Consider the following 267,693-nt stretch of genomic DNA (forward strand, 5'->3'; position numbering starts at 1 on the left):
GTAGGACAGAACTAGTATTCAGTTAAAAAAATCAATTGAGTTGGGAGCAGAGGTTTTAAAAAACTGAACAGAATAACGTGGAAGAGAAAGGGAAGGTAAATTTGCTTCTTGAAATTTTTAAGTTATATATTGATCAATACATGTATTTGGTCAGTATAGAAAATGTATTTTGTATTCTGGGTTGAGGTCAGAAGGTATCAAAGTTAGTGCTTTGTGTGAGCTCATCCAATCCTGTGGCTTTTAATCCACTGACCAATCAATTTTTATCTCTATATGTCTCCCCAGAATTCCAGTGAGTCCTGGCTCACCCTAGCATTGCCTCCAGAGTACAGCCTAACCCACAGATCCTTCTGGATCTACAAAAGTTCTTTGCCACTTCCTACCGAAGGATGGCAGGATTCCACATGCACGGATCAGCCAAATTTCTTTGCTTCCCAGATAAGGAATACCAATGGAGGATACTGTTCCTGCCTTCGTGGAACATCTGTTGCCAGAGGCTGCAGAAAAGGTCAACCAGGTTGTGGCAACTGGCCTTGTAACCTATTTTCCATAGTAACAGATGAATATTGCCGAAGATCCATCACTATATTTTGTACTCTTTGTAGTGCTGCATTCTAGGTGTGTTATAGAAATGAAGATGATATTTGACCTTGTCCTGTTGACCTGGAGGATATTTTGAGTCCACTGTTTTGACCCTGTCAATGTGCTCATAGATAGCTAAGTATGCAAAGTGATCGGAAATGTATGGTGGAATGTGATTACCCAATAGATCACACCAGGACAACATAACAACTGGCATATTTGCGGGTATTCGCTCCCAATTCACTCATGAATTTAGTAAGAAATAATACAAATTATTTATTACACAGCTTATAATGAATATTATGGGAGAAACTGTCAGTGGCTGAGACTTTACTTCTGCAAAGTTTGATCTAGGAAAACTACACTTGGTAGAAGTAGTCACTACAAACACAGTGACAGAGCTATAATCAGGAAAGTTTGATGTGGACAAAAGCTTAATGCCAAATCAAATATTTACTTAGATATGTTTGTATTTACATATACAAAGACTAATCATGGAAACGATAATAAAATATAATTTAAAATAAAAATTGGAAGTCCCATAAGCCCTCTTCACAGCCTTTCTATGATGGGGGGGGGGATGGTAGGCTGTGGACCTTCATTCACATTAGGGAGCAAAAGTAAACAAAAGTGTTCGTTAAGGCAAATCAAACCACTATTGCTTATTCCTCTGCTCTCCCTTTGTTTTCTAGCTTTGGGTAAAGAAGTATTTTCCATTTTTCTTTTCAAGTTCAACATCATAATGCCGGACCGAATTCCCTCCCCCTTCCAAAACAAGAATGATACATGCGGTTAGGCTCGGGGTCACTAAAGGACGAAGCCGGTGGTGGGTCTTTTCTCTTCCTCGCCCGGGTTGATCAGGGCGCGCCGGCTGTCGACTCTGCACAGCTGCCCATGAGGTGGGAGAGCAGAAAGACCGCGCCGACACCGACGCCCGCCCCCAGAGCGCCGTCGTCGCTGGGCAACGCCTCTGCCCCACCCCGGTCGAGCACGTGACGTGTGCGTCACGTGACAGATCAGTCGGCGTCCTCCCGCGGAGGGTTGTAAACAGGCTTAGCGGTGGCCGAGCTGCAGCCCTGCCGCGTCCGCGTCTCCGGCATGCCCGAGGCGGGCGGGGATTTCCCCGCCGCGAGCTCAGCACCCACCTGAGGTAACTCCTGCGGCCTCGGGTCTGGCGTACCCTGCGCCGCGCGGAGCCGCCGCTGCTGGCCGCCGTCGAGGCCGGCCGAGCCCCCGGCCCCGGCAGGGGGTGTGGCTGCCAGTTGTGCGGTCCGCGACAGGTGGGCGGGTCGGGGGCGGCCGTCGAGGCCCGGGCCTCGCACCGCCCTGGGCCGGGGCCCAGGCGCCTAGCCGGCCTAAAGGCGGCAGCGACCCCGGGCCGTGGGCTCTTCCGCCCCGGTTTTCGAGGCTGCCCTTGGGCCGGGCCGAGCCGGGGGCCGCAGGAGCCATCGGGCGCTGAGGGCCCGGGGCTGCCAGCGTGGAGTCCCAGTTGAAGTGCTGCCCCCGATGGGCTGTGAGACCTTGGGCAAGTCAGCCCTCCCCTTGGCCTGAGTTTCCACATCTGTAAAATGAAAGGATGGACTAGGTGATTTCTGAGGATCTTACCCTTCCGACGTGTGTGATCTCGAGAGAGGCCTGTATACATTGGAAGCTGCCAGAGGGAAAGCATAGGTAGATATTTTGTCTTTTAATTGCTGAGTTTCTGTTTGGCTTTGAGTTTTTCACCTGACACTATTTGGATTCTTGTTCACTAGGGTGAAGTTTTTAATAGAAAACTTAGAGAAAGTCATAATGGTTTATGTTACTTTTTTTCTCCCCTCCCAGGCTTTTAAAAATGCAACGGAACCTTTTTTCTTAAAACGTTGTTTGGAAGCCGAATTTGTCAAAATCAGAATCTTTATCTGCCATACTGTCTTCCTCCCCCTTCCCCGGCTCCCATACCCCTGAGAGAACTAGGTTTGGGAGAAAAGGAGGTCCTGTTTTATGTAGTGAGTGAACATAAACAGAATCTGAGGTGATGGTGTGCAGGCAAAAAAGATTATCAGGAGGATTTTTTTTTTTTTAAGTTAAGAGAAATACATAGTTTCCTCATTTGTTGTTTTTGAAGACTAGAGTTGGTAAGTTTACTAGAACTCACAGTTTGATATTAAAAGAGGAAAACCATATCCTTTGACAACTTGTCTGCTTGGTGCTTCTGTGAGGTGTGTGAAAATCAGAGGTCGAGTGGACCATGAGTGGAGCCCAACGTGACCTAGTGGAATATGTTTTCTCTTTTGAAAGCAAACCGACTTCCTTGATCTTTGGTTTAGGTTTAGGCAAGTCACTTCCCTTCTTGGGGTCACAGTTTCTGCTACAAAGTGAGGAAATTGGATTGATTTTGGCTTCCCTTAGGGTTGCCAGATAAAATACAGGACACCCAGTTAAATTTGAATTTTAGTAAACAGTGAATAAGTTTTTAGTATAAATATTGCATAGGGCATGCTTTACCAAAAAGTCTTTGTTTATCCAAAATTTAACTGGGCCGACTGTATTTTTATTTGCTAAATCTGGCAACCCTAGCTCCAACATTTTTGTCTTCTTTAAATTAGTTCCAGGAAGATATTGTAGATGCATAGACCGGAATGAGTTGATTAAACCAGTCAAGACCCTTTGTTTGTTATCAGTAGCAGTGTCTAGTTCTTGAAGAACAGCTCGGTTTCACTTTGGTCCCTCCCGCCCCCCCACCATGTAGCAGTTCCTTTTTTGCTATAATCACATAATGTTTAGGTTTATACTCTTGGTGGTAAACAATTTAAATAACTGAAAGAAAAAAAAGTTGCCAAAATTTCTTAAAGTACCAAATTTGAGTCATGAAATGGCATATACTATTTTTTTTTCTAGAAAAGATACTTTACAGTACTACTTATTCTTTAGTTATCTGATTGACTCAAGACATTCTCTAAAGCAGTGGACTATTCTGATGGTAAATAATCCTACAGGAAGATCTTAGGCCTTTTGCTTTGGCCACCTGTGAGTATGGAAATGACCCGTGTATGCACTATAAACATTTAGTTTTAACTATTTATCAATTTTGTCTTTGCTGTATTTTGAAGATTTTCAATGTTGAATTTTTTTTCAGGGAGTGTAATTTTTAATTCTTCATTTTTGAGGATTTTTAAAAAAAATTAGGCCTGATTTAGTTTGTTTGCTCAACTCACTTTGAAATCCCTGAATTTTCTAATTCATGTATTCATTTAACAGTCAGCAACAACAAAAAACCTGAGTGCCGCCTTTGAGCCAGGCTGATGTGATCAGTGTTGTACTTCTTCAGGTGCTTATTCTGATAGAGGAGTTAAATCACATGCAATCCGGGGGTAATGTGATGAGGGCCTTGAAGTGATACAAGTGCTATGGAAATTGAGAGGAGGATTAGTGCCCATCTGGTCGTTACACTGAATGGCAGAACTTCCTGGAGGGGGTGGTATTTAATCCAGGTCATGGGGGTTAAGGTGGGGTTAGGAAGACAGGCTTAAAGAAAGGTGGGAAGATGCAGGAAAGGGCAGGGGAATCCATCTTCTCAGTTCTACAAAGCATACACTTTGTTGGATTGAAAATAGTTGACAATATTGTTTACATGTAGTTTTTGATTCACTGTGAATGCGAGCCTGAATTCTCTAGTCTTGCTGCTCAGGTTCCTACGGGAGACCTTTTCTCTGGGCCATTCGGTTTCTCCAGAGAATCATCTGTTCTCCCCCTGTGTATCAGTCTTGCTTCTCAAGGTGTATTCCATAGACTGTTCACGTTGGTATCATCTTGGTGCTTGTTAGAGATGTAGAATCTCAGGCCACATCCCAGGTGTACCTCAGAACAAGATGATTTATATGCACAAAAAATTTTGAAAGCACTGGACTGTGCTATGCTATGGCAACAGCACAATAGCAACAACAAAATATTTTTGTCATGCAAAGTCTAACACAAGTTGGATGTAACTCCTCCATCTGTAGCTGTGCCATCTGGCTTCCAAGATGGCAGTGGAAGAGCTGGAGGATCTTGATGAATGGTTTTAAAGGCCAGGCCTGGAAGTGACTAACATTACTCTCACCATATTATATTGGTCAGGAATCAGTCACGTTACCTCTAACATAATTGCAAGGGAGGCTGGAAAATGTATTCTTCTAATTTGCCCAGGAACAGGGACCAGTGTAGTGGATAAGTAGCATTGACTCTGCTTCAGTTGGCCATTCTGGTCCCCAGACTGCTTCATTCTCCCTCCCACATGTAGGGAGGGCATGCTAACCCCCTGTACAGCCAGTCATTGCCTTCAGTTCAAAGTACAGGCATACCTTGGAGATATTGTGGGTTCAGTTCTAGACCAACACGATAAAGCAAATATTGAGATAAAGCAAGTCACAATTTTTTTGGTTTCCCAGTGCACATAAAAGTTATGTTTATGCTATACTGTAATCTGTTAAGTGTGCAATAGCACTGTGTCTAAAAAAGACAATGTACAAACCTTAATTTAAAAATACTCTGTCGTTAAAATGTGCTTATCATCATCTGAGCCCTCAGTGAGTCCTCATCTTTTTCCTGATGGAGGGTCTTGCCTTGATGTTGATGGCTGCTAACTGTTCAGGGTGGGGTGAAGGTTGGGGTGGCTGTTGGAATTTCTTAAAATAAGCCAGCAGTGAAGTTTGCCATATTGATTGACTGTTCCTTCCATGAGCCATTTCTTTGTAGCATGCAGTGCAGTTTGATAAATTTCATGCACGGTAGAACTTCTTTCATAATTGAAGTCAATCCTCTCAAACCTTGCCACTGCTTTATCAACTAAGTGTATGTAACATTTTAAATCCTTTGTTGTCATTTCAGCAGTCTTCAACAGCATCTTCATCAGGAGTAGATTGCATCTCAAGAAACCACTTTCTGTGCTCATCCGTAAAAGCAACTCATCCATTAAAGTTTTATCATGAGATTGCAGCAATTCAATCACATCTTCAGGCTCTACTTCTAATTCTTGTTCTTTTGCTGTTTCCACCACGTCTGCAGTTACTTCTTCCACTGAAGTCTTGAACCCCTTAAGAACTCATCCATGAGGGTTGGCATCAACTTCCAAACTCCACTTAATTTTGATATTTGGAACTCTTCCCATGAATCATGAATGTTCTTAGTGATATCTAGAATGATGAGATCCTTTCCAGAAGGTTTTCAGTTTTGCCCAGATGTATCAGAGGAATCACTATCTATGGCAGCTATAGCCTTCTGAGATGTATTTCTTAAATAATAAGACTTGAAAGTCAAAATTACTCCTTGATCCATGAGCTGCAGAATGGATGTGTTAATGGTCATGAAAACAACCATACAATAATCTCATTGTATATCTCACTCAGTGCTCTTGGGTAACCAAGTGCATTTTCAGTGAGCAGTAATATTTTGAAAGGAATCTTTTTTTCTGGGCATTGGGTCTCAACAGTGGGCTTAAAATATTTAGTAACGTGTTGTGAAAAGATGTGCTGTCACCCAGGCTTTGTTGGTCCATTTATAGAGTGCAGGCAGAGTAGACCTAATTCTTAGGGACCCTAGGAATTTCGTAAATGACCATTGGCTTCAACTTAAAGTCACCAGCTGCATTAGTCCCTAATAAGAGAGTGAGCCTGTCCTTTGAAGTTTTGAAACCAGACATTGACTTCTCTCTAGCTATGAAAGTCCTGGATGGCATTTTCTTCCAATATAACACAGTTTCGTCTTCATTGAAAGTCTGTTGTTTAGTATAACAACCTCATTAATCATTTTAGCTAGATCTTTTGGATAACTTGCTGCAGCTTCTACATCAGCATTTGCTGCTTCCCCTTGCACTTTGATGTTACGGAGACACCTTCTTTCCTTAAACCTCATGAACCAGCCTCTGCTAGATTCAGACTTTTCTTCTACAGCTTCCTGATCTTTCTCAGCCTTTATCAAATTGAAGAGAGTTAGGGCCTTCCTCTGGATTAGGCTTTGGCTTAAGGAAATGTTGTGACTGGTTTGATCTTCTATCTAGACCACTAAAACTTTCTCCATATCAGCAATAAGGATATTTCACTTTCTTATCATTCATGTATTCACTGGAGCGGCATTTTAAATTTTCTTCAAGAACTTCTCCTTTGGGTTCATAACTTGGCTAACTGTTTGGTGCAAGAGGCCTAGCTTTCAGCCAGTCTTGGCTTTCAACATGCCTTCCTCCTTAAGCTTAATCATTTCTAGCTTTTGATTTAAAGTGAGAGGACTCTTTTTTTCATTTAAACCATCCTTTCTCTTGAGGATTATTAACTGGCCTAATTTCAATATTGTGTGTCTCAGGGAATAGGGAGGCTTGAAGAGAGGGCGAGAGACGGGAACAGCTGGTTTGTAGAGCAGTCAGAACACACACAACTTTTATTGATTTAAGTTTGCCATCTCACATGGGCATGGTTCATGGCATCTAAAACAATTAAAATAGTAACATCAGAGATTACACTGATCACAGATCACCATAAAAATACAAGAATAGTGAAAAAGTTTGAACTATTTTAAGAATTACCAAAGTGTGACACAGAGACACAGAAGACACAGAGTGAGCAAATGCTGTTGGAAAAATGGCGCTGATAGACTTGCTCGATGCAGGGTTGCCACAAACCTTTAATTCGTAAAAAATGCAATATCTGCGAAGTCCCAGTAAAATGAAGAGCAGTAAAATGAGGTATGCCTGTACAGGATCTCTGAGTGATGCCTGGCTATCTTATCAGGTCCAGATAAGCCTTTCTTGTTCAAATGAATTAAGAAAACACATTATTTATTACCCTCCTCCCCAAAATATTATAATAAGGGCACAACATGACTAGTAAACAGTAGCATTTGGAAGGTGAAGCATAGACACACAGTAGTTACTCTTCTGTAGCAGTTCTTTAATGTTTATGGACAGATATAAGGGAAGGTTCTCTTCCCTGGAAGGGAAGGATGTTTCTTGATTGGACTCTGATTTTGTTCCCTGGGAGAAACACTCTCATCCTTTTTTCTCCATGGCTCCAGGGACCATCCTTAGGGTTCTTCTTTTTCCATTATTTTGTTTGCCCGCACCCTATGTCCAGAATTGATGCTGGAAGCATGCTGTCCTGGGTATCATGCAGTTTGCCTGTCTGTAGAAGGTTGGACTCCCAGAGGTTGTTTTTAAGTCTTGAACAGACAGACATTCTAAATCTGGGCCTGTTGTTTTTCTGCCGTTACATTTCCTACAGAAACTTAGCAGACTCTTAATCCGTTTACTTCCAGTCAATTCAGAGTACCAATAACCAAATAAATTTTTGATTTTTGCTAGAAACAGCCAATAGTAACCAGCCTACACTGTAAAGTTTCATTTTCCAGTTTTTCCCCATACAGTTTTAAAGTCATCATGTGTGTGATTTGCCTTCTGAGTTACAGCCATCAACAGGTTTTGTAACCATTTTTCTACTGCATAAGGTGGATCATCATCTTTTCCTTCTCTGATATGAAATTCCTCATTGCCTACAGAGTGGTGACTAAGGAAAATGCAACTAGTTTAGGTTTTTGTTATGATAGCATCCCACTTCTGGTAGCGGTTTCTGTTGGAGAGGTGGCCAAGGAACCAGTTGTTTTGTTTGTAGAATTTTCTCTCTATTTTTAGCCAGTGTCTTACTACTGCTCAAAACCTGAGACCTGAGCTCTTTGGCATCCTATAGGCAAATTAGCTCATTTTGTACCTTTATTATTTCACATACTTTTTATTGTGGCTTTCTCCACTTTGCTAAATTAATTAGTAATCCCATATTTTCTGTCTTTAAAAAACAGTTGAAATCTTTTTTGTCTGCTTGGGTGCCGTCTCTCCTCATTTGTGGCCTTGTGATTTATGTCTTTTTTTCTTTCCTTTTTTTTAAATTTAATTTTTCATTTTGAGATAACTGTAGGTTCATATGCAGTTGTAAGAAATAATGTAGAGGGATCCCATTTAACCTTTATACAGTTTTCCCCAAAGTTAACAGCTTGCAAAATTTTAGTACAATATCACAACTAGGATATTGACATCTTTATAGTTAAGATGCAGAATATGTCTGTCACCACAAGGATCTCTCATGTCGTTCTTTTTAAAAATTAATTAATTAATTAATTAATTAATTAATTTTGGGCTGCATTGGGTCTTTGTTGCTGCATGTGGGCTTTCTCTAGTTGTGGCGAGTGGGAGCTACTCTTCATCGCGGTGCACAGGCTTCTCATTGCAGTGGCTTCTCTTGTTGCGGAGCAAGGGCTCTAGGCATGCGGGCTTCAGTAGTTGTGGCACGTGGGCTCAGTAGTTGTGGCTCATGGGCTCCAGAGCACAGGCTCGGTAGTTGTGGCGCACGGGCTTAGTTGTTCTGTGGCATGTGGGATCTTCCTGGGCCAGGGCTCAAACCCGTGTCCCCCTGCGTTGGCAGGCGGATTCTTAACCATTGTGCCACCAGGGAAGTCCCCCTCATGTTGTTCTTTTATAACTACCCCCACTTCTCCCTGCTCCCACTGCTTTCTTAACCCCTGGCAACCACTAATCTGTTCTCCCATTTCTATAATTTTGTCTTTTCAAGGATATTATATAAATGGAATTATACATTATGTGATCTTTTTGGATTGGCTTTTCTCACTCAGCATAATTCTCTGGAGATTCATCATTGTTGTTTCATGTCCAAATAGTTCTTTTTTTATTCCTTTTTTATTGCTGAGTAGTATTCTGTGGTATGAATGTACCATAATTTGTTTAATCACTCACTTGCCGAAGGACATCTAGTTGAATAAAGCTATTACAAACATTTGTGTGCAGGTTTTCCTGTAACCATATTACTTCATTTCTCTGGTTATAAAACTCCTGGAGTTGCTGGGCCGTATGATATTCACATGGTATGTTTTAGGAAATTGCCCAAGTGTTTTCCAGAGTACCATTTTACATTCCTACCAATATGGAAAGGATGGTTCAATTTCTCCTTATGCTTGCCCACATTTTGGTGTTGGCACTATTTTTAATTTTAGTCATTCTAGTAGGTATGTAGTGATAACTTCATTGTGATTTTAATTTGCATTTCCCTAATGGCTAGTACGGTTGAACATATTTTCATGTGTTTATTTGCCACTTGTATATTCTCTCAGCAAAAGTCTCTTCATGTCTTTTGCCCATTTACTAATTGGATTTTTGTTGTTGTTGACTTCTGAGAGTTCTTTATATATTTTAGATACTAGTCCTTTGTCAGATATGTGGTTTGCAAATATTTTCTCCCAGTCTGTGGCTGATTTTTTCACCCTTTGAAGAACAAAAGTTTTTTATATTTATGAAGTTCAATTTATAAATTTTTCCAATTGGGAATCAAGCCTTTGGTGTCAAGTTTAAGAACTCTGTCTAACTCTAAATCCTAAAGTTTTTTTTTTTTTTAATGCTTTTTCTCCCCTAAAAGCTTTTAGGTTATACATTTAAGTGCATGAACTATTTTGAGTTAATTTTTGTGTAAGGTGTTGAAACTTCATTTGAGGTTCATTTTTTTCCCCTTATTGCTCTGGCACCATTTGTTAAAAAGTTCTCTTTCCTTCACTGAATTGCTTAATTAAAAATCATTTGGGCATATTTGTGTGGGTCTATTCATGGGTTCTCTGTTCTGTTCCATTGAATTATATGTCTGTCTCTCTGCCAGTATCACACAGTCTTGATCGTAGCTCTATAATAAGTTTTGAAATCAGTAGACTGATTCCTCCCATTCTCTTCTCTTTCAGGATTGTTTTAGCTTTTCTTTTTCCATATGCATTTGAAAATAATCTTGTCTATGTCTACAAAAGTCTTTAAAAGATTTTGACAAGAATCTTGTTAAGCTTGTGTATTAATTAGAGAATAATAGACATTTTTACTTTGTTGAGTCTTCCAGTCCATGAACACAGGTATGCATCTTAATTTATTTATTAGTTTATTCTCTAATTTCTTTCGTCAGCATTTTATAGTTTTCAGCATAAAAGATCTTTGTTACATTTACACCTAAGTATGCCATATATTTTCATGATTGTAAATGGTGTTGTATTTTTAATTTCCGTGTCCTTGTTTTCATTGTTAGTATTAGAAGTACAACTAATTTTTGTATGTTTATCTTGTATACTACAACTTTGCTGAATTCACTTATTCTGCGAGTTTTTTTTGTAGATTCCTTGGGACTTTCTGTGTCATCTGAAAATAGGTACAGTTTTATTTCTTTCTAAGCTGCATGCCTTTTGTTTCTTTTCTTGCCTTACTGCATTGGCTAGAACTTCCAGCACTATGTTATAAATAAGAGTTGCCTTTTTCCCAGTCTTAGGGGCAAAGCAATTGTTTTCTTATCATTAAGTATAATATTAGGTGTAGGGGTTTTTTTTGTAGGTGCTGTTTTTCAAGTTAAGGATGTTCTTTTTTATTCTTATTTTTCTGAGAGTTTTTTTTCTTAAATCATGAATGGGTGTTGAATTCTGTCATATGCTTTTTCTTTGTTCATTGGAATCATATGATTTTATTCATTAGCCTCTTGACATAGTAGATTACATTGACTACTTTCCTTTTTTAAAAAAATTTTTATTGGAGTATAGTTGATTTACAATGTTGTGTTACTTTTTGCTGTACAACAAAGTGAATCAGTTATACATATACATATATCCACTCTTTTTTAGATTCTTTGTCCATATAGGTCATTACAGAGTACTGAGTAGAGTTCCCTGTGATATACAGTAGGTCCTTATTAGTTATTTATTTTATATATTATAGTGTGTATATGTCAGTCCCAGTCTCCCAATTTATCCCTCCCCCTTATTAATTTTCAAAAATTGAAAAAAAATCTTATATCCTTGGAATAAGCCTCACTTGGTCATGGTTTATAATTCTTTTTATATTTGCTGAATTCTGTTTGCTAATATTTTAAGGATTCTTTTTTCTGTTTAGAGAACTTCCTGTAGCCATTTCATCTTTTGGGGGTATATCTGCTGGTGACACAGTCTCTTAGTTTACTTTTATCTCAAATGTCTTGATTTCCCCTTACTTTTTGAAGGATTTTTTTTTTTTGGATATAGGGTTCCCAGTTGACAGTTCTTTTCTTTCAGTCCTTGAAAGGTGTTGTGTCTTTCCTTCTGGCCTCCCTGATTTTTCATGAACTATTTGCTGCCATTTAAATGATGTTTCCCCTGTAGGTAAGGTGTTATTTCTCTCTCACTGCTTTCAAGATATATATGTTTTTCCTTAGTTTTCAGAAGTTTGACTGTTCCATATCTTGCTGAGGATTTCTTTGAGTTTATCCTGTTTGAGGTTTGCTCAGAATCTTGAGTCTGTAAATATATCTTTTGCCAAATTTGGACTTCTTCAGCCATTATTTCAAGTACTTTTTCAGCTCAGCTCTCTCCGATGACATGAATGTTAAATCTTTAGTTATAGACCCACAGGTGCCTGAGGCTCTGTTCATTTTTCTTTTTCAGTTTATTTTTCTCTTTGACATCCAGATTGGGTAGTTTCTATTGGTCTGTCTTCTGGTTCACTGCTTTTTTTCTGTCCCCACCATTCCACTGAGCCCATCTCTTGGTTTTTGTATTTTGGTAATTGTATTTTTCAGTTCTGAAATTTCCTTTTGGCTCTTCTTTACACCTTTGCCTCTTTATTTCTTTGCTGAGACTTTTTTTTTTTTTTAACCAAGACACAGCAGTGGTGGGGATGAAAGTCCCAGCTACCTACTCAGCCTCCTTTGATACCGTCCTGATGGGGATGTTGGGATGCTTTGTTACATCTTGGTGAGAGAAGATGTCTAGTCTACCCTTGGTCTTTGCTGGCATGGGTAGGGGTGTGGCCACAGGTTTTTTTTTCTGTGGTATTTGGCTGGAGTAGGGTGATTGTTGTCTACTTTTTTTTTTTTTTTGTCTTTCTAGGCTGACTCTTTTCTATACTCCTTTGGTTATTAGAAAGAGCAGGCTTTTCTTGGGGCTTTTTTGTTTGTTTGTTTACACTTCTTGGCGTTTCTGGATTTGCCAGTTCTTCAGCTCCAAGTTTGGATTATATGAGGCAAAAAGAAAACCCAGGAAATTGAACACCATGCCATTCCTTGAATCCTGAGGTCCCTAGCTGGTCTGCCGCCTTCTTTCTGCCTTTCAGAGTCTTGTATTTGTTTTACATATAATGTTCAGAGTTTTTATTTGTCCTTAGTGGAAAAATAGGGAAAAGTACATTAACTTCCCAGAAGTGTAAGCTTCTTCTTCTTTTTTTTTTTTAATTTTATTTATTTATTTTTGGCTGTGTTGGGTCTTTGTTTCTGTGCGAGGGCTTTCTCCAGTTGCGGCGAGCGGGGGCCACTCTTCATCACGGTGCGCGGGCCTCTCACTATAGCGGCCTCTCTTGTTGCAGAGCACAGGCTCCAGACGCACAGGCTCAGTAGTTGTGGCTTACGGGCCTAGATGCTCTGCGGCATGTGGGATCTTCCCAGACCAGGGCTCGAACCCGTGTCCCCTGCATTGGCCGGCAGATTCTCAACCACTGCGCCACCAGGGAAGCCCAAAGCTTCTTCTTTTTAAAAAATCCTTTTATTATCATTTTAATAGAGTCTTGGTGGAAGAGGAACTAAACCTAAGTATTCAGTCCACACCTTTATTACTTCTTAATATTTTATTTCATTTGTATGAATTAGGCAGATTGAATATGTCATTTACTCAGTGCTTGTATTGTTCATGGCACACAATCTTATGTGGAAGAGCCTTTGGAAATGATTGAGAGCATGAAGCTCTGCTTGGCTAAGGTTTCTCAAAAAGCTCCAAGCCATAATGAGTTCCTTCTGTGTTGCTCCCAGAAAGATTAGTTTGCTTCTTGGTGAATTTCTTTAGGGTAGTTGATGTAGAAGATGATACTTTAATACTGTAACCTAATTTTTAAGTTTAAATGACCTTTCATTTTATGCCAGGAGGCTACATACTGTAAATCTTTAAATTTAACTTGATTTGTTAAAAATTAATTTAAATATGTTCTCAGGAAGGATATCTTTATATTAGATTATATCAAAGCATTACAAATTTAAAGAATCACTGAAAGTCTTAAGTTTGTTAATTCAGTTGTGATAGTGTTAGGAATGTTCAGTTGTGATAGTGTTAAGAATGTTCTAGTGCTTACCCAGATTGCATAGCCGTTAAGGATATGGCTCTGGAGCCAGCTTCAGTGCTTACTGATGACCTTGGGCCTGGGTTTCTTCATCCATAAAGTGTGGATGATCACAGTTACACTACTTCATAAAGTTATTGTGATGATGTGAGTTGTTTTTAACTTACTAAAACTGAAAATATTTTTCTATTTTATCATAAAACTTAAAAAAATGTCAATTCTGTTAGTAACAGCATCTAATACAACTTGATGTTAGACTTAAGAGATTAGACTTACGAGTTAGGAAACCTGAGTTCCACTCCCAGCTTTCCTGAAGAGCTGCTTGACTTCTGCCAAGCAGCCTTGCTTCATCCCTTTCTGCCTTATTTTACTCATTTATAAAAGTAGGGTTGAGTTTGAACTGGTTGATCTTTAAGATTCCTTCTGTTTCTTCCATTCTGGTTTTTTGTCTCACTGAATCATAACTGAGCTAGTTATAACACAGTTCATGAGGAGAGCACATTTTACAACCAGGAGAAGAAAAAGGATTCCGGTGGGGAGGGCAGGATAATTTTACGGAAACGTTTAATTAAGTTTGTTTCACGCAATCCTAATTGAGGGCAAAACTAATGCCTGTGGATGGAAGGGTGGCGCTCTTGTCTCAGCCTAATGGACCCATGTTTAACAGTTACTCCTGTCCAACATCGAAATGGGCCACCTTAAGTGCTGGATGCTTCCTAACACTGAAAGGACAAAAGTCAAGGTCAGACTGGCAAATGATATATCAGAGTCAGGTCGAGGTTATTTAAATCTCAGCCAAGGATGGTGCTGGATGACTTCTCTAACTTTCTGGCCTCCCATGGGTAGAAATCATGACATGATAAAGTTGTTAAAATAATCAAGAAAAAACATATTGTAATGTGGCACAGAGGTCACTAACTTTAACTGAATTATAATAATGACAATTCATATAATAAATTCCTTTTTATTTGCAATTTTTTTTGGTTGGAGTGCAGACTGAGTACTTTTTGTTCTCAGTTTTGAAAGTGTTGCTTCTCTTAAGTCTTATGTAGTTTTTGATGATTCATGTGGGGAAAGGAGCACTATTATTTTCTTCTTTTTGAATGATCTTTGGTTTTTTTTTTAACGTCTTTATTGGAGTATAATTGCTTTACAATGTTGTGTTAGTTTCTGCTGTATAACAAAGTGAATCAGCTATACACATACGTGTATCCCCATATCTCTTCCTCTTGTGTCTCCCTCCCACCCTCCCTATCCCGCCCCTCTAGGTGGTCACAGAGCACCGAGCTGATCTCCCTGTACTATGCGGCTGCTTCCCACTAGCTATCTATTTTACATTTGGTAGTGTATATGTCCATGCCACTCTCTCACTTTGTCCTAGCTTACCCTTCCCCCTCCCCGTGTCCTCAAGTCCATTCTCTACATGTGCGTCTTTATTCCTGTTCTCCCCCTAGGTTCTTCAGAACCATATTTTTTTTTTTTTTTTTTAGATTCCATATATATGTGTTAGCATACGGTATTTGAATGCTTGCCACTTTTCTTTTAAGCTAAGCTGGGAACTGTGAGTTTGGGTTCTTAGGTCCTTGAGATATGCAGCTAAATTTGTCATCAACTATGTGGGTGCACTGCCAACTTCTCTGGAGATGTTTACCAGTCTGGGCAATTTTGATAGTATTATCTTCTTACAGTTTCTGCTGTGAGGCAGTCTTTGAAGAAATATATGATATGTGGCAGAGCAAGCCCTTGGGGAGAAAAAGGTATTCTTATTACTTTTTATTAAATTATAATGTTCTTGTTCCCAGCTCCTGCGGTAGAATTTTGGTCCAAAGGAACAACTATCTCACCCTGCCTTAGCATCTGGTTGAGGAGGTTTTGTGTGTGTGTGTGTGTGTGTGTGTGTGTGTGTGTGTGTGTGTGTGTGTGTTTACATTTCCTAAAATATCTCAGGTCTCCTTTACGCACTCTGTGTCCTGGTCCGCAGTGCTGCTGACATTTAGGTGTGGGTAGTTTGTCGTGGGGGCTGTCTGGTGCATTTTAGAATGTTTAGCAGCTTTCTTGGCCTCTTCACACTAGATGCCAGTAGCCTCCCGACAGTTCTGGCAACGAGAAATACCTCTAAGACATTGCCAAAAGTCCCCTGGGGGGCATAATCACCCCGGTTGAAAACCACTGACTTACGAATGCCTCTCAGCCAGCCCCCTGCCACAGTTGTGGCCATCCTACTCCCATCTGGTTTCTCCATGTTGCCAGCCTTGGTCACAGCCTCTTCCTCCTAACTGTGCTCTGCTCAGGTAATTAGGTGGAAAGTTGCCAAGTGGAAGGTGGAATCAGTGGGGAATAGGGCAGAGCTGGAGTCAGGTGTGGCCCTGGGTAGTGGCTGAGCACTGCAACATGCAGATGGGTGTGTTTTTTGGTGGCAGCTAATGATTAGACTTAAAAACAAATGTTCTTTGACATGAAACTGAGCTGACAGTGACACCGGTGGTCCTAGCGCACAACACTAATCAGGTATGTGATGTCTTCATGTTGTCTGAAGCCTGCCTTGGGAGTCTGGGGTTTCTAAAGAAAGCTTTTTTCTCCTCAATGTTTTTATTTGAAAGAAGCAAAGAAAAGAGAAACTGCATCTTGGTGAACTTCCTTATTCAATTTAGATTTCATTTTTGAGGTGACTTTAGTAGCTAGAGTCAATTTTTTTACATGTACGAAATGAGATGGAAGAATTTGTAAATATGAAGCATCAAATGTTTAATGAGTGCATCTGGGGATGGTGCCACGACCTCAAGAAATGCTCAGAGTGCTGAGGGAGCGAGACAAGGTAATTGCAAATGATACCACCATGTAAGGAATGGTGGCTCTGTCTTGGGTGGGGGCAGGTGGTGAGGGGTGGGCAAGGAGAGATCTCATAGATAAACTTGAGACTGGAACAGGTGTTCACAGTCCTTGTTTTATTCGTTTTCAGACAATCAATTTTCATTATTAGTACTTTTTTCTGGGCTTTACTGATTGTTTTTTATCTAGTCAAGGTCATCCTGAATGCCCGTTTTTATAAGTTTTATTCTCTTAACATTTATTGCATGACATTTTCCATTTTTAGCAACTCTTAAGGACTGCATGTTGCATTTTATGGTTATATCCCAATTTATTTAACCATTTCCCTGTTGCTTAACATATAGCTTATTTTAAAGAACTTCGCTACTGTAAATATCCTTTGATGAGTAACTTTGGGCATACGTTTGAATCCACAGTTCAGATGATTTGTTTAGGACAGTGTCATGAACTGGGTGAAGTGGTGTGGATATTTTTAAGGCTCTTGGCTTATATTGCTGAACTGCATTGCTGAAAGTTTCTAATTAACATTCCCACTAGCAGGGTGTTGAGTGGCCATTTTAGGGCATTCTTGCCAATGTTGAGTGTTTTAAAAAAGAAAATAACTGACTTAACAGGTGGAAGACATCTCATTGTTATCTTCCTTTGCCTGTTTAAATTATTAAAGAAGTTGATTTTTTGTTGTTACTGTTTTTCTTTTTCCTTTAAAAGTACATTAGCCTCTTTTGCAAATTGGCTGTACATGTTGTTTTCCCATTAATCTTTTGGGGTGCTACTGCTTTTCTTCTGATTCCTTTATAAAATTTATTTATATGTTGAAGGAAGTGACCTTTTCTGTCATGTTTGGCAAAACACTGTTCCAATTTTACAATTACGTCTTTTGCTTTATGTGTGACTTTTAATTTTGATATGATTTCACATTTAGAGAAAGAGTGTAAGAGTACAAAGAGTTACCATATATCCTTTACTAAGATTCACCAATTGTTATAAATTTACCCCATTAGCTTTATCACTCTCTCTCTATGCATATATAAATGTATTTTTTTCTGATTCATTTGAGTCTAAGTTGTGTATATCCTAAGACCTGGAGCATTCTGTTATATGAGCATAGTAAAATTTAATAATTAATACAGTACTGTTATCTAACTCACAGTTCATATTGCATTTTCAACAGTTGTCCCTATAATGTCCTTCATTGCTCTTGTGTTTTCTCTGTCCAGTGTCCAATCCAGAATCATGCTGAATTTGGTTGTCACGTTTATTTAGTCTCTTTTGATTTGGAATATTTCCTCAACCTGTCTTTGTCATTCTTGATACTGACATTTTTGAAGACTGTAGACCAGTTTTTTGGGGTTTTTTTCCCTAGAATGTCCCTCAATTTGCATTTATCTGAAGTTTCCGAATGGTTAGAGTCAGGTTATACATTGTAGACGGAATAACACAAAAGTGATTTTTATTGTTCTCAGTGCAAGACAGTTTGGAGCCACCTGATGTTAGTTTGTTCCAGTATTGGTGATAACGTTGGACACTTGGAGAAGTTGCTATTTGCCAGATTTCTCTACTGCCAAGATACAGATTTTCCCTTTGAAGTTAATAACTATTAACACTATATAAATATCCTGTTCCTCATCGAATATTCACCCACACGTTTTAGCATCCAGTGATGATTTTCCAACTCCATACTTCCTTCTGTATTTATTAGTTGGTGTTCTGCTGTAAAGAAGAGCTCCACCTCCGTTTATTTATTTAATTATTTATTTGAATTATTCATAGATCTGTTCTTATTTAGTGGCCTATGATTCATTACTCTAATTATTTTGATAATTGTCCCAGACTTAGTCAGTGAACCCTTTCAAGCTGGCTTCTGTCTCCTTTTTATATGTCTCCATAATTCTTTGAACATTTTTTTGCTTTCTGGTGCAACAAGGTGCTCTGGGCTCATTTTATGTGCCTCAGCCCTCAAATAAGCTTTTCTCCAGGGAGCCTTGTTCCTGTTAGTGGGGAACAAGATCTGGGTGTATGTTGGGTACAACTAGCGTGTCATTACTTCTACTCCCTTTCTGTGGACAGAGCTAGGATATGTTTGTGTGTGTGTGTAGACACACATGCACATGCACAGATATATCTGCATTTTTTATTTATATATATTAAAAACTGTGATTTTGTATTGATACTACCAATGTTAATCCAACACCACGGGGAGACATTCTGGTGTCCCTCCTTATGTTGAATTTTGTCATGTGCTTTTGCATCTTGCTTACACACAGGGTGTAAAGATATTCTCCTATGTTTATTTCTAGGAGTTTTATAGTTTTGGCTTTTAGGTTAAAATTAAGAGGTACAAACTTCCAATTGCAAAATAAACGACTCACAGGTATGAAATATACAGTGTGGGGAATATAATCAATAATTATATAATATCTTTGTGTGGTGACAGATGACAACTACACTTATCATGGTGATCATTTTGAAATGTATAGAAATATTGAATCACTATGTTGGGTACCAGGAACCAACATAGGGTTATAGGTCAAATATACTTCAAAAACAAGCAAACTCATAGAAAAAGAGATGAGATTTGTTGTTATTGGAGGCGGGGACAGGGGGAAATTGGATGAAGATAGTCAAAAGGTACAAACACTCATGTATAAGATAAATAAGTACTAGGGATGTGATGTACAACATGATAAATACAATTAACACTCCTCTGTGTTATATATGAAAGTTGTTAAGAGAGTAAATCCTAAGCGTCTCATCACACGGGAAAAATATATTTTTCTATTTCGTTAATGTTGTATCTGTGTGAGATGGTGGATGGTCACTAAACTTATTGTGGTCATCATTTCATGATGTATGTAAGTCAAATCATTATGTTGTACACCTTAAACTTACACAGTGCTGTATGTCAATTATATCTCAGTAAGACTGGAAGGAAAAAATAGATGTGTGTACTGAACTAAAACTTTTGAAGTTTACTGTCTCATGAAAATTTGCTGCTTTGCAACTGGCTTGGAAAAATAACATATTAAAAATAAAATTCAGAGCATGGAACTTTTTTCTGTTTTGAAGTCAGAAGACTGTTCTTCAAAATAAATGCATCAAAAAATTTAAAAAACGATCTGTGATCCATCTCAAATTATTTTTTGTTCATGATGTCAGATTAGGGGTTAAAGTTTATCTTTTATTCTACATGGATATCCAGTTGCTCCAGCACTATTTGTTGAAAAGGATTTCCATTCCCTATTGAATTGCTTTGGTGCCTCTTTTGAAAGTCGGTTGACCATGTAAGTGTGAGTCTATTCCTGGACTCTCTGTTCTGATATATTTGTCTGTCCTTAGGCCAGGACCATACTTGGAGGATTACTGTGGGTTTATAATAAGTCTTGAAGTGTTAAGTCCTTCAACTTATTCTTTTTGAAAATTGTTTTGGCTGTTTTAGATCCTTCGCATTTTCCTATACGTTTTAGAATCAAATGGCCAATTTCTACAAAAACATCTGGTAGAAATATGAATGGAATTCTCATTTGGGCAGAATCAACATCTTTATAGTAGTGAATTTTCCAAATTACAAGCAACGTGTATGTCTCCGTGCAGTTAGATATTTAATTTCTCTCAGCAGTGTTTTGTAGGTTTCAGTATATGAGACATGCATGTCTTTTGTTAAGATTATTCATAATTAATCTTCTCTTTGACATTAAGATAAATTTTTAAAATTTCATTTTCATTTTGTTGCTGTTATGTGGAAATACATTTGGATTTTGTGAAATGACCTTGCATCCTGCAGCCTTGCTAAATTGACTTAGATTAATCTGACTAGACTAATTTAGATTTCCTAGAAATTTCTCTCTTAGTAATTATGTACTCTGTGAAAAGAAACAGTTTTATACCTTCCTTTCCAATTTTTAGGCCTTATGTTTCTTTTCCTTGCCATATTACACTGGCTAGGACCTTCTGTCCAGTTGTTGAATACAAGTGGTAAGAGTGGGCATTCTTGTCTTGCTGCCAATCAAGTGGGGAAGGCCTCAGGATTTCACTATTAAGTGTGTTATTTGCTGTAGATTTATGCGATTGAGGAAATTTCTCTGTTTCTAGTGTGCTGAGGGTTTTTATTTTTTAAACTCAGAATGGATGTTGATTTTTGGCAAGTGCTTTTGTTGCATCTGTTATTATGTTACATGACACTGACTTTGAGATGTTAATCCAACTTTATATTCCTGGGATAAACCCCACTTGGTCATGATATATTACTCTTTTTTTTTTTTTTTTTTTTTTTAAAGCACTTTTCTTTTTTTTTTTTATAGCTACTTTATTTATTTATTTTATTTTATTTTTGGCTGTGTTGGGTCTTCGGTTCATGCGAGGGCTTTCTCTAGTTGAGGCAAGTGGGGGCCACTCTTCATCGCGGTGCAGGGACCGCTCTTCATCGCGGTGCGCGGGCCTTTCACTATCGCGGCCCCTCCCGTCGCGGGGCACAGGCTCCAGACGCGCAGGCTCAGTAGTTGTGGCTCACGGGCCCAGCTGCTCCGTGGCATGTGGGATCTTCCCAGACCAGGGCTCGAACCCGTGTCCCCTGCATTAGCAGGCAGATTCTCAACCACTGCGCCACCAGGGAAGCCCCTATTACTCTTTTTTAAGTTGCCAATTTTTCCATTAGTTCGCCAAAGGTGTTTTCATCTCAGTTCATGAACTATGTTCGTGATTTGTAGTTTTTTGTAATTTTTTTTTGATTTTATTTATAGGTTTATGCAGAGCATCTAAAATGAGCTGGGAATTGTTCTCTACCTTATTGTTTGATAGAATTCACCAGTGAAACCATCTGAGCTTTGAGTTTTCTTTTCCCAGAAGGTACACTAACCAGTTCAATTTGTTTAATAGAGATATGGCTATTCAGGTTTTTTAAATTTCAGCTTGTGTCAGTTGTGGAAAGTTGTGTTTCTCTTTTTCCATTCTCTTTACTTTAGACCTGTGTCTTTATATTCAAAGTGTATCTCTTGTAGGGTATGGTTGGGTCTTGGCTTTTGTGTTTTTTGTTTTTCTTTCTCCCCATTCTGACAATCTCTACTTTTTAATTGGAATGTTTAGTCCCTTTATATGTAGTATATTGAATACTTACTGATACACAGTTGATTCTCATTATTCATGGATTATATATCTGCAAATTTGCCTACTCACTAAAACTTAATTCTGATCCTAATATCAGTGCTCACAGTGCTCTTAAGGTCATTCATGGACATGCACAGAACAGTGAGATTTTTGAGTCATCTAGTCTGCAGGCTCCCAACTGAGGTTGAAAAGTCAAACTCTGCCTTCTCGTTTGATTTCTCATACTGTAAACATGTGTCCTTTTTGTGATCTATTCAGTGCCATGTTTCTCACATTTTTGTACTTTTTTGTGGATTATATCACTGTTTAAAACTACCCGTAAGCGTAGTGCTGAGGTGCTGTCTAGTGTTCCTAAGTAAAGAAGGCTGTAATGTGCCTTACAGAGAAAATAGGCATGTTATTAGATAAGCTTCCTTCAGGCAGGAGTTAAAGTACTGTTGGTCATGAGTTCAATGTTAATGGATGGACAAAATATATTTGCTAAATAAGGTGTCTTTAAACAGAAACAAACATAAAACAATGTTGTGTATTGATGGTTGACTAAAGTGTTGTGACCAGAGGCTCCCAGGAACCTAACCTTGTATTTCCCCTAGGAGCAATGGTTCTGTATTCCCGAATTCCATGTTCGTGGCAATGTTATAGAACATAACTGTGCACATTGAGAACTGGCTGTAGTTGGGTTTAGATCTTTTTTTCTTTATCTGTTACTCTTTTATTCCCTTACTCTATTGACTTTTTTCGTGTTCCATTTAATAACTTTTTTTTAGTGGTTGCATTTGCAATTGCAGCATGCATCCTTAACTTATTCCAGTCTTTCCTACTCTCAGAGTTAATATTTTACCGATTCTTTTAAAAAAGAAGCACCTTGCAACAATATAATTCCATTCCTGTCACGTTCATTGTGCTATTGTTTTAATATATTTTACATAACCCTACATTATACCCTAATGTTACACTTCCTGCATTAAACAGCTGGCACCTTCTAAAGAAATTGAGGAGAAAATGAAAGATAGTTCTTCTTTTACCTGCATATTTTCCATCTCTGGTACCCTTCATTTCTTTTTGTAGATTCTAGTTTTTATCAGGTGTCATTTGCTGGGAATGAATTTCCTTAGTTTTTGTTTATCTGGATATCTTTATTTTGCTTAATTTTTGGAGGATATTTTTGCTGCATATGGAATTCTTTTAGCATTATAGATGTCATTTCATTGCTTTTTGGCTTCTTTTTTCTGACAGAAAGTGGTCATTCATGTTGTTACTGTTATTGTCATTGTTATTATTTCTTTCTAGGTGCTTTCAAGATTTTTCTCTTCATTTTTGGTTTTCAGCAGTTTATGATGCTCAAGTGAAGTTCTGTTTATATTGATCCTACTTATGGTTCACTGAGTTTCTTGGATTTATAAGTCAGTGTTTTTCATCAGATTTGGGAGGTTTTTGGCTATTGTACCTTCAAATACTTTTTCTGCTCCAATTTCACTCTCTTCCCCATCTATGTCTCCAATTATATATATGTTACACTGCTTGATATTATCTCACAGGTTTGTGAGAGTGTGTTCATTCTTCTACAATCTTTTTTTTCCTCTATTTTTCAGCTTGGATAATTTATATTGGTCTGTTTTCCGGTTCTCTAACTCTTTCATCATCTCCAATCAACTGTTAAGCTCATCCATTAAGTTTTCATTCTTTTCAGTTCTAGGATTTCTGTTTAGTTCTGTTTCATAATTTTCATTTCTCAGTTGAGATTTCCATTCATTAAGACCATGTTTTCTCAACTTCCTCTCACAGTGGGTAACAGATGAAATAGGTCTATTTATTATTATTATTATTAGAGCTATTCCTGTTTTCTTTTGATTAATACTTAATATTTTTAATCCTTTCACTTTCAACTTTTTATGTTATTATTCATTGCGTATGTTTTAAGCAGTATATAACTGGAGCTGTTTATATTTTATAAAATAATCTTATAATCTGTCTTTTAATTGGCAATTTTAATTAATTTATGTATATTATGATTATTGATGTATTTGCAGTGATGCCTGTTCATTTTCTTTGTATTTTCTGTTTGTACTTTTCTGTGCCCCTTTTTTCTCTTTTCTTGTTTGTTCTCCTTTAAAAAAAAATAAGGTTTTTGCAGTTATTTTTTTCCTATGATGCTTTCCCTCTGTATTAATTGGGGAGTTTTTTCATGGTTTATTCTTGAGATACTACCATAGACTTTTTTTTTTTAATTTATTTTTTTTAAATTTTAGTGAGTTTTTTTTTTTTATACAGCAGGTTCTTATTAGTTATCTATTTTATACATATTAGTGTATAGATGTCAATCCCAATCTCCCAATTCATCCCACCACCCCCCACCCCCCGCTATCCCCCCTTGGTGTTCATACGTTTGTTCTCTACATCTGTGTCTCTATTTCTGCCTTGCACACCGGTTCATCTGTACCATTTTTCTAGATTCCACATATATGCATTAATATACGATATTTGTTTTTCTCTTTCTGACTTTCTTCACTCTGTATGACAGTCTCTAGGTCCATCCACGTCTCTACAAATGATCCAATTTTGTTCCTTTTTATGGCTGAGTAATATTCCGTTGTATATAAGTACCACATCTTCTTTATCCATTCGTCTGTCGATGGGTATTTAGGTTGCTTCCATGACCTGGCTATTGTAAGTAGTGCTGCAGTGAATATTGGGGTGCATGTGTCTTTTTGAATTATGGTTTTCTCTGGGTATATGCCCAGTAGTGGGATTGCTGGGTCATATACCATAGACTTTTAAGTTAACAAAACTGAAAGTTATCAATATTTTAATTGCCCTCCAAGAAATACAAATACTTAAAAATATTTTAACTCTAGTGACCACTCCTCCCTCACTTAAACATTTTGGTTTTTCAGATTTCAATTTTTTTCTTGTTTAAACCCACAAATTACAAACTAATATTATTTTTAGCATGAGAATTGTTTGCTTACATTTATTTACTTCCATGTTTACCAATACTTGTAAATCATTCCTTCTGTCATCTCGGATCTCCATTTTGAGATTTTTTTTTTTTTTTTTTTTTTTACTTTTCTGTGACATAGTTTTTCAGAGTGTCTTTATTGAAAGAGTGCTGGCAATGAACTCTCTCTGCTACTTTTTATTCTTTATTTCATCTTCATTCTTGAAGTATAGTTTTGCTGGACATACAATACTAGATGACAGCTACATTTTCTCTGTATTTTGAAGATAATATTCTACTGTCTTCTGGCTTTTGTTGTTACTGGTGAGAATTCTCTAGTCAAATCTAATTGTAATCTGTCCTTTTTCTCTCTGGCTGTTTTGAAATCTTTTCTTTGGCTTTATTTTGCAGTTTACTACAGTGCATTTAGGTGTTGAGTTCTTTTTGTTTATACTAGTTGGTATATATTGTGTTTCTTGAATCTTGATCCAAATTTTTTGTCCATTTTTGAAAATTCTCAGCTCTTATCTCTTCAAATATTGTTTCTGTTATTGGTTATTTCTGCTGATTGTCACTCTTAGAGATGTATTTCTTCATGTATATGGTAAATTTTGATCGTGAGCTTTGTGTTTTTTTTTTTCAGATTTAATCTGTGAGAGTCCAGAGGACCTCAATTGAAGATGGTTTCCTCATGAGGCCATTTGAATATGAATTCTGCCAGGAAGTAGGGTGCACTTTTGTCCTGGATAACATTATCCACTTTTCAGAGTACCAGTACTTAAGTACTCATTACAGACACATTTTATTCACCTGGCCTTGTGAGGGGAAAGGGGTTCTAGTAATTTCTTGATTGGCTTATCTGTTATCCTCCTGATTCTAACTTTACCTTCACTCCTCAGTCCTTCTGGAGCTATCCAGTGTTGTCAATTCCTCAGCCTTTTGCAGGAGTTCTACAGTGTCATTACCACCCATGCCGCTCTCAGTTTTGTGACTAACGGCTGGCTTCCTGTGCTTCCAAATCCTTGAACTTTTATTGTTCTACAGAGTCTTTTTGAGAAGTGTCTTTAACTCTATTTACAACTCCCTTGTTTTATGCAGTGTAGTGTGAATGACAGATACCATGTTCTCCAAGCCACATTGTGTTCTCATGCTCTATGGCTTTCTTTGGATTAAACTCAGGCTGTTGCTTTAGAATGAATCGTGCCCTGCCCCCTGTCCCCCCACCTTCTTGAGAGTTCCCAGACTTTTTTGTAAACTGGCTCTTAGCAGGACTGACCCTGCCCATAACCCCAGTCATGTGCAAAATCTCTCTTATCTTTCTTTCCTGGAGTGGTCCCAGTGAAGGCTCAGCTGGGAGTCATGCTTAGGAAGAATAATGTTGTATGTAAGTGATTTTAAAAAGTAGTGATTTACTCAGGGTTCATCTTTCTAAAATAAAACCACCAAAGTTAATTGAAACTATAGTAACAGGCAGAAAAGTATCAGTCATACTTTCTCTTATTTGTTAAACACTTATACTATGGTCATTGTTACTAGATTTATAGCTAAGTCATTATTATTATTATTATTATTTTATAGGCCTGAATTGGCATATTTAATTAAAATCTGTGGAATGAGGCTTGGCACAGTGCTTTCCTAACTACCTGATCTAAGGCATCTGTTAGATTGGCACTGTGTACTTACCAGCGGTCTTGCCATCATTATTATGGGGCAGCCAGAGGAGTGGTAAGCCTCTAATGAATGCAGCCAAAAAAGGACTACTGCTTCCATAGTTGGTGCTGCCTCATTTGACTTCCTTTAGCTGTGGGCCTGCCTCTTCTGGCCCCTCACTCCCATTCAGAGTGACTGTGAAGCCACATTCCAGCCCTGTCCTCTGCACAGAGGTTCATATGGATCTTCTGTTCATAGTCATACTTCTGACCTCTCTCATTTCCTTTAAGGACTTTTTTTTTTTTAATCTGCTGTTATTGTGCTGGTGATCCATAAAGTTTATTGTGAAAAGAATTATACTTTAAAAGCTGTTGTGGTAGCTAGAGACACATATAGGATAAAATAGGCAATGGGTAGGAAGCGTTAAGAATAAGCATCTTTTATTTGCTATTGACTTATTTTTTTCTTCCAGTTTTATTGAGATATGATTGACATACAGCACTGTATAAGTTTAAGGTATACAGCAAAATAATTGACCTATATACATCGTGAAATGATTACTACAGTAAGTTTGGTGAATTTACTGCATTTTTTGTTTAATGGGTATAGAGTTTCAATTTCACAAATTGAAAACGCTCTGGAGATCTTTTCCCAACAATGTGAATATATTTAACACTACTGAACTGTACATCTAAAAATGGCTAATTTGACAAATTTTGTTACATGTTTTTTAGTACAATAAAAAAAAGAATGAGCATCTTTTGTGGGATATAGATTTAAAAGGTTAAGGGCAGGGTTTTGGATTTTTTTACCTTATTTATTTGTACTTGGTTCTATTTTCTCATCCTTTACCACAACTTGAATTAACAGATTAGAGTTATTGGAGGGTTTACTAGAGCAGAGGAGATGTACAGCAAACTGAAATTTATTCATTTAACATTTATTGAGCAGCTCCTATGTAGCAGGCTCTGTGCTTTTAGTTTATAATTCAGAGAAGTAAGGGGCATGTGCCCCAGAGGAGAGACAGGTGAAAGAGTACAAGTATTGCCACTTATGCTGAAAGAACTGTAGAAGGGGAAAGTTATGCATACCATGAACATTTTATCAGTAACTTAAAGCATATAGATATACAGTCATTCATCAAATTTTCAAAACCTAATTATGGAAAATTTCAGTTATATACAAAAGTAGAGGAATAATACGATGAGCTACTGTTTGTCCATCCCCCAGCTGGCATCCACTCACAGCCTCTTTTGTTTCCTTGTATTCCTTCTCCCACTGCATATTTCAAGCAAATTCTAGTTATCATATAATTTTATCTAAATATTTCAGTACTTTCACTGAAAGATAAGGGCTGTTTTCTTAGAATTGACCACAGAACTGCTATCACTCCAAAGTTATTTCATACTTTTTTTTTCAGTTGATTTGTTTGAATCAGGATCTGATCATAGTCCATCCATACATTACATTCAGTTGATGTGTTTTCTTAAAATTATCTTTTAATCTATAGCTTCTCCTTCTTATTTATTTTCTTTGTTCTTGAAATGTGTCTGCTGAATAAATCTTGTCATTTATCTTGTAGAACTGCCCATACTGTGAACTTTGCTGAATGCATCCCAGTGGTGTCATTTAATATGTTCATCCTCCTACCCCACCGTTAGTTTTAGAGGTTTAAGTTCTTTTTTTCTTTTTTGCAAGAATCTTTCATAGACAGTGGTTTCCAACAGCACATAATGTCTGATTGTTGTTTTTTCTTTGTGATATTAGTGGCCACTTATAATTTGCATTATTTAATTGGGGCTTGCAAGATGTTGCTGTTCTAGTTTCATCATTCCCTCTTCATTTATTAGCTTTTAGTTTACTTCCATAGAGAAGTTTCTCTTTATCAACTATTTGGTTACCTGGAGGTACAGTTCATACAGGGAAAACAGGTTAAATGACTGATTCTTTTCCTTTGTTTATAACTCTTGGAAGGTCCTTAGTATCTCCAAAGATGGTCAAATGATTTTTTTCTTTATTTTTAAAAATATCGTTAGGAACACATGAATTTTACACATTTGATTATTTTTTAATCAAAAATTTTTTTTAATAAAGTTATTTATTTATTTTTGGCTGCATTGGGTCTTCATTGTTGGGTCTTAGTTGCTGAGCGCGGGCTTTCTCTAATTGTGGTGAGCGGGGGCTACTCGTCATTGCGGTGCGTGGGTTATTTTTTTTCATTGCGTGGCTTCTCTTGTTGCAGAGCTTGGGCTCTAGGCACACAGGCTTCAGAAGTTGTGGCACGCGGGCTCTAGAACGCAGGCTCAGTAGTTGTGGCGTGTGGGCTTAGTTGCTCCGCGGCATGTGGGATCTTCCCAGACCAGGGTTCAAACCCGTGTCCCCTGCATTGGCAGGCAGATTCTCAACCACTGCACCACCAGGGAAGTCCCTCAAGTTGTTTTTTTATGGATGATCAAGTTGTCCCTTCTTTGACCAGTGAGAACACCTTCAGGTTGGCTCCTGGGTCCTTTTGATATGAATGCCTTTGATAGCTTCTTGCTTCCTGGTGTGACAAGATATCCATGCTCAGCTTGTATATTTACAGCTGTAGCTCTGGAATAAGCCCTTTCTTCAATGAGCTGTGGTTCCTTTTAATGGGAAGTTGTATTTAGAGACCGCAGTTTGGATACCACAGGTCAGTTGTTGCTTCTTTTAAGAGAAAATACTTCATGAGTTTCATACTGATTTTTCAAACTTAAATGTAGAAATAGAGGATTCTACTGAACTTATTTGATTTCATATTTGCTGAAAATCTTGGTCCATAATAATATTGATACTTATTGATAATAAGTAATGGTACTTATTTATCAGTATTATATTAACAATATGATTACTGAAAACCGTTTAAGAATTCTAAAACATTTTCTCCCATTCTTTTTATTCTTAGCATGGTTTCTTCTAGGGATGTACTGTGAAATTGTGTTTTAAATTATTTGAAATAATTCCTTTTTGCTTGGTTACACCAGCAATTCAATAAGTATTTAGCTTTGTTTCATTCACTTTTGAATTTCAGGGATTAAAATTTTTTTTGATTTTGTTGTTGTTGTTAATAATTATGGAAAACACGTAGATGGTCCCAGAGCCAAGCCTCCAGAACAAGGCAGAATCAGAAAGTCTAGCTTTGATCTTTGCCTCCTCCGTTCTATGCCTTTCTCTCCCACACTCCATTTAAAATATATAAGCAAGTATGTGTACATGAATGTGCACATGTACACATTTGTTTCTGCCTCCCAACACCATCTTAGATGAATGGCAGCACACTGTATATGATTTTCTTTCCTTGCTTTTTACTCTTCCTGCTGTTTCCTGGAGATCACTCACCACAAGTATATAGAGACATTCTTTATGCCTTTTTGCAGCTATATCATATTCCACTGTGTGAATGTGCTGTAGTTTATTCAGCCAGTCCCATATTAATAGACATTTTGGTTGTCTTTAGTCTTTTGCTGTTACAGATAGTACTGTATTTAATACCTGGTATGTCTGTATTTTTTTTTTTAATTTTGCCACCCTATAGGGGGATTTCAATTTTAATATTATATTAATTGGCACACAGGTGGTAGAATGTAAAAATCTTAGATTTACTGTTTGTTCTGTGATCCTGAAACCTATTCTTTTTAGTTTTCTCCCTCTAGATAACACTTTCCAGTGACAAAAACTATAGTTAGAAAAACATGTTTCAGTCAGTCATCAAAATAGTAGTAACCCAAGACCTAGTTTAAAAGTGATATAAGTGTAAATCAGGAAACAGTTATTTGTTTTTAAAGTTAACTATCGCTTCTCAGAGGTTTTTACCTCATTATAAATCCCTTTTCTTTGAGAAGACACATAACATATCTGAACCAAAGAAATGGACAGGCATCTGTTTTCATAGGGATAAGAAAGCCAGCATGACCTGCAGACACTGAAATAGCTCATCTAATGTTTTCTGAGCACCTATAAATACCAGGCCCCTACAGGGAAACAGGAAATTTTAGAAGAGGACTGATGCTATCCATTCCCTTCCTAAAATACATTAGCTAATACTCAGAACATACAGAATGGTCACATTTAGTAAGCTACTCTCAGCAATATGTACATGTCTGCTCCCACCAGCTGAGTTATGAGCATATCAAAAATCTGTTTATACCTGTTAAAGTAACCAGATTAGGCCCAAGATGGAGTCGCTCATGCTAAACCTCATGTCAGGAAACCAAAACTTCACTAAATTTCTGCACTTGACTGTCCCAGAAAAGGAAGGCCTAGGTCAACCAATCAGCATTTCCTGCTCAACACAAGTTACCCTACCTGGCTCCAAGGCTTCCCTTTGCTCCACATAAGGAAAGTAACCTGCTTTAATCAATCAGCAAATGCCCAGTATAGCTTCCTTGTTCCTGCTCACTTTGGTTTATAAAAATCTCTCGCTTAGTTCACCTGAGCTCCTTTCTGCTAGACAGGGTGCTGCCCAATTTGTGAATCATTGAATGAAAGCCTAATAGATGAGTAAATTTTCTGTGGAAAATTTTCTTTTAACATACCCAAACCTGTTTATGTCGGCTGTACTTGTTATTGCAATTGTATAATTTAATTTAACACTATGTAAACTAATCACAAGTGAGCGAAAATGTGGCTACAAAAATAAGAAGTTACTATTTCCATAAAAAATAATTGAATACTTTGGAAATTTTTCATAAAGGCATATTATTTTCCTTAAAAATTTTTGACAAATTGGTTATAAGTAAAACAATTACAAAAGACCAGGAAAAAACACTCTAGAAGACTAGAATTCTGTGCTCAGATTGCTTCAAAAGTTTCTGAAGTCTCAATCTACTTTAAAGAAATTGAAACTAGAAAATACAGAAGTTACTGTACGGGTATAGCTAATACAAGAACAGTGATCTAGAACTCCAATCAGTGGACCCATACGCAAAGAAAAGACTCCAAACCTTGGTCAAAATACTGGTCTCCTGAATTCCCCACTACTAGCAGAATAATCCATCAGCAGCAGTAATTTTGCATCTGAATGCTTCCTGAATGCAAGTTATTCTACTTAAAATTGAAATCCCCCTATAGGGGTGGCAAAATTAAAAAAAAACAACAACATACATACTAGGTATTAGATACAGTACGATTTGTAATAACAAGAGACTAAAGACAACCAAAATGTCTATTAATATGGGACTGGTTGAATAAACTACAGCACATTCACACAGTGGAATATGATATAGCTGCAAAAAGGCATAAAGAATGTCTCTATATACTTGTGGTGAGTGATCTCCAGGAAACAGCAGGAAGAGTAAAAAGCAAGGAAAGAAAATCATATACAGTGTGCTGCCATTCATCTAAGATGGTGTTGGGAGGCAGAAACAAATGTGTACATATGTACATTTGTGCACACACACTTGCTTATATGTTTTAAATGGAGTGTGGGAGAGAGAGGCATAGAACAGAGGGGGCAAGGATCAAAGCTAGACTTTCTGATTCTGCCTTGTTCTGCAAACTTGGCTCTGGGACCATTTTCCTCTGGGGCCAACATGGCTTTCTTTCAACTTATGGGTTGTTATGCATTACCGTGCAAATCACAGTAACTGGGGCCGAAAGGTTAGGAAACTGGAAGGATTCAAGGTTTAGTCATAAAGAAACACCAGTTAGGGCTTCCCTGGTGGCGCAGTGGTTAAGAATCTGCCTGCCAATGCAGGGGACACAGATTCGATCCCTGGTCCCGGAAGACCCCACATGCTGTGGAGCAGCTAAGCCTGTGGGCCACAACTACTGAGCCTGTGCTCTAGAGCCCGTGAGCCACAACTACTGAGCTCACATGCCACAACTACTGAAGCCCGTGCGCCTAGAGCCCGTGCTCTGCAACAAGAGAAGCCACTGCAACGAGAAGCCCACGTACCGCAACGAAGAGTAGCCCCCGCTCGCCGCAACTAGAGAAGGCCCGCGTGCAGCAATGAAGACCCAGTGCAGCCAAAAATAAATAAATTAATAAATTAATTAATTATAAATAAAAAAAAAAAACACCAGTTAACATTTTAGAAATATTTCACCCCTGCTGTATATAGAACATTGTAGGGAATACTAAAGAAATATATGATAATCCAGAACACTATAAGGAATGCTAAAGAAATATGTAATGGTCCAGAGAGAATTCAGCCTTTTAAGTAGGCCAAGCTTTATACACTGTAGGGAATAATCTATAACTAGATAGTATTTTGTGTTAGTGTTCTCCAAAGAAACAGAAGGAATAGTATATACACAGATAGATGGATAGAGAGAGATTTTTATTGATTGATTTTAAGAAGTTGGCTCATGCGATTGTAGAGGTTGCCAAGTCCAAAACCTGCAGGGTAGGCTGGCAGGCTGGGGACCCAGAGAAGAGTTGAATCTGGAGTTTGAGACCACAGGTCTGCTGGCAGACCCTCTTCTTCCAGGGGAGGTCAAGGTTTTTTTTTTTGTTTGTATGTTTGTTTTGTTAAGGCCTTCAGATGATTAGATGAGGCCTACCCACATTATGGAGGGTAATCTCCTTTACACAAAGTCTGCTGATTTAAATGTTAATCATATCTAAAAATATACCTTCACAGAAACCTCTAGAATAATGTTTGACCAAATATCTGGGTACTGTGGCCTGTTCAAGTTGACACATAAAATTAGCGAGCACATATACTGAAGGACCGTTTTGTGTATAATTAAACGTCAAACTGTAAAGAATATTGGGTACGTGTTGTGGGTAGTAAGGTAGGGGTGGGGGAGCTTGTTTTGGTGTTTCTTTGCTCACAGAGGAGATAAGCTTTGAGATGTGCTCTGAAGGCCAGGGAGTTTTTGCCCTGGTGTGCAGAGTGTGAACAGCATCCCAAGAGGGTGGATCAGAATGAACAAGGGTAGAGTTGACCGTGGCATGGGCAGGGGTCTTCGGGAAGATTTGTCCTGGCTGGACAGATACTTCTGGGATGGTGAGGCAAGCCCTGCTCTGGTTTCTCTACTTTACTGCATTAAGTAGAGAAGATGCTTGCTCCAGCCTGGGATGACAGCTGGCTGGTGCAGGGCTGTCTGTACCACCAGCATTGTATGCTACGTTATATAGTGTGATGTGATGAGAATTCTTTTTGCAGGAAATATTTCAAATAAAATATAGCTGCCTTAGGTTTTTCTGTTATAAAATATGGTCAGAATTCTTTCTTCTGTCAATTTAATGAATTTGCTTCAAAAGATCTATATGTTTCATATGTTTGTGAAGAAACATGAGATCTTCAAATGATGTGAATTGCTGCCAGTAGTAATTCTAGTCTTTATAAGCCTTGAAATATTTTTGGATCCATTATTTTGAAGTAGAAATATAGCCCAGTAACTTTTCCCTCCACATTTCAAATTAAAGAACATAATTGGGACTTCCCTGGTGGCGCAGTGGTTGAGAATCTGCCTGCCAGTGCAGGAGACACAAGTTCGAGCCCTGGTCCGGGAAGGTCCCACATGCCATGGAGTGACTAAGCCCGTGTGCCACAACTACTGAGCCTGCACTCTAGAGCCCGTGAGCCACAACTACTGAGCCTGTGTGCCACAACTACTGAAGCCCGCCCGCCCAGAGCCCATGCTCTGCAACAAGAGAAGCCACCACAATGAGAAGCCCGCGCACCGCAGCAAAGAGTAGACCCTGCTCACCGCAACTAGAGAAAGCCTACGCGCAGCAATGAAGACCCAACGCAGCCAAAAATAAATAAAAAGATAATAAATAAATTTATTTTAAAAAAGAACATAATTTATTTTTAGATGTAATAGGTGTAAAAACACTTTATAATAAAAAATTCTACCAATAAAATAATTATTATCAGAGAGAAAAATAGCAAAAACAATTTGTGGTAAATTGGTACACAGTAGCCCCCAGTGAACCACCTCCCCATGCCTCTGCCCCTTTGCAGTGTGGGTCTGTTTGTTTCTGCCATCAAATGGTAGAGTCTGTTTCCACACCCTCAGTACTGGGCTTTGCCATGTGGCTTGAACTGGCTAGTGGGGCATCAGCAGACATGATGCAGGCAGAAGCACCATGTGTAGTGGGCCAGCTCTCTTGGCATGCTGCCTCCATTATGTGAAGAAGGCTGTGAGGAAGGCCACGTGGAAAGGGAGGCCCAGCCTTCCTCACTGAGCCCAATCCCCAGCTGACCTGGGCCCAATGCAGCAGCACGAGTAAGTCAGGTAAGAGCAGCAGAAGAGCTGCCCAGTCAACTCATGGAATTGTGAGAAATAGGAAATTGTTGCTGCTTAAGCAGCAAAGTTTGAGGTAGTTTGTTATCCAGCAGTGGCAAACAGAAACATCCTTTGACTAATGGCAGGAATTTATCCCTGTAATTCTAATTCTGGCTTCCTTACTGAACCCTCAGGGATCCTACAGTCCAGTGAAGGAGGCAAAATGTAAGCAGGTCACTCCATTACGGTGTGGTGAATGCCCAGGGGGGTGGTCTGGGCTGATGCAGCCTTGACTTTTCCTCCATCCCCCTTTCCTCATCTGTAAAGATCAGATTTTTCTCTGCAAGACAAGCATTAAAGGGCACGTGAGGAACTGCAGGAAGTAGACTAGTTCTGTACTTCATTGAAGGTATTTTCCATCTCTTAAGTCCGTCAGACTCTCACTTCCCTTTCTCAGAAGTGAAATGCTGAAAGAACCCCAACAAATCTCTTTTCCTTTTGTTTGTTAGCTACTAGTGTTTTCAGTATTCTTGTATTTGTCCTGAAGAATGCCCATGGGTATTCCTCCTTAACTTTCTTCAGGTTCAGAATCTTCTGGAAGAATCAGACATCATAGGCCCTTTTCCTTGTAATCATCCCTGGTTCACCTAATTCACACAGATAGTGGAGTGGTTCTGCTGAGGTCTCCCTGAGTCACTGGAGAAGTCACAGATGGCGCACACTGTCTGGAGCTGAGTCCCGCCTGCCCCACGTTATCTTCTCACTCACTCCCATCAGCCTTGGCCTACCCCTCTCTTACTCTGCTCCTTGAGATTCTCAGTTGCACACAGCGGCCTTCAGTCTGCAGCACTCTCCTCTCTCCCGGCCAAGCACTTACGTTTGGCTTAGGACTTCCAGCACCAGGCTCCCTCAGTTTTCCTTAGTGGCCCATTCTCCCACTGGGCAGCATTGTTGGACATACCTGGCGTCCACTCTGTCTCTCTTCTTGGCTCCAGCCTTTGAGGTTGCATGTTAGAAAATTACCTTGAATAATCTACTGGAGTAGTTTAAAGATACAGCTTTAGTTTTATATAGTTATAATAGTTTAAGGTTATGTTATTATATATGTAATTTATAACATATAGTTTAAGCATATGGACTATAATTTTAAAATGCAATATTTTTCTGTGGCTTGTGTTATAAATTTGCAAGTCAACTCGAAATGATAAAGTTAAATATTTGTTATAAATTGGACCCAGCTATTTCAGGCACATCTTACTGCCTTGAAATATCTAAAATTATTATTTTTGTCTAATTTGTAGCATGTATACCCATTACTTTGGTCAAATGTCCCTCCATGTAGACAAAATTGCAGCAGAAAGCATGTTACTATTTAGTACTTCAAATGTGGATTCCGTGTTATTGTTTCTATCCATGGTGATCATAATAACTCTTCTTTACCATAACAAAGCCAGCAAGCAACACACCAGGATTTATCTTTTTCTTTCCAACAGCTGTGCTACAGTGAGATGAAAAAGAAAAAACCTACATATTTTAGATTCACCTTGTAAGTCACCACAGGCTACTATATTTAGTGAAATATGGCGAAGAGACCTTGGGCAAGTTGCTTAACTTCTCTAAGCCATGTGTGAATTGGAGATAAGACAGTTTCTCTACCCTCTGGTACTGCTGTGAGAATCAAATGAGATAATGCATGTAAAACACTTATGATTTTCACGTGCTTTCATCTGTTGTGTTTTTCCTCCAGCATTACTATTCAAAGGTAGTATTTCTGTACTTCTCAGTTTGTTTCTCTTGCTTTATCATTTTTAAACTGTTTATACTTTGGATTTCATTTTCTAGTTATCCTCAGCATTGCTTATTTGTTATTTTTTTATGTAACATTGATCTTACACTTTATTACCTCTAGTCATACTCTGAAGCATCCTAGGAGATTTTAAAACTAACAAAATCTTTTTTCTGTTTCTGAGCAAATTTGTTTAGTCTTTGGGATATGTTTGTGTATTTTATGATTTTTTTCTTCACTTTTGGTAATTGCACACATATCTTCTGCTAGTTACTGCTTTATTCTGTTGCATTTAAATTTTTAAATTCATTTTGATATTTTTTAAATAAGCTCATTGTTCTTGAAGCTAATAGTGTTAACAGACCAAGTCAAACAAAGCTTTGTCTCAGACTGCTTTTTAGTGGGTGGCATATGGAGACCTTGTGGTATTACTCTACCATCTTCCCTAAAATTCTCAGAACTCTGAACTTTAATTTTGGTCTTAATTTCAGTAAAGAGTGGGAGTAGGGTAAGTTTGATACTTTAAGGTTTGTGCCTTGCTACCTATTGGTCTAGTGAGGGCAAGACAGTGGCCAGATGTGAGTTGCTTGTGAGAGAGCTTTCTTCCCTGGTTGAGTGAAGGGTAAAGGCTTTGAGGAGATACCGTTAAGTGTGATAGCATGTTTTATGCCCTTCTTTGACTCTGTAGATATGTCCTTAGTAACTTGCTACCTGTTCTTCATTGGATTTTTTTTTTTCTTCATTGGATTTTTGACTCAAAGATTGAAGTTACTTATCGGTAACTTATGAAGCTTAAGTTTTCCTCTGTCTTAAAAGAGCTTTTATCAGCAATTCTTAACAACTTGTAATTGTGGCCTTTTAGAATTATTCTTAAAAATACTTGGATTGCATTTTGAATTCCATTACAATTTTGGACTTAGTCTGATGTGGTCAATCTGCTGCAGATATTTAAAGATCAGTTGTTTCTTCCCAATTGAGATGAATTGTAAAAGGATGAAAAATACCGAATTTTTGTTTGTGTTGTCTAAATTTCCACTATGCTACTTAATCAGCATTTGAGACAGTGAACAGTATTCGTTATAGTTTGAGTAACAAGTGAAATTCCCAGCTAGTTTTGGCTCCTGTCTGAGAAAGATTGGTTCAGTCAGTATTTACTGAATGGATTTTATGTGATTGCATTGGGCTAGAGAGTGCTGATACAGGGTGAGCAAAATGAGATAGGATCTCTGCCTTTAGGGAGCTTACAGCCCAGTAAGGGAGAACGTCATTAATTAAAGAATTCAATAAGTGTAAAATTCCAATTGTGATAATTGTTAATGAAGTAGAGGTTCTTCATTGATGCTGTAAAGACCAGTAAATGTGGGATTTTCTGAGGATGGTCAGATGTTAATTAGATCATGAGGGGCAGGAAGAGCATTGTAGGCAGGGAACAGCATACATGAAGGCCCTGTGGTAGAAGGAGCTGCAAAGTCTTAGGAGACTGAAAGAAGGCCACTGTTGCTAGACTGTAGTGGGAGAGGGTGGTACAAAATGGGGTTGGACAGATAAATAGGGGTCAAACCACATAGGGCCTCTTAGGCTGTGTAAAATGAGCATCTTGAGGAATAATTTAGATACAGTATAATTCACTCATTGTAAGTACACACTCAGTGAGGTTAGTAAATTTAGAGTTGTGCATCCATTTGATTGCCCCCAAAAATTCCCTCGTGCATGTTTGTAGTTGATGCCTATTCCTGCCCCAACCCACTGATCTGCTTTCTGTCCCTATGAATTTGCCTTTTCAAGAAACATCATAAAAATAGAATCATACAATTTGTAGTCTTTTGTGTCTGACTGCTTTCACTTTACATAATGTTTTTGAGGTTCATCCATGTTGTAACATTTATCATTGGTTTGTTCTTTTTAATTGCTAAGTAGTATTCCATTGTGTGGAGATGCCACATTTTGTCTGTATATCTGTTGATGGACATTTGGAACGTTTCCAGTTTTTGGCTATTATGAATAATGCTGCTGTGAACATTCATATACAGTATGTCCACAGAGGACATATGTCTTTATGTGTCTTGAGTCAGTTCCCAGGAGTGGAATTGCTGGGTTGTATGATAAGTTTATGCTTGACTTACTAAGAAACTGCCAAACTGTTTTCCAAGGTTTCTATACCACTTCACATTCTCAAGGGCAGTATATGAGGGCTCCAGTTTCTCTACATCCTATAGTTGATGTTGACTGTCTTTTTGATTATAGCTCTTCTAGGGGGGATATAGTATTATCTCATTGTGGTTTTAATTTGCAGATCATTTCATGAGCTTACTAGCTATTCATTTATCTCCTTTGGTGAAATGACTATTAAAAACTTTTGCCCATCTTTAAATTGGGTTGTCTTCTTGAGTTGTAGGAGTTCTTTAGATATTATGGATACAAGTCTTTTATCAGATAGATGATTGTCACATTTTTTTTTCCCAGTCCATCTTTTCAGTTTTCTTAATGGTGCCTTTTAAAAGCACAAAAGTCTTAAATTTGATCAAGTCTGGTTTATCAGTATTTTCAAGTAAAATGTGCAGAGGTGGTCAGTGAAGCCAAAGATGTGGATTAGATAACTCAGGAAAAGGGAACACAGAATGAGAAAGGGAGAGGGTAAACTGGAGCTTTGAGGAATCCTAATATTTACTGTTGTGCGAATGAGTAAGTATTTCAAGTCAAATTACATGGGCCCAGAAAATGTCCTTTAGGCTTAACAGCCATGGAGAGTGCTGTTAACCTTACTATGCTGAAGCCAGATTGCAATGAGATGAAACGTGCATGGAAGGTAAAGAAATGTTGAAGGTGAGTGTAGAAGAGCTCGAGGGTATGGAAGAAGAGCTCTGTCTTGCTCTAGAAAAGCAGGATAGATGTGGTTATCCCAGGAGTTGAATGATGAATCAAATGAAGTTTTCTGTTTCTTTTTCCTCTCTTTCTCTTTAAAATTTTCGATGAGAGAGGGAATTTCCTTACTCAGCACCTAAATAGTGACCCAGGTATAATGCCACAATTGGAAAATATGTTGTATAGGTATTGCTCCATTTAAGGTCACATGAGTCTCCTGCCTGTTTTCTCTTTATACTTTCTCTCCATTTATTTATTCTAAATATTTTCAAAATGAAAAAAGTAATAAATGCACATAGCTTTTTGAAAAGTGAAATGGAGGCCCAAACTCTCTCATCTAAAATTCTTAGGTCAGAAATATTTTAGACTTCAGAAATTTTCAGATTTTAGAAAGGTAGTCTATATATAGTATTAATTAGTGAGTACTCTTCTTGGGGTAATACCTGTAAAACACATTAATATTTCTTCATTGAAGCATAATATTTATGCTGAGTTACATAAGTAGAGACTATAAATAGCTTCCTGTCAGTTCAGGTCAGGTTTTGGCCCCCAGGGAGTTTGTATAAGATTAGGTCTTAATATTAAATATAAGTAAAGAAAAGCTAGGGTTTTGTTTTGCTTTGTTTTGGTATTTTTCTGAATTTTAGAACTGTGGGTAGGAGATGGTAGTACCCAAAGTCCTGTAATGAAAACCAGTAGTCCTTTGCTCCACTCCTTCACAGCCCTTGTCTTGTTCCACAGAGGCAGCTATGTGTATGCAATAGTTGTATCTTCTGATTGTTGCCTCCATGTTTTCAGATGATATGCTTATACTGTTTCTTGACTTACAAATATTAGACATTATCTCTTGACTTTCTTTTATACCCCATCTCTCTTCTCTCCATCCTCCAGATTTGGTTATGTCACGAAGTTGTTTACACGAAGTTGTTTATATCATTAAAATGTTTACACCATTATCAGTATTGAAATATTGTTCATTTTAGAGCCAAATGATTATATTTTCTTTCTACTATAGTTTTGTTGTTGTTACTTTATGTTTTTACTTGTATGATCATTATTATACTTATCCTTAATTCTTCTGAGGTGTCCATGATATTATCTGTCACTCCATCTTCCCTGTTGAGACTTCTTGTATTCTGGAGACCTGCCCCTGGAAGTGTTCCATATGCCTGCTCCACTTTGTACCAGTAGTCTTTAGGCCTGCTGTGCAGGTACAATCCTGGAACTTGCACTTTGTGCCTCTCCTAACTTATAATGACTGTTTTGTGTATTCTGTGTTTTTCTCTTCCTTGATTTAGTCCTTTATTTTGATAGAGTACATCTTCCAAGAATTTCCTTTAGAAGGGTGCATGGGAAATTTATTTTCTGGCTGTACATCTAAGAGGATGTTGGTTGACTTGTTTAAAAGGAATTTTTTAAACTTTAGAAAGTTATCTTTATCTCTCCTAGGTTTTTTTCTTTTTGTATGTATGTGTGTGTGTATGTATGTATGTATTACTTCGCTTTTTTCATTTGGAGCTCTTCTCCTAAGTTTGATCAGTAAATGAGAAAGGCTAAGAACAGTTTGTGGAATGGGGGAGCAGAGGTTGGATTGCATTGAACTGAGTTGTGGAAGCAAGAAAGTGAAGAGCATTGTAGATATAATTTAGAAAGTTTGGTTATAGAGGGAAAGAGAATAGGAGCATTGAAAGCATTTTTACTTTTTTTTTTAAACATCTTTATTGGAGTATAATTGCTTTACATTGTTGTGTTAGTTACTGCTGTATAACAAAGTGAATCAGCTATATGTATACATGTATCCCCATATCCCCTCCCTCTTGCGTCTCGCACCCACCCTCCCTACCCCACCCCTCTAGGTGGTCACAAAGCACCCAGCTGATCTCCCTGTGCTATGTGGCTGCTTCCCACTAGCTGTTTTACATTTGGTAATGTATATATGTCAGTGCTACTCTCTCACTTCGTCCCAGCTTACCCATCCCCCTCCCCATGTCCTCAAGTCCATTCCCTATGTCTGCATCTTTATTCCTGTCCTGCCCCTAGGTTCTTCAGAGCCATTTTTTGTTTCTAGATTCCATATATATGTGTTAGCATATGGTATTTGTTTTTTTCTTTCTGACTTACTTCAGTCTGTACGACAGAGTCTAGGTCCATCCACCTCACTACAAATAACTCAGTTTCGTTTCTTTTTATGGCTGAGTAATATTCCATTGTATACATGTGCCACCTCTTCTTTATCCATTCATCTGTCGATGGACATTTAGGTTGGTTCCATGTCCTGGTATTGTAAATAGTGCTGCAATGAACATTGTGGTACATGACTCTTTTTGAATTATGGTTTTCTCAGGGTGTATGCCCAGTAGTGGGATTGCTGGGTCTTATGGTAGTTCTATTTGTAGTTTTTTAAGGAACCTCCATACTGTTCTCCATAGTGGCTGTATCAATTTACATTCCCACCAACAGTGCAAGAGGGTTCCCTTTTCTCCACACCCTCTCCAGCATTTATTGTTTGTAGATTTTTTGATGGTGGCCGTTCTGACTGGTGTGAGGTGATACCTCATTGTCGTTTTAATTTGCATTTCCCGTTTGTTGGCAATCTGTATCTCTTCTTTGGAGAAATGTCTATTTAGGTCTTCTGCCCATTTTTGGATTGGGTTGTTTGTTTTTTTGATGTTTAGGTGCATGAGCTGCTTGTATATTTTGGAGATTAATCCTTTGTCAGTTGCTTTGTTTGCAAATATTTTCTCCCATTCTGAGGGTTGTAATCAAGACAGTATGGTACTGGCACAAAAACAGAAATATAGATCAATGGAACAGGATAGAAGGCCCAGCGATAAACCCACGCACATATGATCACCTTATCTTTGATAAAGGAGGCAAGAATATACAGTAAAGACAGCCTCTTCAATAAGTGGTGCTGGGAAAACTGGACAGCTACCTGTAAAAGAATGAAATTAGAACACTCCCTAACACCATACACAAAAATAAACTCCAAATGGATTAAAGACCTAAATGTAAGGCCAGACACTATAAAACTCTTAGAGGAAAACATAGGCAGGACACTCTATGACATAAATCACAGCAAGATCCTTTTTGACCCACCTCCTAGAGAAATGGAAATAAAAACAAAAATAAGCAAATGGGACCTAATGAAAGTTAAAAGGTTTTGCACAGCAAAGGAAACCATAAACAAGACGAAAAGACAACCCTCAGAATGGGAGAAAATATTTGCAAACGAAGCAACTGACAAAGGATTAATCTCCAAAATATACAAGCAGCTCACGCAGCTCAATATCAAAAAAACAAACAACCCAATCCAAAAATGGGCAGAAGACCTAAATAGACATTTCTCCAAAGAAGAGATACAGATTGCCAACAAACACATGAAAGGATGCTCAGCATCACTAATCATTAGAGAAATGCAAATCAAAATTTACTTTTGTTTTTAAATATGGGAGAACCATAATGCACGTTGAAATTCTGTGTCAGTGTGAACTTTTATAATTTTTTATAGCAACTAGTGACATAGACTACTTATTCTATGCATTTTCTTGGAAAACTGATTCTATTCCTTTGTTGATGTGAATGAGCCTTTAGAAAGGATGGGGTGAAAATAATGGGGTATGAGGGTGGCTGATACAGTGAGGCCCCTGAATAGTCAGGTGAGGAGGATGGCAAAGAGCCCAGGTACACTCCTAGAGCTGAGGCCGCCTCTTCCTTTGAACTGCATAATACAATTTATTTAAATCCTGAAAGGGTTGGGGGCAGTGGACAAGTTTATATGATTGGTGGTAGGAAATTGAGGGACTTTTACAATAAATATCATTTAAACAGCAGAAGTGCCTGATCTCATGGTCAGATCCACAGGGGCTTCCTTCACACAGGAAATCTGTTGTTAAGAGAGAACAGTCTATTCTCCTCTGCTGGAAAGAAGACTTTTTCACTATTTTGGAACAAGAGGTTTCTTTTATAACCATCATTAAAAGAAAAAACCATTTGCTAATAGCCCATGTTTATTATTCTTTTTTGAGTTTTGTGAAAGATGATGGTCTTGCTACAGATATGTTTTTGCCATAGCAACAGGGACAGACATACACTGGAAAAAAGCAGTGTCAACAACAGACAGTCTTCTTAATGCTGGGCAGATGCTCAGATTTATTGACCGTGGGCAAGTACTAACTTCCCCTTGTCTGCCATGTTATAACGCTATATTCCTAGCACTGCATGTTCTTAGCCTCCATTTCTATGCATGTGTAAAGGCCATCCCATTGCAGTTGCATTTTGTGGGAAGTATGCAAACTGGAAGTAGTGTGACATGGAAATAATTAATAAGGCTTACTATGCATAAAATATGAAATAATGAAATCTCCAAAATCAGTCACTTTGGAATGAAAGTCAGATGTAATAAAACACCATGAAGAAAGGCAAACTATTCCCATGATACAGTATGCCGTTTTTTAAGGAAAAGCACTCTGCAAAAATATTAGAGGAATTCCTGAAAAAAATTTAAAAGGAGCATGAAACAAACACTATAGTGGTTGAAAACATCAGTGTCCTGAGAATGCATCCTCCTACTTTATTCCTGTAGGAAAATTAAGCTTGATTTCTGTGAGGTCTTCAGAAATGTATTCCTCACAGAAAATGAGCCCCTTTATGGTTGTACATGTATTCATTGATAACATAAAATTCTGACTGTTACCAACCTATGTGGAATGACTTGAGCTTTTAACTTTAACTCTTTAAAAATATATATTTAAACTATAAAAGTATTGTTACGGGGGCTTCCCTGGTGGCGCAGTGGTTGAGAATCTGCCTGCCAATGCAGGGGACATGGGTTCGAGCCCTGGTCTGGGAAGATCCCACATGCCGCTGAGCGACTAGGCCCGTGAGCCACAATTGCTGAGCCTGCGCGTCTGGAGCCTGTGCTCTGCAACAAGAGAGGCCACAATAGTGAGAGGCCCGTGCACCGTGATGAAGAGCGGCCCCCACTTGCCGCAACTAGAGAAAGCCTTCGCACAGAAACGAAGACCCAACACAACCATAAATTAAAAAAAAAAAAAAAAAAATATTGTTACTAAAAGTTTAGGAAATAGAGAAATGAAAAGTCATTTGTATTGCCACATCATTAAACTGATGTTAACATTTTCTATGAGTCTCTCTCCTAGTATCTAACTATGTATTAAATAATGGCAGTGGTAATATGCTTATTTTGCTTTCTAATTTAAATAGAATGCCTCTAAGAGTTTTGCTCTGTGAGTATAATGTTAAGTTTTGGTTGAGATAGGTTTTTTTTTTTTTAATATGATAGGGATTTTCCTTTGCTTCTTCCTAAAAGGTTTTAAAATCCTGTATAGGTGTTAGGTTTTATCATTTGATTATAGCATCTAATGACATAAATGCTTGATTCTGCAGGTTTTTCTTGGAAACCAGATTCTATTCCTGTGTATTCAGGTGTCACAGTATGCTGGTGACTCCCAGTGTGCACTGTGTACATATGTTGGGTTTCCCACAGGCATATCAAGCTCAGTGTGCCCATGGCCAACCCCTCCTGCATCTCGCAGTCCTCTCTGCATTCTGGTCTTGTGATTGCATAGCTAGAAACCAGGGGACGGTTTAGATCCCTCACCAGATTATGTCAGTCCTCCTTTTCAAATGGTCTCTCTTCTCCCTCCAAGTTCACTGTTCTAGATCTGGCCTGGGTCATTCAGTGCTGTGTATTACAGCTGGTCTCCTCACTCGTACTGCTTTTTTTCTTTTTGTGTCTGCTAGCTGCTGTTCATAGGCTTCTCATTTCCTATGTGAAATGTTCTTCTGATAAAAACAGGCTTAACTTAAAGTTGTTTATTTAGAGTGCCAGTCAGGATACTGCGATTCAGCAGCTCACAATGGGGAGGAGGAGGGCGCTGCTGGAGCCTGGTACCCTGTGTGCAGGGAGGCATGTAGACCCGGGGTGACTGTCTCTCAGGGGGGGCTGCCACTGGCATCTTGTGTCTTCTGGCTGCCTCTTTGTCGTCTGTATTTGTCCCAAGCATTGTTGGAATGGGCAGAATCCTTTGCTTATCTTGACCATCTGGAAAGCACATAGAACAGCTTGATTGTTAAGCTCCTGGGATGGTCTTCTGGATAGGGCCTTCCTACCTCTCCCCTTAGAGGGATAGCATTGTCAGCCTTGCATCCCCTCTAGCAGAGTCATGCTGCTAGAGGTCCTAAGTAAATGTCAGAAAGGATTTGAGGTCCCAGTTGTATATATCTTGTGTCAGACTGAGGTAGAGAAGGACAGGAAATAGTACTGGAAAGACAAAGCCAACAAACTGGCCTTTGTGAAGCAGTGAGAGGCATCGTTGCAGATGCTTGAAAAAGCAGGCTGGAAAATGTGCTGATGCTAAGAACCCTGATATTTGTGTACATGGACATAATCTTACTTGGCTTCACAATAACCCTGTGAACTGAGTAGAGATTATTACCTTTCTGTTTTACAGATGAAGAAACAGAGCCTTTGAAATTCATCAGTTTGCCCAGCATCACGTAGTTAGTATTTAATAGAGTCATGACTTGAACTTAGGTTTCTGATTGCCAATTTTATATACTTCACGTTACCTTTCTTAAAACCAGAAGAATGATAGGCTAACAATGGCCATCTCCATGTCATCAGATAAATTACATTAGGGATAGCACAAAGGAAAAATAAAAATTTATCTATCTTAATCCATATTAATTATTTTCATATTTTAAAAACAGCTTTATTGAGATATAATTCACATCCATTACAATCCACTTATTAAAGGGTACAATTCTATGGCTTTTAGTATACTTAAGAGTTATGTAGCCATCACCATAATAAATTTTAGAATATATTCATTGCCCTAAAAAGAAACCCTTCTAGCCATCACTGCCCCCCTCCCCCCAATCCCCACCCCAGCCCTTGGCAATCACTAATCAACTTTTTGTCTCTATAGATTTACCTACTCTGGACATTTCACACAAAATCATACAATATGTGATCCTTCTTTCATTTTCTGTTTTCAAGTTTTATCCATGTTGTAGCATGTACCCGTATTTCATTTCTTTTCAGCAAAGTTTCTGCTGAAAAATCAGCTGATAGTCTTATGAGGGTTCCCTTGTACATAACTAGTTATTTTTCTCTTGCTGCTTTTAAGATTCTCTCTTTAACTTTCGACATTTTAATTATAATCTGTCTTGGTGTGGATCTCTTGGGTTCATTTTGTTTGGGACACTCTTTGCTTCTTGGACCTGAATGTCTGTTTCCTTCCCCAGGTTAGGGAAGTTTTTAGTCATTATTTCCTCAAATCTGTTTTCTGTCCCTTTTCCTCTGGGACCCATATAATGCGGATGTTAGAGCATTTGCTGTTGTCCTACGGGTCCCTTAAACTATCCTCATTTTTAAAAAAAATTAATTAATTAATTAATTTATGGCTGTGTTGGGTCTTCGTTTCTGTGTGAGGGCTTTCTCTAGTTGTGGCAAGCGGGGGCCACTCTTCATCGCGGTGCGCGGGCCTCTCACTATCGCGACCTCTCTTGTTGCGGAGCACAGGCTCCAGACACGCAGGCTCAGTAATTGTGGCTCACGGGCCCTGCTGTTCTGCGGCATGTGCGATCTTCCCAGACCAGGGCTCGAACCCGTGTCCCCTGCATTGGCAGGCAGATTCTCAACCACTGCGCCACCAGGCAAGCCCTATCCTCATTTTTAAAAATTCTTTTTTTCTTTTTGCAGTTCTGTTTGGAGATTTCCACTATCCTGTCTTCCAGGTCACTCATCTGTTCTTCTGTATCACTTAGTCTGCTGTTGATTCCCACTAGTGTGTTTTTCAGTTCAGTTGTTGTATTCTTCACCTCTGTGAGTCCTGTTTGGAACTTTCTTATATTTTCTGTCTCTTTGTGGAATTTCTCACTGTCTTCCTCCCTTGTTCTCCCAAGTTCAGTGAGCATTTTATGACCATTACTTTGAACTCTTTATCAAGTAAATGACTTATCTCCATTTCATTAAGGTTTTTTTTCTGGGGTTTTATCTCGTTCCTTCATTTAGAATGTGTTCCTCCATTTCCTCGTTTTGCTTGACTGTCTGTGTTTCTGTGTATCATGTGAAGCAGCTATCTTACCCTGTCTTGAAGGGATGGCTCTATGTGGGAAGTGAACCTTATTGTTTAACCTTGCCCTAGTTCTTCGTTGTCTCTTGAACTCTCTTTCCACTTGGGTCTGTCTATGGGGTCCAGAAACACAGTCCTCCTGTCAGCCTGGGCCTGGCGCTCAATGGATGTCCCCTGTGCAGGCTGTGAATGCCTGTTGGCTTTGGTGGGGTTGTGCGAGTGGAATAGAGGTGTGTGGCTGCTCAAGAGCTGCGTCTCTTGGTGCTGTGGCTTGAGCAGGGATGTTCACACACTGCTTTTAGCAGGTTAGAATGAGAGGGCAAAAATGGTGCCTGCCAGTGCCAGCAAGGTAGAGGGAGCCTGTAAAAATGCCATCTGTCAGCATTCCATCCCTGGAGAGTCCCAGCAGACTTCTGCCCCTTTGGCAGATGCTGTAAGATTACTAAGTGAATTTCCCTCACAGATGGTCTAAGCTCTTTACAAACTGCTGCTCTTTGCGCTGGGTCCTGGGGCAAGTGGTTCTTTACACAAGCTATTTAAGAGCAGAGTTTTCATTCCCTGCCATCCTGAGTTACTCCTGAACATAAGCGCTGTTGGTTTTCAAAGCCAGACATTTTGGGGGCTCTTCTTTCTGTTGCAAGACCCAAAGGTTGTGGTGCCTGGTGTGGGTATAAACCCCTTACTCCTTGGAAAGAAGCTCCATTTATTTGTTTGTTTGCCTATTGCTTGATTTGTTGATTGATTTTATTAAGATTTCTCTTGATTGTGGGTCACCATATTGGGAGTGGGGTTTTTGGTGAGAGCATGCCTTTCCTACCTGTCTCGATGAGCCCCTTGTATCCTTTATTGTGGAGCAGGTGTTCTGGCAGTTCTCAGGTTCTTTTCAGAAGGATTTGTTCCTTGTGTAACTGTATATTTGTTGTGTCTGTGGGAGGAGGTGAGTTTAGGATCTTCCTATGCCACCATCTTGAACCCAGTTTTCTTACCATTCCTTTGTAGTAAGTTTTTAAATCAGGAAGTGTGAGTTCTCCAACTTTGTTCTTTTTCAAGATTGTTTTGGGTGTTCTGGGTCCACATGAATTTTAGGATCAGCTTCTCCAATTTCTGCAAAGAAGTCAGAAGGTTTTTGATAGGGATTGCTTTATCTGTAGATCAATTTTGGGAGAATTGCCATCTTAACAATAGTAAGGCTTCTGATACATGAACATGTTATATTCATTTCCATACTCTTAAACAACCAGTTTTGTCAATCCAGTTCTTCTAGATATGGATGTTCATATTAAGTGTGTTGTATTTTGCAAAGTAGCATTAGTGGAATTGAAGTCCTCCTGCCTGGATTGTCAGGCATAGTGCAGAGGTTTAACTATTGCTCTTAATTAAACATGACTTGAATTGATAGAAAGCGATACTTGGAAATTATGTGAAGAAACTAGTATGAGTAATACCTGCTTTATGATTTTCATATGAACCTTTACATACAAAGTGGTATGGTTTGTTTTGTAGTTTGGTTTTTTAAATTATCATTTTTATCCTAAATATGTCTGACATAGGAGAGGGATTGCTTCAGGCAAACTTTCAGGTCTAGTACCTAGAGATAGGGGTACATATCCGAAGAGTAGCTTACATGGCTGTAATGAGGGAGGTCCTTCAAAACTTTGCGATAAAATTTAAAACCCTCTCACATTTGTGTTTCTATGGCATAAATAGTCTTCTCCAGGCTTGTCATGGTCAAGTACCAGTGATGTAATAATGATGATTATACCAGAAGCACCAAAGGCAGCTATTGGCATGCTATGTGGTGGGGCTCTAAGCATGGTTAGTTTGACTAAGTATTCTAAGAGGCCACATAGAGTTTGTCATCTCTGACAGAGGACTTTAATGCATTAGTGATGAAAAACGGCTCACTACTGACTCTTGTGATCTTCCAGAGAGTGTAAGACAACGCAGCAGTGAGTGCCTCTTGTCTTATGTAATGTAAACACATATATTCAGACCATTTGTTTGGGTACAGTGTTCCATCTGGTGTCAGCCTCATCAAAGGCTTGAAATAGAGTAGGTGATATGTAATATCTAGACATTAACATTTTATTTATTATTGGATATAATATCTAGATACTAATATTACCTACTCTTGTTTTCCTGTTTTATTGCTTATGAGTGATCATCCAACTATTATAAAACTAGACTTTTTAAAAACAGGATATTCTTTTAGCTTATTTTCTCCTGTGTGTTGATCCTTTCCGGTTTCTTGTTCCTTCCTGTTGCTTGTTGATCAGAGTCCTGTGGAAGAAGTTGCTTTTGTGAGTCCTGTTGCTCTTCGGTGTGGTTAGTAACACTGTCAGAGGTGGGATCAGCCACACAAACACCTATCTTTGGTCCAGAGCACAGGTAGGGGAGAGGTGGAACAAATGGCTGCTCGACAGATGTGTACTTAGGGTTGTCAGGCCCTATTGTTCACCCTCCTTGTCTACTGCCCCACCTCCAATACATGCTTAATAAACGAAAATCCCCAAATTAGAGATTCATTCTTTTGGATTAAGGCTTCCATCCTTTGTTAATTGTTAAAATTCAAACAGAGTGAAATGTTACCTTGTTAAACATTATGGATAGTTTGGGTAATTTATATTTAATTGGTTGTATACAGAGTTTGATAGATCTCAGTGGGGGCAGAGAGATAGAGAACACACAATTCAATTACTAGGTACTTTGGAGGAATGTAGGAGAAAACCAGAAAAAAAGTAAGGGCTGCCTGGAATCATGAATATAGCTTATTCGGACACTATTATTTTACCTAAGGCAGCCTTTTATGGTCCCAGGAATGTCTGTGATGACCCTCATCTTCCCTGGAATATTCTTAGAGCAGGATTAGGAAACTCCAGGCCCGTGGGCCAAATCTAGTCTGCCACCTGTTTTTGTAAGTAAAGTTTTATTGGAACATAACCATTCTTATTCGTTTACAAACTCATTGTGCCTACTTTCTTGTTACATTGGCAAAATTGAGTAGTTGAAACAAATATGGCCCACAATGTATAAAATATTTACTTCTGGCTCTTTACGGGAAAAGTTTGCCAATAAACTGGTCTAGAGAGTCTAGGCTTTTAGAAGGTTAAGCATGGATCATAGATATCTTAAACTTATTTCAGACTTCTTTAACTTTTAATATTACCATTATATGGACTCAAGAGCAGTGATCTTAAGGAAGCATCACTACTTATATCAGGATGAATGCTTGTTCAAAAAAAAATGTGTAACTTCAAAAATATTCTTAAAATAAAGGATAACACTGCTATGTTTAAAACCTAAGTAGCCATTGGAAAATTAATATCTGATTATGCATGTACCTGTTACACCAGCCTCTTTCAGGTGCTCCCATGTACCTGTTACACCAGCCTCTTTCAGGTGCTCCCATCTTATTACATGAGAAAAAATGTTACAGTTCTCGCCATAGGCATTCATCTTCTATCATTTTTGAAGACGAAGTATTTATGTTAGACATTGTAACTTATTTAACTAAATATGAATATAAATATAAAATGCTAATCTCACTGTTGGAAATTTTTAAAGTGTTCTAGCTCAGTTATGTCTTGTCTTCCTTTCTCTCTCTCAGCTTGAAGTCCATGGCCCAAAATGACTCTACCACTGGAGACTTTCTTCCGTAAAGAGGAAGACCACACAGGAGGCTGGGATGAGCATGCCACTGCATCAGATCTCTGCCATTCCATCCCAGGATGCCACCTCTGCTAGAGTCTACAGAAGTAAAACCAAAGAAAAGGAGAGGGAAGAGCAGGTACTGGGGGAATACCCTTCTTAGTTTCATTATTTTTGTTCTTTTCATTAAATACAGTCTAGAATAAGCTCTGACGATCAAGTTTTCTCTAATAATAAATTTAAAAAGCACATGGTGTGAACAGTTTTGCTCAGAAGAAGTTGTCTTTTTGTAGGTTTCTAGGTTTTCAGATTTTGCAATCAACTTATTCTGCCATGATTATATCATGACTTATTTATCTTCATTGGTTAAATATTTCTGCTAAATCACTGAGAAAAAGTTCTTTGGATTCTCAGAATATGATGCAAAGGATGAATTTATTTGAGCAAAAACATATGCCTGCTGCAAGGGTGTCATAGTTAACATCAGAGTCTACCTCTGCTCTCATATGGCTTTTGATTGGGCCTGACAATTAAATATGCATTAGAATCTAATAAGGTCAGTGGTGGAGGAAGTTCAGGACCACCTAATCCCAGCCCAAGGGACCAGGAATGGCTTCCTTGAAAAAATGACATGTACATGGAGACCCCGAACCTGGAGTTAGCTAGGAGAAAGAGTGTTCCTGGGACATGCTGAAAGGCCAAAGGTTAGAGCAAGGTGGATCTGAAGATATTAAAATAGAATAACTGGAATATAAAGGTTGAATGGGTAGTGGCAAGATAGGAGGTTGGAAAAGTTATAGAAGTTACCTAAAGGAGTTTCGATTACTTTGCAAAAGAATGAATGATCAGATTTGTGTTTTTAAATCTTTCATCCAGCCTGCAATTTGGAGGATGAATTGAATGGGTGGCAGGGAGACCAGTCAGAGAATTATTTAATAGCCTACTTAGGTCAGGTTTGACAAACTTTTTCTGTAAAAGGCCAGATAATGAATATTTTAGACATTGTGGGTCAGACAGTCACATCTCTTCAACTCTGCCATTGTAGCATGAAAATGGTCAAAGACAATATATAAATGAATGGACATGACTGTGTTCCAATAAAACTTTATTTACAAAAACAGGAGACAAGTCAGATTTTGCCTGTAGGCTGTAGTTTGCTGATATCTGGCCTAGGGAAAAGTTGATGGTGACTTTGTCTAGGATAGGCGTAGTGGGGATAGAGATTTACATTATTAATCCAGTGGGCTTGATGATTGAATGTGGGGAGGGACAGGGAGGAATCAGAGATGACCCCTGCTGTCTTCTTGCCTTTACAGTGTGCTTTACAAACATTTGCTCCTTAGTTCTTAGAGCATTCCTATTTTATAGTTAAACTTAATCTTTGCCCAAGACTCTAAAGAATCCTTGTTAAATCAAGAATTGATGTCTTGTGTGAAGTTGAATCATTATAGTTGATGGAACACCATTCTTTCCATTATTACGTATAGAATAAAGAAAGAATCTATCGTATTTCTTAAAGTACATGGACTATAGAAAATGAAAAGGTGCCAGGTAAATTGAAAAGGTCTCTGTAGTCTTAGTTTGTGGGGTTTTTTTTCATTGCTTGTGTTGTCAGTCTGCACCCTTTCCATTTTGCTGAACTCTTAGAAGTGTGGCCAGCATTGTCCGACTAGGGGTAGTGGTGGGGTAGATGGTTTCAGAATGTCATATTTTCAGTATTTTAGTTTTTTTACAACATGCTGGGGACGGGAAAATATCCCTAAATATCTTTCCCATGTTCTATCAATTTTCATTTGTTAGTCTTCATTTAAGGTTCGGTTAAATTAATAGTCTTTTCTTATAATCCTTCTTAGCCCAAATGGATTCTTAAATACCATTAAGTAGAACATTTCCTAGGTCTAGGGTGCTTGCCTGTATTAAGTTGAGGCTGTTAGTTCCTTATTCATTGCAGTGTCGAGTTTGGGTATCAGATGGCGGGATTTCTTGGTATATATATGAGGAAGCTATACATATTTGTTTGGAATAGATAAAGGAAGATGTCCAACATTTTAACGAGGAAGAGAGATCTCTTTTGTATAAAACCCTCTTACAGATTTGTTGTAGGTGGGTATTCAGTAAATACTTACTGAATGATATGATCTATTTGATGCCATTTTTAAGGTTTAAATAAGTAGCATTAACCAGCTGTTTCATGGAATTGGGATTTTGATTGGTATTGGGAAGAAGAACCATCCTGCCCCACCTTCATATGGGGAATAGTTTGAATACATGATGGCAAGTGTGACAGTTCTGGGAATCATGGTGCCAAGGTGAGGTGGCAGGTAGTGGAAGAGCCACTGAGACAGGAGCTTGAAGAGCCCCAGAAGAGCTTTGGCAGCAGCTGGCACAGCCTCTGAAAAATGATTGTTGTAGGTTTCTAGAGTCTGAAATGTGGTATCAGGATGGGCTTGGAAGGTAAATTTTTGTCCAGTGAAGCCTTTTTTCCTTTATCCAGTTTCCCAGGTGCAGTGAGTTCAAAACAAAATCCTTTGGTACAATTTCTGATCCTCTTGTGCTTGGGAGAGGAGGAGAGGAGGGAAAGAGAAGCTATGCAAAGGCACCCCTTCCTTCCATCCCGTCATCCACTGTTCTCAGAACCTGAAAGCTGGCAACCTGAGACAGTCCATTACATCAATAACAATTTTATTCCTTCTGAATCTTGTGAGAAGAGAGGAACATCGCAGTTTACACAGAATCAAATAATGTAACTGTTAACGTGGACACAGTTTTAACCTACATTTATCAGATGTGAGATTCTCTCTGTAGCACCCATTGCCCGAGCCCGTATCTACAATTCTAAGAGTTAATGACTTTTACACAGTAGTCAGTACACTTGATGAATAAATGAATGAGTTCAGTTTTAATGATATGGGGACTACTGTGGAGGTAAGAGGAATGTTTTGCAATCCATAAAAGGATTTCTTCTGCTGTTACTTATGAACTGGGTAAATGTTTCTTGAATATTTTTTTTCTTCGCGTTTTATAAGTATTGCTTCATTGCCATTATACTCTGGTCTGCATTTAGAAACCTGATGTTGTAGTTGTTTGCATTCTTTCAAAAGAAACATATTTTTTATAGCTTTTTGCAGAATACTTTCTTCTTATAGTGTGAGGAGTTATTTGGTTAAGTCTTGCTGTCCTTGATGGCTTTCTTTGGTTCTTGTGGGGGATTTTTGAGCCTTTAAATCTTCTTTCAATTCTGAAACCTTTTCTTCTGCCTTTAATCATGAACTCTAAACTCTGATTCTCTCAAGGATTGCTGCTAGAGGTTAAATTTCCATATTCTCTTGGCTATTGTGTATTCTCAGATTCATTCCCCTTAGTTCTGTACTGTGGTCCTTTGGAATTGACCTTTTCCAAATTGCCCTATTTTGCTGACTCAGCACTGCAGATTTTTGCTTCTTTCTCTGTCCAAGAAGGTTCTTAATTGATCTGTTGCCATCTGATTGCATTTGATTAATTTCTTATCTGGAGTTATCCTGTTTTGTGGTTTGATACATCTCTACGTTTTTCGAGATTTTTTTTTATTATGTTTTGGTTTGTTTTTAAATAGCTTTATTAATGAATAATTGACATACGGTAAACAATACATATGTAAAGTATACAGTTGGATAAGTTGTGAAATATATATACACATGAAACTCTCCACAAGCAAGATTGTGAACATATCCATCACTCCCAAAAGTTTCCTCATGTCCCTTGTAATCCCTCCCTCCCACCCCTTTCCAAATTCCTCAAGGAATCATTGCTCTGTTTTCTTTCACTATAGATTGGTTTGCATTTTCTAGAGTTTTATAAAGATGGATGTACATATATTAAGTACTCTTTTTTGTCTAGCTTTTTTCATAGCTTAGTTCTTTTGCAATTCATCCACGTTGTGTGTATCAATAGTTTGTTCCTTTTCTCGCTGAGTAGTACCCATTGTACGGACCTACGCAATTTGCTTATCCATTCTCCTGTTAATGGACATTTGGATTGTTTACAGTTTTTGGCTGTTACAGATAAGGTTCCTTGTATGTCACATTCATACAAGCCCTTGTATGGACATATATTTCCTTTCCCTTGGGTAAATACCTATAAGTGGGACTATATGTATGTTCAGCTTTTTAAGATAGAAACTGCCAAACTGTTTTCCAAAGTGATACTGTTTTACATTCCTACCAGGAGTATGAGAATTCCAATTCTTCTATATCTCCACCAACCCTTGGTATGGGCAGTCTTTTTTTTTTTTTAATACTTTTTTTGTTTAATTAATTAATTAATTAATTTATGCCTGTGTTTGGGTCTTCGTTTCTGTGCACGGGCTTTCTCTAGTTGCGGCAAGCGGAGGCCGCTCTTCATCGCGGTGCGCGGGTCTCCCACTATCGCGGCCTCTCTTGTTGCAGAGCACAGGCTCCAGACGCGCAGGCTCAGTAATTGTGGCTCACGGGCCCAGTTGCTCCGCGGCATGTGGGATCTTCCCAGACCAGGGCTCGAACCCGTGTCCCCTGCATTGGCAGGCAGACTCAACCACTGCGCCACCAGGGAAGCCCTGGGCAGTCTTTTTAATTTTAGCCATCTAATAGGTTATACTAGTATCTCATTGTGGTTTTAATTTGCATTTCCCTCATGAGTAATGACATTGAGCATCTTTTCATGTGCTTATTTATCATCTATATGTCTTTTTTGTGTGTTGGACCGTCTGTTCAAATCTTTTGTCCATTTAAAAAAAAACACCAATTTGTTTTATTATTGTTGAGTTTTGAGCATTCCCTGTATAGTCTAGACACAAGTCCTTTATCAGATATATGCTTTACAAGTGTTTACTCCAAAGGTTTGGATTGTCTTTTCATGCTCCTGCTGGTGTCTTTTAAAGATGAAAAGTTTTTAATTTTGAAGTCAAATTTATCCATTTTTTTTCTTGTATGCATTGTACTTTTGGCATTCTGTTAAGAAATCTTGGCCTAACCCAAGGTTGCAAATAATATCTTCTATGTTTTTTTTCTAGAAGTTTTATAATCTTGGTTTTACATGAACATCTATCATCTATTTTGAATTAATTTTTATAGATTGTGTGAAATACATATCCAGTGTCATTTTTTGTTATATGAATATCCAGTTGTGCCAGTAACATTTGTTAAATAGATTGTCTTTACTGCATTACCTTAAATCTGTTGCTCATATAGGTGTGTGCTTAGTTTTGGAGTCTGTCTTCTGTTCCATTGATCGACTTGCCCATCTTTACATTAATACCCCACTGTCATGTACATTCTAGCTTTATAATGAGCCTTGAAAATCAGACTTCGGCAAACTTGTTTTGCCTATTTTAGGTTTTTTGCATGTCCACATGAATTTAAGAATCAGATTGTCAATTTAAAAAAAAAATGTCTACTGGGATTTTTGTTCAGATTGTTGAATCTGTAGTTCAGTTTGGGGGAGAACTGACATTTTAACAGTATTGAATCTTGACCCATGAACAAGGTATGTCTCCTCTTTAAGTCTTATTTAATTTCTCTCAACAGTGTTTTATAGATTTTAGTGTATAGGTCTTTACACACCTTTTGTCTGATTTATCCCTAAGTACTTTTTATTTTTGATGCTGTTGTAAATGATATTGTTTTTAAATTTTAATTTCCTCTTGTTCATTGCTAGTACAGAGAAATAAAATTGATTTTTATGTATTGATCTTGTATCTTGCAATTTTGCCAAAGTCACTAGTAGCTTTTTTGTAGAGTCCATTGAATTTTCTGCATAGGCAGTCATGTCATCTGTAAATGAAGATAGTTTTATGCTGCCCTTTTCTATTTGGATGCCTCCCTCCCTCTTTCTTGCTCTAGTGAAAACCTCCAGTACTATACTGAATAGAAGTGGTGAGAGCAGACATCCTTGTGTTTGTGACCTTAGGGGGAAAGCATTCATTCTTTCAACACTAAGTATGATATTAGCTCTATGTGTTTTGTAGATACTCTTCAACATGTTGAGGAGGTTCCCTTCTGTTTCTAGTTTGCTGAGAGTTTTGTTCAGTTTTGATACTGGTAACTTGCGTCTTCACTATTTTTTTCCTGATCTAGCCAGATGTTTATCAATTTTATTGATCTTCTCAAAGAATTCTTTTGGTTTCATAGATTTTCTCTATTGTCATTCTGTTTTCTATTTGTTTCATTTCTGCTCTGATATTTCCTTTCCTCTGCTTCCTTTGAGTTTAATTTGCTCCTCTTTTTCTAGCTTTTTAAGGTAGAAATCAAGGTTATTTATTTATCTTTCTTATTTTCTATCACAGGATTTAGTGATTATAAATTTCCCAAGTTCTGCTTTCATGGCATTCCACAAATTCTGCTGTGTTGAGTTTCATTTTCATTCAGTTCAAAATACTTTCTAATCTCCCTTTTCATTTCTTCTTAGATCCATGGGTTATTTTTAAGTGTGTTATTTAATTTCCAAAATTTCTGGACTTTCCAGAGATCTTACTTTTATTTATTTCTAATTTAATTCCATTTTGGTCTGAAAACATATTTTGAATAACTTAAATCCTTTTAAATTTACCAAGACTTGTTTCATGGTCCAGAATATGGTCTCTTTTGGTAAATGTTTTGTGTACACTTCAGAAGAATGTGTATTCCACTGTTGTTGGATGGAGTGTTCTATAAATGTCAGTCACATCAAGTTGATTGACAATGGTTTTCAAGTCTGCTAAACCCTCACAGTCTAGTTGTTCTGTTATTAGAAAGCGTGGTAATTAAATTGCTGACTATAATTGTGGATTTGTCTATTTCTCCTTGGAGTTATACCAATTTTGCTACATGGAGTTGATGCTCTGTTATTAGGTGCATAAACATTTAGGATTGTTTGGTCTTCTTGATAAATTAACACCCTTATTATTAAGAAATAATTATCTTTATCCCTGGTAATGATATTCTTTGCTCTGAATTCTACTTTGATAATAACTCATTATTAACTGGGGGATTTTTGCAGAAACTAACGCTTGCAGCTGGCGATTTGTTATGTAAGTGATATTGATTCGTCTCCTGTCAATAACGTTCGGGTAACAAGAGACGTATTAATACATCTCTGGTCAATAATGTGATAATACAGGCACTACAGCTTTCTTTTGATTAGTATTAGTATGGTATCACCTTTTCCATCTTTCTACTTTTAACCTATTTGTGTCTTTAGTTAAAGTGCTTTTCATGTAAGCAACATATATGGTTGAGTGTTTTTATCCAGTCTGACAATCTCTCTCTTTATCTGGATGTTTAGACCGTTTATATCTAATGAGATTATGGATATGGTTAGGTTAAGTCTTCCTGTTTGTTTTCTGTTCATCCTATCTGTTCTTTGTTTTCCTTTTCATCCCTTTTCTGCTCTTCAAAACATTGAGTGTTTTTTAAGATTTAATTTTCTTCTTTGTTGGTTTATAAGCTGAAACTTTATTTCAGTATTTTAAAATTTTATTTATTTTATTTTTTTAGGGTTTATATTATATATCTTTAACTTGTCACAGTCTACCTTCAAGTGATACTTTACTACTTCAAAAATACTATAAGAACCTTACTTTCATTCCGTCCCCCCTACACCCCAGTCTTTATGCTACCGTTGTCATACGTTTTATTATATATATATGTTATAAACCCTAGAATAAGATGTTATTTTTAAACACTTTTATTTTTAAGGAGATTAAAATAATAAGAAAAATATTTGTTTACACTTATATAATGTAACTACCGTTTCTGGTGTTCTTCATCTCTTTGAGTAGAGCTGTATTTCCATCTGTCATTTTCCTTCCATGTGAAGGACTTTCTTTAATGTTTCTTCTATTGTGAGTTGGCTGGTAATGACTTCTTTCAGCTTTCTTTTTTTTTTTTCTTCTTTTTTGTTTTCTTCATTTCTTACGTCTGGGGTTTGTTGAGTTTTGTGGGATCCGTGGGTTTACAATTTTCATTGAATTTGAAATATTTTTCAGATATTTTTTTTGTCCTCTCCCTTATTTGGAGACTCTATTACACACATTAACTGGCTTGAAGTTTTCTGATATTATGTTTTTAATTTATTTTTCTTTCTGTGTTTTATTTTGGATAATTCTAATTGCTATGTTTTTAAGTTCATTAATCTTTTGTTTTTCAGTGTCTGATCTGTCGTTAACTCCACTTAGTGTGTTTTTCATCTCAGACATGGTATAGTTTTAATCTCTACAACTTCAGTTTGGATCCTTTCTTATATCTTCCATGTCTCTATTCAACTTTTTGATCATAAGATCCAAACTGAACTTCTAAAAATTTATTTTAAAATAAAACTGACTTAAGATACCAAGTGATGGGTATCTTTGTAGTATTTTTTTTTTAATTTAAAAAAAGTTAGCATAGTTGTAGTATCTTGAATATATTTCCATCTGATTATCTTAAGATTTTTTAAAAATTCTTTACCAGTTCTCTTTTCTTTTTCATACAAATAATTTCACCATTAAAAAAAAAAGTCCGTGTTTTTCTTATTCTTCTGTCCCCTTACCCCATTATTTGATGTCTTTTCTTATCCCTAGGCCTATTTGAAAATGTGCTTCTGTGCACTATGTAGGATTATTAACATGTATTTTTAAAAGTCTAAAAGACAGTTTTGTATCTGGCCATCAAATAGGTGTTTAGAAATACACATTTCATTTGATTTGTAAATTACTTTCCATCTCAGAACAGTGTCCATTTTACCCTGTTATTAACAGGGCTCCAGGTCCACTGTAAGCAACAGCATGATTTTTAATTAGTTTAAGGAGAGGGGTTTAATACAGGGAAGTAGACGCCTACAAAGTATTTGAAGGGTTGGAGGAGTAGGCCTTCACTGGGTTTCCAGGAACAGCTAAGTTCCAGCACCCCTGGACTACTCTGTTGAGATCAGGAGCTGACAAATCAGAAAGTTGCTGTTGATACTTCTGGTGAAAAAAAAGTCACTGTCTTTACCATGGTTTGAAAGCTACCGCTGCTGCTACAGACTTTGCTGAATTAGGAAGAAGCTGCTGGCTCTAGAACCACATCATTTGTGCCATGATCTCAACAAGCGAAGTGGATGCTCTGTCCTCTGCTTTTCTCCCTATGTCCCATCTCCAAATCAAGGCTTTGAGTGTGAGTACAACCTGATTATGGATTAATTGGATTAGCGCAACCTAATTATGTCTGGAACCCAAATTGCAAGGTTGTCCAGGAAATACAGTTTTAAACTTTCTGCCCTATACCCCTTTAAAATGAAATTGGTATGGAAACTGAAAGATTTGGTCCACATCACAGTATCTCTCGAAGAGGATAAAAAACAAAAAGGTAATTCAGTGATTAGCTTACATTTAAACAGTACACTCCATAGGAAATGAAAGTGGTATTTTCTTTTATGTATTTATAAACAGTTCTGTTTCTGGCCCTGTTGGGCTCACCATCTTGCTTCTGAGGTCAACAAGGGATTTTACCATGTAGCATCAGGATGATGATCATCTGAACACACTTATATTTGCTATGAAAAGATATGAATGTTGGCAGCCAATACTGTACTCGTCTTTACCTGACATCTAAAAGATGGCTTCACAATTGTTCAAGTGATAACAGTATTTTGAGGCATAATCACCATACTTTTACCTCTTAATAATTATTCTCTTTTCTCTACTAGATAAATTATTACCCTTTAAATCATACAAACCTAATATAAGGAACCTGGAGAAAACAATCTGTGTTTTAACATCTCGGAATCTCCAGCGCCATCTAGCCTAACCCCCATTTTAATGCTTAAACTTCTCTGGGTCATCATGGCTCGCTTGTTCTTGGCCCCTTTAGGGCATCTCTCATGGTACTGACCCACCACTTCCAAAGACAGTCTGTACTTTTTGGGGTTACTAGAGATTTGAGATCCAGTATAAGAACTAACTCTCTGTAGCTTTCTCTTATTGACAGCCCTACTTTTTTTCTTCTAGTAACTGGCAGTCTTACATTCTGTGGCATAAAAATCCATTGTTTCATGTATTACAAAGTTCAGTCTCTCAACATTCTGGTTGTTCTCTTTTAGACCATGCCTAGTTTCTTCCTGGAAGTATGCTTAAATGAAGAGATGAATATACATCTTTAAAATATAGCTGTCCCAAATTATTGCCTTTGATTGGGCATCACCCTCCATGAGATCATTTGCATGGCTTCTTGAATCATCTGTGTGCTTTACCTGCAAGAGCCGCATGAGACTAATCTCATACCTAGAAATAAGGATTTCTTTTGTCATCTGTTTACCTTTTCTTGGTCCCTGGAGTGGTTTTTTCAAACCTGCTTCCCAAGTATGTTTTCCCTGTCCGGTTATCAAATCTGTCACTGTAACGTGCTGGGAGCTACTCTAGTTTGCTCAAGTACACACAGGAAGTTACAGTGTGCTTGCAGTTTAAGAACCAAATTTGAGTAATTCTTTTCTAAATCGTTGTTTTCTACCTTGTAAGGCTTGTTTTCTTTGAGAATGAAGAAATAAGATTAGTTGTTTTTCTAATGATTAAAAAAAAGAGTGTGGGGGCTTCCCTGGTGGCGCAGCGGTTGAGAATCTGCCTGCTAATGCAGGGGACACGGGTTCGAGCCCTGGTCTGGGAAGATCCCACATGCCACGGAGCAACTGGGCCCGTGAGCCACAACTGCTGAGCCTGCGCGTCTGGAGCCTGTGCTCCGCAACGGGAGGGGCCGCGATAGCGAGAGGCCCGCGCACCGCGATGAAGAGTGGCCCCCGCTTGCCGCAACTAGAGAAAGCCCTCGCACGAAACAAAGACCCAACACAGCTAAATAAATAAATAAATAAATGAAGTAGCTATTAATTAAAAGAAAAAAAAAAGTGATAACTCTTGGGAAGAAACAGAGAAAGATCGCTTAAAAAAAAAAAAAAGAGTGTGGTATTATCAAACATTAAATACAAGTTGGTCAGTTTGAACTGTTACATTTTCTTGTGCACACATAGATTTTGAAGCTTAAATGTAGATAAAATTATATACAACTTTGAGGTCCTGCCATTTTAAATATTCTTAGTCAAAAGCCAGCAGTATTGGTTCTGGCTATTTTATATATTTACAGCTTACCTTTCCCAGCCAATTCTCACATAAGTCTTGGACTGGTAACGATTTGCTGTTTACTTATTTAGGGTATGAAAATGGAAGGATGTGCATATTGACTGTAGCTGACCTCTGTGATGTTGGTTTGGGGAGAGTTTGCTAGGTAAGAGTCCATATCACGTAAGTCAAACGAGGAGTCTAGTTTGGATATATGGGGGTGAAGCGCTGGCAATTGGCTTCAGTGTGTTGTGTATAAATCAAGTGAAAATGACACATGAATATGTTTGTCTTGGTACCACTGCAGGACTCAGTGATTATGGTTTGTTGCCACTATTCTCTTACAGCTGTCCTATGAATTAAATAACTGGGAGGCAGATAATTTTTCAGATTTTCCGTCAGTAAGCCTGTTGAAAATAAGAGAACCACCCAAATTGGTTTTTAAATGCAGAGGTTTCAAAAAATAATAGTATAGCCATAGCATCCTATAATAGTTGTTAGTGACTTTTATATTTGACATCATGGAGATGACTCCTTTATTTTACACAAATGGAGAAACAGGTCCAAAGAGAAATGCCCTGCCCGTGGACACTTAAATTTGTATATTTTTTCTGTGTTATTCTGTTTCCTCCTTAAAAATTCTTTCACACAAATATAAATATACTCCACACATTTATTCTTTCACTCACTTATACATCAAGCAGGTATTAACACTATATTACGTACTGGAAAGAATCCTGCCCTGAAGGAGCCTGTAATCCAGCAGGGAGACAGGAAAGAGCCATGTCACAGAATGCAGTGAATGATCTGATGGCAGCCTCCCCAGTGTATTGTAACGGGAACTTTTTTGATCTGTGATGTGACTAGATACTGCTTTTGTTTATCTCATTTTTGCTTGGGACGTAGGTGTGCTTTTTCAATTTTTGAATCTGAGGACCCAGGCCTTTCTTCACTTTTGAAAATTTTCCACCCATTATTTCCTCACATATTGCCTCTCCCCCATTCTCTTCATTCTCTTTCTGGGAATAAAGGTCACTGTGTCTTCTGCCATGCGTCCTGTCTGTGTCTGTGCACCGCACTCTGGGTTGATTTCTTCAGTGTTCTGTTTCTATTCACTAACGCTCTCCTCAGCCGAGTCTAGACCTGCCGTTGAGAGAGTTTAATGTCTGCATGTTTTTATTTCATACATTTTTTCCATAATTTCCTGTGTTTGCATTATGTTTTTTATTTTTCATTTATCTCTGCTAACATACAATTCAAATTTCTTTCCCTTAGCTTCCCCAGTGTACTATGAATTGTGTGCTTATGTATAAAAGCGATTCTATTGTAAATATTACCTAAACTCTAGATGTGAAAATTCTTCATAGTTTGCAGTAAATATGCTTGATACATCACCCTCTAATAAGTGGAAGTGTGCAGTTACCTACTAATTAATTATTCCCTTCACATATGGCCATTTTTACAGCATCTAAATAGGTGAAGCTACCGCTAAGGATTTGTTTAATTTAACATAGCATATACTTATATCATGTTTATTCTGTGCAAGGCACTGTTCTTCTCAGGGCTTTACAAATATTAATTCATTTGATCCTCATATGAGCACTATGAAGTAGGTACTGTCATTGTCACTCTCCTTTTATAGGTGAGGCACAGAAAAATGGGATGAGTTGCCCAAGGTTCCCTCATTGGCAGTTGGCCTGTGGTGGAATTGGTATTCAGACCAGCCTCCACATCCATGCTCTTAACTCACTTGCTCTTTGCATGCCACTCAGCCAGCCACTATCTTTCAAGCCACATGTCCCTCTTAATGAACCTCACCCAGCTCCACTCCCTTTGTGTCTACATTCTTGAAGCACTTAATAAGTCTATACTGAGCCCGTTTCAGGTGTTCTTCTGTTTGCTTCCTGTGTCTAAATCTTGTGTCTGCATTAATTTATTCATTCTTCAAACAAGTATGTATTAAGCACCCATTACACGGTGGGTGCCATGTCACGCATTGAGCATAAATGTGGCGTTAACACAGAGACACCCTCTGTGCTGCCTAAATCTCTCCGAAGCGTGCGCTTCTGTAAGTCCCCACGCCGCAGCTGTAGTCCAGGACCTCACCATTTCTACTGGTGCAGCAGCTGACATACTGGTCTCCGTGCTTCAGCCTGTCTCTTCCTGCTCTGGGCACTGCTGGAGGAGAAGACGACAGTACACAGTTCAGTGTGCTAAGTGCCATAGTCCAGAGAAGTGCCCCTGATTCAGTCTTGTGGTGACAGGGAAGGTTTTCTGGAAGAAGAGATGTCAAAGGTGAGTCCTTAAGAAGTAAGAGTTAGATGAAGATGGAGGTGAACAGTGTTCAGGGCAGAGAGAAAGGTACAAGGCCAAAACTCCTAGGGAAGAGAAGAACACATGGCATGTTTGAGGTACTGAGAAAAACTCACTACGCTGGTGGAACTTGAAATGTGCCGCTGGGGGCAGCGAGATGAGTCAGGAGTGGCCACATTGGTGCTGAGGGCGCTGAGATGTCAGTGCAGGTGTAGAGCTGGAGTTACACAGTTGAAGCTGTTTTAGTTAGGTGACTGTGCAGTTTGGTGAGGGGAGTTAGAAAGCTATTGGAATAGGCTGGGTGTTGATGGTCTGAACTAAGGAGGTGGTGCTGGGGATGAGAGAAGTGAGCAGATCGCAAGGAGATGAGCAGGAGGTAGGAACAACGACAGTGCTGGTGGCTGAGGGATTGTGGTGGTCGGGTAGGTGAGGTCTGGCCTAGACTATAGGGGAAAGATGGTGAGATGGTGAGTTTGGTGGCAGATGTGCAAGTATGAGGTACTTGTGGGGGGTCCAGCTGGAAATAGCCAGAATTCAGTTGTGTCTGAATATCTATAGGAAAATCTGTCGAAGCTGGAGGTAGAAATTTTAGAGTTGGTGACATATACACAGTAAAGGATGCCCTAGGAATAGGTAAAATTTTCAGTTGGAATGAATAGCCTGAGAAGTAAGAGTGTGTAATAGGACACCGTGGAAGCAGAGCCACCATGTCGAGTCACTGTCTCACAGACACCCTGTGCTGATAGGTACCTTTGGTGCTTGCTGTATTTCAGAATATGTTATATCTTTCTTCCATGTCACTTTTGCATAGGCGATAAAATAGCACCCCTTTCATTCAGTTGTCCTCGTGCTGTGTTTGTGCATTTTTTGTGTTTGCTTATGAACTCAATTAACCACATTTCAGAAGCCTGTCTTTTTTAAACATCAGGAGATTTGGTCGGGGGAGTGGGGTCGGGGGGTGGTGGTGAGAGGAATTGGGAGACAGGGATTGACACACATAACACTGTTGATACTATGTATAAAATAGATAACTAATGAGAACATACTGTGTTGCACAGGGAATTCTACTTAGTGCACTGTGGTGACCTAAATGGGAAGGAAATCCAAAAAAGAGGGGATATATGTATATGTATAGCTGATTCATTTTGCTGTACAGTAGAAACTGACACATTGTAAAGCAACTATACTCCAATAAAAATTAATTAAAAATAAATAAATATCAGGAGGCTACTTTTGGATTCACAGCATCAGGTTATATGTGAATGAATAGTAGTGGTTGCAGTTACAAGAAAGTCCTAATAATATCTTTTGCCTCAGGGCTTTGGTTTTTGAATTAGGCTTAGGCTGATTAAGGTATAATCCTTGTGTATTACTAGCTGTGTAATTAGCATTTATAAGCAGAGTCACCATCCAAATTGTGAAAGACACGCTCAGGTTATTCATACTGTTCCCTAAGGTTCATCAATATCTGTTCCCTGAGAGCAAAGGATATTTGAAGAGAAATATCAAATTTCTCTTCAAATTAGCTTTGTGAGCCTCTGCTTACCAGCACGGTTCTTGTGGCCACTCAGTGAGTGTCACCATTCTCTTTTCTGGGTCTCAGTGGCCCTCCCATACCAACCCACTGATGGCAGTTGTCATCCCAAATCTAACTCACGGGTATAGAGACTAGAATCTTTTACTAAGTGAACTTTGAAACTGCCTTTGAAAAAATTATTCCATTAAGTTCAAGGTAATACTGAGAGTTTTTTGACGAAAATTTGAACTTTGAGCCCCTTACTTTAAAAAATTATTTATTATGAAAAACAGAAAAATTGTGGGGGGACTACTTTAGATTTAAAGAAACTAAAGAGGCATAACAACCAAATATAATATGTAAACCTTGATGGAACCTGCTAGGAAAAATAGGCAGCTATAAACTGTCTTTTTTGAGACAACTGGGAAATCTGAATATTGTCTATATATTAAATGATAATTATAGAATTATGGCTAAATTTCTTAGATGTGAAAATGGTACTGTGGTTATATAGGAGAATGTTCTTGTTCTTAGAACATGCATTCAGAAATACGTAGGGGTAACATGTATAATGTCTGCAAATGGTTCAGCCAGAAAAAGGAAAATAACAAGGAAAAGAAAAAAAAATCTGTGTGTGTGTGTATCAGAGAAAGAGAGGGAGAAAGCAAATGTGGCAAATTTTATAACAGTTGATGCATCTTGTTGAAGGATATAGGGTATTCATTATACTGTTCTTACAAATTTTCTATAGATTTTTAAATTTTCAAAATAAAAATTTTGGGAAATAAAAGAATATGCCATTTTCTAACATGAGATAAAGCCAGGATTGCAGTAAACAATGATAAACAGTAAACAATGATAGACAATTAAAAGGCCAGTGGATGAATTATTTAATGAGATGCTTTGTAGGTATTCAGCTATTTTATTTTTTTTTATTTTTTTAAAATTAATTAATTAATTAAAAAAATTTTTTTAATGGCTGTGTTGGGTCTTCGTTTCTGTGCACGGACTCTCTCTAGTTGTGGCAAGCGGGGGCCACTCTTCATTGCGGTGCGCGGGCCTCTCACCATCGCGGCCTCTCTTGTTGCGGAGCACAGGCTCCAGACGTGCAGGCTCAGTAATTGTGGCTCACGGGCCCAGCCGCTCTGCGGCATGTGGGATCTTCCCTGACCAGGGCTCGAACCCGTGTCCCCCGCATCGGCAGGCAGATTCTCAACCACTGTGCCACCAGGGAAGCCCCTATTCAGCTATTTTAAAATCTGATTCCAAACTTTTTATGATACTTTAGGATTATGCAATCATTGGTTGATATTTATGCCCAGTTGTTGAAATAAAGAGTTCGGTTTTTAAATTGTGGTTATTGCGAATCATTGATGTTTCTCATCCATCACATTAGCAGAATATTCAAAATGGAACCTGTGACTAGATTAGGTTTTCTCTGTGTTGTATTTTAGGAGATTTACTTCCTTTGTTTAGGTTTTCATGCTGTCAAATATCTGTACTTTAGGTGTTCTCAGATGTGTGGCTCACTCTGTCTCTTGTTGACCTTTCTTCTGTGATATATTAAAGAAGAGTCTTCAAACTAGTGTGTCCAAGGCTGGGAGGCGTGTGCAGACTTCCCAAAGGGCACACAAGCATGGGTGGGCTGAAGGGGATTTGTTTTCAGATCCTCTCTTTCCACATATACTTGAGCCTAAAATTACTCCTTTGAGTTTTCCACCTGCATCTCGTCTTCTGCTTGGAAGAAGAAAGACATACCCCTTAATTTTACTCTGTAGCATTGTCCTAGGAAATAAGAATCTCAGGCCATCAAAGGGACAATTGGAATTACTGGTTTTGGGAATTCTCTTTTTAATAAATAATCAAATCACTGTATACCTGCCTGGTTAGTTTATCTGTTCTTGTCTTATACAAACTGTATTTCTGATGCCTCAGAAGTAGGGTGTGTTGGCCTATGATTACATGTTATGAACTCAGATACATTATAGATATAGATTGATGAAAGTGACTTCACCTCTTCCATCCCCCAAAATGCCGTTCTGCAGTGAAGAGCTTTTAAGGGAGAAACCTTTGAGAGCAAAGCAAAGTAAGCTTCAAGTGACAAAAATGGCTTTTTTAAAAAAATGTAACTTATTTAACAATAAGCTGATTTTTTAGCTATTCTCAGTTCTTAGTTGCTAGGATGGGTCATTAGTCATAGAGTAGTGCACATTAGGACAGCTGAAGCAGAACTTGTTAGTGAAGCCAGTTGTTTTCAATGTGACTGGAATATTTTCTTGGACTATACAGTTTTTCAAGATATTCCAGGTAAAATATGAGGATAAATAATTGTTTTGATCTCTTTCCAATAAAATGTATGTCATTCAACAAAGCAGGTAATACCTCTTTTAATGAATCATATTATGAAATATTTATTCCAGTTACACTTAATCCTTATAAAATATTTTATATTTTCTACCACCTGTTAATAAAAAATGAAATTATATTCTTGCTGCCAGACTGATTTGTTTTTAGCAGTGTAGTAATTACAGTAGTTTTTTAGGAATTTCACCTTGGTATTTGCTCCACATCCTCTCTTGTGTGGTAGAATGGAATTCATAGCCTACATAAGTTTTTAGATCATAACAAAAGCACATGATTGAGTACCCCTGGAAGCCTGGTGATTGGCCCAGGCCTGAATCCTACTTGACACCTAATTTAGACCCTAGTCCTTTTCTGAATCTTAAGTCTGACTTTGCTTTGCCCAAACCACACATATCTTCATTCGTACTTTTTATCCTGGCCAACACTACTTCAGCATTGATTTTTCCAGCATTGAGGGAACTTAATCTGCTATAATTTAGATTAAATATACAGTGTACTGTGTCAGGTGTTCAAGGATTGCTTAAATGTTTAAAAATGTTATTATTGTGAAACTGTGTTTTTCCTATATTTAAGTAGATCCACATAATGTATTTATAAACTCTCTAATGTATATGTCCAATAGGGACTCCATTCTTCCTTTCCATTCTCCATTCTCTTCCTCCATGGATGGGTGGTAGTGGGTGGATATGTAAAAAAGAGAAAGAGAAGCTAGCATCTCTATGTCTGATGTGGCATTTAAAAAATTCTACCATGTAGTTTTTACCTGCTGGTTGGTTTACCTGTTTATATCCCATAATAGACTATCAATTCCTTACTGGTAGGGATGATATTTTCTTCATCAACAGAACTCCCTTGTAGCTTATAGGATTGTGCGATCCATGTTTGAATGAAAATATTCTCAGTCTTTTGTGAATGATAATTGTAATTTTTATGCAAATATTTATATTTTCATTTTAAGTGCAGGTCAAAAAAGTATAAGATGGTAGTTGGAAAAATCTGGTAAATATTTTCTTGCGTAAACTTCCTGCCAGTATATCTGTTAGTGTTCCACAGCTGTGGAATTCTCAATGCTTCTGTTATAAAACTGGCACAGTCCCCAGGTCTCTGACAAGTTCAGTGGTTTGAAAGCTAAGTCGTTTTAATTAGAAGCATTGTCATCTAGAGCAGTGATATGATACTGATAGCTTCAAGAATGCTCTTGAATGTGGCATATAAGGAAGAAGGGGGCTCTAGGTAGAAAACTGTACCAGTGTCTGAGGGCATGGTTTGCGGCTGAGCTGGGATCAGCAGGCCAGGCCAGGCCAGGACTGGCATTATTAATGAGATAACGTGGAAAGGTTCTCACAGGGTGTTCCCTTAGGCAACCTGTTAGTAGCTGAGGAAGTCCAGTCCTCCTGAAATGCCCAGATAAGCTTATAGTAAAGGTCAGAGCAAACTGGATATCTCATCCAGAGTATTGGGCAACATTTGAGGGAGCAAGTTTCAAGATTCTGGGAAGCAGGAGTTTATCAGGTCAAGGGTCTTCAGAGCAATGGCAGAGAATTCACCCATCCATGAATGGGTGTTGGCTGCAGGCAGGGTTATTGATACTTTCCTCCTGCTGCTTTAGGGATATGTCATTGCAGCTGTCTTAAGAGTTTGAAGGTCTTGGTTGAAATGTCAGTAGTGGGGAAAGTAGACACGTCATCAAGTGCAGACTCTCTATTCTGTCTCAGTTGGGTCTCTCTTTTCTGCATTTCTTGTGGCACTGTGGTCATAGAATCAAAAGTACTCTGGCATAGTCCCAACTTTGATGAAGAGTTTTTATGAAAATTGGAAGGACTTACCTGACAACCATTGCCTTGCCCTATTTCAGAATTCTTAAGAAAGCTTGGCCCTCCATAATCAAGGCTTTCACCTCATACACCCAAAAGGAATCAGAATTCTTTATGAGACACTTGGAATATGTGTGAGTCCATCACTGTTGTATTAAATGCCAGGGAGGCTACTCTTCGGAGAAATACCTTTACCTGTACACATGTAGGTTTTAAGGTCTTCAAGGATGGTTCTGTCAGTGGGAATTTTAAACTCAGGGCAGAGAGGTATTTGAAAAGAGGATATGAGTCAAGGAATAGATGACAGTAGTTGAGAGACAATAAGAACAAACAAAATGATAACTCAAAAAAAATTTTTTTTTATAGATTTTATTTATTCATTTATTTATTTATTTTATTATTTTTGGCCGTGTTGGGTCTTCGTTGCTGCGCACGGCCTTTCTCTAGTTGCGGTGAGCGGGGGCTACTCTTCGTTGCGGTGCGCGGGCTTTTCATTGCGGTGGCTTCTCTTGTTGCAGAGCACGGGCTCTAGGCGCACGGGCTCCAGTAGTTGTGGCTCGGAGGCTCAGTAGTTGTGGCTCACAGGCTCTAGAGCACAGGCTCAGTAGCTGTGGCGCACGGGCTTAGTTGCTCCGCGGCATGTGGGATCTTCCCGGACCAGGGCTCGAACCCCTGTCCCCTGCATTGGCAGGTGGATGCTTAACCACTGAGCCACCAGGGAAGCCCCAAATATTTTACGTTATAGTTTAAAATATATGAGAAACAGTAGACTGATGCCCAAGGTGATGATTATCGTAAAATTGAAGTATTAGTTTATCACATAGAATTAACGTATTACCCGACAATTCCTTGTGCTCTTTGATGGTTTGTCATGGGGAAAATGTTGAAAACCCTTGCCTGTTTTATATATTTAAAATGTGTTCATCCAAGCCTTAGCCTACTATGGAGGACATGGAAAATACAGGAAAATGTGAATGACACTATGTTCCAAAATCTTCTCTTGTAAAGTTTTAGTTTCTTATAACAGTTACAGGCCCTTCTTCCAGAAGTTTTCTTTTTACAATATACACTCCGTCCTCCATATCCATAGGTTCCACATCTGCTAATTCAAGCAGCTTCGGATCAAAAATATTCGAGAAAAAAATTCCGGAAGGTTCCCAAAAGCAGAACTTGAATTTGTTGCAACTATTTACATAGCACTTACATTGTATTGGGTATTATAAGTAATCTAGAGATGATTTAAGGTATATGGGAAGATGTGCGTAGACTATATGCTAACGCGTTTTATATAAGGAACTTGAGCATCTGTGGATTTTGGTATCTGGGGGGTCCTGGAACCACCCCCCCCCCATGGATACCGAGGGATGACTACATACATATTATCATTCTTGGAGTAGGGAGTACAAGAAGGCTCTAAAACACAGGGTAGAATTGTACATGTGCACAATACATAAGAAGGAGTTTTGATAACCTGGTTAAGTGCTAAGGATTCATAATTCTGCCGCCAACTGACTGATACTCTAGGGAAAATTGGTGTCTCTGGTGTGCCTTGTTCATTGTGAGAAACAGTTTGCCCTCCTTTTAATTTGTTCCTGAAGTCCGATATTCCCATAGACACCTCAGGCCAAACAATGAGCCTTACAGTAATCAGGATACATTTTTTTTTTTGCCTTTAAAAGATATTTTTAACAGAAGTGATATTTAAATCAGGGGTGAAAGGATGGATGAGTTAATAAATAAGGTTGGACCAACTCACTTTCCATACAAAAAATTAAGATCCCTACTTCACACAAAACACAAAAGCAAATTTCAGATAGATTAAAGAAAGCTCCAAGTGTAAAAAACCAAAACTTTTAAACTGCTTGAAGAAAATATAGGCAATATCTTTAGAATCTTGGGTCACAGAAGGTTTCTTTTTTTTTTTTTAATACAGCAGTTTCTTATTAGTCATCCATTTTATACACATCAGTGTATACATGTCAATCCCAATCTCCCAGTTCATCCGACCACCACCCCCACCTCCCACTGCTTCCCCACTTGGTGTCCATACGTTTGTTCTGTACATCTGTGTCTCTATTTCTGCCCTGCAAACCGGTTCACCTGTACCATTTTTCCAGGTTCCACATATGTGCGTTAATATATGGTATTTGTTTTTCTCTTTCTGACTTACTTCACTCTGTATGACAGTCTCTAGAGTCATCCACGTATCTACAAATGACCCAATTTCATTCCTTTTTATGGCTGAGTAATATTCCATTGTATATATGTACCACAACTTCTTTATCCATTCGTCTGTTGATGGGCATTTAGGTTGCTTCCATGACCTGGCTATTGTAAATAGCACAGCAATGAACATTGGGGTGCATGTGTCTTTTTGAATTATGGTTTTCTCAGGGTATATGCCCAGTAGTGGGATTGCTGGGTCATATGGTAATTCTATTTTTAGTTTTTTAAGGAACCTCCATACTGTTCTCCATAGTGGCTGTATCAATTAACATTCCCACCAACAGTGCAAGAAGGTTCCCTTTTCTCCACACCTTCTCCAGCATTTGTTGTTTGTAGATTTTCTGATGATGCCCGTTCTAACTGGTGTGAGGTGATACCTCATTGTAGTTTTGATTTGCATTTCTCTAATAATCAGTGATGTTGAGCAACTTTTCATGTGCTTCTTGGCCATCTGTATGTCCTCTTTGGAGAAATGTCTATTTAGGTCTTCTGCCCATTTTTTGATTGGGTTGTTTGTTTTTTTAATATTGAGCTGCATGAGCTGTTTATATATTTTGGAGATTAATCCTTTGTCCGTTGCTTCGTTTGCAAATATTTTCTCCCATTCTGAGGGTTGTCTTTTCGTCTTGTTTGTAGTTTCCTTTGCTTTGCAAAAGCTTTGAAGTTTCATTAGGTCCCATTTATTTATTTTTGTTTTTATTTCCATTACTCTAGGAGGTGGATCAAAAAAGATCTTGCTGTGATTTATGTCAAAGAGTGTTCTTCCTATGTTTTCCTCTAAGAGTTTTATAGTGTCTGGCCTTACATTTAGGTCTTTAATCCATTTGGAGTTTATTTTTGTGTATGGTGTTAGGGAGTGTTCTAATTTCATTCTTTTACATGTAGTTGTCCAGTTTTCCCAGCACCACTTATTGAAGAGACTGTCTTTTCGCCATTGTAGGCACTTGGCACAGGCTCTGAAATTCTATGTTAACTTTAAAAACACACATGCTAACATAAAAGCATTTAATATTTTAACTAGACAGTCCAAATGCCATCAGTTGGGATGCTTTCAGCTGCAAGTAACAGAACAACCAACCCAACCTGGATTAAACAATGAAAAGCTTTACCAGCTCATATAAAAGGAGGTCTGTGTAAAAGGGCAGGATGGGCTTCAGAGGTGGTTGATCCAGCATATCAGAGGTCTGTTCAAAGACCCAGGTTCTTTCTGTCTGTCTGCTCTACCACTCATGGGGTTTACTTCATCTCAAGGCAGATTTCCACTGAGGTTGTAGATAGTTGTCAGCATTCCTGGCTGTGCATGACCTTGTGCATGGGAGGAAGAGAAGAAGAGAAGCTTGTTGCTCTCTCTAAGGGTGAGAAGGTAATTTCCCAGATGCCTCCAGCAGATCTCACCTCATGAGCCAGAAGTGGGCTCTTGCCAGTCAACCTACTCCAGGAAAAGAGGGTGAGGTGAGCATCCTGAGATGCAAGGTAACTCTGGGGAGAGAGGAATACTGAAGAGAATTGGGGCTCTGTTGAGGAGGAAGAAGGGGAGGCAACCAGCAGTATTCCCACTAGTCATTTTGTTTTAATGCTACTCTTTTGATGTCTGTTATGCCATGAGGTTTTTGAGTTAGAACTATTTTTTATGCGGCCATATGAGATGTCTTTCTTTTCTTCTGAGTAGTGTGATTTCTGTTTTAAGATGGCAGAGTGAAGCCAAATTTCAAAATATCCATCCTTTTAGATCTGAAGATATGAACAGAAAATGGATAAAAGTTAGCAGACATATACCAACAGCAAATTCAAAGAACACAGCTGATGGTCAGTAAGAGAAATGAAAGTTTCCAAGAATTCAGAGGGTTTGGCTCAGAGTTGTTCTTCACCTCTCACTATGCAGAGGCTCTATGAGAGAAAAGGATAGTGAGCAAATACTGCAGAATCCTTAATGAGTGTGGCAGGAGAGTGGGTGAGTACAGGTAGTGCTGTGTTGTAGGAGCACTGGGAATTGCAGGTGACTGGAATCCCTTCCCTGAATGTTTCTCTCATGTAACAAAGAAAAGCATACTAGAGATCGTTATTTTGGTATGTCCCGGCTGGGAAAGAAGTAGAGAAGAAAGGCAGAATGACAGTAAACCCTGGAGCTGATTATCTTCATCAGTAAACTGGGAGTTAGCAGAACACCTGACAGAAGGCAACCTTGATAAAGGGAGTCTCTGGTGAACAGTAAGTGGAAGAAGCGGCACATAGTGAACCCGGGGTGACAGGGCTCCCTTATCTCTTTCATGGGCTAGGTAGGGGTGTTCATTGGATAGGCAGGATTTGAAGGAAATGGAATGATTACAAAGGAACAACCTGGGCCGACTCTTTCTGATGGAAATGAAATATCACAAGGATTGAGGGAATTACAGAATGTTAGGGAGGAGAAGAATATATCCCTGGGAGAAGAGAGCAGAGTTAGGCTGCTTGTAACCCTAGCCCCTGTTGAGCTGGATCCCTTTTCCTTTTATCACACTCCTGAACCTCCCTTCCCCACAACATACCTGCACAAAGCTGCTAGAATGCAGCACCAGCTGAGGATGTGGCTGGGAGGGGAAAGGTTCCCCTAGATTACACAGTAACACCGACAGAAGTGCTCCACAGAACATCCTGAGCCAATGAGAAGACATGGCCAGGCCTCTGCACTCACAGCAAGGTGGAGAGAAAGGCACAGTGCCTGCAGAAAAAAGATGCAGTCTGTTCTGGAAGGAATAATAATTTCCCTTCAAAACAGAAGAGAGTCCTGCATGAGCTATTAAGAACCTGAGTTTCTTAGAACATTGGCTCAGAAATGATGATAATAATAAAATAACAGAATGAGGTGGAAAGGGGAAAATATGGGGCCAAGGAGACTCATAGAGAACCAATTTGCAGAATAAACAAATTAGAAGCAGCTAGGAATGGAATAGTCATGGCTGAAAAATTAACTTACTGACAGAGCACAATCTTGAGATATTCAGTGAGTGCAGAAGAAAAAGAAAGATTGAAACAAGTGAAAATGATAGGTGTGGTATTGGACTTCCTGGAGGCGGAGCTGAGCTAGAAGTATGGGCCTTCAGTTTTTTGTTCAAGTTCCTCTTGGAATTAGGTTTTTGGTTGCAGAGAATTGACCACTTTAGACAGCTCTCATTTGGAAATGTGTAAGCATTGACAAATGGTGAAAATGAATGTTCATGTTCTTCCTAGAAGAATACCAATGAGATGAAAGATTTATTTATAGCCTGAGATACCAGGAAAATTCCCCTTTGAAGCAATTTGTTTCCTGGCAGTGATACTAAAAGCTCCCTTCCCCCACCACATGATGATTTTCTATGCTTTGCAGGACCTGGTCTTTTGCTAAATGTAAATACTGACCTGCTGATCTCAGGGCAAGCTGCTTTTCCTATAGCCAGAACCCACTTTGTAGGACAGGTTCTATGGAGAAAAAAAATTTTTTTGTTCTGTCAGACATTTATGGTTAATCATTGACATTTTCTACATTAAAAAAAAAAGTCTCTCAAGTAAGTCTGGGTGATAGGTTAGCATGAAAGAAGAGCAAACAACTCCACTAATGTTTACTTTAGTTGACTAGAAAACTGAACTTTCATTCCTTGCATGTCACCAAGTATGGTTTAGAATCTTTACGTTGTAAATTGCTGTGGGGAGTAGATCATAGAGCAGAAATTGGTTGCTGGAATGGACTTGTCATGAATTATTCATTCACTACCTAGTTCCTAGGAAATCAGCTGGAGGAAGTAGTTAGTCCAGTTTGATCACCGGAGTGGTATGCTAAGGGCTCTAGCAAGCCCTTACAAGTCCGGCAGCAGCGACGATGTGCTTCTGCTGGCTGCTGTAGGGCAGCAGCTGCTGTGCATTGCAGGCAGAACCAAGGAACATGCTGCTGGGGGAGAGCTGCACTGAGGACTCCCTGATGCTTCTTGCCAGAAAATGAAGCTTCAGGTAGGAGAAGTGCCCTGTTAGCGTGGCCGGATTTCTCACGGATCTTAGGGATGCCATTAGGCCTTATGGAACAAATCTGCATAGAACTGGAGTTGCTCAAGGGTGCCTCACTAGTGAGGTTGCCAGCCAGAGAAGCTTAGCAGTTTATTTCCATTTTCAAGGGTGTACTTTGTTTCTAACAAAACCGTTCCTTGAAATTGTGAAAAGTATTCTTGCGCCAAATAAACATTTAAGTCTATAAATTATAGCATATGTTTTAATGATATCTCCTACTCTTGGTGTAAAAAATGTCTTTTTTATTGACATAATATTGGTCATATAATTTAAAATCATGGAATTATGACTTTGGAAAATCATGAGAAAGACAACTTAGTTTATAATTTGCATGAGCACAGCTGCAGGCTCCATTGTATTTTCTAGAGGAAAGGCACCTTGGTTCTTTCTGTTGGAGCATTCATTTTGGGAAGATCTTTTAGCTTCTCATAAGATGGAAAATGCATAAAAGATGGAACAGTAACAAAAGGTCTTTGTTCTATTTGTTGGTATTATTTACTGTGTGTGTGCGCGCACGCGCGCGTGTGTACGTGCGCACGCGCACTCTCTCTTTCTCAGTAAGCCAGACATGTAATTTCATTTGGCAGGGACATTCTAATGTTGCCATTTGCATGTCTGTCTTATTTTGTATGGATGCTCTCTCTGTTAACTTTGCTGAGGCTATGAGTTGCTCTTGAGCTGGAGGGACAAAAGTAGTAAAGATGAAAAGAGCCTCAAGGAATCTGGGCCAAATTGGATATACATATTTCATCATGAAATACCATTTATAGTTTTGAAACTCTTAAGTAAACAAACATCCCTTGAACACATACACTCTGAGCTCTGAGACAACCAGTGACGATCAACAGTCTCCTTCTGCATCATTTTCTTAAGCTCCACAAGAGAAAGGGATCTTTGTTTTGTTCACTTATCATTCCCAAGGGCCTAGAACAGTACTGGGCACATAGTAGGTGGTTAATAAATGTATTCCCTGAATGAGAATGTTCTGTACTAAAGAAAACAGTCTTCCTACGAAGGTTATAGTATTTACAGTGTTACAGTTTCTTTGAAAACTTTTACAACAAACGTATTCTGAATTGTATTGGTAAAGATTTTTCAGGTAACTTCAAGGAATTATGTATTTCTTGGATATATAAAGAGTTTTAAAGTGGCAGAAATTAAAATCCATTCATTTTACTGTCTCTATAATTAAGGTTTTTTAAAAATCAACAGTGAATACAAAGACCTTTCATTTTTTGGTGTAACTTTTACTTCATGTTCAAAAAATGAAAATTACTTAATGGAACATGTATTTGGAAAAGAGTGTATTCATCAGTACCTTATTAGGGATATTATCATTCTAATCATGCCATGTTACATGTAACATTTTAAAAAGCATTTATCATTCTATGTCAGAAGGCTTTTAAAACTACAAACCCATTTATTCATAACTTCTAGGGTAAGTTTAAGACTGCAGTATGTTTGGAGCTGAGTGGAACTAAGCAGGGCAACATATTCCCCATAGATAATATCACATTTGAGAGCTCAGTGGAACCAAAAGGGGTCATCTCTGTTAACTTCTCTCTCCTCCCCGCTCCCACACAAGCCCACTTTATAAAGGACAAAACTGAAATCCAGAGAACATAGATGAATGGTCCAAGAACAAATGGTTAGCTGTTATGGTTTTACGCTTGACCATCTCAGATTTTTTAGTTGCTTGTTACTTTATTATTGCCACATTAAAGCTTAGAAAAATGAAGCAGATAATCACACTATTATAAATTTGGACTGTATTATTTTACTGAAGACAACTATTAGTGCATCTTGCATTACTTTAAATAAATTGTCTTAGTCTATTTGTTGAAATACAGTTTTATAAATTGTAGACTTTTCACCCTTTTGTGATGTATTTTTTTTCCTGAGTTAAAATTGTAATGGCTAAATGTGCCTTAAATTTTATTTCAAATTTGAACTTTTTTATAAAATGATGTTTTGTTCTATTTTTGTTACTCCTTAAAACTATCTGGGTTTTGCTTTTATTTTTGAGATAGATGTAGATTGTTGCATAATTTTTCTGAGTCCTTTTTACCGACTATATTAGTCTGCTTGGGTTGCCTTAATAAAACGTTACGTGTGTAGAGACAGAGAGGTATCTCTCTCTTTCCCATCTCAAAGGGATAAGCAAAATGTGGTAAATCCATACAATAGAATGTTATTTAGCCGTGAAAAGGAATGAAGTATTAATACATACTGCAGCATCAGCAAACCTTGAAAACATTATGTTAAGTGAAAGAAACCAGACACAAAAGGCCACATTTTGTCTGACTCCATTTGTATGAAAGACAGAGATAGAAAACAGATGAGTGGTTGCTAGGGACTTGGAAGAGGGGAATGGGGTTTTGTTTTAGGGTAGTGAAAATGTTCTGGAACTAGAGAGGGATGATGGTTGCTGAACATTTTAAGTATACTAATGTCACTGAATTGTGCACTTTAAAATGGTTGAAATGGTAAGTTTTCTGTGTGTTTTACCACAAGAAAAAACAAAAAAGATGAGCTTACAACCAGAAAAATATTTTTCAGGAAAAGGTAAAATCATGATTCTTATGAACAAATATTAAGGAATTTATTATACTCATGTGATATGAAAGAACTAGCAGATGTTTAACCAGTTCAAAGGAAAAGTCAAAAGAGCACCAATTTATGTAAAGGAAATATTGAGAACTGCAAATGGAGACAAAACTGATTTTTCCATGGGAGAGGGGTGGAAGTCAAAAGTCACTCTCAAATAGGACATCACTTACTTATTAAGTACCTACATTGTACAAAGAATTGCACATAGCTCATAGTTTTCCATTGAAACTCAACATTTTTCCCCTATAGTCTCCCCTCTTTTGATAAAAAATCTCATAGAAAAATTATTCTTGATCAAAATTAAGATCCTATTAGATTTGGCCTGATAATTTATATAGGGACAACGAGAGTGTTAATTTCCCTTATGGGCCTTCTTAAGTTGCTTTGCTGGAAGTTTTTCTAAGGAATATCAAAGTGGATTTTTTAAAGCCTCATTATTTGTGGTCCTAACATTAGGAAGCCAAACCAAGAATTTGCTATCAAATTTCACTTACAGTACCTATAAATTTTCCTAATTCTTGAGATCCCCCAAATACTTTGTTTCCTAGGCCTGCCAGGAAGTGGCTTTCCTTACTTGTCTGTAAGGCTGGGAACCTTTAAGCCAGTTTTCCCAAGAAAGGCTCTGAAAAACACAACCTGAGTTCCTTAAATGTGCCTGGTCATATCTGATTGAATGAGCACCATCCTTAAATGTGAGCTTAGCTGCAAAATCAGAGTTTCCAATTATGTCCTAGTAAGAAAGAGGACAGATTCTTATTGAACCTATGCAGGTAACTTTATTGCTATGAAGATAAGAATATGCAATAAGAGTTATGAATTCTGGAGGGCTCAGGCAGGGAGAATAAGATATCATTGACAGGGGTTTCATTTCAGTTTATGAAAGCAGAGTCTACTAAATTATTGTGAGTTAAAGGAAAGAGAAAGGGCTTCCTTATATATTTAGGAAATAGAACATTCAAACAGTATCAAGAATGTTTAAAACAAAACTAACAATATTCCCTCATCAATTCATTTAACCTTGTTTGATTAGTTCTTATTGCACTGAATCTTGGTAAGAGTTCTGGAAATCATGACTTAGTTCACTGGTATGGTCTCAGAGTTGTTTAAATGATGCCATCAGAAGCCTGTACCCAAAAGTACCTGGCATAGTCCTTTTCCATGGGCCTCTGACACAGCCCTGTAGCCTGTAGCTGATTGCAAGAGCTTTCAGGGAAACATCAGACTAAAATAAACAAACAGAAAATATCTGTAGATGGCAAAAGACTTAAAATGGCTGTGCTTACTCTATTAGTGATATTTTTAAAAATGAAATGTCTTATGAGAGAGTTTATGTCAAGAAACATGTAACTGGCAGGGAAATTTGGCTATTTCTTCGGCATGCAAAACAAGATAATTAAGTCAGTCCCCCCCAAATTTTAGACAAAATAATTATAAACATAATAAACTCTATATTTAAGGAATGCAATGAACAGTACATCTGATTTATAAAAAATGAATGAGCATAAACTTTACAGAGAAAAAAATCTTCAGATATAATAATCCTTAGACATTAATATACCATGAATACAACACAAATATATCAGGACTGTCAAGTAAAGAGATTCAGTAAGTCTGAAATAGTTCCTAAACTTTCTGTATATTGATGAAACTCCATAGTAGGTGATGGGAATCCCCAACTGAAAACCATTGGCCTAGAAGGTGCTAGATTCAAATATTAAAAGTAAAGTAGTGACCACGTTAACATTTTAAAAAAATAACAGAAATCATGTCTGATAACAACTACAGAGTACAGAGCAGCATCAGGACTCTGATAAATAGAAATGTATCACGACAGCGCAGTACTGACAGATCTCTTCTCATTTCATAACTCTTCCCATGCAGTTCATCAATAGTAACAAATCAAGAAAACCTAGTTAGTCTCAGTACCTTTCCTTTTATAGGATGAAAAGATAAACCTTTGTGATTTTTCAGGGCCCCCCTGGGAAATCTCAAAGACAGGTTTAGGAGCAAAAGATATCATGAAATTTTGATTTCATTTTATTTTACATTTAAGATTTGATTTTGTGAAGACAAGAAACCAAAAGTTTTCAGGAGATTTGAACATTTAAAAGAGAAATTGGATCATGGGTACCTGAGAAACAATGACTACCCATTTTAATATTTACTCTAGCTTTTTTTTTTATAAATTTATTTTTGGCTGCGTTGGGTCTTCGTTGCTACGCGTGGGCTTTCTTTTTTTTTTGGTTGCGGCGAGCAAGGGCTACTTTTCCTTGCGGTGTGCAGGCCTCTCATTAAGGTGGCTTCTCTTGTTGCTGAGCACGGGCTCTAGGCATGCAGGCTTCAGTAGTTGTGGCTCGTGGGCTCAGTAGGTGTGGCTCAAGGGCTCTAGAGCACAGGCTCAGTAGTTGTGGCTCATGGGCTTAGTTGCTCCGCGGCATGTGGGATCTTCCTGGACCAGGGCTCGAACCCACGTCCCCTGCATTGGCAGGTGGATTCTTAACCACTGCGCCACCAGGGAAGCCCAGTGACTACTCATTTTAAAGTGACAATAAACATTTGAAAAATAAGCATAGAAGGTAACATTATTGTAAAGAATTTAACTCTTTCATAAGTGAGGAACCTTTTGTTTTCTACTTAAATCAAGGACATAATAAAGTTAACATAAAAAGCACAGAAAATTAATCTGATAAAACACAGAGTCTGTTACCTAGGGATATTGTAGAGAAGGTAAAGAATAACTCTACTGAGAATAAAGAGGTTAAAGAATAACCTCTTACTGAGAGAAGACCAATTATCAAGAAAATTTGTAATTTTAACAGTTAAAATAAAATTCTAGTTTTGCATCAGCATAATATTTGATACTAAAGGAATAACAAGCTCTTTTATGAAATATCATTAATTAACCCATCAAGAATGAGCCAGCTTGGGCTAGGGCAAATAAAATTCCCTTTCCTCAAACCTTCTACAACTTTCTTGTTTTGTTCTTCACAGGTCTTTCTTATTCTGGAATAACCAGCCCTTTTATTTTAGGACAAAACTATTTTTTCCCCTTAATAAACCAAAAACCCATCTCATTACTGAACACATAAAGTTGTACCTCTTGTTCGCCATTGCTTCTAGTGGTCTCATTCACATGTGTTAGTTTCAACTTTTAACCAAAGTAACTTCTGTTACACAGAGGAAACTAGAGGGTGGGTAATTGTGAGCTATCACACACCATCATTTTAGCAGACTAGCAGGGCTAACATCCAGCATTAATACAACTTTTTATAGCTACACATATTCTTATACAAGTCTTACAGAGGCAAAAATTGAACACGTTTAACAGATTAACAGATTCAAAGATGCAGTCTCTTTGTAGCACATAGAAATATGAAGCAAAAGTATGTAAATTTAAAATTATGCTTACTAATAAATGTTTCAGTATTCTCACTTATAAATATTCTAGGTATCCAAATATAAGTTCATCAGAATAATGATTGGATTTGGTTAAACACAGATTTACATTTTTCATAATCTTAAACATTAGGTAGAGGTAATGATAGTTTTTTCAATCAGAAAACTTATAAGTTTAGGAAAAATACCCAGATAGAATAAAAATCTATGCTTATACTTAACACTGATAAATCAGAAAAGACATAGCTATGTTTATTAAACTATAAATATTAAGCCAGTCTCATTTGCCAAAAATTTGCCTAAATTATGTTAATCTGATTTCTTAAGACATTTCTGAATTGGTTTCTGTAGGGATGTTTTTATAATCTAGCACACTGAAAGTATTAGAATTCCACCTTCCCTACTTTCTAGGAATTTTAGGAATACTCTGTTTATACAAGTACTTACCTATATAAGTCAACTTCTGGTTCTAGATTCCCTTAATATGAGAGATTTTATAATCTAGTAAGATTTATAATCTAATTTAATACCATCCCTAGGTAGAAAATTATTACACCTTCACACAATGAAAGTTAAAGACCTTTCTGAATTACAGATACATAGACATGCAGACACAAAGCTTATAGCTACAATTCCAAAATTTCAGCCATGGGTCAAGAGTAAACATAAAATTACAAAATTCATTGGTCTATATCAAAGACCTGTTTTCTTTCCTGTGGCTATGAGTTCTTAATTGACTTGAGCTCTGAACAGACAAATAGACAAACAGAAAAAACTAACATATCAGATTATCTATAGTCTTACCCATTAACCCATTTATTGAAATACAGAGGTTATAAAGATGATGAGACCATAAAACCAAATTCCCAATGGAAAATAATTTATCAGAGATAAACAAATCAAGGCAAACATAGTAGAGAGCCAGAGTTCTCTCCCTTCCAAGCAGATCCCAGTTTTCCCACCCAGGATATTTGAATAGGATAGAATAATGTGGTTTGAATAGGATAGCTCTAAGAGATGGCTCTGACTGTCCTAAAGGAATTAATGTTATCCTGGCCTTCAACCATTCACTGTGGCAAGGAGTAGGGGCAGAATGTTGCTAGGAAACAGAAGTTCCCTCCTAGCTCAGACAGTGGCTAGACCAAAAGACTGGCATTAGTTACCAGCCTGTGCCATTGATTAGAAACAAATAAATGGATAGCAACTTAACTGTAACAGAATTTGGCACCAGGACCTGGAGAGTTGCAAGTAAGAGACCCTAATGTGAGAATTGACCAAGTGAATTTAAGTGGTGATAGATTGGCAATCTCTTGTCAACAGTGATTGTTTTAAGCCAGTCAGTACCCACTCCTAGAGCTGGGAGTGGGAACCAATCCTACTGAAGGGCAAGGCTGGGAAAATCAGGGCAAAGGTGTCTAGTTGAAAGCAAATATTAGGACTTTCTAATATTCCCCTCTTGCAGAAAAATAAAATACTAAACTTGAGATTTTCTTGTACTTTATTTCCCAAATTGAGCAATTTGATTATGATATCATGGGCATGGATTTCTTTTAGTTTATCGTTTTTGGAGTTCATTCAGCTTCTTTAATCTGTAGGTGTATGTCTTTCTCCAAACTTGGGAAAATTTTAGCAAGTATTTCTCCAAATATTTTTCATCACTGTACTCATTCTTCTTTACTTTTTGGATTCTAGTGATAGGACTGTTAGACTGTTTTGCTTCACAGATCCCTGAGATCTGTTCATATTTTTTAAAAAATCTTTTTTCCTCTCTGTTGATTAAATTGAATACTTTTTCTATCAAGTTCTTGATTCTTTTATTCTGTCATCTCTGCTATTGAGTCCATTTTATTTCAAGAGTGTTGTGATTGCTCATTTGAGTATATTTATAATGGCTGCTTAAAGTCTCCATCAGATCTCAGCACCTCTATCATCTTGTTATTAGTGTCATCTTGTTATTGGTGTCCCATCCTTTATTTTTAACCTGTTTGTATTTACATATTTACAGTGTTTTTCTTGTAGGCAGCACGTAGTTATGTCTTGCTTTTTTATTCAGTCTGAAAATCTCTGCCTTTTAATTAGGGTGTTTAAACTGTACACCACACACACACACACATAAATACATATACATGTATGTGTATATAGCTAAACTTTTATATTATAACTGTACATTCATAAATAGTTGTAAAAAATGATATAGAGAGAAATCGTGTATTCTTACACCACTCCCTCTTTCTTCTCTTTTTCCTGCTATCAAATGCTTTTTAAGAATTCCTTTTTGTTTTATCTATGGTGTTAATGACTATATATCTTTGTATAGCTTTTTCAGTGTTTGCTTATCTTTGGAAGTTTTGATTTGATTGTTTTTTATATCTTAAATCTCTTTAACTTTTTGAACATTTGGAAAACAGTTATAATAGTATTTTGATGTCCTTTTCTGCTGATTCTAACATATGTACCAGTTTTAATTGACTATTCTCATTAGAGGTCATGTGTTATTCCTTCTTTGCATCTCTGGTATAAATCATTTCTACTGCATACCAAAGTGCAGAGCAAAGCACTTGTATGATTGAGTTGCTGCCTGAACTAGTTACTTTTTTTTAATGGAATATAATTTTTACTTGAAAGAATGACAGTCAAACTATAGTTATCTTGACTTGGATATTTGGCAAACGTTTTCTCTAAATTGAATGAATGAGCCAGTCTTTCACTTTAAGGGAAGCAAGCAACAGTTTTTGTTGCCAAATTTGAGGTTTGTAAGCAAAAATTAGAATTTCAGAAAACTTGTATCCACCACTGTGAGCTTAGTAGCTTTTCAGTAATTAAAGATTCTTCTGATGCAATTGATGGTCATATTAATGAGTGTGGGGTTTTTTGATATTGCATAATAAAATGTGTCAGTCTTGGAGATTTGCATAATTCAGTGAGCCAATAGTCTCTAAATGGCCAAGGTGTGATGTTATAAAATCATGCATGGTTAAGAGATTGTTTCAAAGAAAGATGGGGCAGTTGATTTTAATAGAGTATTAAAAGTTCATTAATATCATTTCAGAGTCTAAATGCCAGGTAACTGTTGAGTTTTTGTGTAGTACAAAGAATAATATCCACAGTTGTTTCATGGTTATTAAAATACATATTCCTTTTCTAACTACGTAACTGTATAAAGCCAAATAGTCTTCATTTACTTCAGTCAAAACAGCATATCAGAGGAGATTGAATGCACAAGCAGATATGAGAATCCAGCTGTCTTCTATTAATTAGACAATAACAAGATTCATAAAAATGTAAAAACATGCTACTCTGCTCACTTTAGTTGTTTGTTTGTAAAAATAGTTGTTTTTCATAGAAATGTTATTTATTTTAATTTGGTTTATTATTGTTAATTCTAAATGAATTAAGAGATTCATATTTTTAAAATTGTCCATTTTAATTTCTAATATGGTAAATATCAATAGATATAACCCACATAAACAAAAGGTTTTTGGAGTCCTTGGTAATTTTTTATGTTGTGAAGGAGTCCTGAGACCAAAGGTACTGCTGTACCTCCTGGCATGGCATATATATTCCAGGGTGGCTGAGGGCAGGAGGAATGCTGGAGAAAGGAATAGCAGTTTCAGGAGAGGAAAATGTCTTCCCAGAAACCCTCAAGGGTAATATCTTTAGAGAGAACTTTCTTACATATTTACCCTTCATTGCAAAATAGTGTGAGAAAGTGAGAACTTTTGGTTGGGTCTGTTGCTGCTCAGAATAAAGTTGGAGTTCTGTTGGTGGAGATGGATATTGGGTAGACAGTTACCCATGTCTGTTACACATAAGTTTGGGGTTGTGTGTGTGTGTGTGTGTGTGTGTGTGTGTGTGTGTGTGTGTGTGTAATGACTGCTCATGTTCAGAGTTTCAGGGAAACTCCCACATGAAGTTCTTTTGTTTGACTACTTTATACAGAGTCCCCAAAACTTGCTTAGACACCTCACCTCATTGTCTTCTTGTTAATTCTTGGCTTGTTACAGGGCATGTTTGGTCTCAGTAGGCTCTGCATCTTGGCTCTACCTGCAGGGTACATTTTATTGGAGTCACATATGGACTTGGAAAATCATTGACAGGACTGATTAAATTGTGAAATGTCCCATATTTTTCAACAGAGCTTCTCTTTATCTTTGTGATTTGGTAACTTCTTACATTAACAAAACTTTCCTTTCTCACACCTTGACTCAGTTTTTTCCAGTCTATTTATCAGTCTGTTCCCTGACTGACTTATTTGTATTAACTCAATTGTGAGCTCACTGCCATCTTTTACACAGAAATTTACCTTTTCAGTAGTCATGATTTGCTTTATAAAACATGAGTCACAGCCTTCATGGATTATTCTGGCCTGGAATTTAGAATCAGACTTGCATCTTAAAGTGTGGCCTGGGGACCAGCAGCATGGGAGTCACCTGGGAGCTTATTAGAAACACAGAATCTCAACCTACCTCAGACCTAACAATCTGCATTTTAGCAAGATCCCTAAGTAATTCAAGTGCACAAAGTTTCAGAAGAACTGGTCTAAGGGAGACAACAAGTGAGAAGAGGGCATGGAGCTGTGTTCTGAGGAGGCTTCTTGTTTAATGTAGACAAAAAGAGTCCATAAAGAGATGTGGAGATGAGAGCCAGACAGGGAGGTGTGTGGTATAGCAGTGTGACATCTCCATGCCCTCTCTGAGGAAGGAGGGTGCAGTGAGGCTCTCGTCTCTCCCAGGGTTACAGGATGGTGGGACCCACTGAGCAGTGACGGAACGTATTAGAGATTGTGTGAAGATAATTTGCCAGGGTTTTTATCACTTAGGCATTGAAGCTTAGTTTCAGCTTGAACTGGACTGGAACTCTTTTTCTCTTCGTTATGCCTCGTTCCAGTTCTCAACATTGATGTTTGGCAAACTTTCCTTCTTCTCATTCAGAAACTTGACATTCTGACTGTAGGAGAGAATGGTGTCACCCACTCTACCTGATATAATTTACGTATGTGCTTTTTTTATGTCATTCGTCACCTTTTCCCTAGATGTACATTCCTCATTGAAACACTATTTCAAGGCACTTCTGTGGTAATGTTAACAATGGCACAGGCCTAGGAGTTAGATTTATTTTTGTCAGTATTCTGTGACTGATACAGTTGTTTGTATATGGCAGTTGCATAGTAAATAAGTATGGAATGAATGAGAAACTGACTTGAATGAGTCCTGGGATTTGCTTCCTTTCAATAAGTCCAAATAATTGTAGCAGTGTTTAAGGAAAAAAAAACCCAAAAATATGATCTTTTGAAACTGAATTGTTAATTTCCTACCAAGTAGTGGAGAAGCAATGCCAAATATTGACAGCTTTCAGGCTTTAAAACATCTGTATCTTCTGGGGCTGGCTGTTTGATTTTACCATGTAAAATATTGAATTGTTCTAACAAGGAAGACAGAATAAAGGCTTTACATCATTAAATTTATTTCTCAAGTTCATAAAGTAAAGAGCAACTTTTAGATCTCAGTCTGGATTTATAATGTTACCTAGCTTAACAGCTAGGCTTCTCCCTACCTCAGTACGATTCTTTACGGAATAATGAATGTCAGAAGGTCTAGGACATGAATTATTGCTGCTCAGAACTTTTCTGTAGATTTCCAGACGGTGTTAAACTGGCCATTTCTTGTAAGGTAGCAGGTAATTTGATAGTGGTTATAATTGGTTTTCTGTACAAATAATCCAAAGCATATGGTATCTTTGTTTTAATTTAGTAGACTAAATTAAAATTTAGTAGTAAATCGCCAGCAGATGAGCCTTTAAGTCGGATTTACAGCAGTGCTGTATGTTTGTCCCTAGTACGTTCTTGACTCATGAATGAAACTTGAATGATTGTAAATTTACCTTTTCTGTGGACAGAGGGACTCATTTCCCAGAGAGGTAGATTTTAGTGATATATTGCCAACACCTTGAGCACACTTTATATAATTTTTTCTTTTCCTTTATAACTATCTAATTGACGAGCTTAAGACCAAGAAACATTCTGTGAGACTAAACACTTAATAGCACTGTCTGTATTGTATTACATTTAAGAGACTTGAACTTCTCTATTCCTGCTCAGATTTATAAAGTATGGGAGAATTTAATAAAATTATTCCCAAAATTACACAAACACATTGCTATAAAGACAAAGAAGACAACATTGCCAAAACACGTGCTGACTGCAGGCTGCTTGGGAGATCTTGAAACACTTCATCATCATTTTAGTCATATCAAGTGTTCAGGAGCAAAGTGTACAGAAGTCAAGGCAGTCTGTAATTTGGTGGATTGAGGGGAAGGAGAAAGTCAAAATTTTCTTGGTGGCCAGCTTTCTTTAAGGAGAGCCTTGGTGGAATGGAATCAGCTCTTCCTCAAAGGAGTTTTTAAATGATCCACCAGCTCCTTTGTACTTCCTTCTGATCAAAGGATTTTACCTACATCTCAACCTTCTCTAATCTTCGCCATGGTTATTGCATGGCATGTGAACTGAAAAGAGAATAGATAATTTAAAAAATACACGTTAAGATCATCTCTTCCATTTGTAATAGTTTTTTATTTAACTCATTTGATTTAGAGCAAGGCTGAGTGGATTCAGGGAAGGTTACTTTATTATTTTAAAAAATCAGATTTACATTTGGAACATTTGCTTTTTTTAGAAGTTTATAATGTGGAATATTATTGTATTCGTTTGCTAGGGCTACCATAACGAAGTACCACAGACTGGGTGGTTTAAACAACAGGAATTTATTTTCTCACAGTTCTAGAGGCTAGAAGTCCAAGAACAAGGTGTCAGCAGGTTTGGTTTTTCCTGTGGACCCTTTTCCTTAATGTGTAGATAGATGGCCATCTTCTCCCTGCATCTTCTGTCTGTGTATATTTGTGTCCTAATTTCCTCTTCTTCTAAGGACACCATTCATATTGGATTAGGGCCCAGCTTAATGGCCTCATTGTAACATAGTTACAATGTTAAAGACTCCCACCTCCAAATATAGTCACATTGTGAGTAATGGGAGTTAGGACTTCAAGGAATAAATTGGGGGTGGGGGGTTAACAATTCAGTCTATAACAATTGTGTATCAAGGAGGTCAATTTAAAAGCAGAAAGAACAGGTAGAATTACAAGAAGAAATGAAGAGAACATAAACGAAGGCATTGACAGTAGAAATGGAGATGGGATTTGAGATTGAGAGACATTAGGGAGGAAGAATTTGTTTTTAAGACTTTGTGACTTGAAGGTGGAGGAGTGTGAGAAGGAGGAGGCTAGCAGGACTCTCAGATTTCTCTAATCCAGGAGGACAAACAGGCTTGAGGGAGTAGGTGTGAGCTGTGCAGTATCCCTGCAGAGTACCCAACACTTTGCAGCCAGACAGCCTGGGTGGGGTCATCTGTCCTGCTTTCCCCTTCCACATCTTATAGCAGCTCCTCATTGCATGGACCACATGGTATACAACTGAACACGCAGCTTCTTGCTTCTGAACCTACACTTGAATGCTTCTTAAGATACTTATTACTGCTGTCTTATTTTTAGAGTTAGTTCCAAATTCCTGTTCTTTCCTTATTAATAAATTCCTTTAGGGCAAGGACTATTGTTTTATTCATCTTTGCCAAATTCTCCAGTATCTCATAGCTGGCCCGCAAAGCTGCACAGCAAATTCTAGTTGAGGGAATGATTTGTTAGTAGGATTGTTATGTTCAATTACTAGTTTGCCCATTTTAATCAAAGCTTGATACTTAACACCTGTTTGGTTTTCTTGCAGCATGAGAAGACTTTGGGACATTCCATGAGTCATTCAAGTAACATTTCTAAGGTAGAGTGCCACTGAAATATGTTATTTTTGTAGCTTGGGGTTTTTATATTCTTATACCTGGCATGTGTTTACACTCTTCTCTTTTAAAGACATAAAGTTATCAGTTCATTACTTTAATCCACTCTGGGACCACGTGAGGTATATAGCAGTTATATTTTTCTAGTGAGGCAATTCTGAGTGTGTGTTGGGGGGAGTGAGTAATAGGAGAAAACCCCATTTCTTCCAGTAGAAATCGTTTACTTTCAAGTAAAAGAAATCTCAGAGAGTCACCAGAGAATCTGTCACCTCAATTAGGAATGCATTTGCCTGATGGTAATAAAAAACCAACTCTACTGACTTAAATAACTATAGATTTCTGTTCTGATGACAAGATGTCTGGAGGTGGATGGTTCAGGGCTGACGCAGTGCTCACAGATGTTGCCGGGGACCTAGGCTCCTTTCGCTGTCTTTGTGCCACCTTCCTTGGCATATTGTCATCCTCATGTTTGATCTCAAGGTGGGAGCTGGACCTCCAGGCACCCTGGCTGTGGTCTGTCAGCTGAGAGTGACCCTTTTCAACAGGAAGGCAAAAGCTTTCCCAGAAGCATCCCTCAGCTGCCTGACTTCTGCTTACATCTCACTGGCCAGAACTGGATCACAAGACCCCCGCCAGCTGGAACGTGGCTAGGAAAAGGAGGGCAGAGGGGTAAATCGGCAGCCAGCAGCACCTGATACACCTGTGGGGTGGTCACTTGAGTAGCCTGCCAGGAGCACATCAGATGCTAGGGGTGACCCCGGAGCCAGCAGACGGTGTCTCCCATGCCGTGAGCTTGCTCCCATGCACTGCTCATCTCAGCCTAGACACGGGCTCTAGCCAACCCCTTGTCCATACAGGTGTGTCTAGGAAGGTTCCTTGCAAAGATGGATTTTCTCTCCATGCCTGTGTCAGATCCTGACAGGAAGATCTGAATATTGTGGCAAAACCTATCCTGCTGTCTCAGGCCTCTTAATTTCTCTAAAATAAACAGTGACATTGTATGCCAAATGTTTTTTATTCATATCATTCTATAGTATACTTTTGACTTAAAAGTAGAATGTAGAAAATCCTTTAAGACATTAATCAATCTGTTCTTAGGCATACTTGTGATCTAATCATGTCATTCTGCCAGTGAATTTTGCATGAAAAGAAAAGTCCACAGTGCTTAGTGTGCCTAATGGCCATTTACAGAGTGCTTCTTGGTTCATTGCTGACCTGACCTTCCCCCAGACCAGTGGTGGGGGTAGCTTCAGCCACCTCATGTAAATACCTTTCACCAAATACTCTCTGCTGTTCCAACCTCCTTTTCTTTTCTTTTCTTTTGCTGTTCCTTCAACCAGGAATGCTGGAGCTATAGAACTGTGTAGTGGTAGATCATTACTGTCTGAGTAAAATGGCCAGTTTTGCCCTGCCACTTTTTGAAGGAGCTGTCCAACATATAAGCATAGAGAAAAGTAAGAAGGCATAGATCTAAATGGCCTGTCTGGTTAAGTTGAATTAAACATTTTAAAAGCACACAGTAGCACTCATTGCCTTGCTCCAATGGCTAAGAGCAGTTCTGAAGGATGTTATTATCCTGTGCCTCAAATATATGTTTCTTGTTTGTTTATGGTTTTAGGAAGATTTTGTTTGAAGGAAAGTTTCCTCCTATAGTTAAAAAAGTTTGTAAACTCATGGCTTACAATGTCTAGAGGAACGTTTGATGGGCTTGTCACAGGCCTGGGGCATGGGCCTTCTGAGTCGCTCTGTGAGGGTGTTAAGAGGGTTAGGTGGACAAGGGTTTCTAGCCCTGTGACTTTGGGGAAGGATACTCCTCTGAACTTTAATTTCTTGATGAGTAAAATTAGGGTAATTATACAACCTTCAGGCTCGCTGTGAGACTTAGGGATAATGTTTGCAAGGAGCCATGGGACAGCTTCCTCATTGCAGTGAGTCAGTAAACTGACTCTTGTCAAACTTGGTTGAACCCTGGTGATCTTAGGTTGATTGGGTCAGGATAGTCCCCGATGGTAGCTATTATTATGTCATTACTGATCAAAGACAGAACCATAGGCAGACTTCGTTTTATTGCATTTCACTTTATTGCACTTTTCAAATATTGTGCTTTTTACAAACTGAAGGTTTGTGGCAACCTTGCATTGAGCAAGTCTATCGGCACCATTTTTCCAACAGCATTTGCTCACTTCTTGTCTCTGTGTCATGTTTGGGTAATTCACTAAATATTTCAAACTTTTTCATTAGTATTATTATATTTGTTATGGTGATCTGTGATCAGTGATCTTTGATGGTACTACTATGACTTGCTGAAGGCTCAGATGATGATCAGCATTTTTTAACAGTATTTTTAAATTAAGGTATGTACTTTTTTTCTTTTAGTTATAATGTTGCTTCAAAGTTAATAGAGTACAGTATAGTGTAAACGTAACTTTTATGTGCACTGGGAAACCAGAAAATTTGTGTGACTGGCTTTATTGCAATACTTGCTTTATTGCAATGCTCTGGAACTGAACTCACAATATCTCCGAAGTATGCCTGTATATGCTTTAAGATAAACATCACCTGGGGGTGAAAATTAAGAAATCTAATCAAAACTCTGGCTTTTTTCCTTTTTTCCTTTTTTCCTTCTTGCACACATTTTTATTGTGTGTTCTCTGTGCCAGGCACTGAGCTCTAGGTGCTGGCATAAAATGATGAGCAAAACAAACAAGGCTGCTGACATGGAGCTTTCCTGTAGGCAGGGTTGGAATTTTCTGAAAAAGAAGTTTTAGCTCCACACTTTCACACTCTTAGAAACAGGGGTACTGTGAAAGCCTCCAAGCTTTCTGCCACAGAGCAGAAAGAAGATTTGGGTCTCTTGCATTTCCACAGCAGGAGTTCCTGCACACTTAACTGGGATCAAAAGAAAACCTCAGGAGTGGGGAGTCTTGTGTGCTCACACCACTCACTTCCCAGTGATCCTCTCAGCATGAAATTTTGTTGTAAAATGTAAGCCTCCTTAAGTATGTTAGGCATGAACCAGTTAAATGGGGCTGCAGAACAGAGGGCAGGACTGCTGTGCAAGGTAACTTGTTTTTGAGAATGCAGTTCTTTCTTGTATTTATAAAATGAGCCTGTTGTTTGAGGCTACTTTTAGGCCAAGATATGTAAAACTCTTATCTTCAGTGTAGCAAACATACTTAAGCAGATGCTTCATACCCTTGAGATGGAAGATACAAAGAAAGGTCAGACCATGGACATGTTTTATGCTACCTGAGATCTCTGCTGTCTTGTCAAGAGACTTTTCCTGCCAACTCAGCCTCTAGCTGGATTTCAGGCTAGTTTGTGCTCACATTAGTCAGTCACCTGCAGTCTGCATTATGCTTCTGTTAAAAAACTAGTACAAAATGTTCTTTCGATGTGTCGCCTAAACTCTTATTCTATCACCCACCACTGGTCCTGATTCTGCCCTTTGTGAACTAGAGCTCTGACAGACAAGGGGATTTGGGAGGCTGTGTGGTGCAGAGAGGGGAAGGGGTAGAGGTAGGGTCTCTGCTGTAGGAGAGATGTTCAGCCTCTGGCTGACAGGTGGCCTTCACTCCCAGGGTGACCTGGAGCACGGGCTGGTGGGGGGAATGCAGCGAGATACTGACACAGCCTTCGGGGGACTTGGGTGATCACGGAGGCTGCTCCTGGAAGGCCTGCCATGTTAGGGTGAGATGACATGACTCCCTGTCCAGGGGTGTTGTACCACCACTGCCCACCACCTGCAAGCTGTCTCATCACTCGGCATAAAGTATCCTCAGCTGTAACGTATACAAGGAGGCCCAGTGCAGCGTTTAGGAGTATTGCGTGAGTTCAGATTTTGTCCAACACTTAACTGTGTGCAAGACGTTATGCTTTGAATGCTGAACTAAACAGAGAAGAGAGGAATACGCAGAGTGCCATAAAATACCTGCAGACAGAATTATTATGAAGGTGAAAAAAAAGGGGCTAAGGTACAGAATTATGAGGAACTGAAGTTAAAAGGGCTGCTTCGGGAAGGTATGGCTGAGGAGGGGATACTTAAAGCAGGACATAAAAGGTAAAAAGGAGCTGGCCAGAATGGGGTTAAACTGTAGTAGAAAACTGGTTTGTCACCTTCTTGGGAAATCCAGTTCTTTAGGTAAAGATGAAAGGCAGGTATTTGCAGCCTTGGTCACTGGGAGTGATGGCTCTCATGGCCACCCAGTTGCAAGGTACCTGTAAACCCTGGGGCTGTGTTGGTTGGGACCATTCCAGTGAGGACCACTGTGCTTTGACCTAAAACCCTTTAGAGGAAGGTTAGAATTCCCCGAGGCGGCTTGAACTCACCTTGTCCAAATGGAATTTTTTAAGATACAAGGAATTGGCCTAGGCCAGGTTCACTGAGGGGGTGGGCTTTCTTGAGCCTCTGCTGATACCTCTCAAGGGAGGCTTATGTGCGGGAAAGGGCAGCACACAGACATGGAGTTAGTTTACCCTGAGGGAAGCATTCTTATTCAACCCGGGGAATTGGATTTGGTCCAGGTGACACAATTTCTTGAACAAGTTCATGATTGGCAGCGCTTCCTACAGGGTGATGGCAGTGGCAAGCTGGACATCCATCATGAAGCCTGGAGCATGGGTGCCCTCCTCCCTGCAGCCAAGCAAGTTCACTAAGCTCCAGCAGTTGCTGAAGACTGGTACCTGGCAGAATATTTTAGAGCTCTGCATAATTTTATTCGGATACCATGAACATTATGTGCCTGCCTCTGGTTAATCAAGTATTCCTGGGTAGAAGTCAGATTGGACATGTTTAATGAGCACTTAAAATTATTGCTGTTCTGTTGTTTGGCAAGCAAATCTCAATGAATTTGAGCATTGACTCTCCTAGAGCTCTTGAATATTTTCTAGTTAACGTTGCCATTAGGTAGGAATGAGATACAGCAGAATGTCACATGTCAGATGTAAATACAGCCTTAGGATGGTGGCTTGCTGGCCACACACCTTGGTGTGATTGTCAAGACCAAGGCCTGCTTCTCTCTGTTTCTGAATACAGAGTTAACCAGTGACAGACTTAGGTTACTCAGACCTATGGGTTAAGTATAAGGCAAATGTGCCTTTCTTAATTTATACTGAAGAAAACAACTATCCCAAAGACAAGATACTTATTTTCATGCAGTAGAAACAAGGAGAATGAATTGGTGGAGTTGAATGGCATCAAGTGGTAACAGCCTGCTTCACGTGTGTCATGAACACCACGTAGCTTCACTTTGGGTTCTGATGGAGCTCCATGGTCAGTGTCTTGCTATTTGGCTCCCCTTTTATAAAGATTGACTGACCATATTTTCTTTTTTTTTTTTTTTTAACCTTCTGACTGGTTACAGTTTAATTTTTGACTGAAACTCTAGACCAGCAGTTTTCAGTTTGCTTCTGGATCTCCTGGCAGGGAGAGGGAGAAGGTTAAAATCGGTTTCATAATAATACGAAGACATTATTTGCTTTTATTACTCTCATTCTCTCACAGGTGTACAGTGGAATTTCCAGAGACTGAGTGGCATGCAAGATGGCATCTTCTCTCTGACACTAATGGAATGTGTGCTGGTGGTCTTGTGTTTTAAAAATTTCTAATATATGGTTGATGTAACCCACATAAACATAAGAATGAGGCTCTTTGGGGGCCTCCTTCGTTTTTTTAGCGTGTTAAGGGGTCCTGAGACCAACAAGTTTGAGAACCTCTGTTTTAGACATATTAAAAGAGACACAGTTACTCCAGAGTGTCCTTGTTTTATTTATTCAACAAGTGTTCATTGAACACCTCCTGTGTGCTAGGCACTGTGCAAGGCTGAACAGTAGCAGCTTCTTGGTGAACATATTGTTCCAGTAACATCTTTTTATAAACCTTGACAAGTGCCAGGAAAGAAATGAACCAGGGTACAAGGACAATGAATAATAGGGGTGAAAAGCCCTTTTTGAGGAGAAACCTGAGGAAGGGCCAGTTGTGTTGGGTGGGGTGTGGGAGCATCCCCAGGAGGAGCAAGAGGGTGTGGAGTGCTTGGTGACCAACGCCGAGTCGCAGAGCAGAGAGGGAGGCTGGGCTTGGGGCGTTGGGGCCAGCAAAGGGGTTTCGAGCAGGTCTCTGAATATTCTTTTAGATTGTGGGTCGGGGAGGGCGTGTGCTTAAAGAGATTACTGATTTCATTTGTCACCTAACACATTTGGCTTTAGAGGAAGAGCCTTAACATTAAGTTGGGGGTCATCTTTCTCGTCTCCCATGTTCCTTGTCAGTCGCATTCTCCCAGGCCAAAGGTTCACCTGCCAGGTGAGTAGCCTGGGCAGAAACTTTTCTCATGCCAGTGAGTGGGCAGCGGTTGCCTCTGTTGGAATGGGGGCATTTCATCACAAATGTACCTGCAGGTTTACTCTGCAGACCATCAAGCAGTAGTAGTCCACCTGGAAGCCTTCTTCGCAGTGGAGACGTTCCAAGAATGGTGTGTGTCACATTTCTGCCTCTCTGATTTTATTTGATCCTCATAGCAGCCCTGTGGATTATTGACCTGATTTTTAAATGATTAAATTCCTGCTCCAAGTGGTGTGCCCTTGGGAGGTGGTGTGCTTAGTGGAGTGACCCCGGAACACACACAGACTGAGGACTTTGGAGTCAAAAGCCAGTGCTTTTGCTACCACCTCAGAATTTTCTCAAAGAATGATTGGAAATAAAAATGCATTTCAGTTATATTTGAAAAGTTAAATATTTAGGGACTTCCCTGGTGGCGCAGTAGTTAAGAATCTGTCTGCCAATGCAGAGGACACGGGTTCGAGCCCTGGTCCTTGAAGATCCCACATGCCGCGGAGCAGCTAAGCCTGTGCGCCTCAACTACTGAGCCTGTGCACCTAGAGCCCGTGCTTCTCAACAAGAGAAGCCACCGCAATGAGAAGCCTGCACATCGCAATGAAGAGTAGCCCCCGCTCACCGCAAGTAGAGAAAGCCCGCACGCAGCAACGAAGACCCAATGCAACCAAAAAATAAATAAATAAAATAAATAAATTTATTTTAAAAAATTTATTAAAAAAAAGTTAAATATTTAAAGGAAGTCTGTAGTAGTAAAGGGTCCTTTTGAGTACTAAATAACTCAGAAACCCAGCCCTTTCACCATGGTATTTCTGGTGGTTTGGGGGCCTTTATATGGTTACACTTATAGTTTCTGGGAATGTGAAGCCATCTTTGCTCAGAAATCATTGTCTTCAATGTAATTTATTGAAAACAAGTTATGTTTGCAAGATTCCCAACAGTAGCTTAAAGACCTGCTTTGTAAGATGAGCCATGAGAAAGTCCCTTCAGCTGTTGTCTTCCCTGTAGCAGTGCTATGACATATGCCCCTCATTATGCTGGGGACATATTATTATTCACGTAATTCCAACTCTCTCTAAAAGGGCACCGAAGAAAAGAATTCAGTGTTGGTGCTACTCGCTAGACAAAGCTGAGAGTCCTTTATAATGGAAATCATTTTAGAATTCAGTGGTTTTTATTGTACACTCTCCTCCATGAATTCTGTGTTGTACGTATTTTATATTGACTTTTTTAGCGGTCAGTTTCAATTACTTGCTATTGTGAAAGCTCGTTCTTGGCCCAGCCCTTCATCAGGAGTCAACATGTGTGTATCAGAGCAGCCACAGAACTGGCCTCTCCTCTTTAATTGTAGGTCATTTTGGAAGTTGAATACAACTGGGTGTTTATTTTTAGAAATCAGAATCTCTCTTAATGAAGCATTTCTTTTCACAGAGGAAATTCTGCGCTAAGCAGAAGGTTTGCTGAAACGCAGTCTCAGTCTGTACATTGCAGTGTCTAAACACCAAGTGAGACTCTATTTGGCTGTATTATATGAAGTCAGGCCTGCTGAGCAGCAGTAAGGACCCAGTCACTCTCTCTTGGTTTGGGGGCAGGAGCGCGGTAGCATTTAGTAACCTCCTGAGCAGAAAGTAAAGGTAAGGTGGTCTGGTAAGCAGAATTTCTAAATGGCCCCCCAAAGGTGTCCCACCCTGATGCCCAGAGCCTGTCACTATGATGAGACATTGCTGACGAGATCATTGTATTAATGGAATCACATGAGCTCATAAAGGCAGAGAGCTTTCTCTGGCTGGTGGCAGAGATTGGAAGCAAGAGTGGGCTTGAAGATGGGGAGGGATGGATGGGGAATGCAGGCAGCCCCTGGCTGACAACCAGCAAGTAAACAGGTCCTCAGTCCTAAACCTGCTAGGAACTGCCTTCTGCCAGCAACCTGAATGAATGTGGAAGTGCATTCTTCCCCAGAGCCTCCACAAAGAAGGGAGACCCTGAGCAGAGGGTCCTATCACTCTGTCTGTCGCATGATACATTTGTGGTTTTGAGCCACTAAGTTTGTGGTAATTTGTTAACATAGTAATAAAAATCTAATACAAGTGGCAAATGCCATCTTTGTAGAGGAAAAACCTCTCTCTTGATAGCTGTCAGAGCCCTTCACTTTCAAAATCTCTGTGCTGACAATGTAACATGCTTTCTTTTTTTTTTTAAGATTTTTTTTTGATGTGGACTATTTTTAAAGTCTTTATTGAATTTGTTACAATATTGCTTCTGTTTTATGTTTTGGTTTTTTTTTTTTTTTGGCGGCGAGGCATGTGGAATCTTAGCTCCCTGACCAGGGATCGAACCCTCAACCCCTGCATTGGAGGAGAAGTCTTAACCACTGGACCACCAGGGAAGTCCCTAACATGCTTTCTTGATTTAGCCATCTTCTTTTTCTTTTACTTATTTTGATACTTTTGTTTGTTTGGTATGTTTTTTTGGTAGAAATACAGTAGTGCAATGACTTTCAAATTATGTTGACCGTGATCCTTTGTAAGAAATAGTTTTTACATTGAAACTCAGTTCACTGACACACACAACTGAAAGAAAAAATTCCCCCAAAGACTTAATCATCATGTCAGATGCACTTTGACATCTATTTTATTTCATTGTTAAAAATGTAGGTCATGACCCATGAAATCAATTTCTTTACCAGTTTTTCCAGAATTGGAAAATCATTACAGTTGGTTGTGCAGTTTTATTGTACTTCTTAGACTTTCAGTCACATGTTACTTTAAAAATAAATTTGTGTTTAGGAAATACCTGTTCATGGTTAAGTGGTATAAGGTTGGAAAGGGTCTTCATGAAAAGTCGGTGTCCCTCCTGCCCGGGGTCCCTGCTCTCCTTCCGTGTTTCACAGGAAACCACTATTGAGAGCCATTGACAGATAGTCTGCACGTGCCAGCATGCGTGGTGTGGCTCTCGTCTCTGCCTGCTCCCTCCATATACCCCTTACTGCACATAATGAGCTTTCCCTTCTTTTAATGATTGCCCACCTTCCTTTCTATCATTGTACCAGTATTAACTCAGTCAGATACGAGCCCACGGGCAATGAGGTTATGCCACCCGTTTGCTCCCACAAACAGTTTTGTACAAACCTCTTCCTGCATATGTGTGAGGATGAATTCCTAAAAGGAGAGTTGCTGGGACAAAGTGCACGTGCATTTGTAATTCTCAGCGAAATTGCCATCTTAGGAGGGAGGTTTACCAGGTTGCTTTCCCACCAGCAATGTGTAAGCATGCTTGTTACCCCATACTTTTGCCAACATGGGTATTTGATTTTTTTAAAACTCTTTTTGTTGTTGATGATGATGGTATTTCTCATTGGAGCTTTAATTTGTGTTCCTTGTTGTGAGAGAGGTCAAGCATCTTCTGATGTTTTAGAGCCATCTGTATTTCCTTTCCCATTTTTTGATTAAGTCATTGATTTGATAAATCTAATTTGAGGTCCGTTGTAAACACGAGCCCTCTTTGCATCTTGCCCTCCTTCTCTAGTCCTTCCTCAAGTTCCTTCTGGCTTAAAAGCAAACAAGCCCAACCAGACCATTTCTTGTGGCCCCATACCTGTTGATGAAGATCAGATGGGCTGATTCACTGTTGTTAGGGAGCAAAATGTTCTAAATGTAGCTTTGCTGGTAAATGAAAAAGGGCCCAGTGGGGTTTTGCAATAGAGGAGGAGGAGGAAGTGGCTGAGAGGGAGGTTGGAAAGTAACGTAGTGGAAGGAGCAAGGGAAGGAAGTGAAGCAAAAAGCAAGCGGGGAAGGGTAGGGTTACGGAAGGTACAGCTGGTGTCCTGCAGGGAGGAAGGTCCCCTCCAGTGTCAAATTGGTAAGTTCCTGCCACGGACTGACTGAGAACTCTACATGGTGAGTCTGTTATGACAGGCCTCCCAATGGCAGTAAGTTCTCTTGAAGGGAAACAGAGGTGGGAGCATGCCAGCTTCTACCAGGGATATATGGAAAGTTTTCTATTCCTTATGTTTTTGGCAGTCTTGATAAAATCATTTAAAACAGTGGGTTGATAGGAAAGGCAACCATTAAGTGACTTGAGGACAGCAAAACAAACTTTTCATTCCTAAGAAATAAAAGCAACTGGGATTTAGGCCTAGACAGAATCCAGAGGTTTGTTTTGGCGTAATTGATTACAACATCTTAAAAAGGGGATTTTTACGAAAATTTTTTTGTAGTGAGATTGCTTTACATTCTTTTTCATGACCGGAAAGTCTCTTGTTTGAGAACCAACAAAGAACTTCAGGAACAGAGGGCTTAAGTTTTCTCAACACATATGAATTTTCTCGTTATGAACATTTACACCTTTTATCAGTAACTGGAGTCCTGTGTGGTCTGATCCTCGTGGAGGGGAGAGGGTGTTCTCCGGCTTTGTGCGGGGGGCACAGAGAGTCTCCTTTTCCCTTGAGCCAGCACGGCCTCCCGAATGTCACCCTGCCCCCTGCTCTCAGGAGGAGCTGGGGAGCTGTTGGCCCGAGCCTCTGAGAGGGGACTGCCAGCCCCTTGACTTACCTTGACCTCCCTGGTTGGACCCTGGAACTGTGTTTGAAGCTCTTGGCTTCATTTTGTCGTCGCCATTGTTGATCAGGCCAGTCTTTTAAATCCTCCTTGGTAGGTTGATAGATTTTACTCGGCCTGATACCAGCAACAAGTTAAGCTTTTTAAAGTTGCTGTCGCTGTGCTTTGATGATCATTCTGTGCGAGGACTGGTCCTGAACTCTCAACATGTGCTCCTCTTTAGCTGGTGACAGAAGGGACCTCTACGGGGGCTGTGATGGCCCCATGAATCTTGCTCATTTTCTCGCTCTTAAGGAGAAGGAGCCGGGATAAGGCATTTGTTGGTTTGTATGTATGTAAAACAACAGTAAGTAGATTTTAAAATTTTCCTTGTAACCTCATGATCTAAGAAGAAGGGAGACTTCTTCTCTGTTATTGGGAGGCTTGTCGAGGCTTGGACATTACCTGCTGAAAGTGTCTTGTGATGTTCTTTGTGGGATCAGAGAGGATGAAGTGAGGGCAGGAGCACAGATAGAGGATGCCAAGGCTGTTCCTGTTTCCCAAACACAGCAGGGGCTCGGGGCTGCCGCCGTCCCGCAGGTCTGCCAGTCTGCTGCAAGTGCAGACACGACTCTGTGTGAGTCCCCGTGACACACCTGAGCTGGGAACCTCATGGGGAAGGGATCGCAGATGTCAAGTGTGTGGATAGTCCGGCTGCTTCCTCAATGCAGATTTTGTTCTGCTCCGAGGCTCTTCCCTCCTACCACTGAGCCTTGCTATCACGGATGTGTGATAATGTGATCGTCACCCTGGACTTCCCGTTTTCACATGAATTACTTGAGGTTCAGAACAGGAGTGAGAGGCCATTTTGTCTTGGTTTCAGCTTCCCATCTGAGACCTGCCTCCTTTCAAAGACACTGATCCTGGGAGGGCCTCATTCTCCAGATAAGACCCCATTTTCCTTTCACAGGGTTTGCCTTCCCTTCAGAATACAGGAAAGTACGTGTGGTTTCAAGAGGCTCCTGTCCTTAGAATGTAACAAGGAGGGAGGTAACTAGGTATTGCCCCCGTCTTCTTGGTGAGCAGTATACTTTTCCCTTCCTCACGTGGGGAGGGCGCTTCCTTCTGTACCTCAGTCCAAGCGACTAAGCTTGAGCCAGCAACCAAGAGGAAGGAGAGCTGACCTCTTAGCAGTGAGGGACAAGGACGTGAACCTACATTCCCGTCCTCCCTTCCTCCCAGGTCTACTTGGGGAGGCATGGTGACGACGCTCACTTTTCTACACCATGACCAGCTTGTGGCCTTGCCTATGGATGCTGAACAGAACTGCTGGTCACCCTCACAAGTTAAAGAAGGGAGCAAGAAGTTCAAGAAGGCTCCCCATCTCAGAGTGGGGCTAGGGCTGAACATCAGAGACCAGGCTGACTGTAGGAGCTGGGGACATTAGTGTGGCTCTCCTCAGCCTGCCTCTGTGCAGTGACTAACAGTAAAGGCCCTGTGTGCTCATCTCAGGAGAATAGACAGAGGAGCCCGTGATGGCCGCCCTGGAGGAGGGCACAGGAGAAAGCAGAGGAGGGTGGGTAGCTCGTGCAGTGGGAACGTAGCAGCATAATATTGAGACCACCGCCCCCCAACACACACACAATTTGTTTTAGAAGGAATCATGACCAAGTAGTGCAAGGTTATTGGAGGGATGTCATTTTCGTGGCTGCAAATAAACTTTAGATTCTTAAGAACTTTGACCAGCAATGCTTTTATGGAGAATATACCCAACGTTCACATGCACATTCACTTAGAAAGTAACTGTGGATTCTTTGGTGACTCAGAAGATGTGCTCATTGAGTAATGCTGCATAATTTTAGCATATACATGTAGCATGATACCATGTAACTTCTTGGATCAAGTTGCTTTAGGTTGAGCTGGGTTTAAAATGATGTATCATCCCCGTGCTGGGGAGCAGGAGTAGCCGTCCAGTGGACACCTCAGTCAGAGTGCCAGTTCTGTCTGGCTCTTCCCAGGCTGATGTATTCGCTGGAGAGGCAAGGTGGGGAGAGCTGTCCTGGTGGCTGATGCAAGTCCGTGGTCCCACAGCTGGAGTGCCAGGATGAGAGTACATCCTGGGGTTGGCACTGAGCAAGAGTGGGCGCTAGGCCCCAGCCGGGGAATAGTGGCCAGATGGGCTCTCCAGAATCAAGAAGCAGGGCTGAGGGCCACTGGAGTGGGCCTGGGGAGGGTAGGGAGGAGAGGTCAGCTTGCTCTTGATGACAGACTCACAGTACTGTCTTCCCGTGGCCCTTGAGTTGTCCCTCAGGATAACTGTCCTAAGCGGGGAAGAACACACAGGGTGCTGTGAGGGCCGTGGAATCTCAGGAGTCAGTCTTGATGAGGCCTGGCAAGGGCCCCACAGAGGCTGGAGTGGGAGGCTGGGGGACCCTCTAGTGGTGGTCGTGCATCCTCAGCCCAGCTGTGCTCCCTGATCCTATTTCTCTCCTCCACTTCTCTTCCCACCGTGGTACTTTCTCACCCTCCCAGACTTCTCTCTAATTTTGGCTTGTTCACGACCCCTCAGAGCCCCTGCTCTATCTCATGACCTCTTGCTATACTTTCTTCCACATTTACATGTTCTTGATAATTTTCTCAATACACAATCCCAAGATTAGGACTTGGGAGCATTCTGTGCTCAGCCCCCTCCTGGGCCCGGGGTTGAGCTCTGGGTTGGTGGCCCTGTGCTCAGGTAGTCTCCCCTTTGTATAAAGAGCGCTGGCAGGGTAGTGAGGGTTCGTGGACCAACTGCCAGGGGTTGAGGGAGGAGTGGCTCTCACATTCTGCCAACCTCGACGAGGATGATCCCAGGTACCAGGTTAAAGAGTGCTGGGTGGGAGAAGCAAGGCTGGCAGGGAAGGTGCTTCATGTTTCTTTTGCATTTGCGTGTACCTTACGGTACTTGGTTTCTTGACTTATGTATGAACTAATTAAGTTTAGATGCTTAGAAGATAAATGACCACTGAATATAGAGGAGGTTGATGGTGCTGTTCCAGAGTCTCAAATATTTCTTGGCTACACTTTTACCTTCATCTGAGAAAAGAAGAGTGCTGCTTGGTTTGTTCTTACCTTGGCTCGTAGGGACCTAATACGTGCTATTCACTGAGCGATGGGCAACGGCACACCCATTGCCATTCACAAGGAAGTGGTGTTTGCAGTCCCCTGGCTTTTCCTGAAAACTGACTGGAGGTGTGTTGTTGCAGGCTGGGGGCTCTTCAGTGGCATCCGCTCCAGTGTCCGCCTTCTCTCGCACTTCTGTCACGCCCTCCAATCAGGACATCTGCAGGTAATGCTCTGCTTCACACGCTACGGTGGTTCATGTGCATCTCAGGAATGAGCGTTCATGTCTGCAGGTTCTTGATTCTCCATATGCCTCTGCTCTAAACAGTCAACCTGGTTTTACGTGCTGTTTGCTCACCAGGTACCACGCAAGTCTCATTTCTTCACTTTGATGTCTATTCTCTTTTAAAATTGTTTTTACTTTCTGTGCTTTTATTCCACTGTTTTCTGCGTGCAGTTCCAGTGCAGTGTTTTCTGAGTGTTGTCACCACAGTCCCGTGCAGTCTGCTGTTGTCTTGAAAGCTCCTCCCTGCCAGAGTTCTCTGACACAAGGGCTCACTGTGACAGTTGTCTGTCAAGACACAGTGCAGGCATCAAAGAGAAATTCCCATGGCTCAGAGTGGGTCCAGGCCTTGAAGCCTGCTAAGAATACCAAAGCCAGAAGAACACTAAAGTTCTCAAAATCCCTGAATGATGTGGGTGAGAAGGCCCAGGATGCTTTGGAAAGTTTTGACTATGCGGAGAGAACTTGCTCTGAAGGGAAACTGATACTCCCTCAAGACCCGTGTCTCAGTATTAACAGGTTCCACCAGAAAGAAAAAAGAACACTGAATCGCAAACCTCTTGGCAGTTCCAAACATTCTTGTGTTTCATCCCTTTCCGCCAATCGTTCAGCGGCCTCAGAGGCGGGAGCCGGCAAGGGGGGCATGCACGTCCTGCTTCTGGACGAGAAGGCAGATGGCGAGGCCGTGTCCAGAAGCCGGCGGCTGCTCCGGTACCTGTTCTCGCTGTCACACAGCTTGAGCACCAGCAGCCTGCACTGGTTCCACGAGCTGGAGAGCTGCGCTGCCGGCCCGCACCCCGCCAAGTCCTCCAGCGGGCCGGCCGGGAGCGCGGGCTTCTGCTCCGACGAAACGGGAGATGATGACGTCTTTGAGGACAGCACATCCGCAAAACCGAAGAGCAGGGTCCTGCGGGCGCCCATCTGCTCGGCGGAAAAGGACAGTGACCTGGATGGTCCTTCCCCTCTCTCTGAAAAGGGCCCCCCCATCTCTCCCGTGTCCACATCAGGGGATGCCTGCAGGTTGGTTTGCCAAGAACCACCATTCTGACCCTCTCTGCTCCCCACACCTCCATGGCCTCATCTTGCTTTAATATGTGAAGTTTCAGGAAAATGAATAGGCAGTTGTACACAATTACAGATCAGTAAGTAGTTTTCTCCAGAATAGATTATTGGTATCATTTGAAAAACCCATTTTTATGACATGGGTCCCAAGGTAGTTTCATAAATGATAAAAGAGGAAGAAGCTACACATATTAAAGGCCAAGCTGACTCTTCTCAACTAAAAATAAGTAGCTTTTGCATGAGGAAAGTGGAAGAAAGAAAATAGTACCTCCAGTCTTCCAGCTTGATGGTCTAGATGTTAAGCATTGGCTTCCCCTCTCGACCTCGTTTTTACCCATCGCTCCACCTGCAACACGATGTGCATGGGGAAGGACTGCTCTTCAGCAGCTCCTTCCTTCCTTCCTTTTAACTTGGATGCAGCCACTTCTGCCCAGGTCCTAACTCCACTTTTATCTTCCCGGGTGCAGCATCCTTGTCAGGCCTCCAAAAGCTTTCAGAATTCATTTTTGCCACTACTCTTAGGCCTTCCCCATTCTAACTTTTCCCCAGTGGCCCCTCCTCAGGATCAGCTCTTACCATTTCTTTTAACAACTGGATCAGAAACCCATCTCACAGAAACAAACAGCCGAGAGCCTGGCCTGGGCCAGAGCCCAGTTCCTTTCAGGCCAGGTGTCCCTACCTGCTCTCCAGCTGCTGGAAAAGACCTTTCTGTTTCTCAAAATCTGTTAAGTTCCTTGAGGTTAGTAGCTACGTCCTGTTGCATGCACCCTTAGAAATAATGAATGATTTAAATTTCTCACTTATTGCTATGAGTGGTCCTGAAAAAAGAAATGAAATTGCAGCATCTTATAATAGTTTTTCAGGTCCAGGAGAAGCACTGTGGTTTCTCTGTTTACTCTCTGAGAGAGGACAGAAATATGTAGTTGTGGTGTGTGAAGGTGAGGTCGGTGATTATAGCTAGCAAGCAAAGTTCATCATCTTTTCAAGTCACTGGTATTTTTGAAAGGTAGAGTGCTGGTTTTGTTTTACACAGAAGTTTTACCTCTAATTATTTTAACATCACATAAGTTCTGGAAGATGTTTCCATGTTGCCTTAAATTCATCTTTTAGTGAAGTTCTTAAGTCTTACCCAAAATGACTGCTTTGTCATTTCTTACATCATTTTTTCCTCTCTGATGCCAAATGCCATCCAGACTTTCCATGTTGGTGCGGTAAGCTAGAAATTTTTAGTTTGTAGTAATTGTTTTCATTTGTGTTTGTATGTTTTCGTGCTTATAGTCATTTTGTGATGTTTGTTTCTGAACGTTTTCCTTGGGGGGACTGACCTTCCACTGGAGCGTCGTCTTCCCTGTTGTGTGGCCCTCCTTGTAATGACTGGCTTTCCTTCCGCCACAGGATCTGTCACTGTGAAGGGGATGACGAGAGCCCTCTGATCACACCCTGCCACTGCACAGGGAGCCTCCACTTTGTGCACCAGACCTGCCTGCAGCAGTGGATCAAGAGCTCCGACACACGCTGCTGTGAGCTGTGCAAGTACGAGTTCATCATGGAGACCAAGCTGAAGCCTCTGAGAAAAGTATGTGCGAGGCCACCCTCGGAAGTACTTTAGCTTCACTGAGATGAGCACCCAGAAGGGTCAGCACCTGGGACTGGGTGGAGCCACAGTTGGCTTGTGTTCACTCCTTTAAGAAGTGGGGGCTGGTGTGTACATGCATGTTTCTGGTACTGATTTCCAAGCCCCTCCTCTCAGTAAGAAGCTCTTTCTGTCCATTCAGTCATATGACGTTTTCTTTTTCCTTAAAACTAAGTCTGCCTGCTTGTCTGTATCAGTCATTTGGCCCTTGACCACAGAGTGTTTTGTGACATCTTAGTCAGCATTAAACTTTGTATGTATTAACTCTTCATGCTTTGCCTCTAATTAGGTCCATATAGTGGAGATTAGTATCTCTCCCCAGCACAAAGAACAGCATAACATGGTAAATTTATTTCTATATACCTGTGACAAGTGTTTGCTAGATGGGAAGTGAGGGCAGATGGGAAAAGAAAGGAACCACAGGCATTACATGCCACACAGCTCTCTTCAGGTCCCATGTCCTTGCTTCCTCTGAAAGGAGCCTCATCCGGTGCTCCCCTCCTGTGTAAACACTGGCCGTTCAATGTGTCTGTGTGCCCAGAGTATGGAGAGGTTTTGTTTGGAAGAATAAAAGGTTTGTTCTTATCTCAAAACTCATAAATTGCAAGGGGAATTACATAATCAGGTAACAGCACCAACATGCCAATTCAATGCTAACTTCTGTGGTGATCGCTCGTATCAGATATTCACAGAAGGAAGTATTCATTGTGGGTCGGAGCTCTGGGGAAGCAGAGTGGTGGTAGCATCATAGAATGTTTGGTGTTGAAACAGTTCTTGAAAGATCAGTAGGATTTAGAGGGGAAGTGAAAGGACTCTAGAGAGGTCAGATTGTCTCTGGAGAAAAGCATCCACCGCAAAGGTAGGGTGAGCATTTCAGGGGAGTGTGAAAGGCTTGAACTGAATGTGTCTTAGAAAATCAGGGGGACATTTTAGGAGGGAAGCCAGATGAAGATACTGTGTCACACCATAACAGAAACAAATCTGGATGTTAGGGAAGGCAGGCGCAAACTACTTAAAAAATGTTTTGTCCCATAAAAGCCTTACTGTTTTTTGGGCACCTACTCTATGCTGATCGCTCAAGTGAGTCTTATGGCACTTTGACCAATATAGATAGTCCATGAAGGCTCTACTTTCAGCTTATCCTGCATAGAACCACCTGGAAAGGTTGTGAGTAGGACTGGCAGAGGATATGCAGTGTTTACACTTGTTCTTTTTCTCTACCTCTATGTGTTTTCTTCTGATTCGGAAACCAGTAAATGAAAAAGAAAATCTGGCTATTTGGAGTAAATTAATGAGCTCCTAGAGGAGATGGGACAGACTGCTTGTACCAGGAACTCTTAGCATCGATTTCACAGTGTTGCTGCCAATGTAGCAGAGGACCAAAGAGTGAGCGCCCTCCACCATCACCTTCACGACACAGTGTGACCCATCTGCTAGTGTGTTGTGGTGTCATCAACCCCCTTCTTCCCCTCACTCATGCCAGTCAGCAAGTCACGGAAACTTAAAGTGTGCCACCTGGGTCTTGGGCCAATGTGCTGTTTTCATCAGGACCAAAACCATAAAGTCTTGTATCAAAGCCACTGAATGCCTGCTTTGCCAGAATAAGCAGCCAGGGGATTGCTGGTGGTGGTTCATAGCTCATCTTGATCCCAGCTTCTCTTCATTGCCTAGAAAGTTGGATGTGGACAGAATACCAGTGCCTGGTACCTGGTTGATGCCACATGGTTTAAAGGGAGCGACTCTGGGTGTTTGGGGAAATTCATCTAGCTTGGGAAAGGGGGAGGGAGGAGGGAAGCCAGTCTTAACCATCAACAAAGCTCTCACCCCATCGTAGCGCTTTACGCCCATGAGCCTGAGTCTTACGCTCTGCGTGTTGTCTTTCCAGTGGGAGAAGCTGCAGATGACAGCCAGCGAGCGCAGGAAGATCATGTGCTCCGTGACGTTCCACATCATCGCCATCACCTGTGTGGTCTGGTCCTTGTACGTGCTCATCGACCGCACTGCTGAGGAGATCAAGCAGGGGCAGGCAACAGGTATGTGCTCAGAATGAAAGGTGCACCCAGGAGATCCTGGATGGCACAGTGGGTCTTAGGATTGGGATGTGATTCCAGGTTGATTTTCAAGTCAGACCTCAAATGTCTGGGCTTCTGGAAGGAGGCATCAATTATGAGGCACCACGCATCCTTTTTGGATGTTTCTTTTGCTGTGGTGGTAGTTTTGAAAACCCAGTCAGGAGAGATCAAATCATGGAGAGAGAGAATCTCCACGAATGCCCCCTGGAAGAGCAGGATAAAAGGCAGTGGATATGCTCTTCCACTCCTCCTCCAGCGAAGCAAGATTCGATGAGTTAAGAATCCATGGTTATGGGAAGTTCAGAAATTGTGTTTTATTTACTTCACATCTTAAATAAGGTCGGCTGATAGGCTAACCGGGTTTTTTCCCTTCCAGGAATCCTAGAGTGGCCCTTTTGGACTAAATTGGTGGTTGTGGCCATCGGCTTTACTGGTGGACTTCTTTTTATGTACGTTCAGTGCAAAGTGTATGTACAATTATGGAAGAGACTCAAGGCTTATAACAGAGTAATCTATGTCCAAAACTGTCCAGAAACAAGCAAAAAGAATATTTTTGAAAAATCTGCACTAACAGAGCCCAACTTTGAAAATAAAGATGGACGTGGAATCTGTCATTCCGACACAAACTCTTCTTGTTGCACAGAACCTGAAGACACTGGAGCAGAGATCGTTCACATCTGATGATGTGGAGGGTGTGTAGTTCTCCTGGACATCTGCGAACAGCTGAAGGAAATTGTTTACTGCCAATTGTGTACATTTTCTTATGTCCTTTAATAGCATAGACTGGGCAGGTGACTATTTTTAATGGCTTCTCTTTTTCTAAACCCTCCTTAGTGACTCTCCTGGAAAACCCTCACGTCAGCTGTGCACGGCTGGGTTCTGCTTCCGCCAGCGTGTCTACAGGAAGGGAAGTTGGAAGAGCCCGTAACACCGTGATGGGGCGCTGGCTGGGTTCTGGCCTGTAGTCTTGAGCAGAATGAGAGAATAAGATGCCAAACCTGAGGTTAGAGCAGGAGCTGGTAGCGCCTGGGCCCTGATGCGCCTCTTCCAGTTGGCAGGTCCCCTCACCGACCCTCTGGAGTGGAGTGTTGGGAACATCTAGCCATGAGGAGAGGCTTCCCCCTCACCAAGCAGAGCGCGGGGAGGCCGCCACTGACAGTTCCTGAGCAGACGGGCCGTGGTGCTCTGTGCGTGGTGGTGAGTGATTCACTAAGCAAAGCAAAGCACTTTACAAAAAGAGAATCTGTATTTTGTAATATGTGTGTCCCATGGGATTGACATTTAAAAGGACGTCTCATTTAGAAACCTTCCCTTCATGACCCTGATTATCTCTTTCACATTATAATAGATCTAAAGCCCTTTTTGCCTTATATATGCTAAGAAATGTGACATCTACTCTGTGTCCATAAAAGGGACTTGTGACTCTAAAGCAGGACAAACAGGTCTGAGGCTTTTTCGTAACACCTTATGGGAATTAATGGATGCTAAATGGCAATTCGAGCGTAATTCCTGTGGTTTTGAGCCTGTTTTATGACAAGTCTTCATGTCATAGGGCTGCCCTGAATGTTTCTTTTTTTTCGGTCAGCCTGGAAGAAGGGTTCATGAGATCTAAATGAAAAGAAGTGAGTAATTAGAACAAAACTGAATATTTAAAAACTATTCCTTTAAAGACAAACCTCTCCAGTTTGTGCTGGCTTCACACTGATGGAGTAGGCATTGCATCGCCCTGGTCTGGGGCGTGCACACTGCAGGTGCTCCTGGGTGCCTGCCACTCAGCCAGCCCCTGCTCCCGGCACATTCTGTGGATCACTGCCCAGGGCAGAGAGGCAGACGGGCTGGCTCTGGGGTGAGGGCCAGGAGTGAGCAGCAAACTGCCCTGGTCCACTGTGTCCCTGATCCCAGCCACTCCCCTGCCCATTTGTCGCCTTAACTGGACTGAACAGAGAGGATCCTTTAGGGGCCCCTGGCCCTGCTATCAGTCCATTCTGTCATCAGGGATTATCTCCTGTACCATTTTTCATAAAACAAAACCAAAATTACTACCATCAGATGGCCTTTGTCCTTTTAAAAAGGTCTGCTTAAAATTCTGTTTCTAAAGACCAGTTTCATCATGCCAGGCAAATAAGAGTCAACTCCAGGAAAATAGGCCAGGGGGTTCTGCGGTGTAAGTTAGGTATGCCCGGATACTTACTCTCCAGGAAGCTCTGCAGATGAGCATCTGGGGTGAGATGCCTGGGGGTCCTGCCCGCCATCCTCCGAGCCTTAGTTGCTTCATCCAGCTGTTAAGAGGAGGAAGCAAACAGAAGATGATTGCTTTCCATTTCAGAGTAGAAGCCCCATGGTTTGTTTTGAAAGCCAGGAGGAGGCTGAAGGATCTTTAAGCTCTGGAGGAGGGCTTTGCCCTGCCATGGCGTCTCTGGTCTGGCAGCTGCTGTCCAGTTGTAGCCCATCCCTGGAAATAAGTCAGCCGGCCCTCTCTGTCTCCCAGGGCACATCCAGCCCGTGCCTGTGCTCACTGTGCCCCAAAGTGCAATTACCTACACCCCTTCTCAGCCTGGGGACACCAAGCAGCTACAGACTGTCCACTCAGGAGAATCCCAGGTCAGCCCTGCCTGTGCCCCTTAGGAACTGCCTGGGCAAGGCCCCTTGACCCTCTAACGGCGGATGAGTGGTCAGGGGAAGACTGGGATAGATTTTTAAGTGGGAATCTTTCCCTTTCCCCCCGGTGGAACCCCTTATGCTGGACTTGAAAAGCACTGAGACTTTCTATAGAGAGGAGAGTGTGCTTAGGTGGCGCAGCCCCAGGGCAGCCCACCCAGTGTGCCTGGCACCCTCTATGGCAGAGGTGCCTTTATAACCATGACTGTTGTGTTGCTCCCATGCCCAACCAGACTCTCGCGGGAAGCCCTGTCACTTCTTCTTAGGAAGGGCCTAAACACCATCTCGTCACCTCCAGCCAAGCTCCTAAAAGCCTCTGCCTGTGGACAGTCAGCCCCATGTCCTTCTTTTCTCTCCTGAGGTGGCACACAGCTACCCGGTTGCCTTTCTCTTTCCTCGCAGGTTCTGTTGAGCACCTCTGCCCCCTACTGAGTCCCAGGGCTAATCTCTTCCCCGAAGGGACTAACGGTGAGTGTGAAGCCCTGCCAAGGTTGGGCTGTGCTGCCACCTAGTGGGAGCTGTGGATCTGCCAGGCATTCCTTTAGTCTGTGTCAGGGGGCTTAATTAGTCCCCATTTCCTCATCATTTTGCACCTGGCTTTAGTGAGAAGATGACACTTGGCTGAACTATATAGAAACATGGAATGAGCTTGCAGGTCTCAGGGCCAGGGGGGCTGATATTTGTAGGCCAGGCAAGGGGGAGAGGGAAGCAGCCTCAGGGGTGTCGCCAGCCAGCCATCTCTGATTTGGCCTCTGTTTCCCCTCAAATTATAGTTCAACTGAAGGGCTTTTGTGCTTGGGTTTATTTTAAGATTTTCCTGAAAATCGTGAAAGACCTCTTCCTACCACAGGCCCCTAATGTCACTTCCTTTTTTGCTTCCATCCACTCTTTTCAATCTTATGGGTCCAGTTTCAAAACCTGCGGGTGTGCCCTACCTGGCTACAGACATACAGACCCCAGGCAGTTGGGCCCGTTCAGGAGCCTCAGCTAAGGCCTGCACGGGTTCGAGCTGCCTGTGCTGCCTGGTGGTCGGCTGCAGAGCTGGAGGAGGACTGGGCACGGCAGGGTGTAAAGATCCACGACAGTGTGGATTTGGCCTAATGCAAATACGCATTTGAGATACTTCCCCTCTTGGATCTGATTTGAAATATGCAGCTTCCATCTCTAGTCCAAGGAAAGACTGAAACACAGGGAAGTAAAAGCATTTGTCTTTGTTTTGGAAGTAATTGTGCAACTCATCACCTATTTAGATGCAGTGTTTGTAGGAGGTTGATTGTTAATAAAGACCAAATTTACACTGGCATGTGTGGTGTAGTTTCTAAAAGGCACTTCACATTTGAACTTTTTCTTAACTTAGAGAATTTCGAGTTATCTAAATGTCTAGTTTTGTATCCCTTTGTGTATGTTCACTGTTCTTCAGTATTACTGCTTGAATAATTCTCTGTATTGGGGGGGGGTGGTGGTTGTACTATACACGGGAGTATCTAATTGCAGCAATAAAGCTTTTCTTTAAAAAGGAGTTTTGCCATGAAAGTGTTTTCCTGCAAGGAGGCTGGGAACATTGGCAAGCACTCCAGTGGTCTGGTCCCCTTTCCGGGTTCTTCTGGCTTGCACATCAGGAAAGTAAATCAGGCAGACTCGCGTGCAGATTTGGTCTGTCCCTGTAAGGGAGGAGGGATCCCTCAGTAACTGGCAGTGGGAAGGAGTGGGTTCTGGAGGATGTGTGGGCGTGGGAGTGAAAGCTGAAGTCGTTCTCACAGGTGTGCTTGTCTCAGACATCCAGGCTCAAACAACTTGGACTCACCACACTCAAGTTCTCTCAACTTGAGAGAAGCCAGACTCAAGTTCAGGGCGTGTATGGCAGCACGACCATTGGAACGGTACATTGCTTAACTAGCCTTATCTGCTGAAACATATACTGAAGCACAGCCCAGCTGAATGAGGGAACAGGGCAGGGCCGACAGGGCTGCTGGTGATAGCTTAGCCTGACTGCATCTCCTGGCTCCTGGCAGGGCTTCCCTGAGTAATGACGGTGCTGTCGATCCTCCAGTCTCGGGACTGCAAACCACTCCCGGGTCTGGGAGTGCCGAGGGCGGGCACCTGGCTTCACCTTTGTACACCAGGTGAAAGGAGGGAGGCCAAGGTCGCCCCAGCATACTGTCTTTGGTGAGCTGGGAGAGTCCGTCCACGAGCGCAGGGAGACTGGGGAGCTAATAAGCAGGAGGGTGCTTTGTCACGTGTCCTTGCCTGACTTCGGAGAAGAGGTCCCCAGAACTGAGTGGAGCTGTTGAGGCTCCTAGAGGAAGAGGTGGCCGCAGAGCAGTTGAATCTGCTCAGGTGTGGGCTTGTGGGAGGGACGGGGGCCAGCGTGTGCCCCAGCCCTCCCCCCAGAGCTCACTTGAGCTCAAGCGTCAGTTGGAGGGAGTGGTGAGGAGCATGGAGCTGAAAGAGGAACCTTTTGTAAGAATGTGAGGTGGGGACTGCCCCGTGAGGAGCCTCTAGCTTTGGGGACCCGATGAATTTGCGTTTGGCTGAAGGGACGCCCAATAAGGTCTTGTTGCCGGCAGGCTTGACACAGTGCCACCCCCAGGCCTCTCTGCCCTTTGACACCAGCCACAAAATGATGGGTTGGGGCCGCTGATGGCACACCGCTAGGGGCAGTTTGAATCCTCTAGGTCAGGGGGTGGCCCACCACTGCTCGCAGACCAGCCTCCTGTTTCGTAAATGCACTTGTCGATGTACAGCCTTGCCCCTTCATTGACGCTGTATTCAGCTTATTTCCTGCTACAATGGCAGATCGTATGGCCTGCAAAGCCTACAATATTTACATGCCCCTTTACAGAAAAAGTTTGCCAACCCTTGGCCCGTGTGATCAGCGCCCCCTAGAGTTGTTGCTGCACAGCCCATGTGGTGTGAGAGGCGTAGATGACCCTCTCTAGGGCCTGTCTTTTCTCCCAGCCTCAAAAGTGCAACAGTGACCAAGAGTCCTGCTGCACGTCTGTGTTGCCGGGTCAGGAAAGAGCTGAGAAGGGTAATTCAGGGGGGAAAGAGGGAGAGGGATGAGCCGGCTGTCCTGAGCCGAGAGTTCCTCTGGGCTGGCAGGCCCAGCCCCTCGGCTGTCAGAGGAGCCACGTTGGCCCTGCCTCGCCAGGCTGCCTCCCTCGGAGCTGAAGTGAGGGGAGCGGAGTCCAGGCTCTGCGGGCACGATCTCAGCGTCCCCTCCGCATTAGGTGGGCGTCTGCAGGTCCAGGGAGCCAAGCTGGGCTCCACTTTGGTCCCCTTGTCCAGCTTCCACCCTTTCACTGGAGACACACAGCACCAGGCACTCAGCAGAGGGGAGCTGGCCCGGCTGTGCTTCCCGGCACCGCCGTGGCACAGTCTGCAGGGGGACCAGGGGGGATGGGAAAAGGGAACGCAGGTTGTTGCGAGAAAGAGTAGTCTGTTATCCTTATTCTCCTGCTTTTCTGTTGTTAAAATGCTCTGTTATGAAGCAGTGATGAGAGTAGCTGGTAGCACTTGGCGGGGGTGCTTTTTGTGGATTGGTTGGTTCATACCAACAAAAACTTGGTAACACAAATGTCCCTCCGGATGTTTCTTGCAGAACTTTTCTGTCCCATAAAATCCAGTCAGCTGGGAACCCTGGTCCTGCAGCTCTTTCCTCAGCCATAGGAGGTGTGTGGTTCCCTGAGGATTGTATAAGTGCCCGTGTCACACTCCTGGGGGGACGCCCATAGCTTTTATCCGATTTTCAAAGTGGTCTGTGCTTCCTCTCCACAGGAACGTCCCTCACCCAACACTAAGAACAGGTGCTCCAGTCTGACCCCCATGTATAGCGGGGAAACTGAGGCCCAGGGAGGGCATTGCTCTGAGTCACGGAGACCTCTCTGACTCAGGGCTCTCCTCCCACCCCACCCTCCAGATCTCAGCCAGTTTCTGGGGTGTCTGGGAAGAAATGCAGCCAATTTCCAATTCCCCCACCCCATCTGATTCCACCCTGTGGAGGCCCAGGCCCAAGAGACAGAGTTGGGCTCTCTGGGCTCATCCCACCGTTTATGGTGGAGGAAGCGAGGGAGGACGTGGAGCTCCTGGGAGCAGGGCTGCCCGCTGGGTTGAATTAGCAGCTACCTGACCGGCTTCTGTCTGTTGGAGTCCTGCCCCCCAGAGGCCTGCTGGCAAAGGCGTCACTGCTTCAGAAGCACTTGTAAATTCTTAAAATGTTGGAGATGAAAGGTACTCTGGTGCGAGATCACCCAGAGGCATCACAGCAGACCACTAGCTTGGCCTGGAAGGCCCAGCTCCCCTCCAGCTGGCGGCCTCTCTCAAGGGTTCCTGATCTTTGCTGAGCTTCAGTTTCCTCATCTGTGGACTGGGGCTGACACTCCCCGCCAAGCCCCTTCAAGGGGAGCTTTAGAGGTCAAGGCAGTGCTGATGAGTCCCCACATTTCTCTTTTTAAAGGGTCCACCCAGGAATGTAAATTGGTGCAGCCACTATGGAAAACAGTGTGGAATTTCCTCAAAAAACTAAAAACAGAGTTGCCATATGATCCAGCAATCCCACTCCTGGGCATATACCCAGACAAAACTCTAATGTGGGGCTTCCCTGGTGGTGCAGTGGATAAGAATCCGCCTGCCAATGCAGGGGACACAGGCTCGAGCCCTGGTCCAGGAAGATCCCACATGCCGCAGAGCAACTAAGCCTGTGTGCCACAACTACTGAGCCTGCGCTCTAGAGCCCGCGAGCCACAACTGCTGAAGCCCGCGTGCCTAGAGCCCGTGCTCTGCAACAAGAGAAGCCACCGCAATGAGACGCCTGCGAACTGCAATGAAGAATAGCCCCCGCTCGCCGCAACTAGAGAAAGCCCGTGCGCAGCAACAAAGACCCAATGCAGCCAAAAATAAATTTTAAAAAAACAACAAAAAAAACCTCTAATGTGAAAAGATACATACATGCATCCCTATGTTCACAGCATAGATGTGTGTGTGTATATGTGTATATATATGTACATACATACATACATATATATATATAATGCAATATTACTCAGCCATAAAAAATAATGAAATCTTGCCATTTGCAGCAACATGGATAGACTTAGAGATTATCACACTAAGCGAAGTAAGTCAGAAAGAGAAAGACAAATACCATATGATATCACTTATATGTGGAATCTAAAAAATGACACGAACTTATCTATGAAACAGAAACAGACTCAGAGACGTAGAGAATGGACTTGTGGTTGCCAAGGGTGGGGGGCAGGGGAGGGATGGATTGCGAGTTTGGGATTAGCAGATGCCAACCATTATATATGGAATGGATAAACAGCAAGGTCCTACTGTATAGGGAGCTATACTCAATATCCTGTAATAAACCATAATGGAAAAGAATATGAAAAAGAATTTATATATATATATATATATATATATATATATATATATATATATATATATATGTATAATGGAATCATTTTGCTGTACAACAGACATTCACAGAACATTGTAAATCAACTCTACTTCAATAAACTGAAAAAAAAAAAAGTCCACCCAATGCTCCTTCCCCCAGGCTGTACCAGTGCACATGGAGGTAAGAGGGTACTTCAGGCCCAGGGACCCTAAGGACACGCTCACTGCTCCTCACTACTTGGGGTGTCAGGCTGGTGGGGGGAGGATGACCCCTGGGCTAAAATAGAGCCGACCAGATGGCCAGGGGTGGCTGGCCTAGCACATCAGGTATACACTTTCCTGAAACCCTGTGGATCCCACTGACCCAATTCTGAAGCCAAGGGCTGGGGGCTGGGGCTGGGTATGTGTGTAGGAGGAGACAGTGGATTGTCATCCCCAAGCTGAGGGCTGGCTCTGCTTCTTGGGCCTGAGGAAAGAAAATGCATTTTTTAAAAAGTCATGTTGCTTCCTCTGCCATAGGAGAAAACAGCCCCCAGCTCTCAAGACGATGCCTAGAGTCTGTAGGTTAGGTGCCTAGCCGGGAGGAGAATACGGGAGCAGCAGGGTGGTGACTTATGCCAGCCCTAGGCCACCATTAGGGCACAGAAATAAATACAGCGGGTTCCCTATCCTCCAGGGGCTCTAGTTCCAAGGGCGAGACCACATGGGAGGATAGAAGAGGTTTGAACAAAGCCCTGGGGGAGAGACGAGCTCTGTCTGGGCAACTAGGGTGTCTCCCCAGAGGGGATGAGATCTGGGATGTGTTCTGAAGGAAGAGTAGGAGTTTCTGGGCAAAGAAGAGAGAAAAGCACCTTTTCTCCAGACTGAGGGTTGGGGGGAGGCTTTTGCCTAGATGGGATCACAGTGATTACGGCTTTTTTGGGTGGGGGAGGGGATTGAGCTCTTTGGGGTGATTGGAAAGTAGCATGTAGAAGGAGACCTGTTTTAAATGAACTCCTTTATTTTTATGAAAACCAATTCTTAATGCATTCAACAAGAATTTATTTGGGCACCTACTGTATACAAGAAATTGAACTAAGCATAAACAGAACAGAAAATAGTCATCCCGTGTCCAGAACAAGAGCAAACATTCATCAGTTATGCTGCTCTGTGGGGCTTTCCTGCTGCAGAAGCGCTGAGCTGGGTGGTGGGCAGGAAGCTACACAGTCCTGCTCTGTATAGGAAAGGTCCCTGCAGTGTTTACACACTTTGATCAAAGTATGGGATTCACTAGAGACTGAGGAACAAACAGGAAAATGCACCGAAGCTTAGCTATGTCATGGTCTAACCTGGGGAGCCTTTGGTTTGAAGCCAGGAGCCTGGGGCCTGCGGACAAATTCCCAGGAATCCAAAGGCCCGCCCTGCAGCCGCCCTGGGAGCCTGCCCTCCTGGGCAGGCTGGAGTCTGGGTGCCGAACCCAGCCTTGAGCAGCTGGCCGTCCCAGAGTGACACGGGCTCAGGCAGCCACTCAGATGGCCACGCTGTTGGGAATCCGGTCTGGGGACAAGTAGTAATACGGCAGCTTCTTGTTTTTATTGCGCTCGGCGATCACGCTGACAATGGTGTCAAGGTTCTTACGGAATCGGGCCATGGCCTCCTTTACAGGCGTCTCGATAAAATGCTCCTCCGGGTACATGCCCAGGAACAGCTGAGGACCCAGACACGACAGAGACATGTTAATCTGCGATGAGGCGATGTAAACTGACAGGCCTTGTCCCACCCCCAGAGACCAAGCTTTGGGAGGCAAGGCGTGTGCTCACCCCCCCATCTCCACCTCCTGCCACCTGCTGAGAGCGCCCTGAGAATGCTCCTGGGCTGGGACCTTACAGGTCAGTGCCCTGCCGCAGGGTGGCTACAAGGACGTGTAAAGGTGCAGGCGGACGTGGAGGCGGGGGTTAGTCCTGGCTGTGGTGGGCATGTGGCCTGGTCCCAAGCAGCACCCCCACCTTCCCGCCTGAACTCGGGACAGCAGGGCCACAGGGGCCAGCGCAGGCCTTCTCTCCAGCCCAGGACGGCCACAGCCAGGCTCTGTTGGGGGTGGTATGCCCATTTGCACACCCACACAGATGTCTGCAAATTAAAACTAGGCGTATCTTTTAGAAACAAACTATGGGATTGTTAAAACTGGAAAGTTTCATACCCAGGGCTGGTAAAGGTGGGAGAAATGTCCCGTGCTATTGATGGGGTTTTAGATTTAGTTTGTGGAGGGCAATTCAGTCTTAACATTCTTTGACCAAGAAACTCCTCTACAAGGAACGTACTGGTTCTACGGACACACGTGCCAAGACCCATACATGCAGATGTTGGCGAGGGACCACGACATTAGCAAAGGTCCCAAAGCAACTCAGATGCCAACGAATACCTGCGGGTCTGGGGCTGGTTCAACTGGGCCGTCATTCTGATCGGCCATGAGCCGATACCGTGGGGCTGTGTCTACCGAGAGCCGGCTTTGGGATTAGCTTCAGTAAGTTGTACATGCGTGGGAATGTCTCAGAAGATACCCAGGAAACTCTCAGCCCCACCGCTGGGGTGCCGGGGAGAAACCCACATGATAGAGCTTTGTCAGTGGTGGGGGTGGGGGGTGCCCTTGTGGGGAGTGTCCCAGTGTCCCCCTGCTCTCCTGCCCCGCCCACCCTGAGCTCCAGCCAGGCTTGGGCCTCAGGGCTTCGTGGGCCCCTCCAGCCTTGCAAGTCAGGATTCCTGGCCAGCAGGGGTCCAGCCTGAGCCCTAAATCACAAAACCCTGGGGTTGAGGAGTGGGTTAAACCTTCTGACTCCCGGAAGGGACGAGAAGGCCTCCGGTCTCACCTCATTGTCCTGGAACTGGCTCAGCGCCCACACTGCGCCCAGATGCCAGCAGGAGCGGCCACGGTCAGGCAGCATGTCCACGATCTGCTCGATGGTGACCACACCCTTGACCGTCGGCGGCGGGGCTCGCATGGTGGGGGGGGCATTGGGGATCCAGGAGCACCAGTCGTACTGCAGGGATGGCCACCGACTCGCGTGGGCACCTCTGCGGCGCCGCCTCCACCCACCTTCATCTCCTGCACCGCCTCCCGAGCCCCCTCCTCCCGCTCCAGCAAGGCCAGGGCAGGCCCCTCCCTCGGGCTGGCGTCCAGTGCTTAGCGTGGAACCAAACCGCACCAGGAACACCGGATTCCTGGCCCTGGGGCTGCCCGGGGCTTCGTCCACCCCCGTCTGTCTGGAAGACGAGGAAGTGGGGCGGTCCACCCAGTGGCCCTCAGAAGCAGTCAAGGTGGTCTTGGCCACCTCCCGCCCAGACGGCTCACCCTGCCCTTGCCCACCTGGCCGAAGTTCACTGCCGCGTGCTGGGCTGAGGCCGTGAAGATCACCACAGTCAGGTACTCGGACAGCTTCTCCTTGGTCTTGATGGACTTGGGGAAGCCTAAGGCAGAGCCACGGGCTGGCTGAGACCCCATCCCTGGGGAGGGACCCCCGACTGGCAGACACACGCCTCCACCCATACTGCTTCCTGGGTTCCCACACACCAGTGCTGGAGGGCCCGGGCGTGGGCAAGACTCACTGGGAGGGGACAGCCGCTTGGCCCAGTGTTCCTGTTGTTTCTGACCTGGGCTCTCAGGAGACACAGAAAGGCCCTGAGATGTCCCCCTGAGGCATACTGGTGGATAGGGGTCCCCTAGGGGCTCTGGCCCCAGTGCCAGGTGCTAAGGTGGAGGCCACAGGCCAGCATTGCCCAAAGAAAGTCGGGGAAGAGCAGAAGAGAGGGCTGGGGGCGGCGCGGGGGCGTGTCCCTACCTGAGGCCTTCTTGCCCCGCATGCCGTACACGTAAACGTCGCTCACGAAGTCCTGCAGCTCCTGGTCCTCCTCCACCACCTGGTCGCTCCCGTAGTAGATGTCCACCACCTCGGCTGTGAACCTGGCCCGGGAGGAGAGCCCCAGCTGGGAGTGGGTGATCCGCCAGGGTCTGCAGAGCTGTATCCCTGGGCCCCCAGGCAGAGCCCCCATCGGTGACGCTGTCACTCTTTAATGTCCAGACTCACGTCACATGCTCCTCCACCCCCGCCCCGCCCCGGCATACCCTCGTGCCCCCATCCCTGCCCTGACGATGGAGCCAGGCCCTGGCCCACTTTGCCAGCTGCCCAGCCCCCTGGCTGGCTCCCTCAGCGCCCACGCCCACTCCTCCTGTAGGCCCTCCGCTCCTGCTGCCCAGAGCAGGCCCCACAGCCACAGCACTCACGCCCTGATGGCCTCCCACACCAGGAGCCCGTCGTCCCGGTAGAAGTAGTAGGGAATGTCTTCCGTGTTGTCCATGCCCCGGGCCTTGATGGCCTCAGGGAAGCACAGGGAGCTGTAGGTCAGGTCCTGCATGGACTTCTGCACCAACTGCACGTGCCCACCGCCCCCTGTGGCGTTGGCCTTGAGCAGGAGGGGAGAGAACGCCGTGAGCCGAGGCTGGGTCCCCCTCTCCAGCCTTCCAGCCCCAAAGCTCAGCATGAGAAACCGTGAAAGGGCAGGGGGATGACCAGGCCTGCTGAGGGCTGACCTAGGTCCCATGAGGTGGGTGGGAGGGACGTCTGACTCGGAGAATGCCAAGGGCAGCCCAGTGAGAGGTTACGGGGAGGAGCCTCTGCCTGATCAAGATGTGAGGGGCTGAAGTGCAGAGACTGGGGGCAGCTACAGGAGGGGGGGGGTGAGCTCCCATCCCGAGCAGGGCAACGGGGATAGCTGGCAGGGTGGAGCCCGGGCTGGAGCAGCCCTCGGGCCAGGCCTGCCCTCGTTCTGAGCACGGGCTGCTCAGAGCCCGAGCACTGCTCTCAGGGACCTGATCTTTGGGCACAAGAGGGGGGCAGATACCAGCCCCCAGGACCCTCACAACTCTGTTGAGAGCATCCTGTGCGCCAAGGTGAGGGCTGGATAGACGCCCCGGCTGCTGAGATGCAGGCACACACACACGGTGGCTGAGTGCTCAGGGCACAGAATCTTCAAAGGAGGGCTTGGGTGCTGGGGGCCAGACACTGGTCCACTGTAGGCGTTTGACCCAAGCAGGACCAATAGCGTTGCTCCCCCGTACTTTCTATTTGGATGGAAGATGATGTCACTGTGTGGGAACATGAGCTTGGAGCTCACGGTGATGAGGTCCTGTTCCCTCTCCCACAGGGGGAGGGCTGTCTGCGGACCCCGTCTGAGAGAGTGAGGCCCACACAGTTTAAAGAGTGGAAGAGTTCCAGCCAGTGGCTTGTACCCTGGGGACATTATTCGAGTCCCTGGTCCCTGCGTATGAGGCATGCTGGTGGGCAGGGGTTGCTTGGGGCTCTGGGCCCAGCACCTGGTGCTGAGGTGGAGGCCACAGGCCAGTGTTGCCCAGCAAAACACGAAGCTAGGAGCTGTGGCTCCCGAACCCGAATATGTCCAGGTGTGTGAGATGATACAGTTCCTTTACAGCTGCAGCTGGTCTGAGATGGGTTTTGTCATTTTCCACCCAAATGGTGATTCATCCCTAGTGATTGTCTGGCCCGCTCACTAATGGGAGATGAGAAAGGAGGAAAGTTGGAGGTAGGGCTGCTGGGAGGGTCCAGGCTCGGTAAGCCTCCTGGGGAGTCAAAACAGGGGTGGGGTGCTGCCTGAGAGGATGTGATGGGCGGGGGGGGACCTGAGCCCCCGCTGACGGGGCAAGTAGGCTGGGAGCGCCGACGGCCTGCAAGGGCAGAGTGTGGGAGGCTGTGCTCAGGATGATGGGCGGCAGAGTGGGAGGGGAGATGCAGGTCCCCAGTGTGTAAGAGGTGGGGAGCAGGTGCCGGGAGGCAGGAGGATGGAGAGGGGAGGGAGGAGGTGACGGGGAGACCGCGGTGAGGAGGAAGAGCGGGTGGTGCTTGGAAGTGGCTGGGTGGGAGGGGTGGACGTGGGCCAGGGAACCCGGGAGGCTTCACTCGGAGCGCCTCCAGCCTCCCACCCTCCCCAGGCCTCCACCCCGGTGCCTAGGGGGCTGGTCTCCCGAGAGGAAATCTGGACCTCAGGTTGGAGTGGAGGCCGCCGAGGCTCTGAGAAGTAGGTGCCTGCCAGGCCGGGCTCTTCCGGGCACCGAGGCAGGCGGGAGGCACCCACCTTGTCAAAGAGGCCGTACTCGCAGATGAGCTGCTCCCGGGCCTTGGTGTTGATGGCGATGGTGAACCGCACGTGTGCCACCAGGAGCTGGGTGGAGGGGCAGGAGGAGACCTCAGAGAAGGCTGGTTGGGGGCTCCTGACCAGGTCTGTGCCTCCTCGGGGGTCCTCAGGGACCCTCAGCTCCCCCACCCTGGTCCACCGTGGAGGGGCGATGCTACAGACCTCAGGGAGGGAGTGAAGCTGACATGCTGACCTTCACTGCGGAGCAGCTGCCAGCGGCCTGGGGGATGGGTGCCGCTCTAATGCGCTAATGCATAATGGTCGTGATAAAAACGATAACAGTCAACGCTTACACAGAGCAAAGCTGTGTGCTAGGCACTGTTTGAAGCTCTTCGAATCTGTCAACTATTTTAACCCTGACAGTAATCCTAGGAGGCAGGCATACTATCTGAACTGTTCTACAGATTGGGAAACGGAGGCACATAGAGGTAACCTGAGTCTGCAGTCACCCCAGCAGTCAGTGCCGGTAGGATATGGGAACAGAGAAGGGCAGTGACAGTGGGGGCTGCCACCTGGGATCAGACAGGGTCACACTGAACTCATATGCCTCTTCAAAATCTGCCCGCCCCACCCAAGGCGAGCCCAAGCTGGAGTCAGGCCCCGGCCCTGTGTCCTCAGGAACCAGCAGGCTCAGAGCTGCTTCCTCCCTTGGGGGTACTTACCCACCTCCCCAGCATCTCTCCAGGGGTCTCTTATGGCCACTCCCAGCCACAGTCCTGGGGGATGTCAGTACCCCTCCTCCCTCCCTTCTGTCCCCCACCCCCCATATCTGCATACCCTCTCCCACCAGGTAAGGCAGCAGCTTGCTGTACCTTGAAAATGGGGTGCACAGCAGGCAGCTGGCGGTACATTGCGATGCCAAAAACCTCAGACACTAGATGTGTGCGCAGAAGGTGGGTGATGGTCTGGTGGATCTGGAAGTCACTGGAACGCACCCAGATTTTGGCCAGAAGCCAGTCATACTTTGCATCCGAAGGGAGAAAAATGGGGTTCTCATCTCCTGGGACCTGGTTGAGCTGATACATTGGAGAAAGAGAACGCACTGCAGTATTTCGCTCCAGACTGTAGCTACAGAAGAGCCTGGCCTCTCAGGAAATTCCAGGAGAATCCAAATTTCTTAAACAGTGACTTTTGAATCATGAGAGGATTGTGGAGGAGAGCAGAGGCCTAGAGTTCGTATTTCCCATCCCAGCTGCATCACTTACTACCTGTGGGACCCTGGGCAATTCAGCCTTTCTGAGCTCTGGCTTCACCATCAGTAACAAGGGCACAGTGTTTACTCACCTCACAGTTATTAGGAGAAGTGAATGAAAGAGCATGAAGGCATCAGCAAGGAGCGAGCACCGTCATGTGTGAAGGCTGTGGTCTTCCACCCATTCCCCATCTCCGCTGCTCCCTCCTGGTTCCACCTGCTTCTCTGTTGCTGCTTTTTGGTCTCCCAACTTTCCTTTCCTCTGCTCTCCCCTTAAATGCTGCTGTTCCCCAGGCTCTGTCTTGGTGCTCCTGAATTCCCTTCTTGCCCTAGATTAGCAACTCCAGTTCCTGGGGCTCTAGGGCCCGCATGATGCAGTGTCCCAAGTCACTGTCCCTTGAGCCCAGCCCTGCGGCCAGGTGCCTCCTTAGTAGAGGCTGGCTTGTCTTTCCCTTTCCCGTTTCAACTCCACACTGGGGCAGGGGTGATTTTTTTTTTTCTAAAATGTAAATCACATCAGGTCAATCCTGTCTTTAAAAACACTCAGTCACCTCTTTGTGCCAGAAGATAAGGTCACCAAACTCCGTGATCTGGCCCTGACATATCCGCATTATCCAGCCCTTCCTGCTCAAGCCCCTGGTCCCTAGCTTTGTCCATGACAACAGCCCTTGGCATTCCTGGGGCTCTCCCCTAGTGCCCGGTGCAGCCTCGGGACCTGACAGCCCAATGTCATGTGAGCCTGCAAGGTAGTTGCTGTCATGACCCCTCTTTCTGAGGAGGACACAGAGCCTGGAAGGGGTGGACACGTGGGATGAGAGTGAATTGTCCAGAACAGAGGAGGAGAGTGGAGGAGCCGTCATAGGAACTGGGGGCTGGGCCGGGTGTTAGACTCTTGCTGGGAGCAGTGTGGCGGGAACAGGGTGACCCAGGAGGAGAGCTGCCTGAGATGTGGAGGAGCCAGACCAATTTGGGTCCTCAAGGTCATGCTAAGTATTTTGGAAGGTAATTTCCCTGTCTCTCCCTCAAAAACAGAGATGAGGTCCAATAGAAATATAATGCAAGCCACATGTGGAATTTAAAATTTTCAGGTAGCCCTGTAACCAAGCAGGACCCTATGGGGGTCTTTCCAGGACAGATCCCCTCCATGTCCTCCGCCTGCCTCTTGTCTATAGAAAAACTTTAGCCTCCTAGGCCTTCCCTGAGTTCCAAAGAATAAATTTAATCAGAGAAGTGAGAAAATGCAGAAATAAGGAAAACAGTCAAGCAAGATAAAATAATATACTTTAGCCATTAAAACAAAGTCAAGTCCCATGTAATTACATGGGACTGAGTGAACTGATGAGGATGAGTATAATTTTTGTGACTTTCTGTCTGAATTAAAAAAAAAAAAATCCCACAAGGACTCAGAGGCAAAGAATATACAAATCAATTTTCACTGCAAAGTAAAGGAGCTGTTACAGTGGAGGATTACTGGACTGAATGTCAATATTATGACATAGTATGAATGTGTTTCAGGTTTGGTAATTGCAATCATTGTTGCTTTTGTTGTGGTCATCCATGTACAATGCTTGGTGTCAGTCTATTTATCTCTTGTAAAAATAAAATACAGTGTGTGTGTGTGAAAACAAACAAACAAACAAAAAAAACAAAAAACAAAGTCAAGGACCTTTAGTTCCTCCTCAAGGGCTATAGATAATATTCTGAGCCATACACTTTGAGCTGTTTTGCAGATACTGAAACCCCCAGCAGGTGGAAGAAATTAACTGTATGCTGCCCACAAGCACACAGACCCCAGACCAGTTGGAACCAGAAGGCTGATGCTGACTCCCGATTACCTCACCACCAACCAATCAGAAGAATGTTCATGAGCTGATCACACATCCCACAAACCCCCTCTCTCACCCTGTCTTCAAAAACCTTTCCCTGAAAGCCATTGGGGAGTTTGGGGCCTTTTGACCACTAGCTGCCTGGACTCCTTGCTTGGGGCCCTGCAATAAATGCTGCACTTTCCTTCAGCACAATCTCTGGAAAGGAGACAGCTGTGCAGCTGCACCAGGCACAGACCTTAACCTGAATGGGAACCTTGTTCCCATCACCAGCGGTGGGAGCATTTGTTGGGAGAGAGGAGCAGAGGCAGTCAGATGAGGACCAAGTACACACAGATAGATGAGCAGAACATCCCTGCTGGTGGAGGGCTACTCCTTTGAGGCCTGGATGGAAGTAGACGTGGATGGAAATGGTGCTAAGATACTTGTATATGCCCTTGACAAAAACCGAGCAAGAGGGTCAGGAAGGCTCCTTCCTGAACTGCTGTGGGAGCGATGGCCAGGTGGGGCTGGGGCATCTCTCCCCGTTTCAGGTGATGCATCTCAATGCTGTCACTGTGGACAGTCGCCTGGACAACCTGCAGCTGGTACCGTGGGGTGGGTGGCCCAAAGTCAGAGACCTCGAACAAGTGAAGGGAGCAAAGCTCATATTGGCTTGCAATTCAGCAGCTTCCCACGTACCCCATAGCGGAGCAGTTCCCCGTCCTGAATGTAACCCGGTACTATAACACCAACGGGGACGTGGTGCAAGAGGAGGAGATTCCCTGCACCTGCTACGAGCGCCGTTCCCCTCCCTGCGCGATGACCGAGAAGCAGCTCCGGGAGTTCAACATCAGGGGCCGCTGCCAGCTGGCTCGCTACTGTGGCTCCCAGTGCCCGCGGAAGGACTGGTGCACCCACAAGAAGCACTGTGAGGAGAAGCTGCGCCCCTTCCAGCACGAGCTCGAGCCGGAGGCTCGAGCCGCAGAGCAGCAGCGCAGCGCCCGCGCTCTCGGCTTCCGATCTCCCCGGGACGCGGCGGACGCAGGCTGAGAGCCAGACCCGGAGCTGCTGAAAGAGCCGCTCCCGCAGCCGCGCAGCTGCCGGGGGCCCCTCACCGTGCACTGCCGCAGCGCCCCCTAGTGCTCACCTAGAGCAGAGACAGCCGGGAGGCGCCCGCCAGGACCCTTCTCATTGTCTCTATGTTAATTGTTCGTAAACTGATGTACAGTTTTTTGAGGCGGAGGACACGGGGGGGCGGGGGGGCTGTCCTGGGAAGGCTCCTTAGGGTCCTGCTCAGTTACAGCCACACTAATAAAAATAAAAACAAACGGGTGAACTTTATGTTAATAATACAATTTTACTCTACCCAATCTCTCTAAAATGTCATTTCAACATGTAAATAATAAAATTTCTATTTTTTTTCTCGTTCTAAGTCTTCGAAATCAGGTGTGTATTTTGCACTTCCAGAACGCCTTGGTAGGGGCTAACCACATCTCAAGGGCTCTAGCGCCGTGGGTGGCCAGGGGCTCCCACGCTGGACAGAGCGGCTCTAGACAGCCCGCCCCGGGCCTGCTCACCCAGGACAGAGCAGTGCAAGGAGGGCAGAGTTTGACCTTCACGATATTTTTGGTTGTTTGTTTGTGAATGCAATTAGTTGTCAACCTTTAAATATCAGTAATTGCACGTAAAAATCTGGATTAATAGGTTTTCTTGGAAAATTAGGAGGTCTGCGAACTCTGAAACCATGTTCTCACAGAACAACACTCCAGCCACTTTTAAACAGTCCCAGCTCTCAGGCTCCCCACTGCCCCACCTCTCCCCTGGCCCCTCCCCTAGCCCCTCCCCTGCTGCCCCGCTCAGTCTCGCCCCTCGTACTGCTGTCCTGCCCCACCCCCGTCACGCCCCTCTTATTGCCCTGCCCCACCCCTTCCCCACCCACCGCCCCGCCCCTCCCAGTGCTTCGCTATTTTGCTCTGACTGCGCGGCCCCACCCACACCTGACTCTGCTGGCAGAGCAGGTAGGATGCCTACTACGCTCTGGTGTGTGCTCTGTGGCCAAGGAGACCTTCTGCTGCATGCTAGGGGCTATACTTGTACTATCTCATTTATCCCTCACCGTGGCCCTGCAAAGCAGGTATTCCTTGACATTCCCATTTTATATAGGGGGAAACTGAGGCTCAGAGTGGTTTAGCAGCTCTCCCAAGTCACACACTGGTAAACAGCTGAGCTGGGAAGGGACCCAGTGCTCTGCGTACTCCTTGGCAGTGCCTCTAGCCTTTCTCTCCACTCTCACTGCTTAGTCCAGACCCTCACTTGCTATCATCCGGAACTCTTACACCAGCCTTGCAGGTCGCTCCGATTTGGGCCTTCCCTCCCGCCCATTCTTCCCACCCTCCCCACTCCCCTCCAGGCTGTTAGTGATGCTGTGGAACTCCAGAACGCTTGGTGTTTTGTGTTTAAATTTTGGGAGCGGTGGTGAGAAGGATGTAGCCTTTTGTTTCTGATTAGGAAAGATTGTATACTTACTGTAAAAAATTCCAATCATTACAGAAGAGCACAAGAGAGAAAGAAAACATTTCATAATCCAGCTTCTTTGCATATATGCATATTTGTGCAATTTTCCATATATTGATTAGCATTATAATAAAGTCTGTTGCTTCTTTCTTTTGCTCACCTGTGCCCCAGCCAGTTCCATCCCAATGTTCCCAACCTGGTGACCTGTGTCCTTCTGCGACTCCCCATGCCCACAAGAGTATCTGGTCACATCTATGGTGGGCTCTTTCCTTGCATTCAGTTGACATAGATGAGATCGTATAATCTCTACCCTGTATCTTGCTTTCTGCTGTTAACTCATTGTGGAACCCCCTCCAGGTCAGCTGGGATAGATCTAATTTATTGGTTGTAAAGGTGGCGTAATAGTCCATGGTCTGGACATAAAAGGTCTCTGGAGGACAGGCTGCTTCAGAGGTGCCTGCCAGTGGTGAACAGGGCTCCTAGCGCTGCGTACTTCTCCATCACTTGTCCCTTTACCTTTTGCATCAGTTTCTGAAGAATAAGGCTTCTTTCTGATAACAGGCCGGGAACTCCTTTGGAGGAGAGGTGCCCCAGAGACTGGGAGACTGGTGAGGCATGAACTTTGAAGCCAGACGGCCTGGCTCGAACCTCAGCTGTGCCGCTGACTACCCCTGTGCCTTGGTTTCCTTATCTGCTTAAAATGATCGGTAGCACTAGTGCCTGCCTCCTCACAGGGTTGTAGTGACAATTACATAAATAAAGGTAGGTCCTGGTCTGAAACCCCAATGGCCAAATGTTTCAGAATTCGGAATTTTTAGGATTTTAGCAGTGTGTACATTTCATTATGTGACACCTCTCTCCCCCTCCCTGGGTCTGGGGCAACACAATATTTTACACTCAAATATGTTAGTAGTTCTGCAGTGAAACATATGCATTTCATACTAAGTGAGAGAAAGCCTCTTAAATAGCCTCTCCTATTGGTTCAGTGCAAGCTTTGCTGCCAATGAATTTGCTACAAATTTTTGATAAATCTAAGAGCTTTAGAATTTTTTAGATTTCAGAATCCAAGGTAAGGGATTGTGGACTGTGTAGGCAAACCCTTGCGATAGCCTTGGTGGTTAACATCTGGCAAAACTAGCTGCTATTATGCCCACGGCACCCAATGCCCGGTTCACGGCTGACTCAAAGTACTGTTTGCTGAGTGCTTGTCTGCCTTCCCCGTGGGGGCCCCTGTGCAGCCTCCCCCGTTCATGGACCCACACCTCATCCTGGCCTGGGTGTGGCTTCCTGCTGTCTGCATACCAGCTCCCACAGTGTTGCAGTGGCCTGGTGCCTTGAGAAAGCAGATGCAGCCAGGAATGGGGAGAGATGAAGCTCTGTCCCTGCCTGCCTCTCCCCCAAACTGCTCCCCTCTCCTTCTCCATCGTCTTTGGTGGAGACAAGAACCCCGGGGCACACGAAGGGAGCATCTCAGGACTGGCACAGTTCCTGAACCCCATGGTCCCCCTTGGCAGCCTCAGCTTCCAGCTCATCTCACAGCTTCACTTGCCTGGGCTCTGCGGGCGTTTTGATTTGGGGCTGGTCAGGATGCTGGGGTGGGGAGCCCAGTATGCTATCCCAAGGCAGGTCCTCCTCAGAGCCAGGAAGTTCTCAAGGGTATCTTGGGGAGTGGAGCCCTTTCTGCCCATTGTGGTCAGCCCTCTCCAGGACTGGCAGGAAGCCCTAAGTTCCTGTTTTTCCTGCCTACCTGGCAAAGCCTTCAGCAGGAGACTCAAGGCAGAGCTGCCTTCTCCTCCTAGAGCTTTGGTGTTGCCACCCAGGAAATCCTCCCTGAGCCCTGACTGCTGAGGGTAGAGCCGCCCGGGAAGAGAACAGGTCCCCTCAGCCTACCTGGATGGCAATGGGGACAATCTTGTTGGCCAGATTCTTGTACAGCAAGCAGATGGGCGCAGCCAGAAACTGCAGAGTGCAGGGGTCTGTTTTGTTGACATCGATGCCATCCAACAACTTAAAGTCCACGACGAAGATGTTCCCTAGCTGTAGGAGGCAAGAGGGAATACATCCAAATCAGCTGCAGCCTGAGATGGACCCAGCAATCAGGCGCAGAGGGAGGGAAAGGGGGCTCTGGCTGCCCTGGCAACTCAGTGGAGTTCAGAATTTTATAAAGTTCTTGGTCCTCTAACTCAAAGGCTGACTGACATCAGTTTTCACAGGTTGCGGTGGGCTCAGTGAGGTGAAGGAATGGCAGTGGCTCTTCTGCACTTGCTGTACCCGAAGTCTGCCTGACTCTCGTGAAGGATGTTGAAAGATCACCCGGAGTGACACAGTTTAAGAAGAAGAAAGAAGACAGAGTTAATAGATGAGAGAAGTCAAATGCCAAGAGTGATGCTGCAGGACTCCACTTACAGAGATTTCAAAGCTGGGTAAACTCAGTGTCAGAGTCAGGACCAGGGTCACCCTTGGGAGGAGAGATGGAAAGGGGGCAGGTTCGCAGGTGGGAGGCTCTGAGGGGTGGGGTCTACAAAAGCAGGCGTCCACCGCATCAGGAGGGGGTCATCAGGGCCGGGGGAGGTCTTTAGAGGTGGGTCTTCAGGGGTGAGGAGGTCTACAAGGGCAGAGGGGAGTCTGCAAGGGTTGTGTGTGCTCTGTGTCCTGGTCTGAGGCTGGTGGCACAGTGGGGTAAGGTGCAAATTCATTGAGCTTGCTGCCACTTCCCGATTCGTGCCCTTTTCCGTGGATATCATACTTCAATATAAAACAAATATGCACCTGGGATTTGGGGAAGGTAGAAAGCCGCCCATCCCAGACTACACTTGAGTCCCCTAGAGGGAGCTTAAGCTGAGGGCCGCAAGGGCTCCTTTCGCAGGCCAGAGCTGGAAGAGTTCGGGTGGAGGACAAGCGGCGCTTTTTCTAAAGTCTTTTGTGTTTTAAGCTAGAAATGGAGGCAGGGGTTGCGGTCCGGCTGGGGAAGGGGGTCGGGTCTACAGTACGGTGGAGACTGGTCAACAGGTGCTCAAGTCAGTTGTACGTCCACGACTCTGCCTACAGAGGGCGCGCGGTGGCCACTGCGCAAGCGCTTGAAGGGACCAAGGCACTAGAGAAGCTCAAAGCCTGGCCATCATCGTCCTCCTTTTTTCGGATGCAGAGGACCCTGGCAGTTGTCTGACACCAGCGATGAGCTCCGAGCAGTCTGCTCGAGATGCATTCAGGGCAGGAGTGGGACGGGGTCGGGGAAGGAGGGGATGGTGCCCTCGGCCAGCCAGGGCAGAGGGAAGTGGGGAGAGGCTGCTTCCAGGAGAGCAAGTGATGGACCCTTGGGACACCTTGGCCAGAAGTTGGAGACACTTGGCCCGGTGGGTCACAGGGTTGGCTGGGCTTTTGTGATGGACTGGACAAATGGCCTTTCAGAGCGGATGTGGCCATCAGTGACCACTGCGCAGAAGAAAGGGCTGCCAATCAAATCTTGAGCGGACCCAGGTTGTTTGACTTGATGAATGAAACGCTAAAGGGAGGCCCTGGGAACCAGGGGACCTGGGATTTGGGTCTGCCTATGGGGCATTTCTCTGTTATTCCAGGCCACCTCCTCTATCTGGGCCTCAGTTTCATCCTTCTGGAAAGTGAGAGCGCCAACCCTATCTCTCAGTTCTGATATTCTAGGTTCTGCAGAAGATGTTGGTGGTCTTGCTTGTCTGGTATTCCTGTCCTCTCCTTTTGGTCAACATAGTCCATTCTCCTGGCCATAGCGATTGGTTCAGGGAATTATCTCACAACTCAAGCTGGACCCATGACACTTGCTGGAAGTGTTGGGAAACAGGGACTTTCTTTCTGGGATTGGGTAATGTTTGCTAAAATGGTGGAAGGTAAGTCTGAAGCTGTTGGTGGTCATCTTTACCTCCACAAAAGGACACCTTCCTAAGAAAAAAAATCCAACAGAGGCAGAGAATTGAGAAATGGAGAAATGATGCCAGTGGATTATCTGAACCTTGGACCCAGCTATGCCTGAGCTAGTCGCTTTGCTTCTTCTTTTTTAAAAAAAAATTTACTTGTTTGGTTGCACCAGGTCTTAGTTGTGGCACGCGGGCTCCTTAGTTGTGGCATGTGAACTCTTAGTTGCGACATGCATGTGGGATCTAGTTCCCTGACCAGGGATCGAACCCAGGCCCCCTGCACTGGGAGCATATTGTCTTATCCACTGTGCCACCAGGGAAGTCCCCTCGCTTTGCTTCTTGCTGTTGCCTCAACCAATGCATTTCTTATGATTTTTGTGACTTGAAACTACAAAATCCTAATATAAAGTCTAAGAACTAAAACACTCTTGAAGAGTTGTGACGATGACTCAAAAACAACAGGGGTAGAATTTCTCTATTCATGTTGCAAAAAAATAATTGCATAGGTAAAGATTAAAAAAAAAACTTAGGACCTGTTTTAGTAGGCCACAAACTTAATGTAGATCATGAGATGCTGCCAAAGAGAAGTAGCAGAAATGACTGTGGGAATTAAGAACCATATCGTAGGGGATGGAGCGACGTATGTGTAAGAGATAGGTGGGGGCTTCCCTGGTGGCGCAGTGGTTGAGAATCTGCCTGCTAATGCAGGGGACACAGGTTCGAGCCCTGGTCTGGGAAGATCCCACATGCCGCGGAGCAACTGGGCCCGTGAGCCACAACTACTGAGCCTGCGCGTCTGGAGCCTGTGCTCCGCAACAAGAGAGGCCACAATAGTGAGAGGCCCGCGCACCGCGATGAAGAGTGGCCCCCACTTGCCACAGCTAGAGAAAGCCCTCACACAGAAACGAAGACCCAACACAACCAAAAAAAAAAAAAAAAAGAGAGATGGGTGGTGTGTGTGTAAGACTCCAGTCAATGGTGGCTATTGGATTATTGCTTCACCACCAAAACCACAGCTGAGCATCAAGACCATAACTCAAAGGAAAGACGACCATTGTGGTGGCAAGGACTCCTGAGTGGAGGCTGTCCCCCTGCCAGGGTGGCTGGATGCACAGATGGCGGCTCAGTCCCTTCCAGTTCTAGGATTCTCTGGCTTTTAAGGTTCAGTGATTCTCTGATTTGAAGTTTGAAACCAACAGCACTGAATCAGTGTTACTATGTCCAGCAATTAAATCTACAGGGGAGCACTGCTGTGTGTGCCTGTCTACGTGGGGACAAGTTGTCACTTGTCCACATGACCAGGTGGGGCAGGAGCCCTGCCTGGGGACTTCAGCTGGGCAGGTGGCCCTCCAGAGTCAGGTGGGCAGGGTGTGAGGGCTGGGAGGTCTGTCTACAGACGGCACTGACCATCGCTCTCTTTCTGGGGCCCCATGGTGAGCTGAGCAAGCAAGACAGGGTGACTGGAAACAGCAGAAGGCCGCCTAGACACCTGGGGCAGGTGGCAGGAGGCCTGGTCATCCTGGCTCTAGTGGGAATGGGCCAACTGATGGGAGACTAAGGGCAGTTCCCAGAGCCTCAAGCTCCTGGCATGGAAGGCGGCTGACACCGAGTCCCACCAGAGGAGGAGGTTTGAACCCCTTTCTGTCTCAAGACTACATTAGTCTTGGAACTGGAGAGGGCTGACCCTGCAGACGAGGGCCAGGAGAAGGGCTGGGGAGAGGGTGAGGACAGAAGCAGAAGACCAACACTTCTAATTAGGAAGTCAAAAGTTCTATCAGTTTTCTCTCTTTTTTTTTGATGCAAGGCTTGCTTTTTTCTCCAGTTTCTTCACCTTTCCAAGGTGGGTAACAATTGATGGTCCTGTGTGTAAAGCATCTCTCACAATGCCTGGCCCACAACAGGCCCTTAGTTAGAGGGAGCTCTTTTAATTATGATATTGATATTGAAAATACTGATATTATGCTCTAAGACCTGAGCATCACAGAGAAATAGCACTCTCAATTCCTCCACCTATGCTGGACAAGACAGTTTTCATAAATGCTCAGGAAAAGGAAGAGGTCACTTCACTGAGGGCAGCCGATCTTGCCATCAGCCAGACAGATGAGCCTGGAGGTAGCAGCCTGGGGGCCAGCGAGCAATGGCCGGCAAGAAGTGGCTTCTGCCCAACAGAGTATGACCTGGCCATCTGAGCTGAGCCTCTGGCCTGGGGCCACCGTCTCCAGCCACCCAGGTTCTACCTCAACCTCCTGCTCCAAGGTGAGCTGTCGCTCAAGGCTGCACTCCACCATCTCTGTGGTAACCGGGAGATTCGCTGGCAGCTTCGTGCAGCGCTGGATCAACACAGGGTTGCAGCCGTTCAGGAACTGGTAGCCAAACATTAAGTCTTCTTGCCAGTGATTCATAACCTGCTCTGTGGAGGAGAGAATTGCAGCTCAGCCTGAGTTCTGAGTCGGGCTGAGGTCTTCCTGATGCTAGCGGAGGGCCAGAGTCCTTGCCGGGTCCCCTCTCCCAGGCACTCACTGGACAGCCCACCACGCCCAACTGCTTGACCACTAGGTCAGGCCATGGCACCACCCCATCCACCCTGAGCTGGCCCTTAGTGGCTCAGAAGGTTCCTGGGGAACCCCTTTCTCAAGCACAAAAACAAAAATAGACAAATGGGATTGCATCAAACTAAAAAGCTTTCTGCACAGCAAAGGAAACAATCAACAGAGTGAAAAGACAACCTATAGAATAAGAGAAAATATGTGCAAACCATATATCTGATAAAAGTTTAATCTTCAAAATATATAAGGAACTCCTACAACTCAATAGCAAAAACACCAATAACCCGATTAAAAAATGGACAAAGGTTTTGAACAGACATTTCTCTGAAGAAGACATACAGATGGCCAGCAGGTATAGGAAAAAATGCTCAACATCACTAGTCACCAGTGAAATGCAAATCAAAACCACAATGAGATACCATCTCACACCTGTCAGGATTCTATTATTAAAAAAAAAAAAGACAAGTGTTGGTGAGGCCATGGAGAAGTTGGAGCCCTTGTGCACATTTGGTGGGAATTCAGGATGCACAGCTGCTATGGAAAACAGTGTGGAGTTTCCTCAAAAAGTTAAAAATAGAACTGCCACATGATCCAGCAATCCCACTTCTGGGTATTTATCCCAAAGGATTGAAATCAGGATCTTGAAAAGATATCTGCATCCTCATGTTCATTGCAGCACAATTCATAACAGCCAAGATGTGGAAACCACCTAAATGCTCATCTACAGAGGGATGAATAAAGAACATGTGGTGTATACATACAATGGAATACTATTCAGCCTTGAAAAAGAAGGACAGTCACAATATGTGACAGCATGGGTGAACCTGGAGGACATGATGCTAAGTGAAATAAGCCAGTCACAGAAGGACAGGTGCTGCATGGTCCCGCTTATATGAAGCACCTGAATTAGTCAAGCTCAGTAGAATCAAAGAGCAGCACAGTTTGGTGGCTGCTAGGGAGGGGCTGTGGGGAGTTACTAATCTGTGGCGTGAAGTTTCAGTTAAGCAAGATGAGTACATTCTAGAGGTCTGCTGTACACGCTGTACCTATAGAAAAAGAAAAAAAAAAAAAAAAAGAACCCAGGTCCTTGTGTCCAGGAAGCAGGGGCCCTAGGATGAGGGAGAAGGAGGGGAGCGGGGGACATCCTGGGGAGGAGTTTGTGAAGGCAGTTTTCCCCCTTGCTTGTTTCCTTAATGTCTCCTAATCTTTCTGTTGCTGTGTGGTCCTTCCTGTGCCATCCCTGGCAGTTAGGATGCTACTGCTCTACCAAACACATCCTAGTCCAAAGGAACCCACTGTTGCTTTCATGTAAATGCTTAAAAAACAAGCTAACTCCCGCCTTTTCTCTGTTCAGAAGCATCATAAATGATTGATTTATTTAAAGAAAAAGCGTTGATATTTGTGAGACTTTTGATGGTGAAATGAGGTTGAGGGTGCTCAACCCTGGACATCCAAGGAGGAGGAACCTCTGGCCATGAGGCTGATCCCCAGTGGAGCGTACTGTGTGGGTGCAGGCGGTGCTGGCCCGGGGGACAGCGAGGCCTCGTGCTGGAGGGGGTGGAGCAGCCCTTTCCCACGCCCAGGCAAGGCTCCCCAGCACATGAGAGCCCCCAAAAGCACACTCACCAGAAATAGTGTTGCTGATCCTCACGAAGATTTTCTCGAAGTCAGCAAAGTCGCTCCAGGAAGACTGGAACATGTGCATGAAGCGGTTGATGAACAGGTTCTCCATCCTGCAGACCGAGACACGGCGGCGCCCTTGCATGCTCTGGCCTCACCTGCCCCCTGACAAGCCCCTTCGCACCCTGGTCTCGTGGGGCCTCTAGGGGGCTTGAACCCAGGGCAGCTCCAAGGGGGCAGCTGATTGGCCTTGTGGAAACCAGGACAGAAACTGGCACCCGTGCCCATGCTCTTCCTTCTGCGTTTCCCCTAAGAAAGAGACCAGTCGCCTGCCCTCGACAACAGTCTACAGTGCTCTCTTCCCATTCACACGGGCTCTGGTCTGTGCCTTCATTCATTCATTCATCAAACTTTTTGCTGCCCCCAATTGATGCAAGCTTCCAGGGACAGAGCGCCGTTATCTCCTATGTAGCTGCTCTCCCGAGTCTCCTGGATTTGGGGGGATAAGCAGTTTAGTGGAATTTAACCCTCATTTACTTTCTGCCTAACCTTGGCTCTTTGCCTGGTGCTGAGGAGGACATAGTTTCCAAATATTCATTACACAGGGAAGCAAAGTAGCCCAGGACAGGAACTTGCTAAATTCAAAATGCAGGCTGCAGGCAGTAAGGAGTGAGATCTGAGTGGCCTGAGCAACCCCGGGGACTTCCTGGAGGAGGTGGGTGTGGGATGGGTCTGGGAAAGGTGGAAAAGGCGGGAAGAGGCTTCCCAGGCTTTCCTACATAACCCAAGCAAGGCACAGGATGGAGGTGTGGGTATTCTGGCCAGTGCTCATCGTGACAGCCTCTGCCTCAGTTTCCCTTTCTGGCTCACACAGAGCTGAGAGTGATGAGCAGTCACCCTGTCTCCTCCCCACCGTCAGTGCTCGCTGCCCAGCCCTCCAGGGTTCAGGCCTCCCCACTGGCTCCGTCTCTTTTATGTCCTGATTTGGAGGCCTTGGCATGTGTGGTTCCCTCCCTCTGGAACGCCCTGTGCCCCTCTTTCTTCTCCTCCTGAGCATATGGGGTGAGTGTATCTGGAGGGCTTGTCTAGTGAACCCCACTCCTCCTTCGATCTCACGAAGCCACCCCTTCCCCACACCAGGCTGGGCCTTGTGATGTTACCTCCGCAGCGCTGATAGCAGATTAAGCACAAACCCATTTATGTGAAAACCTGACTGCTGCCTAAGCACCAGGAGGGCAAGGGTGGGTCTGCATTGCTCCGTGAGGCCCAGGCTCCAGGTGCTGGAGGGCTCAGGCAGCCTTGTCATTGACTGAGAGGGGTAGTCAGGGGCTTGGGGCGGGGGACCTTGCCGGTGCTCCTCCAGTGGGCTGCCCACCTCCCCCCACCCAAGGGTGCCTCCCCCAGGAAGCATCCCTAATGGTGAGGGCCCGGCACCCTCCTTGCATTTACTCCTGGGGCAGTGGGCTGGCTGGGGGCTGAGCGTGTCGCAGGAAGGTTTGGGAATCCTGAAGCCTCCTCACGCCTTCCCTGTCTCAGCAGAATCAAAGGACTGCGGTTTGGGTGTTTTGTCCGGAGTGAACCTGGCTGATGGGGACAGAGGGCTCTGTACAGCATCACAGGGGAGCCACCTGCGAGCACGCATGAGGGCAGCAAGTCCTAGTGACCAAAGATGGGGACTCAGCAGACAAGCGGGAGATGCTGGGGCTCCTCCTGGCCCTGACAGGCATGGGAAAGGCACCTGATGCAGAAAATGACACACCTGCCTGAAGACTCCCTTGCCTCAATTTAGCAAATGCTTCTCTCCTCGGTACTGGCTGCCTGGGGACCTGGTAGCCCACACTGCTCGAGAGAGGGTCCAGGAGGCGAATGCCCTCTGTGAGTTGGAGGAACCAGCTGCTTGTGGGTTATTGAGATGCTGTGAGGCCTGGAAGGTGCTAGAGCACAGCCTGGGCTGTGGGGGCTGCACACAGTAGGTGCTCAGCGTCTCAGAGCTGGAGAAGAACGCTGGCATCATCCTATCTGGTGTCATCATTACTTTTATCCCAGCCCCTCATGGGGAAGGAGGAGCTTTTACACACACACTTGTTTTACACACATGCTTGTTGCGGCCTCACCACTGCTAGGCTGGCCTCCGGGAGTGCTCCCAGCTATGCTTCTACCAGCCATGCTACCTCTTTCCTCACCCAGCACCCCAGCCCTCCTCCTCCACCTCCCTTGTTAGCTGAGTGTCCTGGGACAGAAATCCTTGCTAAGGTGGAGGACCAAACCTCTAATGACCTCTGATGTCTGAGTGTGGAAAAGGACTTATTTCTGGGAGAAGAGGGGCCTTCCCAGGCCTGTACAATCCTCACAGCCCTGAGGGTGGCCCAGCACCAGACGGTGCCCGGGAAAGTGGTCCTGGACCCCAGGGCAACTGTGGGGAACTGGGAGTGAGTCAGTCCCATGTGGGTCACGGTCTCCCCGGCTGGGTCTCTTTGACCTCAAAACAGAAGGTTGGCACCGAACACAGGGTGGGGTGTGGTAGTACTCAGAGGAAGCCACAGATCCAGGAAGAAGTGGAGTTAAGAAGAAAATATGTGAAAGTCATCTAGAGGCAAAATATTGCTACATACTTATAGACAATCGGATACTAGGGACTTTGAAAATCTGTTATCACACAAAGAGGAACCTGTGGCCAGCGAGGGCACCTAGCTCATTTGAGGTCACACAGCCAGGTAACAACATGGTCAGGTAATGGCACAGCCAGGTAACAACAGAACCGGGTAAAGACACAGCCAGACGGGAGTGCATACTGAGCCGCTTGCTGGCCTGGGCTGGGCACCCGCTGTTGGCCCTGTACTGACAGAGAGGCGGGAGCTCCTGTTTCCTCCACTTCCCCTGCCCCTTTCCTTCTTCTAACAGCTTCTCCATTTCCCAGTTCATGGTTTTGCTCTTTGGGGTGCGGGGGCAAAGCTTACTGAGGAGGGCCCGCCTTGTTCCAGGTGGAGCAGGTGACTTGGAGGAAACGCGCCGGTTACCCAGAAGTGGTGCGGAAACGGAACTGTCCCAAGGTGGAGGTTCCAGGGGGAAGGCCTCTGATGATCTCATCTCTGAGTTTCAGTTTTCCACAGTAAACGCTGGCCTGGGTCTGGGTTGGATCAGGGACCTTCAGGGCAGAAGGGCCACCACGCACAGGGTGGGTGCCGTTTCCCTGTCAGACCACTAGGGGGCCGGACCAGGGGGTCTAGGAGCCACCAGCTCCTGTGCTGGGATCTGGACACAAGAATCCTGGGTGGGGCTGGGAGTCCATATGCAAGGCCAGAGAGGGCAGCTGAGATGGATGCAGGTCAGCCAGAGTGTTAAGGGCCTGGCCGAAGATCCCAGCTCCATCTCTTCCCAGCCATATGGCCTTGGGCAAATCCCTAACCTTCTGTGCCTCAGTTTCCTCATCCATGAAATGGGTACAGTAATTGTCCCTGCCTCACAGGGCTGACATGATATATAGAAAGCATTGGTTTGTAAAATGAGTTCAACAAATATTAGCGACTAGTCCATGATTATCACTTACTGTTAATATTAACGTCTGCAGCCTTAAGCCGTGGTGTTCTGGAGGGACCAGTGGACAAGTTCACGATCCAGGCTACAAGCACAGAACTTTGCCCTCTCCCGCCTGGGGTCCTTCTGCTTAATTCACTCATCCCTTTCTTCCTTCAGACTCAGTTCACCTAAGAATCTGCGTCTGGCTCCTCTTTACTTCCTCTCCTCTCTGCCCTCCTTAAGTGCTCTCACCCAGGGCACTGTGTGTCACATCCTAGTGGCTGTATCTAAAGAGTCAGCTCTAAACTCCCCTGATCTCGCTGAAGCATCTGACAACCAACCCCTTTTTCCTTGACACTAAAATGCTGACCCCCATGGACTTCATCCCTGCTTCAAACCCCCATGGTCCTGCACTGCCCCCCCACCCCACCCCCAGTAAAGGCTGGGATACTTGCCCAATTCTCTGCATTGGCAGCCTCAGCCCCACTTCCCTACACAGGCCCCCACTCTGGTCCTCCTGGATCACGGAGTTCTCACCGCCCTGAAAGACATCCCCTCCACTCCTCCAATCAGCGTGGTGAACTCCTATGCATCCTTCAAGACCCAGGTTGGGCTTCTCTCTTAGAAAGCTTTTTTCTGATGCTGCCTCCTCAGAGCTTCCTCCCTGCCTCAAGTTTTCCCAGTGCTCTTTTCCAAAGGAATATCTACCACATAGTATCGTGATGAGCTGTCCATAGCTTGGTCTCCACTAGACTGTGACCTTCTTGGAGCTGGGACCAAGGGACCACTTTTGATTCATCTCAGGCCCCCACCCCCAGGAGCTCAGTTTGCATTTGTCAAAGGACAAGCAGCAGGTAGCCTCCTCTGGGCCAGCTCCCGTGGGGATGGAAGAAGCCCAGAAGAGCCAGCAAACAGGCAGTGACAGAGCCTGAGAAGGCAGCTCCCTGGCCAGTCTCCTTCCTTGGGCTCAGGAATGAGGACAAAGTCCTCCCAAGCATCCAGAATGGAGATACTAGATACTAGGTCTACAGTGTGCTAGACCTCACCGCAGCGGCACTGCCTACAGGAGTTCGTTTAAATCTCATAACAATTCTAGCAGTTAGGCAGCACCAGCCTCATTTTATAGGAAGGAAACGGGTCAAAAAACTTAAATAACTCTCCCAAGATGGCGCAGCTAGAGTCTGAAACAATCGCTGCTCTCCAGGCTCTAAATAAGGTGACCTTTTGCTTTTAAAGGGTAATTAGAGATGAGTTGATACTTGTTGCTATACTTTTAGTAGATTAATAGGTTTTTTCCCCCAGGAAAGCAAAGTATAACCTTGCTACCCCGAGTGTGGTTGGTGGGCCAGCAGCATCAGCACCCCCAGGACGTCAATAGAAATGCAGATTCTCAGGCCCCACCTCAGCCTTCCCTAATCAGAAGCTCTAGGGGTGGGTCTCTATGTCCAGATTCTAACAGGCCCTCCAGGGGATTCTGATGCAAGCTATAACTTGAGAACCATTGCTGGAGAGGTTGCAATGTTTTCCAAATTAATTTAACTATAAAACAAACCCTTTTTAAAGGAAACATTACTTTATGATTTGTGTTAACTTATACCTTTATTTTATGATCCATTTTTAACAAAAAACTGCTACTTTAGCAAATATAAGTAAAAATTTCCAGGTCTAACTTTTAGGTGGGAATTTTTTCCCCCTACATTTTCCCCAACAAATTTATTTTCCAATGGGACACATCTCTGATTCTATAACAGAATTCAGTATGGGTAAATAGGGTTGATAGACAGACATACAGGGATCGGTTAGAACAAGGAGGAGATGACTTTGACAATTACCAAGAAGATCCAAGGATTTGGGTAGCATTCGTGAAGTTAAAGGGGAGAATCCTATTTTCTGAGCGCTTTGGTGATGTGGAGCCAACTTGTTTCTGAGCTGGGGTGGCAGTAGGAGGGTGTGGGGACTTCTTCCCGCAAAACTCCTGGCTTCGGCTTCCAAAGTCAAGAGACCAAGCTCCCTCAGCGTCCCTGCTCCCGTGCCATCATCTCTCCCTCTCTTGCTCTCACCCAGCCTCAGACGGCCTCGCCCCAGCCCTCACCATAGGCAAGGAAGCCCATCTTTTCTCTCTAGCTTCCCGCTCTTCATCTTGGGGCCTTGCTCTTTCCTTCTCTATACCACCAGCTCCTTTCAAAGAGCTACCGTACACGTAATTTTGTCTGACCTCACGCAAGCAGTGGGTGACTGGTCTGTGGGGCTGGAGCAGGGGTGGGAAGAGTTACTGCCTTCAGACCACACTCTTCTCCCTGTCCCCCAACAAAGCCTCTATCTGGCCCTCGACCCCCTCTCCCCCGTCCCTTGCAGGGCTCCCAACCTTGCTTGGCCTCAAGGCTCCCTGAAGTCTCTCTGCTTAGCCCCGGGCCTACCCATCCCACTCTACCCTTGGCCTCACCGTCGAAGGCCGGACAGGGCTCTGAACAACAACATGCCCCCAGACTGGACTCATCTTCCTCCTCACCACGTCTTGTCCAGCTTTCCTTTCTGATGACCACCCCACTCTGCCTATAAGCCAGATGCACAATGTCAAGGGTGCCTTGGGTTCTCCCCTCGGCCTCTCCCCATTTTGATCTGAATTTCAACTGGATCCCGGGGCATCCATACCACATCCCGAAGTCCTCCCTACTCTCCCGTTCCCTGTCTTTGTTCTTCCCCACTGCTGGACTTGTTCATCTGACCCTCAAAGGCTGCCAGGTCAAGCTTCTGCAATGCGGCTCTGATTTCCCTCACCTCTCCCTGTGTCTCATCCAACACTGCAAATCCAGACCCCAAGGAGAAGGATGCGCCTCCAAGGAGCTGCCCCCACCTGATTTCATCTGATGAGAAATGTCCGGTGGGTGAGGACCCAAGCACCCTGGTCTGGTCACCTCTCCCGAACTCAGTCACATTTCCGCACTGTTCTCCTCTACTGGGAAGGAAGCTCTCTTTCTCAATTTCCTTTGAAGAGAACATTCCCTTACCAGTCCCACCAACCTCCTGCAATCAAAGCTCCAGGCTGCAAACGGTGAGTGGTGATTAAACAAACAAGCTGCTCCTCCTTTGATGACACCATGAAATTTCACAACCCACTTGGTCCTGTGAGTAGGCCCAGCCACACCCAACCTTTACACGTGATGCTGCCTCTGCCAGAGCACCCTTGTCCTGCTTCTCCAGGCCCTCAGCTGTCTGGTTAGCTGCAAGGCCAGGCTAGGTGTCCTTCTGCCGTGAAGCCTTCCTGGACCCCATAATGAGATAACACCAAACAGAGGAAGGGTCCCTCTATGAGCCCTTGAGGGCAGGGGTCGATCTGAGGGAGCAGGTGCTCAGCAGGTGATGATGGAGAAGTGGGTCCTGGCTGGCCTGACCTCATTACTAGGAATGAATGAAGACTAATGCTGTCTTTAGGGAGAAGCTTCTCTGTGCAGGGTTGACATATGTGCTTCCTTAATATTCTCACAACAGTCTGGAGTGGGACCTATGGTCTCAGTTTTTAGATGAAGACACCAAGGCTCAGAGAAGTTCACCAGCTTCCTTAGGCTCACCTTCCACTGGCCCAGAGCCCTCTCCCATGAATCCCTCATCTCCCAGGGTGGGGTCCCTCTGAACTGCTTCCCTGAGGCCCAGTCCCCTTGACTCAGGCTGCATCCTCCTCAAATGCAGAGGCTGTGTCTCTTCTCTCCTTCTTAGGACCTCATGGTCCTTGGTTCACTGTGCCAGCAGAGCTGGTGCTCAGCTGACCACCCCAGCTGGGCTGTGCCAGGTGGGGCTGAGGGTCCATCTCAGGATTTCTTTGCTCTGGTCCTGCCAAATAGTTTGCAGCTCAAGGGGCCAAGTAACATGGAAGATGTGGAGAAAGATGGGTTACGGTATTGCTGGAGAGATGGTGGTCTGTGTGGTCCGTACTGGGGAGCACAGGGGAGGAAGCCTCCCTCAGACCTAGGGCTTCTAGGAGCTTCTGGGAGAAGGGGCACCTCACTCCAGTCCTGAAAAATGATGAGTTGGACTTGGCCAGGCAAAGAAGGGAAAAAGGGCATTTGAGGCAGAGAAAACAGCGAGGCAAAGACAAGGGGACACGAAGACCCCCAGCTCTGGACACACATGGCTGGGGTGTCCTGTGCATCTGGGGGCAAGAGAGAAGGCTGGGCAGAGACCCCTGTAGTTGGGGTAATCACTGAAGGATTTTAGGTAGGGGAGTCAAAGAATTATATTTGCTTTGTAGAAGGAGCCTCCAACAAACTATACATGCACTTGAGAATGACCTTCCAGTTTCTGTGTGGGATGGAGCCTGGGGAAGCAGGTAGAAGAATGTTCCTGAACATTCCGGGGAGACATGGCGGAGCTGGGAAAGGAGGACATGCACACTGAGACCCAGGGGATGGACATGATCCCACATTCACCTGGTTGGAGGATGAGGCCAAGGGAGGCACCAAGGCCAGTGGTTTCAATCCTGGTTGCCCATTAGAATCCCCCAAGGAGCTTTTAAAATATACTCATGCCTGTGCTGCAAATGCTGGCTTAACAGCCTGGCTGGCGTGAGGTGGCATGGAGTCTTAATATTAAATGCACAGTCAGGACTGAGAACCACTGATCTAGGATGCTGTTGGCCATGATGGGGATACATGAGAAGGAAAAGGTAAGTGTGTGATTCTGTGTGTGTGTGTGTGTGTGTGTGTGAAGTGAGGGCCTGTGAGGTGGCCACAAAGGCCACACTCAATTCATTTTGACAGGGTTTACTGAGCACCTATCCTGTGGCAGTTGCTGTGCTGGGATCCTGAGATAAAAGATGACAATGACCTAAGGAACACTGAGCAGACATAAGAAAGGCACAGCCTGGCTTTCACTTCACCATCCCTCCATCCACCATCCGCTATCCATCCCTCCACTCACCAACCATCCATCCATCCATCCATCCATACATCCATACATCCATCCATCCACTCCCCCACCATTACTAAGCAGAGGTGGCACTACTCCCCAAAGCAGTATCATCTCCTCTGACCTTGCTACCTCTCTATCATTATCATTTTCTCTCCAAACTGCCCCTTTCACAAGGGCCTTCTGTCCTTCTTGTATCATCCTGGTCTGGGCTCTGGTCTCCTAAAGCCACATGCCTTTGACTCAATAATGCCAACCCCTGGGTAGGAAATGAGACATATGATTGCCCTGATGTTTCCAGGGAGCCAGATGTTGGGTACTGCTGCATTACTAATCTAGTGGTTTGGTTTTAATTTTACTCTCCATTTGATCTCAATAGTAGCAGGGAAGAAAATCCCCAGTTTTGAACCCCAATAGACCTGGATTCAAATCCTGGTTTTGCCAATTCCTGCCGAAATGACCTTAGGCAAATTCCTTGACCTGGACCTGGCAGAGCCTCAGTTTACTTACCTGGAGATGGTTAAAAACAGTACCTATTTCCCGGGGTTGCTTGAAGGTTAAAACAGACGATTCTATATAGAAAGCACCCACACCTACAGCCTGGCACTTAGTAGAGGCTTATTAAGTGTCAGGCCCTTATTATTTCCTCCCTCCCATGGAGATGCAGCCTCAGGGAGACAAATGCATCCCAGTCTCTGTGATGTGAGGGGATTCCCTGCGGAGTCTGATTGTGAGGCTGTGCGTGTGTGTGTGTGTGTGTGTGTGTGTGTGTGCGCGCACGTAGGGTTTTTTGCAAATGTTCCAAAGAGGAAGGCCTGAGGGTGTGGCCTCCCACCCTTTCTTTACAGAAGTTCGACCAAATGAGGCAACTTCTTGAGTGGAGCAGCTATGCAACTAAGCAAATGCTGCCGCAGAAGCTAACTGGGTTAGTGCTTCTCTACCTGTCTGCCTCCTGGTTATGCCAACCCAAGGCCAGGGCCCACCCTGGGAGACTCTCACCCTGGCGGTAGGGGGTGCCGGGCACCGGGAGGTGCTGAAGCTCCTCAGGGCTGGCCAAGGCTTGGTCAGGTTGCATGACCACGGATTTAGGGTTTTCCAAATTTGCATGATTGTGAGAATTCCATAAAGTATCAGAGTACAGATTCAAATGCCCCTCCACTAGCCCTGAGGTAGGGCTGGGGCTTCATGTTGGTAATGAGCACCCAGTGAGTCTTTGAAAACCGTGTAATAACTCAGCCGCCAAGAAGGAGCACAGAACTCGGATCTCTGCCGTTTATTAGCAGGGGCTACTGGGCAAGGTATTGTACTTCCTTATTCCACATATTCCTCAACTGCAGAATGGGGATAAGTGCCTGCCTCGTGGGGTTGTAGTGAAAGACGAACGGGGATGCATGTAAGTGATCAGCACAGGCATGTTGGTCATTATTACTGCAGTGCCCTGCCAGCTGGGTGACAGCCTGGACACTGTCTACCCTTGAACTGGCCCAAGGGGAGATGAGCTGTGGATGGGGATGGGGCACTCCAAGTAAAGACCTCCACTCTGGGCTGCAAACAGCTGTTTGGTGTCTGGAGTCCTACAGTCTGTAAATTTGTTTAGATACAGGTTTCCCTGTGATTTGATTGGGCATTAAGGATCCATGCTATAGCCGAGATATAATCAAACGATTTGGGAAGAGTTGCTCAGCTGAGCTGATCCCTCAGCCCAAGGCCACCACAAGGGGAGGAGTGAGGGTCCCATCTCCGGCCCCAGCCGCTGGAGGGCTGCCCAGCATCCTCGAGTTCTAGAACACTTACGCTTTGGAGTAGTTCAGAACAAAGTCTACTCCCTTCTCACTATCGAACTGGATATCTCGGGGTAAATCCTTGTGGCATTTGGCATCGATACTCAAGGGGAAGCCAGGGGTCCACTCCATCCATCTGAGCGTGAAAAGGAAGGAGAAGAAAACTGGGTTAAATGGCTGGCTTTTGGGCTGGCCCCTCAGGCTGAAGGCTGTCTGTGTGGTCTGAGGATGTGCCCATAAGGTCACCATGTTTTAGCTGAGCGTGTGCCTGGCGAGGTACTGGGATGCCTCCCAAGGTCTGGTGGCCCCCCACCTTGCTGTGCCCTGAGTCTCACAGTGGGAAGCCTGAGGTTCCCTAAACCTGCAGCTGGGCTTACAGCAGAGGGGTGGTGAATGGTAGGTGCATACCAGTGTGTACAGAGAGCATCAGAAGACCTCATTTATTTGAGGTGACATTCAAGGGCAATGTCTCCCCAGCACAGAGCTGCCTTGCTGGTCACTGGAGGTGGAAGTGGTTGAGGCTGCCCCATCACACTTGACCTAGACATCCAACATCCCACCAGCTTGGTCAACACCCCTGTATTGTGTGTGGTGGCTGAGGGAAAGGGGACAGCCGTCATGCCTTCCCAAAGGGGGCACGAGTCAGCAGGGAGGTTGGGTGAGGACCTCCGGGCACAGACTGATGCCAATAGCAGGTTCAGAGATTGTTATAATCAAAACAGCTCCCCTCAAAGACAGGCCACGCACTCTATCCCACCAAAATTTTTAGAGCCTGGTGTCCTTAAAATTTATCCTGTAGCATTGGGCATTTAAGTTTGTTTTTTGTTTGTTTTTTTAAATTTTACTTTTCTTTTTGTTTATTGAAAAAACAAACCAAACCAAACCAAACCAAAAATTTGTTAGTTTCTTTTAGGGTGGGGAGAATGATCTTTTATTTATTTAAATGATCTTACATTTGTTTAAAAACCAAAATTTACATTCTGGGATTTCAGCTTTTCCATTTGTATTCCTTTTTAATCTAATCTCTCTTATAAGAGGGAAGTAAAACACTGAGAGTTTAGGTCATTAAAAAGTCTTAGGACATGGAAGCAACCTAAATGTCCAACAACAGAGGAATGGATAAAGAAGATGTGGTCCATATATACAATGGAATATTACTCAGCCATAAAAAGAACAAAATAGTGCCATTTGCAGCAACATGGATGGACACAGAGATTGTCATACTGAGTGAAATAAGTCAGACACAGAAAGACAAATATCATATGATGGCGCTTATATGTGGAATCTAAAAAAAAGGGTACAAATGAACTTATTTACAAACAGAAGTAGAGTCACGGATGTAGAAAACAAACTTATGGTTACCAGGGGATGGGGTGGAGGGATAAGTTGGGAGATTGGGATCGACATATACACACTATTATATATAAAATATATAACTAATAAGAACCTGCTGTATAGCACAGGGAACTCTACTCAGTACTCTGTACTGGCCTATTTGGGAAAATAATCTAAAAAAAAAAGGAGTGGATATATGTATATGTATAACTGATTCACTTTGCTTTACACCTGAAACTAACACAACATTGTGAATCAACTATACTCTAATAATATTTTTTTAAAGTCTTAAGGCCCTTTAATATCATCTGGTACTTTTACTGTCACAAAAATTCCACAGTGTTTCTTGAGGTATCCTGTTGGCCCAGTAAGCCTCTCATTAGTATCATCAGAGGTGAACAGGAACTGGATATGATCACTCTTATGACCACTCAAAATGCATTTTGAAAAGCGTTTTCTGTTGTATAGAACCTACATTTCTTGCTGTTGGTTTACTAACAACGTTCTCTTTTCCTAGACATTAAAAAAACCTTCTATTTTTGTTGTCTGTATTAACACCAATGCTGGATTAACATTAACCAGGGTAAAAATGTGGATGAATGCACAAACGTCAACTAATTTATTGATTTTTTCCCCTTTGTTTTAGAAAATGATTTAAGGTATCTCCAATACATGTGTAAAATTGAGGCAGTCATCTGGTAGCCCTACTGGTATTAACTGTTGATTACTTAATTACTGCTGGTCAAATCAATTTAAATATTCCTGACCATCTTCTCCTAGCCACTGGGAAGTAGGGCTCTAATTAATTTGAAGAGCTGAGTAGAGCTGGATTTTTTTCAGTATGGAAGCACTGAACCCAATGAGGAGAGATGGGCCAGCAAATGCATTCATGTTTTCTTAAGGGTAGAGTTTACTTGGAGCACATTTCCTCAAGACCCCACCTTCCTGCTGACCCCCAGCCTCCAAAGTGCCCCACCTCAGGAGGTCAGGAGACAATGGCCTCTCACTGCATGGAGATGGCACAGTTTGCCAGCTAGTTTACTACTGGCACCTGAAACCAACACCTATGTTCCTTCCACTGCAGGCACTGTTGCCTGAGAGGCCTGACAGGCCGATCTGCACAGGGGCCAAAGGCCTTCATACCCACAGAAAAATAGGCAAAGAAAAAAAATCATACTCCACTGGGAAGACCAAACTGAACAACCAGGCAGAAGGAAGGAAGGAAGGAGTAGAAAGGACATTTAATTTTAAAAAGAGAGAGAGAGAGAGAGAGAGAATTCTTAAGGAGATGCAATTAGAATCTAAAAAGACTTTCTGCAACCACAAAACATGATTTCGGAATTGAACATTCCATAGAAAAATGGAAAAAAAGAGTAATAGTCACTGTGAGATCTGATTGGTCTCCTGGAAGACAAAATCTGTTCATTCAATAACTAATTATTGAGTGCCTGTTATGTGCCAGACACTGCTCTGTGACAAATGGAAGGAAATGTAACACAAATACACAAAGAAGTGGAAGTCATGGAAGAAAACATAGGAGACATGAAAACCAGATATAGAAGATTTGATGTTCAGAGAGAGTTCCGGAGGAGAGACAGGGATACATGGAGAAGTAAAAACCAAAGAAACAGGAGAAAAACTTCCTTAAGCTGAAGGGACCTCAATTTTCTGAGTAAATCCTAGGCAGAAAAAAAAGAAAGAAAGAAAAAAAAGACATTCCTAGATATATACTGATTAAATTGTAAAATGTCAAAGAGGAGAATGCTGTAGAGACGCAGCGGGGAGGGAGAAAGGGAAAGAGAGAGAGGAGAGAGGCTTCCACAAACTCACAAGCTTCTGGGAAAAGGAAAATAACCAAACTATCATTAGGTTTCTCATTTGCCATACTGAAAATGGGGAGATAGTGTAAGGTGTTTACAGACTTTTTTTAGATAATCATTTAAGCCTCTTATATCAAGTATGGACTCAGACATTATATTACCTGCATATATTACCCACCCTTTCATATATTAATTGAATAAGTTCAGCCAAACAAAAATGACATTAGAATGAACCAAGAAGTTCCTAAATATAGTAAAGAGTGTTTATTAGAAAACAATAGCAAATACATTGAACAAATAAAAATATCAAAGGCATTTTCTCAAAAATCACGACTCAGAAAGGATGGTCATCCTTGCTACTGTTACTTTGTTTTGGCAATAAGAAAAAATTATCAGTGATGTAATAATGTAAACTAAGAGACAAAAGTATCATCATTTACATAATACGATCAAATAACTGGGCAATTAAAAAGACTCACTTAAAAATAGAGACAATAAAATAATTTAGTAAGGTGTCAATACAAAGTAAATATTAAATAATGAGTAATTATCTTTATCCCAGCAAGAGTCATTGGCAAACGGAAAAACATCCTACTTAGAATGGCAAAAGCTATAGTTTCCCTTGGTATAAAGTGACCAGAAAGGTGAAAGAACTTCATGAAGAAAAAGTAGAAATTCTATTGAAGGACATCACACAAGATCTAAATGGGTGGAAAGATGCAACATTATCAAAATGCCACTACAGGACACACGTGTAATTCAAAGCGATTCTCATCATGAAAAACTTTAAAAAGAACAGTAAGATAACATAACGCCTATTCACATTTATTAGAAAGTTCTAATAACCAAAAGATGGCACTGGGCCATGGAGTAGAAAAACAGACCCAAGAAAATATGTGAATATAATACAAAACTAGCTAATATTTATCCAGTGCTTTTTATGTGTCAAATACTAGTCTATGTGTTTTCATGGTGTAACCTATTTAATTCTTTCCAAAAACCCTAAGAAGTGGTACTATTATTTCCCCCATTTTACAGATGGGGGAATTGAGGCACAAAGAGATTACACAACTTTCACAGGACACAGAGTGTGGCAGTTAAGTGGGAGCTGAGCCCAACACCGGCTGCAGAACCGGTGCACGGGGTCACCACGCCAGCTCCATATGCTGTGGGTGTCATCCCAAAGCAGCAGGAAGAAACATTATGTAATAAATGATACCAGGGACATTTGACCCCCACTTCACATCATGTATAAAAATACATAGCCGATGAATTAAGAGCCTAAAGTTAAAAATAAAATTATAAAAATATTAGACAAAAATATGAGAATTTATGTAACACTGGGGTGGGGAGGGCCTTCTTAAGCAAAGCAGGAAACCCAAAAGTTACAAAGAAAAAGAATATATATATTAAGAAAGTAAAAAGCTAAAACCTGTGACAAAAGCAACTGAAGACAAATGATACACACTATACATATAACAAAGGGATACAATCTTAATATATAAAGAGCTGCTTTAGATTAATAATAAACCCACAGAAAAATAAAGCACATAAACAGGCAATGCAGAGGCTAAAGTCATCAGTGGTCAGGGGTATGCAGATTAAGACAGCAATGACTCTTACTTAAGGATTCCTGGATTGTTAAAAATTTAAAAGATTGATGTTATCAGGTATTAGTGAACGTATGGGTAATAGTATATTTTTACATACTATTGGTGGGATTGAAAATTACTGTAAAGTTTTGGGAAGGGAATTTGTTCAGTCTTTCTTTTTTTTTTTAACATCTTTATTGGAGTATAATTGCTTTACAATGGTGCATTAGTTTCTGCTTTATAACAAAGTGAATCAGCTATACATATACATATATCCACATATCCCCCCCCTCTTGCGTCTCCCTCCCACCCTCCCTATCCCACCCCTCTAGGTGGACACAAAGCACCGAGCTGATCTCCCTGTGCTATGCGGCTGCTTCCCACTAGCTATCTATTTTACATTTGGTAGTGTATATATGTACATGCCACTCTCTCACTTTGTCCCAGCCTACCCTTCCCCCTCCCTGTGTCCTCAAGTCCATTCTCTACTAGGTCTGCGTCTTTATTCCCGTCCTGCCCCTAAGTTCTTCGTGACCATTTTTTTTTTTTTGATTCCATATATATGTGTCAGCAAACGGTATTTGTTTTTCTCTTTCTGGCTTACTTCACTCTGTATGACAGACTCTAGGTCCATCCACCTCACTACAAATAACTTAATTTCGTTTCTTTTTATGGCTGAGTAATATTCCATTGTATATATGTGCCACATCTTCTTTATCCATTCATCTGTCGATGGACACTTAGGTTGCTTCCATGTCCTGGCTACTGTAAATAGAGCTGCAATGAACATTGTGGTACATGACTCTTTTTGAATTATGGTTTTCTCAGGGTATATGCCCAGTAGTGGGATGGCTGGGTCATATGGTAGTTCTATTTTTAGTTTTTTAAGGAACTTCCATATTATTCTCCATAGTGGCTGCATCAATTTACATTCCCACCAACAGTGCAAGAGGGTTCCCTTTCTCCACACCCTCTCCAGCTTTTATTGTTTGTAGATTTTTTGATGATGCCCATTCTGACCGGTGTGAGGTGATACCTCATTGTAGTTTTGATTTGCATTTCTCTAATGATTAATGATGTTGAGCATTCTTTCATGTGTTTGTTGGCAATCTGTACATCTTCTTTGGAGAAATGTCTATTTAGGTCTTCTGCCCATTTTTGGATTGGGTTGTTTGTTTTTTTGTTATTGAGCTGCATGAGCTGCTTGTATATTTTGCAGATTAATCCTTCGTCAGTTGCTTCGTTTGCAAATATTTTCTCCCATTCTGAGGATTGTCTTTTCGTCTTGTTTATGGTTTCCCTTGTTGTGCAAAAGCTTTTAAGTTTCATAGGTCCCATTTGTTTATTTTTGTTTTTATTTCCATTTCTCTGGGAGGTGGGTCAAAAAGGATCTTGCTGTGATTTATGTCATACAGTGTTCTGCCTATGTTTTCCTCTAAGAGTTTTATAGTGTCTGGCCTTGCATTTAGGTCTTTAATCCATTTTTAGTTTATTTTTGTGTATAGTGTTAGGGAGTGTTCTAATTTCATTCTTTTACATGTAGCTGCCCAGTTTTCCCAGCACCACTTATTGAAGAGGCTGTCTTTTCTCCATTGTATATTCTTGCCTCCTTTATAAAAGATAAGGTGACCATATGTGCGTGGGTTTAACTCTGGGCTTTCTATCCTGTTCCATTGATCTATATTTCTGTTTCTGTGCCAGTACCATACTGTCTTGATTACTGTAGCTTTGTAATATAGTCTAAAGTCAGGGAGCCTGATTCCTCCAGCACCATTTTTCTTTCTCAAGATTGCTTTAGCTATTCGGGGTCTTTTGTGTTTCCATACAAATTGTGAAATTTTTTGTTCTAGTTCTGTGAAAAATGCCATTGGTCGTTTGATAGGGATTGCATTGAATCTGTAGATTGCTTTGGGTAGTAGAGTCATTTTCACAATGTTGATTCGTCCAATCCAAGAATATGGTATATCTCTCCATCTGTTTGTATCACCTCTAATTTCTTTCATCAGTGTCTTATAGTTTTCTGCATACAGGTCTTTTGTTTCCCTAGGTAGGTTTATCCCTACGTATTTTATTCTTTTTGTTGCAATGGTAAATGGGAGTGTTTCCTTAATTTCTCTTTCTGATTTTTCATCATTAGCGTATAGGAATGCAAGAGATTTCTGTGCATTAATTTTGTATCCTGCTACTTTACCAGATTCATTGATTAGCTCTAGGAGTTTTCTGGTAGCATCTTTAGGATTCTCTATGTATAGTATCATGTCATCTGCAAACAGTGACAGTTTTACTTCTTCTTTTCTTATTTGGATTCATTTTATTTCTTTTTCTTCTCTGATTGCTGTGGCTAAAACTTCCAAAACTATGTTGAATAATAGTGGTGAGAGTGGGCAACCTTGTCTTGTACCTGATCTTAGTGGAAATGGTTTCAGTTTTTCACCATTGAGAATGATGTTGGCTGTGGGTTTGTCATATATGGCCTTTATTATGTTGAGGTAAGTTCCCTCTATGTCTACTTTCTGGAGGGTTTTTATCATAAATGGGTGTTGAATTTTGTTGAAAGCTTTTTCTGCATCTATTGAGATGATCATATGGTTTTTCTCCTTCAGTTTGTTAATATGGTTTATCACATTGATTGATTTACATATATTGAAGAATACTTGCATTCCTGGGATAAACCCCACTTGATCATGGTGTGTGATCCTTTTCATGTGCTGTTGGATTCTGTTTGCTAGTATTTTGTTGAGGATTTTTGCATCTATGTTCATCAGGCACCGAAACCAAATCAACATACAAATGGAAAACAAGCTGAATGTCCATCAATAGGAGAATGGTTGAATAAGTTATGGTACCTTCACATAAAGCAAGAAATATGTGGCAACTTAGGGACAAGGGAAACAATGAGATACTATTGCACACACATTAGATTGACAAAAATGAAAATGTCTCAAAGTGCAAAGTGGGTCAGTGATGTAGGGAAACAGCAACTCAGGAACAGCTCTTAGGGTGAAAATTGGCAGAATCCCTTTGGAAAACAGTAGGCAATATTTAGAAAACTTAACACATGGTCTGCAAAATTTGGTGTCTACTCCTAGGGATGTTCTCTAGAATAACTCATTCAAGAGAGCACCAGGAGACAAGACATATGTGGAAGCTTATTGTGGTGTAGCTTGCAGCAGCCAGAAATTAAAGACCACCCACATGTCCACCAGCAGGGGAGTGGGTGAACACAGTGGTTTACTTACACGGTGGTGCACTACACAGAAGCTAAAATGAATGGACGACACCTATCTGTGTCAACTGGCTGCTCTTTAAAACAGAATGACCACTGGGAAAAAAGCAAGTCACAGAATGATTAGATTAAATGATGTAGATGAAAACACATTCTGCTGTGTGTGTGTGTACCACGCAGGTATATGCAGTCATAGTGAGAGAACATGGATGCTGGGTTATGACCTGTGTGGGATTCTCCATGTCTCTGCCCGGCTGATTGAGTGATGAGAGCTAGCTGGACTTGCCAGCTTTTGACATACTGGAGATTATTCTTAGTTGTTACTTTACTTCCAAACTCTAATCTGGAAGCCTGTGAGTTCATATGAAAGAGGAACTGTGAGAATATGCAGACGGTGCGAAGCTCAGTGTTTCCTGAACGGAAGCAGAGGAGGAGGTCTGAAAAGGAGAGATGAGTAGAAGGAGGAAGAAACAATGATGATTAGATCTAAGAAAGGGGCAGACTATCTTACCAGAAAACCTTCTTCCCCATTCCCTAGACCCTGCCAAAGCCCCATCTCCATAAAACCAACACACCAATGAATCCACCTCTCCCTGGGGAAGGGGTGTTTCTCAAAGGGTGCTGCACGGAGCAATCGTTCTGCACAATGTTAAGAGTCGTACGTCAAATTCTCTTGGGACACACTGGGTTAAAAATAAAATTAACTAGGGTCCATTACCCCAGAACTTCTCAGAATCCTCAATGCTTATGTGCATCGTGAACCTCTAGAAGGGGGATGTGATAAACAGTTTCCCAAACTTTTTTTTTTTTTAAGAGTAATATATATTCTTTTTTTTTTTTTTTAATTATTTATTTGTCTATTCATGGCTGTGTTGGGTCTTCGTTTCTGTGCGAGGGCTTTCTCTAGTTGCGGCAAGCAGGGGCCACTCTTCATCGCGGTGCACGGGCCTCTCACTGTCGCGGCCTCTCTTGTTGCGGAGCACAGGCTCCAGACGCGCAGGCTCAGCAATTGTGGCTCACGGGCCCAGCCACCCCGCGGCATGTGGGATCTTCCCAGACCAGGGCTCGAACCCGCATCCCCTGCATTGGCAGGCAGATTCTCAATCACTGCGCCACCAGGGAAGCCCCCTCCCAAACTTTTTTTACCATGGGACCCTCTTCTGGGGAGAAAGTTTTGGGACCAGTTGCTCCAGTGCACACTCTGGAAAATACTGGGTTAAGAGAAAATGCCTGTAAGACTGATTTATCAGTCATTAACATCTTAGTCTGAATTAGTGTGGAACTGATAAAATTTGCTGTCCACTCTCTTAACAGGACACAAACTAGCCTGATTCTCTGGAAACTGTTTAACTCGCCACAGTCTAGGACTCCCTCCTTCCACAAGGCCAGAAGCACGTGGAGTGCTCACTGTAGGGGCTTTCCCTGGGTGGTTGAAGTGGGGAGGGAAGCTGTGGAAGGGGTATATGAACACCAACCCTTTAGGATGGGAATGGGCGGTGCATAGCTCTTGGACAATGCCTTGTGCACTGCACCAAGTACAAAAGTCTCAAAACACATCATATGGTGCCTGAGCTGAGAGGCTTACTCACAAATATTCTACAACAAATTGCAAATTCATAGACCCTTAACATTATGCACTGTATTAGCAGATTATTCTTCCATACCTGGTACTAAAAATCATAAAAATTTCATTAAAAAATTTTATTTTGGAAAAGAATATATAAATATATGTATGTATGTGTATATATGCACACACACACTCACATACGCAGAAAAATGCACAAAACATCTGTATAAGCAACATCCAGATCAAGAATCAGAACATTGCTAGTAGCCTCAACACCCACTGCCCACTCAACCTCTCCGATCACCTTGATTTTGTGATAATCATTTCCTGCTATTGTTTATTGTTTCACTGCTACACAACTTTCCCTAAGCAATATAATTTCAAACCTCATGGATTGGCCAGACATGTGTCTGGTTTCTATTCTTTAGTACTGTGTTAGTGAGGTTTGTTCATGTTGCTGTGGGTACCAACAGTTCACTGCTCTTCCTTGCAGGGTAGAGTTATCACAATTTATTTATTTGTTCTACTGCTGATGGACATTGGGTGGTTTCCATTTTTTTGGCTCTCATAAATAATACTGTTGTGACCATCTGTGTACACGTATCCAGGTGCACCTGCACACCTGGATTTAGATCCAAGAGTAGAATTTCTAAGTCAAAGATTATAATGTAGCTTCAATTTCACCAAATATTGCAAAACTGTGTTCTACAGAGGTTGTTTCAATTTATATCCCTGTCAGCAGTGTATGGGTCTTCCCATCCCTTCATCCTTTCTTTAACACTTGGGTACTGTCAAGTTGTTTCAGTTTTGCCTGTGTGTGTGTGTGTGTGTGCGCGCACGCAGCAGTAGTAGCAGTAGCTCATTGTGATCTTACTTTTGATTCCTCTGATTACAAATGAGGTTGAGCACCTTTTCGTATACTTGTTGCTTATATTTTGTGCAGTGACTGCAGTGTCTATTTTTCTACTGAATTGACAATGCTCTTCTTGTAGATTTGTAGGGGTCCTTGGTACATGATAAATAATAATTCTTGTCCATCACTCTGTGAACTTTCTCCTCACTCTTTTTGTGGTGTCTTGTAGTGAACTGAAGTTTCTCACTTTGAGATAGGTGAGTTTATTCTTTTCCTCTATGGTTAGTGCATTTTGAGTTTTGTTTGAAAAATCTTTTTTCCTTGAGGTCATGAAGAAGAATCTTCTATAGTTTAAAAGTTTTATAGTTTTGCCTTTAACATTTAAGTCTATTCAACTCTAAAATGAGTTTTCTGAATGATATGATGTAGAGTCCAATTTCTTCTCCTTTTTCTCTTCCTCCACTTTTCTCTCTCTGTTCTGTATGGATTCCTAATAGTCCCACACTACTCATTGTCGGAGCCTCTGTAATATATCAAGTATCCATGTGTGTATGGCCCTGTTTCTCATTTTCCATTCTGTTTCATGGAAATGTAAGCTTTTGAAGGAAAGGGGGATAGAGCTAAAGATAATTTTGAGACTGGGGCAATCAGTGGTCTCAGTGGGGATTTCTCAACCACTGGACAGCAGTGGGTCCATGAAAGAGGGAAAGAATAAGGAGCTAAGAGAAAAGAGATGTCTTTACAAATTAGAAAAGTTAAAAAAATAGAAGATACCACCCAGCTACAGCAAGTATTAGTGAAATAGGTATCTACACACTGATCATGAAAAATGGTTAAAGATTTTTGAAGAGAAACTTGTCTATATATACTAATAACTTCTACTATTTGAATTAGTAATTTCATTTCTGGGTATCTATCCTGAGGAAATACTTAATAATATACACAAAAAGGAAAGATTTTCACATTATTTATAAGAATAAAAAATTAAAAACCTCCTAAATGTCCAGTCAGGTTGGTGTTTAAGTAAAGTATGGTGCATCCATACAATGAAATATTATATAAAAACTAGAATAATGTTTGTGATGAGATTTTTAAAATATGGGGAAATGATTCTGCTATACTTCTAAGGGAAAAAAAGGAGGCTGTCAAGTCATATATACAATATAATCCCAAAGAAATAAAGGTGAAAATGGATGGATTACAGGTATTTTTTCTGCTTCTACATTATTCTGCTTCTACATTATTCCCCTTCTCTTGCTTTACTGGATTGAGAAAAAAAAAAAAACCTGACATGTTACATATTCCTTGTAAAAATTTGAACTATAGAGGAATATGTGAAAAGTGTAACAGTCATCACTCTCCAAAAGCACCCCCCCACCCCCGCCCCTGCCCAGTTAACCATGCTGACTGTTCCTTCCCTTGGAAGGAGTCTCAAACTCAAATGTCTCCAGGGGCCAAAGTAGGAAATGAAAGAAGCCTTGATATAGATGATAGACTGGTGTTGGACTGGGGAAACCTAGAGAATAAGAGCCCTGTTTACTCAGAATTCCACAATGACCCATTAAACACATTTATAGGCTGGATACAGCCCACTGACCACCACTTTCCAGATGTGCACTCTTGCTCATGTATTATTTTTAAAAACAGTTATACTGGGCTTCCCTGGTGGCGCAGTGGTTGAGAATCTGCCTGCCAATGCAGGGGACGCGGGTTCGAGCCCTGGTCTGGGAAGATCTCACATGTCGTGGAGCAACTAGGCCCGTGAGCCACAACTACTGAGCCTGCGCGTCTGGAGCCTGTGCTCCGCAACAAGAGAGGCCACGACAGTGAGAGGCCCGCGCACCGCGATGAAGAGTGGCCCCCTCTCGCCACAACTAGAGAAAGCCCTCGCACAGAAACGAAGACACAACACAGCCAAAAATAAAATAAAATAAATAAATAAAAAATTAAAAACAAAAAACAAAAAACAGTTATACTGAGATATAATTTACATACAATAAAATTCATCCCTTAAAAGTATCCAATTACAAGGTTTGTAGCATATTTACAGAGTTGAGCAACCATCACCATAATCTAATTTTGGAATATGTTCACCCCAAAAGAAACTTTGTACCCATTAATGGTCATTCCCCATGTCCCACCCCAACTTTCAGCTCTAGGCAACCACTAATCTACTAATGTGTGTCCATAGACTTGCCTCTTCTGGACATTTCATATAAATAGAATCATACAAGATGCAGCCTTTTGTATATGACCTTTTCATTTATTATAATGTTTTTGAGGTTCATCTATAGTTTAGCATGTATCCATAGTTCAATGCCAAATAATATTCCATTGCACGGATATGCAGCATTTTATTTATCCATTCATCAATTAACAGAATTTAAGTTGTTTCTACTTTGGGGGTATTATGAATAGTGTTATTATAAATATTTGTGTATAAGGGTTTTTTTGTGTGTAGAAATATGATTTCATTAGTTTTGTGTAAGTACCTAGAGGTAGAAGTGCTAAACTGTTTTCCAAAGTGGCTGCATCATTTTACATTGCACCAGCAATATATGAGGGCTCCAGTTTTTCTACATGCTTTACAGCACTTGTTATTATCTGTCTTTTTAATTCCAGCCATCCTAGTGTGTGTGAAGTGGTATCTCATTGTGCTTTCAATTTGCATTGTCTTGATGACTAATGGTTTTGAGCATCTTTGCATGTGCTTATTGGCCATTTGTATATTTCCTCTGGAGAAGTGTTTATTCATTCCTCTTTATGGCCAAAATATATTCCATTATATAGATATCCCACTGACATTCATCAGCTCATGAACATTTGGGTTGTACTCACCTTTTGGCTATTATGGATAATGATGCTATAAATATTCATGCACAGGTATATTTGTGTGAACATATGTTTTCATTTCTCTTGGGTATATGCCTAGGTATGGAATTTCTGGATCATATGGTTACTCTGTGTTTAATAGATTGAGGAACTATCAGACTGTTTTCCAAAGCAGCTGTTCCATTTTACATTCCCACCAGCAGTGTATGAGGGTTCTGACTTTTTCATATCCTCACGTTGTTATTATTTGACTTTTTGATTCTAGCCATCCTCGTGAGTGTGAAGTGGTATCTCACTGTGGTGTTGATCTGCATTTCCATGATGAATAATGATGTCAAGCATCTTTTCATGTGCTTATGGGTCATTTGTATATCTTCCTTGGAAAAATATCAGTTCAGGTCCTTGCCCATTTTTAAATTGGATTATTTATCTTTTATCATTAAGTTGTAAGAGTTCTTTATGTACTGGATCCAAGTCCCTTATCAGATACACGATTTGCAAATATTTTATCCCATTCTGTGGGTTGTTCTTTCACCTTCTTGGTGGTGTCCTTGAAGCACAGAAGTTTTAAAATTTGATGACATCAAATTTTAAAACTTGATGACTTATTTGTGTTTCTTTTGTGTTTCTTTTAAAACTTGATGACTTATTTGTGTTTCTTTTGTTGCTTATGCTTTCATGGTCATATATAAAAATCCTTTGCCAAATTCAGGGTCATGAAGATTTACCCATGTTTTCTTCAAAGTTTTATAGTTTTAGCTCTTACATTTAGGTGTTTGATCCATTTTAAGTTAATTTATGTATGTGGTGTGAGGTAAGGGTTCAACTTCATTATTTTGCATGTGGCTATTCAGTTGTCCCAACACCATTTGTGGAAAAGACTTCTTTCCCCATTGAATGGTCTTGTTGCCTCTGTTGAAAACTAATTGACCATAAGCGTAAGGGCTTATTTCTGGACTCTCAATTCTATATCATTGATCTATATGTCTATCCTTATGTGAATACTACATTGTCTTGATTATTGCAGTGGTGTAGTACTTGGGATATTGAGAAGTGTGAATCTCCAAGTTTGTTTTCTTTTTTTTCAAGATTGTTTTGACTATTCTGGGTTCCTTGCATTTCCATATGAATTTTAGAATCAGCTTGTCAATTTCTGCAAAAAAGTCAGCAGGGATTTTAATAGCGATTGTGTTGAATTTATACATTGCTTTGGGGAGTATTGCCATTTAAACAATATAAGTCCTTTGGTCCATGAACATGAGATGTCTTTCATCTTATTTAGCTCTTCTTTAATTAATTTCAACAGTATTTTGTAGTTTTCATTGTGTAAGTCTTAAACTTCTTTTGTTAAATTTATTCATAAATATTTTATTCCTTTTGATGTTATTGTAAATGGAACTGTTTTCTTATTTTCATTTTAAATTATTGATTGCTCGCAAATAGAAAACAATTGAATTTTGTATATTGGTCTTGTATGCTGCAATATTGCTTGTTTTTAGTTTCAATGATTTTTTGGTGAATTCCTTAGGATTTTCTATATACAAGGCCATGTCCTCTGTGAATAGCAATGGTTTTACTTATTGTTCTCCAATACGGATGTTTTTTCTTCCTTCTTGCCTAATTGCCCTGGCTAGAACCTCCAGTACAATGTTGAGTAGAAGTGGCAAAGCTGACGTACTTATCTTGTTCCTGGATCTTAGGAGGAAAGCATGCAGTCTTTTCTCGTTAAGTATGATGTTAACTGTGAATTTTTTGTAGATGCACTTTATCAGGTTGAGGAAGTTCCCTTCAGTTCCTATTTTTTGAGTGTTTTTAAAAAATTTTGTCAAATGCTTTCTTGTGTGTCTATTAAGATGATCATGTATTTTTTTTGACCATGTATTTTTTTTGTTCTTTATTCACATGGTGTATTACATTAATTGATTTTTGGATGTTAAACCAACCTTGCATACTTGGAATAAATTCCACCTCTTCATATTGTATAATGTCTTTTATGTGCTGCTGGATTTTGTTTGCTGGTATTTTGTTGAAAATATTTGTATCTATATTCATAAAAGATATTGATGTGTAGTTTTCTTATGACGTCTGGTTTTGGTATAATACTGGTCTCATACAATGAGTTGAGACAAGTTCTCTCCTTTTCTATTTTTTGGAAGAGTTTATGCAGGGTTGGTATTAATTTTTTAAATGTTTGCTAGAATTCACCAGTGAAGCCATATGGGCCTGGGCTTTTCTTTGTAGGAAGTTTTAAAATTACTTTAAAACTACTTAGTAGGAAGTTTTAAAATTAATTTAAAATTAGTATTCACTCTCTTTTCTTGTGATCAGTCTATTCATTTGATTTGTTCTTGAGTCAGCATTGGCAGTTTCTGTCTAAGGAATTTGTCCTTTTCATCTAAGTTATTTAATTGGTTGGTATACAATTGTTCATACTATTCCCTTTCATTCACTTTAATTTCTGTGAGGTTGGTATTGATGTTCCCTCTCTTATTTCTAATTTTAATAAATTGAGTCTTCTCTTTTTTCTTAGTCTGTTAGCTAAAGATTTGTCAATTTTCTTGTAGATTATGTATCACATTTATAACTGAATTATTATAAGAAGACATAAAAAGTGAAGGGTAATTCCTACAATGGGAGTGGGAGAACATCAAGGTGAATTCAAGCCTTTACTGTCCCATTCCTCCTAAATGCCAATACGGTTGATCCCAAGTTTTTCATAACTCTTTCACCATCTCTGCCTGGAGTGGTGGTAAGGTGGAGCTTGGGTACTGAGGAGCACTGAAGGGATCTGGTCCCTTGGTCATCACGTACCAGCAATGATGGGCCATAAACTGTGGGCAGGGTTATGCCCCCGAGATAGAAGACACCATGACCCCAAGCCATTTGGTCTGATGTCATAACTCACCGATACTGTTTTTGCCGTGTTTCCAGTTCTTTACGTCTGTGCTGCTTGAGAATGTGAATTTGGTCATCACAGGCCAACTTTGCTGTGAGAAAAGGACATGTGTGAGAAGAGCCTAGGGAAGCGCATTAACAACATCCAGTATTCAGGTTTCCCTCAGACACCCTTCCTGAGCCAAGTGCTTTTTGTGTATTGTCTCATTTAAGCCTCAGAACACCCCCTCATTTTATAGCGAAGAAATGGGGGCATAGGGAGGTTGAATAGATTTGCCCTTGAACTTTACCCAAGGTCACAACCTAATTAGTGGATTTTCAACACAAGACTCAAATCCCATGCTGTTAGCTAACTCTCTTTATAAAAGACAAATCCAGTTCCTCCTCCTCCTGTCTGCTCACTCAGCAAGCCTGGGGGCTCTGAACCTCGGGGTTCTGAGAATCACATCCAGATACATGAGCCAGGCTTGGTTCTCATCGTGAATTACAGGAAGGCAGACAAATGCAATGATTCTCTGGCAGGCACAGTGTGCCCATCTCTGGCCTGCCTGTGGATTTCCACCTGGGGGCTCCCAGGACACTGCCTTTGCCAAGAATCCTGGGGCCCCTGGTGCAGAGCTGCCTTTCCACTTCAGAGGAAAGGCATTTCGTGATCTTTGGTGGATCTCTTCAAACCACTTCAGAGCAGTTCACTCCTGCATTTCTCATGCAGAGCAGAAATGGCAGCCACTGCGGGTTTCCATGTTGCCTGAGAGAATAGCAGGGACTCATGGCTCTTGTGTTTCTAAGTCCAGTTGGTTGCCTCCTGGAGAAATGTGTGACTTAAGATTCAATATACAGACGCTGACACTGTCCAGTTTCCTGTGGTGGCTACACAGAGGAATGAGAATGGAGCTTATTCTAAAACAGCCTGTCATGTCCTAGAGTGTGGGCTTTAGAAGAGATGTTCTTGGGTTTGGGTTTGGACTAGGGCTGTGTCACTTAAAGCTGTGTGACCTTGAGCAAGTTGCCTTAGCTTCTTCCCATGTAAAATGGAGATAATTAACACTTATTTCTAGGGCCATGGTGGGGATTTAGTGAGAGACTGCAGCAAATCACTCCATAAGTGCTTAGGACCAGTAAGTGCCCAGTAAATGGGACCCATGGTTATCACTGTTGTCCTTATAATTATCATGGACCTGAGTGTCCTCTTCCTCCCTCTAAGCCAGACTTCAAAGGTGTCTCATCTTTCATTTCAGGAGTAGGCAGGTGACTAAGGGCATGGTTGGTCACACTTCTCAGGGCCTTTAGAGCAGGAGAGGTCAGATCAAGATTACCCTTTATACTATTATTTAAGGTAAAACCAGCGAACACAGTCAATAGAACCCCGACTGGCAGGATTCCAGAACATCTCCTGGAAAGGGGGCCTCTGCAGTGAAGAGCTTCTCCAGTTCTCTGTGGTGAAGAGCCGGGTTTTTAAAACTTCCATTCCATCACAGACTGACATTTTTGTAAATCAGTGGGGAGGCTCAAGGCCACTGAAGGCAAGGTGAGTATTAAATGTAACAACAGCTGTCATTGGTACATTCATCATCTCTTATCCACCTTAAAGAACCTGCCTATTTCTCAGGCTCTGAGGAGTTGTATCTCTTTAGCTTTAATGTATGAATAAGTCAGAGAACATGTAAAACTGCAACCTACCAAGTCTCAAATGGCATATAGCATCCTTTTTCCTGGCCCCACTGACTAACATAACTTCTGGGAACACGGCAGGTGACAAAGCCTGGACTGACTACAGCAGAGTTCAGGGGGACAGATTCCAAAAGACTGATACGAGTCTTCCACATAGATGCTTGGAATCCCTGGGACCACAGTGACCCACTGATCTTCCTCTTTGGGCCCCAGTTCCAAGCCTGGGACTGGAGCTGCCTCAGGCAGAGGTGCAATGGGCCAGAGAGCTCTGTGAGGCTCAGAACTGTTGGGTGCTGGTCTGCAATGAGGTAAGAACAGAGGTTGAGTGTACAGGTTTACAAACTTAGAGTAACTTGCTAAAATACTTCTGACTGTTGCATCTGATAATAAAAACAGGGCTTGTATTTTGAATGGCTTTGGTTTGTTTTTGATTTCATTTTTCTAGTAGTTAATTTTTATTGTGTTTTACAAAAATGTCAGTCACCACAGAGACAGCCCTCTGACTTCTATGGTCACCCCAGGTGCAGTGGTGAAATATTAGATTCCAGAGGTTTCTATGTGGTGAGTGATTGAATCGCTTGTGGGCTGGGCCCCCTCATTTCCAGGTTGCCCAAAGGGTTGGTTGTCGTGCCATGTGGTGGACCAAAGATGGCCACAAATTCTTTGACATTTCTTCCACTGAGAGTAGGTCTATGTTCCCCTTGAGTCTGGGCGGGCTCTGTGACTGCTTGGACCAATAGAACGTGGTAGAAGTTACACTGTGCCAGTTTCCAGGGCCAGGCTTGAAGAAACTGGCAGCTTCCACTTTCTGTCTCTTGCTTTTGGAAGCCAGCCACCACAAAAAGAAGTGCAACTACCCTGAGACCACCAAGCTGTGAGAAGCCCAGGCTCTACGGGGTAAGCCTTAAAAATGAGATGCCATGTGGAGGGGGAGAGCCCACGGAGCCCTGAAGCACGCGAGAGGAGAACCATCTTAGAAGCGAATCCTCTAGCCCTTCCCCTCTCAGCGGATGCCCCATGGCTCACAGAGGGACCACCCAGCTGAGCCTTTCCCAGATTCCTGACCCCTAAGATCATGAGCAAAATGAAATGGCTGTTTAAAGCCACTAAGAATGCTACACAGCAACTGATAAGTGGAACATACTGGGTGGCTTCCATGTGCCCCTCCAGATCCACCCTTCACCAGTTCTGTCCCTGAAGGTCCCTGATCAACGCATCAATTGGCTTCACGTTCAGTTCAGCCACTGGGAACCCTGACCAGAGACTGGAGGGTACGGGACAGTGAAGAGAGGACACTTCTTCCCCAGCCTCTCTCTGTAGTGTCTCCCCAGGCTGTCTGCATCTCTACTGAGGACCAGAGCTCCTCCCAAGGCAGCTCTGGCTCCAGGACACTTCCCTTTTGGACTATTCTCGCATTCTTTCCCTCCCCCCACCCCACCAGGACTAGGAGTTCTAATGGCCCTGCACACTGGCCTACACCTTCTAAATATCCCAACTGGAAGGTGCCATATGCTTTTTTGTTGGAAAGAGATTCGGGGTCCGTGGGAAGAAGGACTACACATCTGAGACCGTGGGTAGGAAGGGGGCAGGAGGGAGATGTGGAGCTCGTGTTTCTACGATCCTGGTAGAAGAGAAGTGCCCTGTCTGCAACCTTCCCCATGCTGGCCACCGTAAGACAGAGTGACTTTTGTGATCTTCTTCCCTGCCATGAAGACAGGGGATAAAAATCCTTCCTGCTCCAATAATTTAGTTCAGAAATAATCTTGGAATTTTGTTTCTTAAGTTAAATTCCATGTCAGAAGCAGTGGGATGTGGCCTGATAGTTTTAAGAACACCAGGTAGAGAAGAACTTTTCCTCCTGTGTCTTGGTTTTCTTAGCTAAAATAGAGGGGGTACTAATCATTCTCATCTTACCTACCCTGCTAAAGTTCTGCGAAGAGCAAATGAACTAGTGATAGGAAATGTGTTGTCAGCTTGGAGGTGTTAAACGGTGGCACTGGAAGAAGCTGCTGTCCCACTCCTCATTATTCTAGTGGATGCACTAGATCATTTCAGGTTTCGAGAGTAAGCAAGCTGAAGGGTCATGACTAAGGTACGGCAGGATTTTGCCAAGGCACGGATTTGACTCACACACGCTAAGAGGCTGGTATGCAAGGGGGGCGTCATTCAAAGGGAAAGAGGCCTTAGCTGACCCCCGCCATCTGCTCCTCTCTCCTCCTCCTCCAACCAGGCCAGTTGCATGTCTCTTACCAAGAATGGCCTCCCGAGGAAGTGCCAGATTGGGGTTTGCACATTTGAGGGTCTTGCTTAAGAGGGTATATTTTGGGTTCTTTTCTCTTTCAGCAAAAAGTGGGACTTAAGTTTAATGACTGGTGACCGTCGAACACCAGGCCTGCCCATGGTTCCTCTGAGCTGGCACTCAGGCACTCCTGGTCAACTCCATCCTTTTCCTGGCCTGCTTGGGGTCCCTGGAGCCCAAGCCCTACTGTGACCTCACAGAGAGGAGAGCTGAGAACTCAGCTGAAGAACTGCCCATCCAGGGGCACGACCCAGGGGTACGTGTTACTAGGGACCCCAGTTACCCTCTGGCAAAAAGGGGGTCATAATCTTCTCCTGAAGGACTTTATAGCAGAGAGGGGACATGGCTGGATGGAGCCTGGGGCCTGTCACTTCCCCCTCTGAACCTGGGGCTTGTTGGTACCTGGAGGAAGGCCACACCTCCTACAGGTGCATCGAGGCACGAAGCAGGTGCTCAACCACGGAGAGCATGGTTATTATTCCCATGGATACAGTTCTTCGAGGAAGGAGTGCCTGCAAACTCTCTCAATTCCCCAGAAGCCCAGGGAGTGGAAGGGGCCTGAGCCGCTCACCTCGTCCATCTCTCAGGACAATCTCGCTCTCGCCTGAGATCCAGCGGTAGCAGGGGAACTCAATGTAGTCCCCGCAGGGCGTCTTCAGTGTGATGTACTTCAGGTACCAGTCGTCATGGAACCAGTACTTGCGCTTCTCGATTCTGATCAGCTGGATGTCGCCCAGTTCGTCATCAACTATCACACTGTAAGAATCAACCTGAGAAGGAGAAAAGGCAAGTCAGACCATCTGGGAGCTCCTGAGCCTTTGAATCACCCTCAATTCATTTAGCTGAGATGTCTGCCAAATGCCTGCCCTTGGCACGGCTCTGCTGCGCCCTGGGTGACAGAGATGGCCAATTCCCCAGCTCTACCCTTAGGAGATGGAAGTCTAGTGAGCAAGGGATGGCGCTGCTCAGAGAGAGACATTCTGCTGTCTGCGCACAGCCCAGTGCCAGGCCAGGCTCGCTGAGGGCCTCTGCAGCTGCCCCCACTCACAGCAAGGGCGGCAAGTCTGCAGGCCGTGCTACCTTACACGGCGAGATGGGACAAACTGGCCCTCGCACACAGGGGCGGCCCTTTACAGCTTGCAAAGGGCTTGCTGACGTTGCTATAGATCCCACAACAACTTTGGGAGGAGTGGGGAGTTATGACCTGTGTCTCAGATGAAGACAGTGAGGTTCAGTAAGCCCCGCTTCTACTACTAATTGGCAGAGCTGGAATTCCAATCCAGGCCTTTCCGTATCTCTCTCATTCTCGGTGGGGCAAATAACTGAGTGCAAATGGGGAGGCTCAGATAAAAGTGAAGTCACACAGATTCAAGCTGTCCTGGGGCCTCTGCAGTTCACTGAGCCACAGTGATGCCAAGAAAATCAGATAAGCAGTGTCCACTATATCCAAGGCACAGTGGTGGACTGAGGCTGGCCTGGCTACCTCAGGCCACGTGCGCACTGCTCCCCAGGCTGCTGCCAGGCTCCTGACCCCAGGAGACGGGCTGGCGCAGTGGCAGCGCAGGGCAGCCCCTCCACGGCTGCTGCCTGATCTGCGTATGTGCAGCTCTGGATGGCAGATGGGAAGGAAGGATGGGGGCTCAAGCATTGCATCGGGCGTTCCAAAGACCAGTAGGTTTGGGGAGCCCCAGACTCAATGCCCTCTGAGGCACTTTCTAAGCCAGATTTCACCCATCCTTGAACTTTTTCCTTGGTGGCAGGCTTAGAGTTCTCAGTGTGATGGTGAAGTAAGGGGAGGGGAAGGGTGTTCATCTCGCACATGACCCCACGCATCCCCATTTCCATCCTTCTCCCTCCAAATGCCAGGAGACCCCTGGGAGGACTTCTTATAAAGGGAGTGGGAAGTTGAACATTTTCAGCAAACCCCTTGGCTCTGAGCACAGTGAGTAGCTTGCATGTCCTGGCTGCCTCAGATGCCAGATGCTTGTGGTCAGAAAGGGAAGTCTCTTCCTAGTGCCCTGTGGTCTGGGCCTGGGTCCTCAGTTAGAAACAGTTTCTGGGGACAGAGGAGCCAGCCTGTGTGCTGGGTCCCTAACAGGTGTGCCAGCACATCTGTCCTGCCAGATGCCCATCCTGCAGGTGAAAGAACCCTCTTGCCTCACAGCGTGTCTTATGGGATACCAGGGGCCACAGGCGAGGTCACAGAGAGCATTGACCCCCAGGGCCTGTGGGGCCTCAGGCAGAGGGGCCTGTCTGTACCACAGGGCGCCGATCCGTGGGGAGAAGGCGGCAGGCCCCGGATAGAGTTGGGAGAGGAGTCCCAGTGAGGGGCTGGATGACCTGAGGAGCTGGGAGGAGGGAGAGGAAAGGAAGGACACAGCTCTTGTTGGGTGGCTTCCCAGGGGTGGGGAGAGAAGGGAGGCCCCTGAGCTGAGGCATCAGTGGGCCAAGGCAGGAAGGTTTTGATGGAACAAGGGGCCCAACGTCCACCTGGAGAAGCAGAGTGGGGACTGGTGGCTTAAGACTCGACGTTTGCAGGGCCCACCCCGTTCCAAGTCCCACCTGCCATGAGGATCTGCAGAGACCATGGCCCTCCTGCGGGGTCAAGACAGAGATTCCCACCGAGGACCGGAGGGAGGGCAGTGAGGGGCAGAGGGCGAGGTGAGCCTGAGTGTCAGGGCAGCTCAGAAAGCCTCAGGGGCCTTGAGTTCACATCCCACCTCCAAAGTAACTGACTAGGGGCCAGGGCAAACTGTTTCACTCTCTGAGGCTATGTTTCTTCATCTATCAAGGGGAGATCACGCTTAGCTTGCAGGACCATTGAGAAATCCAAATGACATGATGCCTGAGTGGCCTCCTTTCTCCAGAGGCACAGGCCACCAGCTGCTGTGTGTATCGGAACCACCTGGTCCTCCCTCCTTGACTCCTGGGGGGTCAGCAAGTCCCACACTGCCTGCGAGCGGCTTGGACCTAGCATGGGCCCCTGCGCTGAGGTCCATGCTTGACTACATGCGCCACATTGAGTAGCCAGAGTAGAGATGGGAGGAAGAAATTGAGCCCATGAGCAGAAACAACTTGGCTCAAAACCTGAAGGGAGTTCCTGTGAGGATGGAGAAGGGGCCTTGAGGCCGAGTGAGAACTGGAGGCATTTTTGTTGCTGGCGGTTCAGGCCGAGCAAAGGGAAGTCAGGGTGTGTTGAGGCCTGGGCCCGGGCTCGCGGTGGCTGCTCCAGGGGACGCGGCTTTCCTGTGGCTCCGAGGGGCTAGAGGAGGCTGCAGGTGTCTGGGAGGTTGATGCCAGGAAGGCTGAGGTGAAGGGGGAGAGGACGGCCATCTCAAGTAACAGGCGCCATAAGCATCTGAGGTGGACGACTCTCATGGGAGGGAGGAGCCTTGGATCACAGAGGGAAGGGAGCTGGGGCCCAGGGAGCCGCTCCAGGGCGATTCTCAGAGGGAGGGCCAGATGTCCAGCTGCGGGTGGGGATTGATAAGGAAGAGACGGAGTAGCTTCTCCGAGAGAAGGGAGAGCAGGGTCACCCTGGGCACACATGTGGTGCAGTCACAGGAGAATGGGCCCTCCAGGTCACCCTTTCCCAAGGACCCACAGGCACCTGGCAGAGGGCCCTGGAGTTTCACCCGGATGAAATCACTGGACAGACCTATAGGGACTCAGTAGGCCATCTGACAGGGTCTTGCAATGGGAGAGGACTGCCAGTCTGGCTTGTCTCTGGCTGGCCCTGGCTTCAGGCCCGGTGCTACAGGAGGTGAACCAGGGCCCGAGTTCAGTCCCACCTAACTCAGGCAGTCTCAGGGACAAAGTCTGGTGACACTGACACTGGCATCCAAGGGAGCCACTGCTAGAGAGTCACAGGGGATAGAGAGGGGCCTCCAGGAAGATCTCAGGGTCCTGTGTGTCAAACAGCAAAGTCAGGTCTTAGGAAGATACGAAGAGCTACAGGGTGTGACGACCTTCCTTCCTCCTCTCCCTGGGCCAGTATGCTGGTGGATACTGTGTCTGTTGACTAATTTGCCTTGACACGTTAATATCACATGTCCATTCTGCACAGTGTACAGTATCAACAGTGGATGGCACGGCGCATAACAGGCCCTCAATAAATACAGTACATGTGCATGGCCGAGTGGATGATTATCTCATTTTATAGTTGGAAACTGAGGCTCAGAGAGGTCAGGCAGCTACCATGCTAGTGAGTAACTGGTGGCCCCACGATTAGAACCCGCACCTGTGTGATGGCCCAACCTCTCACTGTTTCCCATGGCCACATCGTGGGAAAAGCCTTGGCCTGGGAGCCAGGTGACCTGGCTTTGAGTCCTGGTCCAAGCCCTCCGTGGAGTATGCAGGGGCAATGTGGGGTGGGGTGGAGGACAAGGAAAAGCTTCCTACAAGGTGGCATTTGAGGCAGCTCTTGGGAGTTGGTAAGATTTCAGAGGTGAGTTGAGTGGAGAAGAAGGGGAATGGGCAGGGCATTTTGAATGTAGAGAAAGGAGGTGGGGAATTCGCATGTGAGAGGAGGAGGCTGGAGCATGGAGTTCTCGGGGCAGAGGTGGTGGGTGCAGTGGTCAGACACTAGAAAGAGATATGGAGCCTGGGAAACGTGATATTCACCAGCGTCCTTTCTCAGAAGGGCCAGTTTGCTGATTTCACCCGTTGCTCTCAATCCTCTATTGGGTACACAACTTTAAGGCTTTTGAGTATTTCAGCAAATTGTTAGCTGGCCAGTTTTTTGCTTGATCTTTATATCAGCATTTAAAGAAAGGTTTCATTTGTTTCTGTCCCAGATCCCTGCTAGAGCAAGGACAGAGAAGAGTCATGATGTGGTCCAGCCTGACTGCCTGTCTTAGAGGGGGCTAGTGAGGGGCTGGTGGGCAGTGGGAGGGGAGAGGAGGGGGCTGTGGAGTAGAGACAGAGGGAGATGATTAAGGGGTGGACAAGGGAGAGGCTGGGGCAGAGAGAGGGAGAAAAGGGGCAGTGGTTAGGGAGACTGAGGGAGCAAAGAATGGGGGAGCTGGGGGAATCTAGGAGACAGCAGAAGGGAGAAATTGGAGCAGAAAAGAAGAGAGAAACAAGGGACATGGGGAATTGTGGGGAATAGGGAGCAGAGGAAGGAAGAGAAAGAGGAAGAAGAGGCAGAATGTAGGGAAGAGATGGGACAGAGAGGGAAGGTGGAGGATAGAGAGATTGAGGGTCAGAAGGAAATATTTACTCTTCAGTTCTATATTATCATTTCTGAGAAGGCGGTATTCTAGAGTACATTCTTCATGAATATATTGTAAGAATATTCACTGAAAATATTTAAGAAGTATAGTTGTAAGACTTGTTCACATGTACTTAGTATATCATCCATGTATCATTCAAGGATGATATACTAAGCATCACCCTACCGCCTTTCGCTTTCCTAAAAGTGATGCCAGGGAATGAAAAAGGGTCAGGTAAGATTTCCCAGAAATCTTCGGATCTGTGAAAGTTATCCCATTGGGACTTGAATTACTTTAAATCGACAGAGTCAAAGAAATCAATCTGCTAAATTTGGGCTAGTCTCTGGGCTATGTGGGTCCACCGCCTGGGCCTTCCCAGCAGATGGCGTGACGGTTGACAGAACAATCGCACCTGCGAAGGACTCCAATTCCCAGTCCTGTCCTGAATCACTTGGCAGAACTCTGATGAGAATAACCAGGGATTTGTGACTCAATTTATTGAGAAAAAAATCAGTCCCATCCACTATAGGACTGAATTTTGCATGGGGGAATGAGGTATTGACCTGCCAATGACCTGGAAATGACTGAATTGGTTGCCCAGAAAAAGTCTTTACTGTTGTTACTGTAACTGTTATTATCTATAATGATTGTAACACTTTTCGGGTAAAATGGGTTAGCCTTATCTCCTCTGCAAGTATTTCCTCTAAGATTTCTCCTTCACCTTTACCCAAATGGGACGGATTGTCCTTAAGAGACATTGGCTGCAGATTGAGGAAGCAGCTCTGGGCTGTGCAAGACCAAGTGTGGAGTAACTTTGCATCAGCAGGAACTTTCTCAAAAGATGATTTTTTTCAAAGAGCCTTTTGGAGCCAGCGATTCCCCTGCAGTGCCCCTCCTGACCTGCCCCCTCTCACCACAATGGAAATGTAACATGCAAATCTCTCCTGAAATTTGCTGCTGGGACTCTCACTGAAGTGTTTAATCATAATGTCATTTGAATGAATTCTCAGGGTGGGGAAATAATGAACAGAGGGATGCTTTCACCCCTCTTCCAACGACCCTTTTATGGTCACACCCCCGTACCTCCCCTCTGAGGAGGCACACCCGGCTGCTCATGCTGCACACTGATGTGTGTCGTGTGTGGAGAACGAACCCACTGCGGACCACTTATAAAGGCAGAGAAGTCTGTAACCTGTTCTCCTCCCATAAGTGTTGGGGGAATCCACGAAATAATGGAAATAATTATTTCTGACAGTGCTTCAGAATGGCCGAGGGTGTCATTATCCCAAATGGATGACTCATTAGCCCTCCTGCACCACCATCCTCTGGGCCAGTTCCCTGGTTGGGGAAACCAAACAATAGGAGGTAGTTCTTATACTCAACACCTAACTCTTCTAGAAGGGTACTCTAGCCACATTAATATGACGAACCTGGCTAAGTGTCAGATGGGCTTATAGCGAGGTTCTGAGGCTCCTGGGTAGGAATCAAGCTCACTTTGAGTTTGGAATCTGGAAAAGGAGTGGACTATTATTTGCTTACTTTAGGCTCTGCAGACCTGAAACACGCTTCATGAATATTATCCAAGAAGTATTTGGTTGAACCATATGAAATTGCCAGTTTTATTTGTCAAAAATAGTCAACTATGAGCAATTCCTTGTGGTTCAACCAAATAATGAAGAGATAAAAAGACAGCTTTGTGAAATCTTAAGTCTTTTTGGTCCAGTTCAGAAGCTGGGGGTGGCAGAAGGGAACAGATATTTCCTGGGCACCTGTACTGTGTTGGAGCTGTTACAATAGTCGCTTCATGAGCACTTAAGTAATGAGCACTTAATAAGCCCAGTGGATTGGGCACATCACACCAAACACTTGGCGAGGATCGCCACCTGCGGTGCTCACAGAGAAAGCTACAGGCTGGAATTCACGGCCAGGTCAGCATGGGGAGCCCACTTCTGAATGAATCCTCACACAGCGCCTGGCACCACAGACTAGACGTGCAGTCAACACGGGCTCCCTTTGCTCTCCGAACTCCCAGGCTCCAGGGTCTCTGGTGAGGAGGGGAGAGGGGAAGCCCTCCTCTCTCTTCCTCTTCTGAACCCTCACACTCTGGGTGGAAGTGTTCCCTGGTGTACACTCTGCTGGGAGCCAGCGACGACCTCCAGGTTTGCAAAAGGCTTCTCCTGGCCTGGGTCTCTGGTTCCCTCTGCATTCCTATGGGGACCTGAACTGAGAATGGGAGCTGCCCAGGTGTGGAGACATAAGCTAGTGCCACTCTGGGCCACCGGCTCGGACTCCTAGACCAGCCTGAAGCCAACCCTTGTACTTTACATTTGGGGAAACTGAGGCCCAGAGAGGGGGCAGAGTGAGCTAGTGGTCAGGCCCGGATGGAACTCAGGCCTCTGGACCCCCAGCCCTGCGCGTTCTCCCCACAGCCGAGGTGCCATCTGTGGAGCCCTAGGAAGTGGGGCACAAGTAATGGTGGTCACAGCGCTTGCCCAGTTAAGTGGCCTCTCAGAGCCCCTCGCCCCCGAACTTGGGTCCCGGCCGCCCCGACGTCCGCACCCTGTCCCGGCCACCCCAGCCCGTGGCCTCGCGTCCAGGGCCGCGCGTCCTCACCGCCCCGCGCTCGAAGTCGTTGTAGAAGGGCTTGTCCAGCAGGTGCTTCTCGCTGCAGCCCGCGGAGCCCACGAGGCTGAGGTAGATGTAGTCGTCGGTACCCGCGAACCATTGGCTGCCGGTGGCCACGGTGACGGTGTAGGAGGGCATGGTGGCGCGCAGCGAGGGCCCCGGGGCGCGGGCGCAGCGAGCACTGGGAGCCTCGGCGCGTCGGTCCGCGGGCCTCCGCCCCTCGCCCACCCCGCGTCGCAGCTTCCGGCCTCTGAGCGTCCGGGGCCCCTGCCGCCCCCTCCCCCTCCTGCCCGCCCTGCCCCCGGCCCCGCCCTCCCGGAGCTCTGACCTCGCCGGACCCGCCTCGGACTCGGTAAGCGCACCCGTCCCTGCACCTCACCCCCTCCACTTGGCCTCTGTTTTGGCAGTCAGGGGACTGGGGCTACCTCAGCTGCTATCCCCTCCTCCCTCCCTCCATTCTCTCACTCAGTTTCTCATTCATTGTTTTCACTCTTCACCCTTCCCTCTTGCCTCGGCTTCCCTCACTGCCAAGCCCTTGTGAGGCATTAGGGTTGGACTCAAGGGACGCCTAGAAAGCCAGACACAGTCCCTGCTCTCACCAAGTCCCCGGGGTTAGAGGGAGGCCGCGCGACTGGGGCACTTAGCTATGCTGTGATTACTGAGAGCAGAGGTGCTCTGGGAGTCTACAGCGGGAAGAGGAGCCCACCTGGGGAGTCAGGAAAGCTTTTGGAGGGGTGACACCTGAGCTGGTACTGTGGAACGCAGAGACTTCCGTGGGCATTGGCTTCTTCCACAGGCTTGGCTGAATGTCACTCTGCGCCGGGTGCAGGTGGGCACTGAGGTGAGTCAGGTGCCAGCCACGCTCAGGCCTGGAGATTGTCAGTGTGTAGTGGGAGGCAGGGCAGCCAGAGAGAGGGAGGCCAGGATAAGAAAACCCGAATCTGGACACCTAAGGGGTTGTCTGGAGGAGGTTGGTGCGCTCGGAGGCGAGGGGTTGCAGGACTCGAGGGCAGGGAGGCTGGGCGTGTGATGGGAAAGGGGGTAGACTCGTTTGGAGATGGTTTCTGGGAATGGACCCATGGCTGGAAGTCCTAGGGAAGAAGATGTGGACTCCACAGCAAGGATGTTCCATGAGTTAGAGGTGGTGCTTGGAAAACCCGCTGCCTGGCAGAGTAATTGGTTGGCTATCATTTACTTATTAATTAATTAATATTTCAATTTATTAAAAAAATTTTTATCGGCTTTCTAACTGATGATGGGCGAGGCTTGGAAGGGATGCTAGTAAAAGGCTTTGGACACTAGAAGGAAGCTTCCTGCGGGTGGTAAGCTTTCCAACTGCTGTGACCTGATCTCAGAAGTCTTCTGTATTCCCCTACACGTCCTCTGTACCCAGCTTCAGAACTGGGTCTGACTGTGGTACACATTCAGTAATGAGTTGAACTAAATTTAAAAATAAGTTCATTCCACGTGAGGTGGTGGGGACATCAAGTCACCTGTTCTGCACACTCACTTTTGGGGACGGGCAAAAGGGCAGGCTCAGGGCAGTCTCCCCATTTCTGGGAGCCTGGGCTCCATCTGGTGGCAAGTCCCGCTTTCTCCTCTGCCTGGCAGGACCACCGCTCTGGACAGAGAGAGAGTGAGTACCTGCCATTCTCTACAGGTGGGAGATGAGGGCAGATTTCAGTGGGACTGGCTTTATTTATCAAAGGACAAACACCAGAGGGATTCTCTGGGAATCAAATTGTAGGACATGAAAGACTCTGGCCACAGCTGAGATAGGGTGGATGAAGATAGCACCAAAGTGGGATCTAACCCCTGCCAGGCAAAATATATGTTCCAGGAAACCCTGGAGAAGGTGTGAAGGATGGCTCTTCAATTGTCCTTCAAATCTAAGAATAATAGGGCTATTGTTTTGCTAAAAAAAGGAAATACAATATATTTTTTGATGAAAGTAATGAACTATCTTTGTAGAAAATAAAGAAAAGTTTGATACACAAGTAAAACTCATAACAATATGCAGAAAAAACAATTAGTAAACATTTACTAATAACATTAGACATTTTTACATTAAGAGCACATTGTAAGTGCAATTTCCTGTTTTATTTCCATTTTCCTTAATATTATAACATATATTTTCCTATGTAATTTCACATTTTAAGTATTTCATTGACTGTGTAATATTTAGTTGTATGGATATACCACCATTTCCTTAATTAGTCCACTATTATTGGGCATTTAGGTTGCTTTCCCTCATAAATAATGCTATAGTACATATTTTGTGCTTAAAACATTAAAAATTTTTTTCTTAATATAGGGACTTAGAAATGGGCCAAAGCATATGAACATTTTAAGACCTTTTTAACATGTTATTAAGCTACTTGCCCAAGCACTGAGTTAATTTATACTCATGCCATTTACTCTCATGCAGAACATGGAAAGTTTGTTTCATAGAAACTTTGCCACCTTGGGATAGTTTCCAAAATATCTCCAACTTGTCCTCACTGCTCTGCCCTGGCTCAGGCTTTCAACACCTCCTGTATGGATTGTAGTGACTGCTTCCTACCTAATCCCTTTACCTCTAGTCTAACTCCCATCCCCCCACCCGTTCCCCAATTCTCTAGCTAGAATTATTTCTCTTTAACATAGGTGGGATCATCTACTGCCTTAAAGTCCATCATTGCATGCTTTTCGTTCTTTCTTTCCTCCATTCCTCCCTCCCTCCCTCCCTCCCTCTCTCCCTTCCTTCCTTCCCTCCTTTTTTACAGCTTTATTGAGATGTAATTAGCATGCCATACAATTCACTCATTTAAAGCATACAAGTCAGTGGTGTTTAGCAATATTCAGAGAGTTCTGAGACCATCACCACAATCAATTTCAGAGTATTTTCATCATTCCATTAGTAGTCACTTCCCATTGCCCTCCTCATCTTTCCAGTCAGGGTAAACACACCTATTTTCTGCTTTATAGATTTGCCTATTCTGGACATTTCATACGAGTGGAATCATACAATATGTGCCATTCTGTGACTGACTTCTTTCACTTAGTATCATTTTTTCCCTCCAGATTCATCCATATTGCAGCAAGTATCAGTACTTTATTCCTTTTTGTTGCTGAATAATAATCAATTTTATGGATACACCACATTGTGTTTATCCATTCATCAGATGATGGAAGTTTGAGTTGGGGCTATAATGAAAAATGATGTTATGAATATTCATGTATAAACTTTTGTGTATGCATACATTTTCAGTTCTCTTGGGGAGATAACTAGGAGGGGAATTGCTGGATCATATGGTAACTCTCTGTTTTTAGCATTTTGAGGAAATGTCATATTGTTTTCCAAAGTGGCTGTACCATTTTACATTTTCATCAGCAATATATGATTCCATTTTATCCATATCCTCACCAACACATTATACTCTTTGTGAAGGGGTATCTCATTGTGGTTTTGATTTGCACTTTTCTAATGGCTAATGATGTTGAGTATCTTATCTCATGCTATTGGCCAATAATATATCCTCTTTTGAGAAATGTATATTCAGATCTTTGACCCATTAAAAAATTTAGCTTATTTATCTTTTCATTATTGAGTTGTATGTCTTCATACTTCCTGATAAGGGGCTGGATATTTTGTTGCTTTTGTGGGTTGTCTTTTCACTTTTTTATGGTTATATTTGAAGCACAAAAGTTTTTAATTTTGAGCAAGCCCAATATATATATATATATTTTTTCTTTTGTTGCTTATGATTTTAATACCATATCTAAGAGACTGTTGCCTATGCTAAAGTCACAAAATTTTACTCCTATGTTTTCTTCTAAGAAATTTGTCATTTGAGTCTTCATTTAGACCTATGATCCATTTTGCTAATTTTTATGTATGGTGTGATATGGGGATCCAAATCCATTCTTTTGCATATGAATTTCCAGTTGTCCTAAAACCATTTGTTAAAAAGAAGATTCTTTCTCCATTGAATTGTCTTGGCATCTTGGTAAAAAGTGAATTCACCATAAATGTAAGGGTTTATTTCCGGACTTTCAGTTTTATTCCATTGACCAATATGTGTATCTTTCGTCAGTGCCACACTGTCTTGATTACTGTAACTTTATAGTAAGTTTTGAATTGGGAAGTGTGAATCTGCCCTTGTTCTTTATTTTTCAAGAATGTTTTGGCTATTTTGTGTTATTGCATTTTCATATAAATTATAGGCTCAACTTGTCAATTTCTGCAAAAAATAAAAGCAAGCTGGGATTTTGATAGGGATTGCACTTAAACTGTAGATCAACTTGGGGAATATTGTTATCTTAATATTAAGTCCTCTAAACAAGGAACTGGGATATAATTCAATTTATCTAAATCTTTTCTAATTTATTTTAATAGTTTTGTAGTTTTCATTGCACTTTATTTTGTTAAATTAATTCCTGAATATTTTGTACTCTTTTTTGAAGGAAAGCTATATATATGTATATATGTTTTTTGATCTCTCCAACTTTATTAGGGTATAACTGACAAATAAAAATGGCATATATTTGAGGTGTGCAACATCAGGTTTTGATGTATAAATACATTGTGACATGCTTACCGCAATCAAGCAAGTTAACACATGCATCACTTCACATAGTTACCATTTTTTTTTTTTTTTGGCTTGGCAAGAACACTTAAGATCTACTCTATTAGCAAATTTCAAGTATACAAAACAGTATTATTAACTATAGTCACCATGCTGTACGTTAGATGCCCAGAACTTATTCATCTTGTAACTGGAAGTTTGTACCCTTTGACCAACCTGTCCTGATTTTCCCTACCTCTGCCCCTGGTAACCACTGCTCTACCCTCTGGCTTTGAGTTTGACTTTTTAAGATTCCACATAGAAGTGAGATCGTACAGTATTTGCTTTCTGTGTCTGGCTTATTTTACTTAGCGTGATGTCCTCCAAGTTCATCCATGTTGTCACAACTGGCAGGATTTCCTTTTTTATGGCTGAATAGTATTCCATTGTGTGTGTGTGTGTGTGTGTGTGTGTGTGTGTGTATGTATACACACACACACATATACATATATACACATATATATGTATACATATATACATCACATATATATCACATTTTCTTCATTCATTCATCAAAACTTAGGTTGTTTCCATATCTTGCTATTGTGAAACAATGCTTCAATGAACATCAGAGTGCAGATATCTCTTCAAGATCCTGATTTCATTTCCTTTGGATATATGCACAGAGGTGGGATTGCTGGATCATATGGTAGTTCTATTTTTAATTTTTTGAGGAACCGCCATACTGTTTTCCATAGTTGCTACACCAATTTACATACCAGCAATGTACAAGAGTTCCCTTTACTCCACATCCTGACCAATGCTTGTTATCTCTTATCTTTTTGTTAATAATCCTAACAGGTGTGAGGTGGTATCTCACTGTGGTTTTGATTTGCATTTCTCTGATCATTAGTGATGTTGAGCACCTTTTCATATACCTGTTGGTCATTTGCTCACCTTCTTTGGAAAAATGTCTCTTCAGACCTTTGCCTATTTTCAAATTGAATTTTTTTTTTTTTTTTTGCAGTTGAGTTGTATGAGTTCCTTTTTCCTTGTATAGTTTGGAGGTTAACCCCTTATCAGATATATGGTTTGGAAATATTTTCTCCCATCCAGTAGGTTGTCATTTCATTTTGTTAATTGTTTCCTTTGCTGTGCAGAGCTTTTTAGTTTGATGTAGTCCTACTTTATTTTTACCTTTGTTGCCCTGCACTCTTGGTGTCATCCAGAAATCATTGCCAAGACCAATGTTAGGGAGCTTTTCCCCTATGTTTTCTTCTAGGAGTTTTGTGGCTTCAGGTCTTACATTTAAGTCTTTTATCCATTTTGAGTTGATTTTGCATATGGTGTAAGATAAGGATCTGATTTCATTCTTTTGCTTGTGGATATCCAGTTTTCCCAACATAATTTATTGAAGAGACTATTCTTTCCCCATTGTGTATTCTTTGCACCCTTTTCATAGGTTAGTTGGCCATATATATGTGGATTTATTTCTGAACTCTCTTTTTGTTCCGTTGGTCTATTTTTATGCCAGTACCATACTGTTGGCGTCTGTTTTTATGCCAGTACCCTACTGTTTTGATTACTATATAACTTTGTAATATAATTTGACATCCAAAAGTGTGATACCTCCGTCTTTGCTCTTCTTTCTCAATATTGCTTTGGCTATTCATGGTTCCATATGAATTTTAGGATTGTTTTTTTGATTTCTGTGAAAAATCCTGTTGGAATTTTTATAGATTGATTGCATTGCATCTATAGACGTTGGATTGCATTGAATCTGTACATTATTTTGTGAAGTATGGACATCTTCACAATGTTAATTCTTTTAATCCAAGAACATGGAGTATCTTTCCATTTTTTTTGTGTCTTCGAGTTCTTTCATCATTATCCTATAGTTTTCAGTGTGCTGATCTTTTACCTCCTTGGTTAAATTTATTCCTGGGTATGTTAATCTTTTTGGTATCACTGTGATTGGAATTGTTTTTTAAATTTTATTTTCAGATTGTTCATTGCTAGTGTATAGAAAAACATTTGATTGATGTATATTAATTTCATATTCTGAAAACTTGCTGAACTTGTTTACTGATTCTAATGGTTTTGCATGTGAGTGTGTGCATATTCCATCTATGCAAGATCATGTATGAGAGATTAGCGACATTTTACTTCTTATTCACCTTTCTGGATGCCTTTTATTCTTTTTTCTTGCCTAACTGCCTTGGCCAGAACCTCTAGCACAAGGCTGAATCTAAGTGGTGAAAGCAGGCATCCTTGTCTTGTTCCTGATTTAATACATGTGTTTTTTAAATCAGTTAAGAGAAGAAAGGAAAAAATATACACTTGTACTGAATTGTACTGTATTTTATAATTACCTATATAACTACATTCACTAGTTCTCTTTGTTTTTCTGGGTGGGTTCAAATTATTGTCTGATGTCACTTGCTTCATCCTAAAAAACTTCTTTTAGTGTTTCTTTTAAGGTTAGCCTGCTACCAATGAATTCTGTCTGAGAATGTCTTTATTTCATCTTCATCTTTGAAAGGTAGTTTTGCTGGATATACAATCCTTTTTATTATTGTGGTAAAAATACATAAAATAAATTTATCTTTTTTAAAATTTCATTTATTTTTCTAGAAATTATATTTTACAAAAGTTTCTCTTTATTGTGGTAAAACATATATAACATAAAATTTACTACCATTTACGTAATTTTTAGGTGTACAGTCAGTGGCTTTAAGTACATTCATAATGCTTTGCATCCCTCTCCAGAACTTTTTCAACTTACTAAATGGAAACTCTGTACCTATGAAACAGTAACTCTCTGTTCCCCCCTATCCACAGCCCCTGGCAATCATCAATTTATGTTCTGTCTTTATGAACTTGAGGTACTCTAAATACCTCATATATGTGAATCATACAATATTTGTCCTTTTGTGCCTGGCTTACTTCACTCAGCATAATGTCTAACATGTCTAACGTTTTGTGGCATGAGTCAGTTCATTCCTTTTTTTAAGGCTGAACAATATTCAATTTTACCACATTTTGTTTATCCATTCACTACTGATAAGCATTTGGGTTGCTTTTACTTTTTGGCTAATGTGAATGATGCTGCTATGAACATTGGTGTAAAATATCTGTTAATATCCCTGCTTTCAGTTTTTTGGGATATATACCCAGAAGTGGAGTTGCTGTATCATATGGTAATTCTATGTTTAACTTTTTTTGAGGACTCACCACTGTTTTCCACAGTCGCTGCAGCTTTTTACATTTATACGAGCAGTGCACAGAGTTCTGATTTCTCCAGATCCTCACCAACCCTGTTTTTTTAATGTTGTTTTGATAATAGTCTTTCTAATAGGTGAAAGGTTACATTTCATTGTGGTTTTAATTTGCATTTTCCTAGCGATTAGTGATGTTAAACATCTTTTCATGTGTTTATTGGCCATCTGTATGTCTTCTTGGGAGAAATTTTCATTTAAGTCCTTTGCTCAATTTTGAATCACATTGTTAAATTTTTTGTTGTTAAGTTGTAGGAGTTCTTTATATAATCTGGATATTAATCCCTTATCATATATATGATATGTAAATAATTCCCTCATTTCATGAGTTGTCTTTTCACTATGTTGAAAGCATTCTTTGATACACAAAATTTGGAATTTTGGTGAAGTCCACTTTATTTTTTCTTTTGTTGCTTATGCTTTTGTTGTTATATTCAATAAATCATTTGTCAAATCCAAGGTCATGAAGATTTCCCCCTGTTTTCTTATAGGAGTTTTATAGTTTTAGGTCTTGAGTTTTGGTCTTTGATCCATTTTTTTCAAAAAAATTTTTTATTTACAATATTGTGTTAGTTTCAGGTATACAGCAAAGTGATTTGATTATACATATATATGTATATATCTATATTCTTTTTTTGGATTCTTTGCCTTTATAGTTTATTACAAGATAGTGAATGTTCCCTGTGCTATACAGTAAATCCTTATTGTTTATTTTATATATGGCAGTGTGCATTTGTTAATCCCATACTCCCAATTTATCCCTCCCCACCCCTGACACTTTGGTAACTATAAGTTTGTTTTCTATGTGTCTTTGATCCATTTTGAGTTAATTTTTGTATGTGGTATAAGTGTTCAACTTATTCCGGTACCACACTGCTTTGATTACTTTGTAATAAATTTTTAAATCAGGAATTGTGATGTTTCCAGCTTTGTTTTTCTTTTTTGAGATTATTTGGCAATTCAAGGTCCCTTGCTATTCCATATGAATTTTAGGATGGACTTTCTGTTTCTGAAAAAAAAAAATTGTTGGGATTTTGGTCGGAATTGGATTGAATCTGTACATTGTTTTGGGTAACATTGACATCTTAACAAGGTTAAGTCTTCCACTCATTAACATGAGATGTTTCTTTCATTTATTTGTGCCTCTAATTTTTTTTAGCAATGTTTTATAGTTTTCTGTGTACAATTCTTTTGTCTCCTTGGTTAATTTTATTTCAAAGTATTTTATTCTTTTTGATGCTATTGTAAACGGAATTGCTTTCTTAATTTCCTTTTCAGGTTGTTCATTATTATATAGACATGCAACAGATTTTTGTGTGTTGATTTTGTATCCTGCAACTTTGCTGAATTCATTTGTTTATTTCTAACATTTTTTGGGGGGGTGTAGAATCTTTAGGGTTTTCTACACATAAGATCATGTCATTTGTGATGAAAGACAGTTTTACTTCTTCTTTTCTAATTTGGATGCCTTCTATTTCTTTTCTTTGCCTAATTACTTTGGCTAGCACTTCCTATACCAAGTTAAATGGATGTAAGATTCTTGGTTGACAGTTTTGTGCTATTATTGCCGGAAGCGGGACCCCTTCCAGGGCCCAAGAGTAGGCTCTTGTCTAACACTTGGAAATGAATTGTTCAAGGATACACACGTGCTGACAAAGCAAGAGACTATTGGGAAGGGGCGCCCAGGCAGACAGCAGCAGGGTAAGGGAAACCAGGACATCTGTTCTGCCACGTGGCTTGCAGTTTCAGGTTTTATGGTAATGGGGTTAGTTTCCGGGTTGTCTCTGGCCAATCACTCTGACTCAGGGTCCTTCCTGGTGGCACGCGCATCACTCAGCCAAGATGGATTCCAGCAAGAAAGATTCTGGGAGGTTGTTAGGACAAATGGACTGGAGTCTCCTCTCTCTTTTTGACCTTCCCCGAATTTTTCTGGTTGGTGGTAGCTTGTTAGTTCCACATTCCTTACACATTCATTCAGTTCAGCAGTATAGTCAGTTGCCAGAAACCTGTACTTGTCAGAGTCTTTTCCATGAATTCCTTGAAGATGAAACCCTTTTATAGGAACATATTTGCAAAAGCATCAGAGTACACCCAGAACTGTCTGTAAATGACAAAAGACTTAAAAATGACCACGGTTAAAGATTTGATGAAAGTTCATAATAATGCAATTGACAAGGAAATTTAGTTATTTCTGAGATATACACTTTAAAGTAATAACTAGAATTATGACTTACAACATTATACCAGAATATATAAGATTTTTAGAAATTTCATGTAATGTCTGAAACATTTATATTAACATATTTCCATATAAATAACCTAAAGAAAGTTTAGTATTAGTTGTTTTTTTTGTTTGTTTGTTTTTTTATACTGCAGGTTCTTATTAGTCAGCAATTTAATACACATCAGTGTATACATGTCAATGCCAATCGCCCAATTCAGCACACCACCATCCCCACCCCACCACAGTTTTCCCCCCTTGGTGTCCATATGTTTGTTCTCTACATCTGTGTCTCAACTTCTGCCCTGCAAACCGGTTCATTTGTACCATTTTTCTAGGTTCCACATACATACGTTAATATACGATATTTGTTTTTCTCTTTCTTACTTCACTCTGTATGACAGTCTCTAGATCCATCCATGTATCAACAAATGACTCAATTTTGTTCCTTTTTATGGCTGAGTAATATTCCATTGTATATATGTACCATATCTTCTTTATCCATTCGTCTGTCGATGGGCATTTAGGTTGCTTCCATGACCTGGCTATTGTAAATAGTGCTGCAGTGAACATTGGGGTGCATGTGTCTTTTTGAATTATGGTTTTCTCAGGGTATATGCCCAGTAGTGGGATTGCTGGGTCATATGGTAATTCTATTTTTAGTTTTTAAAGGAACTTCCATACTGTTCTCCATAGTGGCTGTATCAATTTACATTCCCACCAACAGTGCAAGAGGGTTCCCTTTTCTCCACACCCTCTCCAGCATTTGTTGTTTGTAGATTTTCTGATGATGCCCATTCTAACTGGTGTGAGGTGATACCTCATTGTAGTTTTGATTTGCATTTCTCTAATAATCAGTGATGTTGAGCAGCTTTTCATGTGCTTCTTGGCCATCTGTATGTCTTCTTTGGAGAAATGTCTATTTAGGTCTTCTGCCCATTTTTGGATTGGGTTGTTTATTTCTTTAATATTGAGCTGCATGAGCTCTTTATATATTTTGGAGATTAATCCTTTGTCCGTTGATTCATTTGCAAATATTTTCTCCCATTCTGAGGATTGTCTTTTCATCTTGTTTATGGTTTCCTTTGCTGTGCAAAAGCTTTGAAGTTTCATTAGGTCCCATTTGTTTATTTTTGTTTTTATTTCCATTACTCTAGGAGGTGGATCAAAAAAGATCTTGCTGTGATTTATGTCAAAGAGTGTTCTTCCTGTGTTTTCCTCTAAGAGTTTTATAGTGTCCAGTGTTACATTTAGGTCTCGAATCCATTTTGAGCTTATTTTTGTGTATGGTGTTAGGGAGTGTTCTAATTTCTTTCTTTCACATGTAGCTGTCCAGTTTTCCCAGCACCACTTATTGAAGAGACTATCTTTTCTCCATTGTATAACTTTGCCTCCTTTGTCATAGATTAGTTGACCATAGGTGTGTGGGTTTATCTCTGGGCTTTCTATCTTGTTCCATTGACCTATGTCTCTGTTTTTGTGCCAGTACCATATTGTCTTGATTACTGTAGCTTTGTAGTATAGTTTGAAGTCAGGGAGTCTGATTCCTCCAGCTCCGTTTTCTTCCCTCAAGACTGCTTTGGCCATTCGGGGTTTGTTGTGTCTCCATACAAATTTTAAGATGATTTGTTCTAGTTCCGTAAAAAATGCCATTGGTAATTTGATAGGGATTGCATTGAAACTGTAGATTGCTTTGGGTAGTAGAGTCATTTTCACAATATTGATTCTTCCAATCCAAGAACATGGTATATCTCTCCATCTGTTGGTATCATCTTTAATTTCTTTCATCAGTGTCTTATAGTTTTCTGCATCCAGGTCTTTTGTCTCCCTAGGTAGGTTTATTCCTAGGTATTTTATTCTTTTTGTTGCAATGGTAAATGGGAGTGTCTCCATAATTTCTCTTTCAGATTTTTCATCATTAGTGTATAGGAATGCAAGAGGTTTCTGTGCATTAATTTTGTATCCTGCTACTTTACCAAATTCATTGATTAGCTCTAGTAGTTTTCTGGTAGCATCTTTAGGATTCTCTATGTATAGTATCATGTCATCTGCAAACAGTGACAGCTTTACTTCTTCTTTTCTTATTTGGATTCATTTTATTTCTTTTTCTTCTCTGATTGCTGTGGCTAAAACTTCCAAAACTATGTTGAATAATAGTGGTGAGAGTGGGCAAACTTGTCTTGTACCTGATCTTAGTGGAAATGGTTTCAGGTTTTCACCATTGAGAATGATGTTGGCTGTGGGTTTGTCATATATGGTCTTTATTATGTTGAGGTAGGTTCCCTCTATGCCCACTTTCTGGAGGGTTTTTATCATAAATGGGTGTTGAATTTTGTCAAAAGCTTTTTCTGCATCTATTGAGATGATCATATGGTTTTTATTCTTCAATTTGTTAATATGGTGTATCACATTGATTGATTTGCGTATATTGAAGAATCCTTGCATCCCTGGGATAAATCCCACTTGATTGTGGTGTATGATACTTTTAATGTGCTGTTGGATTCTGTTTGCTAGTATTTTGTTGAGGATTTTTGCATCTATATTCATCAGTGATATTGGTCTGTAATTTTCTTTTTTTTGTAGTATCTTTGTCTGGGTTTGGTATCAGGGTGATGGTGGCCTCACAGAATGAGTTTGGGAGTGTTCCTTCCTCTGCAATTTTTTGGAAGAGTTTGAGAAGGATGGGTGTTAGCTCTTCTCTAAATGTTTGATAGAATTCACCTGTGAAGCCATCTGGTCCTGGACTTTTGTTTGTTGGAAGATTTTAAATCACAGTTTCAATTTCATTACTTGTGATTGGTCTGTTCATATTTTCTGTTTCTTCCTGGTTTGGTCTTGGAGGGTTATACCTTTCTAAGAATTTGTCCATTTCTTCCAGGTTGTCCATTTTATTGGCATAGAGTTGCTTGTAGTAGTCTCTTAGGATGCTTTGTATTTCTGCAGTGTCTGTTGTAACTTCTCCTTTTTCATTTCTAATTTTATTGATTTGAGCCCTCTCCCTCTTTTTCTTGATGAGTCTGGCTAATGGTTTATCAATATTTTTATCTTCTCAAAGAACCAGCTTTTAGTTTTATTGATCTTTCCTATTGTTTTCTTTGTTTCTATTTCATGTATTTCTGCTCTGATCTTTATGATTTCTTTCCTTCTGCTAACTTTGGGTTTTGTTTGTTCTTCTTTCTCTAGTTCCTTTAGGTGTAAGGTTAGATTGTTTACTTGAGATTTTTCTTGTTTCTTGAGGTAGGCTTGTATAGCTATAAACTTCCCTCTTAGAACTGCTTTTGCTGCATCCCATAGGTTTTGGATCGTCGTGTTTTCATTGTCATTTGTCTCTAGGTATTTTTTGATTACCCCTTTGATTTCTTCAGGAATGTCTTGGTTATTTAGTAACGTATTGTTTAGCCTCCAGGTGTTTGTGTTTTTTACTTTTTTTTCCCTGTAATTCATTTCTAATCTCATAGCGTTGTGGTCAGAAAAGATGCTTGATATGATTTCAATTTTCTTAAATTTACTGAGGCTTGATTTGTGACCCAAGATGTGATCTATCCTGGAGAATGTTCTGTGCGCACTTGAGAAGAAAGTGTCATCTGCTGGTTTTGGATGGAATGTCCTATAAATATCAATTAAATCTATCTGGTCTATTGTGTCATTTAAAGCTTCTGTTTCCTTATTTATTTTCATTTTGGATGATCTGTCCATTGGTGTAAGTGAGGTGTTAAAGTCCCCCACTATTATTGTGTTACTGTCGATTTCCTCTTTTATAGCTGTTAGCAGTTGCCTTATGTATTGAGGTGCTCCTATGTTGGGTGCATATATATTTATAATTGTTATATCTTCTTGGATTGATCCCTGGATCATTATGTAGTGTCCTTCCTTGTCTCTTGTAACATTCTTTATTTTAAAGTCTATTTTATTGATATGAATATAGCTACTCCAGCATTCTTTTGATTTCCATTTGAATGGAATATCTTTTTCCATCCCTTCACTTTTAGTCTGTATGTGTCCCTAGGTCTGAAGTGGGTCTCTTTTAGACAGCATATATATGGGTCTTATTTTAGTATCCATTCAGCAAGCCTGTGTCTTTTGGTTGCTACATTTAATCCATTCACGTTTAAGGTAATTATCGATATGTAGGTTCCTATGACCATTTTCTTAATTGTTTTGGGTTTGTTTTTGTAGGTCCTTTTCTTCTCTTGTGTTTCCACTTAGAGAAGTTCCTTTAGCATTTGTTGTAGAGCTGGTTTGGTGGTGCTGAATTCTCTTAGCTTTTGCTTGTCTGTAAAGCTTTTGATTTCTCCATCGAATCTGAATGAGATCCTTGCCGGGTAGAGTAATCTTGGTTGTAGGTTCTTCCCTTTCATCGCTTTAAGTATATCATGCCACTCCCTTCTGGCTTGTAGAGTTTCTGCTGAGAAATCAGCTGTTAACCTATGGGAGTTCCCTTGTATGTTATTTGTCATTTTTCCCTTGCTGCTTTCAATAATTTTTCTTTGTCTTTAATTTTTGCCAATTTGATTACTATGTGTCTCGGTGTGTTTCTCCTTGGGTTTATCCTGTATGGGACTTGCTGCGCTTCCTGGACTTGGGTGGCTATTTCCTTTCCCGTGTTAGGGAAGTTTTCCACTATAATCTCTTCAAATATTTTCTCTGGTCCTTTGTCTCTGTCTTCTCCTTCTGGAACCCCTATAAGGCAAATGTTGTTGCGTTTAATGTTGTCCCACAGGTCCCTTAGGCTGTCTTCATTTCTTTTCATTCTTTTTTCTTTATTCTGTTCTGCAGCAGTGAATTCCACCATTCTGTCTTCCAGGTCACTTATCCGTTCTTCTGCCTCAGTTATTCTGCTATTGATTCCTTCTAGTGTAGTTTTCACTTCAGTTATTGTATTGTTCATCTCTGTTTGTTCTTTAATTCTTCTAGGTCTTTGTTAAGCATTCCTTGCATCTTCTCGATCTTTGCCTCCATTCTTTTTCCGAGGTCCTGGATCATCTTCACTATCATTATTCTGAATTCTTTTCTGGGAGGTTGCCTATCTCCACTTCATTTAGTTGTTTTTCTGGGGTTTTATCTTGTTCCTTCATCTGGTACATAGCCCTCTGCCTTTTCATCTTGTCTATCTTTCTGTGAATGTGGTTTTTGTTCCACAGGCTGCAGGATTGTACTTCTTCTTGCTTCTGCTGTCTTCCCTCTGGTGGATGAGGCTATCTAAGAGGCTTGTGCAAGTTTCCTGATGGGAGGGACTGGTGGTGGGTAGAGCTGACTGTTGCTCTGGTGGGCAGAGCTCAGTAAAACTTTAATCCGCTTGACTACTGATGGGTGTGGCTGGGTTCCCTCCCTGTTGGTTGTTTGGCCTGAGGCAACCCAACACTTGAGCCTACCTGGGCTCTTTGGTGGGGCTAATGGCAGACTCTGGGAGGGCTCACACCAAGGAGTACTTCCCAGAATTTCTGCTGCCAGTGTCCTTGTCCCCACAGTGAGCCACAGCCACCCCCCTCCTCTGCAGGAGACCCTCCAACACTAGCAGGCAGGTCTGGTTCAGTCTCCCCTGGGATCACTGCTCCTTCCCCTGGGTCCCGATGCACACACTACTTTGTGTGTGCCCTCCAAGAGTGGAGTCTCTGTTTCCCCCAGTCCTGTCGAAGTCCTGCAATCAAGTCCCACTAGGCTTCAAAGTCTGATTCTCTAGGAATTCCTCCTCCTGTTGCCGGACCCCCAGGTTGGGAAGCCTGACATGGGGCTCAGAACCTTCACTCCAATGGGTGGACTTCTGTGGTATAAGTGGTCTCCAGTCTGTGAGTCACCCACCCAGCAGTTATGGGCTTTGATTTTACTACGATTGCGCCCCTCCTACCATCTCATTGTGGCTTCTCCTTTGTCTTTGGATGTGGGGTATCTTTTTTGGTGAGTTCCAGTGTCTTCCTGTCGATGATTGTCCAGCAGCTAGTTGTGATTCTGGTGTTCTCACAAGAGGGAGTGAGAGCACATCCTTCTACTCTGCCATCTTGGTTCCTCTTCTGCCCCCCAGTCACTCATTCTTAAAAGCGCCTCTGCCGCACTCATCATATGCCTACCTCATTCTTATCTTTTGGGCCTTAGGATTCTGGTCACCAATTCTGATGTGTGGGAGTGTTTCCCACACCACCAAACAATTCTCAGACACCAGGTAGATGTGGTACAATTCAACTTGATTCTGACAGTATCAACCTGGAGATCTGAAGAATTTCTTAAAGGTGACCACTGGCCCCAAAGAAATCTTCTACTCCTACTATCTTACCCCAAGTGTTTCCTCTGGAGCCAATTAGACTTCAAAAATAGTTTCTGATTCTAATGAAAACTGTTGTTTCTGTTTTGCCCTTTTCTTCTCAGTAACTCTCAAGGTGAAATATATAGGATCATCACTTTGTTTTAGCAGCTTTCTTGAGGTATAATTGATATATAAAAACTGCACATATTTAATGCGTACAGTTTGATGAGTATGACATATGCAATCACTACTTTGTTTTGAATGTGGAAATTTCAACTTTAAAACCTGGGCTATGTATTTAGAAAAATGCCTGCGATTTCTCACTCTTCCTTTACTTTGTTCTCAAATCAACTGCAATGATTTAGCTCTAAAAGTTACACAGCATTGCAAGAAAGCAATGCTACCCTCCCATTGTTTCAGAATACAACTGGGTGGACAAATCCTCCATGTTTTACTGGACTAAAAAATTGATTCTCTTTATTATGACCGATTAAAAATGATAGAAGCAAGTTGTGAGTGTATAACTGAATCTCTGGGATTGAAGAAAAACATATTGTTTGCTATTGTAGATGGAAGCTGAGAGTACAATTTGATATTGATTTAAAAGGGATGAGTTGTTCATCCCTTTTAACTGGATGGTTCTTCATCCAGTATTCCCATTGTCATTCATCAGAAGCAGAATGATTTGGGGCATGAAATTCAAGAATTTCATGAACCATAGGCTGACTGTGGCATTGGCACATAAGTTGGTAGAAACCAAATCTAATCTCTTCTAATGGGATTCTGACACACAAAAAAACATGTTGAAGCCCTCAGTGGTCTCAGAGACTATGCAATGAATAGGGCTTTGAAAACTACCGCTAATGACTCTGTATGATCACTAATAGATTCTCTTTCTTTTATGAAAGTATTTATTTATTTATTTATTTTTAGCTGTGTCGGGTCTTAGTTGTGGCACATGGAATCTTTTGTTGCATCACTCAGGCTCTTTGTTTTGGTGAGCAGGCTTCTCTCTAGTTGTGGCGCATGAGCTTAGTTACCCCATGGCATGTGGGATCTTAGTTCCCCGACCAGGGATGGAACCCACATCCACTGCATTGGAAGGCAAATTCTTTTTTTGGCTTTTCTTTTTTTTTTAAAGTACACAATTCAATGGTTTTAGTATATTCAAAGACTTGTGCAACCTACACCAGAACTAATTTTAGGACATTTTCATCAACACAAGAGATAATCCCACCCCCCCATAAGCAGTCATTCCTCATTCTTGTCACCCCAGTCCCTGGTCACCACTGCTCTGCTTTCTGTCTCCATGGATTTACCTCTTTGGGTCATTTCATAGAAATGGAATCATTCAATATGTGGCCTGTCGTGTCTGGCTTCTTTCAGTGAGACCATGCTTTCAAGGTTCAGCCATGCTGTAGTGTGTGTCAGTATTTCATTCCTTTTTTTTTTTTTTTTTTTTTAGTATTAGTTGTTTTTTTGTTTGTTTTTTTGTTTGTTTGTTTGTACTGCAGGTTCTTATCAGTCATCAGTTTTATACACATCAGTGTATACATGTCAATCCCAATCGGGAAGGTGGATTCTTAACCACTGGACCACCAGAGAAGTCCCTGATCACTAATAGGTTTTCAACATGCCATGAAGAACATATGTTGTGTTATTCATCTTGGTTTCTTATAATTTTATATTTTCTATATTTTGTAATGGATTAAAAAATAAAATACTTAGACAAGTATCGAGTGTTTAACAGAGCATTACTCATTTGACAAAGCAGAAATATGAGACTTGATTTGTATCCTTAGAAAACTGATAACCCAATTAAGAAGACCCTAGTACCCATGCTGGTGAATATAAAAAGAAAAGGCATGAAGGGGGCTGCATTACAGGGTGTGGTTTAATGGTGCTGTGGATGCACAGAGATGTGTGTAATGTGGAAAGAGCCCTGAGCTGGGGGGAAGAAGATATGGGTTCATATTCAGGCTCTTTCAGAGCACTCAATCCATTTGAGCTCTAGTTTCTTTCTAAGTATAATGAGGACAATAAATCAACCTAGAGATGCAGCCAAGACTGAATGAGAGAACTAAAGACAATGATATCAAGTGCTATGCAGGTTTAAGATGTTGCTATTGGTGAGTGATCACTGAGGACAGGAGCAGCCAAGGAAGCTGAGATGTCACAACTCCTCACCCCTGCCTGGCTCAGAGTGATGTTTGCAGTGGTTAACTGGAAAGGGTAAGTGGGGGCTAAATTGCATGTGACCACACAGAAAGAGGCCACTGGGACCGCTGTGGATTTGACTGCAAAAATGACCTAGTGAGGAGAATCAACTGGGATGGGTAAATGAGAGATCATTCAGTGGCCCCTGATTTAAAGTACATCCCGTTAATCTCAGGAAGCCTCAGGCTCCTGAGTGACACCATCCCTACTCAGGAAAGGCCAAAAAAGGGAGTTCCCTGACAGAGATGGATCATCAACCTTTCCTTAGTCCTAGATTCTCTCCCAGCTCCCAAAGCCCATCTTCTTTCAGACCCAGTGTTCTTTATCTTTTTCCTGCTCTTCAAATTCAATCAGGTCCATTTTTTTCAGATCACTTCTTCTCTTTCCTGTTCAGTTGAGTCCCCTGTCTTGGGCTCTGTTCAGCTTATCCATCTGTACTCTATCTAAGCAGCTGGTCCTCTCTCTGTAGCCCTTTTGATCCAGGTAGAGCATCCCTCCCTGCTGAGTGTTGCCTTGCTTGGAGTTTGCCTTCTCAGAACAAATGCATTCTTTTCCTTAAACTGACCTGGAAACTGAGACTTTGGGTTTTTTTGTGGGAACTGGCACCAATGTGCCTCCCTTAGCTGAGACAGAGAAGCAACTCTTGCTTTCCCATAATGTTATCTTTTAAAATTAGTCCTCGTGATTTGATGCAGACAGACTCATGACCTTGCGTGCATTCAGCAGGCAGCACTTTTCTATGACTTCACATTATCAATTCTTTGAAGAGCCATAGAGAGGAACTGATAGGACTTTCACCTCTATTTCTCTGCTTTTTGTCTTTGATAATAAGTATAAGTTAAAGAAAGCACATCCTTCCTTCGAATGATTCCCCAACCATGAGCCCTTACCATTTTGGCTTCCCTGACACAAGCAGACCTCCTGCAAGTGGTAGGAACCGGACTGGTCTACCAGCACCAGCAACCACACAGTGAAGTGTCTGGCTGATGGAGGTAAGATATTTCCCTGTGGTGCATCCAGCTCCCTCTCTGTGGAGGCTGCTTCATGAGCTTCAGTCTTAGCCACATTCCTGTCCTTTGGCCCAAGACAATATGGTAGTTTTATGGTTGTGTTTTAGACTGGTTTCATTTTTCTTCAGGCTTGTCTCCCTCAACACTATTGACATTTGGGCTGGATCATTGTTGTGAGGGTTGTCCTGTGCATTGTAGGATATTTAGCAGCATCCCTGGCCTCTACCAACTAGATGCCAGTAAGACAACGCCAGTTTAAGACAACCAAGAATGTCTTCAGATGTTGCCAAATCTCCTTGGCAGGTGAGGGGGGAGGGAACAAAATTGTTTCTGGATGAGAACCACTGAACTACAGCCAACTGGAGATGGCCTGTCTCACATTTGCAAGATTCATGGTTGCTGCTATGCCATTTCTGCCACTATGACAACTGCAGCCAGCTAATATGAGAGTTTCTGTATGTCAGGTCTGGGACTAAGTACTGCGACAATTTGTCTCTAGTTTTCCAGCAATGCTGTAAGAGGCTAGGTAACATGGCCAAGTCACACAATGAGTGGGTGGTGGAGATAAGATTTGAAAGGAAGCTCCAAGAATTCACAGCATAAGCTCCTAACCGTCAGAGTATATTATAGCTTGTCATGGTACTGTCCATGGTTGTGACAAGGGACTTCGTTGATAAGCGGCCAGCCTGCTGTAGCTCCTGCCTAACCTGACCAATGGGCCTGGAAGAGCAATCTTTTTGAAAGTTTTTGGAAAATGTCACACTAGCCTCAACAGAGGACACAAGATTTAGATTCTACTAACTTTTGTCAGAACTACTGAATTGGTGCAATGCTGTCCGCCACTTAATTAACAGAGACAGAATACCTGAGCCACTCATACCTGCTCAACATCATTAATCATCAGGGAAATGCAAATCAAAATCACAATGAGATATCATCTCACACCTGTTAGGATATCTATTATCAAAAAATCAAAGGACAAGAAGTGTTGGTGAAGATGTGGAGAAAAGAGAACCGTTGTACACTTTTGATGGGGATGTAAACTGGTGCAGCCGGTGTGGAAAATAGTATGGAAGTTTGTTTAAAAATTAAAAATAGAACTACCATATGATCCAAAAATCCCACTTCTGGGTATGTATTCACGAAACTGAAATCCAGATATTGAACAGATATTTACACTTCCAGGTTCTTTGCAACATTATTCATAACAGCCAAGATATAGAAACAATTTAAGTGTCCATCGATGGATGAATGGATAAAAACATGTGGTATATACATCAATAGAATATTATTGAACCTTAAAAAAGAAGGAAACCCTGAAATATGTGACAACATGGGTGGACCTAGAGGACACTGTACTAAGTAAAACAAGCTAGACCCAGAAAGACAAATACTACATGATCTCATTTTTTATGAGGAATCTAAAATATCCAACCTTGGGGACTTCCCTGGTGGTTCAGTGGTAAAGAACCTGCCTTGCAATGCAGGGGACGCGGGTTCAATCCCTGGTCGGGGAACTAAGGTCCCACATGCTGCGGGGCAGCTAAGCCCATGCGCCACAACTACTGAGCTCGTGTGCCTCAACTAGAGTTCTCATGCCGCAAAACTACAGAGCCCATGCTCTGTGGAGCCTGCGCACCACAACTAGAGAAGAGAAAACCCGCACACCGCAACCAGAGAGAAGGCTGCGCACCGCAACAAAGAGACCACGTGCCGTAACGAAAGATCCCGCATGCCTCAATGAAGATCACACGTGCTGCAACTAAGAGCTGACGCAGCCAAAAATAAATAAAATAAATAAATAATAAATAAATCTTTAAAATATATATATATGCATAGAGGTATCATTTATAAAAAAAAAAAAAGATATCCAAACTCATAGGACAGAGAGTAGAATAATGGTTAAGAGGCACTGAGGGGAGCCAGAAAGGGGGAGGTGTCAAAATATACAAATTTCAGTACTGCAAGATGAATAAGTTCTGGAGATCTACTGTACAACATAGGGCCTATTGCTATGATATTGTATTGTGTAGTTAAAATTTTGATAAGAGGGCAGATCTTATATTAAATGTTCTTAACCACAAAAGAAAACAAAAATAAAGGAGTTGGAAGAAACTTTTGGAGGTGATGTATAGATTTACGGCCTTGATTGTGATGATGGTTTCATGCGTGCATACTTATCTCCAGTCTCATCAATTGTATACATTAAGTATGCACAGCTTTTTTTTTTTAATTTATTTTTGGCTGCGTTGGGTCTTCATCGCTGCGCATGGGCTTTCTTTAGTTGCGGCGAGTGGGGGCTACTCTTTGTTGTGGTGTGCGGGCTTCTCATTGTGGTGGCTTCTCTTGCTGCGGAGCATGGGCTCTAGGCATGCAGGCTTCAGTAGTTGTGGAGAGCAGGCTTCAGTAGTTATGACTTGCAGGCTCTAGAGCGCAGGCTCAGTAGTTGTGGCACATGGACTTAGTTGCTCTGCGGCATGTGGGATCTTCCCGGACCAGGGCTCCAACCCATGTCCCCTGCATTGGCAGGCAGATTCTTAACCACTGTGCCACCAGGGAAGTCCCGTATGCACAGCTTTTTGTATGTCAATCATACCTCAATAAAGGGGCTTTTAAAAGCAAAGTGTGCCTTCTTTGAGTCAAAACATGTCTCAGATGAAAACTGTATTGGATGGAATGATTAGCATATTGGACATTGCGGACAACAGATTAGCAAATTTGAAGATATAATTATAGAAAATATAAAAAATAAAACACACACAAAAGTAATTCATTTAAATTGAAAACAGCACCAGTGAAGTATGGGATAACTTCAAGCAATCCAGCATGCATATAGTCAGAGTTCTGAAGGAGAAGTGTATGTGTGAAAGAGGGATGACAAAAAAGTTTTAAAGAAATTGCCAAAATTTTCCAAATTCCGTGAAAACAGACCCAAAAATCTCAGCAAAACCCAAGCACTAGAGACATGAAAAAAACTACACTGAGGCACATAATAATCAAATTGCTCAAAACCATTGTAAAAGAGAAAATCTTAAAAACAGCCAGATGAGAAAAGACAGTTGTATACAGGGAACAAAGATGAAGATAACATAGATTTCTCTTTGGAAATAAGTAAATGAGATCACAATGGCACAATACTTTTAAAGGACTGTGAATAAAAATATGCCAACCTAGAATTCTATACCTATGAAATTATCTTTTGAAAATGAAGTCATACAAAAGATGGTCACCAGCAAATCTGCAGAATAATAATTGGTTAAGTTAGTCTTTCTAAGAGAAGGAAATTATACCAGATGGAAATGTGGATCTAGAAAAAGAAATGAAAATCACCAGAAATAGTAACTACATGGGTAGGTATATAAGATATTCTAAAAATTATTTAAGTTTCTTTGAGAGATAATTGACTCTTTCAACAAAAATTGTAACAATGAACTGTGGGGTTTATAACATATGTACAAGGAAAATGTATGTTAGCAATAACATAAAGGCCGGGGGGTAGAAATGGAAGTATACTATTACAAGTTTCTTATATTACATGTGAAGTGGTAAAATATCACTTGACTATAGACAATGATAAGTTAAAGATGTATGTATAAACCCTAAAGCAATCACTGAAATGATAATCAAAGAATAATAGCTACAAAGCCAACAAGGAGATAAAATAGAATCTTCACAATGAGGTGGTAGGAGACTTTTGGGTTGATGTATATTTTCTTTTTAAATTTATTTATTTATTTATTTATTTATTTATTTATTTATTTATTTATTTATTTATTTATTTAGTTTTGGCTGAGTTGGGTCTTTGCTGCTGCTCTCAGGCTTTCTCTAGTTGCTGTGAGCGAGGGGTACTCTTCATTGTGGTGCGCGGGCTTCTTATTGCAGTGGCATAAGGTGACAAGTATTTTGGGAAGTTGACCAGTTAGTTGAAGGCAGCACCAAGCTTGGAACTTAGGGCTTCCAATGCAAAATGTTTCAGAGTTTACTACTGGTCCCTTTGTATTCCACTTTCACTGCCACTTCCCTAAGCCGTCATTCTCGTTCTCCCGATTTCTGCAACAGTCTCTGTATCCACTTTCCTACTTTGATCTTGGTTTTTCCAATTTCTTTTTCATACAACATCCACAGCTATGAATTATAATATGTAACTAATCAGAACACAGCTGTGATTTTTTTTAGAGCATGTTTAATACTTCTTCATTGTCAATAAGATGAAATCTGAACTTTGTAATATGACCTTCAAGGCCAAGTATGATTCAATCATGGTGTAGAACATACTTCATAAAATTTACTTGTGATTGTCTAATCTCAGAGTTTGGGTTAAAAAGCAAACAAAAGAAAAGAAAAATGGTGTTACTCTTCTAGAGGTATTTCCTCTGAAGATGAAAGAGACACATTTCTATCCTGGAAATAAGAGCTAAAAGCACACAATGGATGAGGACTGAAATGCCGGAAATGTTGGTTTTAAAATAGGTTATCAGTCGGAAGATAACCTTGTAGGTTTTAAAATAGGTTAGCAATCGGAACACAACCTTGTAGTTGACAACACAAGTCTACCATAAAAAACGTTTAAATTATTTTCATTAGTAATATAAATTAGATCGATAAGCAAATAACTTAGATTCCATTGCCTTGAGTCTTTGGAAGAAATCATACAAATGTGGAATAAGTGCTCCTTTTCACTGATGCACACACACATTCTATAGTAACAGTTTTAGGATAAGAACGAATCATAAGTATGCATTATGCAACTGAGGGCTTGGAGCTGGAATAAATTATTTAGAAAATGGGAGCATTGGTCAGCTGTGGGATGCTGTGGTTATTCCCTCTCCTTAGAGGATGGTATGAAAGCTAAAACAGTTCTATTTCTTTCAGCATGGAAGTGATTCATACATGTGTAGCTAAGCTATCCAAAAACAGCAATTAAGAGCACATCTGATGCAAACCATATATATCCCAATATGAAGGGTTCTATAACCATTATTTCTTTGAGGTAGGCATGAAGGACATATAGACCTGAGCACTGGTACTGTTTCCATCATTTCCTTCATAACCACAATATTCTATCATTTTAATTATACAAATGCCTTTTGGTAAATAGTTGCTAATTCTGTTGAATAATGTTTATGGCCAAATGGCAGTAAAATAAAGAGCATAAATCACTAAATTTCAGAAATTTTAAGACGTGGTTTAAATCAGAGGGAAGAATGAAAATTTAGTAAGGGATTTCACAATTAAAATCAAATGTCATCAGTATGTGGAATATTTAGGGAGAAGATATTTATGTTCACCAAGGTGTAAACAGAGATCTTTCATTGCTGGGGATGAGCAAACAGAGATCAAGTGAGGTCTGCCACAGACTTTCCACTACAACTATGTGGACTACTACATTGTCTGAAATGAAGACAAATGGTTTTCTGAAGCTATCCACTCCAAGACCATTTCTGAAGCTATCCACTCCAAGACCATTTGATTTTTTTATCTTGATATTTTCATTCTGCACATTATCTTTCTCAGAGCCTGGTGGACCTGCTTGTTCCGTAGAGTGTAGATGACAGGGTTCAGCATCAGGGTCACCACCGTGTTCACAGGGCCAGCCTCCTTACTGGAATCCAGCCTGTTCACCTGCTTTGGTTTCACATATATAAAGACACAGCTGACGTACATCAGAGAGAGAACAATGAGGTGAGAGGAGCAGGTGGAGAAAGCTTTCTGTCACTCCTTGGCTGACGGGAGTCCCATGATTGTGACTACTTTATGTTGCTGTATGCAATGATGGTTATAATAAGGGATGTCAAAATGACAAACAAAGCAAGGTCGAAGATCAACATTTCAACTGATCTGGTGTCAGAACAGGAGAGATGGATCAGGGGGCCGAGGTCACAGAAGAAGTGAGGGATGACATGGGGGCCACAGAAGGATAAGTGGGACACATTTACCACCAAACCAGAAATGAGAGTGAAGCCCAAAGCACAGCAGGCTGTGAACAGGAGGAAACAAGTCTTCAGGTTTGTGAAGATCGGGTAATGCAGAGGCTTGCAAATGGCCAAGTATCGGTCCAGAGATATCACTACTATGAGGACGAAACCTGCTGCTCCCAGAAATACTAACACAAAGGCTTGTGTGAGACAGGCAGCAAAAGAAATTGTTTGCCTAAAAGAAAGATGACCAACAATTTACGAATAACAGCACTTGTGAAACAACACTGAAAGAAGGAGAAAATGCTGAGGAAAAAGTACATAGGCGTCTGGAGCCGGGAGTCAAAACAAGTGATGGTGACTATGAGCTCATTGCCTGCAATGGATGCCAGGTATGCCAGCACGTGCACCAGGAAGAGGACCTTTCCCAGGTACTGGTCAGTAGGAAACCCCTCCAAGGTGAATTCTTGGACAGTTGTCTCATCCCGCATTTCCATCAACATCTCTTTCCACAGCAGCATCATCTGTGGGTCTTAACCGACAATAAAGACATCACAGCGAGCACAAAGGCTTTAGAGGAGCACGAGATCAAGATACTTATCTACCCAAGAAGGTGGCTACATAGACAGCAAAGTAGTCCAGTTAGTTGGTTATTCAATCAGAAGGACATGACTTCAATACTAGCCCAATACTGAGTTCTAATCCCTGAGAAATCGGTTATCTTTGGAAAGTTAGTTAACCTTTGTGAACTTTATTTTCACTCTGTGTAAAAAGAAGATAAGATCTACCTGTTCACGTACTGGTGAGAATGAAATAAAATAGAGCATGTAATTCACTTGTCATGTGATTCAATGATTCTTTTTTTAATTTTTTAACATCTTTATTGGAGTATAATTGCTTTACAATGGTGTGTTAGTTTCTGCTTTATAACAAAGTGAATCAGTTATACATATACATATGTTCCCATATCTTTTCCCTCTTGCGTCTCCCTTCCTCCCACCCTCCCTATCCCACCCCTCTAGGTGGTCACAAAGCACCGAGCTGATCTCCCTGTGCTATGCAGCTGCTTCCCACTAGCTATCTATTTTACGTTTGGTAGTGTATATATGTCCATGCCACTCTCTCACTTTGTCACAGCTTACCCTTCCCCCTCCCCATATCCTCAAGTCCATTCTCTAGTAGGTCTGTGTCTTTATTCCCATCTTGCCCCTAGGTTCTTCATGACCATTTTTTTTTCTTAGATTCCATATATATGTGTTAGCATACGGTATTTGTTTTTCTCTTTCTGACTTACTTCACTCTGTATGACAGACTCTAGGTCCATCCACCTCACTACAAATAACTCAATTTCGTTTCTTTTTATGGCTGAGTAATATTCCATTGTATATATGTGCCACATCTTCTTTATCCATTCATCTGTTGATGGACACTTAGGTTGCTTCCATGTCCTGGCTATTATAAATAGAGCTGCAATGAACATTTTGGTACATGACTCTTTTTGAATTATGGTTTCTCAGGGTATATGCCCAGTAGTGGGATTGCTGTGTCGTATGGTAGTTCTATTTTTAGTTTTTTAAGGAACCTCCATACTGTTCTCCATAGTGGCTGTATCAATTTACATTCCCACCAACAGTGCAAGAGGGTTCCCTTTTCTCCACACCCTCTCCAGCATTTATTGTTTGTAGATTTTTTGATGATGGCCATTCTGACTGGTGTGAGATGATATCTCATTGTAGTTTTGATTTGCATTTCTCTAATGATTAATGATGTTGAGCATTCTTTCATGTGTTTGTTGGCAATCTGTATATCTTCTTTGGAGAAATGTCTATTTAGGTCTTCTGCCCATTTCTGGATTGTGTTGTTTGTTTTTTTGTTATTGAGCTGCATGAGCTGCTTGTAAATTTTGTAGATTAATCCTTTGTCAGTTGCTTCATTTGCAAATATTTTCTCCCATTCTGAGGGTTGTCTTTTGGTCTTGTTTATGGTTTCCTTTGCTGTGCAAAAGCTTTTAAGTTTCATTAGGTTCCATTTGTTTATTTTTGCTTTTATTTCCATTTCTCTAGGAGCTGGGTCAAAAAGGATCTTGCTGTGATTTATGTCATAGGGTGTTCTGCCTATGTTTTCCTCTAAGAGTTTGATAGTGTCTGGCCTTACATTTAGGTCTTTAATCCATTTTGAGTTTATTTTTGTGTATGGTGTTAGGGAGTGTTCTAATTTCATACTTTTACATGTACCTGTCCAGTTTTCCCAGCACCACTTATTGAAGAGGCTGTCTTTTCTCCACTGTATATGCTTGCCTCCTTTATCAAAGATAAGGTGACCATATGTGCGTGGGTTTGTCTCTGGGCTTTCTATCCTGTTCCATTGATCTATATTTCTGTTTCTGTGCCAGTACCATACTGTCTTGATTACCGTAGCTTTGTAGTATAGTCTGAAGTCAGGGAGCCTGATTCCTCCAGCTCCATTTTTCGTTCTCAAGATTGCTTTGGCTATTCGGGGTCTTTTGTGTTTCCATACAAATTGTGAAATTTTTTGTTCTAGTTCTGTGAAAAATGCCAGTGGTAGTTTGATCGGGATTGCATTGAATCTGTAGATTGCTTTGGGTAGTAGAGTCATTTTCACAATGTTGATTCTTCCAATCCAAGAATGTGGTATATCTCTCCATCTATTTGTATCATCTTTAATTTCTTTCATCAGTGTCTTATAATTTTCTGCATACAGGTCTTTTGTCTCCTTAGGTAGGTTTATTCCTAGGTATTTTATTCTTTTTGTTGCAATGGTAAATGGGAGTGTTTTCTTAATTTCACTTTCAGATTTTTCATCATTAGTGTATAGGAATGTAAGAGATTTCTGTGCATTAATTTTGTATCCTGCTACTTTACCAAATTCATTGATTAGCTCTAGGAGTTTTCTGGTAGCATCTTTAGGATTCTCTATGTATAGTATCATGTCATCTGCAAACAGTGACAGCTTTACTTCTTCTTTTCTGATTTGGATTCCTTTTATTTCTTTTTCTTCTCTGATTGCTGTGGCTAAAACTTCCAAAACTATGTTGAATAATAGTGGTGAGAGTGGGCTACCTTATCTTGTTCCTGATCTTAGAGGAAATGCTTTCAGTTTTTCACCATTGAGGACAATGTTGGCTGTGGGTTTGTCATATATGGCCTTTATTATGTTGAGGTAAGTTCCCTCTATGTCTACTTTCTGGAGAGTTTTTTATCATAAATGGGTGTTGAATTTTGTCAAAAGCTTTTTCTGCATCTATTGAGATGATCATATGGTTTTTCTCCTTCAATTTGTTAATATGGTGTATCACATTGATTGATTTGTGTATACTGAAGAATCCTTGCATTCCTGGGATAAACCCCACTTGATCATGGTGTATGATCCTTTTAATGTGCTGTTGGATTCTGTTTGCTAGTATTTTGTTGAGGATTTTTGCATCTATGTTCATCAGTGATATTGGCTTGTAATTTTCTTTCTTGTGACATCTTTGGCTGGTTTTGGTATCAGGGTGATGGTGGCTTCGTAGAATGAGTTTGGGAGTGTTCCTCCCTCTGCTCTATTTTGGAAGAGTTTAAGAAGGATAGGTGTTAGCTCTTCTCTAAACATTTGATAGAATTCTCCCGTGAAGCCATCTGGTCCTGGGCTTTTGTTTGTTGGAAGATTTTTCATCACAGTCTCAATTTCAGTGCTCGTGATTGGTCTGTTTATATTTTCTATTTCTTCCTGGTTCAGTCTCGGAAGGTTGTGCTTTTCTAACTATTTGTCCATTTCTTCCAGGTTGTCCATTTTATTGGCATAGAGTTGCTTGTAGTAATCTCTCATGATCCTTTGTATTTCTGCAGTGTCAGTTGTTACTTCTCCTTTTTCATTTCTAATTCTGTTGAGCCGTCTCCCTTTTTTTCTTGATGAGTCTGGCTAATGGTTTATCAATTTTGTTTATCTTCTCAAAGAACCACCTTTTAGTTTTATTGATCTTTGCTATTGTTTCCTTCATTTCTTTTTCATTTATTTCTGCTCTGATCTTTATGATTTCTTTCCTTCTGCTAACTTTGGGGTTTTTTTTGTTTTTCTTTCTCTGATTGCTTTAGGTGTAAGATTAGGTTGTTTATTTGAGATGTTTTTTGTTTCTTGAGGTGGGATTGCGTTGCTATAAACTTCCCTCTTAGAACTGCTTGTGCTGCAACCCATAGGTTTTGGGTCATCATGTTTTGTCATTTGTTTCTAGGTATTTTTGATTTCCTCTTTGATTTCTTCAGTGATCTCTTCGTTATTAAGTAGTGTAGTAGTGTAGTAAGTAGTAGTGTATTGTTTAGCCTCCATGTGTTTGTATTTCTTACAGATTTTTTCCTGTAACTGATATCTAGTCTCATAGTGTTGTGGTCAGAAAAGATACTTGATATGATTTCAATTTTCTTAAATTTACCAAGGCTTGAATTGTGACCCAAGATATGATCTATCCTGGATAACATTCTGTGAGCACTTGAGAAGAAAGTGTATTCTGTTGTTTTTGGATGGAATGTCCTGTAAATAAGTCCATTTTGTTTAATGTATCATGTAAAGCCGGTGTTTCCTTATTTATTTTCATTTTGGATGATATGTCCATTGGTGAAAGTGGGGTGTTAATGTCCGCTACTATGATTGTGTTACTGTCGATTTCCCCTTTTATGGCTGTTAGCATTTGCCTTATGTATTGGGGTGCTCCTATGTTGGGTGCATAAATATTTACAATTGTTATATCTTCTTCTTGGATTGATCCCTTGATCATTATGTAGTGTCCTTCTTTGTCTCTTGTAATAGTCTTTATTTTAAAGTCTATTTTGTCTTATATGAGAATTGCTACTCCAGCTTTCTTTTGATTTCCATTTGCATGGAATATCTTTTTCCATCCCCTCACTTTCAGTCTGTATGTGTCCCTAGGTCTGAAGTGGTTCACTTGTAGACAGCATATATATGGGTCTTGTTTTTGTATCCATTCAGCCAGTCTATGTCTTTTGGTTGGAGCATTTAATCCATTTACATTTAAGGTAGTTATCAATATGTATGTTTCTATTACCATTTTCTTAATTGTTTTGTGTTTGTTATTGTGGGTCTTTTCCTTCTCTTGTTTTTCCTGCCTAGAGACGTTCCTTTAGCATTTGTTGTAAAGCTCGTTTGGTGGTGCTGAATTCTCTTAGCTTTTGCTTGTCTGTAAAGGTTTTAATTTCTCCGTCGAATCTGAGTGAGTTCCTTGCTGGGTAGAGTAATCTTGTTTGTAGGTTTTTCCCATTTATCACTTTAAATATGTCCTGTCACTCCCTTCTGGCTTTCAGAGTTTCTGCTGAAAGATCAGCTGTTTACCTTATGGGGATTCCCTTGTATATTATTTGTTGTTTTTCCCTTGCTGCTTTTAATATTTTTCCTTTGTATTTAATTTGTTATAGTTTGATTAATATGTGTCTTGGCATGTTATTCCTTGGATTTATCCTGTATGGGACTCCCTGCGCTTCCTGGACTTGATTAGCTATTTCCTTTCCCATATTAGGGAATTTTTCAACTATAATCTCTTCAAATATTTTCTCAGTCCCTTTCTATTATTTTTTAATTTTAAAAATTTATTTTATTTATTTATTTTTGGCTGCATTGGGTTTTAGTTGCTGTGAGTGGGTTTTTCTCTAGTTGCGGCGAGTGGGGGCTACTCTTCATTGCACACGGGCTTCTCATTGCAGTGGCTTCTCTTGTTGTGGAGCACGGGCTCTAGGCACACGGGCTTCAGTAGTTGTGGCACTCAGGCTCAGTAGTTGTGGCTCGCGGGCTGTAGAGCACAGGCTCAGTAGTTGTGGTGCATGGGCTTAGTTGCTCCACGGCATGTGGGATCTTCCCGGACCAGGGCTCGAACCCGTGTTCCCTGCGTTGGCAGGCGGATTCTTAACCACTGTGCCACCAGGTAAGTCCTAGTCCCTTTCTTTTTCTCTTCTTCTTCTGGGACCCCTATAATTTGAATGTTGGTGCATTTAATGTTGTCCCAGAGGTCTCTGAGACTGTCCTCAATTCTTTTCATTCTTTTTTCTTTATTCTGCTCTGCAGTAGTTATTTCCACTATTTTATCCAGGTCACTTATCCGTTCTTCTACCTCAGTTATTCTGCTATTGATTCCTTCTAGAGAATTTTTAATTTCATTTATTATGTTTTTCATCATTGTTTGTTTGCTCTTCAGTTCTTCTAGGTCCCTGTTAAATGTTTCTTGTATTTTCTCCATTCTATTTCCAAGATTTTGGATCATCTTTACTATCATTACTCTGAATTCTTTTTCTGGTAGACTGCCTATTTCCTCTTCATTTGTTTGGTCTGGTGGGTTTTTACCTTGCTTCTTCATCTGCTCTGTGTTTCCCTGTCTCCTCATGATCCTTTGGTTCTTAAGGTACAAATAAATCCAGACTTAAGGGAATCTATGCAACCAAGGTAGACTCAACCAGGGAGTCAGGAGAGCTGAAGGCTGTGTGTAGAGTCAACACTCATTCTTATTGTCCCAGTTCTCCAAGTCTCCTCTCTCTCTGAGGTCAAAGAGGATGGGGTTGTTACTTTTGTTTCTGATAGCCATAAAAGTGGATTCATCTCACATGGTCTAGGATGCGGTAACAAGATTTTAAATAGAGACATTCAAAAGGACATGGATCTTTTGTTCCTGTTTAACCTTGAGTAAATTACTGGAATTCTCTGTTTATAATAGGAAATATCTATTGGGGTCTGAATTGTTTCCTCCCCAAAGTCATATGGGAAAGCCCTAACCCCCAGTGTGACTGTATTGGTAGATAGGGCCTTTAAGGATGGAATTCAGATTAAATGAGGTCATAAGGGTGGGGTCCTAATCTAATAGGACTAGACAGGTATCCTTTTAAGAGACACTAGAGAATGAAATCTCTCTCTCTGCTCCAGTGCATGGAGTGAGGAAAGGCCAAGTGAGGACACAGTGAGAAGGCAGATGTCTGGAAAGTAGGAAGATATTCCTCACTGGAAACCATCTCTGTTGGAACCTTGAACATGGGCTTCTGGTCTCCAGAACTGTGAGAAAATAAACATCTGCTGTTTAAGCCACTAAGTCAGATATCTTGTTATGGCAGCCCAAGCAGACTAGTATACATCTAACGTATATAAAGCATCTGGCAAAGAGTGGCACAAATATTGAGTTCCTTCTTCAATATCTTCTACACTTCAGACACAGATATTCAATCTCCCATTATATTTTTCATCCAGATACTCCAAGCATCTCAAGATCAGCACTTCCTAAAGCAAATTAATCATCTTCTCCCCCAAACCTCCTAGTCACCTAGGCTGGAAACCTCCATCATCTTGTTTCCTCTCTTGCTTGCACCTCAAGTCTGATGTGTCTCCAGGCCTGTCCACTGTTACCACAGTATCTCTTACTTCTCTCCTCCCTGCACTCCCTACTCCATAGCCCTGCTTTAAACATTTCTTTCAACTTGGACTATTACAAGAGTACTCTTGACTCTCAGGGACACCAAGTGGTCTCTGTGACCCAAGTGTCTACCTTTCAAATCATATAGAAAAGAGTCTCTCCAAATTACCAACTTCACATCTCTTCCCAAAAACTTCACTGACTTTTGGAGGATCTGGAATTGCTTGGTCACAAAACTGATATATATAAAAAAGTCTGTTTTAAAGTCTACCAAGTCCTAAAAATGTTCCAGATATGGTTTTAAGGGGAAAAACACAGTTTTGGGTGACTTAAAAGTTGAAAATGACATTAGTTTTCTAAAACCATATAGATTCTATGTGTATTTTATACTTCAGAGAGCATAACAGAAGAATCTGGTCATTACAAAATAATCATCCAATTTAGAGGAGGATGAGGTAAGTGGCCTTCCCAGGTTCCTTCAGACCATGAGAATCTGATTGCTTAGAGTTTGATGGTATTTTATACATTTGTCCTTTCACTACCTATTTAATTAATTCATTCAACAAATGTAAGTGTGTGCTATGTGCAAGGCTGAAGAATGAATTATGCAATGAGCAAGGACTTTCCAAAGAATAGAGAAGACTGAAGAAGAGGGAGAGGGATGGCAGACAGGGAAAGTGAAGTTCTAGGTGGGACTCTAGCTAGGTTGCCATGGAAGCTGACAGCCAACCTGGAAACTTTCCAGAACTAACTTTTTACCTCTTTCTCTAACCTTCTTTCTGTACTTCCTTCTTGGCCTTTCTTCATTAAAACTTTCAATTGAATGACTACTATAAGCCAGGAGTTCACTGTCTAGTAGGTGAGAGGGAGAATGAGAAAGAGATTGAAACATGGATCATTACAATTCAGTTAAAGGAAGAACATCTAAGGAAGGTTCAAAGCCTACTTTCTGGAGGCCTCTCAGAATAGATACTAGTCAAAGCAGAATAAGCAAAGGTACAGAGCAATTTGGAGCTGATGTCATTAAGTGTGGGGCAGGGAATGAAAGGTAACTTGTGCCCCAAGGCAGGAAGTGAAGCCTGTAGGTCCAGTGAGCCAGGTGGGTCTCTTCTGGGAGATTTTTCTTCTGGCTGGCTATTATTTCTCATTGGATCATCCATTAGCTTCTAACCTGTGCTCCAAAAACCTTCATGCATCCCATCTTATTAAACCATTTCACTCTTAAGGTCGATATTTAAGGCTCTCCTGGAGGCCCATTCCAGCCTTATCTCTCACAACTCTTAGATGAAACTGGACTGTCGCTAAAGCAGCCACTTGCTGTTCTCTGAGCAGATTCTTCTGTGCTATGCAGCTTCCGCTCCATCATGTACCTCTGCCTCTCACCATACCAGGCTCTCTCCCTCTGCCACCCCGTCCTCCAACACAGACACAGTCACACACAGAGCCTTCAAAACACAGTTCAGGTGTGGCAAACTGGTAAGAAGTGTTGTGAACTTTAAAATCTGTTTCTCTTGAAAAATCAAAAGACCTGGCATATCTGGTCCAGAATCTCTGCATGGCATTAACTGGCTAAAACTGAGTCAGCGTTATCCTTTTAGATGGGCATATGCACTTCAGTTTACAGCACTCAGCTCTTCTCACTTCATTTACATTAGCTACCTGGCCTCTACAGACTTTTGGGTTTCTATTCTCTAACCTAATGTAAATGTCATCCCTTTCAAGATCCCTTCCTTCTTCCCTGTACCAGATGTAAATTCTCCCAATTTGAATGGCAGTCATACTGTATATTCATGACCTGTATTTTTAGTATTACCTTAAAAAAAAAAATTACCTTTTCTACCAGTCTTTTACACATGGCCAGTATTCAACAAATATTTATTTTCTCAACAGAATGACAGCACTTTACTTCCCTAACATGGGGAATAAATACTGTTTGTGGCTATGCATTTCTATTTTGAAGATGTACTCCTATAACCTGCCAAAAAAAATCATAAAAATACTTACATTTCCCTTAGGAACTTATTAGATGGTTCTTGCCCTTTATAGGTATCCCTTTCTCTCAGGAGTATTGACTCAGTCAAAATAAAATTGAACTCACCTTCAAATTTGTGGGAGTAATACTTTTGCCACTGACGATTTCAGATTTGATTCAATAACTTCTCTGCCTCTGAAGACATAATAAGTCGATCAGTAAAATCTAAACAATGTCTTTTGTAAAAGATAACTGTAATCACTTCATAAGGCATACCTTGTTTTATTGTGCTTTGCTTTACTGCTTTTTTTTTTTTTTAAAACAAATTGAAGGTTTGTGTCAACCCTGCATCAAACGAGTGTATTGGTGCCATTTTGCCAACAGCACTTGTTCACTTCATTTTTCTGTGCCATATTTTGGCAATTCTTGCAATATTTCAAACATTTTCATTATTGTTATATTTGTTACATGATCTGTGATCAGTGATCTTTGACGTTACTGCTATGACTCACTGAAAGCTCAGATGATGGTTTGCGTTTTTTAGCAATAAAGTATTTTTAATTAAGGTATTACATTGTTCTTTAGACATAATGCTATTGCAGTTAATGGACTACAGTACAGTTAAACATAACCTCTATATGTACTGGGAAATCAGAAAATTCAAGTGACTCACTTCATCATGATATTTGCTTTATTGTGGTACTCCAAGGCATGCCTGTACTGACAAAACACTTTGTGGATATCCTATTGGATGAAACTTCTGTCAACAAAGCCATCTTCTATGACTCTGCACTCAAATACAAGGCCATGAGGGAGGCAAAGTTCAAGTTTGAGACAATCAAGGACAGGAAAAATAAGTGATTCTTCCAAAGGGTGTGATTTTAGATGTTGCCTACAACATCAAAACAATTTCCCAAGAGAAAAATAAACAGAAGGTAGTAGTATCCAAAATACTCCATTAAAAAAAATTTTTTATGGATAACTGTCATTATGAGTACAGCAGAAACTGTTATGATTTGAAAGATACAAAAAAAAAAATCAGAAGAATGTTAGCATTCAATAGAAATTAAAACCTAAGCTGAAGGCTAATCAAAATGTTTCGTACTCAGCATTGTTCTGATGAAAGATAAGAAATTTGTTTGTTTAGTTTTGTAAATAATTCATATAACTCAGAAAAAGTTAAACTTAGATTTCAAAGGAGCTACAATGCACCAACACTTGACTTTTTAAAAACCTCACTTTGCTATAGGCAAACATTTAAGATAATCAGGGTTACATAAAGCTCTCAAAGGGGAAGGCAGGGAGGCAAGTAAATTGTAGATTTTTAATTTGCAAGTTGAGATGGTTTTGGAAAAATAATTTTGGTTTAATTATTTATTCACATAGATCTAAAAGGCTAGCTCAGTTTGTCAGAGCACAAGAGAATGCCAGAAGTCAAAGCCATGGGGATGGACTAACATAAATCCATTCTAATTTCTGGAAAACAAGGTGACACGGCGTAACACCATCACAAAGGATAGTATTAGCAGGAATAGGAGACCTGCAGTCTAATTCAGTTCTCTCTTTGGCTTCTAGAGTATCACTTACTAAGAATTTAGTGAAAAACAGGGAAATTCTACTCCTTTAATTAATAATTATCCATAAGCAGCAGGAAAGAAACAAAGGAAAGCTAACATAGAGTGATGCACCTCGTGGATTAAACATTTGTGAACATGAATTCATTTTAATATGCTGAATCTTGAGTCATACTTACAAACCAATGGCTAATACACTACAAAACTTTACAAACATAAAATCTCATCTACTACAGAACTCCAAAACTAATGGAATTAATTTCTTCTCCCTTTTAAGTATTCCTTCCACAGAAATTCCTGAAACTGCGTAGTCATTGGAACTACACTTCTACACGTGTCATCAAAACACGACTGTTCTGTCAAAATGATTCAAGAAGCAATTTCGAACAAGATCAAGGAGCTTATATTCTCTCAAAACACATTTTCAATTCTTTGTACTCCAGGTTACATAAAAAATAAGGAAGGCTGGACTCAATGTAATTTCTCTCAGCCCAATGTCATTAAACTCCCAATGTCTCCATGCTAGGAAAGGATACAGTATTTAAGTGCACTATTAAAAAATATCTCCAGTTCTAAAAGAAATGCTTTTTATTTTTTAAAAGAGGGCTGATGCAGTGCCCTTTACTTAGCGGAGACCAGCCACTGACTTCCTTCCTTTACCAGCTTTCCAAGATGATACTAAGTGAGTTTTTGCCCTAATATTTTTGCCCCGGGTTTTACGAGGCTTCTCTTCTTTGTGCACCTTCATGTGCTGCCTAAGATGAGAGCTCTGGCTGAAGCATTTGCCACATTCACTGCACTGGTAGGGTTTCTCCCCTGTGTGGGTTCTCTGATGTTGAATGAGGTGGGAACTCTGGCTGAAACATCGGCCACATTCATCACACTGATAGGGTTTTTCTCCAGTATGAATTCTCTGGTGCTGAATGAGATTTGAGCTCTGTTTAAACCTTTCTCCACACTCATCACATTTGTAGGGCTTTTCCCCAGTATGGATCCGTCGATGCTGAATGAGATTAGAACTCTGAAAGAAACTTTTTCCACAATCAGCACATTTATGGGATTTCTTTCCAGTATGGATCTTCTGGTGTTGAAAAAGAGTTGAGCTCTGACTGAAACTCTTTTCACATTCGACACATTTATAAGGCTTCTCATCCAAGCTTCTTCTCAGTCTACTCAAGCTTGATTCAAAGCGAACAGTCATTCCCCATCTCTGCCGCTGCCGGCCTGTTTTGCGCTGGTTCTCATAGACTTTTCCTTGGCTTGAGCTCCGAGATATACCTCCCTTAGGTTTTCCTAACCGCATGGTGAAGAGCCAAATGTATTCTTAAGAGTCTACACTCTTCTTCTGAATGAATGTTTCACTTCCTAGAGCTACACAGCTCAGAATTTTCTATGTGTAGAAGAAAAAAATAAAAAACAAATTATAGATGATTTGTTAATTATTCAACTTTAATACCTCTTCAGCCCATCAAAACTGCATCCATTTTTAAATTAAATATCGTATATTAAGGCATATATATGGAATCTGAAAAAATTGGTATAGACGATCTTATTTACAAAGCAGAAACAGGGACACAGACATAGAGAGAGAACAAACATGAATACAAGGGGGAAAGGGGGGGTGGGTGGGATGAACTGGGAGATCGGGATTGACATATATACACTACTGATACTATGTATAAAATACATAACTAATGAGAAACTACTGTATAGAACAAGGAACTCTACTCAGTGCTCTGTGGTGATCTAAATGCGAAGGAAATCCAAAAAAGAGGGGATATATATATATTTGCTATATATGTATATATACATATGTATATATGTATTTGCTGTACGGTAGAAACTAACACAACATTGTAAAGCAACTATACTCCAATAAAAATTTTTTTAAAATGTGTTCAATATATATGAAAACAAAGACAATTCTGGCAAAAAAATACTTGCAAAATAATTCTAATAATTCCAGAGTCCAAACTTAATGAATATAACCAAATTTACCTTTGGAGTTTTTGTCTGTTGGGACAGGACAAAAAAAAAAAAAAAAAAAGTGATAATATGAAATCTAAATTTTTGTTGGACAATAACAAATGAGATTAAAAAGTGGAGACAATGTAACATCTTAATGGGAATAAAAGAACTCCAAAAGACAATCAAAATTTGGGTAACAGATTATCATTATATTTTAATATTTACTCCCATGTTAAACTTATACTCATGGGTGACTCATTAAGGTGTCCAAATTAGAAAGAAATGACAAATCATACTACTTTGTTAAATATTTCTGTTTATCCTTGTTTGTTTAGCCATTCTACTTTCACAGCTTTAGAGAGCAACTGAGTTCTAACTTTGTAGCATAAGTTGTTTTGAATGTAAGAACTACTCTATAAGGAGTGGAAAATTTCTGTGAATCTATTCAATAAATACTGGATGAGGAAAATGTCAATGAAGAGATATTTCATAATTATTTCCTCTAGATTCCAATGATCCAAGAAAGAGGACAATTCTTTGAAAACTTGAAACGAGGAATTTTTTTTTTAAGAAAAATTTCAAAAGAACTTTTACTTGATAGTGTAATGAAACAGAATAAAAGGTGGTAGGTAAAACACAAGAAGAGAAGGAGAAGAAAGTAAGTTTACATGTAAAAACAGGATGGAATTTTAAAAATACCTAAATGCTACAAAAATTCATAATTTCAAATAAATTAACTTCATTTAATTACTTATAAGGTTACTTAAAATAATGGCCACAAACAAAGAAGCACAAAGTCCAAATAGGTGACAATGTGGGAAAACCTAGGACTGCAAAGGTAATACAATTATTGGAACTAATTTCCACATCTTATTGTCAGCAAGTAGACTTTAAAATGGGAATAATTACCCTGGGTATCTGCACACAAGCTTACAAAGCAAATAACTGCAAACAAAAATTACATCATTGTTCTTGCCTTTCCATCATCTTATTGTATAATTGAGACTCCAGGCCTGATAGTGCTGAGACTTCGTGTATTTAAGTATATCTGCTGCAATTAAGTTAAGTATCAGGAAGAGCAAACTGCATACAACACAAAATTACAGAGAGAGCACTACTCATTTCTTAACTTTAGTAAATATTTATAGAACATCTATTACAAGGAGGTATGTCAGGTACGTGATGTTGGTGTTCAAAAATAGCTATAATGGTAATTATACACTGAAAAAAACCCCACATTTATTTTTCAACACTATAGAAGTCAGTTCTAGTAGGAAACTCAGAGACTATCTCAACCACCTAGAACACTACAGATGAGGAAATATACCAACACGCAGCCTGGGTGCCAGTCACTGTGCTATCTTATTTAATTCTCAGAGCAGGTTTATGGGATTATCTTCATTTTACTTCCACTTCTAAGGAAAGGCAGGTATACTTCGGCCAGGTTCCCACCCCCTAGCAGCCTGACCCCAGAGCCTGTATTCTTAGTGGCAGAACTGACTGCAGCCCCAACTTCCAACGCCAAGTCCAGCGCTCCGACTGGTGCTCAGCCTCATTTCACAGCAAGTGCGGGTATTAAGGGAAACGTGAGTGAATGGAGCTGTTGGCCATGCGAATACGCCTCACTGGAATGTGCCTGCTTTCTCGTCCATAAAATGGGGATGACAATAAAGCCACTACATTATCATGGTGTTAGAAGTTTAAATGAGTCTGTAAGTCGCTCAGAACGGCCCTGTGCTACCCAAGCGCTTGGTTCAATCTGTTTTATCCTGACACGCGCCTGATGGAGAGCGTGAGGAATGCGGCTCACGATCCCGGGCCTGTCCTCCTCTGGCCTCAACTCGCCCGGGCTTCCGTTAAAGCCTCCGCTCTCCCGAGGCCTCCGGCTACCACTCCTCGCAGGCCGGGCCCGCCCCGCTCCCTCCGCTCCCGGCGCCAGCCAGCGCAGAGCCCTCGCGGCAGCCGGGAGTTGAGGCCCGAAGCCGCGCCCGGCAACCCGTTGCCCGGTCGGCACCGCCCCACTGCGGCCAGCTCGCGCTCCTGAGGCCCCGGCCCACTCACCGCGCCAGCCCGCCGCCGCCCTCGCCCGCTCGCTCGCCCCGCTCCCTTCGCGCCGCCGGAAGTGCAGGCCGAGCCGTTCGCCTCCGCCGCGCGGTCGCTCTAGGATCCTGGCGGAGTGACCCTCTATGCTCACGGGCCGGGCGGAAAAAAGCGACTTTTCGTTTCTTCCTGTCGTTTTATTTTCCTCTCCTACCCCTGGAAGGCGTCCTGTGGCCCCCAGGACCACAAGACCTGTCGTCTTCTCCCTTTGAGATGGCTCGGAGCCACCCACAGGGCCGACGAGCAGCAGCCTGTGTGTCGCGGCTTTTGAAACGCAACACCAGCCTGTCCCACCCCGAGACTTCATTTTTCTACAAATATTGTTTACTTATTAATTATATAGAGGTACTTTTGGAGAGCCTAAACTGTTCCTGATATTTTTCATGAGTCACCTTATTTGATTATACCAAAAAGCCCTTACAAAATGGGAACGATCATACTCATTTTACAGGTAAGGAAACCAAGGCTTCGAGTAGAAGTTTGCTCGAGTTTAGACAGTGTATAAGTGGATGGCCAAGGATTGGAATGGGTCTTTTTGGCTCCAAAGTCTCGTGATTTTCAACACACCCCCTTGTTTCTCTTTAGTAATGATCTCTCCTGGTTCTCATTTCTTACAGCCAACCTCCTCCTCCGCCAACCTAACCTGTGCTGGGTCACCCGATCTCCTCTCTTCTCTCCGGGCCCTCGTTTGCCTGCAGAACTCCTTCAGTCTAATGGCTTCAGATACCATCTGTAGGTGCTGAAGACTTCCTAACCGGTAACTCCAGTCCAACCTTGGGGTGCAAATATTACTGAACTCTAGACTTATATATCCAGTTATAACTTATAACTTACTTATATAACTCAGTGCCATTTGCATGTGTGATGGACATCCCGAACCTAACATACCCCCAGATGAACTTCTGATATTCACCTAACCTGTTCCTTCATCAGTCTTCATCCCGACAGTTGGCAATTCCAACTTTCCAATTGCTCAGGTCAAAAATCTTGATGTCACTGTTGTTTCTTTTTTCACCCCAAACCCAAATCCAAGCCATCTATAATTCTGTTGGCTCGATCTTCAAAATATATCCAGAATTGAGCCACTATCAACACCTCCACTGCTATAAGCTCCACCAAGCTGCTGTTATCTCCTGTCTGGATTATTGCATTGGCTTCCTCACTGGTCTCCCTATGTCTACTCACAGACCCAGAGTGATCTTCTTAAAACCCAAGTCAGATCATGTCATTCATTTTGTTCATAATCCTCCAAAGGCTTCCCATGTTATTAGAGCAAAAGCTCATGGCCTCACAGTGGCACACAAAGCTGTCATGATCTGTCTCTTGTTCTTTGTTATCTCTGTAGTGCTAAGAACAGTGCTCAGAAGGTAGCAGGCACTCAGCAAGTATTTGTTGAATGAATGAATTTATAAGATGCTTCTTTACAAAGTGCTTTTACATCTATTCTCTGGTCATTCATCTTTATAGCCTTGCAAAGCAGGGATCCTCGTATCCATCTTAAAGAGCAGTAAAATAGGGCTGAGAGGGAAACTTGCCTGAAGTACACAGCGAGTTGATGGCACAGGCCAGACTAGATCAGAGGTTCAGATATCAAGCTGGAGCTTTCTGCTCTGCAGATGGCAAAGCGTGAAACTGACTAAGGCCTGGACGGGGAATGTCAGCTCAGTTATCTAGATGATAGCTGGACTGTTGTAAAGATTAAATAAGATGATGTAAGGCACTTAGCACAATGCCTAACACATAAGAAATATGAGGCATTGTTATTTTATTATTAAATTGTTATAAGTGGTTGATGCTGGTGGCCGGAGGGGGTAGGCGTAGGGGACAATGGTCAAAGATAGTTTAGGAAAAGTTTCAAGAACAAAAATGACCTGATGGAACTGTTTGCTCTATGTACATTAAAATAATAAAAATGTATTCAAAAAATTTTATTAGTAAGAGAGTTACTAGTTAAAACTAACTTCATGTCCCACGTAAAGGTGGATTATCCCTTTTGCCTGTACCTAAAAACAAATGGGCCAGCTACAGAGGCCCAGAGGTGTGTAGGTTAGAGAAGTAGGGAATTGGGTAAAGAAAGATGAAATTTAAAAAGGAGAGAGACAAAAGTCAGGAAATACAGGGCTATGGGTGGCCAAGAGTGGACAGAGTAGGAGGTAAGGGTGGAGAGGGGCAAGAGATAGAAAAGGTTATGGGGTGGGGAAGGGAGGAAGAATAAAAGGTAAAAGGAAAAAAGAGAGGGAGAGAAAACAGGCAGGGTTTTATGCCCTCAGTTTATTCATTAGTGTAATAATAGCCAACACTTAGTGAGTGCTTATTATGTTCTAGGCACTGTTTGAAGCAGTGGCAGTGCCTCATTCAATATTCCTGTGGTATGTCTGCTCTTGAGCATTTGCTCTACCCTTCTTGGATTTAACGTCCCTGCTTAATCCTGTGTGACTTTCATTGTCTTCTGGTTAACGATAGCCCATCCCACTGATGTTGACTTTACATGTGAGTAGCATTGGCTAACTGCATGTGTGTGGACACAAAGTATAGCCCATCCCAGAAGAAGCTTTGGGTCACTATGTTTCTGCCACCACTCTGTTCTTCCCCTCTGCCTCAAGAATAATATGTCCCACGTAGGGGCTGCTCCTTCAGCCTTCAGCCCAGGATGAAAGGCATGTGGAGCAGAGCCACGTAAGCCCACTTGGAGCCACCTGCAGTCACATGTAACAGGCCAGAGAAGTAAACACTCTTGTTGTAGCCACTATTTTTGTTGTTATTTGTTACTACAGCAAAGCTAATATACCTTTCACAATCTCAAGAGATAGGAATTGTTATAATCCTCATATTACAGATGAGAAAATGGAGGCAAGTAACTTGCCTAAGGCCACAGGTGGCAGACAGTTTGGGTCCAGAGCCTATGCTCTTAACCTCTACCTAGCAGTATCTCTCAAATAGAATTCCAGGTTATTTTTAAACAAATTAAATTATTGAAATTGGTCACACTTGATATTTACAAAACAGAAAGCCGAAAGGGGGGAGGGAAAAGGAGGGAGGTACAGTCAGGGTAGCAAAGATAGGCTGTGTTCTCGTAATAGCACATCTTTCTGGGAGAACTGGGTCAAGAGAGGCCAGATCCCTTAATGGCTGGGGCTCCTCTGGGAAATGGCTCACAGTGGGGTCCAGTGTGTCCCTGAGCCCAGTTGTATTTGAAGGGCTCATTCTAGGAAGAAGAGGCTTCTGGGCTGAGAACAGTCTTGGCAAGACAGCTTCCTTTTACTACGGCTTTGTCCCTTGCACCCCACTCCCTTGCAGACAGACAGAGACACACACCAAAAAGCACTGTCTCAACAGGGAGCACTGCTGCCTTGGGTCTGCATTTGGCAACAGTGCAAAAGAAGCCGGTCACATGTGTGGCCCAAGGGCCAAGTGCAGTAAGGAGCGGTCTATCTCCCATGAAGGGCCCCTGAACAAGGGTCCTGTCCACCAAGCCTGAGACTTTGCTTTTTGTTTCCTTTGGGTTCTCTGGGAAAGGAAACTCTGGGAATTCCCATTCCTGAGTTTGCAGAAAACATCTCTGTTAAAAGTCCAGCCAGGAGGGAGCAGAGCCCCACCCGAATGCTGGAAGTCCAAGGGCAGGTCAGCAGCTGGCTTTCTCCCAGACAATCACAGATCATGGGGGCTAAATACAGCACGTGCACTTGCTGTTTTTACATTTGGAAAGGCTTGAGTCTGACTGCCTTTCCTGCCCGATCATGGCTGAGGGACTGAGGGGCAGGGAGGCTGCTGCCCAGCAGGGCACCTGACAAAAATATCCCACTGCTGCTTTGCAGCTGCAGGGCACCTGTATCCTGCCCACATGGGCACATTGTGTATTGCCAGCTTCTCCGCAGATCACCTGATCAGACAGGATAAGCCTCGTGCTTTGTTTCCCTAGGATTAAGGGGCCAGATGTATCCTGGGTGAACGAACGGCTTTATTTTAACAGTGGGAAGGTCTTTAATCCATTTTCTGGAAAACAGGTAGCATATGGTTATCACCATGGGAAAAACAAGCTGTTTTTTGATTCCTTCTGGTAATTTGCTCTGGGCAAATCACCCTGTTTTTCCTGAGTTCAGATCTTCTTTTGCAATCATGTTGATTTTATCCTGTGTTTATTATTTTCCCTGGTTCCGGAGGCCTGACCTGGGAAGACCGTCCTGTTTTAAGAGAGGACGCTCATCACAGGAATCTTCACTTTTTCTTTGGATACATTTACTACCTGCGATACCAGTGAGTTAAGCAACATATGACAAATAATCTAAGCTCTGTGGAGAGAGGCACATGGAATTCCCATACAAACCATCAGGAAACCGCAGAGCCAAACAGAGAAAGTCTGAAATTGTGGTGTCAGGGTGAGCTGAATTAGCAGCTTTTCAAATTGCCTCTGAAAAGCAAGTAGTGTTGATAAAAAGTTTTGTAATCCCTCAGATGATTGCAGAAGTGCACAGGCATACCTTGTTTTATTGTGCTTTGCTTTATAGTGCTTCACAGGTATTGCATTTTTTTTTTTTTAATTGAAGGTTTGTGGCAACCCTGCATTGAATAAATCTATTGGTGCCATTTTTCCAATAACCTTTGCTCACTTTGTGTCTCTGTGTCACATTTTGGTAATTCTCACTGTGGACAAAAAAAATGTAGCCAGCCATTTAAGTAAACAAGAAATGATGGTGCTATCAAGACATCAGCCACTGCAGTCACTCCAAGGGGTGCACCCTGAGGGCAATTTAGGATGGAGAAAAACAGGATACTGGCCCTAGATAGTTAAGATGCCTATCTAAGGAATAATTTTAATGAACCCAGACTCTTGCATCTTCCCATACACCAAAAGGCACTAAAATCATTAACGTGAGACTTCTGCTTTTTGTGATCAGCAGTCATCTTTCAGTGTTCAACTACATGTTTGGCTTTTTTTTTTTTTAAGCAAAAACTCCTGCATATCTTGATTCCTCCCTTACCTCTTTGGAACAGTTCCTCAGAGCTGTCTGACAGGCTGTGTCATGGGATATAGTTCTCAGTAAGGTCCCCAAATAAAACATAACTCACAAATTTTAGGTTGTGTGTGTTTTTTTCAGTTGACATCACAATTTGCAAGCCTTTCATTATTATTATATTTGTTATGGTGATCTATGATCAATAATCTTTGATGTTACTCTTGCAAAAAGATTACGACTTGGCTCAGATGATTGTTAGCATTTTTTAGCAATAAAGTATTTTAAAATTAAGGTACGTACATTGTTTTTTTAGACATAATGCTATTGTACACTTAATAGACTATAGTAGGGCATAAACGTAACTTTTATATGCACTGGGAAACCAATTTGTGTGACTCACTTTATTGTGGTATTTGCTTTATTGCAGTGGCCTGGAACCAACCCTGCAACATCTCTGAGGTATGTCTGTACATTTTCCCTTTTTTTGTACAACTTGTTAGTGATTTCTTAGCTATGTTATTCAGAAGTTAGTTTTGATAATTCTATTTCACAAGTGACACGTATCAAGACAGGCCTTAAATGAAGTAATATTGTAACAACTGAAAGAAAACAAAACAAAACAAAAAACCCCAAAAGCAAAACTGGGGATGTTTACAGAGGGTTTCTTCATCTGATGGCTTCCCATGTGCCAAGCCCTGTCTGCTCCAGGGCTGGCAGGCCTCTTCAGGCTAGAATGTCACACACACTCTCTTAGGCAAGTTGGGCTCAGTCTTGGGCCTCCTTCCAGGGACCTTCACCATCTCTCTGCCCTGCTGGTCCCCTGACCATCCAGGGTGTGTGGCCTGCTTCTCCCAGGTCTTGTCTGAGACCCCTGAACACAGGGCACAGCATGGCTCTGTCTTTGTCCCTCTAGGGCTGAGCACAGGTCTGGCACAAGGCGGTCCCTCAATTACTGCTGAACAATGGACAACAGTTGTCCTTGACCTGAGCTTATAAATAGGGTCTGGGAGCTATTTCACTGTTTTACTGAGGAGCCCTGTTTGAGTCGTTCTCTACCCTCCCCTAGACCCCGTCACCGTGCCCCGCCCCCAGCCCTGCAAGATTCCCGAGGTCCTCCTGATGCTGGGACTCTGCGATTCGGGGTGACCCTTGTGCATGTTGTCCAGGCTGTCCACAGACCCCCACCAATGACTCCTCTGTGCCCTGCAGCTGCCTCTGTCCTCAGGCCCCACACCAGCCCCAAGAATGTGCCCGGAAAGGAAGGAGTCATGTCAGTGTCATGAGCCGTGGGCTGTGGCTCAGCTTTGGCTCTTCTGCCAAACTTGGCCACGCGTACTGTGGGACAGGAGTGTCAGAGGTTAGAGCAGAGGGTCAGGGTGGACACACACAAGCAAAAAAAAGAAGCTTGGACCTAACTCCTTCAGTTCAATACAGCACACCTTTATTGAGTACCCAGCTGCCAAACTGTGCTGCCAAAGGCAAGCAGAGACAGCAGAAACTACAGCGGACCTCCCCTGGGCATCTCTGCGCCTGCCTCTGTGCACATGGCGCCAGGTTGGGGCAATCCTGTTGTGAAGTTCACCCTGAACGGTGGGTTCTATTGGCACGGCTGCTCCCAGGCTCTGTTCTTTATGGGCGCTGCACAAGGCACCGAGGGAATCTCCCTCATACTGAATTTCTATATTTGGGAGACTTTATAGTTTTTCCCTTTAAATTCACTATCCATGGGCCCCAGTGGGAGAATGTGGTCTCCAGTTTGCTCTGTTTTGGACAGACACCTTACGTGACCAATGTAAACTGTTACATAATTTTTGCAAATGCCTTCTTGTTCATTCCAGAAGTTTTCCATCAGCTGAAAAACCCAAATTGTTCTGTATCTGGCCCCAGGGAATTCAAAGCCCTTTCTCCTCAAACAGACATTTTTCCCTTGGTGGCCCTTTGATGGGAAGTATTGAGAGGGGAGGAATGCACACCCAGAGAGGGCAGGAGGCACACAGGTGTCCGAGGAGAGCAGCAACGGGGCAGAGCGCGGCCTTCCCAAGCCACTGCCAGCAGTCCCTGGACAGCTCCCGGACTCGCACGCACCCTGGCAGCGTCCTTTCAATGCCACGCGGGTCACCTCCTCAATGTGATCAAATTGACATGTTTCTTGCAGCGAGCTCCTTATAAGAATCCCTTCAGGTCTTGCTGAGGAAGCTCAGAGTGAGTGCTGCAGAGAGAAGGTGGGCTGCTGGTGGTCTTACTCCCAGTCTGACCTCTGCTGCCGGGGCACGGGGCTATGTGAGGCTCATGGAGTGACATCAGAGGCTTGAGGGCCAGGGACGCCATGGTGAAGTGCTGGCTGGGAGCATCGCACATCCCATACCCGCTGGCAGCCCTTGCTTTACCCAGCGGAGTTTCTGAGCGGCAGCATGAGACAAGGGCAGCCGGGGGTCTAGTGGTTCACGTGTTTGACGAGGATAAGGGCTTGTGGTTCTGGGCTGGACACTGGGAGAGCAGACGGAGCCCACGCCCTGGAAACAAGGTCATGTTCTGCTCTCCTGAGCAGGAGAGGTGTGGAGTGAACAGGACTGGCCATGCTGTCCAGCTACATAAGTGGCCCACGTCACAGCTTCAGGGCTGCTCACGGCCCAGGCCAGTCTCACACGCAGACCCCACCCAGCAAGTTCCTGGCTCCTCAGGCTTAGGTCTGGGCACTGTGAGTGCTCAGCTTGGAGCCAAGAGCCAGGGACGTGGGATTCATGCTACCTGGGCAGGTGGACAGGTGGAAACACGGGTGCCGGATTCCTCAGCCAGTGTGACCAATCTGTGTGACAATCAGGGCCCGGCCGCCAGTGCTCAGAGTGCGCTGGCTGCTGGGGGCTTCGGAGGAGGCAGGTGCTGGTGGGCTACTTGGCCTCCACCAGCTGCTCCAGGCGCTGTAGCATCGTCAGACGCAGGGCTTGGAACCTGGAGGGAGACACAGCCAAGAGGACTCACTGATACTGGAGGGGACAGGGAGGGGGGGAGCAAGGGAGCACATAGATGCTGGGCCCAGAGACCCACGGCTCCTGACCGGCTGATTAGTGGCCACTATCTCTCCTCTGTCAGGAGAGGGAAAAGCCAGGCCCACATCCCACAAGACCACTGGCTTCGAGGAGTAGTCAAACAGGGCTGCAGACCCTGTCAAGCTTCAAAGCAGAATGATCTTTCTATTCCAAAGATTCTCCAGTACAGGATATGGGGATATATGTATATGTATAGCTGATTCACTTTGTTATAAAGCAGAAACTAACACACCACTGTAAAGCAATTATACTCCAATAAAGATGTTAAAAAAAAAAAAAAAAAAAAAGATTCTCCAGTACAGACAGGAGTGTGCTGGAGTATACAGGGCGGCAAAGTAGGGATCAGGAAGCCTGCGTTCAAGCCCCGGCTCTGCAGTCACGTGATGCTGCCTCCTTCCTTATCTCAGGCCACTGTTTCCTCTCTGTACATTGAACAGGCTGACCAGGTGACCCTCAAGTCCCTTCTAGCCACGGTGACACTGCTGACTGCATGTAGACTGTTTCCTCTGATCGAGGTCTCTGCTGACTGCCTGAATGGGCCCTGACTGCACACATAGAAGCCTTTCTAAGAATCACTCAGCCAGATGCCAGAATCGGAACCAGTCCCCTGACCGCGGGCCCTCACAGCAGCCTCTCTCCTTCCCTTCCTAAGAGGGACTCTGGGACCGAGCTTCCCCTGCAGAGGGAGAGACAGATCACTGGGATGTGCAACCTGGCTGACCTCACACAGCCGGGCCCTGATGTAGCTTCCCCAGGGGCCAGCAGGTAACACCTGCTCACCTTTCCATTGAACTGGTCCCCTGCACCTGCAAACATCAGCTGGTGCAGGCAGTTCCAATAACTGCTGCTTTGGGGCAGGCCTAGAATTCCGGCTAGCGTGAAGGGCCCAGACGAGGCTGAAGGTGCACAAGGAGGCCTCCTCTCGGTTGCTCCTCCAGAGCAATGTCACCAGCAGAACACACAACCCTGGTCCAGGGCCCACCCGTGCTCCTGCCTGACTCTCCTGGGCACTTTTCAGCAGCTTGTGCCTGTCCTGTGCTGGTGAGATTGCCAAGGCTAGATGAGTGGTCTGGGCTGCATCCCCCTATTTTGGCAGGCTGTCACCCCAGCTTGGTGTCACTGTCGAGCAAGGGGCCAGAGGGCGGTGCTGGCGAGCCAGGGTTAGCAGGTGTCCCCGAGCTGCGTGAGGACACCTGGCGCACCTGGAGGACAGAGGTCTCCCAGCCCCGGGCCTGCGTGCTCGGCCCTGCAGACTTGCCCTGACGTTCAGTACCCACGACTGGCTCTTTAAGTGCTGCTTACTTCATGGTCAGTTTGATTATTTCTCTTTCCTCCTCTTCTTTTAATTTTTCAACAAAACTGTCCAGCACCGGCATTTCAAACTTAATGTACTGAGCGACCTAGAAAATCCAAGAACATTTTAACGTGTTTTAAATTAGAAGCCAAAAGTGTGTTTTCTTTTCCTCGTGGCTTCCATAGCGGCCGATTCAGCAAGGTCTTAAATCCAAGGAAGAGGCTGTCCTGTTTTCCTCCCACCCCCAACACTGCTCTGTGTGTACCAGGATGGGAGGATGTAGCCCATTCTTACCTCAAAGGCAACTATGATCCCTGGGAGGAAAGATTAAGCTGAATTTTAGGAAGAGCATTCAATAGTGAGTGGAGTCACACTGGGTGTTCTCTGGGGGTGGGGTGGAGACGGTGGGAATGCCATTGTTTTTAACAATGGAGTGAAACTACACTCGTCTGTGAATGGCTCAAGGGATACAGGGTCACTGGGCCTTCTCCTTGGGGTCCACACCCTATAGGCCTTTTCTGGGCAGGGAGTTTGGAAATGTGCCCATTGCCCAGTCAGGACTCAGGCTGTCCTGAGACACAGACCTCCATAGGGTCCCTTCCATAAGCCCTAGTTAGGCCCTAGTTAAGGAGCCCTTGTTGTGGGTCTTTAATGCAATGACAACAAAACACGCTCCAATGAAGGAAAAGATTTTATCTGTCTGAGGGGGAAAGGCCAGGCCATGGTTTTCTAAGACCCAACTTCTTATCTCCCCTGAGCCAGCTGACGCATCTGGCGGTGGCTGACAGGAAGAAGAAGGGCTGAAAGCAATCCTGTACCGGCCCTCCAGAACGGCGTGGGGCCCTGGAAGCATCGCCCAAGAGGGCTCTGCCCAAGGTCACCTTAAGAGCCCTTGGGAGTCCGCCATGCTGTCCCCCAGCCCCTAACTCAGGAGCAGGCATCCCCGAGCCTCAGCCCTCACTCACATCGTGGGGGACTTCCTCGCCCAAGTCAGCTTCCATCAGGAATATCCTGGCGATCTTCTCACAGGGCCCGTGCAGGATTCTGGAAATCAGCGGGTACTCAGAGTCTTTTAATTTTGTCCTCTCTGAAAAAGAAGGTGGTGGACAAAATTCATGGCATCTCTGCGTCTCTTTGTTCCAGGACAGGAACGTAATGGAAGACAGATGTCCAGGGGGCCTGGCAACACTGCCAGGTGTTGTGTGATGGACATTGCCCTGATGATGTGTGATCATGTCCTTCGGTGAAGGCCCAGCTCAGAGAGGGACAGTGGCTGAAGGAGCGGGGGATGGGGAAGTGGACTTGGGGAGGCCAGGCCTGCTCAGTTATCAGACCTGGGCTGTGCAGCACTGGACATAGGGCCATGCAGTACAAGTTCTGCAACAGCAGTTCTCAGTGGGCGAGGGGCTTCTGATCCATCTTGAAGACACAGATGCGCATTCCTCCCCGCTCCCTGCTGAACCTACTGGAGAGAGCGGCTTACCATGTGGTTTTGGTGGGATTCTGAAAGGGATGACAGTGTGCCTGGATTTGGGCCCGGGAGGGGTGCTCGTGGTGGGGGCATAGCATGTCCCAAGGCCAGGAGGGCACCTGCCCCGTGCCCGCTGCACAAGCCAGCCCAGCCCTCGGAGAAGGAGCACAGCTGGTGAGCTTGCCAAATGGACAGGGACTTTTGTTTTTATGATCGGGAAGCAAAGGCAGACACTTACCCCCAGACTCGTGAACGATGTAGAGTGCAAACTCACTGGGACCATTTTCCACCTGCACAGGTAGTAACAGGAAGTCAGACCACAGCTCTTCCAGACAGGAGAGACAGAAAGGGACCCCTGGTGGTAACCACATCCTCAGTGCCACACACACAAATCCCCAGGCACCCTCCCCTCTCTCTGCTTAAATTCCCAGAGATGCCAGCTCAGCTGAGGAAACCTGGGTCATCCTTCTAGCCAGGAGCCATGGCTTTCCCCAGCCCCCTCCCGCAACGAGACAGCAAACCACCAGCAACTGGGGCAGGGCCATCTGTGGGCAGACTTACTCGGAACTTGTTCAGCAGCAGGGTGAGCACCTGCAGGGTGGTCATGGTGCTGTTGACTCTCACGTTGGTCATGGACCCATAGGCGGGAGTAAATACGGAGGTCTGTACGGGAAGGGGGAGGCAGTTCAGGGCAAGTCCAGAGGGGACACGGGGCTGACATCACGCAGGGTCTGGGCATACTGTCGGCCAGATGGTGCTGAGCAGGCTTCAGCAGCAGGCAAACCTGGGCTTCAGGAACACCTGCGTCTATCCATCCACAAAGATCCACACACAAGCTGTGCCCACATCTGGGCACGCGCAGGGAAGCTGTAACAACCCACATCTTACAGAGGCCTCTAAGAAAGATGCCTACAAAGCTTTAAGGTCCAGCTCTCTGGATTCCAGGAACCAGGGCCGTAGAAGTAACTCACAAGGGGTTGGGGGAACCAGTCTCTCCTTCACTCTTTCTGTCGATCAAATCACTAAGTGTCTGCTCATCCTAAGGCTGAACGTTCTCAAATCTGTCCACTCCTCTCCATTCTCCCAGCGGTGCCTGAGGTGAGGCCCTCTGTTCATACTGCATCAGCTTCTCAACACTCCCCTTCCAGTCTCCGCCCTTCCAATCCATTACCCACACTGTTGGCCAGCGGAACAACCTTTCAGAAATTCTGCAACTCAAAGTGTGTTCTGGACCAGCTGTGTCAGCATACAGTCTCAGGCCCCCCCAGTCCAGACTCCTGGATCAAAATCTGCATTTGAGGAAAATGCCCCGTGATGCTATCTGTAGGGTACACTTTGAGAAGTACTGTCTTACAGCATGTCCCACAGCCTAGACAGTGCCATCCGTGGCTCCTCTCATGTTATGCACATGTGATACATGGTTCCCTCCCAAGTACCCTGTGCTCTAGCCACATGGCTTCTGCACAGTTATGGGGGCCCGTGACATTCTCATAGGTATCTTGCCTTTGTTTATGAGACACCATCCATGAAAGTCAACCAGGGCATTGCCTGAGGCTTATTAAGTCCTCAATGATCACTAGCTAGGTAGTAAACCTGCTAAACACTTTATATATAATCTTTGATTTAATTCTCACAACAGCCCTTAGAAGTACCTGTCACTAGTCCCCTTTTCTTAGGAAAGACATGGAAGCTTGGACAGGTTAAGTGGCTTGTCAGCATCACCCATCTAGAAAGGGCAGAGCTGCCCCAAACCCCATGCTTCACCACTGTGCCACAGGGGCCTCCCTGCGTGTCCGACTTCCGTGTGGGTAAGCTCCTCCTTGCTTTCCAAATTCCAATTCACACATTCCTCCTGTATGGCCCTAGCTCTGCTTTTCCCAGTAGGGTCTCGGGGTGCGTGAGGGACTTGTTCAGTGTCCGCAGCTGGTCCCCGAGTACCAGAGCCAGACTCAGACTGGGACCTGCCTTCTGCACAGCTGAAATGTAGAATGCCTCTGGGTGATACAGAAAGCCAGCCTAGGTTTTCAGTTTCTAAGAAATATGGAATACAGAAGTCAGGCTATTTCTAGGAGAAGAAAGGTCATGTCAATAAGACATTGTTAGTGTTTCTTCTGCCTGAAGTCTTTTCTCAAGAAGATACCAACCAACTCCAAGTAGGAACGAGGGTACCGTGGCTGTTTTCCCATCTCTAACCACAATGGTTTTCCCTTCACAGAACACATTTGAATCTAACAGGCCAGGGCAAAGCAGTGAAAACAAGTACTAAGTTTTACCCAGTCTGGAAATCAAGCCAACATTACTGTGAATAAGAACACTTTTGGAAAATAATTGAGTGAAGCAATAGTGCACAGTTCTAAGAAATAAAACCTGGAATAACAACCCCAGGAAGTTAATTCTAGGAATTTTTTTTTTTTTTAATTGTTGCCTGTGACTCAAGTACTTTGTTGCCTGATTTCTAGGGACAGATTCTGAATGCACGTAGGGCAGGGCGAAAAAGAGGGAGCCCCTTACTCATCCAGGAGATGTGAATCAACTGTCCAACATGCCTAAGACACTAGTTCCTGTCCTGGAAGGTACTCAATTTGCCTGGAAGAATGGGTCTACATTTCGGCACAGGTAAATCTGTGACTGGGGGAAAATCTGCCCTTACTGGGGCCTGAATGGGTAGTGTATCGAGTGTTGGGCTGGCTGGCTAAGAAGCCCTTCTTGGCAGGATGGCTCCAATGGACATGAAAGGCTGTGATGAAAGCCCTCACTGTTCATTTGTTCATTTCAAAGGCTACAGAGTGCTCAGACATCTCCGTGTCCCTGTGACATTTGCAATGACTAACGTAAGATTTAATGTGCCCAACACACCTCTTAGAGATGACTCCCTTAGAGTAGAGGTGAATGTACTGAAGATAAACCCCGCTATTTGGTACCTTGAGTCATGGAGCAAAAAGCTCCTTTTTAGGAATGTAGAACTAGAAAGAGCCTAAACCCATGCAAATAGTCTTTCTAAATTTTTGAGTAATCCCTTAAAATAGCATATCAATATATATTCAAATATTAGCAAATGGTACTTGACACTTTAAGGACAAAACCTCTTTGGAACAAGATTTAAAGAATACCCAAGTCAGATGGTGGGTTCTCTGGCTAATCTAGACATTCTTAATCTCTGTTTAACTTCAGCCCTGCCTCCCCCTCCCTCTCTCAGGAAACTACTCTCAAATAGTCGTGGGTTTTCCTGGATTTAGTAAAGATAACCTATTGTCCCTCATTAACACTCACTGCAAACCTAGCAGGGAGTGGAGGGAGGTCCTGATGGTGAAGCAGGGTCCTTTCAGCCTGCCTTGCTGAATTCTTCATCCCAAAGTGCAGGGCACCCCAAGAGTGGCTTGAATGGCTCCCAGCAGACCTCACCTGGGGGACTGTTCTTCAGATCTGACCCTGAGACCTCCCTTTGCCCAGGCTCCCCTCCCCCTCCCATGAGTCATCACCTATCAAGAAGGCAGCTGCTTAACCTAAAAACCTTGGCTTCCAATTTCCCAATGCTGCAGGATGTGGCTGTGTTACCAGGACACTCCCCATCTAGGGCCTCACCCAAACTGCCACTCGTGCCATTTATAGTAACAATCAACTTCTCCTTTTACAGTTTGGTTTGTTTACGGAATGATGTCATCTGGGGAAGGAGCTCTTTTTCCTGAGGTCAGTACAATACATACTTGGACAAAAGGCTAAGTGCTGGGAATCAGGAGCAGCGTGGGTTCTCTGGGACACAGACACACGTGCTCCTGGGCACACCTCAACCTAGTTGCCTTAATCTACCAAGTGAAAATGACAGTAGGGGACATGACGTTCCCATATCAACTGAGCTTGGGTGGAAACCTCATAGAAAATTGCCTTATTAAAAGTGAATTTGGCATCACTTTCCAAATATCCATGCAACTTTTGAGAATGAATTGACAGTGAGTGTGTGATGGAAAAAATACAGGCTTTGGGGCCATGAAGTGGAGTGATATTTTGATGTGGCTTTGGGCAAGATAGTTCTCCTCCTGAGCCCGTTTCTCCATCAGGACAGGGGCATGACCACATCTGCACACAGGGCCATGGTGAAGGTGAATTCCGGCATGACCACCACGGAGGCCGGCCTACAGAAGGCCCAGTGGTTACACCCGTGCTTGGGGCTGTTCCCTGTGGCCTCAGCCTCAGGGCCCGGGAGAGAGGCCAGGCTGGGACATCACCTTGTGGTTGTAAAAGTGCCCGTTGATAGAGAACCGATGTCGCCGGATCCTCTGGGCCTCACCGGGGGCGCGGCACCTGGGCCGCCTCTGGATCACACAGGCTGCATCGCTCTTGGTCCTCATAAGCTGTGGGGTCTCCTCGTCCTCCTCCATGGGCTCTGTGGTGAGAAGTGGATGAGGGGGTCAGGCTGGGGTGAGGGCGGTGGTGACAGAACCGCTCCCGTGGTGGTCCCGAGTGTGGAGCGTGGCTCCCTGTTGCACTGGGCTACAGCAGACGGCGATGTGACCACTGTCCCTGTGACGGAGGCTGGGGTCCAGCCTGGGTGATGCCCACTTTACAGACGGGAAAGGTGACCCCCAGACAGGATAACCTGTGTCACCGTGCCGCATGGCCATAAGCCTCTGGGCCTCTGTCTCCAGGGATCCAGAGCAGGACTTTGACAGCCCCAGCCCTGTCCTCTGGGACAAGCCCTTCACTGAGTGCAAGGGGAGGGCGCAGAGAGGACAGACACACAGGTACGGATCCCGGCGTGTGGGGAAGAGGTCCCAGATGCCTGCAAGGCCAGGGGGGAGCCGCACCCTCTGCTGGTGTTCTCTCCTTTCTATAAGGGTGCACGTTGCAGGGACTCAGGCAAACTACATCACCTCTGCAAGCCTCTGATTCCTTTTCCCTAGGTGAGGAGTCGATAAGAAAGCCTCTCCCGGGTTGAGGAGGGATCTAGCAGGGGCTGCTCCTGAAGGGTAACAAGCCATTCTTTGCTACTCCACAAAGCTGATATTCAGAGACGGTGGTCATGAGCTAACCCCTCCCTTCCTTCCCACCCCAGATGAGCAGGACAGGGTCCTGGGCAGCTCGAGGCCCCACTGACCTGAGCTGTCTCTGGAACTCTCCTCCCTGGGTCCGGCCTGAGCACTTGGTTCCTGGGCAGTGACTCTGCCATCCTGAAGAGGTGGCTCCTTTCTGAAAAGAGACAATCGTGGTGCTCAGAGGGCTGCAGGCAGAGAAAAGTAGCTCAGGTCAAAGAGAAGAGGCTGGCTGCCTTTGTGGACAGGACACAGGCAAGAATCAGGGCAGGCAGAGCTGAGGCCAGGATTTCATATTAAGTCAACGTAAAAGATTAAAAGAAAAGCAAAGGATCGCCCCAGTGTCTGCTGGAAGGAGACGGAGTCTGTTCTGAAGACCCGGTGTCCTGTGCTGGGCGCCGTTGCCTGGACACAGGGACACACACAGTGCCCAGGCGCTGCTGGGTGCTGGGCTGAGGCAGCTGGCATCTGTGGCCACGTGCCGAGGGGGCTCTCTGGGCTGCCTTCAGGCCTGCGGGGGTCGGGCAGCAGCAACCTCGAGGGGGCCAACCTCCAGGCCTCTGAGCAGCGTGGTCTCCAAGCCAGGGCAGCTGGTGCTGGGCTGGAGAAGGAATGGGCGTGATGGGAAGTAGCCACACGGTGAGCAGGAGCCTGCAAGGAGCAGACAGAGCGTCCCGCCCAATGCTGAGAGGCCTCTGAGGGCCCTTGTCCGAGACTGCTCGTGGGACCACTTCTACCCTCCTCTCTAAGGAGCCCATCCAAACTCGAAGCTCTAAGTCTGTGCAGCTCAAAATTTGCTATGAGTGACCAGGGATACCTGGGGACGCCCCAGGGGCGTCAGTGTGTTAAGGGCTCTCAGAGAAGCAACTTTAAATTTCTGAAGGGGAAAATGTTTTGAATTTCTGACTCTTAGAAGGATTTATTACATGCAGAAGCAAGCAAAACGCAGCAGCAAACTGCCTGTCTACGGGGCGGGGTGGGAAGAGGCAAACGTCCATTAAAACGATAAGGCAGGTAGAAAACCATTTCATCCTGATCAAAACATTCTTCTGATATTTAAATAACTCTGATATTAAATTCTGATAAATTTATAAAAATAAATTCTGATATTGAAATAAAAGCAGAGCAGTAGGAGGCTACAATTGTGTGCGTTTTTAACATAGAACAGGAGATGCTGAGATGCTTAGCTTGCAGAGGGTGTCGGAAGCCCCCCACCTAGAGCCCTCTCTCTCTTACAGGCAAGGAAAGTTTGAGAAGTACAGCCAGAGGTGAGGGGAGCCTGGAACGTTCTCCAAGAGGGAGGTGACTTGGTTGTCATGGAGAAGGACCATCTGGGGGTGAGGCTGCAGGTTGGCAGGTGAGGTCATGGGCTGAGGCTGTCACGGGGTGACAGGGATGAGTTTGGGTTATCCTGCCATGCTCCTGCCCCAAATGGGAATGGGGCTAGGCTGAGATCAACTTCCCCCGCCCCCGACACCCCAAACGATACTTTTGGGTTGAACAGGTGTCACGGAGACCACCTGGCCCCGCCCCACCCGGCCTGGTACTCACGGGCATCCTGGTGCCCAGGAGGCAGAGGAGAGGTGCATGCGCTCCCTGTCATCCTGTATCTGGAGCCGGATGGGCCGCCTCAGTCCCCAGGAGATGTTGAGGAGCCCCTCGATGATCAGAGCCCCTTCTTCCTGTGGGGATCCACACGGGTCAGCCTCTTCCCCCAGAGCAGCCGCACTCAGGGGTCACTGCCCACCATCCCCACCCCCCCTCAGGACTCAGCCCCTGCCCACGGGACTCACCGTGCACTCAGGCCTCCCCAGACACGCCCTCTCCTCCCTGGCGTCCTGTCCTCCTTTGGGGGAAGGCCCACGAACTTCTATGTGCTCCAAGGCACGCGGCCCGGGGCCGAGAGGAAGCCTGAGGCGTGCCCTTCCACCGCCCGGGTGCAGGGTCTGGGACAGGGCGGCTGAGTCAGGTGTCCCACAGGAACGCGGCCGCTGTCTGGCAGGCACGTCCACAGAGCGGCAAGGAAACACGTTCCAGGGAAGCGCGGCTGTGCAGACACCAGTGCAACACAGGGCACCTCTCCACCCACTGCTGCACCTGGGCAGGGGACCCACGGTCAGCTGGCCCTCCTGGGCATGTGCCGAGGGCACTGGATCCCATGCCCACGAGAGCAGAGGTGGACTAGGACAGTCCCCACACTGTTCCCATTAGTGGCCTGAACCCACCCCCAGATTTCCAAGCTGCCTTCTTTCCTGAGGGCCAGTCTTGCTTTCCTCACCACCTGGGATATGGACAGTCCCACGTCCCACCACTGGCACACACGTTCGGAATATTTACAACAGCTCCCAGCCCGCGTCCCCGACCAGCCTTCATTTCCCAAGGTCTGCAGATGGCATGGCCACTCCCCTGCCACCAACCCTGAGGTCCTAATCGACAGAGTCCTCCAGAGGCAGCCTCAGCCAGCTCCCACGTGCTCCCCTCAAGGCCTTGATTCTGTTCCTCTGACCTAGTTCCGGCTCCTGTATAAGCGCTACCACCTCCAGGCTCCCTGTGTCCAGCCTCATCACTCCCGCACGTGTGCCTGGCCAGGCTGCTTTGTCTGCACCCTCAGAGCACCTGCCAGAAACCTTCTCAGCTTCACGCTTCCACAGAGTCTAGGTCTTCCCAGCTATGTGCTCCTAATCTGCTTTGATACTGGTCTTTTGGCAATGAACTTAAATCGTCATTCTCCCAAAGCCATCTCAAGCACCATTTTAGATTCACAAATGCCATTTCTTTCTCCTTGCTGACATCAAAAGCCCTGTGAGAAGAGGGACCTTGTGGGAAATGTCATAGCCCTGGCAGTGCTCACAGAGGTGTCCTGCAGTGCCGATTTCATGGTTAGTTAGTGATAGTTTAAAACACCCTGCCATACACAGAGAAAATATTTCTCCTCTGTTCAAGTTTATCAAAAATACACATAGCTTTCTGGAATGGCCTTGCACTATTTGCTAAAAAAGAAAACAAACAACAACAACAAAAAAACCCAGAGCTAGTTTTGATAACCACTGATGCTACACAGGCACAGATATGTAACTAAAGATATGTAACTGTATGTATGTAATATGTAACAGATATGTAACTGTAAAGGAAAGACTAGATTGATCCACTGGAGTTAAAGGTCCCGTGGGGATAGTAAGAAAACCCAAAGTGGGGTTCAGGTCTTTGTTTTCAGACTTAGCTTCAGATGCCTCTGTCAGATGTTGACGGGTCGCTGGAGAGAGCCTCTGCCCCACCAGGTACACATCTCGGTGTGTTCGTTCGTGGACATGTTTATTCATGGACACCAGCCCCATGATGGACTCTGGGTGGAGGAGATGAAGCAGACACAGCCCCAGACCCTTTGATGCCCTGGGGGCACTGCTGGGGCAGGGGCAGCAAGGCTGGACATACTGAGGCCAGACCTCCAAAGTTGCTGTATGAAGGCTCTGGGGACCTTGCCATGAAGAAGGAGGCAGGGGGACTTGCTCTGGGGAAGCGAGGGGCTGAGGCAGAGCTGCTGCCTCTGAGGTCAGGGTTAAGCTATGCTGGGAACCAGCTGGCCTGATGTGACTCAGGCCTGGTGTCCCTGCATAAGCGGCACGGGTGTGCCCAATCTGAGCCCCCTAGCACTGCTCTACTGCCCCCCAGCCTGGCCCCATCAGAATGGAGGGGAGGCCCTGTCAGCCTGCAGCTTTCTCTGATCAAATCAGAGAAGCCCAAAGTAGAGAAGAGGGACCTCCAGGGCAGCCCTCACCAGGCAGGTGGGGAAGTAACAGGACGAGAACACAGGTCCCGGGGCCTGGACTTTCTACAGGTTGGGAAATCAACCTGGGCCTTCTAATTCTATCCCAGTCAACACTTCCCTCCTCAGTTCAGCCTATTGGCTTATTTGCTAATTGCTAATGAATTCAAAGAGAGCCAGAGAAACAGACAAAGGCTCTACAGAAGCATCCAGATGGAAGAGCCATCGAGGTGGGAATTGCTATGTTTAACTGACATCCTGATCACGGGTTGGCCCCATGCCTTGGCCCACGAGAAATACTCTAGCCAGAATGCATGAACTTGGGACTGCCAGCTCCTCCCGCTTGCCTCGGCATCTAGGGTCTGTCCAACAATCAGACTTCCGGCCTGAGCTTCTGTCTCAGTGACTTGCTTTCCATCCCCTGCCTGTGGGAACAAGACAGGTACCTTCCAGGTGGGCCCACGGCTAGGTGGATGACGTGAGGTCTGAGAAGGGTATGGTGCTGGCTCTCTACAAGAGCTTTCCCAGGGTCACCTGCCTCTCCCTCAGCTGCCTCCTGTGCTGACACACTCACCCCTGGACACTAGCAGAGGCCTCCCAACACTGGCCAGATGCTCCTCGGTCTCCCTGTTAGCTGCCCTTTAGCCCACGCACAGCGGCAAAGTCAATCCTTCAAAGCAGAAGCCAGACTCTTGCACCCTTGTTCAAATCCTGCAGTGTCTGTCCATCGCCTTCGGAGGGAAACCCAGTGTCCATGCCAAACCCAGTGACTTCTCCCCACCTGGGCCAGTCATATGGGCCCCTGGCTGTCCCCTGCCCAGCAGGCTCTTGTCACAGTGGCTTTGCACATGCTGCTCCTCCACTGGGAACACACGACCCTCATTTGTTCAGCTCTCTGCTCAATGTCCCCTCTTAAGAGAGGACCCTCCTGACCCCTCGACCACAGTGCAGCTGGCCTTTTCTTTGCAGCTGTAATCAGTACCCAACATCACAGCACCCATCCACTGAGTACTTAATTCTTTCCCTCACTAACAGCTAAGCTCTAGGACGCAATGATTTGTTCACTGCTTACGTTCTCTGTACCTAGAACAGTCACTGGTGCACAGGAGTACTAATTAGACACCTGGGGAACAAAGAAATAAACCAATTATCATTTGTAAGCACCACATCTGGGAAGCAGCAAGACCAGGACCCTGCAGGCTGCCCCTGGTCCCAGAAGAAGGTGGGCACATCCCAACTCCCAGCAGGCCCAGGGAGCCTGGCCTTAGCCGCCTCCAGGCTGAGCCCTGCGTCGCTGTGTCTGGCAGGGTCCCTCACAAGTGCAGGCCCAGGGCTCTGCAAGAGCTAGCACCGGGCCAGAGTGTCCTGGGGTTGCAGGGTACTAGTGTAAGGTGTAGTGGGGAACACTTCTAGGCGGAGGTGGCAGACCCTAGGGCTGCCTGTGGGAGCCCAGTGGAGCCCCCTGCCTCTCCCAGTGGCCACCCCACCCCTGCCCTGCAGAGTAAACATTCCCAGAATGCCCCACAGGCGCAAAGGCTTGCTCCAAGCTGGCAGCTGGGCCAGGCCCCGCCCGCCAAGCTGTTTTCCTCTGAGAGCCTTCCTGAGAACTGCTATTTTTGGCCCGTGTGACAGTAATTGATTGCTGGTGGAAAGGTATAAAAGCAGCTGCCAGGCCCCGAGGTTCGCCAGACAGCTCAGGGAGGATTCCACTCTGGACAGTGGCACATCGTCCAGAGGCCGTAGCACTTCTTCCTCGTCGCCCTCCTCCCAGCAATCTGACGCCGGACACAGGGCTCCAACTGCTGGACCCCGATCCCTCTGCCCTGAGCTTCCTGGGGGCTTTCTGTGGACTTCCTTGCTCATCCAGCTCCCCTGCTACCCCCAGACCTCCTCAGCTACAGGTAAGAGAGAGCAACTGCCCTCTGGTCTGCGGTAAAGCAAAAAGGCGTTGGGTATCTTTGAAGCAGTTCTCAGCCTGGGACGCGCACAGCCTCACTGCGGGTTAGAGACCAGGACGCAGCTAACTGCTGTAACAACAGCTGCGGAGGGCTTTATACTCATAATGGAATTTCCCATGAGGTGTCATTCCACAAGTTTTTCCCAACGCCCTTGAGAGGTGTATTTTTAACCCCATTTTATGGATGAGTGAGTGGAAGCTTGGAGAGGTGACTGTGCCAAAGGACTCCGTGTCAGGAACTGCTAAGTTTGGTTTTAAACCCAGGTTTCCTCTGACTCCAGTCCGTGAGGCTGGGTTCTCTGATTTGTACGGGTTCTTGAACAACAGTAATGATAGGATCTTAAGTAATGTTAGCACGAAGAGCCCAGGAGTTCGAGCCTGGTCTTGGATCTGCAGACTTTAAACTGCTCTCAGGCATGTGATTCACCCAGGCAGCCTCAGGTGGGGAGGGGACACAGGAAGGGTGTCAGGATGGCACACTAGTCCCTCACCCCACTCCTCTGTCAACCAACAGGTTGCTGCTTCCTTGTGGCCGGCAGCCATGAGGTCCCGGCTTTTGCTTTCCGTGGCCCACCTGCCCACAATTCGGGAGACCTTGGAGGAGATGCTGCCCAGTGGGTCTGGAGAGGACCCCCCCGCCTCCCCTAGCCTGGATGACTACGTGAAGTCCATCTGTCAGCTGGCGCAGCCCACCTCAGTGCCGGATGAGGCTGCAGCCAGGGTCCGACCCAGGAGACCCCACCGGCCAGCCCGTTCCCGTGAGAAGAGCTGCACCCCTGGGTCCCTACAGGACATCACCACCCGCTTCAGTGGCCAGCAGCCCACACTGCCCGGGGCCAGCACTGTGGACCCCCTGGACTGGCTCTTTGGGGAGTCTCAGGAAAATCGGCCAAGTGGGAGGGACATGCCAAGGAGGACTGGATCCTCTGCTGACCCCTGGGCTTCATGCAGACAGACGGACAGTGGCAAGGCCCGGGGGGCCCCCAGAGGGAGGCTGAGTGATGTCAGGGCTCCGGGGCACTCTCTGCTGAGACTGCAGAGGGACTGGCACCAGTGCTCCCAGGCTTCTGGGCTACCTGGCCAGGATGCAGTTTCCCCAACAAGCCCCCGTCCCAGCAGCGTCCTTAGAACTCTCTATTTGCACCTCCCCGTGATCCATGAACTCTGACTCCTCCCCAATAAAGACTTCTGCAAATAACATACAGGTCTGCGTCGCCTCTCCACCCTCTCCCTCCCCCCACCCCGGGTGGGCACCGCCGCTGGCAGGTCTCTGGGAGGGAAGTGCCTCTCTGTAGAGGCTCCCTGCTTTGGCAACTCATAGTGAGACCCCTGCTCCGAATAAGAGCCTATCTCACATGCTGTGGCAATCGATACGCATCCTGTTTGCACTGCTCCTAACTGGCTGATCACCTCGGGCAAGTTATTTTAACATCTCTTCCTTGGTTTTCTCACCGGTAAAATGGGGGTAATTAATGGGACCTGCCTCCTAGGTTGTGCTGATGAGTAAATGGGCTAAAACGCGCACACACCCTGGCGCGCGTGTCACAAGCCCACACATGGAGTAGCTGTTGTTTACGTGGTTGCCTCACAGGTGGGGAAATGAGTAGGTGGGGGGAGAGGAGAAGCAAAGGCCGCAGCCCCGGTGGTTTCAGAGCCAGGCCCTGGGCACTCACAAGTCAGCCCCTTGGCTCCCCACACCCCTGCTCCCCCCAAGAGGCCCATGAGCAAACAGGGGGTCTCAGCAAATGCACCTGCTGTGTTTCGGGGGACTTGTCACTGGGCCACCCGTGGGTACCTCAGTGGCTCCACCTCACAGGTCCTGTTGTGTCGTGGGCAGCGTTTTCCCCACGCTGACGGCCAAGACAGAACCTGCACCAGCTCAGCCTGCAGGGCACCAAACGACTGGAGCAGGTGGCCCTGTGCCCGCCCATCCCCACCCTTACCTGCCTCCACCCAGGGGCCACTTATCCGTGGGGCAAAGTGCAGGGTGTTGTCCAGGTGCCCTGCTGTTGGGCAAGTTCAGGGGCCAGGGCCTCACCCCACATGTCCATGGTTCCCCCACAGCCCTGGGTCCCTACATCCTGGCAAATCCCAGTTCCCAGAGGCATCTGGCAAGCAAGGAGGTGAGGGTGAGGGATAGGGGAGGGGGCAGATTGCTTTCCTCAGGGAGACAGGTGAGGCATCAGAGAACTCAAAAGAGACAGGCTTAAGACCCATTGCCCTGTTCTCTTGGGCCAAGTCAGAGCTGGCTGCCCTGGTCAGCGTGGGAGGGACAGAGGAGAGGAGGAGGATGGAGCTGGGGCCACGGGCAAGCTCATGGCCAGGTTCAGTTTCCTCCACCTCCTTGCCCTGTGGACTAGCAAACTACTTTGCCTTCCTTTTCTCTCTCTCCCTCCTTCCCTCCATCCCTCCCTTTCCCCCTTTTCCCTTTCTTTCTTTCTTTCTTTCTTTCTTTCTGATTTTAAAATATTTTAAAAATTGCTTTGGACATTTACAATATTTATCTGTCCTCTTTTATGTGTGTTTTGTGGGGAGGCAAAATGTAAACCATGAATTTAAAAGAAAAAGTTTCAGACAAGTAGTTCACTTAGTTTCCTGATCTGTAAAATGGGGACAGCAACGCCTGTCCTTCATACCCTACAGTGGTTGGGGAAACGGTACAAATGAACTTGGAGATGGAGTTATAAGCACTGTATACAAATTTTCCAACTGTCACAACTGCTGTGTCTCTGGTTGACTCAAACCTCTGGGTCCCTGACTTTCTCCAGCAAATATGTGTGGGGCAGGCTTTGGCCAGAACGTCCTAAGGAGGTGGTGAGGAGGGCTGACCTGCTGAGCGGGTGCCTGGCTGGTGACTGGACGGGTCAGGCTTACTGGGCCAGCCTCATAGCAAAGCAGTGTGAAACTAGGATGACGCTGGCTAATCCCCCCAAGCTCAGAAATCACACTGCTGCATTTGGGGGTATCAGATAGGGCCAAGGAGATTCCTGGGCTCTGGGCTCCTCTGCTAATACCCCCGACGTAAAAGAAGCTAATGGCACCTTCAGAAGGTGCCAAAAAAAAAAAAAAAAAAAAAAAAGATGAATAAAGGGCTGGGGGAAGGGGCTTCTGGCAGTGTCCCAAGCTCCTGAGGACAGAACAGCCGAACAGAAAGTCCTCGTGGTGGGGCCCTATGGAGCAGTCTCATTCTCCTCCCACCCACCACTGAGACAGGGAAGGAACACAAATGCTCCTCCGGCCTGGAGAGACAGACTGGAAAGCACTCAGCACCCCCCAGGGAATACATCCACGGGCCTAGCACTCACCAGGAACCGGTGGTCTGTCAACCCTGTCATTCCTGCCTTCAGACCTTAGAAGAAGGGGGATCATTATAAGAGGGAAGGGGACCCCTGGCGGAGGGAAGGTCCTTCCCTTTCTTGCACTCGTGCAGCGGGCCAGGGGCTGAGGTCCTACACTGGGTGTGGTGTGCGCTCAGGCCACCAGGGGGCGCTTTGAGCCTACTCAGAGCTGAGCGCGGGGCGGGGTGGGAGGCTGGCTTTGGCAGCGGCCACACCACACACCAGGACGCCAGGGCCCTACTGCCTCTAGCTCATACAGTCAGCAGTGATATATTTGCCCACTGGCATTTCCGGGGTGGTCCATTATTCTCTAGAAGCACCAACCAGCCTGGTTAAAATGCTTTGCTATCTTCAAAAGGCACAATTGCTCCCAGTTGATCACACTTTTCATTGTAAAACAATCACAATGATCCCAAAGGCAAGGTTTACAATGAAGGAAGCTAGCGCTTCGGCCTCCTGAGCTGGAATCGTTTGTTCCTAGTTCTGTAGAAGCTGGGGGAAAGTTCACAGGGAAATGCCTGCCCCAGGGTGTGGCCCCTGCCAGTGACACATTTCATCTCTCCGAGTTCTGTGGGCCCCAGATGAGACAGTGGACAATAAAGTGCCCCAAACTGTAGCAGCCAGCCTGAGGTTGCTCCGGGGCAGGCCCAGAGACAACAAGTTGGGTGGGGGGTCTCTTGCAGAGCCCCTTGCGGTGCTGGGAGGGCATACCCGATGCTGAGCTCCCCATGCTTAGCTTGGGGATCGAGCTTGGGGATCAGGGGTGACGAACCGCTTTCCGAGTCCCTGAGGCCTGGTGAGTCATACTCAATCAAGACCTCCACAGACCTCCAGAGCTTAATGCTGGCGATGGTATCGCTGTATTATACACTTCTCTGCTCGGGCCTTGGAGCCACGCCAGAATCTTTGACTTCCTTCAGGGTCATATTGGGCCAGAGACTCTAAGAGTCTCAGTTTCTTTGTTTGGAAAATGGTCACTCCTCCGTCACAAAGCTCTTGTACTACAATAAATACAACAGAGGCAAAGCTCCTCTTGTCTGCCCTGCCCTCAGCGTCTGCAGTGCCGGGAGAGCCCAGTCTCAGGTGGCCCGGCAGCAAGTTCTAGGAGCTATGAGTCTCTGAGGCCCAGAAGGTCCCAGGTCAGCAACCTGAGGAACCGCAGAGCCCCGGACGCTGGGTGGTGGGTGAGTCACCCAGAGACGTGGTGCCCCAGGAACCAGTCACGCATTTCAGCATTAGAACTCCCGACTCCCAAGCCGGTAGCCTGTCTCTATGGTGGCGGTCACCTCCCAAAGACACACACTCCCTCAGGCCGGCACACCTTGGCTGTTAAAGCTGCAGAAGGGTCCTGAAAGGTACTTTCCGGCTCCAATGAGGTCAGGTCAGACCCTCACACCTTCTTTAGGGTTAGGAATATGAAAATCCCTGCCCGTGGGATGTTAAGTTCCTGCCTTTGGGGCCAGCAGGAGCACCTCTTCCCCACCGCAGGGTCCTATACTCCTCCATGTGGACTGTCCCATCACACAAACAGGTTTGGGGCTTCCCAGTTCCTCTCCCCACTCAGCTGTTCCTACAGAGGGGATTGTTTTGGGGAATCCCAAGTGCCAAGGTCAAGCTCTTAGACTAGCTGTTCTCAGACTTGGCCTTCATCAGAATCCCCTGGAGGACTTGTCAAAACACAGCTGGGAGGGTGAAGAGTTTCTGATTCAGCAGGCCTGCGGGAAGGAGGGTGATAAGAATTTGCAGTTCTAACCCGTTCCCCGGTGATGCGGAAGCTGCTGGTGTGGGGACCACGTGTTGAGAACCATCATGATCTTAGAGCAATCCCTGGATGGCCCAGAGCTGAGGAACAGGGTCCAGTCAGAAGACCCCACCCCATGCCTTCAGCACAAGAACCGAAGTGAGCCCAACTCCTCACTTAGCAGCACAGATCAAAACTGCCCAGCACGCTGGGGCTCAGGACTCATCCCCACTTGCTCCAGGCCTGCATCTGCTGGCTAGTTATCTAACACCTATGCACAGGTACCGCACCATGCCTAGCTGAGGGGATGCAGGACTAGGAGCGCACTTGGCCCAGGTCTAGGGGATTATCACTCAAGTAAGAGACAGCGAAAGCAGAGATAGCAGGATGCTAGGATCAGAGCCCTGCGGGCAGCAGTAAGGAGCTGGGCCAGGGTGGGCTGCTGAGACAGGTGTCAGAGGCTGCTTTGCAGAGGAGCGCGAGCAAAGAAGCATGCAGAAATTCTGAGGGGTGGGGAGCAAGTTGTCAGGGCTGGTCCCAAGCCCCCACGCAGGGTGGGTGGATCAAGGGGAGGCAGAGTGTGAGGTCTGTGTCATTCCAGGTTGTCCCAGGCAGCCTAGCACTGCCTGAGCCAGGAGCCAGCAGCCTCCCTCCCGTCCAGGCTCCTGAACTGTGTGACACTGGCCTGGCCTGGCTGATGGAGGTCACCTCCCTGCCACTGACTGGCGATCCCCCTGCTGCCCAGAGCTGCCTGAACCTCGGGGCTCACCCCCTGTTCTAGTAATTACAGAAGGGGATGTGTGGTTGTTTGAAGAACTAATGGAAGTGAGATTCGTGAGCAGAGTGGCTTCCACCTGCATGAGGTCTCCGTGGGTTGCCAGGGCTTGAACTGTCTGTTCCCATGTTCAACAACAGAAGGGGAACTCAGAGGCCACTGGCCCTTGCCAGACGCTGATGGGCTAGAGAAAATCCAAGAGTCAACCCGATCTCAACCGTGGAAACCTCCCAAAATAAAGCCTAATCACACTCACGATAAGACACCCCATTTTGGCTTTTCAAATGCCCCGATATCCCGACCAGCGTTCCCATGTGAAAGATCTGGAAGTTCTGGATGGTGGGTGGCAAGACCAGGCCTTCACTTGATCTGCCCGGTGAGCAGAGGCCCCGAGCCTGGGCCCTGCTGGCCACTCCCTGGAGTCCAGCTGGTGCCCACGTGCTTGTATTTGGCTTGTTTTGTTTAGGCCACACAGTGCTTCGAGGTTTGGGAATTCCACATGAAATTCCAGATATCTAGCTTCCTTCGAAAAATCAGGAAGGGTCTGGGTGTACCAAGCCCACATCCCTGCACAGCTGCCCTGGGTTTGATCTGACCCGTGCTCTCCCATGTCCTCCACTCCCCACGCCCACCCTGCCTCTCATGTGCGGACCTTCCTGGCCCTGTAAGCATCTTCTGGGGAGCTCTCCTCTATCGCAAGGCTTTCCTCTTGGTTGACAAGCACAGAGACTCTGCTTTCACTCCTGTGTTGCCCCGTGAACTTGGGCAAGCCAGGGCCTTGTGCTGAATTCCTCATCTGTGCTGTGGGATGAGCAGGGGAAGGACTGGACCGTGCGGTCTCAAAGATTTCAGACTCCAATGTCCCGGCCTTCACGAAGACAAGAGTCCCAGGTGGAAGGAGAAGGCCCACAAGGGGATTTCCATAGGCTCTGCATTCTCACGGGGATGGTCCGACCCTCAGTACCCCTTGCAGGGATCTCAAAGGAGATAACCCGGTCCCCAACTCAGGGGATGGGTGACCTTACAATTTACTATCTAAACTGGACACTAAGAGTGAAGGAAAGGGTCTTAAGAATTACCCTTGATTAACAGGTATAAAGCAGGACTATTTTTGGCAAGCCAGGATAAATAGTGACCCTATGAAAAAGAAGAGAAATGGGCCTTACCTCTCTGTGTCTCAGCTGAAAGCTTCTGCCCTCATGGTAGCAGTTGTAGGTTTTCAGCAGGCTTAAGAGCTCCGACCTAAAAAGGTAAAGACACACATATGCTCTTGGAATGTGGTGGGGCCTTGGATAAAGCATTTGGCTTCGCTGGGCTCAGTTTCCTCATTTGTAAAATGGGCATAATGTACACGTTTTGCCAACAACATATAATCCATTGAGAGACTAGACTTTGCCATCAGACACACACCCTTTAGTCTTCTAGGGAGTTTCGCAGATCAGTGCTCCTGGAAAGCCCAGGGTGTGGCTGTGAAGGAAGCAAAACTCACAGAGGGGCCCAGGTCACGTTGTTGTACTTCTAGGGTATTTGCACAATGTCACTATTATAGATAAGAGTTCCTGACAATCTCCCTGTGCCTCACTTCTGAGTCACCTTCTCAGAATAAGTCACTTGGGCTTGGATAATTGGCATTTTAAAGGCTTGCTTTTTCTCCCCATATTACTTCTTACCCTTCTTACCCTTCTTAAAGGGTCTGGGGTGGCTGCTATGAAGGTACCACCAGGATGCCTCTTCCCCATCCTGACTTCCTGGACGTGTGATCAAGGGATGAAGGTGACAGCCCTGAGAGTAAGATCCTGAAGGCCCTAGGATGGCTACTCTGTCCAAATGCTGTCTCCCCAGAATAAAGGGAAAGCCACAGCTTGTGCCTTGGCTGAGGTGTGGCAGAGAGAAAATGAGGACAGCTCCCTGTACCCAAGCTGGGCTCTGCAGGGCAGTGCAGTCCAACAGACGTGCAATGCAAGCTACACACATCATTTTAGATCTTTTAGTAGCTATATTACCAAGGAAAATAAAACAGGGGAAATTAGTTTTAATAACACATTTTATTGAATCCAGTGTATCTAAAGTATTATCATGTCAACGTGAAATCTATGTAAAAATTATTAATGAGATTCTGGCTCATTATTTTATTTTGTAAGAAATGTTCGCTAGCTGGAGCATCTTTCATATTCACTACATCTCTCCAGCCACAGGTCCCGTGCTCAGCAGCCACATGCAGCTGGTGGCTCCCCTACTGGACAGAGATGCTCTTGAACCTCTCAGGTAATGCTTTCACCCACACTCGAGCAACCCAGGGCCTGGATGAGAAAAACACGCTCTGGTGCTCTGTTGTGCAGCCCTGGGTGATGTGGGGTGATGGCAACTGACAAGGGAACCCATTTACAACTTAATGGCATTAACAATGCAGGATTCAATACTGCATGTTCACTGTGCTTATAAGTGTGCAAACGCTGAATATAAAATTGTTAGGATACATACATGTATAACATATTTAATTAATCATGTATGGTTGTTATTATGACTTTTTTCAAAATGATATTTAATATTGTTACATTGTTCTTATTATCAGATCTAAATAAGGAAAATAATGGTATGGGAGTACTGTCTGTTTTCTCAGGGTCTTTAGTAGGAGGACCCCAGGGGGCAGGTCCTCAGCAAAAGCTAGTCCATTTCAAGGAGGCTTGGTTTGTCTTCAGGATGGCAGATAGGAGCTGCACAAATTTAGAAAATACTTGGACTCAGGACTTGAAAAGCAAGATAAAATGAAAAAATACACTTTTCTTTAGTTCAGCAATGAACTTGGAAAAGTATCTCAAACAGTTTTTTTATGATGAGACCAGAAGTCTCATCATAAACAAAATAAAATAAATAAAAATAAGCTGAGAAAAATATACTTTTTCAATAAAAACTCAAAACTAGTTTTGAGGGTTTTTTTTTTCCTGAACTGTTTAATGCAATAAGATGTTAGTATTGCTCTAGTTTTTATATAAATTAAATGCCATCTCTGCAGATTCACAGCAGGCACTGTCACACTTTCCTGCTTTTGTCTGCCCAAGGAGGCAGGGGTCAAACTCATGCCTTGATCCTTGATCTCCAAAGAGAAAGGTTTCAAAGAGAAGTGCTCTCATCACTGTCCCTGGGGCAGGCACATCATCGTGTCTACAAAAAGCACCCAGAATTCCTCCACCCACAGGCTGCCATGGCAGGGGAGTGGCCACGGGGGGAAGGCAGGCATGGAGACCCCTCTTTGCTCACAATGGCTTACTTCAGAATGGACTTGCTGTCACTGATGGGCACGTGAGAACTGGGCGGACAATCTTCCTTCATCTTTTGCTGTTGTCTGCAGACTCGGAAGTTACCTGCTGGTAGACAAAGGAGGGCCCACAGACACCTAAGCTGGGAGGAGTGATGGCCAGTGTGGCGCCGGAGCCTTGGTGCAGAGGCCGGAGCTTCTGCCTCACCTCCCACCTCCCCACCCTCTCACGTCCCCACGCCCCGACCCCTACTTCACTCCCACCCTACCCCCGCCCCCAGGTACAGGGCCAGACCTAGAGGACTTCATGGGACCCCACACCCACAAGTGTCAGCCCTGGCAGGGCAAGGTCAGAACTGCCCTATCAGCCCCCTTCCCGAAACCTCTTCATGATCCCTAGGAGTCAGATCAACCTCCTCAATATTTCAGATTATACCCTTTTTTTTCTTGATGGACACCCTGAATGATGGTTTCTACCTTGATTGCTCCCTCAAACCTCTAAGTCACCCCTGGCCTTTCACCTCCGTTTCCACGGAGCCTGAGGTGGTCCCCCCATCACTGCCTTTGGAGTCAGCACACCTGGACCAGCTCTCCTAGTGATGGGCTAATCGGTACCATGTTCACTACATGCTGGAGACTGTTGAGCATATTCTATGAATTATCTTATTTATTCCTTACAACACCATTATGAGGTAAGTATCATCCTATTCCCATTTCACGGATGAGAAAACAGGGACAGAAGTTAAGTACTTGGCCCAAGATTCCCAGTGAGTAAATGGCAAAGTCACCGAACACAAGCATCTAGACTCCAGATGCTGGTCTCTTAGCCCCTTCTCTATACTGATATCGGACAGTAACTTAAACCCCCGGACCCTTCATTTTCTCATCTGTACAATGGAGTAACCTCTATCCTATAGGATTGTTCGTGGACTCACCCATGAAACTGTCTCTATCTCTTCTCATTCACAACCTGGAAAAGTTTGTGGAGCTTCCCAAGCCCTCCTGGGTTTCTTTCACGGAGGGTAAATCCACTAGGGCTTTCTCTATCCTGTTGGCACCCTCCGTACCGATTCTTACTTCTCTCTGTCTCTGCATTATTCTGGCCGAGCACTCTCTTATCAAGGCCCCCTACGTGTCGGGCACTGAGCCACAGCTTCACACACACATGCATACTCTAACCTTGACCCTGCCTCCAACCCCCTTCTCCCAAGTTGCAGCTAGGAATCCGAGGGGTTTAGTTACCCTGGGAGGTGGCACTGACAGGGCACACAGCATGTCTTTCACACCATGGAGCTTGCTTGGCTCCTTCACAAAGAACTCCAACATCTGTTCACACAAACCTGGCTCAATCACGTCTTCCTGAGCTGTGTGTGTGCCAGTGCTACTGGGGGTGGGCGGGAGGTGGTCAAGGTCAGGTCCAACTGCTGTGGTATCGGTGACCTCAGAGCAGAGCCTGTCGCTGCAGAGGGGTGCTGACTCTGACTAGCCCAGCACACACTCTTCCCTGCTGGCTTGATCCACCCACAAACAAGATGTGCCAGCCTTCTTGTGGCCACATGAGCCCTGAATGAGCATTTGATTCTGGAGGCAGGGGACACACGGCTGGGGCAGAGAAGCTGAATGGTTTGAGAGAGGTGGGCTTCCCAGTGACATCAGAATCATCCCCTAAATTCCTCCCCTCTGCCTGAGTCTACAGTGAGGCAAACTGTGGCCTGCAGAGAGGGCAGGCCCCCAGCTGTGGCCAGCAGCCAACCCTACCTCTGTAGGGCACAGGGCATTGGCTCCGTAGGGGCCTGGACCTGGGGACCTCCAGCTGCCTTCTTCTTGGCCTATTTCAAAATAGGGTTTCGGTTCCTCAGCACCTCAGATACCCTGTGGAAAAAGTGATCTGCCAGGCTCGCTCTCTGGATCCTTCCTCAAATGCTTCTGATGCAGAAGCTGGCTTCAGCTCTGGGCAAGGCTGGGTTTCTCAGTCAACACTGTTTCTGTGGGTCCATGACACAACTGTCTTGCTTTAAGCAAGCGCATAATGGGAAGGGCTGGATTTACCCAGAAATAACAAGAGATGGTTTTTTCTCTCGCCTTGCTCTGTAGCCAGCTTCTCTTCCACTCCTCGCCACTGCCTGCTCTGAGCTCCAGCCTTCCGGAGCTGCTCACGGTTCCCCTAATGGGTTCTATGCTTTTGCTCCCCTTTGGGCTTTTACAGCCATTCTCTGCTCAGAACCCAGCGCCGTCCTCGTCCTGTAGCCTAACCGTAGCTCGCCAGGAAGCCCGCGCCGGAGCAGACCCTTCTCCAGCAGCAGCAGCTTCTCTCTGGCCTAGCTCCTGCTCCCGGCTCTCCCCTGCAGGGCCGGCCTCTTGATTTGACTCTCCCAGGAGAGGAGGAGGGTGGTGTGCCTGGGATGTTGCTTTTCTGCCTCACCACTTGTTTCCAGCACGGAGTGCAAGCCTGGGACGCTGCAGGACGTCCGCAAATGGCTGTTAAATTATTGGACGAATACAGAAAGCCTCATGGGGTCCCCCAAAGTCAACTTTCCAGAGTTGTGCATACACAGCTGGAACAAATCATGCAAAAGTCTCCAGGGGCCAGGGAAGTGACTCAGCTGAGGGACACTGATCAGGGGACTTGGGGACACATTCCCCTTCCAGAGGGGCAGATCTTCTGGTGTTTCACGAGAAGCCAGAAATCTGGATTTTTATGGGCTACATTTTACTGTTTAAAGTTGGGTGACTGTGGTAGAGACAATTACTGCCCCTGGAATGACCACGTGATAGCTCCCGTCCCCCAGCCCCCCGCAGCTATGGGGCCACGTGACTAGCTCTGCAAACAGAAGTGTTGTTGTCACTCCCAGGCCAGTGCATCTGAGCCAGTGCATGACCCTGCGGCTCTCCTGTTCCCTGTCGTGGTGACCCAGAAAGCCACATGTCCCAGTAAGTACAGCTTCCTGATGGTCAGCCTGGGACCCAAAGTGCTTCTGTGGACCGGACGTCTCTGCCAATCCACAACGAGTATGGACTGGGAAAGAGAAATAAACCTCTGCTGTGTTTCAGGGATTTGTTACTGCAGCATAACCTAGGCTATCCTGACTAATTCAGTAAATAATAAAGTTAAAATGAATATATATATGTATGTATATGTGTGTGTGTGTGTGTGTGTGTGTGTGTGTAACTGCTGGCGCATGACATGACTCCATTTATAACACTGTCTTTCTCCCAAAGCATGTGGGGAATATGCCCATTTTGCTCTATTTAGTAGGGACACTTACAAGTGGAATTCTCTATATCAAGCAGTGATTAGTTATTAATAGAAGATGCTTCTTAAAGTGCTTTGGGCTGGGAGCTGCTAAAGACCCGTGTAGCTTCAGTTACATGCTTTTTCCTCTCTGGGCCTTGATTTTCCCATCTGTACAATGAGAATATTGATCTCCAATGAGTTAGAAATTTTCTCAACTGTAGAACTCTTTGTTCAAATGCAATAGTTATGCAAATCAGATTAAAGGGGCTGCTCTGGTTGAAGGTGAGGTGCGTGGCGGGGCGCCCCATCCACGGCTTTGCCTAGGGCTCTGGATAATACTGTGCTGAGTAACACAGGAGATGCTCCCCGCAATGGCCTTCTGGAATGCTTTACCCTCAAGAGCCTGCTTATTTAAAGGACACGACCAACAAGCCAAGTGTCTCCAGCTGGAGTTGGGTGACATCAGCTGGGGGAGACAGCTCAGAGGGAATCAGGAGGAAAGTGCAGAAGGGTCCTGGATTGCAGAGAGCAAAGCGAAAGGAGAAGGTGGCTCATAGGGTAAACAGCTTATGTGGCAGGGACAGAGAATGGGGTACACCATCCCAGGTGAGGGAAGGAGATAAGTGAGCAAGGCTGGGGGGAGGCAACGAACGAGGGCTCTTTCAAATTGCCGGGCAGGGTCTGAGCCTTACAGGGGGGGAAACTTTGCTCTATAGAAAAACAATCTCTTCTTTGAGAGAACCACATACTGCTGTGTCCTCTGACATCCATCATGTGTGTGGCCCGAAGCCAGTCTCGTGGTCTCTGGTTCTCACGTGTCCCATCCCCCAACCCCAACTCGGCAACACCTCCATCTCCTTGTGTTCCAGACCTCAGCTCTGGGGTCACTCTCAGAATTCCTCTCCAAATGCCAACACTGCATTTGTGCCTCCTTTACCCCACTGGAGGTTGAGGCGGTTTTCATTGATTTTGATCCTCCCAGTGTCTTGTCCGGTTCTCAAGTGAGCTGCATGTGTACCTAAGAGGCATCCTAGGGATAACCTGAATGAGAGAGCTTTGAGGGACAGCGGGCACACACACCCCAGGAAGAAAGCCAACTGAGATTTCTCTCCATTTGGAGCGTGTTCCTGAAACCGCCCCTTAAACACTCACTGTCCTCATGCATTGGGCAGGACTTAATGAATCTTCAGTGGAGTGTTTTTCTACCTTTTAAAAAAGGACAATCTTATCTTTAAATAAAGCTCTAGGAGAAGCTTAACACACAAATGGATTAACGTGGGGCTGCTTTGGTTGAAGCAGGAGTCGGGGAGAGGACGGGCTGGCCCCCCACCCAGGCGCAGGCTGCAAAGCACAAAGTGACAGGTGCAGCTGGGCAGGCCAAGCCCTGTGGCTCTGGGAAGTCCAGTCTTCCTTGTCTCAGCCCGCTCCCCTCCCCCAGGCCCCAGGGCACAGAGCTCAGGCCTCCACACTTGCTCCCCTGGCTGGAGGAGGCTCTGTCCCCAACCCGAGGACTCAGGCTGCGCCAGGGCTCCCTGTCCCCCGGAGGAGGGGCCCCAGGGCAGCAAGCCAGCCACGGTTACCTGTCCCAGTGAACAGGCAGTGGATTGTTTTCGCTTTCCACTTCAGCAGCTGCTCTGCCAGCCGTGAGGAGGGGCTGCTGAGGACAGTGGGCCCGCTGCCTGCCCTCGCTATTGTCCCTGGCCTTTGGTTTGGGACAAAGGACAATGAAGCCTTTAAAGCTGCGGCCCATCTTTCCTCTTTTGGGGTCATGGAGCTGGTTATTATGGGAGAAGGCAGCTCTGCGGCTCCTCAGGCCATCACTGCAGTCCACTTCCTACTGGCTAACGGCAGAAGCAGAAAAAGAAAGCTAACGCGGTGGCGTTTTCATGAAGCTAAATCCACTGCATTCGAAAGCCTTTTATTTCAAGACGATGTGCTGCCTACTTTTTAGTCCTACGATGCCCTCTCTTCCATAAAACAGTGGCAGTGATAGATGGTCGTTGTTGTTCTAACTTGGCAAAATGGAAAATGTATCGGCATCCAAATTAAAATGTTCCGAGGATGTCTGTGAAATCTGAGTGCCTGGTAACCTCTGTTCTAACATCTTATAAAATTATGACTCTGAAGTTCTTCTTTAGGCAGGATTAAAATCAAATGTGTAAAGACCGTGACATGGCGAGTCAAAGAAAGAGGACGGAGCATGTGGGGCACAGCTGGGAGCCTCTCAGCCCAGGCTGCTCAGACCAGAAGGAGGTAGGAGGTCCCTAGGGAAAGGGCAGGTGCTGGTGACACTGTCATGCATTCCTGTGAAGCCTGAGTCTCCTGCTCTGCAGCCCGTGGCTGCAACTTTCAAATGCCAGCCAGGGCCAGCAGGAAGGTGGCGCAGAAAACAATGAACCTTTAAATGGGCCCTCCCTAGCTAGCACCTGTTAACCGGCAAATGGCAGGAGGTTGGCCAGGGAAGAAGCTGTAGTGCCTGCTGGTACCAGCTGCCTCTGAGAGGGGGTCTGGCCAGACACAGGCCACCCCCTGGCAATGGATTTGTGCCGAGAAAGCCAGCTGTTGGGATGCGGATGGCGGGCAGGGACGCAGCAGCTGCAGCTTCCATCCCCTTCCACACTGCTGTCCTTGCCCTTCCTCTCTCCTCTGCCTTCACCCCCTGGGCTTGGCCACACTGTCCCTGCCCCAGCCCTGGTGGCTGGAAGCCCAGAGGGACGTTGTGCACAGTCCAGTTGGAGTCGAGGGAGAGCAGGAATGGCAGCTGCAGAGCCACCCAGCACCTCCACTCGCCGCCTTCCCCTCGGTCTACCCCCTGGCCCCAGCTCACCTTTACTGTATCCTCCCCACCCCCGAGGTCCTGGGCTTCCACCAACGCTCCCCCTGAGCCTATCCCAGCACCAGGCTCCCTGACACCATTGCTCTTCCTCTGAAGAGCCCGGCCCTCTGCACCCAGGCAGGTTGGCCCTCCTCACAGCTTTCTGACAGTCGCCACCTAGAGGCGGTGCTGCACCCAGACCCCTGCAGCCAGGTCTCTGGCTTCTGCCCTTGCTTTCGAGGCCTGGCACCCTGGGGCAAGAAAGCATTTCCAATCCTACGGCTCCCCCTTACATACATATTCCCTGGCCCCGCGGGATTCTCCCTCCCCAGACTGAGCTTAGCTCTTGCCTATGGAAGAAGAGATCTAGGAAAAAAGGAATCCTCTCAGCTATGCTTTTTGGGCCAAACAGGTACTCAGAATGACCACTGGTTAATATCCCAATGGCCTGGAGCCAGAGGTGCAGGCCCTCCGAGTGCCAAGTGCCAGCTGCTGCAGGGCTGCACTGGGTGCTCAAAATGGCTGCCCCTCCTCGTCCCCCACGTCCTCCCATTCCCCCAGCCCGTGCCACCCACTGCACCAGACCTGTGTGCTGCATGCAGCTGCTGGAGGTGGTTTCCTGTGAGACACGGTTTGGCTCAGAATATTCTGGGTCATGGAGCCCTCTGGAGTCTCTTGAAAGCTTAACACACTGTCTCCAGAAAAATGCCCGTGTGTGCATGAGTGTGCACACATACACACACTGAATTTGCACACCATTGCAGGAGGATCAGTAAGCCCCTGCTCATGTGCTCCTGGATCTGCAGGTCCCAGGTTAAGAACTTCTGCTGAAATGTGTCACATCAAGGGAGAGGAGGCAAAGGGGCATACTAGAGAGAAGTCTGGGTATGAGCTTCGCTGGGGTATCAGCTTGGCACGTGACTTCAACGTGTTGTGACATCTCTCGGGCCTCAGTTTAGCCAGGATTGTCCTGGCAGCTGGACCAGAGTGTCTTTAGGTCTCTTCCTAGCTCTTTGGCTATGGGGCTGTATGACACCCTCGACTCCACCCCCCAAGGTCAGGCAAGGCAAGGGAAGGGGGTTCCAAATCTCTCTAAGCAGTGCATCCTGGGGAAGGAGGTCAGACAGCCAGAAAAGGAGACTGAGCAAACGGCAAGTTCCCCTTTAACAAGAGTGACAAAACTGCAGAAGCTTCGGGAAGTGCAGCCACTTCCTATTTGATTTTGATTTACTTTAAAACAATTTGAAAATATTTTCTTCAGTGCACTCTGTGAGAGAATAACCACCAGCCTTTGCAAGGATCTGGGTTTAAAGCTCTGCTCTGAGATTCTTTAGCTGTGTGACCTTAGGCAAGTCCCTTTCCCTCTCTGAACCTCAGGTTCCTCATTAGCTGAATCACTAACTGCTGTGAAGGTGAATGAGGAAACAGGTAAGATGGGCCTGTATGGGGTTCACCCATGATAAACAGAAGTTCCCAATAGAGGTCACAGTGGGAGTCAGGGTCTCCAGAGAGACAGTGAGGCTCTGGAGATGGGAACCTGGGACTCAGAGAGGATGACAGTCCTCAGCAGGAGTGTCTGTGAGCCACAACAACTGGCTGAGTTCACTCTCAAAACCAGGGTCAAGTCCAGAGTGCTTTCTGGTAATCAGAGTCTCCCCTTTGAGCCTTTGCATTTACAGGACCTGAGCTATAACACACGCCTGAGTTCTGTTCATGTTCTGTTGTTATGGGTCATTGTCCAGCTGACCCTCACCCGGGGGGACCCTGGACTTCACTCTGTTCTCGACCTCCAGGCCACTTGCTGGAGTCTCATGGTGGAAATATGGTCCCACCTCCCGGCTTTCACACTGACACTTTAATCTGTGGCCGCAATCTCACTTTCCCTGTAAAGTCTGGAACCACAGGCACTACACACAAAGGGAATAATGACAAAAACTAATGAAAACGTACCGACAGTGTTGAAACACACCCCATTACAACTTCTTAGCCAGCAATTTTTTGACCTAGGTTTAAGGCATTCATCTTCTCTCCTCTCCCTTCCCCTTCCTCTCCTCTCCCTCCCCAGTACCCCCCCTGCCCCCCCCAGCACCTCCCACTCTGCTGGCAGCAGCTCAGGAATTACTCAGGGGAGCCGGGGGGCGGGCAGGCAGATCGGCATTTTAGTTGTAGTTAATATTTACTCATGGCTTCTGGCAACAAATCTTGATTGTGCTGTGAGCAGTTAAACTAGAGAGAAGCCAGTGAGGATGCTTCCTGCAAGTGCAAGTACATGGCTTTGGAGTCCAACCTGCTTGGGCTAAAATTCCAGAATCCCAGCCCTCACCTGTTGTGACCCTATTTAATTCCTCTGTGAAGTGGGATTACTCACAGCTCTCTTTTCAGTGTTTCAAGAAAACACTGGCACTGGCCTGGCACTGATCCTGGTGTGAGAGAAGGCCCTCACTCCCCCAGGCCTGTGCCAGATGAATAAAAAAAAAGGCATCTGTCTGGAGTGGGAAGTGCAGGACACAGTCAGGAGCACGGGGGCGAGCAGAGTGGCTGGCAGGGTGAGCTCTGAAGTCAGTGGGTGAAATGAATGAGACCTGGCACAACAAGCCCTGGGTTAAAATCCTGACTCCACCACTGACTCATCTGGGTAAAACTGGACAATTCCATAACTCTTAAAGCCTCAGTTTTCTCATCTGAAATATTGTGCTAAAGCTCTTAGCACAGGTCTGGGAACAAGGCAAATCCTCTATAAATAGCAATTGTGAGGCCCTGCTTCTGCTATTATCTTGGTGTTCATGGTCTTCCATCCATGAAATCTGAGAATTGTGCCAGAGGCACTTCGAGCCTCTCCCCCCAATTCTAAGATCAATGCTTCTAGGATATTGGCCAAGATGAGAGACAAGGTGGGCAAAGATGTAGCCTGCTGCCGCGCGCACACCTGCTGTGCTCAGGTTTTAGCTTCTAAAGTGCCCTCTCCTTGGAGGAGGTGCCTGGCGCAGTGCTCACTCTCAGCCTTGGGCCCGAGGCCCACAATACGCCAGGCTGGCAGAGGGAGGGGACTTTGCACGCGGCAGCCAAGGGCACCAGTGCCCAGACTCCGGAGCCCCCGGCTGGGGAAGGTCCTGGGCTCGGGCGGTGGGCGGAGGTCGGCGCTCCGTGGACGCCCCGAACTCTCTCGCCCGTGCATCACTCACCGTCCACTCATCGCGCTGTCCAGAAGCCGCTGCTGCTGCCTTGCCCTCGCAGTCGCCGGAGACGCATCCGCAGCGCCTACTGCTCCGGGGCTTGGAGCGTCAGGCCCGCCCCTCCCCGCCCCTCGCCCCGCGCCGGCCAATGGCGTCACGTCACCTTGTGCGGCCCGCCCAGCCCCGGGCACCGCGGGGAGGGTCCGCTCCAGGCGGTGTCTGAGGGGCCTCGGGGAAGGGTTGGGGCGTCTGCTTTGCGGGGAGTCCCCGGACTACACAGAGGGCACCTGGAGACTCGCGGAGGAAGCAGCCCCGACTCGGTCGGGAGGGTCCGGTATGCAGACCAAGGCCAGGGACCTTGGGGGAAAGGACACCCTTGGGTTTCCAACAAAGGTCGCTGTGCGGGCCCCGCAGTTACTAGTGTGCCTGCCACGAAAGAGGAGGTTATCAGTAGAACCTGAGCGATGTTAGTTTTTGCTCAAGGACCACCTGTGTGCAGTCCGGCTGTTTGCTTGCTGTGGCCTCTCAGAGCCCCACTGTATTTAAGAAGCCAGACCCTGGACTTCCCTGGTGGCGCAGTGGTTAAGAATCTGCCTGCCAATGCGGGGGACACGGGTTCGATCCCTGATCGGGGAAGATCCCACATGCGGCGGAGCAACTGAGCCCGCGTGCTACAGCTATGAAGCCCACACACCCTAGAACCCGTGCGCGGCAACAAGAGAAGCGACTGCGATGAGAAGCCGGCACACCATAACGAAGAGTAGCCCCCGCTCGCCGCAACTAGAGAAAGGCCACGCACAGCAACAAAGACCCAATGCAGCCAAAAATAAATAAATAAATAAGAAATAAATAAATAATAAAATAAAATCTCATTTGTAAAAAAAAAAAAAGAAATCAGATCCTCTGATGATTAAGAGGAGATAAACTTCTCTGCCGGTTACCGCCTGCTGGAGGAGGATTTGCCTGTGCAGAGGCAGAGGGGACAGAAGAGCACAGGCCTTTTGGGGAACTCAGAACAGTTCAGTGATTCTGGGGTGTGGGGTGGCAGGGAAGGGGAAGGGGTTGATGGAAACAATTGCAATTTCTGTTTTATATCACCATCCCAGTACTGACCTCGGGACTTCCCCTTCCCTCCCCCAACATGAATCATATTACTTTCGTTCAATCTGTGGTTCCTAATCTTTTTAGAGTCACATGGCCATTTTAGAATCAGATACGGACCTTTTAGAAAAATGCAGGTGCCCACATAGGCAAAAATCAGCCTGGGATTTGAGTCTTTGAGTCCCTGGACCCCACTTGAGAGAGGCTGGGCTAATCGTTGTTGTTAGGGCTGCTGGATTTGGGGTAAAGAGATTGGTCTCTACCATCTACTTCCTGCATGACCTTGCCATGTTGCAATCGCTCTGGCCTCAGTTTCCCTACCTGTAAAAATGAGGGAGCTAAAGATGACCAGGCCAGGTAGGGATCTTTCAGCTCTGCCTTTACATGAATTTGTGAAGAGTGGCCCATCCTCTGCCAGCTCAGGGCATCCCAGTGGTTGGGGACCTCCACTCCTTCATAGCCCAAAGGTCTGATCCTCAAACCTGAGGACAAAAATTGGGTGCTTCAAAAAGTTTTTTTCTTTTTTTTTTAACAATAAGTAAAATTCAACATAGCCCTCAACCTCTGAGCATTCATTCATGCCCAATAGGATAAGTAAACATAGCACCCAGGTAAGATACAATTTCCCTGGCGCCCTCCAGCACTTGAGAGTGTGGGTCAAGCTGATGTTATCATCAGGGCCAGGACTAGCCTGGAGTGATGATTGGCTTTGAGGGAGCAACCTGATGTGTCCTGCACTCCCACTGTGTGTCAGGCACTCCGCTAGGTGCTTTACAGCAGGGATCCCACACAATTCCCTCAACATTCCTGGGGAGCTGGGTGTTACTACCCGCATTTCACATGGACCACGAGTGTCCATCGTCAAGTACCTTCAGAAGGAGAATCACCTTTTCCTTCAGTATTCAATGGAACTGTATTTGACCCACAGCTCACTTATGGTGGGTGTTGTGTATATGGTTAGTTGCCAACCCAGTACCCGTTCCCTTCTTTGGCAAAAAGAAAGAGAGAAAGGAAGGAAAAGAAAGGAAAAGAAAGGAAAGTTGCTGCAGCCACTATGGAGAACAGTATGGAGGTTCCTCAAAAAACTTAAAATAGAGTTGCCATGTGATCCAGTAATTTGGAGAAAACTAGAATTCAAAAAGATACATGAACCCAATGTTCATGGCAACACTATTTACAATAGCCAAGACATGGAAACAACCTAAATGTCCATGGACAGATGAATGGATAAAGAAGATGTGGTAAATATATACAATGGAATATTACTCAGCCATTAAAGAAGAATGAAATAATGCCATTTGTAGCTACATGGATGGACCTAGAGATTATCATACTAAGTGATGTAAGTCAGAAAGAGAAAGACAAATACCATATGATATTACTAACATGTGAAATCTAAAATATGACACAAATGAACTTATCTACCAAACAGAAACAGACTCACAGACATAGAGAACAGACTTGTGGCTGCCAAGGGGAAGGGGGCATAGGGGAGGGATAGACTGGGAGTTTGGGATTAGCAGATGTAAACTATTATATATAGAATGGATAAACAACAAGGTCCTATTGTATAGCACAGGGAACTATATTCAATATCCTGTGATAAACCCTAATGGAAAAGAATATGAAAAATAATATATATATATATAACTGAATCACTTTGCTGTACACCAGAAACTAACACAACATTGTGAATCAACAATACTTAAAAAAAAAAAAGTTGAGAGGGAGAAAGAGAGAGAGACAGAGAGGGAGAGAGCAAGAGTGAGCAACTTGTTTGGAGCAGCAATGTGCCACTCCCTGGTGAAGGATCAAGACAACTTGTATTTTTCATACTGTACTTACAATCCAACAGTGTATCATGAAATTAAGTTAGTAGGTGATTTGACTAGTATTTAAAAAAAAATAGAAAATATCAGTGTATAGCACACATAGTAAACATAAGTTGTGTCTTATGAAACTTTTGTTTGCACTATGTTTCATTTATGTGTATTAGGCTGTGATATAAAATGTGTTTCTCACTGTGGGCCACAGTCAAAAAAGGTTGAAAGCTAGTGTCTAAGTCAGTCTTGACAATCTTTTTCATGGCTTTCTCAGCTTCCTTTGAAGCTATAAGTGGTCACATGACCCAATTCTGGGCCAAGAGATAGGGAAAAGTGTGCTGGGGGGAGAGTGAAGACAACTTTTGCTTTCCTGATAGAAGGATCAGATAGATACCCCCTTTCCCTGCCTTTCTGTCTCAAATGTGGATAATGTGTAATGTCTGGAGCATTGGCAGCCATTTTGAGGTTATGATACAACATGTCCACATACTAAAGCTAAGGGAGCACAAAGATAAAAGAAGTCTGAGTCTTTATTAACATCATGGAGTTGCTGCATAATGCCTTCACTGCCTACTCTAGATTTCCTGCCATGGAGAAAAATAAACCACTATTGGTTTAAGCCAGAGGTTGGTTAAGTCTTTTCTGTAAAGGGCCAGATAGTAAATATTTTAGGCTTTGTGGGTTAAGTGCTCTGTGCTGCACCTACTTAGCTCTGCTGTTGTGGCTCGAAAGCGTCCACAGATAACAAGCAAATCAAAAGGCATGGCTGAGGTTGCAATAAAACTATTAACAAAACAGGATAGGCCACATGTGTCCCATGGGCTATGGTTTGCTAACTTTTACTTTCCCTAGATGATCTTGCCCCTAGATGATCTTGCCCTTTTTATTGCCTCTCTGACCTCATCTCCTCCCACTTCCCCTCCCTCTCTTTGTTCTGACCACACTCTTCTTCCCACATACCAGGCCCACTCCCACCTCACGGCCTTTGCACATGCTATTGCCCCAGCCTGGAAAGCTTGCCCCTCAAACATCTGCATGGACTCACTCCTTCATCTCCTTCAGGTTTTACACACAAATTGCTTTTCTTTGAGGTCTTCCCTGGCCCACTATCTAAAATGCCCATCCCTGGCCCATGCAGACTATTTTCTGGCACACTGTATTTCATTTCTTTTATCATGAGCTCCTTGATGGAAGGAGATTATATCTGTTTCCTTAGATATTGACTCTGCCTGGAATGTCAAGGTGTTTAATCAACATTTGGCGTAGGACTGATTTTTTTTTTTTTTCTTTCTGCAAGATTCAGGTAAGAAAACAGACTTAGGGAGGCTCATTACCCCATCCAAGGGGACATAGAATCTGGGTTTGCCCCCTGGTGGCCCTGGTGGTCATGTTCGTGCCACCAGAGAATGAGAGTAGAACAATATCTACCTCTATGGGAAGATCGGGCCTCAGGGAAGCTGGGGCCACAGAATTTTCTGCAAGACTACTTCCCCCAGGGCATCACCCCAATAAAGGGGGCCTTTGGGAGTCCATTAAGGGAATAGAGCATTATCCTGTTATCTTGGGCAGTCTCATTTTTTATAGCATTCCTGCATCAGAAAGTCTTTAGAAAAGTTATTATTTTGTGAACAGTCCAGACTGACTTGTAAGATCCATAAAAAGCCAAATGGGAGCACTCATGATCCAACATTTTTAGCTAAGAAAGAGCCACAGGGCTTCCCTGGTGGCGCAGTGGTTAAGAATCCGCCCGCCAATGCAGGGCACACGGGTTCGAGCCCTGGTCCGGGAAGATCCCACATGCCACAGAGCAACTAAGCCTGTGTGCCACAACTACTGAGCCTGCGCTCTAGATCCCTCGAGCCACAACTACTGAGGCCCGTGGACCTAGAGCCTGTGCTCTGCAACGAGAAGCCACGGTAGTGAGGAGCCCGTGCACGGCAATGAAGAGTAGCCCCCGCTCACTGCAACTAGAGAAAGCCCGCGTGCAGCAACAAAGACCCAACGCAGCCAAAAATAAATAAATAAATAAATAAATAAAATAAGTAAATAAATTAAAAAAAAAAAAAAATAAAGAGCCACAGAGGATAAACTTATATTTGATTTGTAACTGTGGAAACGGAAAGGAGCCTGCGTCTGATCAAACACATGTGACTTCTTGCATCAGGTAAGGCTGCCCCTGGGGCAGGGGGCTCTGCTCAGCTTTGGCTTGAAGCTTCTTGGCACTAAGGCACCGTTCCAAGTAGACTGAGAAATTGCCTTCTTCCCTCTGGTGCTTTGAGAGGCAAGTCGTGAAAATGACTCGGTATAATCACATGCTGTTGAGATGCAATTTAGATTTCTCTGTGTCTTGAAGGAAAAATAGGCTTATGTATTTTAACATAAATAATATTAATAATGAAGATTATTTTCAAGGCCATTCCCTTAAAACAGTAAAGGGGAGTTTGAATTAAAATTACTGGTTAATTGCCTAAGGTCTTTTATGGATGACTTTGTTACTCTCTCCAACATAAGATTCTGAACAAGTGAGTTTTTAAAGCAATTTTTCAAAAAGTCTGCAGATTCTGAGTGTATATTCTTTAGAAAACAATTGGATGATTGTATTTGATTGAGATCTGTAAGATCCAGTTTAAACCAAGCAGCTTTTCTTTATCTTTAATGGGCTCTGTTTTATTAAACCCATCAGGAGGAAGAGGCCACTTACAGAATGCTTCTTGCACCATTTGTTTTGGTGGAATCCTTGAGTAGTGAGGTCATCCCATTGCATGATCTTAACATGCAGCAGGATTTGCCATCAGTTTTCAGATGATTTCTCAAATTATTTGCATACCATCTACCTTTCTTTCCTATGTGAAATGGTTTTCATTAACTCCATTTGTTAGCATAAATATAATAACTTCAGGTTAATATATGGAATTCTGCAACCCATTCCAGAGGTAGGCTGGGAATGAGAATTTATTCTCCAAATGGACATAAATTTCAATGATATATGCCATATAAGTGCCTTCTCCTTAAACGGGCATGCATGTGCACCTGTGTGTGCGTGCACACACACACACACACACACACACTTAACATATTGTTGGTCCTTTAAGTTATGCTTTGGAAAACCTTTTGTATCCCATTCTGCAGAACTAATAAGTGCTTAGGCACTGGCTTTCCTAGGAGGAAGAGAGTTTGCTTTAAAAGGTGATATAGCTAAAGACTGCTGTTGAAACTTCCTTCTGGGGAAAAATAACAGCTTATCTCAAGTCCCTTCTCCACTTGGTCCAGAGAAGAGGATGTAAATTGGCCCCAGATCTGCTCGAAAAAAATATGTGAGGACAAGGATGGCATGAACATCTACAGACAGAGAACATAAACAGATCTGGTTTGTTGATAAGTCAAAGCTCTTTCTCTACACCGCCCCCCCCCTCCCTATCTTCCTGACACTGGACATACATACTTTTTTTTTGGTTCATTCAACAGTACAAATCAGAAGGCTAGGGGAAGGACATCTCTCCACTTCCTTGGATTTTCCCTGCCTTCCTGCGCCTCCTCCAGACCTGTGTCACCTCCCCACTCACCTGCATTTCATATGTTCTTCCACCTTCTATGTGGTTATGCCCCTGGAGGATGCTGACGATGTGGGGTTGCTAGAAAGTCGATTATTATGAATGGATGTTGTAATGGCCATGAGTTAATAACGTCTTAAAAATAAGATGAAAATAACTGGCAATGCAAAATTTCCTGAGCAAACTACATTTTCATTGTGACTATGATTTTAATAGTAGAAAATGACTTTATGTTTTTTTAGTATTTTGATTCATTTAGCAAAGAGCAAGACTATTTACTGGACACAGTGGCTGGTCATGAAATAGTACAAGGGCAGGAGGATTTACAGGACAAGGCGTCTCAAAGGAGAATGTCTTCAGTAAGGCTTTCCCTCCACACAGAGTCTGGTGTTGCTTAGGAGCCAGAATTTCTATGAATAGCAAGATACTGACTGATACTCAAGGCTGAGAACTAAGAAGTGTTAAGACCTTCCCTCAAGCCAGGATATTAAGCAGCCAAAGGAAGTGGAGACCTTCTAGATGGAAAAGAAAGGAATCTTGAGAGAGCACAGAGCATTTGACAAACAAGGGCCGTTTGTCCAGCTCCTGGGCTGTGAATTTCAAAATGATCTTCCTCAGGCACTTTGGGGAGACTCACCAGCTAGAGAATGTGACTGCTACTGTGTCCTGGAGGGAAGAGCGGCCTCCTCTACCTCTTCTTCTAAGCATGCAGCTTCCCGAGGAATGTAAAACATCCCCAGTGGGGAAGGGGCAAGCTGGCCAGACTTGACCTGTAAACCCTGGGTTTAAAAAGATGTTTCAGCTGAGTTGACCTTACCTCTGAACCTGCCATCAAAGCCACCTCTGTTTAGCCCCTGGTGTGACAGAGGCTGTCCATTCCCAAGTTTCCTTCCCCAAATGTGTAACTTTAAACTAAGGTCCTGGGTGTTTAAGAAAGGATGGCGCCATATAATTACTAAAATTCTTAAATTTTGTGTCCATTGGGAATCATTTCTGGCTCTTCACTTTGAAAACTCTCTCTCATTGTAATAATTAAGATGTCAGCCTTACAGCTGGGACAGAATTAGACTGACCAGTGTAATAGGGTTCTTAAGAGAAACAGACCAATAGGAAATATATATTATGTTATATTATTATATTATATTATATTACATTATATTATATTTATTATATACCTTATCGCGATAGGTAGAGATGAGAGATTTATTGATTGATTGATTGATTGATTGATTGATTGATTTAAAGGAATTGGCTCATGTGAATGTGGGGCCTGACAGGTCCAAAATCTTTTGGAAAGGCCAGCTGGCTGGAGATTCAAGTGAGAGTTGATGTAGCAGGCTTGAGTCTGAAAGCTGCAGACCAGCAGGCTGGAAACTCCGTCAGGGTTTCTATGTTGCAGTCTTGAAGCAGAATTGTTTCTTCCTCAGGAAACCTCAGTCTTTGCTCTTAAGGCTCTCTTAAGGCCTTAAGATTGGATGAGACCCACCCACATTATGGAGGGAAATCTGCTTAACTCGAAGTCTCCTGATTTAAATGTTAATCCCATGTAAAAACAATACCTTCACAGCAACATCTAGGCTTGTGTTTGACCAGACAGTTGGGCACCATGGCTTAGCCAAATGGATACAGAAAATTAACCATCACAACCCGTGAGTTTGACCAACAGCTTGTATCCCCTCATGTCCTTCTCGGGACAGACTCTGTGGCAGGTTGTGGCCTGATGCTTGGCATTTGAGACACTTTAGGATGTGACAGTGCCTCCTTTCCTAGGGATTTCATGTTTTCATGTACCTATATATAATCTGTGACAATTTTTGAGGAACTTTTGCTTCTCTGTTGGCCTACTGAGTGTAAATTAGGACTTGGCCAGATAGTAAATATTTTCTTATTTGTAGTCCATGCTGTCTCTCTTGGTACTACTCAAGCAGAAGCAGCCATAGACAAATCTGTAAATGAATGGCATGGCCGTGTTCCAGCTAAACTTTATTTACCAAAGCAGGCAGAGGGCCTGATTTGGTCCACGGGTAAAGAAAGAGTTGGGGTTGATATAGGACATTTTCTTTATGCAAAACCTGGCAAAGGGTGTGGGTAAGTTACACTCTAACATGGGATGCTTTCATCTGTGAGGAATAAAAAACCCAAACAAAGGGGATTTTATTATCTCACACAGTAAAAACCCCCAAAATAGGTAGTTCCATGCTTGGTTAAGTCAGTGTCTCGAAGACATTTTCAAGGACCCAAGTTCTTTCCATCTCTGCACTCATCCTCAGCATACTGGTTAAGTTCCCCCTCATGTTTGCAAATGGTTCCTATATTTCTCAGCAGTCATGACCTTCAATTGAAGGAGAGGAAGGGTGTCATCCAGTCAGGGTCATTTTAATAGCAAGGAAACCTTTTCCAGAAGGTACTGGGCCATCCCCCTCTCACTTCTTTCTGTCCGGCAGTGGGGTAGGGGTGCGCTGTTGAGGATGGACCCTTGTGACTGGCAGGGTGAAGCACATGGCTGGCCGAGGGGAGGAAGATAGATCACCTGTGAAAATCCAGCAAGCAAGGGATCAACAGTGCCCCTGGGAAGAAGTCCGGCAATGCCTGCCCTGACTGCAAAGCCCCAGCAGACAAGGCCAGCCCATTCCAGGGGGCAAAGTCACTGCCATGTGATGAGTGAGCCAGGTCTGAAAGGGGAGGGGGAGGACAACAGATGGAGAGAAGTTCAGGAGAGCACTGGCCTCTATTGAGCACCAAGTAGGTGGGGTGGAGGCTCTGAGTAACTGGAAGAGCACCCTGGCTCGAGAAAAGTGGCCTGGCTGTGAGCACAGGAGCTGCCCAAGCCAGAGAAATGGGAACTGAAAAGGTCCGTGGAGAAATGAAGAGCGGCCATGGGGTCCTGAGGCCAGAAAGACCTCCCACCAGCTGGGGGGGGGGCCTTAGCCAGGGGGCTCTGGGCTCAGGGGAGCAAGAGGACTTTGGGGGGGTTGTGCTGGCTGGTCTCTGTCTGCCGCCCTTTTTTCTAAGCCCCAGGGACTGGCGCACAGCACGCAGGAGCCGCAGGAGCCCCGGGCCTCTGGAGGGAAACCAGAGGGTAGCCTGGGCGTTGATGCTGTCTCCCGAGGTGTCAAAGAGATGTTTACTTCGCCACTTCTCACCTGCATGGCAGGGGAGACCCTGCTGCAGCCGGGGGTTTTGTCCTGGGCGTGGAGGCGGACCGCGTGGCGGGGCTTGGAGCAGCTCCCAGGCTTGGCTCAGGCCCATCAGCCACCAGGGAAAACCCCAAAGGCGCCAGGCCTCTGGCAGGGTGAGCCGCACGGCACTGACCGAGCCGGGGGCAGGCGTCAGGCACTGCTCAGGCTCCCTCTGTGTTGGGGTGGGAGGGTTTAATGCTCAGAATAGAAACTGCTCCTGGGCATGCAAACACAGGGTGGAAAAGGGGGTAAACACAGTCACAGCCTCAGTGCAGAGCTGGTTTTCTGCCTTGTCCCACCTAAGCTAGCTCCCTAAACTTTCTTTCTCCCTCCCTGTTCCTTTCCTCCTCTACATCCACCCCTGAGAAAAATCAGTCTCAGATGACTTAGATGTCAAGCACCTTAGGGTCATTTGGTCAACACCCTTCTCTTTCAAAACACAAGGGAGAGAGGCCCAGGGGAAGGGGCGTGGTCAAGGCTATGGGCTGATGAGATCTGTGGCCAATCTAAGACTTTGTTCTCCTGATGGCATTAAGAATTTTGGTTCCGGGAACTTCCCTGGTGGTGCAGTGGTTAAGAATCCCCCTGCCAATGCAGGGGACACAGTTTCGTTCCCTGGTCTGGGAAGATCCCACATGCCACGGAGCAGCTAAGCCCTTGCGTCACAACTACTGAGCCTGTGCTCTAGAGCCCATGAGCCACAACTACCGAGCCCGCGTGCTGCAACTACTGAAGCCCATGTGCCTAGAGCCCATGCTCCTCAACAAGAGAAGCCACCGCAATGAGAAGCCCGTGCACTGCATCGAAGAGTACCCCCTGCTCACCGCAAGTAGAGAAAGCCTGCACACAGCAATGAAGACCCAACACAGCCAAAAATAAAAATTAAAAAAAATTAAAAAATAAAGAATTTCGGCTCCAGAGTCTGGAATGAATACTGGCTCTATGGCTTTTTAGCTGTGAGCCAGTGTGCAAGTTACTAAATTCTCCGTGCTATGATATCCCATTTGCGACATGTAATTGTAAAAGACCCTGCTTCATAGGCTGTGAGGATTACAAGAGATGCACCTGCAAAGCACTGAATGCCCCGCACACACTCAGGTCTCGCTTCTGTCCGTTGTTATTGTCTTTGTTGTTGATAGGGCTCTCTGCCTTACGCTTTTTGTACTGCACAAAAATCTTTGTTATGTGTGGAGAACATATCGACTGGCTTCAGATTCTGATGGACTTTGCCATGCTTCCCTTGTCCCAGGATAGACAATTACATACCTGGTAATATTCTAGTCCTTCTTTTGAAGCGCAACACAAATCTACTTTCCTAGGTCTCTCTCTGAATTCATCTCTCGTGGCACATTGTCTGCAATTTCATCGTAACGCTTATATCTGCCTCATGTTGGCCACACTTCCATCTATGGGGTCAGACAGTAAGCTCGACTCACCCCTTTAGCCCAGCACCTTGCATAGTGCCTGGCCCACCAGGAAGAGCTTAATGAATATTTGTTGAGTTAAATGGACTCTTGTCCCTAGCAACCTATTCTCTAAGTTTATATTGGTGCTGCTGATCGAAAAGAGAGATGTGTTCCACTTTGGAAAGAGGAACCCACGATTGGGAGCTGCAAACATCTCACCGAGTTTCCTGGAAACTGGATACTGAAGCGATAGTGGGCTTCTGGCCCCCTCACCCCCACTCTGTGCCATGCGCAGCCTCAGACAGAAGCAGCTGTTTAGGGACAAATGAATCATCACAGGCATTGCCTATTTACTTGTCATCTTCTCTTCAAAGAGGAATTTGATTTGAGACTCACAAAGGCTTTCAATATCCATTAGGTGGTAAACATTTCATTGGATGGCCTCTTGCACCTGCCCCAGTATACGTCAGTGCACTCCCGCAGTTCTAATGCTCCCAGCTGCCCCAGATCTCTGTCTTAAGAAGTTGTACAAATTTCCCGGATGATCATGCTGTTAAAAAACAACAACAACAACGAAAACCACACAGCCTATCTTTAGACTCAATATTGGATTTTCCTTGGACCTGCTCCGAAGTCTGGGCACATACTCCCTGTTAATGTGCCCAGCTCGGCATCCTTGAGGCTTGGAGCTGGCAGGACCCTTAGGGATGATCTCATTCTCTCACATTACATATGAGGAATGACCCAAGGCCCCAAATCTCAGCAGAGCCCAGTGGGACCATTCTCCTGGCCTCCTGGAAGCTTCTTTTTATAAAGTGTCTTCACCCTTATCATAATGTGAAACTCACAGCATAATGTTCCACTGAAATGAAACTTGGCTTCTCTGAATTCCACTTCTCTCCTGTGCAAAGGTCTTGACTTAGCAGTTTTTCCTTCTTCTCCAGACAATGATGAAATAACCAGTCAGGCAGATCTCATGGGGGCAGCCCCTACCCAGCCAATGGGGACAGTCCCTCTTTGTCTCCCAAGAGCAGTAGTTTTTCCTGCCCTCTCCAGGTGGCCAAACAGCTGGCTTTCCATCGACAGGACAGCAGCTCTAATCTCCAGCTGATCCCAGGGTTTTGATGGGAAGATGCAGGCTGGATGACTGACCAGTTTGCAGAGAAAGCTTGAAATTTTGTGCAGGCAGGGGATGGTGCAAGAGGTTCTCCCATTTGGATATATCAAATAGTATGTTTCCTTTGAGAGAGGTGTGGAATGGGGTAGAACACCAGGAAAAGAGGCTCAAGTTTGTTCCCAGGACATATATACCATTGGCAAGGTTTTGGCTCCAGGCTGAGCTGAAAGGGTAGGTGGGACTTCAAGACAATAACATGCAGCCTGCAGAAAGGAGCTGGCAAAAGATTCCAGAATGGTTGTAGGCACCCGCATTCCAAAAAAGGA

The 267,693-nt window shown here is 43.8% G+C and overlaps 5 protein-coding genes, 3 long non-coding RNA genes and 2 pseudogenes across 34 annotated transcripts; 4 read left to right on the top strand and 6 right to left on the bottom strand.

Moving 5' to 3' along the window:
* Positions 1 to 362: 362 nt before the first annotated feature.
* On the top strand, positions 363 to 112,930 carry MARCHF8 (membrane associated ring-CH-type finger 8). Of its 11 annotated transcripts, none has more exons than XM_082339497.1 (9): positions 1,546 to 1,732; positions 15,379 to 15,447; positions 50,767 to 50,946; positions 89,888 to 89,938; positions 104,063 to 104,145; positions 104,377 to 105,222; positions 106,660 to 106,840; positions 108,783 to 108,930; positions 109,346 to 112,930. In XM_082339497.1, exons 3-9 carry the CDS (start codon positions 50,845 to 50,847, stop codon positions 109,648 to 109,650), a joined length of 1,716 nt encoding a protein of 571 aa, XP_082195623.1. In that variant the 5' UTR covers positions 1,546 to 1,732; positions 15,379 to 15,447; positions 50,767 to 50,844; the 3' UTR covers positions 109,651 to 112,930. The 11 variants fall into 11 exon arrangements, 10 of the variants coding, with proteins under 10 accessions (XP_082195627.1, XP_082195625.1, XP_082195623.1 ...); XR_014230939.1 differs by lacking the exon at positions 15,379 to 15,447 and having other exon boundaries at positions 1,547 to 1,732; positions 109,346 to 110,166; positions 112,030 to 112,930; XM_082339498.1 differs by lacking the exon at positions 1,546 to 1,732 and adding an exon at positions 1,739 to 2,253.
* LOC309604725 lies at positions 23,822 to 41,586 on the bottom strand. The gene is made up of 2 exons (XR_014231021.1): positions 34,192 to 41,586; positions 23,822 to 34,161 (listed from the first exon to the last, which is right to left on the bottom strand). It is a non-coding gene; the product is annotated as an uncharacterized lncRNA (long non-coding RNA).
* Positions 46,453 to 50,760, bottom strand: LOC309604726. The gene is made up of 2 exons (XR_014231022.1): positions 50,537 to 50,760; positions 46,453 to 50,500 (listed from the first exon to the last, which is right to left on the bottom strand). It is a non-coding gene; the product is annotated as an uncharacterized lncRNA (long non-coding RNA).
* A 78-nt stretch (positions 112,931 to 113,008) lies between the features above and the next one.
* Positions 113,009 to 175,201, bottom strand: ALOX5 (arachidonate 5-lipoxygenase). Of its 2 annotated transcripts, XM_082339468.1 has the most exons (14): positions 174,893 to 175,201; positions 167,638 to 167,836; positions 163,107 to 163,188; positions 146,990 to 147,112; positions 136,784 to 136,890; positions 134,849 to 135,021; positions 130,615 to 130,761; positions 124,023 to 124,226; positions 123,151 to 123,237; positions 121,286 to 121,464; positions 120,843 to 120,964; positions 120,371 to 120,471; positions 119,874 to 120,044; positions 113,009 to 118,714 (listed from the first exon to the last, which is right to left on the bottom strand). In XM_082339468.1, the coding sequence occupies exons 1-14, from the start codon at positions 175,040 to 175,042 to the stop codon at positions 118,535 to 118,537; spliced, it is 2,025 nt and encodes a 674-aa protein (XP_082195594.1). In that variant the 5' UTR covers positions 175,043 to 175,201; the 3' UTR covers positions 113,009 to 118,534. The 2 variants fall into 2 exon arrangements, with proteins under 2 accessions (XP_082195594.1, XP_082195595.1); XM_082339469.1 differs by lacking the exon at positions 119,874 to 120,044.
* On the top strand, positions 124,248 to 127,440 carry LOC309604687 (zinc finger MYND domain-containing protein 19 pseudogene; annotated as a pseudogene). The gene has a single exon. The product of its transcript is annotated as a zinc finger MYND domain-containing protein 19 pseudogene (transcript).
* A 2,420-nt stretch (positions 175,202 to 177,621) lies between the features above and the next one.
* Positions 177,622 to 201,304, bottom strand: LOC309604665 (olfactory receptor 6C75-like; annotated as a pseudogene). Its single transcript has one exon. The product of its transcript is annotated as an olfactory receptor 6C75-like (transcript).
* Positions 201,305 to 210,374: 9,070 nt separating this feature from the next.
* On the bottom strand, positions 210,375 to 215,436 carry ZNF22 (zinc finger protein 22). Its single transcript, XM_082339652.1, has 2 exons — positions 215,305 to 215,436; positions 210,375 to 212,665 (listed from the first exon to the last, which is right to left on the bottom strand). The coding sequence occupies exon 2, from the start codon at positions 212,576 to 212,578 to the stop codon at positions 211,901 to 211,903; it is 678 nt and encodes a 225-aa protein (XP_082195778.1). The 5' UTR covers positions 212,579 to 212,665; positions 215,305 to 215,436; the 3' UTR covers positions 210,375 to 211,900.
* A 220-nt stretch (positions 215,437 to 215,656) lies between these two features.
* LOC309604703 lies at positions 215,657 to 236,659 on the top strand. 13 transcript variants are annotated; one of them, XR_014230966.1, is made up of 7 exons: positions 215,657 to 215,794; positions 215,961 to 216,075; positions 220,726 to 220,757; positions 228,570 to 228,726; positions 229,745 to 229,797; positions 232,376 to 232,494; positions 236,533 to 236,659. It is a non-coding gene; the product is annotated as an uncharacterized lncRNA (long non-coding RNA). The 13 variants fall into 13 exon arrangements; XR_014230967.1 differs by lacking the exon at positions 236,533 to 236,659 and adding an exon at positions 232,642 to 232,656 and having other exon boundaries at positions 215,961 to 216,100; XR_014230968.1 differs by lacking the exons at positions 232,376 to 232,494; positions 236,533 to 236,659 and adding exons at positions 231,009 to 231,074; positions 231,161 to 231,175 and having other exon boundaries at positions 215,961 to 216,100.
* RASSF4 (Ras association domain family member 4) lies at positions 221,718 to 255,320 on the bottom strand. 2 transcript variants are annotated; one of them, XM_082339609.1, is made up of 11 exons: positions 255,200 to 255,320; positions 245,980 to 246,073; positions 243,878 to 243,953; positions 232,689 to 232,819; positions 231,203 to 231,294; positions 230,334 to 230,491; positions 226,672 to 226,773; positions 226,349 to 226,400; positions 225,605 to 225,726; positions 224,648 to 224,745; positions 221,718 to 223,247 (listed from the first exon to the last, which is right to left on the bottom strand). In XM_082339609.1, exons 2-11 carry the CDS (start codon positions 246,039 to 246,041, stop codon positions 223,187 to 223,189), a joined length of 954 nt encoding a protein of 317 aa, XP_082195735.1. In that variant the 5' UTR covers positions 246,042 to 246,073; positions 255,200 to 255,320; the 3' UTR covers positions 221,718 to 223,186. The 2 variants fall into 2 exon arrangements, with proteins under 2 accessions (XP_082195735.1, XP_082195736.1); XM_082339610.1 differs by having other exon boundaries at positions 245,980 to 246,076; positions 255,200 to 255,303.
* Positions 236,584 to 238,055, top strand: DEPP1 (DEPP autophagy regulator 1). Its single transcript, XM_082339675.1, has 2 exons — positions 236,584 to 236,801; positions 237,372 to 238,055. Exon 2 carries the CDS (start codon positions 237,399 to 237,401, stop codon positions 238,023 to 238,025), a length of 627 nt encoding a protein of 208 aa, XP_082195801.1. The 5' UTR covers positions 236,584 to 236,801; positions 237,372 to 237,398; the 3' UTR covers positions 238,026 to 238,055.
* Positions 255,321 to 267,693: the final 12,373 nt, after the last annotated feature.

The sequence above is a fragment of the Balaenoptera borealis genome (assembly GCF_965194805.1).
Source record: "Balaenoptera borealis genome assembly, chromosome: 10".
In the NCBI taxonomy this organism is placed as follows: Eukaryota; Metazoa; Chordata; class Mammalia; order Artiodactyla; family Balaenopteridae; genus Balaenoptera; species Balaenoptera borealis.

What these genes read in the sequence shown, in the direction of transcription:
- MARCHF8 (XM_082339497.1), top strand. Translation starts at nt 50,845, where the DNA reads ATGAGCATGCCACTGCATCAGATCTCTGCCATTCCATCCCAGGATGCC. An exon ending in TCCAATCAGGACATCTGCAG is followed by an intron (nt 104,146 to 104,376) that starts GTAATGCTCTGC and finishes TTCTGCGTGCAG; the next exon opens with TTCCAGTGCAGTGTTTTCTG. An exon ending in AGCTGAAGCCTCTGAGAAAA is followed by an intron (nt 106,841 to 108,782) that starts GTATGTGCGAGG and finishes TTGTCTTTCCAG; the next exon opens with TGGGAGAAGCTGCAGATGAC.
- DEPP1 (XM_082339675.1), top strand. Translation starts at nt 237,399, where the DNA reads ATGAGGTCCCGGCTTTTGCTTTCCGTGGCCCACCTGCCCACAATTCGG.
- RASSF4 (XM_082339609.1), bottom strand. Translation starts at nt 246,041, where the DNA reads ATGAAGGAAGATTGTCCGCCCAGTTCTCACGTGCCCATCAGTGACAGC. An exon ending in GGCACTTTTACAACCACAAG is followed by an intron (nt 226,774 to 230,333) that starts GTGATGTCCCAG and finishes CTTCCCGTACAG; the next exon opens with ACCTCCGTATTTACTCCCGC. An exon ending in CATCGTTCACGAGTCTGGGG is followed by an intron (nt 225,727 to 226,348) that starts GTAAGTGTCTGC and finishes CTTCTTTTTCAG; the next exon opens with AGAGGACAAAATTAAAAGAC.
- ALOX5 (XM_082339468.1), bottom strand. Translation starts at nt 175,042, where the DNA reads ATGCCCTCCTACACCGTCACCGTGGCCACCGGCAGCCAATGGTTCGCG. An exon ending in GATCAGCAACACTATTTCTG is followed by an intron (nt 135,022 to 136,783) that starts GTGAGTGTGCTT and finishes TCTCCTCCACAG; the next exon opens with AGCAGGTTATGAATCACTGG. An exon ending in CCTTGGAGCAGGAGGTTGAG is followed by an intron (nt 130,762 to 134,848) that starts GTAGAACCTGGG and finishes TGCCTCCTACAG; the next exon opens with CTAGGGAACATCTTCGTCGT.
- ZNF22 (XM_082339652.1), bottom strand. Translation starts at nt 212,578, where the DNA reads ATGCGGTTAGGAAAACCTAAGGGAGGTATATCTCGGAGCTCAAGCCAA.